Genomic DNA, 288,358 nt, shown 5'->3' with positions numbered 1-288,358 from the left:
GGCTGGGTTAGGCCCTACACCGGAAAAGGACCGGGCGCACACGGGGAGTATTTAAAAAAAGGTTTTGGTTGTGACTATAATTACCAGATGGACGTTCGGTGAAACAAAGAAATGCTGGCTCCCCGTGGGACGTGCGTCCATCCCGGTCCGCGAGTCGCGCTGTACTGGTGTCTGGCCCTGGCGCGAGGGGAGGGGTGAGCTCCCTGTCGCGCCAGAGTTTCTAAAGTTCCGTTATTCGTAAAAAATTACATTAATAATAAAAAGCAAGTGGCTCTAAATTCATACAATAAAACTTAATGATTAACTTAATATCTATATATGTTTTAGAATTGACATTTAATAAGTTTGTCTAAAATAAGTTTGAATATTAGAGTCAAGCTGGAGACTGTCTGTTTCTTGATAACTACTCCAGTGGCGAATGATAATGCTAATTTGGGGTGGTTTGCGTTACATCATACGTTTCACTACTGAATTTAGGCTGAAGGCCGCAAGGGTTGCACTCACAGCTGTTTTAGTAGAAAGCTACACGTGAGTGACCCGGGCACTCCTACGTCGCACTCTATTAATTAGGGGCTTTTGTTTGTTTCTGATTACTTTATTATTGTGTGGGGAATTTTGTAGGCACGGGGAGTGCGTTGCATGCGTAATTAAAATGGTTCGCTATTCTCTACCTTGGGCTGCGGTCCGCTCACTTGACTCAGGTGGGCCATGGCTAGGGGTGCTTTCCGTTAGCGGAGCCGAGTACTGGCGGGTGCAGATCGAGCTTTGGGGTGGCCTTCGGCCGTACGATGTCAACCTACATCAAGATTTTTAAATTGAATAATGTAGAATACACCTCAAATAAATAAAGAAAGTATACACGCCTTATTCTCCATTATGAATCAATGAATTTAAACTGTTAAAACTATAAAAATATTGCCACACCAAGTCCACAAAACCATAATAAATATCAATTCCACATCAAACTGGTTCCCTCCAATATGAATAAATAGTGCTGACAACAATGCCGTACATGTTTCTCGCATAAAACTCTTCTTTTATACATGTTTGCTATTTAATTTCTTCCAATCTGTGTTATTCTGTTAAGGATAGGACGATGATAGGAAAAGTAGGAAACGAATGGGAGTGTTTCAAGGATGATATGAAGGATAACGCCGTAAATGTTTCTCGCATAAAACTCTTCTGAGGCCATGAACTTACACAGACAACGTAAGTCAAAGAAACTGACATACGAGGTTAATGCAGCAAAAAGTAAACCTGTTGACATACGAGAATAAAACAAACAGTAATTTTAATTGTTGGAATCCTGTTTTGACATGCAATTTTTCAGCAGTAGATTCTAGAAGACATGTATATACAGACCAAGCATTTTCATAATTTCGCATTTTTTTGACATACGAGGTTGCTGTTCAACACCCTCGATATTCTTCATTATAAGAACTTCTCATTTTAATACGATTTATCTCTACTTCAGATATACGACACCCATTTTACTCAGCAATTGGTTGTGACTGAAGGAATGACTGGCCTGAGCAATGACGTTCAAGTGAGCGGACGTTGTCATGTTCTGTTCCAAGACGAGTCGAACCGAACCGAACAAGTGCCGGTCCTGTTTAGCTTCCCCTCCATTGCCTTTTATACTAGAGGTGTAAAAGTAACGGAAAAAAAACGTAACAGTATGTATTCGTTACTACAACAGTTAGTACTCGTTACTATTGTATCGTTATGTTACTCGTTACTTCTGATAACTCGTAACATGCTATGTTATATTAGAGCAACGAATCGAATCGTATTGCGTACGCGTACAGTATGACGTCGCGGCGTCGCGGCGTCGCAACATTCATAATTTATAATTTGTAGAAAACATACTTATACACTACTGACGTCCCTCGGCCTATGGTCGCTAATTTCCTGTTTGCGAAAATGTCCTTTTTTGCCCATGTAGCTCTCGTCGGTGAGGAAGTGAGTTCAGGCTAACATGGCCGGGACCGGAAAATACGGGACCTGGAGGGAATGTTACGTGGGTAGGAGGAACGGTTGGTAGTTCAAAGGATAAGGCGACGATGTCCGTTTTCACGAGCCCCGTTTTATTTCCGTATAGAAATCCTGCCACAGCCTGGCCGGCACGTCGCGGAACGAGCGTCCACCCCGCCACGACCCGGACTTCCGGAAATAAGTCTCGTCCTTAGGATGCGACCCGAAACGAACAGAGAAGGTATCCCCGTAGCTAGTCGTACCGGTTACGAAAGTTCCGTATAGATACACAGCGCGTACGCGGCCCGTCACGTGAGCAGAAGGTCCAGTAATTACTCGTACTGACTGAGAGGTTCGGCAGTTCGAAGAGGCACTTACACGGCCTGTGACGTAAGCAGCTAGAGTCCCGAAAGACATGTAAAACTGAGAAAGTTCAGCGGTATAACGAATGCTAAAGAAGAGCAGCTCGGCTGCAGAGACAGTCCCGTGACGTTTCACTGACTGCGAACTCAGAGTTAAGAAAATGCGTCTCTCGAGCGGAGCGGAGCGGAGCGCACGACTGCTCGCTCTCGCGTCTGGTTCACCACTGCACTCCTCCGCCCGCTGGCAGGCCGTGGCCCGCGGGCCGCGTAGGAGGGGAGGGGAAATCGGCCGGCGTGGGAGAGACCCGCCTCGCGATGCGCTAGGCTGCAGTTACATGGCTGACATAACACTTGAACGAATTACAGAATTACTATAACGATATAAAAAATAGTCAGTTAATAAAATACAAACACAAATGGCTCAGTTAATAAATTACAGAATAAAGACGAAGTATTTACATAACATTCATATACACTAATCTAGACGTAAGTTATATATTTGCGGAGGCTCGTGGTTATTTAAATGTATTAATAGAACATAATTATTTACAACACTCCTGACGTATCAGGGCGCACGCGGGTGCGTCCCTGCTCGCCGCACTTCACAGTCGGTGCACTGGGGGGAAACATATCTCCCTTAGGTCCACGTGGGTGGACAGGTACGGCCTCTGCATCTGGGAGGGTACTACGACTGTCGTCACTACATACCTACCAAACTGTGTAAGGTGCCTTTTTTTACTTTTCCGTAATTTGAACCAGACTTGTGTTTAAGTCATTCTAAATTTAATTTGATTTAATAGGTAAAGTGTAGAACAAGTGAATTGTTGACAGAATCTACTAAATTTGCAATGGATTTACTATTTTCAATAACATCGCAATCCATTATGCGTCGATTATAAAGAAAAAGCAACAAATAGGTGTCGAAAATTTTTTATTGACAAAATTTAAACAACATTCTAACAATAAATCCCATACTACAAAAAATGCGAGTAACGAAATGCATTCGTGTGTAACGTTTCGTTACTCGTACTAGATGGTGCACCCGTTACTCAGTATCGAATACATACGGTTTGCTACAGCTCTATTTTATACCGAATAATCTATGGATAAAATATGATTTGGATTTGGAAAGACTTGTTTGTTATCATGGGTGGTATTTGAAGGAAGATAAAATATTGCTCGGGGCGGCGATTGTAAAAACGCATTGAACTGTGTACTAGGACTTTATAACATAGACTTAAATCTATTCAAATGGTGAGATTAACAAATAATTGTGCATGCCATTTTCGTTTAAAATTTTAGTAGGGTTATGTAATTTGTTTATATGTAGGTAAACACATTTTAAATGTGTGGTGAGTCATACTCTACTATAATAGATTTATTTCAGCCCTGTAGCTTTCATAGTTTACGAGTTTTAAGTGGCGTCGTATTCTTAGCCGAAGTGACACCCAACCTGAGACTAAAGACATTCATATACCTGCCGGCAATTCATGTCAAAAACGTTTTGATTTGAAATGTCTGTACAGTCAGTTACAAATGGCAGCAGCAGGAGCGCATTATTTTGTATACTTTCCAATACTTTAGTAAATGTTTGTATACTTTTGCAACTCTACACTATAAACTCTGAGATTAGATTGCGATGTTAGCATTGGAATTGTGACAATTTGTAGAGACTTTTCCGATAGGGTTATTTTAGTTATCACAAACTCTTTGATTTATTCTTAGATCTCATTGAAGAAATGTACAGACACTAGTAAATAAAGTTCTATTTCCAACATATTACGCATCTTTCCAACATTATGGACACTAAAATTTACTTTCTCTCTTATCTGTGAAGTTTCTCTTTTAATGCATGTGGCGTCCACACATCAAAGTGTTTTTTTTGTGTGTCGTACTGTGTGAACAACTGATGCCATGCAGCGATACTGTGGCATAACTCTGTCACAACCTGTAGTAAAGAATCATTCCGGCATTTGCCTGGAGTAATCTCGGAGAACCTTGGGAAATCAAAATCTGGATGGTAGATTTGTGATTCGTATCATGTCCTACCAGTTTTGAGTCACATGCTTCAACATTGTGCCTTCTTGCTTGGTATAATACCTACTTCGTGTGATGCTTCATGAGTCATGGTTTTTATTGTGCTGAACTGAGTATGACTCTTGTAACTTAATTCCCAAAATAGTTATTGTCTAGAAGTCACAAAACTTTAATAGTGGGCATCGTTTGCTAACTTGCATTTGGTTTTTGACACTTTACTTGAGTTTATAGTGGCACAATATAAATAAATAGAAAGAGCCTGTCAGTTATTTTGAAATTAACTCTGAAAAGATTTTAACTTTCAAACCAAAGAATTGGTCTTTTTTTGCAAATAGAGAATCTATTTAGAGAAAATTGAATAAATAATATTGTAAAGAAATGTTACTAAAAGATCCTGAAATTGGTTTACCAGTTGTTTGTTAACACTATGATATTCACGGAATTAGGAATTTTCAGGAAATGGCACGCTGTGACATAGGTATTTGAAGTCGCTTTTTAACCTCAACATCGCCAGAACATTGCGGAAATAGTGCTTGACCGTGTTTGATGATGTTGAGCAAGAAAAAAAGGTCACTTTCGTTAAAAAAAATAATTCAAAACTGTGTCTGCACTTCGTCGACTAACTAATGTGGCGCAACAGCCAACTGAAGGAAGAGAGGCCTCGCGCACCGTGTTGTGGTGCGGACGTGAAGAAGAGCGGGTGAGTAGCTGGAGTTGGGCGTCGTCTCGTGTTGCAGTCCTATGAAGGAGAGGAGGACGAGCAGTTCGACGTGGGCTCGTTCCCCAAGGACTTCGGCTACGGGCCGTTCGACCCCGACGTGGACGGCGTGGCGGGCCCCGTGCCGGGCGAGCAGAAGCCGCGCATCCTGCTGATGGGACTGCGCAGGTGCGTCTCGGGGCACGGCCCCGGCTTCGCGATAACCCCTAGCGGTGCTCACCTCCCAGCTCTTTCAACTCATTTACTATACATCATCAACCTCAAAGTCAAGTTCTGATTAAGTCTCAATGGAACTTATTGTGGCAAGCATACTTAAATAGTAACTTCTATTTTTAATTTCGTAAAGATTTTCAAATTTGCAAGGTTATTTATGCAGCCAAAATGTTTACTTACATGAGTTCTAGACACTGTTTTATACTGATATTTAAAATATATTTATACTGACATTGAAAAAATTTATATTAAAATTTTTTTTATCAATTTTTCAAGAAATGATGTGTTTAGTTCAAAGATTTAATAAATTTATGTTCTACCTGTGTTTTTTTTGCCCAAGTAATCATCATAAAAACATTATAATGGTCACACATACAAATGTGTTTATTCTTTGTGTGTTTTATAGTGGAAATAAGAACGTGCTTAAATAAAGTGCCTATGTTGATCATTTTTTTCTCCCAATAGTTTTCTTTCATGAAAAAGCTGCAAATTCTTTTAAGCCACTTAAAATAATGTGATTAAGTCATCGGAACCAAGCACTGTGTATTCCTTACAGTTGTATCAGAACAGAGTGGCTGCCAGTTTAGGAAACTGTGAAAACATTAGAGGAACCATACAACTATGTAAGCTCCGAGAACATTAACTTTTATTACTAACTGTTATTTATTGGAAAACGATATGTCTCGTCAAGGGCAGATCCAGAATGATGGTCAGGGGAAGGCCAAACTAAAATTTCTAAAACAATTTTAGTACCTACATCTAGAATTTAAATATTTAGTATATTTTATTTTGTGGTTCAAAAACATTCTATTATCTATAGCACTGCAGTAAAATAATACTTAAGTAAGTTTAGAAGATTATTATTTGGAATTATGAAAAAAAAATTCAAATTATTTAGCATTCAGGTGTTGGCGAGGGGGGGGGGGGGGGAAAGAGAGAAATCTTAGAGTAATGTTCTACTGATTGAATCTTACATTGAAGTGGCAGATTCTACTAGTTGGTCTGCAGAGATGTTTACTGTAATGTTGGTGTGGCTGAAACAAATGGTGACTAAATCAAACAGATTGCAGTGCTATCTGCTGTTTGTTGTTGCGTAACCCCAGTTACTGTAGTGAGTGTGTCTGTGGATGACTGTGAAACTGGGAACAATTCTCGGACATTATCTTGTTTGTCCGCTCATGCTGTGTATGTATGTATGATGCCTTCCTCCAGACCAGGGTATTCAGTCATGTTATTCATCAGGCTTTTTAAAAAGAGGGTTGTCTGTAAAGTCGGTTTACGGATGATAATTTTACGTGATAACGTCATAAGAAAACATTGATGAAAAATTGCATACTTTTTAATTTTCAAATATTATTTACAGTTCTTGCAAATTTAATTTAAATAATTTTTTAAACATAATTACTAACAATTATTAGCTATAGAAATAAACTGAAAACAAATCAATGTCAATAAATTGTTTATTTGAAATGATGAAATTGGACAAATAAATAATTTTTTTTAAAATTGCTTTTTTTAAAAAGCCCGCCTTAACCTGTTTGATATTATAGAAGATTTTCTCGCACGGTGGTTGGCCGGTTCTTGCACGCTCGGCTCAGGCGGAATGTGACAATGAGTTATGCTTTTTCTTGCTTGCATCCGGCGTTCATCAATTTATAAGACATTATCACGTCCAAAAAAAATGTTTGTTGGACCACATGTTTGTAAGATAATAAAATATCAGCTTTTTATATTCAGATACTTTCTTAATATTTGAGGATGCCAGGAATAATGATTGTCAAAGTTGATTCCTCGTTTCTCGTGATTCCACAATTGTTGACTGTTTTAAGGATTCAGGAGCTGCGAAACTGTGTTTTCTTTAGTTCATATTTTACACCTTTACATAGAAATATTAAAAAATATTGTTTTATAAAATTGTAAATAACTGCTAAAAATAATTTTCACTATTTTTTTAATATAAATTTGTATAGTGTTTGTAGTAGACACAGTTCAAGTTCTTTGAAACTGTTTGAATGACTGGCAATTGGAAATTTATTTCACCTGTGAAAATCGCTATGATGTCAAGTGAAGTATGGAAATACATAATGTTTTATTACAGCACTAAAAAAATAGCATAATTTTTTTTTCTTTACAAATTTGGAATCCATGATTTTTTATAAATTAGCATGTGTAATTATGAAATAATTTAAAATGCAAATAAGTATTACAAGTTCTAGTTTTGTAAAAAAAATCTTCAATGCCTTTTTGAATTGAAACTCCAACAAAAAAAATTCGAACTCTTACTTTGCTTTTAAAAAATTGGCAGTGCAAAATCTTAGCAAACATTAAGTAACGGGTTTAGTTGAATGAATTAACCCTTATGATCGCCTATTTTTTGAGCCAGGTTTTGCCATTTTAAATTTCCTGTTCTAAGGTTTACTTGAGTTGGACTTGAAATTGTATCTCGGATGCATGTGACTTGGTGGTTCGCAGAGAGACTTGGCAGTATATTACAAAGTACGATGGTCACTAGTTAAGGGAACGCTGACCGGAGGACAGCGCAGCTAGCATTGAGCTGCTGCGTTCTCGCCACTGGTACCTAACCGCACGCCTGTCACCCGGGAGAGGGCGGAGCTGGCAGGGGGTGCTCTGGGCCCGCAGGAGCGGCAAGTCGTCCATCCAGAAGGTGGTGTTCCACAAGATGTCCCCCAACGAGACCCTGTTCCTGGAGAGCACCAACAAGATCATCAAGGACGACATCTCCAACTCCAGCTTCGTGCAGTTCCAGATCTGGGACTTCCCCGGCCAGATCGACTTCTTCGAGCCCACCTTCGACTCGGACATGATTTTCGGGGGCTGCGGGGCGCTCGTCTTCGTCATCGACGCCCAGGTATTTCCCCCTCTCCCGTTCGTCCTCTCCCTTCGCTCTTGTTTTCAACCAACTGTGCCGACAACTTCAGACAGACACGTATAACGATGAAGATGTACATCCCACAGGAGTGAGTGTTGTAACATATTGGGATGAAAATTTCCTTAAATGTTACTTTACGACATGTATAATTTCATTAAAATTAATTGGTTGGAATTTACATGATGCCATAGCAAATTACGAGACAGACAAAAAAATTTATAACTTATCATTTTGGCCTCCATATTACTTATTATTTTTTTCTAAGTAACTAAAAACTAAGTGTGTTTGGGAGGGGTCCGGGTTAGGGAGAAACTCTAAGTGCGTCTCAGGCCGAAGCCTATACGCTCTAATCATGCAGGTTGTTGAGGTAGCATGCATCATGTGCTAGGAGGGGATTGGCCAGCCATGGGAGCGATTGGCGCCATGAATAACTCCCCTCACTGACTATCCTAGACTAAAACTAGATAAGTTGGGCCCAGGTGAAACCTGCATAGACACAGGGAAAACCCTGGGCTCTGACATGTGGATGCAAAAATTTCATGCATTAAAATCAAGCAGGTTGGTTACAGGAGACAGAAGGATGGTTCTGGAAGAAGAGTTGGACAGAGTATAAATAAACTTCTAAGCAAAGGGCGGGAACTTGGACATTGCTGTCCGCATTGCTTTGGGTGGCACTGGTTGTTTCGGGGGCAACTTATATCATTTCCCGCCAGGCTTCCAGCCAGCCTAACTTCTTATCAACAAATAAATCTACCACTGTTGTGCAAGTATATTCCATATCCAGACATAACTATATTCAAGTTTCACTGTATGTGCCTGCTCTAAGGTAACCACGGTTGATAGGAAGGTGATTGTCGTTTGAGGTGTCGGAACTGTTGCCGGTTCTAGTATCCGAGACATGAACCATCAAGTCCGCGGAAAGGGTGTGTGACGCGATTATATAGCCTATCCACACCAAGTGGCAACCCTCTGCCTCCACGTTGGCACCGCTGTTGGGGGAGGATCGTGGTGACTATGTTGGGAGGGTTCCCCAACCACTGGTCATAGCACCTCTCTAACTAAAGAGGGCGCTGCCGGGTCTAACTCTGCCACAGTGCATCCTCAATTGCATGTATGAGACCGGAAATGGTGAAAGGGCTGAATCTGCGGGCAACAGCAGATGCGATAGAAACCTTTCCGGGGGGTTCGACGGCCGAGCCTCGGTGCATCGGTCCCAAAGGGCCCCATAGTGAATGGATCAGGCCCCATGGTAATGGAGTTCGACTGGGTATGGCGGTTACGGTGTCGGGCGCCCGGGCCTAAAAACGGGCTGTAAACTGCACGGCGAGGTTTCCCCTTTAGCCTTGTAGTCGGTGGAGGTACTGAGGCAACCCCCAGGTGCTTCCTGCCCGGGCACTGTGATTGCCATTTTCCAGCTGGGGTTGATGGCGGTCGTCGCCGGAGGGGTGCAGTCGCATCCGGGCCTTAATCGGCTGTAAACCCGTCGGGCCGAGGTACGGCGGGTCGGAGGGTTTTCCGAGGCGACGAGGACACCTCGTGGCTGCACTCTGAAGAGTGATGGTCTGGTCAAACTACCGGCGAACAGTCTGCCGACGAGACCAAAAGTTGGTCGTAGTACGGGAAGAATCCATCATGCTTGAATGGTTCCCCGCTGAGGTTTTCTTATGGCCCAGGATTCTTGTTGGGAAGGACTCGTACTTGGGAGTGGTGCCCCGAGTGCTTTAGGGGCAGGTATCAGGGTTCCCTAGCCCATTGAAGTACCGACGTTGTGAGCGACGAGGACAGCTCCGGTAACCAGCCTGGATAGCTGGCAGAGGTTGGGTAGGCCTCCACCGGAACGCGGGTTCGCTGGGTGATTGAGGAGTCCCAGTGTGAGGCGGGAGACCGGGGTAGGCGCCAGAAGTGATGACAACTCCAGAGGGCTAAGGGAGCATCCAACTTGCTGGTTAGCTGAGTGGAGTAGGGGGCCGGAGGTGGTGCATAAACCGAGATGGGTAGCCTCGGTCCCTTTGCATAGCCAAAAGCTCTAACGCTCTTCCTGGTTGCGTATGCGGCGTATCCGCATTCACGCCCGTGGGGGCCCAAGGGCGGTAAGGCGTATGCTAAGAGCGCTGGGTTAACAAAACAAAAGGGGGGAAACCCTTAGACAGTCTATGTCTATGTATGTGTTGAAGGTTGGGCTAGTGTTTGTTATAGACAGTCTAGGGCTGATTCCTAACAGCTCTACATTCCTTAGCAAATACAGTCACAATATAAACGAAGAATTTCTAAAGGATGGATGGTATCCGAATACATTTACTGCTAGCACCACCTTTTGACAATTTATCGTACAAATGTGAATGTAGTCATTTTAAGCTGTGAAATCTACGAAGATTCAACAAAACTTAAATAGTAACAAAACACGAATAGATAATACTTTTAATACTTATATTTATTTTCTTCTTTGTCTCTTTTAGAGTTATAAATCAAACTGTTTTAAGTTTTCAACAAATTATATGCCAAAACTCTGAAGCAGTATTATGTACAAACAACTTACTACACTATTCCCAAGCTGTGTTTAATTTTGCTTTATCATTGAGTGCAAATGTCACTTTTATAGATATCTCGAACTTTGTGGATGCATGTAGGGGTATAGCAGCTTGCCTTGTGAGAATTACGAAGCAATGCAGAGATGGCTTTGTCCACTATGATGCTAGGATCGATCCCTTAGCTAATGATCTATTAGGCTAGTATTCGGATGCAGCCTAGTTGATATAAATTCTTCTAAAATTGTTCTGAATGTTATTGTGTAATTTTCCCTGAAAAGTGACCTTTGAGGTAATTGTGGAAATCAGATTTATAATATAGTTAAATGAAAAAGGTAATCTTTTTATATGTACCAATATTGACCTGAAGCTGGAAAAAAAAATTTCTGCATTGAATAAGCTGCATTCTGCATTGAGAGAGCTGATGTTCTGAGGATTAATGTTACTTATTTTATTTTGTGGAGCATGTCAGGTTGTTTATTGCCTCGTCGTATCACATTATGAGGTTTCACATTTTTATACATTAGACACAGGACAGGCATGGTGGTAAATCATTGGACACGTATTGAGGAAGACCTGAGTTCAAATCCTGATCTAACCATCTTGATTGTGGGTTGTCCGTGGTTTCCCTGAGATCTCTCCGAGCAAATCTTACGCTTGATCCTGAACCGTAGACTATCTCTGAAACACAGTGATTTGGCACGGTGTGATATGTAGCACATTAGGGAAGCATCTCAAAGACCTTGGGTTGGAACCTTTGTCAATTTATTTTTGGTAAAGAAGTTTTGCAGTTTCGCGAAATCTCTCCATGCTGTACCGATACACGGCCCACATGTATACAAATGGTCAGTAAGGACATATAAACGGTGTTTGAGGGGGCCTAAGCAACAATGGTCCGTGGTGTTGGTAAATATTCGGACGGTGCTGGGAGGCGGCTTTTGAAGTGATAGTGTGACGGCGCATGCGCGCCAGCGCCAGACCGCCCTCTTTCCCGCCGCCCGCCGCCAGATTATTACTTTTGATATTAATTTCAATTATTTAAATTACAGTGGAATTTATATTCAATTTACATTTTTACGTATTTTAGACGTTATGAACTACGTAACTTCCGTTAAGAAATTGAGTTGAGAATTTGCGGCAATCGGTAACCGCCTGGACTTGAAAACGGGCCAATAGGAGAGGCCGCTGGTGATGCTCCGCAGAGGTATAAAAGAGCCTCCCGGCGTTTTCTGCAGGAGTCATTCGGCTGTACAGAGCCCGAGCACGTGTCGCTTCGCGTCGGGAGTTTTCGCCACCCGCGATTCCGGGCTGCGGAATCGCGACAAATACGTTGAACTTTCGGTATTATTAATACTGCCCGCTGAATTGGGACTGTATTTATCGAATTCGCCATCGCGTCCGCGGTCCGGGAAAGAACTACGCGCACGCCGGAACTTCGCCTTGTGTGAGTGCTCTGGTGACCTAAAGTGTGTGGTGCCTACTGGTGCATCTCAACGCACTCCCTGGGACAGCCGTCACGCAGACTGGAGACTGCGGAGCCAGCGCAGCATTCGCAAGGTAAGGCGCGGTCGCCTTGAGTCGGCGCCAGCGCATTGTTGGACTGCAAACTCCCCTCGTCTTACACGGTGATTCCCGCTACGAGACGTTATCGCAGAGACTGTGCCATCTAATAGTAACTGTCCGCGGTCCCCCTAGTGGTTTTGGGGGTAGAAATAGCCTACCGACAGAGTTTTAGCCCGGAGCAAACCCCACCATTAATTAATGTGTAGACATCATCTACGTGTTGTGTTGGAGACCAAAACCAGAGACCGAGTTTTGAATTGGACTGTTGTCGAGCCGGGTGCCCATCGTAACGTCCTGAATCTTAAATAACCTTTTTGCTAGTCACATTGTGCCTGTAGAGACTTTGAGAACTTTAACAATTGCCAGAACCTGCCAGTTCATATGTAATTCTAATGTTATGTTGTTGTTTTGTCTTTTTTTTCCTAATATTATTAAAATCTCTCGGAACATCACCCGTTGTTATTGTTTATTTGTACTACAGGTCTGTCTCCATATTTATGTTTTGCAAACAGGGCAAGGTAGTGTTAGGGACCAGATTATTTACGTTTGCACTCGTGTGTTTACAAGGGTTTTTTAGGCGAACCAGACCCTAAGCAAGGGAAACAGCTAAGCCTTGAAACTATTGATTTAGTGAAACAATTTTATCAGAGTGATGAACATTTTAGAGTTCTGCCAGGGATGAAGGATGTCGTGAGTATAGGAAAAAAGGTTTATGAGAGAAAGCGTTTGATTTTGTGTAATCTTTCTGAGCTATACTCAAGTTTTAAATGGGAGCATCCTCATTTGAAAATAGGTTTTTTCAAAATTCTGTTTCTTGAGACCTAAATGGTGCGTTTTAGCTGCCTCTAGTGGCACACACTTAGTATGCGTGTGCACAAATCATGGAGCCGGTATTGAGGAAGATTACAAAGAACTGATATTACTCATGGTTTGTGAAGGAGCAACAAGAGAATGTATGTTAAGGCATTGTGACAAATGTTCATCAAAAGATAACCTTGTCCATTTTTTACAGACAAAGTTTGAAGAATATGACAATGAAGACGTTATTGAGTTCAGTCAGTGGGTTTCCACAGATCGAACTGAAATGATAAGGTGTTCCAGCTCTGTTGTTGAATTTATAGAAACATTAGTTGAAAAACTCAACAAATTAATACTGTTACGATTTACCACGAGGGGGTTCGTAAAGGATAGCCCAATTAATAGATATTTATTTCACACACACAGCTTTATTTATTACCACTACTTGTCACTTACAATTAATCTTCTAAGATGGCAAATAATTAACTACACTTAAAGAAATGTCAATTCCCCAGTCACTCGTTACACACACCTCGCTGGGCCGCACTTCCGGCGCAACTCTCGCCGCAGCACCCCTCGTGGGTCTCCGCCGCGGGACTCCGTCGCCGCACTCCGCCGCCGCCGTCACACCCTTCGCCGAGATCCCACACGACGACTCGCTCGCAACTTCACTCGGGACTCCGCCGCGCCCGCGACTCTATCGCCCGGAAACTCCCGACTCCACTGGACTCACTCACTCCCTGCCCTGGAACCTTCGTCCAAGGACTTCGCCCGGAAACTCCCGACTCCACTGATCTCACTCACTCCCTGCCCTGGAACCTTCGTCCAAGGACTTCGCCACTCTGCCGCACCTGCGGCACTATCGCCCGGAAACTCTGCCGCGGGAGAACTCACTCAGTCACCGACTGACTGACTGACTCGAAGGTCGGCCCAACCTCCTTAAATATCCCTTGGGTTCCCGTCCAGAACAATCGGGCATGTCTCCGAGATATCGCGCGACCTTCGTCGTCGAAATGCCCAGAAACGCGTCGTGAGTCCTCGAAGGACGCGGCGGCTGCTCAAAGAACGCCGATAAACTCAACAAGCATCGGGTTCCCACAAAACACACCGATAAACATGTCTGAGTCCCTCCATTCCGCAGTGCGGCCTCCCTTAAGTAACTCGATCTGAGGCAGGTGCGCGCTGCGACGGTCAGGATGTCGCGTGATAGTATGACACGAGATACCAGGGAGAGGATGCGGGTGGAAGGGGGCGCAGACAGGCCGAACGAGCGTGGCGACGCCAGCACTGCAGCCAAGCGCGATCTTAACATTGCCCCCTCCTTAAACCTGTTCGTCCCGAACAGGTAATGCATCTCCTCCTGGAGGTCCCCATGCTTCTCGAAGTTTAGGCCTCCTGCCTTTCCTCCAACGCGGGCTGTACAGTCTCACCAGATAACCCTCTCTCTCATTAGATGTAGCTTCTCTTGTCACCCGGCGACACTTCTGCATCACAGATGCCCCATGTCGTTCAGCCAGCAGCCTGAGACGGGCTGACCGATGCCTTGGACGGACCCGATTCTCTTGAGAGCATTGCTCGTTGCCTCCCAATGGTTCGCTTGTTTCTTCCCTTTTTCTCTCTGTTTGTTCTCTCGTAGCTACTTGTTCACAAAGCATTTCTTCCCAGCTCTTCTTCGTCTCTTCTTGGTTCCTCATTCCCTCTTTGTTCTTATGAATATCGTCTGGACTGCTTTCAGTTACTCCTTGCACCATCTTCTTCACTCTTTGTGTTCTCATTTTCTCTTCTCGGTCTTTATTCCCCTGTTCTTGGTCCTTCTTCACCTCTTCTTGGTCTTCCTGTGTTTCTTCTTGGTCTTCCTTCGTTTCTTCTTTGCACTTCTCTATCTCTTCTTGACTCATGTACATCTCTTCTCGGCTTTTCTTCAGCTCTTTTGTGAATTTTTCCCTCTCTCTTTGGTTTATCTTCATTTCTTGTTCAATATTCTTTACTTTGTAACTCATCTTCACTACTTCTATGCTTTTCTTCAGCTCTTCTTTCATCTTCATGTCCTGGCTGTTCTCCTCTCCTTGGCTAATTTCCTCTTCGCAGTGTTCTTCGCTGTTCTCTTCGCTGTTCTCTTCACTGTTCTCTTGGCAGGTCTCCTCTTCGCTGGTCTTCTCTTCGCTAGTCTTCTCTTCGCTAGTCTTCTCTTTGTGGTTCTTCTCTTCACTGTTATTCTCTTCACTGTTCTCTTCTTAGCTGGTCTTCATTTCTCTGTTCTTCTCTTCGCCGTGCTTCTCCTGACCGGTCTTCTGTTCGCCGTTCTTCTCTTCGCTGTTTTTCTCTTGGCTGTTCTTCCCTTCTATGCTTAACTTCACTTCGGTCTTCATTTCATTCCTCATTTCTTCTTGGCCATGCTTCAGTTCTTCCTGACCCTTCTTCATTTCCTCTAGGCTATTATTTGACCCGCTCTTCTTTTCTTCATGGTGGTTCTTACTCTCCTTCCTTCCACTCTTCATTTCTTCCGTAAATTTCTTTATACTGGTTACCATTTCTTCCTTAAAGTTCTTTGTACTAGATACCATTTCTTCCTTAAAGTTCTTCATACTAGCTAACATTTCTTCCTGACCCTTATTTATACTGGCTAACATTTCTTCCTGACCCTTCTTCATACTGGCTAACATTTCTTCCTGACCCTTCTTCATCTCGTCCAGCCTATTCTCCATTTTCTCCTGGCTACTCTTCATCTCGTCCAGCCTATTCTCCATTTTCTCCTGGCCATTCTTCATTTCTTCCCTGTTACTCTTCATTTCATTCTTCATTTCTTCCCTGTTACTCTTCATTTCATTCTTCATTTCTTCCTGGCCACTCTTCAGTTCGGCCAAGAATGCCAGGACATTCTTAAGCTCATCGGCAGCCATCTTTCTTGTCTACAAGCCTAAATATTTTTTTTTCTAATACTGTTATTAATTTTAAATGACCTAGCCGAACCTTCTAATTTAACTAACAATAACTCTATTACATTCAAAACTAACACTGACTACAGTATACTCAAACTAACTGTAGAAAATTTCAAATTCACTGAAGTTCTAAACACTAACTATATTCTCGTAAACTAAATTCTATCCTTAACTTTTAATCTAATACTGTAACTGAATCCTAAATCTATTAATTAGGGCTATCCCACTTCTGACACCAAAATGTTACGATTTACCACGAGGGGGTTCGTAAAGGATAGCCCAATTAATAGATATTTATTTCACACACACAGCTTTATTTATTACCACTACTTGTCACTTACAATTAATCTTCTAAGATGGCAAATAATTAACTACACTTAAAGAAATGTCAATTCCCCAGTCACTCGTTACACACACCTCGCTGGGCCGCACTTCCGGCGCAACTCTCGCCGCAGCACCCCTCGTGGGTCTCCGCCGCGGGACTCCGTCGCCGCACTCCGCCGCCGCCGTCACACCCTTCGCCGAGATCCCACACGACGACTCGCTCGCAACTTCACTCGGGACTCCGCCGCGCCCGCGACTCTATCGCCCGGAAACTCCCGACTCCACTGGACTCACTCACTCCCTGCCCTGGAACCTTCGTCCAAGGACTTCGCCCGGAAACTCCCGACTCCACTGATCTCACTCACTCCCTGCCCTGGAACCTTCGTCCAAGGACTTCGCGACTCTGCCGCACCTGCGGCACTATCGCCCGGAAACTCCGCCGCGGGAGAACTCACTCAGTCACCGACTGACTGACTGACTCGAAGGTCGGCCCAACCTCCTTAAATATCCCTTGGGTTCCCGTCCAGAACAATCGGGCATGTCTCCGAGATATCGCGCGACCTTCGTCGTCGAAATGCCCAGAAACGCGTCGTGAGTCCTCGAAGGACGCGGCGGCTGCTCAAAGAACGCCGATAAACTCAACAAGCATCGGGTTCCCACAAAACACACCGATAAACATGTCTGAGTCCCTCCATTCCGCAGTGCGGCCTCCCTTAAGTAACTCGATCTGAGGCAGGTGCGCGCTGCGACGGTCAGGATGTCGCGTGATAGTATGACACGAGATACCAGGGAGAGGATGCGGGTGGAAGGGGGCGCAGACAGGCCGAACGAGCGTGGCGACGCCAGCACTGCAGCCAAGCGCGATCGTAACAATACCTTATTCTTACATTGCCAAATCACAAGCATCTACTTTTAAAATTTTAAAGGAAACAGCTCTTTCAAATGTAGCTATAATTTTATGGACTTCAGTGAAAATTATGCTTTCACGATACAAGAGGAAGCCCAAGGTTACTACTGGACCTCAGATTCATGCACTATTCATCCTGTAATCATTCACTGCAAGGATGCAACTGGCAAAAAGCTTGTTCTACCTTTTTGCATCATATCTGATGACCTCAAACATGATGTAAGTATGGTGTATGAAATCCAAAAAACTATGACTGCCTTTTTGAAAGAGAACCACCCTCACATTAAAGAGATTCATTACTTTAGTGATGGGTGTGCAGCACAATATAAAAATAAATACAACTTCGTAAACCTGTGTCTACATGAGAGAGATTTTTTACTGAGAGCTCAGTGGTCATTTTTTGCGACCAGCCATGGCAAAACGGAATGCGACGGAATAGGGGGTACTGTAAAACGCATAGCTCGGAGGGAAAGTCTTAAACGACCTCTGGAAAAACAAATTATAACAGTGGCTGAACTGTTTGACTTCTGCAAGACCAGAATTGAAAATATCAGTTTCCATTGTATTACTAAAGAAGCAGTTAAAATGACTCGTCTTGCTATGGAAAGTCGCTTCAAAGATGTTCAAACTCTTCCAGGGACAAGATCATTTCACAACTTTCAGCCACAAAATGATTCACAAACAATTGAGGCTCGGAGAATTAGCAAGGATGAAAAAGCAGCTATTATTTTTAATTTATTTAAAATTCAGCAAAACTATCTCGTGAAATTAGAAGATTTGTACCCTGGATGTTTTATTGCTTGTGTTTATGACAGCTTCTGGTACTTTGGCATGGTGAATGAAATAAATGCTGAACAAAAAGATGTCATGGTACAGTTTCTTCATCCCCGCGGACCATCACCATCCTTTTTTTGGCCCAAGAAAGAAGATACATGTGCTGTGCCCATTCCTCATATTATTGCTATGGTGGAACCACCAAAAACAATGACTGGAAGAACCTATCAGTTTTCACAAGAATGTATGACAAATATCCAATCAAAATTTGACAATCTAGAAGAATTTTGAAGTACAATGACCTAACAGTGTTACAACTGCAAGAACTGTAAGCCTCAATAACATAGGAGTATTGCATGTGTAAGTAAACACAGTAATGTTTTATGTAGTGTAAATTAATAATTATATTTAAATTGAACTGCAATCTCATTACTGAGGTCAGTTCTATTCGTATTTGTGAGTGTAAAGGGAACAGGTTGATGTCATGGCAGGAATGTAGGATTTGACAGCATGGGAAACAGGAAGCAGCAAGTAAGGTAATTAATTTTATAAAAAGGTGTGTGTGATACCAAAAGGAAAATATGGTATTTTAATCATCTGTATATAATTCAGAAACACAGGCAGGCAGGCAAATAGTGGCCAAAGCAGCTTTTTAACCAAAATTAAATAATTAACTCATTTTTGTGTTTTGAAGTGGAAAAAATTATCAAAGGAGTAAAAAAACCATGAATCTTACTGTTTAATGTGGTAGAACATATCTTTTAGAACAAAAACAAAACAGAGATTTCATGATTATCCTTTTCCCTTTATGAGATTTACCATTTTCCGTAAAACTCTACATTTTGTTTCGATAATCATAAAAATTACACTTTGAGATTTTTTTATGGTTCCAAATAAACACATAGTAGTTTTGTTCATTTTTTATATTATTCCTGCTACATTGATCCAAACATAATTTTTTCAGACAAAATGGTTAGTAAATAAATAAAATATGAATTTTTTTCCATCGGACAACACATCTAGTTAACGGCGGCCAGATGATTAAAATGCCAATAATCAATAAACTTTAAGGGGCTGTAAAATCTAAACCATTCGAGATAGAGCAAAACAAATTGGTATGGTTACATACATCAATAAATAGAACAACCATGCCAAGTTTCGTCAAAATCTGAGACAGTGGGTGTCATGGTGTGGTTGAACTGACATGGAATGACCCTCCCCTCAATATAGCATAACATGGTCGTGTCTTAGTATCATACTGTAGAATGCAAATGCTCGAATGGCTCCTTACCGTAGGTTATGCCTGTTCCTTGCCAGGTTTTCTACCATTTTGTGTTATCCGTTACCGCCGGGCAGCCTGTCAAACATCTGTGTATTTATCCAGCCTATGTGGTTGAACCAATTTACACCCATCGATTATTTGAAGTGGTTGACAAAGAGTTTTCAAGTGTCATGAGCAACAGCCAGTAGACAGTCCGACATTCTAAGGGTAATTGGGAAATGGTAGAGCCCAGCAAAGTACTGCATATGTATATGGCCGTGCCTGATCAGCAGAACCATATTATTTATTTGATTTATTTTTGTTTATTTAAATCGTTACATGTCTACCAACGGTAGGAGGCCAAGGTGGTAGACACCATACATTGATAACAAACAGCTACATTAACAAATACTAATATAGGGTACTAAACAACTACACAGTATATGAGGGGGTGCGGGAACACAAAAAGACATACAGTATGAAGTAATACCCAATGGAAATATTTGAAAGAGAATGTAAATTAATTAATAACAATAATATACCTACATAATGCACTACAATATAATGCAATAAGTTACAACAACTGTTATACAAGTATAAAAACTAAGATTATTAATTAGCTTTTGGACAGATTGTTACTATTATGAAAAAATAAATATATATTAATAGCTAGGGTAGATTTAAATAAACTTGTAAGGAATGGAAATTATTATATTTTTACTATTGAAAAAATACTATTTAGGTAGTTTGTTAAAATTACTTACTTATCTGTATAAAATGTCTTATCAAGTTTGAAAGGAATTTCCAAAAGAGTTAGGTAATAAAGTGTGCAATGATATTCAAAACAAGTTTTAATAATTTGCTCGATGGTGGTACATTGTATGTACACAGTTATAATATTGTGCGAATGTGACATGTAGCACATTAGAAATCAGGAATTCACTGAAAAAATCTGAACGTGAGCGACTTGATCAGTGCTGAAATACACAATGTTCCAAAGCGAAGAAGCTGATTAAATATTTCAGGCTGTAGTAGAATGTACTGCAAAAATAATAGAGCAGTATGAGTAGGGACAAGATAAAACTAAAAAAAAAACCCGAAAAGAATGCCAAAACACCGTATAACACCGAAATACAAGTTAATAACCATATAGCACTGAAATGCAATACTGTATTAGCATTTAACCAAAACTTAATTCAAACCATAAATAAGTAATCTTTTGATATTTGAAATTAAAGGAATGTTGTTATTGCCGGACAAAAAATTTGTACCAAAGTGAACAGACAAGAAAAATATTTTAATAGGTTTTATTGTGTATCTCTTATTGAATTACTTTTAAACCACAAATGCTTGCTAATTTTTTTAAAATTTGTTTTGACTCTTATTTTAGACCAATTTATTAAAAATTAGTTTATCGTAAAAATGTACCATATAAATTTTACCATTATTTTGGTGGAGTAAGTATTCCAAAAACTTTTATAAAAATCAAACCAATAACACCAAAATCTACTGTTTTAAAAATGAAATTGGACAAAAAAAAACCATAAATCTTGTCTCTGGTTATGAGTTATTCCATCTCTCATAGATGTTGCACAGCACCCTAGGACCAAAGTCCTAAGAGACTACAAATTTAAAGAAATAAATAAAGAGGGTTAACTTCCGTGTGAACACGGGAACACAGAAAGCAGTTGCCTTCTGATTCTTGTTGCTTATTAACAACCATTGCACTTAAAAGAGGGAATGAATTATTAGCCTGTAGTAATAATTAACGAGACAGTACACCCTTAATTCCATTATAGAAATGAAAACTTTTACTAAACAATAATATGTAATCACACTAGCATCAACTTCACAGGATTTATAATAATGGTAACATATTAAAGAGATATGTCTCTCAGCCATAGTCACATAATCACTATTATGTTCAGAAGAGACAAAAGAGAATGTGTTACTCAATACAACAGCAAAATTACTCAAGGTTGCATATCAGTAAATATTCAGCTATTAACAACATATAAGCCATGTTATAGAAATAAGCGACAGCATTAAGGTCACTGGGAGGAACGGTTACCCTGCACGCGAGCGTAACGTGCTTTGATACACTGTCAGTGACATGCTTACGCAATCATGAAACACAAGTCAAATATGGACTCACGCACGTACAGACCATAAAATCAAAATACCATGAACATCAAAATATTTGAAAAATAAACCCCCTAACAATAATATTGATGATTATAGGTGTATTATATGCATTCAAGAATAGCTATTAAACATTAACTACGTGAACCAAGTGTAAGCGATTCATGATCTGGCGTGAATGTAACACTACCGAGTTACAGTTAGCGAGACTAACAGGTTGAAAGTGGGCATGTAGGAAATAGTAATTTTAATCCCAGACATACAACCCACGACTTTACTAGCAACTCTGGGCGCGAACCAATCTCAAGCAACATCACTAATATCGAGCATACGGGAACAGCAAACAGGTAAAAAATGTAGACTTCAGAGACAGCAGAGAAAGTGGTTACAAAGCGCCTAACATTAAGTTGACTCATGTGAAAACAAGTTAAACTACCTTCTACAAACACAACACTTATATCGAGCGAACTATCGTTCACGACAAGGTTTCTAGTCACGGTCAAGTTACAAAGATGCACATCAAGACACAGAGCTAACGCCACGCAACCAAGCCAACATCCGACACGAAGACAACCCAGGAAACATTAAAAAATTACGATCACTAGTCAGGAAAAGCACCATACCGAATATAAGCATAATTAGTGGAACCATGTAAACGTAAATGTAATACATTACATTAGCTCTAAAAGCGGGGTTAGAGACCTGCATGACGCAAACGTGAAACCCTTGCACATATTAAAGCATTTATGACCGATGTGCAAAGGTAAGCTAATCTGATTATTTTAACAACCATTGAAGCAACATGTAGTGAATAACTTGTAACAGCCATGACACGTACAAAATTACATGACAAAAGTGAAATGCTAGCAAAACCTAAAAATTGAATTGAAAAAGGTCGAGTGACAAGAAACGGAAGCTAATATAGGATAGCCTCAGCTCAGTGCGTATGCACGGAGGAGAAATCTAGGGTAGGGAAAGTGCACTGCATCTCTAAGGGAGAGTGGAAAGGGGAGGGGAAGTTTGTAAGGATGGCGCGTGCGTTCTCGAATTGGTGATTTGTTCCCTTCAGTTGAAGAGACCTTAAGGGGCTCCGCCTTCCCGGGCACACACACGGTGCGCAAAACTTCAGGAAAAACAACGCGATTTCTAAACTACTCAAGATATCCGAGCGGGGCCTGCTTACGAAAAGCATTTAAGAGTTCGCTGAGGACCTAAAAGTACTTTTGATTTCGGTTTAAGTTTTTAAACTATAGTTTCAGAAGAGTTAAAATGGCTAAAACATGTGTTTTCAGGATAATTTTTAGGCGTAAAACAACCGGTACAGATTGTTGAAAGCACTTGAAGGGACTTGCATTACACCTTTATCTTCATTTCTCGGCCATATAATGTTACGGTCACCGCTCATATGCACGACGAGAAGACTGCGCGCCAGTCCAGAGGCGATACCGCGCTAGAAGCACCGGCGAGCGTTGCGCTTATCATCCCGCCTCACTGACACAGATACACCTGTCCCCTGACGAGGCGGGCCCCTCAAACTATAATTTGCTAGTTTGTTTGTTAGCAACGGAACTTCAGCCGAGGAGACCTGGCTGCACGTGTGTGTGCGTGCGTGTGCAGGACGACTACATGGAGGCGCTCAGCAAGCTGCACCTGACGGTCACCAAGGCCTTCAAGGTCAACCAGAACATCAAGTTCGAGGTGTTCATCCACAAGGCGGACGGCCTGTCGGACGACCACAAGATGGAGACGCAGCGGGACATCCACCAGCGGGCCAACGAGAACCTGGGCGACTCAGGTCGGCTGGTCCGGGAGGGAAGGAATACCTGAGCACATCACATCAACAATATGCTCTTATAAAATAACCTGTGTTTTAGAAATTGGTGTCTGCTATAATACGTCACTTTTTGAAATTATCCTTCTTAGACATATTATGAGAAAATGATGAGAATGACTTTTTACGATGTGTGTGCACCATGAAAAAAAGGCTCACACACAAAAAAAAATTCTACATAAAAATTAAAACTACATGTGTGTTTTTAAATCTTATTCTTCAATGATTGATATTGAGTACTGGTCCATATCATTAAAAAAAAATTTTTATTGCGAATATTAGAGATAAAAACTGTGTGTTTAAACTTTTTCAAGTGTATTTATATAAGTTTCTGTTTCTGTATGTATAATATATTTTCATTATAAAGTATGAATTATCAAATTATTATTAATTATAATTTATCTTGATTATTTTACTAAACTAAATAATAAATTTTAATTTTATACATGTGATAACATTAATATTGATATTGATTTATGAGTATTTATTTAAATGTTTTAATTTCAATGAATATATACTTCGCAAAACGCAATCATGATATCACTCCGGTCCTTTTATTATTTTACTTTTATTAATTTTTGCATGCACAATTAAAGTTAGTTTTTTTTTTGTCATGCCAAGTAAGTATAACTTCAAATGCGTCTATATAAGTACATGAACCCATTATTATTATTATTATTATTTTAGGATAGTAATATTTAGCATGATCACTGCATGTGATTACAGCATGACAACATTTACCCCTGGGTCGACAACTGCTTACAGGTCTCTATGCTTGGGACAATGCTATCTATGCTCGGGAAATGCTATCTATGCATGTGGCAGAAGGAAAATGGAAGTTCGTTGCAAGCAGCACTTCCAAAAATGTTCCTTAAAGCATGACTCATGGTGACAGCAATCACTGAGCGCGGTGCGTGCATGATTGCAGTAACATTTTGTTCGCACTGTCTCCTGAAACGATTTGTGTGTTTTCTGTTTGTTGGTGTAGGGCTGTGATGGAACTTTGCTTTGATTGGTGCAGGTTACGATCAAATCCACCTCAGCTTCCACCTGACGTCGATTTACGACCACAGCATCTTCGAAGCGTTTAGCAAAGTGGTGCAGAAGCTGATACCACAACTTCCCACCCTCGAGAACTTGCTGAACATTCTCATCTCGGTAACAAGTTGGTGCTTATTAAATGCAAACCATACCAACCAACTTATTTTATCCATCTTAAAAGTGGGTCTCTGTAAAAGTTTAAAAAAAGGGGGGGTTGTCTGTAAAGTCGGTTTACGGACAATAATTTTACGTGATAACGTCATAAGAAAACGTTGATGAAAAATTGTGTACTTTTTAATTTTCAAATATTAATTACAGTTTTTGCAAATTTTAATTAAATAATTTGTTTAAATATAATCACGAACAATTAGTTAAAAAGCCCGCCTTATCCTGTTTGATATTATAGAAGATTTTCTCGCACGGTGGTTGGCCGGTTTTTGCATGCTCGGCTCAGGCGGAACGTGACAATTTTTCGTGCGTGCAGCCGGTGTTCATCAATTTATAAGACATTATCACATCAAAAATTTTATATCAATCCATAAAAACATCATTTGACTCTCTTAAGAATTTTTGTGCTAGTAAATCTAATACCCTTCTTAAACTAGTAAATAAATTTGTTAAGTTAGTAGATTTAAGTTCCGTCTTAAACTCCTCAACACAGTAGTCTTCTGTAAATTATAAATGTGCACACCAAAGTGTAATTTCAATAACTATATAAAGCAATTAAGTAATTTATCTTAACTTACTAGTAATTTAAATAATGAAAGTTGTTCTTTTAGTTATTAACACTCCTAAATATATTTTGGATGGACCAGGTGGGTCAGAAAATATGTTCTTTGAAAGTAATTGGTAGTGGTGGTTCGTAATTCAGACCATTGTACAAAATCATTTAAATAATAATGTGTATATAGACTATGACCATGTATGCAATACAATTTTAGATTAGGTATTTTCAATACAATTTTTGCATTAGCCTTTCTTTGATCATCCATAGGGACAAAAAATTAGATAGTAAATTGTGGTCAAACTGAAAGAAACCTGAAATTGTGTCAGAACAACATACAACACCAAAATTCACATTAAAACTCCTTTTAAGACCAGAACGGCAGTATTCCAGATAATCTTAATTATGAATAAATAAGAAGAAAATGTGAAATTTGTCAAGTGATAAGTCTCATTTTTTTTGTATAGATTATGAATTTATTATTATCATCATCATCATCATCATTAGTCATCTACCACAAAATTGCTTTCTTAAATATTTCCTTCAGCTTATGTAAACTCAAGCATTGCACCTGGATGAAAGCACTCATTTTACGTAATATTCCTCGCCGTTACACATTGCAGCCCCCAATTTTTGTTGTCTTACTGTGTGAATTCTGAGTGATGGTCCAGTTGGTTTTCAGCCCATTTGAATCTTGGGAGGTTCTGTCAGCTCAAGTTCTCTTCCTCTTGTCAAGAAGGTCCAAGTTCGACTACCGGCGGAGTGGGAAATGTGTTGGATGCTGCTGTGAGCTAGTTATTGGGTTTGCTTCAGGGTACTCCTCGCAGATACATTCATTCCGTGCTGCATCTCGCAGTTGAAACTCCTCATAGTGACCTTGGTGTTGACCACGATTGGAAACAAAAAATTAATTTTTTTTTTTTAAAAACTAAAGAACCTGTTTTTTTTATTACATTAGTTATGTGGTTTCTCAGCTTGTTCAAATGAAAGCCAAAAAAACATCTTGCTTTCTGCCACTCATGTTGAACCAGAAAAGTTATAACATCAAGAACTCAAGTCCAGCGAATCTGCTCATCTGACTGGAACTTAACCACAGAAAGGGTATTTTCCCACAGGAAGAGGATTCTTCATAGAATGGGTGTTCCCCACAGAAAGGTATTGACAGTACAGTCGGTGATTTCCCACAAAGTAGGAATTATTTTTTAAAATAATAAATTTATTTATTTCCTCTTTTTATTACACTTTTGACTACAATCTACTAACTTAATTTTAAAGGAGTATTTATTGAGTTAAAAAAAAATTATTCAGATAATTGCAATTTTAATATCTTAATAAGTACTATAATTATTTGCTCGTGTAAATCACAAGAAACATTAATAATAACCTGATAGGCTTAACCACTAAATTAAAACAGAGCGGTTGACAAAAAAAAGACATATAATTTCCAAGCCTTTATCTACCATGTACATTTACTGTTACAAATACTTTGACATTTTCACGTGGAATTAAATTACATTAAAATAGAATGCCTCTAGCCTCTGAATCCTTAGTTTTCTGGGTGGCTTCCACCTTAGACTCGATGTGTTGCGGGCGCCCGTTACGATGGTTCCGTCTCGGCCGATACTGCAGTCGATGACGTCACTCGTCTTCGGTCCCTCATTGGACTCTCCTAGGCACGGCGGTGTCGCGGCGGTCCCGGGCGTCGCCCTCTCTCGGCGATACGCAACAACCAAGGAGTGTTTGCAGACACTCAGTCCACCCGTTAAGGATACGGACCTGACGGCTGAACCAGCATCGCTGGAGGCTTCCCTGCCGGTGCGAGCCTGCTCTCGGCAGTCCCCAAGACCCACACCAGTCCGCCTGATGTGTGCACCGGTCCACCGTGGCCCGCCGTACTCCGGTCTCCCCCTCTGCAACTACCGTGCCTGCCTGTGGTCACACAGCAAGACCTAGTCCCCGCACACTCATACAGTCACCCCTCGGGCGCCACTTTCAAACAGCGGAGTCCGTTTTAATAAGCAAACTATTGTTATTAGTGTGGAATCATACCTTTCATTAAAATTTATTATGATACTCTATATAAAAATTAAAAAATATTTTTTATATAACTACTTGGTTTAAACCATAATTTAAACCGTGGCTTAAACTTTAAGCCATTGTGGTTTAAATCGGCTAACCCTGGTGTCGTCTAAACATAAAACCTTAATTTATTAATCCACATTGTGCAAAGCTGTGCAATTTGATAAGTAAAAACCAACCAGTAACTTTTCTTTTTCTACAGACATTTTCACACATCAAATTCCCTTAATCCATTTTTTGTTTTTTTTTGTTTATTAATTCCGTGGTTTTGCACCTACAGTACTAATAAAGTTTTAATTTTGCGCTGCTGCTTCTTTCCGTTGTTCCACTGTGCGCAGAACTCCGCCATAGAGAAGGCGTTCCTGTTTGACGTGGTGTCGAAGATCTACATTGCCACGGACTCCTCGCCCGTCGACATGCAGAGTTACGAGCTCTGCTGCGACATGATTGACGTCGTCATTGACATGTCCTGCATCTACGGGTGAGTGCGCCCCGCTTCGTCTGGGTTTGTCAGCGGTGTCCGATGCGATGAATTGGACAAACCTGATAACGAGTTCTCGTGATCAATAAAAAAACGTATTCATTCAACAAGAATAATCAACTCAATTTTTTTTTTTTTTCATTATTTTATCATATATTACTACACCTTATTCTGTGGGAATGCTATAAAATCTCGTTTTACAATGATAATCATACACAGTAATGCCCTGTTTTGTTGGATGATTATTAAGGTGCAGTAAAACCTTTTTGTTGCGACCCCATTTATTGCGACCACCTCTCTATTACAACCCGATTTCGAGGAACCGTGAAAACATTGCCGAAAATCGGACAGAAAATAAGTTTCTTGTGGTGAGTAGGGTGTTACTGCATTTCTCTTGCCGAGTGCTTCCTGTCGACCGCTGTCAGCGCTTAACAACCCCCATTCCACGTCCCTTTGCCGGCAGGGTGCAGATAAAGGTTTTTGTGGCAACGTGTTTACGTTTAGCTTTTTGCGAGTGTCTAGTGTGGTACGCAGTTAAGGCAAAGCTACCTGCTGGATATCTCTTGATTTTGATTACTATTGGTTGACAATACACAGCGACCGACTGGATGCACGCCCGCCTCGACTTGTTTTAACTGCCGCAGCGATGTTTATTTTGACAGCTCAAGCAATTATCTTTTCCCGTGGGTTGATTGAAAAAGGTCGCTTCACCCAGCATAAAAAAAAAGGCTACGCCACTTATTCCCCGCGCAGGAAACACACTGGCTGCTGTCTGTCTACCCCGCATTTATCTTTCTTCTAACATTCCACGTCTCGCCTCTCATGCGAGCAATAACTAGGGCCACGATTATATGGTGAATCGCGAAATCGCGAAATTTTCCGCGAATTTATATGGAAAATTCGAAAAAAGCGATTTTTAAGAAAAACCGCTAAATAACACCGAAATTACACAATACAATTCTCTTATATTTTAATGTGAAAAGCTTGATAGTCAAGACTTGCCCAGGTCCTGGTTGATAAGCTGGAAAAATTTCCTGCATTGCATTTCTACATGCTTCCTCTAATCAGCTTTAGGGCGCCGTCTGGTCAGCGTGTGTTAGTGAAGCGGGATGATAAGAGCGACGCTCAATGGTAGTTCTAGCGTGGTAAAACCTCTAAGTGCAAGGCTCTGGACTGGCGCGCAGTCATCTCGTTCCCGTCAGATAACTGTGAAATTTGAGCGGTGACCGTAACATTATATGGCGGAAAAATAAAGATAAAGGTGTAATGCATTTCCCTGTGATACTTTCAAGAAATTTGTAACAGGTTTTTTACACCTAAAACTTTGAAAACATGCCTTTTAGCCATTTTATCTCAATAGAACCAGTTGGGCATTAACAAATTCTTAAATGCTTTTCGTAAACAGACTCCAGTCGGATATATAGTATAGTTTGGAAATCGCGTAGGTTTTTCGTGGCTGTGCGCGGCACACAACTGTAGTTGCCATGCGTCACGCGCCGAGAATGTTGTCCGGCAGGAAGGGCGAGTATAGTTCATTTGCGGCAAAAATGAATACTTTTACGGCCCTGCTAAATTTTTCCATTTAAGAAATTTTTAAGTTTCAGTGATTTTCCAGCAGAAATAATGTTGTGTAACTAACAAACGAATTGTATCAAAACAATTAACGGTAAATGGCTGTCGCGGGGGCCCTTAAAAATTTTTCATTTTACCAGAAATGGACTATACAAACCTTGCTTTCGTTGCACGCAGTTTGGGGAAGGGGAGGAAGGATGTTGACAGTTTCACATGCCAAAGGACGATGAGGGAGGAGGGGGAGAGAGACACGATGGTTTGTATGCCTGGGAGGGATGAACCTTGAAGTCTGGACAAGGGAAGTAGAGGTAAGCCGTATGATGTCATGCATCCGCCGCCTGTGCTGCCGCCAGCCTGTCTAGACGATATTCCTGCGCTCCCACTTACGTTGCACAAGCTACTGCTGCCGTATTTTTAAAGGAAATGTCCCATTATTTTTTTATTCTTACATGAAAGTTATTGGAAGTATTAAAGCCGACACAAAAATACACTGTGTGTTAAAATTAACAGATTTTAATGATCTTTCATTTTTTTATTTTTATTTTTTTTCTTCTGATTTTCACATTTTGGTCAAAAAGTCCAATTTTTTGACGGTTCCAGAGAATGTATTCGTAAAATCACTGCTTCGTTAAATCCGGTGTTCGTGACATCGGGGTTCTAGTGTATTTAACTACGGCAAGCAGAAAACGTACATGTAAACTAACCAGTAAAAATAAATTGTCTATTGACATATTTTCTTTAGAGGTGGCCTTTAGGGCGACGGACTTGTCATGAAGGTTGAAGTTGGTTTATAGCAAAGCCGTCTAGCATTGTGAGTGACAGCATCCTGCCATTGTACGGCTGGTTTCGTAGCGAGTAGCGGTTTGGGAAGGGGGGGGGGGGGGGGGGGGGGTTTGAAATCAACTGAAAATTTCAGAAAACATCTATTACGACCCTATTCCTGGGAACCATTAGGGGTCGTTTCAGAGAGGTTTGACTGTATGTAGAACTTTAGAATTATTAATAAGGAAAACGTTTTAAGAGTCAAGTGATAAATATTTTAAACCTGGTATACAGGAAATTTTCTAAGTAGGGATTTTCTTAAGATTTTTTTTTTCTAATAATTAGAGACAAGTGTGTGTGGATTTAATTTTTTTTAGCCCAATTTCATTTTTAAAGCAGAGGATTTCTGTGTTATTGTTTTTAATTTTATAAAAGCTGTTTTGTAATTCTTCACCAAATAGGGGTAAAATTTACATGCTGCATTTTTACAATAAAATAATTTGTAATAAATAGGTCTTAAACTTAAACATATACAATAAAACAATAAAAATAACTTAATGAGCATTTGTGGTTTAAAAGTGATTCAATAAGAGATACACAATAAAACTAATTAAATTAATTTTTCCAATCCATGCACTTCGGCACAATTTTTGTCTAGAAATAACTACAGTCCATTAATTTCAAACTTTAAAAGATTACTTTTTTATTATCAGAATTAAGTTTTTGTTAATGCTACTTTATTCCGTTGACATAACTTTCATTTGGGTGCTATATGGTGTATTAACTTGCATTTCGGTGTTGTTTCGGTTTTATCACAGTTCACCATGTAATCTTGTCCTTAGAAATAATATTGACTGTATTATTTTGCAATGTAATTTTTATTAAGTAAAATATGGCTGTGAAGTTTTGTTAGTTGTGTTTTCGGTGAGTATTTGGGGTTTACTCAGGGTGGTATTTTTTCCCCCCCACCAATGCATTAGGTAGATGCTCCATGATGTCGTTTTACCCTTAATCCTTTTCTTATGATTTTCATGTTTATAAAAGGTTAATGCCAATGGTGTCATCATGCCACTGACTGGTCAGCTTGCCTGCTCGTCTCGGCCCGCGATCGGAGTGAGCTGGACTGCTTTTGGCGGCGTAGTTACATTCCACAGTTGGCCCGGCTCGACACAACCCGCAATTATAACAAATACAATTGAAAACACTTTGAAAGTTTCATTTATATTTTTAAAAAATAATAATTGCTTGTTACGAGTTACATTTTTTTTACAAACTGCCGCCGGTGCGTCCGCATCTTGGGCCGACCAGACGACAATGACCACTACTGACCGACTGTCGGTAGACTACTACTGAACACGCACCACGCAGTTACCGTCCCTTTACAAGACAAAACAAAGAGTCAACCCCGTGGGCCAACTGACCAATCACAATATTTCCTGAAAAATACTGGCATGGGGAGACACATCACGCGACCTCAAGGATCGCCCTGATTGGCTGGCGAGACTGCGCCCAGCGAAAGTTCCAGTTTCTTTGTGCGCAGTTACACATCCACGTGCTGGGATTTTCTGACGCACTATCTTTGGCCTGACAAATATGTTGTAGGTGACAGTTGTTGCACTTGTATTCCTTTCTTTTCAATCCTTTTAGAATGTTCTCGAAAATTACTGGCACACTATCCATACTATGTTTTAAAATATATAAAAAACGTAAATAGGTAATACACAAAAAACGGAAATAATACACATATTAATTTTTTATTATAAAGGAAACAAATTATAAAACACTACTAAACATAACCAAAATTAATAATAATCATTAAAAATACTTAATATGATACAAAATAAAAATAATTCTAAAAATATTCACAAAAACATTAAACATAAAATAGTCTTATTCAAATGAGAAAAATAGTAGGCGGCGGGAATTCTGCAATGTTACAGCATTGCGTATCATTTGCATGCTAGAATTATAAAAACTTCTTTATTTTTAAATATTTAAAACTTAGATCCTTAAATAAGACAATCAAACTAAGTACCTATTTGAAAATATTCTGGGTAGACTGTATTTTGGGCTACAGCCACTAGGAGTTTTGTTTATGAATTTCCATCGCACTGAACGGGAATGTTGTGTATGAACTAAATAAAATAATTGAACAAAATTGATGTTGCTTTATTTTTTGACGTAAATTTGATGTGAATGTCTTACCTAATAGTCGGGCAGCCACGTCAGAAAGATTGTGGCACCAAATAATGACCAACTTGGTCCTTCGTTCACAACCACTGGCTCAGAATAATCAAAGAGTATATCCACATCCATTACCAAATAATTATCTGCATTCCCCGTCGCTTCTCGCGAGGTAGACAGCTGAGGCTCGTTCGAGCGTAAATTTTGCGCCTCATTCGGGGGCTCATTTTGCCCCATGGCTCATTTCTCTCGACTACTTTTTGCCTTGTGTGATAACTATGACACTTATCTGCATTTTTAATTGTTTCTGCTTCAGTGATTTGATTTCGCTTCTTTTCTTTCTTTTCTCCAACATAACCTGCTTTCGCTTAGGCATTTTGCAATTAATGGCTCCAAAACTAAATTTAGTAACTTTATAGTTATTCCACTCAACTAGTACCACTCGGATCTCACTCACAAGCGACTTAAAGTTTAAATCACGCAAGTCGGTCTATTACTGTCAGAGTTACAGCTTTCACTGTCTTCAATTTGACGCTCCCCACCAATGCTCATCACGTCATCGCTGGAAATGTTAACGGGGTGAGTCATACGTAATGACCACAAGCAAAGTCTTCTCTACTGAGGTATATTTTCTTCAACTCTGTAGCTTTCATAGTCTACAAGTTTTAAGTGGTGTGGAATCCTTCGCCAAAGTGACACCCAACCCGAGATTAAAGACATTCATATTCCTGTTTGAAATTCATGATTAAAACATGTCTAAAACATGTTGTGCACAGATATTTCTGATACCTGCGATACCTGTGACTATACTTCGTGACGTGGCCAATTGTTTAATATTAGCTTACTAGCTGCAGTACCCGGTCTTGCCTGGGTGAACAAGGGTCATATATTGTTCGCGAGTTAAAACAAAATGGATAGCGCTGTATGACAGTGTGGTGGACATAGAGAAATGAAACAAAATTGCTGTTTGTATGTTATGACCTATGAGTTTCTGTTTACCCACGGCAATCGGTTGAAAGGTTTAGAAGTTGATGCGCTGCAGCGTCATCTAGCTGCAAGTTACAAAAAAATGTATAGTATAAAAGAAAACATTGAAAAACACCTTGATTTACCAACTATCATGGCGATCAATCAAAGAGTGTTGGAGTTTATCAATTTCATACATAACATACCAACATTTTTTCAAAAAATGATATCCATCCTCTCCTTGGCAAAATATCAGCCGGTATTGTAATGCATCATGCGAACGATGGGTTTCTCAGATACGCTGAAAGTTATCACCATCACGCTGTCGAATCAGGTCGCAAGACAACCAAATTCTCGCCAACTACCACGATGGCAACTTCATTTAACGTCGGTGCATTGAAACGTCTTTCGTGTTCGCCTCCTGGTCTTCTACTTGCTTTGATCACTATTTGTGATTTTCTTAAGGCATCACTTCTAGTGCAGTCTCGAATAATTTGACCATTTGATTGTGTTCATGCAAGAGTTGTTGCAGTTTCACAATAATGTTTGTATTTAGGACACAACTTATGGCACAACGCTGATTGATTTCATCGTCAGAATTTCCAAGCAAATATATCTGAATGAATTTATAATCACCATTCATTGACGGCAACAATGCTCCTGCATGATGGTGAATTTGTCCTTGAATCTGTAAAATAGAAAACAAACATTCTGCTCGGACAACATAATCCTGGTGGTTCATGTGGAAATGCATTGCAATGTTGACAAACAGTGCTCATTGTTCCGAAGTCGATCGATACATCTGCACCATAATTGACTGTTGTATCATATCTGAATGCCAAACGTTTATGTCATAATTTCACACTTGGCAGTCTGTTTTGTCGCAGTTCCAAATTATTTTGTATGTGGGCTCCAACTGAACGAGTTGAACTCGACTGTATCCGTTGTTCTGGAGTCATGATGAATAGCGCTTGAGAAATATTTGTACAATTTCTTCCAAACGGTGTCTGCGCTCTTGTCAGTCTCATTGACTTGACAATCATGTAGTTGGCTTGTGTTTGCACGTATGCTGACCAATATTTTGATGCCTCACTGGTGGCACTTATATCAATTAACTACAAATTGAAATCAATTGAATGTTCCAATTTGATAATTTTAATGATTATGCTATGCTATGAAAACATGTTACGGTTTTAAATGCACCAAAGACATGATAACCACTGATTAAACACTGAAATATTTAATGGGGAATTTTTTGTTATGAAAATTTGTGACAGCAGAACTCTCAAACTGAACAATTTTTTCAGAATTTTCTGGTGAATTTTTCAAAAATTTTCCTTTTATACAAACCTTGTCTTGACAAATACAAACACAAAAAAAAATATCAGTCAAACTTATTTCTTAAATAAATATTAATTCTTATACATAACAATAATTAATTAAAAACCTAAATTAAACATGAAGGGCAAAAAATTAGTGAAAACCTGCACTAGATGCAATTTTGTGTCTTAGATTTTAAATTACAGTAAACATTATTGTTGCCCTTTTCGTAAGTATTAGAGTGTTATGTGAACATGTCATTATTTAGTGTACTAAGTGTTAAGTGCAGTTAGTTGTTTGTGGCGGCGGCAGTTGGGCGGGACAGCTGCTCTTCTTGCAGACTTCTCGAGGACGCAGACGGGACGGCGTTCGACAACCAGAGCTCCAGCCTCATCAAGCTGAACAACGGGACGATCCTGTACCTGCGTGAGGTCAACAAGTTCCTGGCGCTCGTCTGTATCCTGCGGGAGGACAACTTCGAAAGGCAAGGTAGGTAGCTTCTCGTCTTGATGCGTCTTTTGTCGAACCAAAAATATTTTGCATTTTTAATCGTATAATCGTTGCACATTCTCATACGAAAATCAAGTTTGAAAAGAAGGGTGCGACGTTTATGCGAGAAAAATAAAATTTTTGTTATGTAAAGTTATTCTTAAAAACAAAACCCATTCATGGAAAGTACGTTTATTTAAAAAGTAAAGTATAAAAGAGCACGCCAAACATTTTAAATTAATAAGTCATGCTACAAAAGCCTTTTTTCAACTTTAAATAGAAAACCAAAATCTGTGATCCAAATGCGAGCCTGAACGAATGCTTAACTATCGTCGTAGCATACACTTACTATGAAAGTGCGGGCCATAAATGTAGTTAACTCGGCACTCAACAGAGAGCGCGCGTTGCATGCAGTCGGCGAGATATCGATATTCGTCTACGTGTGCGTTCTCTGTACGGGAAGCAACATAACCAAACATTAATGATGCCAACTAGCGCTGGCTACATTTTTGTAAGTGGTACACCGTGGTGACACAAACAAACAGATAAAGGTTATAACATTTAAAAACTCTTTAAAAGGAAATTTATACATAAGACAACTTCGAATTTTGGTTAATTAAATAAGTTAGTCGTAATGTCCGAATAAATATTAGATTTATACTTTCAAATACATACCTAGTTTTATACAGAAGAAGTACGCACACAAAGTTCTCCGAATCTAATAGCGGGACCAAAAACTTAATGCGACGATAATGCGAGAGGTTTTTTTATCCAAATTTTGATGCCCTAAAATATAGGTGCAACAATAATGCGATAAAACAGTATACTATACCAGTGTGACCAAGTATTACAAACTTTTCACAACTCTTACTCATTTAGACGTCAACTTATGGAATTTTAAGAGTGTTATTTATATATGATGGAAACAAAGAGACTTAATGACACATCATAAATACAGTAGAACCTCATTTTGACGTACCCAGCATTTACAAATTTCCATGATGAACATATTATTTAACTGTCATTTTTGCTGTAGTATTAATGCATTGCTTTCCCGCTTTATGTGAAGTGTTTCCTGCAGATTACTTCGCAACAGCGTTGCATTTAAACAGAAAACCATCGGAAAAGTTCAGATGAAACAATAAAGGTTAAAAATTGAATAGTTGAAGTTTAATTATTATACATTACTGCATGAGCATGTAGTCATTAGCTTCGTTGTCCATTGAAAAAACTACTTTTTTTTGTGGAATTTGCTACGGTAAACCATCGGCCATGAACCAAAACTTTGGTGATGTGAAATTGAAAATTAAGTTTGTTTTGATAGTTCTACCCTCAAAACTTTAAAGTATTGTGATGAAAATAAAGTTGTAAATGTGGGTTTTACAGAAATAAACAATGGATTGCTGTGCCATTATTAAAATAGGTAATATAGCCACATACATACCAAATTCCTGGAAATATGGCGTCCAGGTGCATGTTTAGCAATGTTCATTTTGTCACATTAGAAATATTTTAGAAAGGCCATTGGCACCACTGAATTTCCAAACATTGCAACGAAAGGTTTTTAACTTTTTCTGTTCCTAAATGTAAACAGGCGTTTTGAGAGTAGTTGTGTTTGTTAAGTATAATTATGTCTATAAGTGGACGGGAATGGTATTTTACTTCGGGATGGGAAAATGTATATTATGATTGGAATCGGGAGCAACATCTTGGTATACGGAAAAAATAAATTACCATTAATATGTCTCTGATAAACATGTCATCCATCCCAAAAAATCAGTAATAGTCCAAATGATTGCAAGTTAACAAAAAAAATATTGATACACAAGTACAAATAATAAGTAACACATAAAGGAAATAAAAAATTAAAAACATCTTTTTCCCTCCTCGTTTCCAATAATTTACTTTTAATCCATGCATGATAACTACAAAAACATAAAACCACTCCGATGTTCCTGAAAGAAATAGAAATTTATGGCTTAATATGTGGAACCAAGATGGCGTCTTTCAGTTTCTTTTTAAAAAACCGAATTTTGGGTCTTTTCAAATTTAACATATTTGGCAACATTGTTCATTACTGCTGTCGTGTATTTAATTTTCAAACATAACTTTATGACATGGTAAAGACTTTAACGTTCATCAAAAGTAAAAAAATGTTTGATCACATTTGAGTACTTTATTTAGTTGAGTTTTTATTTTTAACTGCTTTTATGAACAAGATGTTGAGTTTAGTTTCACACATATGTGTGTTTTTGTGATATCTTTTTACTTTGTCATCAATACAGTGCAAAGTTGTGGTTTGTTATGTGATGTAGATTGTAACAAAAACGTAAGCATATAATGTTGTTAATCAAATAAAAATTAGTTTGTCTGAAATTTTTTTTTTCTGTAGTAGGATTATCCAGAGGAAAAAAAATATTTTCCCACAAGTTCAGGAATGGTCTCTTTCCCAACTTTTATCCAGAGATTCTGGATCTCGTCCACCTCTAATTATTTCTGATAAAAATCTGACAATTAAATGTTAACACGCGATTATACACACAGTCTAAATATTAATTGTGTAATAAAATCTGACCATAAAAAGTGGACATTTCTAGATGCTTCAACATTCACATCTTTTACTCAAGAACCAAAATTTTGATGTTCAGTTTAAACAGTTGTGAATTATTGCAATATTGGATGGATTTATGGTTTTCACCATTTTTGTCGCTTGCCTCTTTTTACTTTTTCCTGATATTTACATATTTTTTCCTGGTCCCTTTAAATATGTAAAAATGTGGTTCTACTGTATTTTGTGTTGTGTGATAAATCTAGTGCATACAGCTTGTTGGTATGCCACGTGAATTAGGAGTGCTATGAAAGCATTATCAAATAATAAGAATTTTTACATAAATGTACTTTCTAATTAACATAAATATAAATTCCTGTACTTAGTTATTCTTAATATTAAATTTATTTGAATTTTTGTAGTTCTTAAAAGTTTTAAAAAAATGGATTAAAACAATTGTACAGTATTTTAATTCATTTGCTTCACATGGTTATTATTGTATGCACAAATTTCTCTAGAAAAACCTACCCATTGCTATATGAATACAAACTTGATAACTCACCTATTAAAAAATCTCAACATGTCAAAGACCTAGGAATTTTACTGGATCAAAAACAATTTTCATCTTCACATTGAAAACATTATCTCGGTATCTAACAAAATACTTGGTCTAATTAAATTTATCACCTTTAACACCTCCAATATTGACTATATTCTCTCCCTCTATACAGCTCTAATAAGATCAAAACTTGAATATGGTTCTATTATATGGAATAGCATCAATAACACTGATATTGAAAAGCTTGACAGGATTCAATCTAAAGTATCTGACTATATTAACAAAAAATTAAATACCATCAATAACATAGATTTAAATTCCCTCCTTGGTTCATTATCAACTAGAAGAAAGATCTTAGATGCCATTTTTGTCTTCCATTGTTATTATGGTAATCTTATATGTTCTCATATATTTGATGTTACTGGCATTAAAATTCCTTCTTTTAATAGCCGTAACCCACCTTTTTTGTGCACACTTTTAAATACAAATGATATTATATATAGACTTGTTAACAATTTTAATATCTATGTTAATCACTTACAACCTACCAGAGAGAAAAAACTTGTTAAAAAAATTATTCTTTCGGCATCCAAAGATTAATTATCTTTATGCTCTAATGTTATTACCTAAATTATTTAATACCAGATGTATTAATCTAAGGATACTAACTGTATTTATCCACATAATATTATATGTTCTGTACTTATACATTTATTACTCTCATGAAACATTTTTGTTATTTTAAGTACTTTTTAGAAGTTAAGCACTCATATGGATATTTGTATGTTATGTTGTCTTGTCTTTGTTTTTGTCCTACTATTTGTTGTTCTTATAATTTATTGTTTTGTTCTTATTTTTGTTCTGTTACTGTATTTGTTTGTTTACATGTCTTACATGTTGTGCCCACCGTTGGAGCCTTGTGCTGTTGGTGTGGCATGTAACAAATCAAATAAATAAATAAATGAATAAATAAATAAATAATTTTTGATCTGTGTGTCTGGAATTTGGCAATGCTTTCATACGATTGTTTTTATTTGCAAACGAGAGAATTCTTTCAATAAATAAATATTTAGTTAATTTTGTTTCACCATCTGATTTTATTTTCTATTTTCAAAGTGAAAAGTGATAAATACTGTAAAATATTGAAACAGTCCAAACCTTTGGCTAGCTCAAACTGGTTTGACAGTTACGTACATGAAAACACTTTCAATAAGTTTTGATGGGCATTGAAAATATGTTTTTGAGTTCAAGAAAATTTTGCTGTTGATGATTCATGACTGATTAAATTCTCTCTCAAACAAAATGATTTTCACTGCTTTTTATTATCCTTCAGGAAAACTCAGAAGTCACCATGTGCACAAACATGTATTTAACATGAACCAATATTCTGTAATTACCGTAGTTACTCACAGTAGGGTCGCCTTTGAGTATGAGTCGCTCCTATAATTTGGGTCATAAAAATCTAATATTTTCACCATAAGAATTGGCCTCGAATATGGGTCACAGCATATATCTGTCTCCAGTGGAGTCTTAGTGGTCCTTTTTTTTCAGCTTAATTGCCCTGCAGCACTGATGTTGACCCTCTGTTCTTTGTCTCTCTCCTCTTCATCCTTTATGGCCTTTCCTTTACCCTGCCCCCCCCCCCCCCCCCCTCCCACGCAATATATAACAAAAATTACAAAGGAAGAGAATAATATTTTATATACCATTGTTTCCCTTTCTGTCTGGTGTCAATTTTTTTTAAACGTCTCCTTCCCCTAGAGAGAAAAGTTGGCATGATACTATTTCCTGTCCATTTTGTTTGTCAGTTTTTCAATAAAACCAAGCAACCCCTTCAGAATAGTTTTGTCATGGAATGTTGCAGTAGAAAGCATGGGAGGTCTCGTACCAAAAACCTGTCGAGATAGACACGTGATGATTGTGTGCGGTGCTATTTCATGTACATTTACAACGATGAGAGAGGGAGGGACAACCTTGAACACTGCTGCGTGGCCACACGCACCCTGAATCAAACATGCACAACCCCCCTTTTCCAATCTCTGGCTGGTTCATTTTTTTTTAATTTTCCCCTCTTGCCTAGCACCAGCACGTCGGCAGACAACCATGTCACTCACCGGCGGTGGCTGGAAAGCTGCCTAAAAGGCAGCAGATGCAGTGTAACATTGCAGTTCATGATACTTTACACACACTGATGAGATATTTTAACCTAATTTATACTTACTTGTTACTTGTGACATATTTACTAAAAACCAACACAGGCTAGTTATTTACTCAGATATCCAGACACAGTGCAATGTTTTTTTTCTTCCTCCCAAAATGGAAAACTCGCATGAGGTTCACACTACATGTCATCGAACAAAGAGATCGGCTCGTGCGCTGGTAGACGTGGACGGTGTGTCTCTGTTCCAGGTGTGATCGACTACAACTTCCTGTGCTTCCGGGACGCCATCCAGCAGGTGTTTGAGACCCGCAGCAAGGCGCAGGCGTTCCTGTCGCAGCCCAACCACCGCCTGAACCACGGGGGCAGCATGCTGGGGCTGGAGCCCTCGCCCCAGGCGGACGTGGGCAGCGCCCAGAGCTAGAGCTCGCTCGGCGTCGGCCCGTCTCCGGTCCCCGCGGGTCGGTCCCGCTCCGAGCCAAGATCCGAATACAGCGGTCTCATTTTATTGGTTCGCAGTAGATTCCACCGTTTCCTACTGCAGTACTTCATCACACACTCTGGTTTCTCTTTAGGCACCAGGTATTTGACTATTTTTTTTTTAATCTCCTACATTGTTCTGAGAGCTCATTTCCACCTGCTGTGATGAGAACCGGCTCTGTTCTCTTGGTCAGAGCCGTTGTTTTCGTCCCGTTTTCCAAGTGGTCACTTCCCCTCCTCGCTCCGGTGTACATTTCTCGGATCTTACCAGTGTCACTTCTTGCTTCGTCCTGCATCACTAGTGTTGGTGTCAGTAGCGTAGTTGTAGTTCCTCGGAGGGAACTGGAACACATCTGCTGTGAGGGGCCCAATATATCATTAAGTGTTTACTGATTAATACCATATTTACCGTAGAAGGATCGCCCTGCACATGGGTTGCATCTAAAATTTTGGGCCAAAAAATCTAACATTTTCACCGTAAGGGTTCCTTGATTATTTGTGGCACCATAAATCTGTCTCCAGTAAAATACATGCTAAGTCTTTATGGCCCGTGTCTTAGCTCATGGCCGCCTGTGAAACACAGCACGGGGTCTTAGTCTCTTCCCAATTAATCTCTTATGGCCCAAGAATACTATGCCCTCTTCCCATCTCCTTTCCCAAGTGAGAAAAGACGGCATGATCCTAAATTTTTTTGTCAGTTCCGCCTATACGAAAAAGAACACTCTTTTCAGCAGCTTTGTCATGGAATTTTGCAGTAGAAAGTCTGGGTAATCTTTGGATGTTTGGATACAGTTGCATCACTGAAACCTGTTGAGATAGACTTGATTGTGTACGGTGCTGTTTCATGGGCTTTTGGGAGGATCACTGCTGCATGGCTACATGTGCGCGCACACACACACACACACACACACACACACACACACACACACACAGACACACACAGACGCACACGCAGACGCACACGCAGACGCACACGCAGACGCACACGCAGACGCACACGCAGACGCACACGCAGACGCACACGCAGACGCACACGCAGACGCAGACGCACACGCAGACGCACACGCAGACGCACACGCAGACGCACACGCAGACGCAGACGCACACGCAGACGCACACGCAGACGCACACGCAGACGCACACGCAGACGCAGACGCACACGCAGACGCAGACGCACACGCAGACGCACACGCAGACGCAGACGCACACGCAGACGCAGACGCACACGCAGACGCACACGCAGACGCACACGCAGACGCACACGCAGACGCACACGCAGACGCACACGCAGACGCACACGCAGACGCAGACGCAGACGCAGACGCACACGCAGACGCAGACGCAGACGCGCAGACGCACGCAGAGACACGCAGAGAGACGCAGAGACACGCAGAGACACGCAGACACACACAGACACACACAGACAACACACAGACACACACAGACACACACAGACACACACAGGCACACACAGGCACACACAGGCACACACAGGCACACACAGGCACACACAGGCACACACAGGCACACACAGACACACACAGACACACACAGACACACACAGACACACACAGACACACACAGACACACACACACAGACACACACAGACACACACAGACACACACAGACACACACGGCCGGATTTAGAGGTCTGGAGGCCTCGGAGCAACAGAGGAGCGGAGGCCCCCTGGCCCCAAAATATTTTCCAAATAAAATGAACAATTTTTTTCAGTCAAGTTTTCCAATAAATAATTTATTGTGAAATCAAGTAGATTCTCTTAGTATTTAAAAAAACATACATAAATATAATTGGAGACGAGAATTATATTAAATTAAATTTTAGTGTTAATGAACGGAACCTTCCGAGGTTTTTTTCGTCGAAAAATCGTTGATGATTTCGCTGAAATCCAATTCCCGGAGTAAATCACTTTTAATGCTCAGGAGAGAAAGCTTCGATAAACGGTTTTGTCCCATTGTGGTTCGGAGCCTATTTTTTATAATTTTCATTTTTGAAAATGAGCGCTCTCCAGTGCAATTTGAAACCATCAAAACCAAATACATTCTCAATGCAATTTCAAGGTTTGGAAATGTAGCTCTGAAATTTTGATTGCGAGAATTTGGTAGTAAAATAGTTCCGGAGATTGGTCTTTTCCATAGTCCAGGGCTGCCACCACTTTGAAAACAATATCCTTGATTGAAATGTGAAATATCCTGTAATATCCTTGTTTTCAATACAAAATATCCTGTAAAATCCTGTACATTAAAAAATACAAAAAAATATGCAATTTTCATGAAAATTACTCGATCATAATGTACGTGAATTCTGCCATATTCTTCCTAGAAGAGATATACAACAAAGCATTTAGCATTGGCAATTCAAGATATGACCTGTGCCCTGTCTTGATAAGGTTGAGCTTACTAAATATCTTTTCCACCCCTGCATTGCTGTGTGGAAGGATAAGTATTGCTTGCCTTTGCAAGTTTACAAAGCAGTGGAAAACATGTTTTCCCATTAATTTCATACTGTGACACTTAATGCCAGGCCTGCCACCAAATTAGGTTCCTAAACCCTCTTTACAGCATTTAAAAATCCTGTAAAATTTATAGCCGTAATTGACATAATTTATTTTTCGCAGTAATTTTAAATATACATTGCATTCCAAAACATAATTTAAAAAAAAAATCAAATGAATGTAAAAAATGTTTAAGATTTGCCACTTACATTACAAAACTAATAGTTGGTATCACAATAAAATGAAAAGTAATTTAAAAATTTCTCTTCAGTATAGGCTTTGGTGCTTTTATTTACAAACTATAAATACATCCATACAACTGAAGTTATTTACAACTTTAAAAAAACAAATGTATTTCACATCATTAACTAGCTACTTTTTCATGTCTGTGCTCTTTTCCGCATCTCGTCAGTGGACTTGAAAGCCAGACCTGCAGATGTTCTCATTGTGCAATCCAACAGCGCATTTAACATTGGTGATTCCATTGACGATCTGTGAACAGTTTTAACCATCTTGAGATTGCTGAAAACCTTTTCCACAGCAGATTTTCTCCAGTTGCAGCACCACTCAAAACCATTACTTTGTACAGATGAGTTTCAACAATCTCAGATGGAAAGAATCTTCCTAACACTACAACCTGCCTAGTGACTGTCAGTTGATTCATCAATCATCAGTGTGAAAAATTGTGTTTTCATTGCATAGGTAACATAATCTGCAGCTGATGTTTAACAAAGATTGAATAATTATCTGGCTAGTTTTATAGCGAGAACAATGAAAGTTTCTTGTGATTTCACTATCTGGAAACATTTGCGGGACAAGTTTCGTGAAATTATCACTGAGTTTCACAGATAAATTGTTTTCACAAACGAAGTTCGCCCATACCAGTTCCGCATCAATTATTTTGTTTGGTTTGGTTACAAAACTCGTCAAAGAACAACTCTGATCAGCAGCTCGTTGGTTTTTCGCATGAACGTACGTCTTCAAGCCGCCCTTTGTCACGTTCAGTTCCGAGTTGCAAGTCGAACAAACTGCGATAAATTCCGTTTTGCCACGCCTAAACCACTTCAATTCTTGCTCCCATTCTTTACGATAACGCTGTTTATAAAGTGGCCTGTCCGGCGAAGCCTTTCATTTTTTCTCCATCACAATCAGCTAAGACCAAAACTACTACTTAAATCACGTTTGAAGTTTGTAAACAAATGCCGCACCTAAAACATTGTAATGGAAAAAAATACCAAGGTTTACTGACGCCATGACACTTCTTAGCGTTTAACTCAACAAACAAAAAACATTTCCCCCGAAACCATAGATATTGTACTTCATGAAACGATATGTGGGAGTATATGTTTTTGGTTTGTGGTTAAACGATTGGAAGTTCCATGGCGCTACACCTAATGTGAATGTTTGCTTTACTGTTGGATGCTTGTATGGTTTGACAACTTCAAATAGGTAGTTGAATGTAAATATTTACACGAACGAAATTCAAATATGAAAATATCGGCGAAGCGTCGTAAATATCTGTGAATGTCGCCGTTTATCCGTTAGTCCGTTTTAAGCTTCAAATATCCGTGAAAACGGATAAAATCCGTGAAAACGGCAGGTCTGCCATAGTCCTTTTTGTATGAGTCCGTTTGTGGGGGCCCTCCGTTTGTGGAGGCCCCGGGGCTTTCACCCCGATTGCCCTTCCCTAAATCCGACCCTGCACACACCCTTTTTCCTTTATCACTCTCTGGCTGGTTTATTTTTATATTTCCCCCTCTTGCCAAGCACCAGCATTGTGGCACTCCTGTAGCCACCCTAGCCACCTAACAGGAGAGGTGAGTCGAGGGGAGAGGTGTGTGTGTAGCAGGGAGAGACTGTCGAAGAGAGACAGATTTGTAGAGGAGTGAGAGGTGCGTCGAAGGAAGGGAGGATTATCGGATAAGAAGGATGAATTGGGTAGAGAGATGTTTGTCGATGAGAGAGAGGTGTGTGAGGGGAGTAGTATCGAGTGACGGCTATACATCGATGTGAGATGGGTGTGTCGAGGAGAGATAGGGCTCATTTCATGATATTTGATATGCACTGCTGAGCTATTTTAACTAAACAGTTCATACTTACTCGTAACATTTTAATTTTAAAAAACACAGGTAAGTTATTTACTCACATATTCGACAGCACAGTGCATTGTTATTTATTTTTTACCCAAAAATAAAAATAAAAATCAGCATAAAATGTGTGAACTATACGTCTGTAAATACGGGACAAGATTGTAAGATGATTTGCGATAAAACTGAAATAACACTGAAAAGCATTAAAAAACCCGGCATAACACCAAAATGCAAGTAAGAACCATATAGCACCAAAATGCAAGTTATACCATGGAATTAAGTAGAATTTAACACAACTGAATTTAAAATAACGACAAATGTAATATTTAATTTTTAAAATTCGAGGAATGTAATTTTAAGACAAAAAAATTATACCAAAGTGCATGGATTAGAAAAATTAATTTACTACTTTGTTTTATTGTGTATCTTCATTTACTCACTTTTAAACCATAATTGCTTGCTTATTTATTTTTATTGTTCTGTTTTAGACCAATTTATTACAAATTATTTTATTGTTAAAAGGCAGCATATTAATTTTACCACTATTTTGGTGGCGTAAGTATTACAAAACAGCTTTTATAAAAATAAAAACAATAACATTGAATTCTTCTGTTTTAAAAATGAAATTGGGCTAGATGTCAAACCATTAAATCTTGTCTCTACTGATTAAATAACACATTTGTGTACACCTTGTTTCCATTGCTCATCCATGGTCATAATCTCAAATGCGGAATATGTTCACTTTAAAAATATTTTTTTTGTTATTTTCACTAAAAAAAACTAAAATGTAAGGATGCTCATTTGCGTTTTTGACCAGTATTTTTAAAAATAATTTGAAAAGGTATATTGTAATGTATTACATTTTTCCCGTCTTTGGGTAATTGCATCTACATCAGTGGTATGCTTTGCCTGTCAGACTAAACCCTGGCACTATCTGCAATCCCCATGCCATGGTACATAGCAAGTAGCAGCTGACCTAATCACTTTTCCCATTGCAAGATCTGGTGTTTCTGCTAGCTCTTTGTTCCAAGTCACGCATTACTTGTGATGCCACTGGAGTGTAAAATATAGTTCATCTGAAATCTTGGTGAGAGAGGAGTTCTCAGAATACATGTAAGGAACTTCTTAGATTGGCCAGAAATAAATTCACTTTTTAGGTAGAAGGTATGGAAGGAAAAAATGAGTTCTGGGATTCCAAGAGATCAGTTAGGATTTTTCTCCAGAAAATAAAAATATTAAAAACACTTTCAAGACTAACCATTTTTATAATGTTCAATATGCTTGACAGAATTTTCATTTTATTTGAAATTTCTCAATAAATACATATTCCTTTTCCTGCAAATATGAATGCAACATAGTTAGAATGCTTGTATTTTCGAACATATGTGTTAAAAAGATTGAGTTTCATCCTGAAATAGAACTAGTATGCAGTGCGAGCATACGTATGTAAGATAAAGGAAAATTGCTGCCCATATAGTGTACAAGTGACAACTGACTGTGCTCGTCTCACGTATGAGAGTCGTCAAGAAAGTGTTGAGTCTTGAAACCATTGCACCGCACAGCAGCTGAATGTTTTCTGTTCCTAGCGATTCATCGATTGCCATGGACTTCTTGGTGTAAATACCAGCTAATTTGTACATTAGCTCTGAAAACTTTTATAGTTTTTTTGTTACTTATCACGGTTTATTAGTCCCGTGTCAATGCTAGTTTTAAAACTGACGACCTTAGTGCATAGTCTGTAAAATATTTTTGCGTTGAAGTGGTAGAGATGGGATGTCAAAAACCAGCGTTAGTATGTCTCTCAATACGTATGATCATTTCTCGCCATCATCAAAATATGTGTTGAACTGTTTGAATAGCAATAATACTAATTGCATTTTCATTTCTTTTTTTTATTTACACTTTTTATCTTTTTTTTGTTTTGTACTTTCATCTCATGCATACTCAAATTGGAAAAATATATATAATTTTTTTTATTTACTTATGTTTTCTGCTTTATAATCTAGTAACAACCTAAAGTGTACAAGTATGCTAGGGTTTTTTTTTTTTTTTTTTTTTTTTTTAATAATTGGTAACTAACTTGACTTATTTTTAATGGATTCCTAATTTTAATATCACTATCCCATCTCTAATTAAATGTAAATAGTTACATAGTCAGGTAGTTATTTGGGTTTATTTGCAATTGTTATTTGTATTTTCACTGTCAAATCCAATACATAAAATATGTTTTGCAGTGATTATTGAAATTTATGATCATGTGTGACATCAGATTTAATTTTAACTTGCTTGGTAAGTGATTTTCACATGAAGTTTCTGACTGGTTCTGCTGCTAATTTTTATAAAATAATATATCTATTTATGTATAAAATCATTAATTTGAAACCAATATCTATTTGTGTATTTCATAATGTATTCTTTTTGTTAATGATTAACATTATTTGTCCATGGTGGTTCAGTATGTGTGTTTTGAAATTTGTATTTTTATACTGTGAAATCTCATTGCAAAGTTCCGTAGCTTTAGAAGTGAGAAATATATAATTTAAGATTTTGATTTGAGGGTTTTTTTCAAGTAAGTTGTAATAATTATATTTCACTGTATTATTTGTATTTGATGTTAAGAACTTTTAAGTTGTAAAGTGTAAACAATTTTCTTTGGATTGTGTTGTTAGTCACCTCCAAAAAAGATGGTTAATTTAAAAGAGAAATTTATTTTTGTAAAACTAGACTGTGGTTTTTATGTCTGTCTGAATGGAGAATGTTCTGGTGAATTTGGAGCCATAAGTATCTTGTCTGTGTTCAGTGAGTTGCACATGCTGTATTTCTAGACATTGTTATTGTAGAATCGTGTACTTGTTTATTGTATAAGCAGTTTACTCTTGTTAAAAGTGTTGCTATTGTTTTTGCACTGCTGTAGAAGTTTGCAGTTTTGTGCTCGCGTTAAAACTAGAATAAACATCGGAATATTTTGTTATGGCTGTTCGTTCAAGTTCCATGTTCATATTTTTCATTATTTTTAGTGTAGCCAATACCAACATTACAAATGTGTTTTGCTTTGTTCAGCCACATCACAACTAGCGTGTTGTGCATTGGAATAAAATCATGCCTTAAGATGCCTGCAAGAGTTCAAGACTTTTTTTTTTTAGACAGATGCCATTGCTTATTACACTATATGTCAAGAGAAATCCAAATAACTGACAAACACACAGAAAAAAGTCAAAATCAGCCAATGTAAAAATTTAAAAAAAAATTTAGACAGCACAGAAAATTCCATTGTAGGAATTAGTCAAAAAATATTATAGAACAGACGGACACAGAGTGCTGACAATGACTAGACAGTTGCAACAAGAACTGTAAATAAAGACAAAAAGTGAGTTTGGACAAAACAGTGATGTACGTAACGATGATACTAAACAGATATTTTGGACACCACGATAACGACATTACAGAATAACTTGGTAGGCTTCTTAAGACTTGTCACTTTAAAGTTCTGTGACAGTTCCTGTACATCACATCACATCTCGCACCGTGCTTCTTGTAATCCGCAACTAATGTCTTCGGCCCAATAACACTGTGCCCTGCAGGCCTGCAGAAATGATAAATTCTCTGCGACAGCTTACTAATGTCACAGAGCTGAAGTGACGTGACGTTTGTAAAATTCTGAAAGGCAAAATACTTTGCTGGTCATAAAAAAAATTTTACTGCACACATGGGCAGAGGCATCATTGACACTAACTGTTGCATAAACAATAAATGAACCCAGTGTAATGGCTACTCCAGTGTGTTCATTAATACACAGATTAGGTCTGTGCGAGTGCTTTCTTTTTTTTTTTTTTTTTGCAAAGCAAATATCAAAACAAATGTTTAAAATATTCACGAAGTCTAGTTGAATTACGAATAGTGTTCTCAGACAAAGCTATATTACATTTATTTGATAAAATACAGGATCTAAGTAAAAAAATATAATCTTTAAATGTTTGTAATGTTTGAACTGATTAAGTGTATCATTCTGTAACCCTTCGTCTTATCAGAGTTGACATGAGTGGGGCACAAGAGGGTGAAAGAGCTAAGAAGTAACGAAAACAATTTTATTATGAATATCACAACTCTTTACAAACAGATGATAATTAAGTATGTGTGGAATACATATGATATGCCGTGTTAAAAAAGCCTTCACTCAGATCAACTCCATGCAGCAGTATTCTGCGGACAAGCAATTTATCAGTTAGAGCTTAGTAAATGTGTGCACATTACCCTTAAAGAAGTAATTGTGTGACACATAACTAAATGTGCCTTTATTACATGCAAATGCACAAGACACTGTCGTGAAACACACAACCTGCTACACTATCAAAGTTACTGAACATTATTAATCTCTTACTTAGATTACTCACTAAGTTAGCCAAAACTAATAAATAAGATGTGGATGACCAAGATACTACATAGGTCCTCTATTTACATTCAGAATATCACGTGGGGCTATAATAAATATAATATAATCATTAATTGATACACTAAAACATCTGTTAATCACAAATTACTACAGAACAATCTTTATACAACAACTATTACAACAGAGAGTGCTGCTGGGCTAATTACTAGTTATTGAAAATAGTAAAAGTTACGTTATGTTACAGTTTATTATAAACCATTCAGCCGGGACGCAGAAGGCCGCGATCAGACTCGCTGACCCGCTAGAATGGCTGCTGCAACAGTCTTGCCCTAGTCTTAAAACAGGCAACCTTGGGCGGAAACTACGGCACTCACCTGCCGCACTCGTCTGGGCAACTCGTTACTTGCTGCCAACTTTACTGTGCGATGTTACCATGTTTTCTTGTATAATCGTCGCACATTTTATTCTAAAATCAAGTTTGAAAAGTAGGGGTGCGACGATTATGCAGAAAAAAATAATTTTGTTTGGTAAAGTTATTCATAAAAACAAAACCCGTTCATGGAAAGTACGTTTATTTAAAAAAAGGTGGAGTATACAATAGCACGCCAAACAATCTATATTAATAATTCCTTAAACAAAAACCTTTCTTCAACTTTAAATAGAAAAACCAAAACTCTTAACGCGAACGCAAGCCACTTGAATCTGACGTGAACTAACGTGTCGTGTTACACACTTGCCACGAAAGAATGCGGGCTATCAAATGTAGTTAACTCGGCACCTGACAGAGAGCGCGCGTTGCATCCAATCAACGAGATATTGATATTCGACTATGTGCGCGCGCTCTATACGGTAAACATAACCAAACATGAATGATGCGCTGGCTACATTTTTATAAGCGGTACGCTGCGGTAACGCAGACAATCAGATAAAGGAAATACTGTTTAAAAAGTCTTTAAAAGAAAATTTACACGTCAGACAACTTTGTATTTCCGTTAATTAAATAAATAAGTGGTAATGACCGAAATTAAATTTTAGATTATACCTACACCGTGGGGACGCAGACAATCGGATAAAGGAAATAACGTTTAAAAAGTCTTTATAAGAAAATTTACTCGTCAAACAACTTCGTATATTTCCGTTAATTTATTAAGTGAGTGGTAATGACCGAATAAATATTAAATTTCTACTTTAAAATACATCGTTTTATACGGAAAAGATACCTACACAAAGCGCTCGGCATCTACTAGCGGGACCAAAAACATCATGCGACATTTACGTGAGAAGTTTTTTTATCCTAATTTTGACAGCCTAAAATATGGTTGTGACGATCACGCGCGTGCGACCATTATGCGATAAAACACGATATGTCACTTGAAAAAGTAACAACAAAAATCAGGTACACAGTGCACATGCCGACTCGCGTGCTCCAAACCACACTGTCACCGCACGCCAACCTCTATCAGCCTGTTACGCATTACTCCAAAATATTCCTAAGTCCAATCAAGTATCATTTTATCACTTGTCTCGTTAACTTGCAAATTCTTCCAATTCCTTGTAGAAACACACAGGACAAGTCCAGTACTTGATGTCTTGTATGAAAACAGAGAAGGCTTACCTAGAGGTGGCAGCGGAGGTGTCTCGGCATCGTCGACCAGCAGACTTCTCCCTCCTCCACCTCTGAAGTGGTCTCTAGGAGTAAACAACAGAAAAAATGATGTCGGTAACCAAGATGGCGGCCACCACGGGAACAGAAAAAACCAAGATGGTGGATATCATCCAAGATGGTGACATCCAGCAGACGAAAACAAAATGGTGGACATATTAGAATCCAAAAAATACTGTGAAAAAAAATCCAAGATGATGGACATTTTATTAGAATTCAAGATGGTGGCAGTAAACGGAAAGTGCAAAGATGACATCATACACTTCCAAGATGGTGGGCTTAATGAAAAAATGCAGCATTAGTAATTGGGGTGCTCGATTTAAAGATGGCAGATCCAAGATGGCCGTCGGGGTCAAAGGTCAATGACATACACGATGGCTGCCGTGATGTCACAATCCAAGATGGCGGTTCGGCGTCTCGCTCAGCCGGAAGCCAGTTTTGGAGCCCCTATTCTACACTACTGACGTCAATCACTACTCTATTTTTAGCGGCATGAAGTCATCGATAGCCAAACGCGCCATTTGTACAGTTAAGAATAAACTGTATAAAAATTTTACAGCGAACGGAAATTACAAGTGGTTGGATATTTTGCCGAAAGTAATAAGCGAGTACAATTTGACAGTGCTTTCTACCACGAATATGAAGTCAAAGGACGTAACAGACAATCGCTTGATTCGATCCGTGCACTCTGATGTAAAGAGACTGGATCCGCGAAAGAAGAAGGCCAATGTTGGCGATGTTTTGCGCATATGAAAAAATCGAGGAATATTTCAAAGACCCTATAAGGGAAACTGGACTAGGGAATTATTTTGTGTTTATAGAATAAATAATACGTACCTGGAACGTATTTTCTGGAATACTTGAACGGCAAGAAAATTTCAGGCACGATGTTACCAAGAAGTACAAAAAAAAAACTAGGTTCCTAAACACTTCTAATCGAAAAAGTATTGAAACCTAAAAACGGAAAGGCCTTAATTCGCTGGCTCTTCCATGGACCTGAGTTTGATTCGTGGATTGATGAAAAATATTTTTGAAAATTTAACCTATTTGTGTAATACTAAGTAATTAAGTTTATGTGTAAATGAAAGTTTATTTAAAATGTATAAATGCAATTTGATTTGATTTTTATTTCTGTAAACTGTGTGCATACCCGGAGCGGTGTCCTCCGGAAAACTGCGCAGTTTTGTGAACTGCGCGGAGACGGAACACGGAGAAGGAAAACTGTGGCCAAAAGCATTTATGTCCGCGCAGTTTAGTCTACCTGCACAGACTTGACGTAGCGTGTGGGCACTTCCTCCATCTTCTCCACACACGGGGCTCAGTTCTCCCTCGGTATTGTAACCAGTCCAACTGTTTACAGTTATATTATTATAATTTTTATTATTATTGTAACATTAATTGTATATTTCATGAGCCAATATTATGTATTTAATTAATTTATTGTAAAGAGGACAACCAAAGTATAACAGATATTACACATCTGATTGCCAGAGACAACACACTTTTAACTTCAGGGTCTTCTAAGTATTATTCTTTGGAAACTTTATTCATTTGGTCATATTTCAGCACTCTTACACGCTAACATCCAAGTTTTATTTCACTATGCAGTTTATTCGGTTTGCTGATAGCTATAGCTCCTTGGTCGCTAGGGACGGGAAAGTAAATAGTTAGTGACATCGTACCTCCGTGGGCAGTAAAGCCCGGTCCCCACCCCGCCAACACCAGCCCCCGCTGGCGAAATGCACCCTCACACCCCTCCTCCGCGCAGTCACCATCACTAGTCAGTCTTCACCCGCGCGCGACCAAGGACGGAAGTGTAACTGTGAGATTCCGCGAGACGTGAGACGCGAATAGTGAGATATGTGAGTGTTTTCCGGACGCGAACTCCGCACCGCCGGTGAGCCTAGTGAGCTGCACAGGGGCTGACGACCCACACCCATCGTGGCCTAGCTGCAAGCTAGCCTGGCGCCCATCCGGACCGAACAGTATACCAGCCGACTTCCCTACTAGGCTCACCCGCTAACGCAGCCTCCGTTACCGGGACGACGGCATTTGGCGCCCCTGCGTGTGGCAAAAATAAAGAAAATTTCAGTGTTCTACAGCAACTTTTTAACATCCAAGCTGAGTGGTATGCGGGAAACGGCCATTTCGTGCGCGCTACGTGATTAGGGTCAGACAGGCAGGCGCGACCAGCGCAGCGAACAAAGAGCATCCCTCCCCACCCTCGCAACTTTCCAGCGGAGCGAGCGACGCAGCTGGCCTGCGTCACGACCCAACACCTGTCGGAGCTATTGCCCTTCTCTTTGTGCGATCGTCCGGGCAGCTATCGCCCTCCCTTTTGTGCGATCGTCCGGGCAGCTATCGCCCTCCCTTTTGTGCGATCGTCCGGGCAGCTATCGCCCTCCCTTTTGTGCGATTGTCCGGGCAGCGTCCCACACTCCCTCGACGCTGCGCGCGCAGACAACAGCACGACCTAACCTCCCACTTCCCCCCCCCCCTCCTCCAGAGTTATCACTCTCCTCTTTGTGCGGTCGTCCGGGCAAGGGGCCACCACGCCTCCCCTCGTTTCAGAGGGCGCGCGCACGACCATGTAACAAACAACTACGATCAAAACAAACACCAGACACCACTCCATTAGTTTTGATTCTTAAAGATTCCAATGTTAAAAGTAATTTAAACATTTTCGACTGACCATCACCTCAGATCTGATAATAACACCAACACAATGTTACCCCACACAATGACCATTTTCTGTGCGAAATGTTCCTTGCCAAAAAACATGGATCTACTGACGGGAACATTACCATGGCACAACACGTACCTGTGTGCACCGGACATGGGAAAAGTCCCAACCAAATGTGAGACCGTGGCCAACGCATGGGACATACCAGGGAACCCCATCTGGAGAGGGGAGACAGAGGTGAAGCCACCACTTCCTTGGCAACCAACCCAAGGTAACCCAAACACTGGTAACCCCTCCACCGGGACACCACCCGTCGACACGAAACCAACTCTATGTAAAAACTGCGCTCAGTGCGGCTCCAAACAGACGCCCGTGCAACAGTACTCACCACTGGTCGACCTGAGCACACCATGGGTAGCAGCACCACATGTGGAGATGAGTGCCGGAAGGACCACGCTACCGGAGTTCAATAGACTATCACACGAAGACACAAGGGCCTTCCTGCGACAGTGCAACGTACGCTTGGCGCGAGCGAGGGTACCGGTTGACGAGTGGGCGCAACGGACGAGCGAACAGCTACGAGGCGCTGCACAGCAGTGGTGGAGCCTTTGGGGCCAGTTCGACATGCCATGGCCCGAGTTCGTGGACCGGCTCACACGGCGGTTTAACACCGACCAAGCGATAGTACTCTGCACGTCCCAATTCTACGGGGAACAGCAGCGGGACGGGGAGCAAGTGGAGCTGTTCATCGCCCACAAAGTACAGTTGTTTCGGCGGATCGCCCCAAACACGGATCTGACATCTGCGCTCCCGACCATCACCACACTGCTACGTGACGAGCTCCAGCCTTTTCTCCACAACAGCCAACACCTCTCAGTAGAAGACTACGTGCAGCAGGCAGTGGCCACGGAGAAGAACTTGCAGAAAATCTGGCGGCGAGGTGCACCAGCCCCAGAGCGGGCAAACAGCAGCCACTTCACAACACAGTGCAGCCGGCCGACAAACCAACCAGTCAGGAAAACCGAGTGGCAAACCCCGCCCAGACGACAGCGGGCCATCGAGGGTGCGACAGCACCACCAATGGCACTCAACCCACAGGGCTACCGTGAACACTCACAGCCACGTGAATATGACCGGCCACCACAGTGCCAACGAGGCTGTCCCAGCGGAACATACCACTGGCATCGTGAATGCCCCCTCCCTCCATCACAACGCCAGCACCCGACGACAACCTCATCGGGAAACGGGCCACCGGGGGCGCGGAACTAAGGAGCCCGCCCCCCACAAGACCACCATCCGCACCACCAGCCATGCCGGCACCACCTACCACAGACCCAGCACCATTAACATCATCGGCACCACCTGCCACAACACTCTCTCGGGCACCAACTGCCCCACCACTGGGGGCACCACTGGCTACTGGGAGCACAACTGGCCCCAGGCCAACCCTGGGCCAGCTGTTCCAACTGCAAGACCACCTGCTGCGCATACAGGTGGAGGTGAATGGCAGTCCGGCCGCAGCGCTGGTGGACACAGGCGCCAGCCATGTGTTCATCACCCCGAGTCTCGTACCACCAGGGGCACTCCGGCCTCACCATGCGGAGCTGCGTCTAGCGACCACCACACGACCAGGAGTGACGGTGGGCCAGGCGGAGATTGAGGTAAGCCTTCGGGACCTTACTACCACAGTGACTGCCCTTGTTGTGGATGATTTACACGAGGCCCTTGTCCTGGGACAACCATGGCTAGCAGCACATGATGCTGTAGTGGAGCTAAAGTCAGCCCGCGTCCACGTGGGAATACAGAAACGGTTCACAGTGTATGGCATAGGCTTCACACCTGAACCACCTAGTGAGCCGCTGACTCTGAGACAGTTACACCACGATGTCCCCCTACAGTATCAGGCCGCCATCGAACAGGTACTCTGCGAGAGGCAGGGTGTGTTCGCCACAGCCAGCCCACTCCGACGCACCACAGTAGCAGAACACCAGATCCCCACCACCCATGATCGACCTATTCACCAGCCACCTAGGGGGTATGGCTTCAGGGAGCAGCGTGCCATCCGGGAGCAGGTGTCAGAGATGCTGCAAGATGGCGTCATCGAGCCATCCAGTAGTCACTACAATTCCTGTGTGGTGTTGGCCCCCAAGAAGGATGGCTCATTACGGTTTTGCGTCGACTTCCGGCCCCTGAACGCCATCACCGTCAGTGCTCCACCCCCTCAGATCAGTGTCGAGGCCGCCTTAGCTGGGCTAGGACGGGCCAAGGTGTTCAGCACCCTTGACCTGAAGGCCGGCTACTGGCAGGTGCCCATACGGCATGGGGACAGAGAAAAGACAGCCTTCACCATCCCGGATGGGCGGCGCTTCCAGTTTAGAGCCATGCCTTTCGGCCTTAAGTGCGCGCCTGCAACATTCCAGGAAATGATGACACGAGTGCTGGAGGGCTATTTGGGGCAGTTTGCCATGGCCTACCTGGACGATGTCATTGTGTTTTCTGAGACATGGGAAGACCATGTCCAACACCTAGCACTCGTCCTGGAGCGGCTGGCCACTCACCACTTAACGGTAGCTCCGCTCAAATGCCACATCGGCGCTTCAGAAGTCGAGTTCCTGGGACACGTCGTGGACGCAGCGGGTAACCGCCCACAGCCCAGCCACCTGCAGAAAATCGCAGAGGCCGAGGTTCCCCGGACCCGCAAGCAATTGCAGCGGTTCATCGGCCTCGTCAACTGGCTGAGGAGTTATGTACCGAACTTCTCTCATGTCATTGCCCCCCTGACTGACCTCCTGTCCCCACAACACCGCTACCGGTGGGATGCAATTGCTCAGAAAGCATTTAGCCAGGTCAAAATGGTGTTCACACAATGCCATACTCTGGCACGGGTCGACCCAGAGCGTCATTTGTACTTGCAGACCGACGCCAGTACCCTGGGGGTAGGGGCCGTGCTGTTCCACCTGGACCAGCATGGGGGTCGGCAAGTTATAGATTATGCCAGCGCGAAGTTCGGCTCAGCAGAACGTCGTTATCATAGTAACGAGCAGGAGTGCCTGGCTGTTGTGTGGGCGATGAAGAAGTACCGCCCACACTTGGAAGGGAAGTCCTTCACACTTCGCACAGACAACCAGTGCCTAACCTGGTTGCATACAATGCAGGGAAGGAAGGGCAAACTGATCCGGTGGGCGTTGTTCTTACAATCCTTCGACTTCAACGTCGAACACGTCCCCGGAGCAGACAACCAGCTGCCCGACCTTTTGTCCCGTGAGCCGGACGAGCGCAATGAGCTGATCGACCCAGAAGAGTGGGAAGACATGTTGCCCCCCAACAGCCGAGACAGGCTACCTCACCCAGATGCGACTTGCACTCGGATCACAGCCGACACACTGGAAGAGGGCGATCCTCCGTGTACCTCGAACGACGTCCACCGACGGGTACTAGAGGCACAAGAAGTCTCACCAGAAGCTGCCCGTCGACGCCAGCAGGTGACCGAAGGAGATCAGGAGACCTGGAGTACCCAGGACGGGACATTGATGAACCGAGCACCCGGGGAACATGTCGAGTGGAAAACATATGTACCACCCGAGGCACGGGAGGCTGTGCTACGTTTCCACCATGACCATGACTTGGCCGGCCACCCAGGTACTGACCAAACACGACGGGCAGTGGGTCAGTTCTACCACTGGCCCGGAGTCACCCGCGATGTACGAGATTACGTGCGTGAGTGTGAGATATGCCAGTCGCGGAAGGCTCGAAGACGAGATGGGGAGGAACAACAGCAGCCCCGTGAGCCCACCACGGCATTCCAAACACTAGCGCTCGACGTGATCGGCCCCTACCCACGAACTCCTAGAGGACACCGCTTCATCCTCGTAGTAACCGACCTCTTTACACGCTGGACGGAGGCCTACCCATGTCGGAACGTGCGGGCGGCCACGATCACCAAGATCTTGAGCACAGAGTTCCTGCCACGCTGGGGCTACCCACAGTCGGTTCTCACGGACAATGCCAGTTAGTTCCTGGGCCGGTGTTGGAAAGCCTGGTGTGGAGAGCAACAAATCCGGCACCACACTACACCTGCCTACCACCCGCGGGCCAACCCCACAGAACGCAGGAACCAGGAGCTGAAAGTGCAACTCCGCATCCGTTTGGGCCAGGACCATGCCCAGTGGGACCAACACCTCACAGACGCACTCTTTTGTGTCCGGCGCCGGACGAATGCCGCCACCGGTATGACACCCGCCGAGATGGTCCAGGGGCGCAACCTGCCACTACCCGGGGAGTGGACCACTCATGGGGTTCTGCACACAGCGGAAGATTTGGAGGAACGGGCCCAGCGTCGCAACCTCGCACACGAGGGCGCACGCCAGAGGCAATGGGCATACGCGCAGGAGATCACACCTATAACAAATCAACCCCCTCCTGGGGTGCGGGCCGGGGATCAAGTCTATGTCCGGGTCCACCCGTTGTCAGCTGCCCCTCGCAATTACTGCGCGGGGTTAGCCCCGCGATGGGGCGGGCCCTACACCGTTCAGAAACGGCTCGGACAGACGACATACCAGGTATGCCTAGGCGGGCGCCGAGTGAAGAAAATACACCGGGATGACCTACGACTCGCCCCACTCCCAGGAGACAGGCTCCCGGGGACACCGACTCCCAACTGCCCATCCATCGACACGAGGTCACAGGGGGAACCGGATGAACCGCAAACACCCTCCGCTGGGAGGAATAGCGAACTACCCGACGTACAAACCCCGTGCCGACCGCAGCCTCAACAAGAAAACCTGGGGCAATTCAGCATCACAGATGTCTCAGCAGAGGAATCTGAGCCCGAAGCTGATGGCATGCCGCCCACCCTACCAGTCGTGACTGAGCCGGAGGAGCTAGATCCAGAAACACTGGAGTCGCCTACTCGCAGTGCCTGGGGCCACCTTGCACCCCTAGAAGGAGCCACCTTCACAATGTATGTGAGCGATCCGGATGAAGAACCACCCATCGGACCACACCGACAGTCACCGCACCCCCCCTTCGTGGAGGACTATGCAGGAAACCAGCCCACAACACCCGGACCAAGAGGCCAAAACCCGAGCTGCCCATGGGCCGGTGGCAAAACAGGGAGTCCCCAGTGCTATCAGGCAGCTGAAACCAACAATACAGACATGTCACCAGGTATCCCTGAGCGGGAGAGGGTGCCCTACCGTTCATTGTCAGTCCAAATCGGCCTGGAGAGAGAGACAATGGCATCACTGGACCCACAGATGGGCCCTTCGGTAGGAAGCCCAGCGCAGGAAAGGAGTCCATGCCATCTGCAACAAACGCGGGGGCAACCCGAATATGGGGTAACCACCGTAAAGACCAATGACAGCCCAAAACCTCTGGGGAGTCGGGCAGGAGACGGTCGACCTGACCACCCCCGCCGAGTACGACGGCCACCCAGGTACCTGGAGGCATACCACATGGGAAACATCCCAAGGGCCCTCGTCTGGAGACGCCGCCCCCAGGTACACCACGAGGGACACGGGGAAGCAGAGCGCAGACCCTACCAGCGGCAGCTCTCACAGGTGCCTCCCACCTGGACCTGCTGCCAGCAGTGAGGGTGCAAACACGCCGCGGGGGCCAGAGCGCGGGGTAAGACCGGTCTTCTCCAGGGGGGGGGCATTTGACATCGTACCTCCGTGGGCAGTAAAGCCCGGTCCCCACCCCGCCAACACCAGCCCCCGCTGGCGAAATGCACCCTCACACCCCTCCTCCGCGCAGTCACCATCACTAGTCAGTCTTCACCCGCGCGCGACCAAGGACGGAAGTGTAACTCTGTGAGATTCCGCGAGACGTGAGACCGCGAGACGTGAGACCGCGAGACGTGAGACGCGAATAGTGAGATATGTGAGTGTTTTCCGGACGCGAACTCCACACCGCCGACGAGCCTAGTGAGCTGCACAGGGGCTGACGACCCACACCCATCGTGGCCTAGCTGCAAGCTAGCCTGGCACCCATCCGGACCGAACAGTATACCAGCCGACTTCCCTACTAGGCTCACCCGCTAACGCAGCCTCCGTTACCGGGACGACGGCATTAGAAGGAAGAAGGAAGGGAGACGCCATCGCCATCTTGCAGCGGGAAGACGTTTCTCGGGCTGGAGCGAACCAAAGCCTTGGTTGCCGCCCGAGGAATTGAAGATTCGCGTCATCCGCGGTCGTGTACTATCTAGAATTCTCCATTCTACGAGTTGGTAGAATATTTCTGGACTGAATAAGTCTTAGATAGGGAGTATCGGCGACATCGAGTGCCAACTTCCGCGTCGGTCCCGTTTCGTCCCGTTCCGGACGACAGATGTCAGCGCCAGCTACGATCGGCCACGACGATTGGTGAGACCAATCCAAATTAAACCAGACTTTTTAGGACGAGAGGGAAGTCGATTCTTCAGCCAGACGCCCGGCTACCTCAGATCTTCTGTAGTTCGCCAATTACAGCTTCCAGCGTCCAGTGTTCTAGCGTAGCAGCAGACCACCTGGAGGTCCTGGGAAGAGAGCCTCAAGCCTCCGACATCGTATAGCTAGTCCCGGCATGGTATTCGATGTGTTCCAGTGACATCATTTGCATTTAATTACCGACACCTAGGTTTGAACAGAAGTTAACATACAAAATATATTATTTTGGTTGTCCTCGCTTAATTACATGTTAACAGTAACTTCACGCCCATATTCAAGAACCCATTAAAATCATATGTTTTCCGGCTATTACTATTTCATTTATAACAAACGTCAGTTAATTATAAAAATGACCTGGACATAAGTAATGCAAATTTCCACTAGTCACACAACAATACCAAATTTCCTTTTAATAATTACTCTCTGGACAGTAACACAGTGCAGTGACGTGCTAGCTGGATTATCAGTCTGGTAGTAAATCCAGTAGCAGCGTTCCTGATATCTACTGCGAAGAGAATAGGCGCCAAAACCCCGCAAGAACACACCAAATAAGATATAGTGGCACCCATTATCGTGGGGCTTGTACAGTTGGCCACACACAACACGGCATTAAGTTATAGTGGCTACCACAACTTGGGGCCAATGTATACTACGAAGAATTAGTTATAGTGGCGATCCAACTTAGGGGCCTCGACGAGGGTCGACGCACACTGGACGAGCTACATAAAGTGCATTTGTGTAGTTTGCTGTAGCGTAGCATATTAGTACGTCGGAAGCACAACAAGATGGCCGACGATGGTATGTATTTCCTGAGGCACAAAAAGACCAGCTCTGCGAAGTATTTTCGGGAAGCCGAAGAATATTTAAATTTAATGTTAGACTGGAAAGTAGTTCACAGAGAAGCTAGTCCATTCGCTAATCCGATGTTCTGCGTAAGAAAGAAGGATGGTAGTGTAAGGCTATGTCTGGACGCGCGAGAAATAAACAAAATAACTGTAAGAGATCGTGAAAGTCCGCACAACACGAGCGATATACTGAGATTATACCAGGGGGTCAAGTACTTAACTACTCTTGATTTATCTGCGGGTTATTGGCAGATTCCGCTCAAACGAGAGTCACAGCAGAACACCGCATTTCTTTTCAGAAATCATCAATACGTGTTCAAAGTCATGCCATTCGGACTTTGCAATGCGGTGGCGGAGTTCACTCGTTTAGATGCGACATTGGGTCCGGAATGCAAGAGTTTTGCGCGCGCATACGTGGACGACATATTGATAACTTCCAGTACGTTTGAAGAACACATGCAACATCTAAACCTCGTAATATCGAAACTGAGAGCCGCAGGAATGACAATCAAGCTAAAGAAATCGCTATTTTGCAGGGAAGAGGTACCTTTCTTAGGTCACATACTCACGCCTTCAGGTATTAGAACTGCACCTGATAAGTTAAATGCTATTGTGAATTTTCCTACACCGAGGAATGTAAAGCAGCTCAGAGCTTTTATCGGAGTGATAGGTTTCTACAGAAATTACTCGGATCAAGTTGCTAAGATCGCATTACCACTTTTTGCATTACTCAAGAAAAGTAAAGAATGGAATTGGACCTAAATTGAACAGCAAGCGTTTGAATCGTTAAAAGGCATATTTTTGAACGAACATGTAATACACCATCCAATCCAAGGACAAACGTTTATTTTGTACACTGACGCATCAGCGTATGCATTAGGCGTGAAACTAGCGCAATGTGATGAATTGGGCATAGAGAAAACAGTTGCTATGGCGAGCCGTACTATGAACGCTGCGGAAAGAATTTATACAGTGACCGAGCGGGAAGCGTTGGCAATTGTCTGGTCTTTGCAGAAGTTTAGAGATTTACTCTTTGGCGAGAAAATAAAATTAATGACAGATCATCAGGCACTGACGTGTCTAAAAACTGGCAAGACATTCGGTAGCAGATTAACGCGCTGGTGCTAACTGATCCAGGAATACGACATTGAACTACAACACGTGAAAGGTCAAGACAATATAGCAGCTGACTATTTGAGCCGAGCTCCGGACATGTTAGGCGAGTCGTCAATTCAAAACAGAAATAGTAAGGAGTACCTTGTAGCGAAGTTAATCACGCAAGCCATAGAGGAAAATCATAAGTTACAGGATATATTTCACAATCTTAAGGAAGCGAAAAAAACGGACGATTTTTGCCAAGCTGTCAAAACTAAATTATTGGAATTACCACAAACTCACAAGATACATCTATTGTATAGTATATCAGAAGAAGGTATTATCTTTAGGAATAATGTACCTAAAACACCAGTGGAGAAGTATTGGATACCAGTGATACCAGCTAGCATGCAAAACACTTTCGTTCGAGAAATACACGAATTGGTAGGTCACATTGGTTCTCCTAAGCTCTACGAAATGCTACGAAGACAAGTTTACTGGAATAATATGCAGAAGTTTATATTAAGAATAGTGTCTACATGTGACCTATGTCAAAAATCCAAACACTCTAACGAAAGTATGGAAGGTACATTTCAGCCAATTTTACCTGAAAAGTCACTACAGCTAGTCTCTATTGACCTGTATGGACCCCTACCCACATCCAAGGCAGGCGTAAAATACGTTGTAGTAATTATGTATATATTTTACAAATATACTAAGCTTTTTGCTATTAAGCAGGCAAACGCTGAGACCGTGTTGAGGAAGATGAAATCATTCATTTCGCAAATAGGAAAAGTAGAGTGCGTTTTGTCAGTAGTATATATTGGCCGGTCCGGAAACAGGATGCAGGATGTGGATTGTGATTGTCGGTCCACCATCTTGGATTCTGACGTCACGGCGGCCATCTTGGATGGTCGTGACCTTGACCTTTGACATTGACCTTGAATTTGATCCTCAAAAATCGCCAAAATCCGCCAAAATTGGGCAAAATTTGCCCAAAATTCCTCAAAATTCGCCAAAATTTCCATTTCTGTGGAAAAAAGTTCCACCAAAAAATCTCAAAAAATTACACAAATTAAAAATTTCCCTTTTCGAGGGAAAAATTTCCCGTTTCGAGGGAAAAATTCCCGTTTTTAGTCCTTAAAACTCCCAGCGGCTGAAAATTCCTAAAACTGGCTTAAGCATCCTTAACTCAAGCCTCAGTTAAGCCATTTCTAGGATTAAGGATACCATTACCGCCATCATGGATGATGACGTCATCGTTGCAATTTCCGTTACAGCCGCCATCTTTAAATTTATTATCCGATTTTAATAAAAAAAATTTAAAATTATAAAAAATTAAATAATAAAATTTTTAATAAAATATTTAAAAAACAAACATTTACGACACGGAGCTCGGAGTCCTCGGTTCAAACCCGACGAGTGCAATAAAAAAAAAATGGCGACCGATACTTCCCCCGCGGTGGCTGCAGGCATACTGACTCCCACCACTTTTTTTTTCAAAGCATATATATCGTCAGGTATGACGTCATGTCCGCCATCTTGTCCTCGTCTGCTGGAAGCCATCATCAGTGTATCGTCGGCGAGAGTGCGCTGACGCCATGTTAGTTTAATTCTTATCCGCTAGAGTGCAGTAATAATTTATTATTGCTGTGACACCCGCCATCTTGTCACTTGGCCGCCATCTTGAAAATCCGTAATTATTTAGCTAGAAATTCGGGAAAAGTTCCAATATTAATTAAATAAATCACTCATTAATTTACATATTGATTCAAACGATTCCCGTCCTCGGTTCGATACCCGATAGTTGCAATAATGTTTTTATTATGTAAAAAAATAAATTAAATAAACCATGTTCAACATTCGTAAAGAGACTCTAAATCCTCTACGACCACCATCCTATCAGACATCAAGACCACCATATTGGAAATGTGTAATTTTAATGCTAGAGATCCGGGAAAAAGTTCAGAAATCATTAAATAAATTTCCGATCAATATACTGATTAATTATATCGACTAAGGTCCTTGGTACGATCTAGGATGATGCAAAAAAAATTAAATATAACATCAATTTAACATAATAGTAACAGGTTCGAGGAATTAAACACCGCAAGTTCTTTTACAAACATTATATTTATTACAAAATTTCTATTCTACTACAGGATCACTTACGAAAGCCAGCAATCTTATAATCATTTAGTTCCGCAGCGGTGTGAAATGACTAATTCGTAGCTCCAATCGGTTTATACTAGACAGAGTCCAGCCAGAACCTTTACAGACATAGTCCACCTCTTCTTGACAGAGTATCTGGATACCGTTTTTAACAGTTTGCTTCACATCGTTAGAACTGTAAATTACTGCAGCCGATGTCTTGAATGCACACTTCTTCACTTTGTCATCGAACGGATATGGCTTTCCATATATACAGTCCAACCACAAGTTATATTTCAAAGGTCCGTTTGTTGCTACATCATCAGTAAGCTGATTGATTATCTTCTGTCTGATATCGTCAAGAAAATTACAAATGTCCTTCGACTCACCGAACGTATTTAGATAATAGTAGTCTTTCAACGTTCCACGAAATGCAGACTGCGCCAAGTAGAAGCCATTATCGTTCACTTGTAATGCTCCGAACACAGTCTTAGGTTTAGTTTCATGTTCAGACGTCATAACAATCGGTTGCTGGGCATCTGTTTTTTTAGTTGTACGCTTTCGTGTCTCCAATCTAAAGCGAGGAGTCGAAATGTCGGCAGGTAGTTCAGCAGTAGGAGCACAGACTTCACCTTTACATTTTTTCGCATGATGTCGCAAACTGTCAATTCGAGTAAACCATTTAAGGCACTCATCACATCGAAACTTCATGCGAGAAGGATTCTTCGTGCATTTGCTCCGCTCATGTCTTCGTGCATCATGGGAAAATGCGAACGACGTATCACAGTAGCTGCAAGGATACCGTGGTGATGAAGACGATACTTTCAGACCCGATCCAGATACAGGCGTTGCAACAGTAGTACCATTTCCAGGCATACTCTTATGCACACCGATGCATCGTTGTTGCGCCGAAACCTTTACTTTCTGCCGCACAGCAGGACCTTTGCATGCTTTCATGTGCGTTTTCATATTATCTTTTCTGGCAAACTGCTTATGATATTTCTCACAAACAAACATTTTATGATATAGGTTCTTGGCACATTCGCTCCTCTCGTGTCGCCGAGCATTGCTGTTGTTTGAGAAAATCTTGTCGCAGTAACAGCACCAATGTTCGCTAGTTGTCAAATCAGCATCCATTGAAGTCTACATCGAGGTCGTATCGTCGATCGTCGTGGTTTCCTGCACATCCAGCTCAGTAGTCATTAAGCTATCTTCTGATGGTGGTATCACATCTGTTGAAATCTCCTCCAATGTTGACGTCGTCGTCGTTGTCAACGGAATCTGCTCCACCATTGTCGTCGCTGACGTCAAGGTTCCCGTAGACGATGGTACAACGTCCATCGAGTTCGACGTTAAAGTCGGTAAAGATGCCATCGAGTTCTCAAGAACAGGTAATTACGCGACTTATGCACCAGATGAAATAATCTAGGTGATCCTTACACCGTCGACGACAGTAACAAACTGAGCGACCTGCTGTCTAGGACTCGCTAATATACATGCACCGGATGGAATAATACTCAAGTCAAATCAAGAACAATTTACTATAATACAAGAGTCAAAAAAACATTAAAAAATAGAAGCACCATCAAAAAAAGGCATCACATTTGTAAGCACCGACAACGAAAAGGCAGCACATTTGGAAGCACCGACAACGAAAAGGCAGCACATTTGGAAGCACCGACAACGAAAAGGCAGCACATTTGGAAGCACCGACAACGAAAAGGCAGCACATTTGGAAGCACCGACAACGAAAAGGCAGCACATGTGGAAGCACCGACAACGAAAAGGCAGCACATTTGGAAGCACCGACAACGAAAAGGCAGCACATTTGGCAGCACCGACTATGAAAAGGCAGCACATTTGGCAGCACCGACAACGAAAAGGCAGCACATTTGGAAGCACCGACAACGAAAAGGCAGCACATTTGGAAGCACCGACAACGAAAAGTCAGCACATTTTGGACGCACCGACAACGAAAAGGCAGCACATTTGGAAGCACCGACAACGAAAAGGCAGCACATGTGGAAGCACCGACAACGAAAAGGCAGCACATTTGGAAGCACCGACAACGAAAAGGCAGCACATTTGGAAGCACCGACTACGAAAAGGCAGCACATTTGGCAGCACCGACTACGAAAAGGCAGCACATTTGGCAGCACCGACAACGAAAAGGCAGCACATTTGGAAGCACCGACAACGAAAAGGCAGCACATTTGTAAGCACCGACAACGAAAAGGCAGCACATTTTGGACGCACCGACAACAAAAAGGCAGCACATTTGGAAGCACCGACAACGAAAAGGCAGCACATTTGGAAGCACTGACTACGAAAAGGCAGCACATTTGGAAGCACCGACAACGAAAAGGCAGCACATTTGGAAGCACCGACAACGAAAAGGAAGCACATTTGGCAGCACCGACTACGAAAAGGCAGCACATTTGGCAGCACCGACAACGAAAAGGCAGCACATTTGGAAGCACCGACAACGAAAAGGCAGCACATTTGGAAGCACCGACAACGAAATGGCAGCACATTTGGAAGCACCGACAACGAAAAGGCAGCACATTTGGAAGCACCATCATCGAAAAGGCAGCACATTTGGAAGCTCCATCAACAAAAAAAAGGCTAAAAGGAAGCAGAAGTTACGAGATCTAAGTCTTAGTTAGAAATCAGAATACAAAAATAAAAACATTAAATTCTTATAATTTAAATTATTTATTTTATTGCTATACATTATACAAATGCAAGTAAAAAAAGCCATTATTGTATGTAGCCAGCATTCCTCAGTTCCTTGAGTATGAAGGATATTTCTTTGATGCACGAATAGTTTCCTGCACAAAGCGAACCATGTAGAAGTCTTAGCCGGTCAACCAATATGTTTGGATCTTTCCATGATGTGTAATCATTCTCTTCTACCACCATCTTCCTTGCACCTTTATAATAAATATTATGATCTCTGGTGTCTTCCGTTTTACCACCAACCTCAGGGTAACTTTCATGTTTGAGACGGTGATCATCACAAGCTTGATCAGATTTATTTAATATATCACGTCGTTTCCACCGTTTCGGTCTCAGGACACCGCCACATTCTTCGGTCTTGGCAGCTTTAGGTGCTTCATCATAGTCTATGTCTTTGTCAACAGCCTCAGAGTCACTGTAACAATCACCGTAGAAGGAAACGTCTTCACCCAATTTACCGTAATAATTCGATGTTGATGATGTTGAAGTGTCTTCATCGTCTTCATGCTTCCATTTTAGGAGTCCATCTTTTTTACAAAGTAGGAAAGATCTACTTGAATTCGGCTGGAATATATTCTCACTTTTCACGTTAAGGATTCTTCCATTGTCTTCATTCTTCCGTAAATCATCAACCTTCTTCAATTTAAGTTCTTTGTCGAGATCGGAAGAGCCAAGAAAATTATTGTCGTAATGCAGATCACTCTTCCTTAGGCTATTAGATTCATCGTTGTCCTCTAGCTTGTACGCAGGCTTGGCGCTACAAGTTCTGCCATGTCTTTTTAGGCTCTCTCTCCGCGTAAACGACTTGCTACATCGAACACAACTTATCATATTGCGCAGTGGATTTTTAACACAGTCATTCTTCTCGTGTTGTCTTTTATTCTTTCTCAAGATAAACTCTTTACTGCAAAACTTACACCTATGTTCTTTCGATACAGCGTCAGATCCCAAATCGGAATTCATATTAGTTACTGAGACTAATGCCAGATACCAATTGAGTGTTTTAAATTAGATTCAATACTTAAATAGAAATTTTTTCATATTTCATCAGCGAGAATTAATATATCTCATGCAAAAGTACTTTATGCTTGTAGTTCTGCTTTTCAACAACAGATGTCGCCACATGTTGCTTGCAGGTAAATAATATTTAGTTATTTTATGCGGGATGCGGGATTCTCACCAACGATCGCAAAAGAAGGATGGCTTCGCTAGACTCCAAGGAAAAGGAAGTTCGTCTTGCATGTTGGTGCTCCACAGATGTCTCATGGCGTAATATTAATTTGACTGAGTAATGATATTTGTTAATTCCACCTGATAAAAATATTGCAAGTTTTGATTTAGTAGCAGAAATTATCGAATTAAATGTAACTCCAAATAAAATGACATGTCTCATTAGACCAAAAAAAATCCATGCAGAGAGCGGTTTCTCAGAATAGTCAGAAACACTTGAAGAAACCACAGGAATGATTGCAAGAACACGGGAAAAACCATCAAAATATTGTCAAGAATAATCAGGAGCACACGGAGAAAACCACCATAATATTAACAATAATAATCGGAAGCACACGGAGAAAACCATCATAATATTGACCAGATTAATCGGAAGCACACAGAGAAAACCACCACATCTTTTCTTTGATATCATAAAATTACAGGAAAAAATATTTAAAAATAAATTAATAAAAAAATTAAAAAAAATGCATAAACAGTTTCTGCTAGCTTGTAAACTTATCATTTTTGAGCAAAGATAGAGTTCTTGTACAAGCCAGAAAATTATGCATTTTTTTTAAATTTTTTTATTAATTTATTTTTAAATATTTTTTCCTGTAATTTTATGATATCAAAGAAAAGATGTGGTGGTTTTCTCTGTGTGCTTCCGATTAATCTGGTCAATATTATGATGGTTTTCTCCGTGTGCTTCCGATTATTATTGTTAATATTATGGTGGTTTTCTCCGTGTGCTCCTGATTATTCTTGACAATATTTTGATGGTTTTTCCCGTGTTCTTGCAATCATTCCTGTGGTTTCTTCAAGTGTTTCTGACTATTCTGAGAAACCGCTCTCTGCATGGATTTTTTTTGGTCTAATGAGACATGTCATTTTATTTGGAGTTACATTTAATTCGATAATTTCTGCTACTAAATCAAAACTTGCAATATTTTTATCAGGTGGAATCAACAAATATCATTACTCAGTCAAATTAATATTACGCCATGAGACATCTGTGGAGCACCAACATGCAAGACGAACTTCCTTTTCCTTGGAGTCTAGCGAAGCCATCCTTCTTTTGCGATCGTTGGTGAGAATCCCGCATCCCGCATAAAATAACTAAATATTATTTACCTGCAAGCAACATGTGGCGACATCTGTTGTTGAAAAGCAGAACTACAAGCATAAAGTACTTTTGCATGAGATATATTAATTCTCGCTGATGAAATATGAAAAAATTTCTATTTAAGTATTGAATCTAATTTAAAACACTCAATTGGTATCTGGCATTAGTCTCAGTAACTAATATGAATTCCGATTTGGGATCTGACGCTGTATCGAAAGAACATAGGTGTAAGTTTTGCAGTAAAGAGTTTATCTTGAGAAAGAATAAAAGACAACACGAGAAGAATGACTGTGTTAAAAATCCACTGCGCAATATGATAAGTTGTGTTCGATGTAGCAAGTCGTTTACGCGGAGAGAGAGCCTAAAAAGACATGGCAGAACTTGTAGCGCCAAGCCTGCGTACAAGCTAGAGGACAACGATGAATCTAATAGCCTAAGGAAGAGTGATCTGCATTACGGCAATAATTTTCTTGGCTCTTCCGATCTCGACAAAGAACTTAAATTGAAGAAGGTTGATGATTTACGGAAGAATGAAGACAATGGAAGAATCCTTAACGTGAAAAGTGAGAATATATTCCAGCCGAATTCAAGTAGATCTTTCCTACTTTGTAAAAAAGATGGACTCCTAAAATGGAAGCATGAAGACGATGAAGACACTTCAACATCATCAACATCGAATTATTACGGTAAATTGGGTGAAGACGTTTCCTTCTACGGTGATTGTTACAGTGACTCTGAGGCTGTTGACAAAGACATAGACTATGATGAAGCACCTAAAGCTGCCAAGACCGAAGAATGTGGCGGTGTCCTGAGACCGAAACGATGGAAACGACGTGATATATTAAATAAATCTGATCAAGCTTGTGATGATCACCGTCTCAAACATGAAAGTTACCCTGAGGTTGGTGGTAAAACGGAAGACACCAGAGATCATAATATTTATTATAAAGGTGCAAGGAAGATGGTGGTAGAAGAGAATGATTACACATCATGGAAAGATCCAAACATATTGGTTGACCGGCTAAGACTTCTACATGGTTCGCTTTGTGCAGGAAACTATTCGTGCATCAAAGAAATATCCTTCATACTCAAGGAACTGAGGAATGCTGGCTACATACAATAATGGCTTTTTTTACTTGCATTTGTATAATGTATAGCAATAAAATAAATAATTTAAATTATAAGAATTTAATGTTTTTATTTTTGTATTCTGATTTCTAACTAAGACTTAGATCTCGTAACTTCTGCTTCCTTTTAGCCTTTTTTTTGTTGATGGAGCTTCCAAATGTGCTGCCTTTTCGATGATGGTGCTTCCAAATGTGCTGCCTTTTCGTTGTCGGTGCTTCCAAATGTGCTGCCATTTCGTTGTCGGTGCTTCCAAATGTGCTGCCTTTTCGTTGTCGGTGCTTCCAAATGTGCTGCCTTTTCGTTGTCGGTGCTGCCAAATGTGCTGCCTTTTCGTAGTCGGTGCTGCCAAATGTGCTTCCTTTTCGTTGTCGGTGCTTCCAAATGTGCTGCCTTTTCGTTGTCGGTGCTTCCAAATGTGCTGCCTTTTCGTAGTCAGTGCTTCCAAATGTGCTGCCTTTTCGTTGTCGGTGCTTCCAAATGTGCTGCCTTTTTGTTGTCGGTGCGTCCAAAATGTGCTGCCTTTTCGTTGTCGGTGCTTACAAATGTGCTGCCTTTTCGTTGTCGGTGCTTCCAAATGTGCTGCCTTTTCGTTGTCGGTGCTGCCAAATGTGCTGCCTTTTCGTAGTCGGTGCTGCCAAATGTGCTGCCTTTTCGTAGTCGGTGCTTCCAAATGTGCTGCCTTTAGGTTGTCGGTGCTTCCAAATGTGCTGCCTTTTTCGTAGTCGGTGCTTCCAAATGTGCTGCCTTTTCGTTGTCGGTGCTTCCAAATGTGCTGCCTTTTCGTTGTCGGTGCTTCCAAATGTGCTGCCTTTTCGTTGTCGGTGCTTCCAAATGTGCTGCCTTTTCGTTGTCGGTGCTTCCAAATGTGCTGCATTTTCGTTGTCGGTGCTTCCAAATGTGCTGCATTTTCATTGTCGGTGCTTACAAATGTGATGCCTTTTTTTGATGGTGCTTCTATTTTTTTATGTTGTTTTGACTCTTGTATTATAGTAAATTGTTCTTGATTTGACTTGCGTATTATTCCATCCGGTGCATGTATATTAGCGAGTCCTAGACAGCAGGTCGCTCAGTTTGTTACTGTCGTCGACGGTGTAAGGATCACCTAGATTATTTCATCTGGTGCATAAGTCGCGTAATTACCTGTTCTTGAGAACTCGATGGCATCTTTACCGACTTTAACGTCGAACTCGATGGACGTTGTACCATCGTCTACGGGAACCTTGACGTCAGCGACGACAATGGTGGAGCAGATTCCGTTGACAACGACGACGACGTCAACATTGGAGGAGATTTCAACAGATGTGATACCACCAGCAGAAGATAGCTTAATGACTACTGAGCTGGATGTGCAGGAAACCACGACGATCGACGATACGACCTCGATGTAGACTTCAATGGATGCTGATTTGACAACTAGCGAACATTGGTGCTGTTACTGCGACAAGATTTTCTCAAACAACAGCAATGCTCGGCGACACGAGAGGAGCGAATGTGCCAAGAACCTATATCGTAAAATGTTTGTTTGTGAGAAATGTCATAAGCAGTTTGCCAGAAAAGATAATATGAAAACGCACATGAAAGCATGCAAAGGTCCTGCTGTGCGGCAGAAAGTAAAGGATTCGGCGCAACAACGATGCATCGGTGTGCATAAGAGTATGCCTGGAAATGGTACTACTGTTGCAACGCCTGTATCTGGATCGGGTCTGAAAGTATCGTCTTCATCACCACGGTATCCTTGCAGCTACTGTGATACGTCGTTCGCATTTTCCCATGATGCACGAAGACATGAGCGGAGCAAATGCACGAAGAATCCTTCTCGCATGAAGTTTCGATGTGATGAGTGCCTTAAATGGTTTACTCGAATTGACAGTTTTCGACATCATGCGAAAAAATGTAAAGGTGAAGTCTGTGCTCCTACTGCTGAACTACCTGCCGACATTTCGACTCCTCGCTTTAGATTGGAGACACGAAAGCGTACAACTAAAAAAACAGATGCCCAGCAACCGATTGTTATGACGTCTGAACATGAAACTAAACCTAAGACTGTGTTCGGAGCATTACAAGTGAACGATAATGGCTTCTACTTGGCGCAGTCTGCATTTCGTGGAACGTTGAAAGACTACTATTATCTAAATACGTTCGGTGAGTCGAAGGACATTTGTAATTTTCTTGACGATATCAGACAGAAGATAATCAATCAGCTTACTGATGATGTAGCAACAAACGGACCTTTGAAATATAACTTGTGGTTGGACTGTATATATGGAAAGCCATATCCGTTCGATGACAAAGTGAAGAAGTTTGCATTCAAGACATCGGCTGCAGTAATTTACAGTTCTAACGATGTGAAGCAAACTGTTAAAAACGGTATCCAGAAACTCTGTCAAGAAGAGGTGGACTATGTCTGTAAAGGTTCTGGCTGGACTCTGTCTAGTATAAACCGATTGGAGCTACGAATTAGTCATTTCACACCGCTGCGGAACTAAATGATTATAAGATTGCTGGCTTTCGTAAGTGATCCTGTAGTAGAATAGAAATTTTGTAATAAATATAATGTTTGTAAAAGAACTTGCGGTGTTTAATTCCTCGAACCTGTTACTATTATGTTAAATTGATGTTATATTTAATTTTTTTTGCATCATCCTAGATCGTACCAAGGACCTTAGTCGATATAATTAATCAGTATATTGATCGGAAATTTATTTAATGATTTCTGAACTTTTTCCCGGATCTCTAGCATTAAAATTACACATTTCCAATATGGTGGTCTTGATGTCTGATAGGATGGTGGTCGTAGAGGATTTAGAGTCTCTTTACGAATGTTGAACATGGTTTATTTAATTTATTTTTTTACATAATAAAAACATTATTGCAACTATCGGGTATCGAACCGAGGACGGGAATCGTTTGAATCAATATGTAAATTAATGAGTGATTTATTTAATTAATATTGGAACTTTTCCCGAATTTCTAGCTAAATAATTACGGATTTTCAAGATGGCGGCCAAGTGACAAGATGGCGGGTGTCACAGCAATAATAAATTATTACTGCACTCTAGCGGATAAGAATTAAACTAACATGGCGTCAGCGCACTCTCGCCGACGATACACTGATGATGGCTTCCAGCAGACGAGGACAAGATGGCGGACATGACGTCATACCTGACGATATATATGCTTTGAAAAAAAAAGTGGTGGGAGTCAGTATGCCTGCAGCCACCGCGGGGGAAGTTTCGGTCGCCATTTTTATTTTTTTTTTCACTCGTCGGGTTTGAACCGAGGACTCCGATCTTTGTGTCGTAAATGTTTGTTTTTTAAATATTTTATTAAAAATTTTATTATTTAATTTTTTATAATTTTAATTTTTTTTTCATTAAAATCGGATAATAAATTTAAAGATGGCGGCCGTAACGGAAATTGCAACGATGATGTCATCATCCAAGATGGCGGTAATGGTATCCTTAATCCTAGAAATGGCTTAACTGAGGCTTGAGTTAAGGATGCTTAAGCCAGTTTTAGGAATTTTCAGCCGCTGGGATTTTTAAGGACTAAAAACGGGAATTTTTCCCTCGAAACGGGAAATTTTTCCCTCGAAAAGGGAAATTTTTAATTTGTGTAATTTTTTGAGATTTTTTGGTGGAACTTTTTTCCACAGAAATGGAAATTTTGGCGAATTTTGAGGAATTTTGGGCAAATTTTGCCCAATTTTGGCGGATTTTGGCGATTTTTGAGGATCAAATTCAAGGTCAAGGTCAAAGGTCAAAGTCACGACCATCCAAGATGGCCGCCGTGACGTCAGAATCCAAGATGGCGGACCGACAATCACAATCCACATCCTGCATCCTGTTTCCGGACCGGCCAATATATACTACTTTTGTCAGACCGTGGAACTCAATTTACCAGCGCTAAGTGGCAGCAAGGTATGCAAAATTTAGGTGTGATCCCTACTACTTCCTCTGTCCGTCATCCTCAAAGTAATCCTATGGAGCGGCAGATGAGGAATCTAGGAAATATGCTTAGGGCATATTGTCACAATGCACAACAAAGCTGGCGATATTATATACCGTTGGTAGAATGCATCCTTAATCATACAGTGCACAGTTCGACAGGATTAACACCCCATGAGATTATTACTGCGGAACGATCAGAGGCGTTACTGATAACCATATTACCCGACCATGATAAAGACTCGAAAGAACAAGAATCGATAAGCGAAGATATGAGGGAACAAATAGAGAAGTTTGTTACAGCTCGTCTGCATCTAGCTGCAGAACGTCGAAGTAAGCTACAGAAGCCGAAACGAATAACGAAGTTAAATATAGGAGACCTAGTGCTTAAACGAACTAATCCTGTTAGTGATATGTGGAAACAGGTGACGAAGAAGTTGTTTTTATTATACGAAGGACCATTTCAAGTTTGTGAACGAGTAAATGAGAACTGTTACACTCTTAAGGAAATTGACAGCGACAAGGTCATCGGAAGATGTAATTTAACACAGCTAAGATTTTATAAGCAACCTAAGGCTTAGATACGCTGATCTATGACGCATATGTAATAGTTGATGTTTGGTCAGGTCATCAGTGACATTCGATATGAAGCAGATTTATTGTTTGGCTATAATTAATGTTCATCCCAACAGTATAAGGGGGTACTATGTTGCATCGCTAAAACAAGCACGCATGCTTGAGACTAATTTAGTGTCCACTGTGTCAGAGTACCAGTGAGGACATTTCTGTGCGTAGAGCACTTATCGACGATTTTTTTTGTCCACTGAGCATGTAGGCCAGTGCGGACATTTGTCGCTGATATGCAATTTTCGTCGTCGATGTTTGTCACACCTATAGGTGGTGTGAATTTTTATTAGCCATTGCGTAAGATTTGAGCCATGCCACATAATTATTTGATCATTGAAATTATTGAAGAATTTCATATCTGCTGTATGTCTACGTCATGGAAGATTTGAAGATCATGAAGATGACTCGTTAAGATCCAGTAGCGTTCGTAGAGAGGCGTCATCTAAGAGAGAAGAGCCAGCTGTTAGTCAGGCAAAACACGTCACTGTCACATACACAATCATTAATACCTGAGATTCTTTTGAGATATAGTTCACATTACCGTTCGTCCTTCAACCTACTTACATCTCTGAACACCGTTCTGGTCACTATCGCACTTACTTCGTTTCATTTCTCCTAGCTTCGACATTCACATTCTTTTCTATTTAGGAATTGTTACTACTCTACACGCTATGTTAAACAAATCAGCCAGTATTTCATTACTCTTGTTATGAATATATGAATCTGATGAGATTTCATTTAACTTAATTGGTCATTTGACACATGCTTCTTACAAAAGAAAAAGCTTGCCTTATGAGCTAATTTTGAGGATCTTTATACTCAACCATTATTATTGAGCTTGTAAGAAAGACATTCCAATACAATTATAAGCAATTTTGCGTAAGCAGAGGACAACCATTTATTTCAAATATTTTTGTCAGACAAACTAAAGAAAGTGAACACTAGTAGTGCATTTTCGTCGACAAAGAGAAAGTGTTCAAGAACACGAGTGTGTATACGTGATAACTACGTAATGTTTTGTTTGTGATTTGTAACTTCGTGCATTATCTGAACTGAAAACATAGTCAGGTATTTTGTCAACGATCTACGAATTTTTCAATAACATTTCAACGTATTTATGCCTATGTACATGTTTATTCTCAGCTAAATATTTTATTAATCCTTATCTACAAAAGAAAGAAACACTAAGTCACTTTATTCAGGACTAGATACTGATGATATGGGATATTGTGTGTGTATATATATATTATGATAATTTGATTTGTTTTAAATAATTGATGATGTTGATTGAAAAGGTAACAACATGTTACCTATTAGATTAAGACAAGGGATATGTTTAATTTTATTATCTTGAATATTATGTTAATATTTATTGCTTTTATAATCTGCTAAATGTAACTTCGTGAAATTTATCTCACACAGACTCTGATAGACTTTCAACGAAGAGAAGTGAGAATTTTAATATTTGTTATTCAAGAAAAACATAGTCATGTTAATTCAATGTATATTTAGAAAGTTTATTTTGATTTTTCTGGAAGAAAAGATCACAACAAACATTGAAGCGGCTCTGTAACCAGTCCAACTGTTTACAGTTATATTATTATAATTTTTATTATTATTGTTACATTAATTGTATATTTCATGAGCCAATATTATGTATTTAATTAATTTATTGTAAAGAGGACAACAAAAGTATAACAGATATTACACATCTGATTGCCAGAGACAACATACTTTTAACTTCAGGGTCTTCTAAGCATTATTCTTTGGAAACTTTATTCATTTGGTCATAGTTCAGCACTCTTACACGCTAACATCCAAGTTTTATTTCACTATGAAGTTTATTCGGTTTGCTGATAGCTATAGCTCCTTGGTCGCTAGGGACGGGAAAGTAAATAGTTAGAAGGAGGAAGGAAGGGAGACGCCATCGCCATCTTGCAGCGGGAAGACGTTTCTCGGGCTGGGGCGAACTAAAGCCTTGGTTGCCGCCCGAGGAATTGAAGATTCGCGTCATCCGCGGTCGTGTACTATCTAGAATTCTCCATTCTACGAGTTGGTAGAATATTTCTGGACTGAATAAGTCTTAGATAGAGAGTATCGGCGACATCGAGTGCCAACTTCCGCGTCGGTCCCGTTTCGTCCCGTAGTTATTCCGGACGACTGATGTCAGCGCCAGCTACGATCGGCCACGACGATTGGTGAGACCAATCCAAATTAAACCAGACTTTTTAGGACGAGAGGGAAGTCGATTCTTCAGCCAGACGCCCGGCTACCTCAGATCTTCTGTAGTTCGCCAATTACAGCTTCCAGAGTCCAGTGTTACAGCGTAGCTGCAGACCACCTGGAGGTCCTGGAAGAGAGCCACTGGCCTCCACGTTCACCTGACGTAACGCCATGCGATATTTTTCTTTGGGCTTTATGAAAGATCGTGTCTACGTTCCGCCACTACCTAATGATTTTCCAGAGATAATACATAGAATTTAAGAGGCAATTTCTTCCATTACTCCAAACTTGTAAACCAAATTGTAGAAGAATTGAACTTTAGGTTGGATGTATGACGTGAAACTAAAGGTGCACATATTGAACATTTGTAAGAAGAATTACTTTAGTTTATCTTCGATTTGCTGTATGTCAAAATTAAACTGTTATAATATACCATTGAAACTGGGACATTCTGTATAAATTAACGATTTGTAACATTGTGCCAACGTTTTAAGTTTGAACAACCATTTCGTTAGTTTTGTTTATTATTTTAGATTTCTCCCTTTACCTTAAACTGATAGTTAAGTGTATTATTCTGTTATAACTATGTGCAGTTAAAAATACTCTTAATCATAACAGTTGTTGATACGAAGGAAAAACATGTCTTTATTGTTAAACAACACCTGTTTCTGCAGTTTTTTTAGACGCCTTCACACATTCGAGCCTACCCGGCCGCCATTGTTGTGTATGAATAACTAACTGAAATAAACAAATTAAAGAAGACTTTAAATGATGCTATAACTATTATAAAAATCCAAACTCATGAACATAATATTGTAACAAATTATAATGCTATGAGTAGTATACAAATAGGGCTCCGGGGACAGGCTTCAGGCTGTGGATTGGGATTGTCGGTCAGCCATATTGGATTGTGTCGTCACGGCGGCCATCTTGTATGAGCGTAACGGGACACCGCGAAAAAAGACACCGCGTAACGGTTCATATTGTAACGGGACAAGTAGATCACGGCGGCCATTTTGGATCCGCCATCTTGGACGACGTCATTTTGTTTTCTCGAACATTCCGGCGTTGTGTTATCCGCCATATTGGATGATGACGTCACCGTTGAAATTTCCATTACGGTCGCCATCTTTAACTTTTTTATTTATTATCCGATTTTAATGAATTTTTTTTAAAAATTATAAAAAAATTAAATAATAAATTTTTTTATAAAATATTTAAAAAAAAAAACAAGCATTTACGACACGGAGCTCGGAGTCCTCGGTTCGAACTCGACGAGTGCAAAAAAAATAAAAATGACGACCGATCCTTCCCCCGCGGTGGCTGCTGGCATACTGACTCCCACCACTTTTTTTTTCAAAGCATATATATCGTCACCTAGTATGACGTCATGTCCGCCATCTTGTCTTCGATGCTGGAAGCCATCGTCATTGTATCGTCGGCGAGAGTGCGCTGATGACATGTTAGTTTAATTCTTATCAGCTAGAGTGCAGTAATCAATTATTGCTGTGACACCCGCCATCTTGTCATTTGGCCGCCATCTTGAAAATCCATAATTATTTAGCTAGAAATTCGGGAAAAATTCCAAAATTCATCAAAAAATTAACTTATATGAATTCTGTTTGATTAGATCGATTTACGTCCTTGGTTCGATTCCCGGCGAGAGTAAACGGTCGAACTTCCTCCATGAAAGCTACCTAGACTGACCTACCACCAACAATAACAAGGTATATATCGTCAACTGGTAATACGACATGTCCACCATCTGGCCTCATCCGCTGGAGGCCACCATCATTGTATCTTCGGCTAGAGTGTACCAATACCATGTTAGTATAATTTCCTAGTCACCACACCCTTGTCCTCAACTGTTGGCATTGAACTTTGACCATGACCTTGAAATTTGACCTTGAACTTGAAATTTGACCTTGGCCTTGAAATTTGACCTTGGCCTTGAAATTTAACCTTGACCTTGAAATTTGACTTTGTCCTTGCCGACCATCATGGATCCGACAATTTATGTTCAGTACATGCTACCAGGAGCTACCACCTGCTGGAGTACACCATCTTGTGTGTGTACTCGTATTATAGAGTACATTTCCATCTGGATAGTTTTATTCTAACCCGCTACAGTGCAGTAATCATTTATTACCGAGGATCCCCCCGCCATCTTGAAATTCGGCCGCCATCTTGAAATCATGTAATAATGTAGCTAGAAAAGCGGGAAAAAATCCAAAATTCATCAAAAAAGTCACTCATTAACTTACATATTTATTCGATCCGCTCCAGTCCTTGGTTCGATACTATATCGATGCAATAATGTTTAATTTTATGAAAAAAATAATAATTTCAATAAACCACGTTCAACATTCTTAAAGAGACTTTAAATCCTCTACTACCATCATCCTATCAGACATCAAGACCACCATATTAAAATCTAGTACAACTCACAGTATTTTAGTTTACTCAGACCTGCTTATATACATTCAATTGTTTTTGCTTATGAGTTCTCAGTCATGCACTAACATTTTTTTCCATAAGTTTATAGTCCTGTTTGGACACATTCAATTGTTTTTTATGCAAGTGACTGCTGGTTATTCTTCGACATAGTACTTACACTAGTATTCCGTTGGTAGGTATCTACTTCTCCGTCGAACCGCATCGAGGCTTCTCTGCAGGATCCGGAGCTTATGTCAAGAGAGATGGCATCATCGACGTTTGCCGGTTTTTCTGCTAGTTCGGGGGTAGGCGCGATGGGTGCTAGTTGCAGGTTCTGCAAGAAAGTATTTACGGCCCATAATAATGCTTTGCGACATGAGCGTCAGTGTGCCGGAGCCAATAACCGGGAAGTTAGCATTTGTGAAAAATGTGGCATCACATTCGCTCGTCGGGATAACCTGAAGCAGCATCTCCAAATTTGTAATGGGGTTGAGTCATGTTCCTCATCCCTACACTGTCAGTACTGCTACCGACCATTTAAGTGAGGCTTTGATGCTCGTAGGCACGAGCTGACTGCCTGCGAAGGTAACAACACCAGCCGTGGTGCACGCATCATGTGCGAGGTATGTGGTAGCACACTCTCTAGGGGGGATAACCTGGCAGCACATCAAATTAAATGTCAGGGTCCTGCCCCCATGCCACCACCACCACTCAAGCGTCGTCGCACAATGGTTGCAGGTGACAATGATGGGCAGCAACCATCGACATCTGCTGCACCAGTGGTGTTACCTAATATATCTGCAATGTCTCAGGGTCCATCAGACGTAGAGCCTGACAGTGTAGTGGATGATTTTAATAACGATTTTGTGGAAGTGGTTCGCGCCTTCAATGGTAATTTGCGCACCTTTATAGCCCGGAACAACTTTGAACGTTCACTCGACATATGCACGTATCTGGAGGCAATGGAGGAGAGGATAGTTGCACAACTGACTGAGGTCATAGAGACTTCAGGGGCCATAAACTTCAACGTATGGCTCGAATGCAACTATGCTAAACCGGCACCATTCGATGAGGGTACGGATCTTCGAGCTTTCAAGACACCTAATGTCGCCCTGTACAATGTGGATGACATTGCCGAGGCGATAAGGAACTGCATTCAAAAATATGCAGGGAGGAGGGCGAATATGAAGGCAAGGGCTCTGGCTGGTCCCTCACCTCTGTTAAGCGCATACAGCTTCGGGTCAGTAAGCTCGACCCGCTGCGTGCGTCCTCCTTCCTACCGCTTCCTCCTACCATTGCTGATAAACATGCCGTCATCAATCCCCGGAATGTGAATGATGGCGAATGTTTCAAGTGGGCCATACTTGCGTCGTTTGTGGAAGGTTATCACCCAGAGCGAATCGACCAACGGTACCTGGCCCTGGAGACAAAGTTTGACTTTGACGGGCTTGATTTCCCTATGCCAATCAGTCAAGTCAAGGTGTTTGAAAAACGCAACCCAACAGACTCCATCAATGTTTATGCAGTCGACGACAAATGCAAGGTGGTGCCACTGCGTGTGGGAGAGCTCGAGAAAGAGCAACACTTTGACCTCCTGTGGCTTACACATGAAGGTGCATCCCACTACTGCCTTATTAAGCACTTTTCGAGGTTAGTGGGTGCACAGCTGACTGGACATGGACATTCATTATGCATTTGTAAGCGCTGCTTCAAGACATTTGATGATCGGGATCGTGTTTCTGGCCTGACTGGCCAGGAATGTCTTGAGCAGCACAGGAGGTACTGTGTACCACACGCTCCAGTACGTGCGGAAATGCCATCCCCAGGGAAGGATGGTAAGGCACCAGTCCTAGAATTTTCAAATTACCATTACATGGACAAGCTGCCGATAGTCATATACTGCGATTTTGAGGCTATGCTAACGAAAGTCAGCTCATGCCAGTCAGATCGTGCAAATGCATACACTGAGGCATACCAGAAGCACGACCCTTATAGCTATGGCATCTACGTCAAAGTAGATAACAGTGCGATCCCTGTGGCTCTAACAACAGACTTGCCGCAAGAGCCCATTATTTATCGAGGCGTGGATGCTGCAACCAAGTTCATGCAGGAGATTGTTGACATCGGCAGCAAAGTCAAAGCAATATATGAGACCTCAGTACCCATAACACCATTGACTCATGCTCAGCAAGTGAACTACAGATTGTCGAAAGAGTGCTGCTACTGCACTAAGACTTTCACTGTTGAGAACTATAAAGTCAAAGATCATAACCACTTCTCTGGGCATTACATTGGGGCAGCATGTAATGGATGCAATTGGCTGCGGCATCGACTGAAGAAACTAGTCATATACTTTCATAACCTGGCATATGATCAACATTTTATCATCAAGCAGCTGGGTTATGACAGACAAATAAATATTCATTATCCCACATACTGAGGAAAAAATGGTTACACTTTCTAAGCAGCTGGGGGACAGATTTTCGGTGCAGTTCGTGGACACGTTTAGGTTCATGTCGTGCGGGCTGGCCTCCCTCGCACAAAACCTACCTGCATCGCAGTTCACTAACACGATGGCATTCTTCGAGCCCCAATGTGCACAGCTCGTAATGAGAAAAGGCGTCTTCCCATACGATCATGTTGATACGTGGGAGCGTCTAAATGAGCGGCAACTGCCTCCCCAGGACTGCTTCTTTAATATTCTTACCGACTCTGACATTAGTGATGCCGATTACGACCACGCCAAGACTGTCTGGGACACATTCAAGTGCTCTACTTTAGGTGAGTATAGTGATGTGTACCTCAATTCTGACGTCCTGATCCTGTGCGACGTATTTGAAAACTTCCGCACACTTTGCCTTTCTACGTATGGCCTGGACTGTGTGCACTACATCAGCGCCCCGGATTCTCGTTCGATGCTATGCTGAAGTACACTAAGGTGCAGCTTGAACTTCTTACAGACTACGACAAGTATCTATTTGTCGAGTCGGGAATCCGGGGAGGTGTGGCGCAGTGCATGAAGAGACACTGCGTGGCCAATAACACCTATGTGCCAGAAACCTACGATGCGAGCAAACAAATAACACACCTTCAGTATCTTGATGCCAACAACCTCTATGGGTGGGCCATGTCTTGCCCTCTGCCGCACAATCAGTTTCAATGGGTCGCCGACACAACCATCGACTTTTCTAATGTAGCTGATGACGGTCCCATCGGGTACATTGTAGAGTGCGACATCGAGTACCCAGCAGCGCTTCATTCGTCCCACCGCGACTTGCCCTTCCTTCCTGTGAGACAATGCCCTTCAAATACATCCCAACCGAAACTCCTCACCACTCTTGCCGACAAGTCCCACTATGTTGTTCACCATGTAAACCTCAAACAGGCTCTTTCCCACGGACTCCGCATAACCAAGGTGCACAGAGTTCTACAGTTCCATCAGTCACCTTGGCTGAAACCATATATTGACCTGAACACCGTCAAACGTCAGACAGCACAGAATGACATTGAGCGGGACTTTTTCAAGCTCTGTAACAACTCTTGCTTCGGGAAACTTATGGAGAATCTTCGCAAGCGACTGAAGATGGAGCTGGTGTGCAGTGATGAGCGTCTGCGGAAACTTGTTGCGCGCCCCACATTCAAGGATCGTACAGTTTACGACGACAGTCTGGCGTTGGTTCGTCTATCTAAAGATGAAATTTTATTCAACAAACCGATATATGCAGGTTTCGCAGTTCTCGATCTGTCGAAGAGTCTAATGTACGACTTTCATTATGGTACCATGAAGCCCAAGTACAAGGATGACATTGAATTGGCTTACATGGATACTGATAGCTTCATATATCACATTCAGACAGTTGATTTTTACCAGGATCTCCAGAACCACCCCAATCTTCTGCAGAAGTTCGACATGAGTGGCTACCCCCCTGGTCATGCACTACACTCGACTGCCATTGCCAAGGTTGTTGGAAAGTTTAAAGATGAGTGTAGTGGGAGGCCCATGGCCGAGTTTGTTGGGCTACGTGCCAAACTGTACGCTTTACGGTGTGCGGGGGTAGTTACTAAGAGAGCGAAGGGAATCCAGAAGTGTGTTGTCAAGAAGACCATCACCTTTGACGACTATCTGAGGGCTCTTCGGCAGGAAGCGAGGCTACGTGTCCAGGTCCGCACCATCCGTTCACGACAACATGAAGTGTTTTCAGAGTGTACGAACAAGCTGGCACTGACATGGAACGATGACAAACGTATCATCATGAACGATGGCATCCACACGCTGCTCTATGGCTATACTGGCTACAATGTGATACGACGATTGTTTAAATGTACTTTTTTGGGGATAATATGTAAGGTCTTATCTTCCCGACCTCTTTGCTGTCATCTTTTTGTTGTTTTTCTTTGTAATTAATACTGGGAAGTATGTTTCAGCGATGGTTATTTTTCCCTCAATGTTGGCACATATTTACCCCCCCCCCCCCCCTTGTGTGTTCTTATGGGAATTGTTTTAATTTTCGGCTTGGGGGGGGGGGGGGTAACACAGCCAGGCATGGCACTTGGAATAATGTAATCGGATGGATGGTTTGTTTGTCGCAAATATAAATGAAAAGCCATTCCCTTGCATTACTCTTCTGGTACCATGCTTGCCCGGTGCCAAGTCCGGGTAAAATTGTGGAGGCATAATTTCTAAGTAGTGTCGAGATGTAGTATAGCGGTTCAAAACTGGCTCCAATTGTTTCAATTGCTCCAACTGCTTCACACAACAATATTCAAAACACCAATATTTTATAAATACTCTATCATCAAACCTAAACATATAAAGGCATACATAAATAAATAATAAACATATTTTAGAATATGGCTACAGATTCCAAACTTATCTCGACTTGCCTCGACTGGTTTACACATTGCATAACACTTGTAGGTTTTTAAATTCAAACTTGGTGCCATCCGGCGACAATACCTTGAATTAAAGATGGCCGACAGTGGCGCCACCTGGTAGCGACTTTATGAATTAAAGATGGCGGCAACAGAGAACTTGGTGAATACAGGCTACCGACTTGTCTCGTCTTGTCTCCCGACTTGTCTCGACTGTCTAGACTTGTCTCGACTCGTTCCCGACTTGTCTCGACTGACTACATAACACTTGGCACCATCCGGCAGTAACTTTAAGAATTAAAGATGGCGGCGGTGGCACACTCTGGTAGCAACACTAGGAACTAAAGATGGCATTGGTGGCATCATCTGGTATCGATTACATGAACTAAAATTAGGCGACGGTGGTGCCATCTACCAGCCAATTTGAGAACCAAGATGGCGGCGCCTCTGGCAACTAATTTTTGAATTTGGCGCGCGATACTAGCGACATCTACCAGTCAACTTGAGTACCAAGATGGCGGCGCCTCTGACAACTAATTTTTGAATTTGGCGCGCGATACTAGCGACATCTACCAGCCAACTTGAGAACCAAGATGGCGGCGCCTATGGCAACTAATTTTTGAATTTAGCGCCATCTGGTTGTCTGTGCTGGAATTAAAGATGGCGGCTGTATAATAATTTTAATTTCAAATGTGGCACCTTAGGTATGCATTAAGGAAGGCAAAAACCCCCTCCCCCCCATTTATCATAAACTTGCCATCAGTACGTAGCATATATAGAATATTTATTCCACTATATCCCAACTGGTCTCGTGGTCTGGTTGGTAAGGTGCCTGCTTTCTAACCTCGACATCCTGGACGTTTTCACGTCCCATGGATCTGAAGCCAAATTGCAGCACGCCACAGTTTGACTACAATGAACTCGCACACAGAACACGAGTTAATAAACCTAACCCAACACAGCAGGAAATCGTTGTTTAATTTAAGGGGAACTGCACCGACATCGAGGAACAAAAGTTATATAAGCCAGGATCATTTTATTAAACTTGTTCGTAATTACATCAATTAATATATAATATATATCTTGGTTTTACAAGTTTCTTAGAATTGGGAGCAATTAAGGCTCAGATCAATCACAATGCTTTTGGTGAATCAGATTCTTGCACACTAATGAATCGGCAGGACATAGAGACGTACTTAAATCAAAACAAATTTACACATCGCACTCCCAACAATATAATAATATATTTAGATATTGTGTTTAATATCGAATTCTACCATGATGTTATCTCAAACGGACATTTAACTTAGCCCTACTAACTCGTAACGGGCCTAGACTTAGATGTGACCTCAGATAAACAACTTTAACACAATAAAACATTTACGAGACGCATCCCTATAAAATACATAAGTAGAACTAAACGTCGGCCACGCGTGAAACAAGATTGTAAAGACGACAGGTCACCTAACCCAAAATGTAATACCCTAAACTACCAGGCAGGAGCCATACGATCAACTGGAACTGAGCTAGTGTAATAGAGCCGGGAGGTAAGCACCTCCGACTGCGCACCTCACTGAAAATAGATGTAACCTAGCCTTAACCTGTCAGCCACTCGGCGATAGAATTGTACAAAAAAAAGGCCCGAACTATCGTCACACGACTCCTACAGCATTTAAGTCTTTAAACAGACAACGCAGCGTCATAATGATGTGACTGTTAAGTGCAGATGTTAATATCAATAAGCAGAGAAGCATAGCTTCGCCGAGTGCTGACCATAAGCTAATCAACGCGTGCCGACGGACTGATTCCCTTCTCAAGAGAGAGAGGAGGCCAGCGACTGTATTAAGCTACGCGGCGCTTATATAGGCCACTGAAACTATGACACGAAGAGCGCTGGTGTCGCGGCCGGAGGGGGAGGAGAGGTGAAAAGGAGGGGATGTAGGGGAAAAGCATTCGGAGAGGAAGGGGAAAGGAGGGGAAGGAGCGCTATCATCGGAATCGGCGATGAAGCCATCCGCTTCAGATCGAATCCCAGCCTCGGCACTGAAAATATTTTAGTTAAAGAAAAAAATAAAATAATCCCTGCTGCTACCTGGTGGCGACCAACAGAACTATATGACATCACAAGATGGCTGCCACCAGCAGACGAAAACAATATGGTGGCCACCAGCAGACGAAACAAGATGGCGGCCACCAGCAGACGAAACAAGATGGCGGCTGATGATTACATCGAATTTCGAAAAGTTGAAGTTCGAAAAAAAATTCGAATCCAAGATGGCGGCCGTGACGAAAAGTGCAACGGTGATGTCACGATTCGAAGTTCGTGGAAATTTCTAGAAATACAAAATGACGGATGGATTATCATGGATTAGCATGGATTATCATATGGATTAGCATAGATTGGCATATGGATTAGCATAGATTGGCATACAGATTAGCATAGATTGGCATACGAATTAGCATAGATTGGCATACGGATTGGCATAGATTGGCATGGATTAGCATAGATTAGCATAGATTACTTGAGAACCAAGATGGCGGCGCCTCTGTCAACCAATTTATGAATTTGGGGCGCGATACTAGCGACATCTACCAGCCAACTTGAGAACCAAGATGGCGGCGCCTCTGGCAACTAATTTTTGAATTTGGCGCGCGATACTAGCGACATCTACCAGCCAACTTGAGAACCAAGATGGTGGCGCCTCTGACAACTAATTTTTGAATTTGGCGCGCGATACTAGCGACATCTACCAGCCAACTTGAGAACCAAGATGGTGGCGCCTATGGCAACTAATTTTTGAATTTAGCGCCATCTGGTTGTCTGTGCTGGAATTAAAGATGGCAGCTGTATAATAATTTTAATTTCAAATGTGGCGCCTTAGGTATGCATTAAGGAAGGCAAAAACACCCTTCCCCCCATTTATCATAAACTTTCCGTCAGTACGAAGCACATATAGATTATTTATTCCACTATATCCCAACTGGTCTCGTGGTCTGGTTGGTAAGGTGCCTGCTTTCTAACCTCGACATCCTGGACGTTTTCACGTGCCAAGGATCGAATCCCAGCCTCGGCACTGAAAATATTTTAGTTAAAGAAAAAAATAAAATTATCCCTGCTGCTACCTGGTGGCGACCAGCAGAACTATATGACGTCACAATATGGCTGCCTCCAGCAGACGAAAACAAGATGGCGGCCACCAGCAGACGAAACAAGATGGCGGCTGATGATTACATCGAATTTCGAAAAGTTGAAGTTCGAAAAAAAATTCTAATCCAAGATGGCGGCCGTGATGAAAAGTGCAACGGGACATCACGATTCGAAGTTAATGGAAATTTCTAGAAATACAAAATGGCGGATGGATTAGCATGGATTAACATATGGATTAGCATAGATTGGCATATGGATTAGCATAGATTGATGGACAGATTAGCATAGATTGGCATACGAATTGGCATAGATTGGCATATGGATTGGCATAGATTGGCATGGATTAGCATAGATTGTCATGGATTAGCATAGATTAGCATATGGATTAGCATGGATTAGCATACGGATTAGATGATGTCATCCAAGATGGCCGCCGTGACGAAAAGTGCAACGGTTACGTCACGATTCGAAGTTGGTGGAAATTTCTAGAAATACAAAATGACGGATGGATTAGCATGGATTAGCATGGATTAACATATATATTAGCATATGGATTAGCATAGATTGGCATACGAATTAGCATAGATTGGCATGGATTAGCATAGATTAGCATGGATTAGCATACGGATTAGATGACGTCATCCAAGATGGCTGCCGGATCCTGGATCCTGCGCCAGTCCTTGAATCGGCCTTTTCCATCTACTATGAAGCTAAAAATAAATTTAATTAAAATACCAGAAAAGTGTCAGGTTCGAGGAATTAAACATAACAAGTTCTTTTACAAACGTAATATTTATTACATAATTTCTATTCTACTACAGGAACATTTGCGATAGTTATTAATTTTATAATCATTTAGGCCTGCATAGATGTGAAATGACTAATTCTTAGCTCCAATCGGTTTATACTAGACAGAGACCAACCAGATCCTTTACAGACATAGTCCTCTGGATACCGTGTTTAACAGATTGATTCACATCGTCAGAACTGTAAATTACTGCAGCCGATGTCTTGAATGCACACTTCTTCACTTTGTCTCGAACGGATATGGCTTTCCATATATACAGTTCAACCACAAGTTATATTTCAAAGGTCCGTTTGTTGCTACGTCATCAGTAAGCTGATTGATTGTGTTCTGTCTAATATCGTCAAGAAAATTAGAAATGTCTTTTGACTCACTAATCGTATTTAGATAATAGTAGTCCTTCAATGTTCCACGAAATGCAGACTGCACCAAGTAGAAGCCGTTATCATTCACCTGTAGAGTACCGATAACAGTCTTAGGTTTAGTTTCATGTCCAGACGTCATACCAATCGGTTGCTGCTCATCTGTTTTTTTGCCTGTAAGCTCACGAGTCTTCAACCTAACAGGTAGTTCATCAGTAGGCACACGGACTTTACCATTGCATTTTTTCGCATGTCGTCGCAAACTATCAATTCGAGTAAACCATTCATGACAGTCATCGCAGCGAAACTTCATGCGAGATGGATTATCTTGCATTTACTCCGTTCATGTCTCCGTGCATCATGGGAAAATGCGAACGTCATATGGCAGTAGCTGTAAGGATACCTTGCTGATGAAGACGAACCTTCCAGACCCGAACCAGATGTTGATGTTACTGCAATTGCACCATTTCCAGGAATACTCTAATGCACATCGATCATTCTTTGTTGCACCGAAACCTTTACTTTCTGCCGCGCAGCTGGTCCTTTGCATATCTTCCCGTGCCTTTTCATATTATCTTTTCTGGCAAACTGCTTATGACATTTCTCACAAACAAACATTTTACGATATAGGTTCTTGGCACATTCGCTCTTCTCGTGTCGTCAAGAATTGCTGTTGTTTGAGAAAATCTTGTCGCAGTAACAGCACCGATGTTCGTTAGTTTTTGTCAAATCAGCATCCATTGAAGTCTCCATCGAGGGCGAAACGTCGTTCATCGTGGTTTCCTGTACAGCCAGCACTATCGGCATTAAAGTCTCTTCTGCTGGTGGTATCGCGTCTGATGAAGTCTCCTCTAGTGTTGACGTCGACGTTGCTAACGGGATCTGTTCCACCATCGTCGTCGCTGACGTCATGGTTCCCGTAGTCGATGGTACATCGTCCATTGAGTTCGACGTTAAAGTCGGTAAAGATGCCATCGAGTTCGCAAGAACAAGAAATTAAACGACTTATGCACCAGATGAAACAAACTAGGTGATCCTTACACCCTCGTCGTCAGTAACGAACTGAGCGGTCTGCTGTCAAGGACTTGCTTATATACATGCACCCGATAGAATAATACGCTAGTCAAATCAAGAACCATTTACTATAATACACGAGTCAAAACAACATTTAATAAAGAAGCATGTATGATCGAAAAAATTAAATTCAGAGTGATACGTTCTCATCTCATTAATTCGATCTCACCAATATATGCTAGGCTCCAATAGCTCCAAAGCTCCAAATGCTCCATTAGCTCCAAATGCTCCAAACGTTTCAATGCACCACAGTTCCAAATGTTCTAAATGCTCAAAAATGCTCCAACAGCTCCAAAGCTCCAACAGCACCAAATGCTGCAAAGCTCCATAGATCCAATGCTACATTGCTCCAACAGCTCTAAATGCTCCAACAGCTTCAACAGCTACTAATGCTCCAATGCTACATCAGCTCCAAATGCTCCAACAGATCCAAATGCTCCAACAGCTTCAACAGCTACTAATGCTTCAAATGCTCCAATAGCTCCAAAGCTCCAACAGCTCAAAATACTCCAAAGCTCCAATGCTCCAATGCTCCAACAGCTCCAAATGTTCCAAAGCTCCTACAACTCCAAAAACTCCAAATGTTCCAAAAGCTTCAATGCTCCAATGCTCCAACTGCCCCAACAGCTCCAAATGATACAAATGCTTCAATGCTTCAAAGTTCCAAAGATTCAACAGCTCCAACGGCTCCAAATGATCCAATGATACAATGCTACAATTCTCCAACAGCTCCAAATGTTCCAACAGCTCCAAATGCTCCATAGCTCCAAAGCTCCAACAGCTTCCACATCTACTAATGCTCCAAATGCTCCAACAGCTCCAAAGTTCCAACAGCTCAAAATGCTCCAAAGATCCAATGCTCCAAAGCTCCAACAGCTCCAAAGCTCCAAAGTTCCATCAGCTACAAATGCTCCAACTGTCTATAGCTCCAACAATCAATGATGACAAAGTATTTGACTCCAAATAGTCTTAGGCCCTGCGCTATTTGACTACAAGACCAAGAGGCTACGAAGCTACGATACTTCAGAACTGCATATATACATGAGTACTTGACTACGAAGCTACTCTTTTACAAGGCTCCAATTGCCGCATATGTCTTCAACGGAATTTTCTCTTTGACTCCAACTGCTTCAGCAGCATTATGTTATAACATTACAAGGCTACTTGGTTACGTAGCTACAAATCTACAAGGCTCCAAGGCATCACGACTACGAGCCATGAGGTTACGAGAATACGCGATTACGAGTCTACAATGTTACGAGACTGCGAGGCTACAGAGCTGCGAAGCTTCCAGGACATGAGGCTACGTGGCTACGGGACTGCATGACTCTAACTGATTACAATAGCACCATTCAGCGGCGAGAGTTAATTTATCTCATGCAAAATAACCTGTTTAAAGTAGTGTCGATTCTTGTCAACATATGACACCACATGCTGCTTACAGGTAAATATTATTTAGTTATTTTATGCGGGATACAGGATGCTCACTAACGATCGCAACAGAAGGATGGCTTCGATAAGCACCCAGGAGAAGGAAGTTTATCTTGCTTATTAGTTATTCTCAGATGTCTCAGAGATTATTATTATATATTACAGAGTAACTGTTTTGTCGTTTGAAATCCACCTGATAAAATTATTACAAGTGATGATTTAGTAGCAGAAATTCTATTAATTAAATTTAACTCTGAATAAAATGACATAACTCATTAAGTAAATAATCCTTCTTGCATAGAACGGTTTCTCAGAAACAACCAGAAGCACTTGGAGAAACCACAGGAATAATCTGGAGCACACATAGAAAACCATCAAAATATAATGACAACAATAATCGGGAGCACACGGAGAAAACCGTCACACATATTTCTTTGCTATCAAATAATCACAGAAAATTTTTAAAAATAATAAAAAAATAAAAAAATAAAAACAAACAATTAAAAAAATACAAAAACAGCTTCTGTCAGCTTGTGAACTTCTCATTTGTAGAACAAGGATAGTGTTCTAGCACAATCCAGAATTTTTTTTGTGTGTGTGTATATATATATATATACACTCTTAGTAGCGACTATTAGCCCAGAAGAGAACCTTCTAGAACAGTCTTCTAGGTGGTCGCAGCAATGGCCGCCTTCCGGTATGACGTCATATCCGGATTTTGATAACGGATGGTTCCTTTTTTTTTTTTATCCCTGGAACACTTTTTTTTCTTCACACAGAACCACTGCTCGCCAGGACGGCAGACTGGTCTGTAGGCGCGCAAGCATTGCGGGTTGCAAGCCACGCAGGCGTCGAGTACAAGTTCTCACTAAATAACAACACAGGTAAACCAAGGGAATGAACGGGCATCCAAGGCACAACATTGTATTTTCAGAAAACGGATAATTTATATATATTTTTTCGTGTTTGAAAACGCAGTGAGAAGTTTATTTTATTCATTTCAAGTAATCATAATCCCGGTAGAAAAAAAAATATTATTTTGTAAACATTAAAAAATTCAAAGTCAGCTCCTAAAAAGGTTTAATACCTCACGGCATGACTAAATTTATGAGTAGCGATTCGATATCATTGTCACGGAATAAACGCCTTATATAACTAGCTGTGCGACGTGAAACGTCATTGTAGATCTATAGGTACGTATGTCTGAAGACCTGGCGGTGGCGTGCGTAGACAAACACACGTCACCGCTTACAACCTATTTACTACTTATATTTTATCAATTATTTTACCGAAATTATTAAAAAAATGTTTCTCTGGTAATTACTTGGGGGATGGATATAATTATCAGAAGGGACGTGTGCCCTTCGCCCCAGCTTTCAGTGCCCGCGATGACAGTCAATTTACGGATTTTACAACCAAGAATTCCCCTCAAATAAGCGAAAAGTTCTTTCTAAATTCCAATAGAAGAATCTTCGTAGAAAAATCGCTGTGATTTCAACTTCAGAATTCTGTTATTGACGTGACAACGTCTAATAAATCGATGAACTCCTGCTGCACGCACGAAAAAGTGTCCCGTACGCACATTGTTCCGTTACGCTGTGTCCCGTTACGCCCATTATTCCGTTACACTGTGTCCCATTACGCTCATTGTTCCGTTACGCTCATTGTTCCGTTACGCTGTCGGCGAGTGCAGTAATAATAGGTTATGTTACAATTGACTAAAAAATTATGGTGATTCATATATTTAATGATAGATATTTGATTACAATTTATTTATATAAAAACTTGTTCATAATTATATTTAAACTTTATAGCTAAACGCGAGTTTTTAAAATTAATTACAAGTCATCTACACGTGAACTGTATCGTCAACTGTTTATAAAGTTAAGTGAAAAGTTAATGTGGTTTTCTTTGGTTATTACAGCAACAATTTTGGCAATAAAGGTTAATTATTCTTGCATTTTAAAAATCTGATTACTAGTATAATTTAAAGTATTTATTCTTTTATTATTAAAATAAAAATGATTCAATTTTATCCATAAAAGTATGCAATCATTTCATCAATGTTTTGTTATGACGTTGTAACGTTAAACTATCGTCCGTAAACCGACTTTACAGACGACCAATTTTTTTTTCCGGTTTAACCAGGGTCAACGCACACGCGGTAACGAAGAAATGAGTGTGTTTTCTCACGAGTTTTAATTAGTTCTTGATTGTTTTGTTAAAAGATTTCTTATGGGTTCATGTTCAAAGAATGTGAAATTAGTACCTGTAAATTTACGAAGGTAACAAAACATTTACGAAGAATCATGGAAACTTTGAAACCAGCGTTCTTTGAAAATACTGTATGTCCATAAAAGAATGCCCCAGTTATAAATTTTAATAACATTAACTGCAAGCGGTGTAGAGTTTAGGTTCAAGGACACAATTAAAAAATAACTGAAACAGTTTTAGATAAACGCTTGCGTGAATGCTGCTTTGTTGTTATCTCTCTTGCACCACCATATATGTTGAAATAATAGCTCTTTCTCCAATTAGTAGAGGGTGAACCAGTAAACTTTATTTGGCAACAGGATGTAGCCCCTCCCCTTTGGAATATCTTTGTTCGAGAGTGGTTGAACGTCGAAGTTCCTGACCGTTGGATTGGTCGTAATGGTCGAGACGACAGAGCTCTTTATCTGCTGGCCTCCACATTCACCTGACATTACGCCATGCGATATTTTTCTTTGGGCTTTATGAAAGATCGTGTCTACGTTCCGCCACTACCTAATGATTTTCCAGAGATGATACATAGAATTTAAGAGGCAATTTCTTCCATTACTCCAAACTTGTAAACCAAATTGTAGAAGAATTGAACTTTAGGTTGGATGTATGACGTGAAACTAAAGGTGCACATATTGAACATTTGTAAGAAGAATTACTTTAGTTTATCTTCGATTTGCTGTATGTCAAAATTAAACTGTTATAATATACCATTGAAACTAAGACATTCTGTATAAATTAACGATTTGTAACATTGTGCCAACGTTTTAAGTTTGAACAACCATTTCGTTTGTTTTGTTTATTATTTTAGATTTCTCCCTTTACCTTAAACTGATAGTTAAGTGTATTATTCTGTTATAACTATGTGCAGTTAAAAATACTCTTAATCATAACCGTTGTTGATACGAAGGAAAAACATGTCTTTATTGTTAAACAACACCTGTTTCTGCAGTTTTTTAGACGCCTTCACACATTCGAGCCTACCCGGCCGCCATTGTTGTGTATGAATAACTAACTGAAATAAACAAATTAAAGAAGACTTTAAATGATGCTATAACTATTCGAAAAATCCAAACTCATGATCATAATATTGTAAAAAATTATAATGCGATGAGTAGTATACAAATGGGGCTCCGGGGACAGGCTTCAGACTGTGGATTGGGATTGTCGGTCAGCCATCTTGAAAATCCATAATTATTTAGCTAGAAATTCGGGAAAAATTCCAAAATTCATCAAAAAATTAACTTATTTGAATTCTGTTTGATTAGATCGATTTACGTCCTTGGTTCGATTCCCGGCGAGAGTAAACGGTCGAACTTCCTCCATGAAAGCTACCTAGACTGACCTACCACCAACAATAACAAGGTATATATCGTCAACTGGTAATACGACATGTCCACCATCTGTCCTCATCCGCTGGAGGCCACAATCATTGTATCTTCGGCTATAGTGTACCAATACCATGTTAGTATAATTGTCTAGTCACCACACCCTTGTCCTCAACTGTTGGCATTGAACTTTGACCATTACCTTGAAATTTGACCTTGAACTTTAAATTTGACCTTGACCTTAAAACATTGACCTTGACCTTGAACTTTGACCTTGACCTTGAACATTCACCTTGACCTTGAAATTTAACCTTGACCTTGAAATTTGACCTTGACCTTGAAATTTGACTTTGACCTTGCCGACCATCATGGATCCGACAATTTATGTTCAGTACATGCTACCAGGAGCTACCACCTGCTGGAGTACACCATCTTGTGTGTGTACTTGTATTATAGAGTACATTTCCATCTGGATAATTTTATTCTAACCCGCTACAGTGCAGTAATCATTAATTACCGAGGAGCCCCCCATCATCTTAAAATTAGGCCGCCATCTTGAAATCATGTAATAATGTAGCTAGAAAAGCGGGAAAAAAAATCCAAAATTCATCAAAAAAGTCACTTATTAACTTACATATTTATTCGATCCACTCCAGTCCTTGGTTCGATACTATATCGATGCAATAATGTTTAATTTTATTAAAAAAATAATAATTTCAATAAACCACGTTCAACATTCTTAAAGAGACTTTAAATCCTCTACTACCATCATCCTATCAGACATCAAGACCACCATATTGGAAATTCGTAATTGTAATGCTAGAGATTCAGGAAAAAGTTAAAAATTCAATAAATAAATTTGTAATCTATATACTGATTGATTAGATCGACTAAGGTCCTTGGTTCGATCCCTGGCCGATACAAAACCACTTTAATTTTAAAAAAGTACCAGAAAAGTGTAAGGTTCGAGAAATAAAACACCACAAAGTCTTTTACAAACATAATATTTATTACACGATTTCTATCCTACTACAGAATCACTTGCGAAAGCCATCAATCTTATAAACATTTAGCACTGCATAGACGTGCAACGACTACTTCTTAGCTCCAACAGCTCCAAATGCTCCAAATGGCTCCAACAGCTCCAAATGGCTCCAAATGCTCCAAACGGTCTCCAAATGGCTCCAACAGCTCCAAATGGCTCCAAATGCTCCAAACGGCCTCCAAATGCTTTACAGCTCCAAATGTCTCCAGCAGATCCAAATGCACCAAATGGTTCCAAAAGCTCCAAATGCTTAACACAGCTCCAAATGCTTCAAAAGGCTCCAAATGGCTCCAAAAGCTCCAAATGCTATAAAAGGCTCCAAATGCTACAACAGCCTCCAAATGCTCCAAAAGGCTCCAAATGCTTCAAAAGGCTCCAAATGCTCCAAAAGGCTCCAAATGCTCCAACAGCTCCAAATGCTTCAAAAGGCTCCAAATGCTCCAAATGCTCCAAATGCTGCAAAAGGCTCCAATTGCTCCAACAGCTCCATCTTCAATTGGTTCCAACTGATTACAATTACTTTTCTTATCGAACTTGGCATGATTACTAGCATGTCTTTATTAGTATACATTTTGCCTGGCAGTGGTAACGTATTTTGAACCTTTAAGTTATATTTTTTATTTAGGAATCAGATTTCGATAAATGGTAGATACCAGTTGGAAAGAAAAAATATATTAATTTATCTTCAAGTTTATACACATACATTTAATTTAATCCATTATTGTATGTAGCCAGCTTCCCTCAGTTTTTTGAGTATGAAGGATATCTCTTTAATGTTCGAATAGTTTCCTGCACAAAGCGATCCATGTAGTAGTCGTAGCCTGTCAACCAATATGTTAGGATCTTCCCATGAGGTATAATCAATCTCTTCTGCTGCGTTCATAATCCTTGCATGTTTATAATAAATATTATTATCTCTGGTGTCTATCGTTTTAACACCAACCACAAGGTCACTTTCGTCATCGTGCCAGTGATTATCACAAGCTTGATCAGGATAATTTATTTTATTACGACGTTTCCATCGTTTTGGTCTCAAACCACCATCACAGTCTTCGCTCTTGCATGCTTTTGGTGCTTCAGCACAGTACTCAATCATGTCAGCCTTAGATGTGTCAGCACAGTCTTCATTCATGCCAGCTTCCGATGTGTCACCAAAGTCTTCAATCATGTCAGCATCACAAACGTGATCAGGATAATTTATTTTATTACATCGTTTCCATCGTTTTGGTCTTAGACCGCCATCACAGTCTTCGATCTTGCCTGCTTTAGGTGCTTCAGTACAGTACTCAATCATGTCAGCCTCAGATGTGTCACCACAATCTTCAATCATTCCAGCTTCAGATGATTCATCAAAGTCTTCGACCTTGTAAGCTTCAGGTGGTTCTCCATCTTTTTACATTTTCATGGAGACGACTAGATATTGGGATAAATATATTTTCATTTCTAATGTGGTTACAACTTCCTTCGTTAGTTTTAAATTTTAAATTATTATCTTGATCTAGATCAGTAATTTTAGCATTAGCTTTTTCGCCTTCGTTCCTCTTCCGCGATGATGTATCCCAGTCTTCGTTATCTTTATTCATCTTAATTGTACAGGTCTTGTTATGTCTATCCAAGTAATATCTTCTACCAAAGGATTTCTGACACTGACTGCAATGAAATGGTTTTTACAAGGACCCAAATTACACTCGCTTCTCTCATGCCGTTTAGCATTCTTTCTCAAGGTAAACACCTTGCTACAGTATCTACAGTGATGACGTTTTGATACAACAACTAATCCCGAATCAGGATTCATATTAGTTACTGAGACTAGTGCCAGACGCAAACTAAGAGTTTTAAATTAGATATATTACTTAAATAGAATTTTTTAATTATTTCATCAGCGAGAATTAATTTATCTCATTCAAAGGTACATGTTGCAAGTAGTTCTGCTTTTCAACAACAGATGTCGCCACATTTTACTTGCAGGTAAATAATAATATTTAGTTCTTTTATGCGGGATACGGGATGCTCACTAACGATCGCAAAAGAAGGATGGCTTCGCTAAACTCCAAGGAGAAGGAAGTTCGTACTTCCTGTTAGTGCTTCTTAGATTTCTCAGAGATTATTATTATTTGACTGAGTAATGATATTTTTTAATATCCACCTGATAAAAATATTACAAGTGTTGATTAAGTAGCAGAAATTCACTAATTACATGTAACCTTGAAAAAAAATGACATGCCTCATTAAGTAAAAACATCCTTCATGCAGAGATCAATTTCTCATCTGTAACCAGAAACATTCGGAGAAAACCATCAGATGTCTAGTCAGGAATAATTAGAAGCACCCAGAGAAAACCATCAAAATATTGTCAAGAATAATCAGGAGCACCCGGAGAAAACTACCATAATATTGACAAGAATAAACGGGAGCACAAGGAGAAAACCACCATAATATTGACAAGAATAATCAGGAGCACACGGAGAAATCCACCAACTGCTTCTGCTAGCTTGTGAACTTCTCTTTGATGTGCAAAGTTAGAGTTCTAGTACAAGCCAGAATCAGTTTTTGAATTTTTTTCGTTTTTATTTTTAATTTTTTATTAATTTTTTTTGGTATTTTTATGAAAACTTGTGGCGGTTTTCTCCGTGTGCTTCCGATTATTCTTGTCAATATTATGGTGGTTTTCTCCTTGTGCTCCCGTTTATTCTTGTCAATATTATGGTAGTTTTCTCCGGGTGCTCCTGATTATTCTTGTCAATATTATGGTGGTTTTCTTAGTGTGCTCCTGATTATTATTGTCAATATTTTGATGGTTTTCTCCGTGTGCTTTCGATTATTCATGACAATATTAGGTGGTTTTCTCCGTGTGCTCCTGATTATTCTTGACAATATTTTGATGGTTTTCTCTGGGTGCTTCTGATTATTCCTGACTAGACATCTGATGGTTTTCTCCGAGTGCTTCTGGTTACAGATGAGAAATTGATCTCTGCATGAAGGATGTTTTTACTTAATGAGGCATGTCATTTTTTTCAAGGTTACATGTAATTAGTGAATTTCTGCTACTTAATCAACACTTGTAATATTTTTATCAGGTGGATATTAAAAAATATCATTACTCAGTCAAATAATAATAATCTCTGAGAAATCTAAGAAGCACTAACAGGAAGTACGAACTTCCTTCTCCTTGGAGTTTAGCGAAGCCATCCTTCTTTTGCGATCGTTAGTGAGCATCCCGTATCCCGCATAAAAGAACTAAATATTATTATTTACCTGCAAGTAACATGTGGCGACATCTGTTGTTGAAAAGCAGAACTACTTGCAACATGTACCTTTGAATGAGATAAATTAATTCTCACTGATGAAATAATTAAAAAATTCTATTTAAGTAATATATCTAATTTAAAACTCTTAGTTTGCGTCTGGCATTAGTCTCAGTAACTAATATGAATCCTGATTCGGGATTAATTGTTGTATCAAAACGTCATCACTGTAGATACTGTAGCAAGGTGTTTACCTTGAGAAAGAATGCTAAACGACATGAGAGAAGCGAGTGTAATTTGGGTCCTTGTAAAAACCATTTCATTGCAGTCAGTGTCAGAAATCCTTTGGTAGATGATATTACTTGGATAGACATAACAAGACCTGTACAATTAAGATGAATAAAGATAACGAAGACTGGGATACAATATCGCGGAAGAGGAACGAAGGCGAAAAAGCTAATGCTAAAATTACTGATCTAGGTAAAGATAATAATTTAAAATTTAAAACTAACGAAGGAAGTTGTAACCACATTAGAAATGAAAATATATTTACTCCAATATCTAGTCGTCTCCATGAAAATGTGAAAGATGGAGAACCACCTGAAGCTTACAAGGTCGAAGACTTTGATGAATCATCTGAAGCTGGAATGATTGAAGATTGTGGTGACACATCTGAGGCTGACATGATTGAGTACTGTAGGTACTGAAGCACCTAAATCAGGCAAGATCGAAGACTGTGATGGCGGTCTGAGACCAAAACGATGGAAACGATGTAATAAAATAAATTATCCTGATCACGTTTGTGATGCTGACATGATTGTAGACTTTGGTGACACATCGGAAGCTGGCATGAACGAAGACTGTGCTGACACATCTAAGGCTGACATGATTGAGTACTGTGCTGAAGCACCAAAAGCATGCAAGAGCGAAGACTGTGATGGTGGTTTGAGACCAAAACGATGGAAACGTCGTAATAAAATAAATTATCCTGATCAAGCTTGTGATAATCACTGGCACGATGACGAAAGTGACCTTGTGGTTGGTGTTAAAACGATAGACACCAGAGATAATAATATTTATTATAAACATGCAAGGATGATGAACGCAGCAGAAGAGATTGATTATACCTCATGGGAAGATCCTAGCATATTAGTTGACAGGCTACGACTACTACATGGATCGCTTTGTGCAGGAAACTATTCGAACATTAAAGAGATATCCTTCATACTCAAAGAACTGAGGGAAGCTGGCTACATACAATAATGGCTTAAATTAAATGTATGTGTATAAACTTGAAGATAATTTAATATATTTTTTCTTTCCAACTGGTATCTACCATTTATCGAAATCTGATTCCTAAATAAAAAATATAACTTAAAGGTTCAAAATACGTTACCACTGCCAGGCAAAATGTATACTAATAAAGACATGCTAGTAATCATGCCAAGTTCGATAAGAAAAGTAATTGTAATCAGTTGGAACCAATTGAAGATGGAGCTGTTGGAGCAATTGGAGCCTTTTGAAGTATCTGGAGCATTTGGAGCCTTTTGAAGCATTTGGAGCCTTTTGGAGCATTTGGAGGCTGTTGTAGCATTTGGAGCCTTTTGTAGCATTTGGAGCTGTTGGAGCATTTGGAGCCTTTTGAAGCATTTGGAGCCTTTTGGTGCATTTGGAGGCTGTTGTAGCATTTGGAGCCTTTTGAAGCATTTGGAGCTGTGTTAAGCATTTGGAGCTTTTGGAGCCATTTGGTGCATTTGGATCTGCTGGAGACATTTGGAACTGTAAAGCATTTGGAGGCCGTTTGGAGCATTTGGATCCATTTGGAGCTGTTGGAGTCATTTGGAGCATTTGGAGCTGTTGGAGCTAAGAAGTAGTCTTTGCACGTCTATGCAGGGCTAAATGTTTATAAGATTGCTGGCATTCGCAAGTGATTTTGTAGTAGGATAGAAATTGTGTAATAAATATTATGTTTGTAAAAGACTTTGTGGGGTTTTATTTCGCGAACCTTACACTTTTCTGGTACTTTTTTAAAATTAAAGTTGTTTTGTATCGGCCAGGGATCGAACCAAGGACCTTAGTCGATCTAATCAATCAGTATATAGATTAAAAATTTATTTAATGAATTTTTAACCTTTTCCTGAATCTCTAGCATTACAATTACGAATTTCCAATATGGTGGTCTTGATGTCTGATAGGATTATGGTAGTAGAGGATTTAAAGTCTCTTTAAGAATGTTGAACGTGGTTTATTGAAATTATTATTTTTTTCATAAAGTTAAACATTATTGCATCGATATAGTATAGAACCAAGGACTGGAGCGGATCAAATAAATATGTAAGTTAATGAGTGACTTTTTTGATGAATTTTGGATTTTTTCCCGCTTTTCTAGCTACATTATTACATAATTTCAAGATGGCAGCCGAATTTCAAGATGATGGGGGGCTCCTCGGTAATAAATGATTACTGCACTGTAGCGGGTTAGAATAAAATCATCCAGATGGAAATGTACTCTATAATACGAGTACACACACAAGATGGTGTACTCCAGCAGGTGGTAGCTCCTGGTAGCATGTACTGAACATAAATTGTCGGATCCATGATGGTCGGCAAGGACAAAGTCAAATTTCAAGGTCAAGGTCAAAGTTCAAGGTCAAGGTTAAAGTTCAAGGTCAAGGTTAAAGTTCAAGGTCAAGGTCAAAGTTTTAAGGTCAAAATCAAATTTCAAGTTCAAGGTCAAATTTCAAGGTCATGGTCAAAGTTCAATGCTAACAGTTGAGGACAAGGGTGTGGTGACTAGAAAATTATACTAACATGGTATTGGTACACTCTAGCCGAAGATACAATGATTGTGGCCTCCAGCGGATGAGGACAGATGGTGGACATGTCGTATTACCAGTTGACGATATATACCTTGTTATTGTTGGTGGTAGGTCAGTCTAGGTAGCTTTCATGGAGGAAGTTCGACCGTTTACTCTCGCCGGGAATCGAACCAAGGATGTAAATCGATCTAATCAAACAGAATTCAAATAAGTTAATTTTTTGATGAATTTTGGAATTTTTCCCGAATTTCTAGCTAAATAATTATGGATTTTCAAGATGGCGTCCAAATGACAAGATGGCGGGTTTCACAGCAATAATTGATTACTGCAGTCTAGCTGATAAGAATTAAACTAACATGTCATCAGCGCACTCTCGCCGACGATACAATGACGATGGCTTCCAGCATCGAAGACAAGATGGCGGACATGTTGTCATACTAGGTGACGATATATATGCTTTGAAAAAAAAGTGGTGGGAGTCAGTATGCCAGCAGCCACCGCGGGGGAAGGATCGGTCGTCATTTTTTTTTTTTTGTTTGCACTCGTCGGGTTCGAACCGAGGATTCCGAGCTCCGTGTCGTAAATGCTTGATTTTTTTAATATTTTATTAAAAATTTTATTATTTAATTTTTTTATAATTTAAAAAAAAATCATTAAAATTGGATAATAAATAAAAAAGTTAAAGATGGTGACCGTAACGGAAATTTCAACGGTGACGTCATCATCCAATATGGCTGATAACACAACGCCGGAATGTTCGAGAAAACAAAATGACGTCGTCCAAGATGGCGGATCCAAATGGCCGCCGTGATCTACTTGTCCCGTTACAATATGTCCCGTTACGCGGTGTCCCGTTACGCTCATCCAAGATGGCCGCCGTGATGACACAATCCAATATGGCTGACCGACAATCCCAATCCACAGCTTGAAGCCTGTCCCCGGAGCCCCATTTGTATACTATTGCGATGGTCAAAATTCTTAAACTCTATTCAAAACTTAACCTCACAATATAATTCAACAATAACACAAAATTAATTTCTCCATGTTCACAGATCTCAGTTCTTTATTTGAATAGCTGGTCTTCAAAATCTCACATCCTTCCTTCGTGGCTTGGAACTTTGGAATAAAACTTGGAATACTTCCCAGTTTGCCTCCTGATTATCCTTATTTGATTTCTTGATCCCACTTTACCGAATTATTCTGCGAAAACTGTAAGTTATTAGTAAAATCGACGAGATAAAATTTATTGTCGTTGAACTGTTATGTTATACTCGGCGAAATTCACATAATATCGCTGTAGGTAGATTCTTGTGAAAAATTGGTTTTCGGTAATAATATTCTTGTCAGCCTTTTAAATCACTTCAAGTTTATTCGTAGTGAAAATATTTTAATTCACAACAAAAATGGGCTTCCACTACTACCAGTCATAGAATTCAACTAACTTATTAAAATAATATTTTTGGTTATGTTCTTATTTTGTGGCACAAACAAACATTTTAAGGAACCACTACAGTATAAGCATTTATAACACCAAATATTATTGTAACAATACGAATTTGCTGTTTGTTTGATATTCCAAAATCTATGAAAATGTATATTAGATATAAAAATATGGAGATAGAAAATTAAACTGTATAATCTGATGACATAAATATCAATCGACAAATATTACCTTTTTAATTATCTTACATTTCATACATGATAAGACACACAAGTGCTATCCTATAAAAACTTTAAACTTTTACTTATTTACAACATTATCCGGTGAAGAGACGCTGGCCATCACAGTTAGTTCCTTCATTACCTTAAAACATTCTCGCTGGTTTTTTACATGAATACGTCTTTGAAATTTCTTCCTAGTGGAAGGCAATTGAAAAAAACGAATGATAACAAAATCGGGGGATAGAGGTTGTTGTTGCAGCTACATATCTATCATCTCCATCCGAAATTTAATTACACCACTGGATAGCTAAAGGATCAAAGGGTGCGGTTACACGGGAGTCTGAACTAGTTCAGGTGAACATGTTCAGCTGTTGAGTGCGGTTACACACAGTCTGAACATGTTTCGTTCGAGGCCATTTCCCATTTAACTTAAACAGGTTGGCAAAGTAGTTCAGATCGACATATCTTCTACATTAGCCTCTGATTGGCTGTTAAAATATAAACAGTCCTTTGCAGAAATTCAAGATGGAAAGTGTTTCTGGCACAAGTTCGAGTAATATTTCACCGAATGCAACAAAAAAACATCAATAGATAATTATATATATTTTTTTTAATTGATCCTGACCTTAATTTTCTTAAAACTGAGATAGGTACTCTCGCTCAAAAAATAATAAAAAATAAGTTCAAAAATGTTACTGTGCATGTTGTTTGAATTCCCGATTTGTAAAAAAATATTGAACAATATGTAAACACATTCAATTTCTGCTGATAATGCTGTATAAACAAGTGAGAAAATCCCGCGTTTTCTGGATACAATTACAAAATAGAGATCAACAACACAGTCATTCGTTGACAGTAGAAAATCGGTTTTAGAGCTAAACACACTTTTCAGCAACTACCGTGTAACCGTACACTTTCGCGTTTGTAAACGTGTTTACTTAAACATGTTCACCTGAAGTAGTTCAGGGTCCCGTGTAACCGCGCCCAAAGACTTCATTACGCTAAGTGAGGACTGTGACGCATCGCGCGCGGTGGAGGGGGAAGCGCCGCCATTTTGAGGTCATTTTGCTGGCGTTTCGAGATTTCCATTTAGTATAACTTTTGACTCTGAGAAGCTACGATGTTCATTTAAGTTTGAATCGTCAGCTCTCGTCAAAATATATCGATTCCATATATAAACATTAGTGTAAAATAGTTACAGTGAATATATATGGTGTTAAAATACAAATTCATAATCAAAAATATATAATGTCGGTCTATACGCGACAAAAAGCCAAATCCAAATACACAGATCGTATACGGTTGGAAAGAGCTTCCCAAACGCAATAGAATGATACCAATAAAACACCACATGACCGAGTGAAGCAGTGCCGGGAACGTAAAAGAACTAATGCGGCCGAGCGGATCTACGACGGTGCCAGTACATCTGCAGCTGGGGCGGTTGGAATTATGCGAGTGGATGATTAAATCGCTTCCATATCGACGCCGGACTGTGTAGGCATCGATAGTGTACGATTGTAGATTATGAAGACACATTGGGCAGCAGCTAGTGCACGTTTCACTACGACGCTCGTCAACAATCCATTCGGACATAAAGTGTGATGTGTGTGATCGTCTATGTTTTCTGCGCTCATTGAGGCCAACAAAAGCAAAACATCGCTGCGTAATAATACTTTCCCCTGAAATATTTGCTATCATAAACAAAACATGGAAACCCGAAATACTTCTTAGTGTTCAAACATGATTATAACATACATAAAAAAATTGGTCGTCTGTAAAGTCGGTTTACCGACGATAGTTTAACGTGACAACGTCATAACAAAACATTGATGAAATGATCGCATACTTTTATGAATAAAATTGAATAATTTTTATTGAATTGTCACTATTTTGTATGGATACAAAGAAGGAGTGAAATGAAATCTACAATTTAATCGATAAATTTACTTTTATTTGCACTCATTCATTCAAATATGTTTATTACTTTAACGAAGAGATTATTTTAACTATAAATTTTATACATGTTTGCTATTTAACTTCTTCCAATCTGTGTTATTCTGTTAATGATAGGACGATGATAGGAAAAGTAGGAAACGAATGGGAGTGTTTCAAGTTGAATGTGCCTCGAAAAAGTCAAATGGATGGTTGTTCCAATCGAACGGAAGAGAGATATATGTGGCGCAAGCGTACAATGTGCGTAACGGGACACAGCGTAACGGGACAATTTGCGTTACGGGACACTTTTTCGTGCGTGCAGCCGGCGTTCATCGATTTATTAGACGTCATCACGTCAAAGCGTATTTTATATTTTGTGTAGAAACTATCACCTGTTACGTACACGTATTCACGTACATCACACGGCCGTGTCCTTGACACAGCCACACCCCATCTCCGGACGACGACGCTGTTAGCGCGATTGTGTTGACTCCGGCCCTGTGCCGAGGGCGATGTCCATCGACCCGACAGAAGCTAATGGGCCGGCGCGTGCGGAGCTAATGGGCCTGAAAGTGACCCTTATTGACTTGGCGACGGGAAGACATCCGTGACAAGGGCCGTCTCCCGGTGGTCGGTATCACTCTCCGAGTTATTCAAGTGAAACTGCTTGGCTGAGAGAGCTACCGTTTTGTCAGCTTGATGTAAGCTTTTGGACATACGCCATTGCTAGGGACATCTGTATTTCGCGAATACATTTCGTGTCAAAGTATGTCACAAAACACTGTAGATTTTTCTTAGAGTAATGGCGAATCGTGTGCGTGCAGCAGTACGGTATCCACTTTCTCATTGGCCCCGTCAAGTGCGGGAAAACACCTCTCGCCGACCACAGCCAATAACTACAAGAAACAAACTACGGTGTTTTGCTATGTATCTAGACAAGTAATGTATTCGCGAAATACAGGTGTCCCTAGCCATTGCTAAGCACATGTATGTCTGCAGGAGAAAACTACGAAAAAAACCTAAAGACAAAAACACAAATTAAGCAAAAATTGCTGTTGTCAACAGTATATAAACACCACATAATACTCCATAACAGGAATATGGTCTACAAACAAAGAAAAACAAAGAAAAATGGACAAACAGAACGAAAAAACCCCCACAAATGATGACAGCACAAAAATATTGAACGCAAAAAAATTCAGCACAACAGTTGAAACGAGACGAAAACAAGACAAAACGAAAAGACCAAATAAACACAATAGTTTTCAAAAACAGCGTTTCGGAAATTCCGATCGCACGAGGGGAATAGCCAGGTACGTGGTGGGGGAACCGGGAAGTGAGGAGGAGAGTGCGTCAGCGGCGACACCCTAGGTACGTAGCGCAGCATGCTACATGCCAGTTGTAACGGCCGGAAGGGGAGACGGCAGGGGAGAGGTACAAATGACGCAGCAGTGATGCTATGGAAATCTCGTAACTCTGCTTGTGTTTGTATACTCCCCAGTTTTATTTTAGATCATTCCCGCATCACTACTATTCTCAATTATTATTATTCTTGAATGAAAAATTCTAATAATTTATCTATATCTATAAATAATAACTAAGAATTTTCACTTATTTCAGGCGTGGACTCCACGCATACACTTTTGACGTGACAACGTCTAATAAATCGATGAACGCCGGCTGCACGCACCAAAAAGGATGACTCATTGTCCCGTTACGCACATTGTCCCGTTACGCTCATTGTACGCTTGCGCCGAATCTATCTCTCTTCCACTCGACTGTTTATAAAGTGAAGTGAAAAGTTAATGTGGTTTTCATTCTTATTACAACAACAATTTCGGCAATAAATGTTAATTATTCTTGCATTTTAAAAATCTGATTACTAGTATAATTTCAAGTATTTATTATTTTATAATTAAAATAAAAATTATTCAATTTTATTCATAAAGTATGCAATCATTTAATCAATGTTTTGTTATGACGTTGTCACGTTAAACTATCGTCCGTAAACCGACTTTATAGACAACCATTTTTTTTAGTTATAGTTTTGTTTCTATAAATTTACCACAACAGTTCTCTTGCACTTATTGTTTCGGTCCTAATTTTATAACGCTTGCTTGAAATGTATCGGTGATTGATAATACCGCATACTTTTAACTAGGGATGAACTTTGACACAGCACATAAAATTGAAGATAGTCATCATAATTACTGTAATATTGAAGGACTATTTCTCGTAATAATGATAGAAAAATCTTAAGTAACCAAGTGCACGTGTGAAAAACGAGTCTTTCAGTAGTGGTTTCCTAAATTGAGTACATTGAAGACCTACTTGTGTTTTAACCATAGCATAAACTGAAAGAACGTAATAATGAGGAATATACTTTTGAATCAACGTAGATACTGCACCACAAAACAAAATTAGATTGCCAGTCGTTCAGTAGTAGCCAGAGATGAGTAACATATGAACTCGGTAACAAGTAAATTCATGTGTTCTCATGTTGCAAATACACTTATTATACGAAATTAGGACACGAAATCTAACGTTGAATTTTTTGCAAGAATTTGCTGCCGTAGCAGCTACGTTGAAGTTTAAATCATTTTATTAGCAGATCGAAAATTTAATGAATAATAAAACGGCTCTGATAAAAGCAAAAAAAAAAAAAAAAAGAACAAATTCTAAACTCTAGCTTTAAGAATTTTATTTAAAAAATGCCCGCCTTGTTTAAATTCATTAAACAGTCAAAACTATAAAGTTTCCATTTGACTTTGAGATTTTTGATTCCGCCATCCACCACAGATGGCAGCGCAGTGGTTATACATTTCCGTTCCGTTCGACTTCCGTTCTATTCGCGTAACTACTCCTAACAAACACCGTATAGCGAGAGCTATGTGGTTACACTATATATATATATATATCTATATATATATATAGCGTTTCTTTATATGTTTTTTACCTTGTACGATTTAAAAATGTTAGTTGACTGCTTCGCGATATGTAAATTTGGCCAGTCCTGGGCAGATTTATCAACAGGAAACTGCAGACCTGTTTGCCTGACTGAATGTCCACCCGGGGAACGGACAGCTAACCGCATTAATTCCAGGGGTAAGGGGCAGATGAAATAATTTCTTCCAGGGTTACGGGCGGATGACTGCGTGTCCTTCTGGTGTAGAAGGCATATAACTGTACTGTATGTCATATAGGGATAAGGGGCAACAAATCAGGGTAAGTGGCATGTGAATGCATTTCCTCCAGTTGTAACGGGCAGCTGACGGCATGCCCTCCATGCGTAGCCGGTTGATAACTGTATGTCCTCCAGGAATAACAGTTATGTGATTGCCTATCCTCCAGGGGTAAGGAGAAGATGTCTGCATATCCTTCAAGTGTAAGGGGCCGATAACTGCTTGTCTATTAGGGGTAACGGGCAGCTAACTGCATGTCTACCTGTGGTAACGGGAATATAACTTCATTTCCTTCAGCGGCAAGGGGCAGCTGACTGCATGTCCTTAGGATAAAGTGTAGTTAAGAACATGTCCTCGAGGTGTAAGGGACAGCTGTAGGCATGTTCTCTGCTGGTTGTTTTGGCGCGATTCTATGTCTTGCGTATAGTGATTTTTTTTAGGACAATGAATAACTTATTTTTCATGTTACATATAACATGTATATTTATGAAGCATACGATGATATTTTGAACAAAGTAATTTTGTTAACATTTATGTCTTGAATTTTGTGTGGAGTAGGCCTATATCCTTACATACAACATAATTTGACTAAGCTCTCATAATTTGTGACACTATATTAGGTGTTGCCTAAACATTTTCGTCTTCAGTCAAAATTTAATTCACAGTAATTGTATTTTTTTAAGAAGTCTGCTTCTGTGCCATATTTAAAAAAAAACTCAAGTCTTTCTCTTCGCCTATACGAGAGTTTCCAACTATTATTTTATCTAAGTTCGTCTGCTCCTAAATCTTAAAACTCCTAGGGAGCAAAAGATACGGCGATTGAAATAACCTATGCATTTAGTTCATTTATCCCACACGCCTGGACTTGAAGATTGATCTAAAGCATATGTTACTTTATACGGTGCGGCAGTTCGAAATATAAGCATATATGTGTATGTTGTCTCCTATAAGCTGATTATTATGTACATATATATTTCTGCATAAATTAAAAAGATATAAAAATAAACTATAAGTCTGAAACAATAACGTACGGTGATAGAAAATCAAAGGCCTCAAAGATAGCCAGTCTTAGGCCAGTGAAGAATCATAAATTAAGGCCACAGAACAGATAGAGTATTCTCCTAGTACACCCTAAGTGGGATAGCATCTGGGGAAGAAGCAAGTAGTCAAAACCTTGGGAATGGTAAGCCTTCTTTTCACAGACGAGAGAGCCAAACGCCCGATCATGCAACTTAGAAACACACAAGATAGAATCTTCTAAGTTATGCCTGTTCTAAGTTGTGTGTTTCTAAGTTAAGTGTTTCTAAGTTATGACAGTTCTAAGTTGTAAGTTTCTAAGTTGTGATAAGTTATAAGTTATGGCTTTCTACTTTACGACGTTTCTAAATTGTGTGGTTCTGCGTTGCGTGTTTCTAAGTTACGTGTTTATAAGTTATGATCGTTCTAACTTATGACAGTTCTAAGTTACGTGGATTTTTTCCGAGGTTTCTAAGTCATGACTGTTCTAAATAATGTGTGTTTCCCAAAGAACGATGCAAAGCTCCGGCGATGGAAATATGGGACGTGTTAATTCAACCAAGTGGTAAAGTAATGAACTCGGTATCGATTACAGTTGCTTCCCTCGTCTGGAGCTGTCGAAACGAACCCCGGGAGGGAAGGGTGTGTACGTGCGAGGTGTTGTTGTTGTTGCAGGCGGTGTACCCTCCCCTCTCTCGCATCCCCCTCCACGGCCCGCGCTGCAGCATTGATCTGCGGGCTGGCAGCTGGCGCGGCGTCAGGAGGGGAGGGCCTGGTTCGAGTCCCGGCCGCGGCTGCTATACGGCGTCCCACGCTGTGTCTGCAGTACGCGACTTCCCCCCTTCCCCCAACCCAGTATAGCCAAGACAGAACAGGACAACTTTAGTGATTTAGCTACGATCTGAAACAACGTTTCTCTGTTGAGTAAGAACTTAGACGAATACAATTTTACTGGATTTGGTTTCCTGAAATGATTTTAAAAACTTATTGACGTGACAACGTCTAATAAATAGATGAACTCCGGCTGCACGCACGAAAAAGTGTCCCGTAATGCACATTGTCCCGTAACGCTGTGTCCCGTTACGCTCATAGTACGCTGGCGCCGCATCTATCTCTCTCCCACGCGATTGGAACAACCATCGATTTGACTTTTTCGAGGCACATTAAACTTGAAACACTCCCATTCGTTTCCTACTTTTCCTATCATCGTCCTATCCTTAACAGAATAACACAGATTGGAAGACGTTAAATAACAAACATGTATAAAAGTTATAGTTAAAATAATCTCTTCGTTAAAGTAACAAACATATTTGAATTAATGAGTGCAAATAAAAGTAAAATTATCAATTAAATTGTAGATTGCTTTTCACTCCTTCATTGTATCCATACAAAATAGTGATAATTCAATAAAAATTATTCAATTTTATTCATAAAAGTATGCAATAATTTCATCAATATTTTGTTATGACGTTGTCACGTTAAACTATAGTCCGTAAACCGACTTTACAGACAACCAATTATGTATCCTAAGATCTAGTCGACATATTTTGCAAGTAACCATCACAACCTTCCCCTGTTATGATTTCAGCGAATAATGGAGCATGTCACAAAGCGATTATATATATGTTTTCATTGGTGTGATACAATACGTATTTCCTCTCCATTATAGCCCATCATGCCCCGTTCACATAAGCGGCAGAAATTGTATTCTCACGTGGTCTATATTTAACGCAGTTGTTAAAGTAATCACGTCTTTCATACATACCTGAAATGAGTATTTTTTGTTTTTTTAATAACATTAATTTATTTATTATTTGTTTTAAAATAAATCATCAAATATTTGGTTTAAGAACCAAATATTAAAATAATTAAATACAAACGAAATATAAAATTTTCCATTTTTATTTTTCTCAAAAAAAATTATTGCCCATTTTTTATGTGTAAACTTCGGGGTTTTAGAAGTATACTATTCCCTAATAATTTTATTATGATTATTGTTTTCTAACTTTAATTTTTAAAAAAACCTACTCATAAACATGACATGATGGCTGTACTAGAGCCCTCCTTTCAAAAATCCTGGCTACGGCACTGCGCGCGCTGTTGCCATATCTCTAACACGTTAAGAATACGTTCAGGGGGGTATACTCCCTTGGCGTTCTGGGTGCATAGGAAGCATTCTAATAATCCATTTTAGTAATTTGTATTGTTTTAGGCTTATACCGACTATCACGCTTAAAAAGCTGTACTAAATAGCTTCATTAAACTTTAAAAAAATTGGTTGTGTGTAAAGTCAGTTTACTGACGATAGTTTAACGTGACGTCATAACAAAAAATTGATGAAATGATTGCACACTTTTATGAATAAAATTGAATCATTTTTATTGTAATAATAAAAGAATAAATACTTGAAATTATACTAGTAATCAGACTTTTAAAAACCAAGAAAATTAACCTTTATTGCCGAAATTGTTGCTGTAATAAGCAATGAAAACCACATTAACTTTTCACTTCACTTTATAAACAGTCGACGAAACAGTTCACGTGTGGATGACTTGTAATTAATTTTAAAAACTAGCGTTTAGCTATAAAGTTTAAATATAATTATGAACAAGTTTTCATATAAATAAACTTTAATCAAATATCTATCATCAATTATATGAATCACCACAAATTTTTAGTCAATTGTAACATAACCTATTATTACTGCAATCGCCGACAGATGCTACTTTTTTTTAATAACAAAATAAATAATTGAAATTATACTAGTAATCAGATTTTTTAAATACAAGAATAATTAACCTTTATTGCTGAAATTGTTGTAATAATAAGCAATGAAAACCACATTAACTTTTCGTTTGAATATAATTATGAACAAGTTTTAATATAAATAAACTGTAATCAAATATCTAACATAACCTATTATTACTGCACTCGCCGACAGATGCTACTATTTTTAAATAATAAAAGAATAAATATTTGAAATTATACTAGTAATCAGATTTTTAAAATGCAATAATAATTAACATTTATTGCCGAAATTGTTGTTGTAATAATCAATGAAAACCACATTAACTTTTCACTTCACTTTATAAACAGTAGAGTGGAAGAGAGATAGATGCGGCGCAAGCGTAGAATGAGCGTAACGTGACACAGCGTAACGGAACAATGTGCGTAACGGGACACAGCGTAACGGAACAATGTGCGAAACGGGACACTTTTTCGTGCGTGCAGCCGGCGTTCATCGATTTATTAGACGTTGTCACGTCAAAACGTATTATTCACACGCATTCATTGATACGAATTCATACACAAACTGTAGCGTTCACTTGCTAAAACAATAAACAATATCTATTTACCTTTAATTTCAACATTTGTTATATTTGGCAACAGCGCGCGTAGAAACCATGACAGCGCTTACGGCAGTCTGTGTGTTAGAGAGAGAGAGAGAGAGAGAGAGAGAGAGATAATGCGCCTGTTTTTCTCCTTTCAGCAATGTAAAAGTGGGACGCTCTATAATTCTGTCCCTACTCAGAGTTCCGGAGTTGCAACGTTTAGGACCATGTGAGCACGAATCTCTGTCGTGTTTAAAAATATCACCACAGTGTTGTAGATAATGGGATGTTACTGAACAATGAATACGATGGTCGTTCAAATATAAACCGGAATTTTGTATTCGGTTTTGTTGATGATTTATGATAATACGAATGAAAAGCCTTATTTTACTACATAGTTTCTTTCAACAGAAATACTTTTTCTCCAGAAAGTAGGAAGATTTTTGATACCTTCATTAATTAAAATAATATATTCGCCCTATAATCAATTAAGTACTGTTCGATCGCAGCGTCTTCTTCAAATCTTTCCTCTTCTAATACCTCCTTCAGTGGACCAAACATGGCGACAGGTATGGACTGTATGATTGGTGTTAAATAGGTTTCCGGACGTCGTTTATGTCTTCGGCGTTCCACTTGTTCACGACCATTTAAGAAACTCGTGGCGCAGTCGAACACTCGGGTCTCACTCAAGAGGTGCCAGGCAACCCGCCTCGCACCCGTGTGTAGCGGGCGGCCGGGAAACAGGCGCGCAGTACAGGCGCTAGTCGGCGAGAGAGATGCCCGCTCTTGAAGGCTGGGGCTCGGGGTAGCTGAGGCCACGACACGATCAAGAAGAAAGCCGGAAAAACAACCATTGACCAAAGATATGATAGATGCACATTATTTCATTCGTTGCACATGGTTAATACTGGCTTACAATTTACCAAAATCAGATATTGTATATTTTGATGCATGCAATTTTTTTTGTTTAAATTGTTGAATACAAAGTATTAGGTACATGTCAAACAAACTATTCACTTGTAATCTATTATCAAACACAACTGCATTAAAACTTGAACAAACAAAGTAATCAAGATTTTTTGAAGTGAAAACTTCTTTAGCCGCGTTGAGCGATTTTTGGTATGGGCAAAACTTATGGGTTCGCGTCACCGACATGCTAGTGACTGTGTTGTGCCAGACTGGCGACGCGCAGCGACCTGTGTACATGTATACGCATATATACACTAATACATTGTATATACTCGACTGTATCATGTGCGTGTTGGACTCTTACGCTCATTGTACGCTTGCGCCGCATCTATCTCTCTTCCACTCGATTGGAACAACCATCGATTTGACTTTTTCGAGACACATTAAACTGGAAACACTCACATTCGTTTCATACTTTTCCCATCATCGTCCTATCCTTAACAGAATAACACAGATTGGAAGAAGTTAAATAGCAAACATGTATAAAAGTTATAGTTAAAATAATCTCTTCGTTAAAGTATTAAACACATTTGAAATTATGAGTGCAAATAAAAGTAAATTTGTCAATTAAATTGTAGATTTCATTTCACTCATTCTATGTGTCCATACAAAGTAGTGATAATTCAATAAAAATGATTAAATTTTATTCATAAAAGTATGCAATCATTTCATCAATGTTTTTTTATGACGTTGTCACGTTAAACTATCGTCCGTAAACCGATTTTACAACCAATTTTGTTTAATTAATGTGAATATTGTTTTTATTATGAAAGCGGCCACACAGCAGGAATGAAAGCGGTAAGAGCCGGCGGTGGGGCCGTGGGGCGGTGTCCCAGGAGTCCCCCGGGCAGGGAGCGGGCTGGTCCAGAAGCCAGCGCCTGTGCGCTATCTGCCCCCCGCTTATCTTATCACAGGTCTAGAGCCCGCGCTATCAGCTCTGAGTCACGGTCCGCACTGCAGCCGACACACACACTGCACGGTGAGACGAGCACACTCCACTTGCCCTAAAGTCATTACACCTACAATGAATTTCGGCTGAATGCCTGTTAGGTCGAATGACTAGTAGGGCAACTGACTTTCAGGGCAAATGACTTTAAGGTCAACTGACGTTTAGGAGATATGACTTTTAGGGCAAATGACTTTTAGGGCAATTGACTTTTAGGTAAAGTGACGTTTAGGAGATATTACTTTTATGGTTAATGACTTTTAGGACAACTGACTTTTAGGTCAAGTGACGTTTAGGAGATATGACGTTTAGGGCAAATGACGTTTAGGAGATATGGCGTTTAGGGCAAATGACTGAAGGATTATTTTAAATTTTAGGTCAAGTGACGTTTAGGAGATATGAATTTTAGGTTAAATGACGCGCACCGGATGAGACCACACGTTAAAAATTTAGAACTTGAAATTTTTTTCATATTAAATGCTCAATTAGCCCTGATTCGTGCCGTAAAAACTATTTCCGAAGACTTAAATCTTCCATGGATGGTGGCTACCTTGACTTCCAGATAGCAACAAACTTATAAAATATGCTTCATCCGTGTATTTACCGTAGCACAAACTTAGTTATCTACAACACACATTAACGCAATTTGGGCACTAATAAATGACAACATTTCAGTTCGAAATTCCAATGTGTGGACGTCAACTTAAATTTCAATTATTATATTTAAACATATTATATTACAACCATTATGGTAATATCAAATATGGAGGTAGGGGCAGGATCAAAGGTCAAGATCATGAATTAAGATTTGGCTAGGATATGGACTCATCTCTGAGAAAAAAATGGCATATCTCTAAGGATTCAGGTTATCTCCAATATTTTACGATTTTGCACATTTTTTATATAAATAGGAAAATTTTCTCTATCAACGCAAATTTGGAATGAAAAATTGTAATTTTTGTAATTTTGAGGAATTTGGAAGTACTTAATTTTGGGTAAAAATGGGAACTTTCAAAGGTCAAGGTTAGTGTCACATATCTTTGCAGCCGTAATATCATCAAAGATGGTGACTTGACGTCATCAAAAGCGACGGCCCTGACTTAATTAAAAATAGCGGACCCGGCATCATTAATCCTGTTTCTGGATCGACATGATTATACTACTTGAGCGCTAAAGTTTCTCCCTTGACTTTGTCGTACTGGCCTTCCCAGATGCAGCTTGGTTGTGCATGTATTTGACACGGCTGGTTACACAGTGCACTGAGAAAGCCCAAAGTGGATACAAAGTATACTTAAGAGCTTAGCTAAGGCATACCACAGTAGCCGGGCTGTTGTGAATTTATTTTTTCTTTAATTTAGGTTCAGTGTTGTAATTAAGTATTTTCATTTGTATGTTTCTCCCTCTCTTTTTGCCGCCTCTGTGTCGCACCCTAGGTGGTAGCCCTACTCGCCTGATGGGTTCGCCGACCATGCTTATAATTTACGAGTATAGTAAGAGGACCCCGTATTAATAAATGATTTAATAATTAAAATGCATATATTTAAAGTATGTTTCCATAATAATTACTAAAGACAATGGCAGTTAATGTTGGTTCTTTGTCAAGATAATTTTTATTCGCTGTGGCCCTAACTACATAATCATGCTGATCACGTATTGGTGTACTAGCTCCACCAAGATTTGATCATGAAAATGTCAGGAACATGAAGGATTTCTCCTACAAATGCCGGAGCAAGAATAATTAGATTTATCCTACAAATACCAGAGCAAGACTAATTATGTTTCTCCTACAAATGCCGGAGCAAGAATAATTAGAATTATCCTACAAATGCTGGAGCAAGACTTATTAGGTTTCTCCTACAAATGCCGTAGCAAGAACTAGATGGTTACGTTACTGGAGTAAATCAGCACTGAATCAGGGTATTTAAAGCCAAGGCTTCTGAGAATTGGTTTCACAAGCAGAAGATTAGAACCTAATCATGCGATGCACACCAAACTATTGAAAACTTATATACAAGGGGAGGGCACGACCTTGGGAAATTCACTTCGGAACGAGCCCAACTCGTTTAAGGTTAAAATCTCGGCCACGTTCACTTTTTTGTACTTATTTTATGTTTATGTATCAGGTTCGGAGCTGGCTGGCGGCCCTGCGCATATCACGTGGACGCCACTGACGTGAGGCATGCCACGCGCGCCTGGCCGGATTACAAGGGTCGTCGCTACCCCCCTCCCCCCTCCGTCCCCTTCGCATAGTCCTGCCTCTGCGCCGTTATCTATCGCTGAGCGGCCTTGGGAATTCCGCGGGCCGCCGCGCGGAGTGGCGTGAATGGGCGTCACCTTTCTCGCTGTTTCGGGCGTCGTGTCCTCCCAGGATGACGCGACTCGCCACTTCCGCTCTCGTCGGTTCGAGAAGGGCACGCCAGGTACTTAAGCAGCGACTCCGGCCTCCGCGGGAGTTACGAGAGTTCGGAGAGTTCCGCGAGTGAAGGGAAGTGCGACATCGGCGAAGAGGGTGAGAGACCCCCTCGAGAGTGGCGCGACGCGGAGTGACTGGATCGAGAGAGTGCGACTGAGTGGCGCGAGACTGTGTGTGTGGACAGGCGCGAGGTAAGGGGCGAACCACTGTCGAGCCTAGCTCCAGTGAGGAGTGCGAACTGTGGAACTTGACAGACATTGAGTGACTTGCGAATAAACATTTTTAAGTGCCAGTGATTGGTGATTGAATATTTTTAAGTACAATTATTTATTAGTAATGCAAATAGTAGTAATTAATAAAACTGTAAAAAAATATAATTTGGATACCCCTTACTAACCCAGTTCTCCCCACATAGGTCGAAACAATTAAATATTAAAATATACGTAATATAGTAAATATTTTCATTATAAAACAAATGTATCATGTTGAATATTACATACAATTTTAATTACAATACAAAATAATTAAAAAATACAGCATATTAATAATATTTGTTACAAATGATTATTACAGAAAGTAAACAGTTTTTAATGTTTTATTGTTTAATTTTAAATATATATTTTATTACATACAAAACCTGAATGATAATTATCATATAAACATGGGAAAAAATAATTTTTTTTACATCTAGAACAACAAATAAATGACGAACGCTTACAAGGGAAATTTTTTTGAAAGATCTGTTGGAAAACAAACTTCATTTACATACATGAATATTCCTCTGTCTTGAGTAAGTTTAGCAGCACACCGAGCATATCTAATCATTTTATCAAAAATTGTAGATGGCAATTGATGGTGAACTATTGATTGTATTTTAATATAATCTTCTCGAGAATGTATTTCTCGATTCTGTTCGATTAAATAAGCAGAGTTTTGAAATTTTTTAATGATAGTATTTTACTTGTCTTAAAAAAATAGACGTTACAAGGTTGATCGATAGAAGTACACTTTGGAGGAATTGCTTTAATAGTATAAGTAGGTAACAAATTAATTGTCATACTGGAAGATTTCATCATAAAATTCAGATATTGTTTGTCCTCCCCAAGAGTCGATAAGTATAAGAAACTGTTCCTTTCTCAAGTGAGAGTTTAAAAACGTTTTGAAGGAATTCAGCAGTGTACAAATGGGGCTACTGGCACATATGAGCCGACCCACATCTTTGATTGTAACGTCATGGCGCCCATCTTGGGCTCAAAAATGACTCAAAATGACTCAAAATGACTCCAAATGACTCCAAATTCCTAAAAATGTCCCTTTTGCAAGGGAAAAATTCTCGTCTTGAGCAAAAAATTTTCGTTTTTGTCCTTAAAAATGCTAACGGCTTGAAAGTTCCATATTGAGGCTTGAGAATCCATATATATATACAGCCTCCGATAAGCCTTTGCGTCATCAAGGATCATGATGTAACTGTTGCAATTTTTCTTTACGACCACCATCTTGATTTGCCGTAATTATTATCAGTTTTTAATGGGAAAAATTTTAAATTTATAAAAAATCAATAGTTAAAAATCATTAAACCAGCTTGGATTCTAGATCGTCGCACTTTCCGTTGCAGCCGCCATCTTGGAAATCCGTAATTTTTCTGCTAGAAAATCGGGAAAAATTAAAAAAAAATTATAAAGAATTAATATATAAAATTTTAATGAAATACTATTTTAAAACGCACGTCATGGAGCTCGAAGTCCTCGGTTCGAAACTGGAGAAAGCAAAAATAAAAAATGACACCATATCCTTCCTCCACAGAAGCCACCGGCAGACTGATCTCCCACCACTTATGCCAAGGTATACATTGACAGCTTATATGTCATCATATCCGCCATCTTGAAAATCTGTAATTATTATGGTAGAAAATAGGATTTTTTTAAATATTCATTAAAGAATTTAATTAATAAAATGTTAATAAAATATTTAAAAACACTGTTGCACATTTCGTTACGGTCACCATCTTGGATTCTAGGAATGTTGCACATTTCGTTATGCCCGACAACTTGGTCGTGTATGATATAATCGTTGCAAGTTTATTTATGGACACCATCTTGGATTCTAGATCGTTGCATTTTTCGTTATGCACGCCATCTTGAAAATAGTAATTTTTATGCTAGAAAATCGGGTTGGATTTTAAAATTTATAAAAAATTGATAAAAATTTATATAAAAACATTCCGCCATATTGGATTATGGCATCACGATCACCATCTTAAAATCTGTAATTATTTACTTATTTTAATGGAAAAAGTTTTTAAAATTATAAAAAAATTAAACTAATCAAATTTTAATAAAATATTATTTAAAACACGCACTTACGTCCTAGGTTCGAACCTGGTGAGGGCAAAAATAAAATTAATTACACAGTTCCTTTCTCCACAGAATCCGCAGGCAGACTGACCTCCCACCACACATGTCAAGGTATATTTATATAGACATCTAGTATGGCGTTATGTCCGCAATATTGTTTTAGTCTGATAGAGACCACCATCTTGTTTTAGTCCGCTAGAGTGCACTGCCGACATGTTAATTTAATTTTACCCGATTGAGTGCAGTAATCATTTATAATTACTGTGGCGCCCGCCATTTTGAAATTTGGATGCCATCTTAGAAATTCTTAATTATTTAGCTAGAAATTCGGGAATTGCTCCAAAATTCATAAAAAAAACACTTATTAAAATAATGATGGCTGCTTCCAGCAAACAATTCTGGTAAAGTATTTTTTTATTTTTCTCTATTTTTGATAATAAATATAGTTTTAGGATGGTGGAGTAACGAAAAATGTAATGCATAGGAGTGGGGTGTTCGATGATGTCATAGTAACGTAATGTGTAACGCAAAGGAGTGGGGTTCTTGATGACGAAGTAATCAAGTTTTTTAATTAAAATTTTATTAAGTATTTTTATACATTGAACATTTTTTTCCCCAAATTTCTAAGTTAATATTTGAGTATTTTCAGGATGGTGGTAGTGATGTCATAATTAAAAATGGTGGAATGTTCTAGAAAACGTATTGGCGGGATCAAAGATTGCCACCGGAAGTGACGTAATCCAAAATGGCCGTAGGGGTCAAAGGTCAATGTCATCTAAGATGGCCGCCGGAAGGACCTAATCCAAGATGACCGCTGTGGCTCCTGGACTCCTGAGCCTCTAGCTCCTGTCCCAGAACATACTATATTTACCTACTAACGCCATGTGATTGTTCCTTGTCTATATTTTCGTGTCTAGGTTCCACCGGTACCTAAGGATTTACAAGAGCTGAGATACAGAATTGGTGAGGTTATTGCTTCCATTACTTCGGACGTGTTAACAAAAATTTGGGGAGAATTGGAATTTATTTTGGTTGTGTCCCATATAACTTAAGGTGCACACATTGAACATTTGTAAAAAAAGACTAGGTTAGTTTATCTTCAATTTGTTGTAAATAGTCTAAACTAAACTGAAACTGGGACATTCTTTCATGGCACCCTATATAACTAGCAGCCGTTGGCGTGAGGCCCGGAACATCTTATACAGTTTTCAGGAACAAGTGAAGGTGAAACACAGGCCGAAAAGCAAGATGTGGAAAGTTGGCCGACCCTTAAGTCAGGTTTTAAGGGAGTGCCTCCCATTTCAGGTCAGGATTTTATATTTATATTGATCACTGATCGACTTTTTCAATTGTTTAACTTTCACGAAATGGAAAATATACACAGCGCGTACTTTTTGCATAATTAGCTGCCAAAGTTACATTTTTAACGTTTTTGGGTTGTACAAATAAGGAGAATTTAATTTATTGCAGAACTGAATCCTTTTTAGGTTTAACTGCAACGCCACTGGCTACTTCAAGATATGGTTTCCATTTCTATGAAAAAAACTAATTTCATGTTTCTTGGCTGTCAAAATCGTAACAAATTTGAGAATTTGGAAATGCCAGGCAAAATTAATTAATATTTTCTGAAAGAAATTCTAACCATTTTTTGAAGTAGCCAGTGGCATTGCAGTTAAACCCAAAAAGTTTCAGTTCTGCAATAAATTAATTTATCCTTATTTGTACAACATAAAAACGTTAAAAATGTAACTTTGGCAGCTAATTCTGAAAAAAAGTATGCGCTGTATATTTATTACAATTTCGTGGAAGTTAAACAATTGATAAAGTCAACAAGTTTATCTGTAATTACTGTAGGGGAAGGCGGGGTAACTGGACGCAGTGGGTAATGGTACGCAGGTCAGTATCTGGCTAACGAAGAGGAGCCGCACGCAGGAGTACTGGCACTACTATGCGGTGAAATGAGAAACTTCGTTCTAGTCGAGTTGCAATGGCGTGCGGCATAAGTTGTGTCGGATATTCGTGTTTTTTTAAATCGGAGATTTTTACAATAAAATCCTGCATTCATTGCATTCGAGGTAAGGGAAAAACTGTGTACTTTTGTAGAATTTTAGATGTTTATAAATAATTAGTGGTGTTTTTGCTATAATTTAACGTGGTAAGGGCTTGTACTTTGTGATCGTTTCAACTGTGACTTTCAGTAAACTGACATGGCGTCGTTTGGGGTATTCGTACGTATTCGTATACGTACCAGTTCCCCATCTGAGTTTCATTCACCCGTGCGAAATTTGGTAACTGTTATGTTTAAATGGATCATATCAATGGTTTTGTACAATATGCAATTAACAAACAAATATGTATACTAATTTCCCCAGTTACAAAACCATCGACATCAAGGACTGCAGGGACCAGGAAGGCACCGACACGAAAACGGCGTTCAGAAATTCTAACAGCCACTCCAAAAAAAAAAATAGTGCTGGGAGAAGTGGAAACAAAGAGGAAAAATAAAAGGAAACACAAGCTGAACATGATACAGGAGAGCTAAAAAAATGAAAAAGAAGAAAACAAAGAAAAATATTCTCAGCGATTCGTCCGTTTCTTCTAGCAAAAACAAAGGAAATACAAAATATCTTTGTCTTGATGACATTGAGGATTTGGATATGGTGGCTTCATCATTCCAACAAAAATAGTACTAATGAGATCTGTATGTTTTGTGGAGAGTTTGGCAAGGAGAGGGAACTGTGGTACCGCTGTGGCAGGTGTTCGGTCTGGGTTCATTAGAACTTAAGTGCTGCAGAAAATCATTCAAATTTTGAATGCGATTTTCGTCAAGTGAAAGTAAAATTAATTCAATAAATTTAATGCTGTAATAGTCTAATTTGTCAAATAAAAAAGTGTGATTAGTTATTTTGATGAAAATTTAATTTTTCCATATATTTGCAACTATGGTTTGTCAGTGTGTAAGCGTGTTGTTTTGTGTTAGATCTCCCTATTTGTTCATTAACAATGCAAATAATGAGTAAGCTACGTTCTAAACTATATATAATTTCAATCAAGTACCTACAAAAATGTTTTAAAAATACTTAACCGCAAGCTTGAATTAGAGGCTATGAAAAATTAAAAAAAATCTGTAGATAAATATCAAATCATGTATTATTTAATTTGAAAAGAATCTAAATTTTTGTGTCCCCAGTATAGTACAAAAAGTGTATTTTGTTATTTAGGTACATCGTAATATTTAAAAAAAATATTATTCCGTTCAGGGAATATTCGGGAAAATTTTTATGCACCAGAATTGGCATAGAGGGAAATAGTACGCAACATAAATTTGGTGCGTACGATTACCCACTCAAGTCGGGTAATGGTACGCAATACATATATTAATAGTTTAAGTAAAAAACCACACTTCCCTTTTAAACAATGTACTAATACTCGGCTATAATTAAACTGACCTAATGTCGCTTTGCTACAAATTAATTACATTGATTTTTAAACTTTACTAACAGAAATATAATGTGTCAAAGTTAAGTGCGTGCAGTTACCCCGCCTTCCCTTAAATATAAAATATTGACCTGAAATGGGGGCACCCCCTTAATAAACTATAACAGAAACGCAAAAAGCAAAAATTCAAAACGCAAGGAGAAAAAAATAGATAACGATTTTTAATAACTGCTTGTAAATTTCATTCTATTGTAGAGATCTTATATTGAGCTTCCATTTTATTACGCACTTATTGTTAGGTGCATATTATGCTTATTTTAATATGTCAATATTTTTGCAGTGTTTAGTATATGAGGTGCACCACGCATGATGGTGCTCTTAAAGCTGTTTATCTCATGAACAAAGTCATAATAAATGTTTTGTTAAGAGATCCAGCAGAAGAGACTTTAATGCTTGCAATACTTGTGCAGAGGAGGAAACCATGATGAACGGCGTTTCACCATCTTTGGAGACTTCAAATGGCTGGTGATTGTCAACAACTATCGAGCATCTATGTCGTTACTGTGATTTATAAGATGTTCTCGAACAACATTATGCTCGACGACACGAGAAGAGAGAATGTGCTAAGAATCTTTCGCGCAAAATGATAAGCTGTAAAAAGTGTCGCAAATAATTTTCAAGAAATTATACGTTGAAAAGACACTTGAAGACATGCAATGGTCCTTCTGCGCGGCAGAAAGTAAATATTTCGCTACAACAGCGATTGATTGATTCGCTTAAGAGTACACCGGGAATTAGTACAATTGCAGCAACGTCAGAATTCGGTTTAGGAATGAAAGTTTCGTCTCGTTGACTACACATCCTTGCGGCCACTGCGATATGTCGCTTGCATTTATCCATGATGCACGAAGACATGAGCGGAGTAAATGCATGAAGAATCCATCTCGTATGAAGTTTCGCTGCGATTAATGTCAAGTTTTGAGACGACATGCGTAAAATTGTAAATTTGAAGTCTGTGTGCCTACTGTTGAACTACCTCCAAACATTTCGACTCGTCGCTTTAGATTGGATACTCGTATGAGTATAAGCACAAAAACCGATGTTCAGCAACCAATTATGATAATGTATGTACATGAATCTAAACCTAAGACTGTGCTTGGTGCATTACAGGTAAATGATAATGGATTTCGCTTGGCAAAATATGCGTTTCGTGGAACGTTGAAAGACTAATATTATCTAAATACATTTAGTGAGTCAAAAGATTTTGTACATTTCTTGATGATATCAAGCAGAATATAGTCCATCAGCTTACAGATGAGGTATCAACGTACGGATCTTTAAAATATAACTTTTGGTTGGACTGTGTATATGGTGAACAATATTCGTTCGAGGACAAAGTGAAGAAGTGTGCATACAAGACAGTGAATACTCCCATTTATAATTCCAACGATGTGAACCATTACAGTATCGAGAAACTCTGTCGGGAAGAAAAAGACTATGTAGGTAAAGGATCTGGCTAGCCTATCACTTCAGTAAACCGATTGGAGCTAAGAATTAGTCCGTTCAAGCCAATGCAGAACTAAATGATTATTGATATGTTTGTTTTTTTAGTAACATGTTTTGAGTTAGTATTTCAAATGAATTATTGTTGTGCTTGCTCTTGAATGTAAAACTACATGGAATATTTCGTGTAACTTAAACGTACATACTAATAAACAATAAGTGTCAATCCATTCTAAAATTATACTGTGTGAATTATTATTTCCACGCAAAAGAAGTAGCGGATAGACGTATCTTTTTTTGTTTAATTTTTTTCGTGTTTTTTGACGTGACAAAGTCTAATAAATCGATGAACGCTGGCTGCACGGATGAAAAAGGATGACTCATTGTCCCGTTACGCTCATTGTCCCGTTACGCTCATTGTCCCTTTACTCTCATTGTACGCTTGCGCCGCATCTATCTCTCTTCCACTCAATTGGAACAACCATCATTTTGATTTTTTTGAGGCATATTAAACTTTAAACACTCCCATTCGTTTCCTACTTTTCCTATCATTGTCCTATCCTTAACAGAATAACACATATTGGAAGAAACTAAATAGCAAACATGTATTAAAGTTATAGTTAAAATAATCTCTTCGTTAAAGTAATAACATTTTTGAATTAAAGGTGCAAATAAAAGTAAATTTATCAATTAAATTGTAGATTTCATTTCACTCCTTCTTTGTATTCATACAAAATAGTGATAATACAATAAAAATGATTCAATTTTATACATTAAAGTATGCAATCATTTCATCAATGTTTTGTTATGATGTCAAGTTAAACTATCATCCATAAACCGACTTTACAGACAACCAATTTTTTTTAACGAAATGAATTTGAAGCTTTTGGTTTGGGAAGTGCATCGATCAGAACGTGCTGTGTATGAGGTGAGTTCCAAAAGTAATGAGAATTATTTTCAAAAATACATATAAGTAGTATATAATAGGGGCTCCTGAAACAACGCCGGCGCGTGGTGCCGGTGTCCGCAATCTTGTCTTGTGACGTCACGGCGGCCATTTTTGACAAAGAATTCCTCAAAATTCCTCAAAAATTACTCAAAATGATTCAAAATTTCCCGCTTTCGAGGGAATAATTCCCGTTTTCGAGGGAAAAAATCCCGTTTCGAGGGAAAATCAGGATTTCGAAAAACCACAAAAGTCTTTTGCCTTAGAAAGAACACAAATTCCTCAAATAGACTTAAGAATACTTGTCTACAGCCTCCGATAAGCCTCTGACGTAATCTAGGATTATGACGTCACCGTTGCAATTTACGTTACGCCCGCCATCTTGAAAATCTGTAATTTTTATGTCAGAAAATCGGGAAAATTTTTAAAAATCATTAAAAAAATTAAATAATCGAATAAATTAATAAAAATCTTAAAAACCACTGTTGCAGTTATCGTTACTGTCGCCATCTAAGATTATATAAATGTTGCATATTTCGTTACACCCACCATCTTGGTTGAGTACTATGTCATCGTTACACTTTATGTTATGACTGTCATATTGGATCCTATTAATGTTGCAATTACCGTTATGGTCGCCATCTTTAAATTTAGACGCCATCTTGGAAATCCGTAATTTTTATGTTAGAAAATCGGGAAAATTCCAAAATTCATCAAAAAATTAACTTAATAGAATTCTGATTGATTATATCGATTCCCGTCCTTGGTTCGAAACCGGCGAGGGAAAAAAATTAAAAAAACATAAATTCCTTCCTTCACAGAAGCCACCTACAAACTGACCTACCACCAATATCAAGGTATATATCATCAGCTGGTATGACGTCATGTCGCCATCTTGTCTTCGTCCACTGGAGACCATCATCTTGTTTTCGTCTGCTAGAGTGTGCTGACATCATGTTAATATAATTTTCTGTTCACCATATCTTTAACCTCGTCTATTGGCATTGAACCTTGTCATTGACCTTGAACTTTGACCTTGACCTAGAACCTTGACCTTGACCTTGAACTTTGACCTTGACCTAGAACTTTGACCTTGACCTAGAACTTTGACATAGACCTTGAACTTTGACCTTGACCTTGATATTTGACTTAGACCTTGAAATTTGACCTTGAACTTTTACCTTGACCTCTAACTTTGACCTTGAAATTCGACCTTGACCTTTGAACTTTGACTTTGAAATATGACCTTGACCTTGAACTTTGACCTTGACCTTAAACTTTGACCATGACCTTGAAATTTGACCTTGTCCTTGATCTTTGACTTTGACCTTGACGTCCATCATGGATCCATCATTTTATGTTCAGTACATGCTACCAGGATGCACCACCTGCTAGTGGTCATTGCCACCATCATGTTTTCGTCTGCTGGAGGACACCATATTGTGTGTACTCGTCTTACCATCATGCTAGTTTTATTCTAACCTGCTACAGTGCAGTAATCATTTATTACTACTGAGGTGCCAGCCATCTTGAAATTTGGGCGCCATCTTGAAATCATGTAATTATTTAGCTAGAAATGCGGGAAAAATTCCAAAAGTCTCCGAAAAAATCAATTATTAATTTACAAATCGAATCGATGAATTCCTGTCCACGGTTCGTTTCTTGACCAGTGACAGTTGTAACTAATTATCAAATAAATATTAGATTCTGTTTTCCATTACCTTTCGCGGAGTTTATTAATCATTCACTCTACGATAAACAACTCAAGACAATATATCTGACATCGAATTAAATACAGTGCAGATTAGCCAAACATGAAAGTCTAATTTTTCAATAAACTGAATAACCTATAAGCCATTCATGTACAAAGCCACACATACAGGCCAATTGTCTTCAGACTACAAGACCGGGTCATGTCAATATCAGACATATAGACCATGAACTTAGTACACAGAGGAAAACGGAATGTACACGCAGGAAAACGGAATGTACACGCAGGAAAACGTAACGTACACGCTGGAAAACGGAATGTACATGCAGGAAAACGGAATTTACACGCAGGAAAAAGGAACGCACACACAGGAAAAAATAATGTACACTCAGGAAAACGGAATGTACACGCAGGAAAACGGAACGTACACGCAGGAAAACGGAACGTACACACAGGAAAACGGAATGTACACGCAGGAAAACGGAACGTACACGCAGGAAAATGGAACGTACACACAGGAAACGGAACGTACACACAGGAAACGGATCGTACTCAGGAAACGGAATGATCATACATACAGTAGCGGAAACACATGCTTAGTTGGAAATCAGAATGCAAGAAATAAAACGTACTTTTTCAAATAATTCATTTATTTTTCAATAGTACACACACGACATTTAAACAAATTATTATTGTCCGTAGCCAGCTTTCCGCAATTCTTTAAGTATGGACGATACTTAATCGATATGCGAGTAGTTTCCTCTACGAACACATGCCACCATCAGTCTTAGTTGGTCAACCAATATGTTAGGATCGTCCCATGAGGTGTAATCAATCTCTTCTGCTACGTTCATCTTCTTTGTACGTTTATAATAAATATTATTATCTCAGGTGTCTTCCGTTTTAACACCAACCACAAAGTGTCTTTCGTCATCGAGACAGTGATTATCACAAGCTTGATCAGGTTAATTTATTATGTAGTTTCCAACGTTTCGGTCTCAGTACACCATCACTGTCTTCGATCTTGCCTGCTTTAGCTGCTTCAGCACAGTCTTCGATCACGCCACCAGCTTCAGAGTCACTGTAGCAATCACCGTAGAAGGCATCGTCTTCACCCAGATTACCTTAAGAATTCGTTATCGTTGATGTCGAAGTGTCTTCATAGTCTTCATACTTCCTTTTTACAAATTATGGTGGATCTACTGAATATCGGCTTGAATGTATTCTCACTTTTCACGGTGTTGTTACTTCCATTAGTTTAAGTCTTCTCGAAGCCATCAGCAGCCTTCAATTTATGTTATTCGTACGAACTGGTGAGCTAATACCATCATGCTCAGGACAAGGAAAATTATTGTCGTAATGCAGATCACTCTTCTTTAGTCTTGTGGATCCATCGATGTCCTCTATGCCGTAAGTGGGAATTGGCTTTACATGTTCTACCATGTCTTTTTAAGCTGTTAATTCATGTCATCAACCTGATACACCGATGACAGCTTATCATTTTGCGTAGTGTTTTTTAACACATTCATTCTTCTCATACCGTTTGGCATTCATTCTCAAGGTAAACACCTTGCTACAGAATATACGCTGATGTTGTTTTGATACAGCTACAGACATCGAAGGCTCCAGATGGCACCAATTGCTTCTACAGCCTTTTTTTCAACAGCACCAATGATATTTGGCAAGAATGCTACGAGGTCCCAAGACATCATGACTACGCGACTACGAGCCATGAGGTTACGAGACTACGTGACTACGAATCTTCAAGTTTACGAGACTGCATGACTAAAAGACCACGTGGCTTCGAAACTACATGTCTATGAAGCTACAAGGATACAAGTCTCCTCGGCTCCAAATGACTGATTGTTGACATGGCTACAAGACCACTTGGATACAAAGCTTCAAATCTACAAGTCTATAAGTCTCCATTAACTACCTTCGAGTGTATAAAGCACCATATACTCCAGCAGCATTATGTTATAAGATTATATGAATACTTGTTTACGCAGCTACAAGTCTACGAGGATTCATTGCTTCATGATCACGAGACTACGAGCCATGAGGTTACGTGACTGCGTGACTACGAATATTCAAATTTACAAGACTGCGAGGCTACAGAACTACGAAGCTTCTACAACACGATTTTTCGTGACTGCGTGGATACAGGACTACAAGTCTGCACGAGTTCTTGACTACGAAGCTACTCGTCTACAAGGCTCCAATTGTCGCATCTGTCTTTGACAGAATTTTGTCTTTTGCTCCAACTGCACCATCATCATTATGTTATAAGATTACAAGGCTACTTGCTTACGAAGCTTCAAGTCTACGAGGCTCCAATGCATCATGACTACGAGACTACGAGCCATGAGGTTACGAGACTATGCGATTGCAAGTCTTCAAGGTTACGTGATCGCGAGGCTATAGAACTACGAAGCTTCCAGATCACATGGTTACGAGTCAGCATGGCTAAAAGACCGCGTGGCTACGAAACTACATGACTCTAACTGACTACAATAGCACCATTCAGTGGTGAGAGTTAATTTATCTCATGCAAAATAACCTGTTTAAAGTAGTGTAGATTATTGTCAACAGATGACACCACATGTTGCTTAGAGGTAAATATTATTTATTTCTTTTATGCAGGATGCGGGATGCTCACTAACGATCGCAATAGAAGGATGGCTTCGCTAGTCACCAAGGAAAAGGAAGTTCGTCTTGCATGTTATTGCTTTACAGATGTCTCATGGTATATTATTTTACTGAGTATCTGAACCTGTCTTAACCACCAAGTTCAATGCAGTTTGTCTCAAGGCATATTATTTGACTGAGTAATGGATGTTTATTTCTTGAATCCCACCTGGTAAAAATATTCTAAGTGACAATTTATTAGCAGAATTTCACTAATTAAATGTAACTCTGAATAAAATTACATGACTCATTAGGTAAAAAAATCCATCAAGCAGAGAGCGGTTTCTCAGAATAGAGAGAATCACTTGAAGAAACCACAGGGATAATCAGAAGCACACGGAGAATACCACCTTAATATTGACAAGAATAATCAGGAGCACTCGGATAAAACCATAAGATGACTATCCAGGAATAATCAGAAGCATTTTGAAAAACCACCATAATATTGACAAGGATCGTACAAAGAACATAAATTGAACTGATGGATTCGAGAAGACTTAAACTAATGGAAGTAACAACACCGTGAAAAGTGAGAATACATTCAAGCCGATATTCAGTAGATCTACAATAATTTGTAAAAAGGAAGTATGAAGACTATGAAGACACTTCGACATCAACGATAACGAATTCTTAAGGTAATCTGGGTGAAGACGATGCCTTCTACGGTGATTGCTACAGTGACTCTGAAGCTGGTGGCGTGATCGAAGACTGTGCTGAAGCAGCTAAAGCAGGCAAGATCGAAGACAGTGATGGTGTACTGAGACCGAAACGTTGGAAACTACATAATAAATTAACCTGATCAAGCTTGTGATAATCACTGTCTCGATGACGAAAGACACCTTGTGGTTGGTGTTAAAACGGAAGACACCTGAGATAATAATATTTATTATAAACGTACAAGGAAGATGAACATAGCAGAAGAGATTGATTACACCTAATGGGTCGATCCTAACATATTGGTTGACCAACTAAGACTGATGGTGGCATGTGTTCGTAGAGGAAACTACTCGCATATCGATTAAGTATCGTCCATACTTAAAGAATTGCGGAAAGCTGGCTACGGACAATAATAATTTGTTTAAATGTCGTGTGTGTACTATTGAAAAATAAATGAATTATTTGAAAAAGTACGTTTTATTTCTTGTATTCTGATTTCCAACTAAGCATGTGTTTCCGCTACTGTATGTATGATCATTCCGTTTCCTGAGTACGATCCGTTTCCTGTGTGTACGTTCCGTTTACTGTGTGTACGTTCCGTTTTCCTGCGTGTACGTTCCGTTTTCCTGCGTGTACATTCCGTTTTACTGTGTGTACGTTCCGTTTTCCTGCGTGTACATTCAGTTTTCCTGCCTGTACATTCCGTTATCCTGAGTAGTATATAATAGGGGCTACTAGATCAGGCCTCAGGCGGTGGAGCCGAGAGCCGGCTCCGCCATATTGGATTGTGACGTCACGGCGGCCATCTTGGATGGTTGTGACCTTGACCTTTGACCTTGACCTTGAATTTGATCCTCAAAAATCGCCAAAATCCGCCAAAATTGGGCAAAATTTTCCCAAAATTCCTCAAAATTCGCCAAAATTTCTATTTCTGTGGAAAAAAAGTTCCACCAAAAAATCTCAAAAAATTCCACAAATTAAAAATTTCTCTTTTCGAGGGAAAAATTTCCCGTTTCGAGGGAAAAATTCCCGTTTTTAGTCCTTAAAAATCCCAGCGGCTGAAAATTCCTAAAACTGGCTTAAGCATCCTTAACTCAAGCCTCAGTTAAGCCATTTCTAGGAATAAGGATACCATGACCGCCATCTTGGATTATGTCGTCACAGTTGCATTTTCCATTACGGTAGCCATCTTTAACTTTTTTATTTATTATCCGATTTTAATAAAAAAATTCAAATAATAAAATTTTTAATAAAAATATTTCCAAAACATACATTAACGACACTGAGCTCAGAGTCCTCGGTTCGAACCCGACGAATGCAAAAAAATGAAAATGGTGACCGATCCTTCCTCACAGTGGCTGCAGGCAGACTGACTCCCACCACTTTTTTTCAAAGCATATATATCGTCAGGTAGTATGACGTCATGTCCGCCATCTTGTCCTCGTCTGCTGGAAGCCATCATCAGTGTATCGTCGGCGAGAGTGCGCTGACGCCATGTTAGTTTAATTCTTATCCGCTAGAGTACAGTAATAATTTATTATTGCTGTGACACCCGACATCTTGTCATTTGGCCGCCATCTTGAAAATCCGTAATTATTTAGCTAGAAATTCGGGAAAAATTCCAAAATTCATTAAATAAATTTGTAATCTATATACTGATTGATTAGGTCGACTAAGGTCCTTGGTACGATCTAGGACGATGCAAAAAAATTAAATATAACATCAATTTAACATAATAGTAACAGGTTCGAGGAATAAAACACAGCAAGTTCTTTTACAAACATAATATTTATTACATAATTTATATTCTACTACAGGATCATTTGCGAAAGCCAGCAATCATATAATCATTTAGTTCCGCAGCGGTGTGAAATGACTAATTCTTAGCTCCAATCGGTTTATACTAGACAGAGTCCAGCCAGAACCTTTACAGACATAGTCAACCTCTTCTTGACAGAGTGTCTGGATACCGTTTTTAACAGTTTGCTTCACATCGTTAGAACTGTAAATTACTGCAGCCGATGTCTTGAATGCACACTTCTTCACTTTGTCATCGAACGGATATGGCTTTCCATATATACAGTCCAACCACAAGTTATATTTCAAAGGTCCGTTTGTTGCTACATCATCAGTAAGCTGATTGATTATGTCCTCTCTGATATCATCAAGAAAATTACAAATGTCTTTCGACTCACCTAACGTATTTAAATAATAGTAGTCCTTCAATGTTCCACGAAATGCAGACTGCGCTAAGTAGAAGCCATTATCGTTCACTTGTAATGCGCCGAACACAGTCTTAGGTTTATTTTCCTGTTCAGACGTCATACCAATCGGTTGCTGCACATCGGTTTTCTTGCTTGTACGCTCACGAGCCTTCAACCTAAACCGAGGAGTCGAAATTTCTGCAGGTAGTTCAGCAGTAGGCACACGGATTTCTCCTTTACAGTTTTTCGCATGCCGTCGCAAATTATCAATTCGAGTAAACCATTCATGACACTCATCACATCGAAACTTCATGCGAGATGGATTCTTCGTGCATTTGCTCCGCTCATGTCTTCATGCATCATGAGCAAATGCGAACGACGTATCACAGTAGCTGCAAGGATACCGTGGTGATGAAGACGAACCTTTCAGACCCGATCCAGATACTGACGTTGCCGCAGTTGCACCATCTCCAGGCATACTCTTATGAACATCAATGCATCGTTGTTGCACTGAAACCTTTACTTTCTACCGAACAGAAGGACCTTTGCATGCCTTCATGTGCGTTTTCATATTATCTTTTCTGGCAAACTGCTTATGACATTTCTCACAATCAAACATTTTACGATATAGGTTCTTGACACATTCTCTATTCTCATGTCGTCGAGCATTGCTGTTGTTTGAGAAAATCTTGTCGCAGTAACAGCACCGATGTTCGTTAGTTGTTGTCGATTCGGCATCCATTGAAGTCTCCATTGATGACGAACCAGCGTTCGTCGAGTTTCCCTGTGCAGCCAGCACTAGCAGCATTAAAGTCTCTTCTGCTGACGGTACCACGTCTGTTGAAGTCTCCTCCAGTGTTGACATCGACGTTGCCAACGGAATCTGCTCCACCATCGTCGACGCTGACGTCATGGTTCCCGCAGTCGATGGTACAACCTCCATCGAGTTCGTCGTTAAAGTCGGTAAAGATGCCATCGAGTTCGCAAGAACAGGTAATTACGTGATTAATGCACCAGATGAAACAAACTAGGTGATCCTTACACCGACGACGTCAGTAACAAACTTAGCGTCCTGTTGTCTAGGACTCGCTTATATACATGCACCGTATGGAATAATACACTAGTCAAATCAAGAACCATTTACAATAATACTAGAGTCAAAACAACATTAATAATAGAAGAACCATCAACGAAAATACAGCACATTTGGAAGCACCGGCAACGAAAATACAGCACATTTGGAAGCACCGGCAACGAAAAGGCAGCACATTTGGAAGCACCGACAACGAAACGGCAGCACATTTGGAAGCACCGATAACGAAAAGGCAGCACATTTGGAAGCACCGACAACGAAAAGGCAGCACATTTGGAAGCACCGACAACGATAAGGCAGCACATTTGGAAGCACCGACAACGAAAAGGCAGCACATTTTGGACGCACCGACAACGAAAAGGCAGCACATTTGGAAGCACCGACAACGAAAAGGCAGCACATTTGGAAGCACCGACTACGAAAAGGCAGCACATTTGGAAGCACCGACAACGAAAAGGCAGCACATTTGGAAGCACCGACAACGAAAAGGCAGCACATTTGGCCGCACCGACTACGAAAAGGCAGCACATTTGGAAGCACCGACAACGAAAAGGCAGCACATTTGGAAGCACCGACAACGAAAAGGCAGCACATTTGGAAGCACCGACAACGAAAAGGCAGCACATTTGGAAGCACCGACAACGAAAAGGCAGCACATTTTGGACGCACCGACAACGAAAAGGCAGCACATTTGGAAGCACCGACAACGAAAAGGCAGCACATTTGGAAGCACCGACAACGAAAAGGCAGCACATTTGGAAGCACCGACAACGAAACGGCAGCACATTTGGAAGCACCGACAACGAAAAGGCAGCACATTTGGAAGCACCGACAACGAAAAGGCAGCACATTTGGAAGCACCGACAACGAAAAGACAGCACATTTGGCAGCACCGACAACGAAAAGGCAGCACATTTTGGACGCACCGACTACGAAAAGGCAGCACATTTGGAAGCACCGACAACGAAAAGGCAGCACATTTGGAAGCACCGACAACGAAAAGGCAGCACATTTGGAAGCACCATCATCGAAAAGGCAGCACATTTGGAAGCTCCATCAACAAAAAAAGGCTAAAAGGAAGCACAAGTTACGAGATCTAAGTCTTAGTTAGAAATCAGAATACAAAAATAAAAACATTATATTCTTATAATTTAAATTATTTATTTTATTGCTTTACATTATACAAATGCAAGTAAAAAAAGCCATTATTGTATGTAGCCAGCATTCCTCAGTTCCTTGAGTATGAAGGATATTTCTTTGATGCACGAATAGTTTCCTGCACAAAGCGAACCATGTAGAAGTCTTAGCCGGTCAACCAATATGTTTGGATCTTTCCATGAAGTGTAATCATTCTCTTCTACCACCATATTCCTTGCACCTTTATAATAAATATTATGATCTCTGGTGTCTTCCGTTTTACCACCAACCTCAGGGTAACTTTCATGTTTGAGACGGTGATCATCACAAGCTTGATCAGATTTATTTAATATATCACGTCGTTTCCATCGTTTCGGTCTCAGGACACCGCCACATTCTTCGATCTTGGCAGCTTTAGGTGCTTCATCATAGTCTATGTCTTTGTCAAAAGCCTCAGAGTCACTGTAACAATCACCGTAGAAGGAATCGTCTTCACCCAATTTACCGTAATTATTCGATGTTGATGATGTTGAAGTGTCTTCATCGTCTTCATGCTTCCTTTTTAGGAGTCCATCATTTTTACAAAGTAGGAAAGGTCTACTTGAATTCGGCTGGAATATATTCTCACTTTTCACGTTAAGGATTCTTCCATTGTCTTCATTCTTCCGTAAATCATCAACCTTCTTCAATTTAAGTTCTTTGTCGAGATCGGAAGAGCCAAGAAAATTATTGTCGTAATGCAGATCACTCTTCCTTAGGCTAGTAGATTCATCGTTGTCCTCTAGCTTGTACGCAGGCTTGGCGCTACAAGTTCTGCCATGTCTTTTTAGGCTCTCTCTCCGCGTAAAAGACTTGCTACATCGAACACAACTTATCATATTGCGCAGTGGATTTTTAACACAGTCATTCTTCTCGTGTTGTCTTTTATTCTTTCTCAAGATAAACTCTTTACTGCAAAACTTACACCTATGTTCTTTCGATACAGCGCCAGATCCCAAATCGGAATTCATATTAGTTACTGAGACTAATGCCAGATACCAATTGAGTGTTTTAAATTAGATTCAATACTTAAATAGAAATTTTTTCATATTTCATCAGCGAGAATTAATATATCTCATGCAAAAGTACTTTATGCATGTAGTTCTGCTTTTCAACAACAGATGTCGCCACATGTTGCTTGCAGGTAAATAATATTTAGTTCTTTTATGCGGGATGCGGGATGCTCACTAACGATCGCAAAAGAAGGATGGCTTCGCTAGACTCCAAGGAAAAGGAAGTTCGTCTTGCATGTTGGTGCTCCACAGATGTCTCATGGCGTAATATTAATTTGACTGAGTAATGATATTTGTTAATTCCACCTGATAAAAATATTGCAAGTTTTGATTTAGTAGCAGAAATTATCGAATTAAATGTAACTCCAAATAAAATGACATGTCTTATTAGACCAAAAAAAATCCATGCAGAGAGCGGTTTCTCAGAATAGTCAGAAACACTTGAAGAAACCACAGGAATGATTGCAAGAACACGGGAAAAACCATCAAAATATTGTCAAGAATAATCAGGAGCACACTGAGAAAACCACCATAATATTAACAATAATAATCGGAAGCACACGGAGAAAACCATCATAATATTGACCAGATTAATCGGAAGCACACAGAGAAAACCACCACATGTTTTCTTTGATATCATAAAATTACAAGAAAAAATATTTAAAAATAAAAATAAATTAATAAAAAAAAAAAAAAATGCATAAATTTCTGGCTTGTACAAGAACTCTATCTTTGCTCAACAATGATAAGTTTACAAGCTAGCAGAAACTGTTTATGCATTTTTTTTATTTTTTTATTTTTTTATAAATTTATTTTTATTTTTAAATATTTTTTCTTGTAATTTTATGATATCAAAGAAAACATGTGGTGGTTTTCTCTGTGTGCTTCCGATTAATCTGGTCAATGTTATGATGGTTTTCTCCGTGTGCTTCCGATTATTATTGTTAATATTATGGTGGTTTTCTCAGTATGCTCCTGATTATTCTTGACAATATTTTGATGGTTTTTCCCGTGTTCTTGCAATCATTCCTGTGGTTTCTTCAAGTGTTTCTGACTATTCTGAGAAACCGCTCTCTGCATGGATTTTTTTTGGTCTAATGAGACATGTCATTTTATTTGGAGTTACATTTAATTCGATAATTTCTGCTACTAAATCAAAACTTGCAATATTTTTATCAGGTGGAATTAACAAATATCATTACTCAGTCAAATTAATATTACGCCATGAGACATCTGTGGAGCACCAACATGCAAGACGAACTTCCTTTTCCTTGGAGTCTAGCGAAGCCATCCTTCTTTTGCGATCGTTAGTGAGCATCCCGCATCCCGCATAAAAGAACTAAATATTATTTACCTGCAAGCAACATGTGGCGACATCTGTTGTTGAAAAGCAGAACTACATGCATAAAGTACTTTTGCATGAGATATATTAATTCTCGCTGATGAAATATGAAAAAATTTCTATTTAAGTATTGAATCTAATTTAAAACACTCAATTGGTATCTGGCATTAGTCTCAGTAACTAATATGAATTCCGATTTGGGATCTGACGCTGTATCGAAAGAACATAGGTGTAAGTTTTGCAGTAAAGAGTTTATCTTGAGAAAGAATAAAAGACAACACGAGAAGAATGACTGTGTTAAAAATCCACTGCGCAATATGATAAGTTGTGTTCGATGTAGCAAGTCTTTTACGCGGAGAGAGAGCCTAAAAAGACATGGCAGAACTTGTAGCGCCAAGCCTGCGTACAAGCTAGAGGACAACGATGAATCTACTAGCCTAAGGAAGAGTGATCTGCATTACGACAATAATTTTCTTGGCTCTTCCGATCTCGACAAAGAACTTAAATTGAAGAAGGTTGATGATTTACGGAAGAATGAAGACAATGGAAGAATCCTTAACGTGAAAAGTGAGAATATATTCCAGCCGAATTCAAGTAGACCTTTCCTACTTTGTAAAAATGATGGACTCCTAAAAAGGAAGCATGAAGACGATGAAGACACTTCAACATCATCAACATCGAATTATTACGGTAAATTGGGTGAAGACGATTCCTTCTACGGTGATTGTTACAGTGACTCTGAGGCTGTTGACAAAGACATAGACTATGATGAAGCACCTAAAGCTGCCAAGATCGAAGAATGTGGCGGTGTCCTGAGACCGAAACGATGGAAACGACGTGATATATTAAATAAATCTGATCAAGCTTGTGATGATCACCGTCTCAAACATGAAAGTTACCCTGAGGTTGGTGGTAAAACGGAAGACACCAGAGATCATAATATTTATTATAAAGGTGCAAGGAAGATGGTGGTAGAAGAGAATGATTACACTTCATGGAAAGATCCAAACATATTGGTTGACCGGCTAAGACTTCTACATGGTTCGCTTTGTGCAGGAAACTATTCGTGCATCAAAGAAATATCCTTCATACTCAAGGAACTGAGGAATGCTGGCTACATACAATAATGGCTTTTTTTACTTGCATTTGTTTAATGTAAAGCAATAAAATAAATAATTTAAATTATAAGAATTTAATGTTTTTATTTTTGTATTCTGATTTCTAACTAAGACTTAGATCTCGTAACTTGTGCTTCCTTTTAGCCTTTTTTTGTTGATGGAGCTTCCAAATGTGCTGCCTTTTCGATGATGTTGCTTCCAAATGTGCTGCCTTTTCGTTGTCGGTGCTTCCAAATGTGCTGCCTTTTCGTTGTCGGTGCTTCCAAATGTGCTGCCTTTTCGTAGTCGGTGCGTCCAAAATGTGCTGCCTTTTCGTTGTCGGTGCTGCCAAATGTGCTGTCTTTTCGTTGTCGGTGCTTCCAAATGTGCTGCCTTTTCGTTGTCGGTGCTTCCAAATGTGCTGCCGTTTCGTTGTCGGTGCTTCCAAATGTGCTGCCTTTTCGTAGTCGGTGCTGCCAAATGTGCTGCCTTTTCGTTGTCGGTGCTTCCAAATGTGCTGCCTTTTCGTTGTCGGTGCTTCCAAATGTGCTGCCTTTTCGTAGTCGGTGCTTCCAAATGTGCTGCCTTTTCGTTGTCGGTGCTTCCAAATGTGCTGCCTTTTCGTTGTCGGTGCGTCCAAAATGTGCTGCCTTTTCGTTGTCGGTGCTTCCAAATGTGCTGCCTTATCGTTGTCGGTGCTTCCAAATGTGCTGCCTTTTCGTTGTCGGTGCTTCTAAATGTGCTGCCTTTTCGTTGTCGGTGCTTCCAAATGTGCTGCCGTTTTGTTGTCGGTGCTTCCAAATGTGCTGCCTTTTCGTTGCCGGTGCTTCCAAATGTGCTGTATTTTCGTTGCCGGTGCTTCCAAATGTGCTGTATTTTCGTTGATGGTTCTTCTATTTTTAATGTTGTTTTGACTCTAGTATTATTGTAAATGGTTCTTGATTTGACTAGCGTATTATTCCATACGGTGCATGTATATAAGCGAGTCCTAGACAACAGGACGCTAAGTTTGTTACTGACGTCGTCGGTGTAAGGATCACCTAGTTTGTTTCATCTGGTGCATTAATCACGTAATTACCTGTTCTTGCGAACTCGATGGCATCTTTACCGACTTTAACGACGAACTCGATGGAGGTTGTACCATCGACTGCGGGAACCATGACGTCAGCGTCGACGATGGTGGAGCAGATTCCGTTGGCAACGTCGATGTCAACACTGGAGGAGACTTCAACAGACGTGGTACCGTCAGCAGAAGAGACTTTAATGCTGCTAGTGCTGGCTGCACAGAAAAACTCGACGAACGCTGGTTCGTCATCAATGGAGACTTCAATGGATGCCGAATCGAAAACAACTAACGAACATCGGTGCTGTTACTGCGACAAGATTTTCTCAAACAACAGCAATGCTCGACGACATGAGAATAGCGAATGTGTCAAGAACCTATATCGTAAAATGTTTGATTGTGAGAAATGTCATAAGCAGTTTGCCATAAAAGATAATATGAAAACGCACATGAAGGCATGCAAAGGTCCTTCTGTTCGGTAGAAAGTAAAGGTTTCAGCGCAACAACGATGCATTGATGTTCATAAGAGTATGCCTGGAGATGGTGCAACTGCGGCAACGTCAGTATCTGGATCGGGTCTGAAAGGTTCGTCTTCATCACCACGGTATCCTTGCAGCTACTGTGATACGTCGTTCGCATTTGCTCATGATGCATGAAGACATGAGCGGAGCAAATGCACGAAGAATCCATCTCGCATGAAGTTTCGATGTGATGAGTGTCATGAATGGTTTACTCGAATTGATAATTTGCGACGGCATGCGAAAAACTGTAAAGGTGAAGTCCGTGTGCCTACTGCTGAACTACCTGCAGAAATTTCGACTCCTCGGTTTAGGTTGAAGGCTCGTGAGCGTACAAGCAAGAAAACCGATGTGCAGCAACCGATTGGTATGACGTCTGAACAGGAAAATAAACCTAAGACTGTGTTCGGCGCATTACAAGTGAACGATAATGGCTTCTACTTAGCGCAGTCTGCATTTCGTGGATCATTGAAGGACTACTATTATTTAAATACGTTAGGTGAGTCGAAAGACATTTGTAATTTTCTTGATGATATCAGAGAGGACATATTCAATCAGCTTACTGATGATGTAGCAACAAACGGACCTTTGAAATATAACTTGTGGTTGGACTGTATATATGGAAAGCCATATCCGTTCGATGACAAAGTGAAGAAGTGTGCATTCAAGACATCGGCTGCAGTAATTTACAGTTCTAACGATGTGAAGCAAACTGTTAAAAACGGTATCCAGGCACTCTGTCAAGAAGAGGTTGACTATGTCTGTAAAGGTTCTGGCTGGACTCTGTCTAGTATAAACCGATTGGAGCTAAGAATTAGTCATTTCACACCGCTGCGGAACTAAATGATTATATGATTGCTGGCTTTCGCAAATGATCCTGTAGTAGAATAGAAATTATGTAATAAATATTATGTTTGTAAAAGAACTTGCTGTGTTTTATTCCTCGAACCTGTTACTATTATGTTAAATTGATGTTATATTTAATTTTTTTGCATCGTCCTAGATCGTACCAAGGACCTTAGTCGACCTAATCAATCAGTATATAGATTACAAATTTATTTAATGAATTTTGGAATTTTTCCCGAATTTCTAGCTAAATAATTACGGATTTTCAAGATGGCGGCCAAATGACAAGATGTCGGGTGTCACAGCAATAATAAATTATTACTGTACTCTAGCGGATAAGAATTAAACTAACATGGCGTCAGCGCACTCTCGCCGACGATACACTGATGATGGCTTCCAGCAGACGAGGACAAGATGGCGGACATGACGTCATACTACCTGACGATATATATGCTTTGAAAAAAAGTGGTGGGAGTCAGTCTGCCTGCAGCCACTGTGAGGAAGGATCGGTCACCATTTTCATTTTTTTGCATTCGTCGGGTTCGAACCGAGGACTCTGAGCTCCGTGTCGTTAATGTATGTTTTGGAAATATTTTTATTAAAATTTTATTATTTGAATTTTTTTTTATTAAAATCGGATAATAAATAAAAAAGTTAAAGATGGCGACCGTAACGGAAAATGCAACGGTGACGACATAATCCAAGATGGCGGTCATGGTATCCTTATTCCTAGAAATGGCTTAACTGAGGCTTGAGTTAAGGATGCTTAAGCCAGTTTTAGGAATTTTCAGCCGCTGGGATTTTTAAGGACTAAAAACGGGAATTTTTCCCTCGAAACGGGAAATTTTTCCCTCGAAAAGAGAAATTTTTAATTTGTGGAATTTTTTCAGATTTTTTGGTGGAACTTTTTTTCCACAGAAATGGAAATTTTGGCGAATTTTGAGGAATTTTGGGCAAATGTTGCCCAATTATGGCGGATTTTGGCGATTTTTGAGGATCAAATTCAAGGTCAAGGTCAAAGGTCAAGGTCACAACCATCCAAGATGGCCGCCGTGACGTCACAATCCAATATGGCGGAGCCGGCTCTCGGCTCCACCGCCTGAGGCCTGATCTAGTAGCCCCTATTATATACTACTATCCTGCGTGTACATTCCGTTTTACTGTGTGTACATTCCTTTTTCCTGCGTGTAAATTCCGTTTTCCTGCGTGTACATTCCGTTTTCCTGCGTGTACGTTACGTTTTCCTGCGTGTACATTCCGTTTTCCTGCGTGTACATTACGTTTTCCTCTGTGTACTGAGTTCGTGGTCTATATGTCTGATATTGACATGACCCGGTCTTGTAGTCTGAAGACAATTGGCCTGTATGTGTGGCTTTGTACATGAATGGCTTATAGGTTATTCAGTTTATTGAAAAATTTGACACTCATGTTTGGCTAATCTGCACTGTATTTAATTCGTTGGTCAGGTATATTGTTTTGAGTTGCTTTTAGTAGAGTGAATGATTAATAAACTCCGCGAAAGATAATGGAAAACAGAATCTAAAATTTATTTAATAATTAGTTACAACTGTCACCGGTCAAGAAACGAACCGTGGAAAGGAATTCATCGATTCGATTTGTAAATTAATAATTGATTTTTTTCGGAGACTTTTGGAATTTTTCCCGAATTTCTAGCTAAATAATTACATGATTTCAAGATGGCGCCCAAATTTCAAGATGGCTGGCACCTCAGTAGTAATAAATGATTACTGCACTGTAGCAGGTTAGAATAAAACTAGCATGATGGTAAGACGAGTACACACAATATGGTGTCCTCCAGCAGACGAAAACATGATGGTGGCAATGACCACTAGCAGGTGGTGCATCCTGGTAGCATGTACTGAACATAAAAGATGGATTCATGATGGACGTCAAGGTCAAAGTCAAAGATCAAGGACAAGGTCAAATTTCAAGGTCAAGGTCAAAGTTTAAGGTCAAGGTCAAAGTTCAAGGTCAATGACAATGTTCAATGACAATAGACGAGGTTAAAGGTATGGTGAACAGAAAATTATATTAACATGATGTCAGCACACTCTAGCAGACGAAAACAAGATGATGGTCTCCAGTGGACGAAGACAAGATGGCGACATGACGTCATACCAGCTGATGATATATACCTTGATATTGGTGGTAGGTCAGTTTGTAGGTGGCTTCTGTGAAGGAAGGAATTTATGTTTTTTTAATTTTTTTCCCTCGCCGGTTTCGAACCAAGGACGGGAATCGATATAATCAATCAGAATTCTATTAAGTTAATTTTTTGATGAATTTTGGAATTTTCCCGATTTTCTAACATAAAAATTACGGATTTCCAAGATGGCGTCTAAATTTCAAGATGGCGACCATAACGGTAATTGCAACAAATATAGGATCCAATATGACAGTCATAACATAAAGTGTAACGATGACATAGTACTCAACCAAGATGGTGGGTGTAACGAAATATGCAACTTTTATATAATCCAATATGGCGACCATAACGATAACTGCAACAGTGGTTTTTAAGATTTTTATTATTTTATTCGATTATTTTTTTTAATGATTTTTATAAATTTTCCCGATTTTCTAACATTAAAATTACAGATTTTCAAGATGGCGGGCGTAACGTAAATTGCAATGGTGACGTCATAATCCTAGATTACGTCAGAGGCTTATCGGAGGCTGTAGACATGTATTCTTAAGTCTATTTGAGGAATTTGTGTTCTTTCTAAGGCAAAAGACTTTTGTGGTTTTTCGAAATCCTGATTTTCCCTCGAAACGGGAATTTTTCCCTCGAAAACGGGAAATTTTTAGTCATTTTGAGTCATTTTTAAGGAATTTTGAGGAATTTTTTGTCAAAAATGGCCGCCGTGACGTCACAAGACAAGATGGCGGACACCGGCACCTGCACCACGCGCCGGCGCCTGTTTCAGGAGCCCCTATTATATACTACTCATATATCATTTTAAAATTACAATTCAAAGCTATCTCTTTTAAAGTATTATGCTTTAGAAGCTATACAGCTGTTCCAGCGATTATTCCACTCTTTACAGGAATGGGCGATGTCATTTTCTGTAATTGCGCAGAGAGAGAGAGAGAGAGAGAGAGAGAGAGAGAGAGAGAGAGAGAGAGAGAGAGAGAGAGAGAGAGAGAGAGAGAGAGAGAGAGAGAGAGAGAGAGAGAGCTCGTCACAGCTGTTGAATGTTTTTGATTGCCCGAAAAAGAATCTCCTTGAGATGCGATTTGACAGAGCACTTATTCCATACGATGTTTTGATAAGTTACACCCTTTTTCGGTCCAGATTTGTTTAGATTCACGCAATTTAATTGCACAAAGCTGTTCGAGGGAAGACCAGAAAATATAACACACGCGCTTCGTTGAAACTCACTCGACTGCTCAGACGGTTTGCTTGAACAGACAACACCGCGGTCCAGTGTGTATTGTCACCACGGCTACTGCAGGTCTCGTGGTCCGAGTGCCAGAGCCGAGGCCCTGTGAGGAGTCCCAGGCCACTGCCTCTTGTTGTGGAATAAGAGGTTATGTGCGGATCCATGGCCCCCACATTCCATTACAGGTCCTGGACCCAGGATAGGAGACGGCCTCCCCCCAACCCATTTTACAGTCACGTGCTACATTGTAATTGCATGGTTATTTCTCACCTACACTCTTATTAGAATGTTATTTAACCCCGAAAATACAGGATTATAATTATGGTTACTATTTTATAAGTCCAAACTAAGCTTTATATATCAAACATTCAATATGTTTTTCAAGTTTGTAAAGACTTTAATAGTTAAACATTATAAATAAGCAGGGCTGGGCCCGAGCCCTGTATCCAGGGGTCCACCCAGCCCCACACTTGTGGGGGCCAAGCGTGGATGTTTGTGAAAAGGATGGTACTGGGTTACTTCTAAGGTGTTGTTGAAATCTGTTTCTTTGGCGGGGTCGCAGGAGGGACTCGAACCCACGCGCTGCTGAGGGCAATGCTATGAGTAACTCGACTGAAGGTCACAAAGCCACTGAGGGGTGGCCGGAGTCCCTGCCTGGGGGCCTTGCCGCGGTCATGGTGTAAGGAAGCCGGAACGCACCTCCCCAGAGCCCCTGGTTAAGCCCCCCGCCTACCCGGGCAAACCCACGGTGTGCAGAGCTTCAGGGAAAACAACGTGATTTCAAAAATACTCAAGATATCCGAGTGGGGTCTGCTCACGAAAAGCATTAAGCGTTCGCTGAGGGCCGACAATTACTTTTCATTTCGGATTAAGTTTTTAAACCGTATTTTTAGAAGCGTTAAAATGGCTAAAACGCATATTTCCAGAGCAGTCTTTAGGCGTAAAACAACCAGTACAGATTCTTGAAAGCACTTAAGGGACTTACATTACACCTTTATCTTCATTTCTCGGCCATATATTGTTACGGTCACGCTGGCTGGCAGCCTGGCGGAAAACGACGAAAGTCGCCTCCAAAACAACCAGTGCCACCCAAACCAATGCGGAAAGCAAAGTCCAAGCCTCCAACCCCCCAGCATGGTAGACTCTGTTCTACTCTGTCCAACTCTTCTTCCAGATCCATCCTTCTGTTTCCCGTAACCAACCTGCTTGATATTAATGCATGAATTTTTGCATCCCACATGTCAAAGTCCAGGGTTTTCCCTGTGTCTATGCAGGTTTCACCTGGGCTCAACTTATCTAGTTTTAGTCTAGGATAAGTCAGTGAGGGTAGTTAGTCATGGCGCCAATTGCTGCCAGGGCTGGCCAATCCCCCTCCTAGCACATGATGCATGCTACCTCAACAACCTGCATGATTAGAGCGTATGGGCTTCGGCCTGAGACGCACTTAGAGTTTTCCCTACCTAGACTCCTCCTGCACACTCATAACTTTAAGTTAGGTTAGGAAAAATAAACGTATCTGCAGTTGGGCATTTTGTTTGGACTACATGTTGGCGCAGTGCCAAGCTGTGAGCTGTGTGTGTGTGTGTTCTCTCGCGCACACATGCGCACGCGCTCCCATTTGCACAGTTGTGTATGTGTGTTGTGCGTCATCGACATTAATTAGCCTAGCCTACATTTCATCTCGGAGGTCTACAGTGGACTGAACAGATGAGAAGCTCATGTGCACACCCGGAGACTAAAGAAGCGAGTGGTGGGGAGACCAATCACAATTTCTCCTCATTTATTAGGGCACCTCTTCTAATTGATCCGTAAACATCTAGCCTCAGTTACGAGCAAATTCATGTGTCCTCATGTTTTTCATGTTACAGATAAACTTACTATACGAAACTCGGACACGAAATATAACGTATTATTCTTTAAAATAATTCTGAGCCTGATAAATAGCCTATACTGATATTCGCTTTTAAAATACCAAAATTTTTGTATGCGAATCACATACATTACTTTCTGCGCCTGTCACTAGAATTCGCTGCCTGAATAGTAAACGTTGCTTGCACCATCACGCCCAGTAAGCAGCACTAAACAGCTATTAGAAGCGGCTCCGAAAAAAGCGACAACGATTTGAAAAAATCCTAAACCCCGGCTTCGAACCTGATTTGACACAAGGAATTTTATTAAAATACGACTTAATTCGACTTCCGTTCCATTCACGAAATCACTCCTACCAAATGCCGTATACCAAGAACTTACACATTTACACAACAAAAATTTTTTTCGAAATACCATAATATATTACTCAAACAAAATACTTTGTATCAGCAATACATTTTTGGTAGTGAACAAAAAATATTTTGGCAGTAATGAGCTGAAAATTTTTTTTTGTCACGCAACATTGTTTTTTTTCTATTGAGGCACGGTCAATAAACAAGTTTTATGTGCAACAAATGAATGTAATAAATTCATAAGCTAAGAAATTATGTTTAGTAATAACAAAATTTCTGCCACAGTAACAATAACTGTAGCTTATGTGTAACTAGCGAACCGCCCCGGCTTCGCGCGGGTGCAATGCTGATACTAAATATACTACAGAATGTCTTTATATACCGGCCCCCCGGCCGGTACCGCCGCAACTGCTATGTCCCTGCATTTTAAATCTGTAATATCTTCGAAAATATTCATTTAAATTACATGCTGTACAGGGCCATGTTGATCTATATTAAATGCACAATGTATTTAAGGTACTTAATTGTATAAGGATTAATGCTGTATTGCTTAAAATTGCTTCGTAAATAAGCCATTATATCTCGTAAATGTAAAGGATAAAAAAATGGTTATTGTGGGTTATCCCTAAGAGATAGACATATCTCTTCCCGGACTTTTTTGTAGAACTTTTTAAGGTGTACAATACTGTAGTACATTATTGTGATCAATCTCGTAGTGTTCAGCCAGCGTTTTCAATGTAAGCGCAAAAAAAAAGTGTTTATTTACGACATCACAACAGAAACCTCTACAATTATCAGTGTTCTCTAAAATTATCAGTGTTTCTCTACTATATTATGCATGTATTATACATATAAACCTTCTTCTTGAATCACTCTATCTATTAAAAAAACCGCATCAAAATCTGTTGCGTAGTTTTAAAGATCTAAGCATACATAGGAACAGACAGACAGCGGGAAGCGACTTTGTTTTATACTATGTCGTGATGTAAGAATATGGTTCTTTGGCACCAACAAAGTTATTCTTGAGATCCAAAAAAAATTTAAAGCACTGGCGTAGAGTTCTTGCCATTAAGGCCCCTGTCTGCCGGGCACACACAAGGTGTGCAGAGCTACAAGAAAAACAACGTGATTTCAATACTACTCAAGATATCCGAGTGAAGGTGTGCTTACGAAAAGCATTTAAGAGTTCGCTGAGGGCCGAAAAGTACTTCTGATTTCAGATTAAATTTTTATACTGTATTTTTAGAAGAGTTAAAATGGCTAAAACACATGTTTTCAGAGTAATTTTTAGGCGTATAATAACCGGTGCAGATTCTTGAAAGCACTTGAAGGGACTTGCATTACACCTTTATCTTCATTTCTCGGCCATAAAATGTTACGGTCATCGCTCAAATTTCACGGTTATCCTGTGACGACGAGAAGACTGCGCGCCAGTCCAGAGGAGACACCGCGCTAGAAGCACCAGCGAGCGTCGCGCTTATCATCCCGCCTCACCGACACACACACACCCCTGACGAGGCGGGGCCTTTAAGTCGCCACTGGGACAGTATTTTGGTGAGGATTTTCTACCTCGCTCTCGCTCAGACTGCTTGCTCACTCAGACAACACCGCGGCACAGTGTGTATTGTCACCACAGCCACTGCAGGTCTCGTGGTCCGAGTGCCAGAGCCGAGGCCCTGTGAGGAGTCCCAGGCCACTGCCTCTTGTTGTGGAATAGAGCTTATGTGTGGATGTCGAGGATTTTCTAACTTAAGCTCAGTTGTATTTAATGTTCGCAGGCTTCCACGGCCATTGTCTGAAGTCGTTCGGCTTCTGGGTTGTAGCCGTATCCTTGGCGAATAATTCGCCGACGTTTCGGTCGACATTTCAGTCGCCATCATCAGGGAGTTGTTACCTACAGTAGGTAACTCAGTAGGTAACTGTTCCCTAATGATGGCGACTGCAAATGTCGACCGAAACGTCGGCGAATTATTGGCCAAGGACACGGCTACAACCTAAAATCCAAGTTATTTTTCCCGGTATGCAAGGGCGTATAGGAGATGGGAAGCCTAAGATGTACATCAAATTCTGTCCCTGCCCGAACACGCCCGAAGATTCACCTTCGGCCAACCTCGGGTTTATTTATATATATTTATATTTCTTTGCTTATTTTAATGTAGCTATACTAACCAAACTAACCGTCCATAGTGTTTTAAAGTGTTTTAATGTAGCTAACCTAACCGACCACTTTTAATATTTGAATTCATTTTTCCTGCGCAAAAATAAAACAAATCCCGAGGTTGGCCGAAGGTGAATATTCGGGCGTGTTCGGGCAGGCACAGAGCTTGATGTGCATCTAGGCTTCTCGTAGGAGATACGCCCCGGGCCGTGTGGACCGAGCGGTCACGCGACGCGGCGCGGTGAAAGCTTGTTCGGCGCGGTGTACGGCTGCGCGCGCAGCCCCGCGCGTCACGTGGGCTAGGTCGCGCTGATGGTAATTGCCGCCGGCGAGCGCTCACGACCGGGAGTGCGAGTGCGTCTCGGCTCGGTCCGACTGATGCTAGTGCTCAGAGAAGAACGTCAACGGATTTTTTTTTTTTTTTAAATGATAGGACATTTGATGAGGCGCGTTAAACTAATTTTGACGCCCTTTTATTTAGTTATTGATTTTCAATGTGTGTTTATTTTCGTAAATATCACAGTTTAATAAACGGTGATTCCGGGCCGACTTGCAACAACGCTGAGCGGGTGTTGGCAACCCTGGCGCCTCGATAGGTATCGACTGCGTGCGGCGCGCTTGTATCGATCCGGAGCGCGGCCGGGGTGGATGCTAGGAGGCTAGGACAGCGACAGTGCGTGGTGGATGAAGCGGCGTGGCGTGTTGGCTAGTGACTCGGCGCGGACGTGTCGCACCTGCCGCGGGGAGACGGCGCCACGAGCAGGCGAACTGCCCTGTTGCTCGGAGCCAGGTACGTGCAGGCACGCCTCCTGGGCTGTCTTCGTCTGCTTGTGTAGTGACAGGGGGGATATATTCCCCTGCTTAACTCCCATGTTTGTATGACGGCCAACTACAACTTCAATCCATTCCTGCTCACGTCTGTGCGCTTCCAACTGTCGGAGTTTACATGAACTATCACCGAGAGAAATTACGTTTGTACGCACGCAAGCATTTTTCCATGTCACACGAAACCAAGTTTGATGTGTAATTTATGAAACTATGTATAAAACCCCAACAATAGCATACTAGAGCAGTAACGGATCCAGGATTTTGGTTTGGGAGGGGGTTGACCCAGCTGAGGCTAGGCTTTATCAAGGCAAACACTAAAACAATAGTGGACCCAGATGCTTTCTGGAGGGGGCTTGAGCCCCTTAGCCCCCCCTCTGGATCCGCTACTGTACTACTAGAGTAGAAACATATAACCCTTCCGGCAAATTTTCAAATAAATGACGTGGATTTCATCGTTATACGCTCCATGTATATGCAATTTCGCGTTACTCTACGTGATATTGAGGCTGATCATGTAAAACCCTTACAAATGTACGCAGACGTGCCCGTGTGTAGACACACGTAGGTTTTTAACAATACAGTCGAATCCTAAAGTAGACATTAGTTATGATACTCTAAAATTATTTTTTTTTTTTTTTTACTTCTTAACGGGCTTTCTTTTAATGGACATTGGCGGTCCACATAGCCAGCTCTAAACGTGATGTAATAGCATGGGAAGCTTCTCCAGACGTCCTTCTCCGAATGTCATCTTCCCAGCAGACATTTTCCCTTGTTTCTTCCCGTCAGTGACAGTTGCAATGGCTGGTATCTCTCGCCTCTCACAATGTACTCTAGATATTGAGTTTTCTTTTGCTTAACAGTGAGCAGCCGTTCTTAAGCTTACTCATGCCGTGAAGAAAGTCGTTCTTTGAGATTTTCAGTATCCAGGGTATGCGTGGTAGATACATTTCAAAAGCATCAATTCTTTCCTCTAGATTTTGTTCAAGGGTCCAGCTTTTGCATCCATAGAAAAAAAAATGGAGAACACGTTGATTGGTTGATTTATCAATGTGTTGTCGTTTGCACGTATCTCCTCTACCTCCTCCACCCCCCTCTTCAAGTATCTAAAGGTATTTGAATTAAATGTATTAATGAAATGCAGTAATTAAGCCCTTTCGGTTAAAATGGGCCCTGCGGCACCATTAACCTATCCGAGTCGTCACATCTCGCTCCAGATGCAGTCATTCTCGTGTCTGTTTTTAACGAAGTTCGTCGTGAGAAGTAGTTACTTTAAAAAAGGGAATCAGCTTGGCCCATTGTCCTGTTGTGGACTCTTCCTGTTTCGGGGGTATAAGGCCAAGGACGTGGTGCTTTTGTTTTCCTATTGATTTTATTACTACCCGCCATTTCTGTTCGCACGGCTCGCCTTGTTACACCAACATAGTTCCTTTCATGTTCGGTTCGACCCAAGCTGACGAATGTAACAGTAATATCTCATTATTCCTCTTTGTTTATTATTCGAGAGTTCAAATTGGTAACGGCTGTTTGCGGATATTATGTAAGCGATCTTTACTCGTGCAGCCTTAACTAAAGAATCATTTTAAACAAATTCTGCATTCAATGAGAAACTAGTATGCAGCGCGATTCAACAACATTATTGACATCAACATGGCAGTGCTTACGTCACTATCACCCCTGCCTACATCCTCACAGGGCTTTAAAGCGGGGTACATTTACGTGCTTTTTTTTGCAGAAAATATATTTTTTTAGTGAAACCAACCTTTTGGTATCGTATGGCACTATCTAGTCTAGTCTAGTCTAGTCTAGTCTAGATCACGATCCCTTATTACCTAAGGTATCTTATTCTATACTACAATCCCACTTGGTTTGTTATATTTTGCGTTACCACTTTTATATAATATATGAAAATAATAAAAAATATTTTTAATCAATTCCTGCTTATGATTGGCCAAATTTCCACGTCATGTTTTTCCCACTCGGCAATTCAAGGCATTGCGTCGTGAACTTGTCACGGATTTCCGAATCCTTTAGAAGCAAACCTGGTGCATCAAAAAGTAATGTATTTCCCTCGGTCGCTTGTTTGTGTTTACTGATTCCTCGCAATATATTTCTAAGCAATGTTTTAATATTTATGTTCCAAGTTGACCACTTTACGATAACAAATACACTGTCGGCTGGTTCAATTAGCGACTATCGTCACATTAACACTGAACGTAGAGACACGAGATCCGGAAAGGCCACAAGAAAACACAAAAGGTTACGAGCGACTTGCAACTATTCAGAAGGTCAAGAAAAAATGGCTGACACCTTTAAGATGCAATTTTTTTTAAGGTTAGAAAAAAATCGTTCCCATGAACAAGGCTATAACCAACCAGCCGTTAAGAAATTAATTAATTATTTTAACAAGTGAAGCTGGATGTAATGCTTTTTTTTTACACAACAGGAAATGAGGCGAACAGATTGCGTACGATTTGAATTGAACTGGTATCGTTATTTATTTCTCTGAACAACGCAAAATCATATGGCTCGTCTCAATGCATCTGTAAAGGCTACAAATGTTGACGTACGTCTGGATTAACTTTAATTGACGGCATCAATCTCCGGTAGCACTTCGATCTATTGCAACCAATCACTTAGCTCCTAATTAATGTGGATGGGAAGCCTTCTTTTCATAGACGAGAGAGCCAAACTCCCGATCGTGCATCTTCGGTTTTTTTTGTTCATTGTAACTCATAACTAATGGTCAATTAGGTTAGGTTAGCTACATTATAAATACTTTAAAACATTATGGACGGTTTATTTGGTTAGGATAGCTACATTAAAGATACTGTGAAATCATGTAATCGTTTTCCTAGCCCTGGATAACTACATATTAAAAAGTTATTTGCGAAGCAACCATAAAATGATTTTACAGTAATTTTAATGTAGCTATACTTACATAGTATAACCAACCATCCACAATGTTTTAAAGTATTTATAATGTAGCTAACCTATCCTAATCGACCGCAAAATTTAATGCCACACCGGTTTATACAATGAGATAGAACGGGAAAAAAAGCGAGCATTAACTTCGGGGAACTTCGGGTGTGGCTCTCTCGTCTGTGAAGTGAAGGCTTCCCATCGTAAGATGGCATTATCCATTTACAAATGCGTTATGTTAAACTTTGAACTCTAAGTGACTAGCACAGGATATACGTAATTTTGTATTTAAAACTTTAAACGGGACAAAGAGAACACAAATGACGTGATTCTTTCAAAAAATTATCCTCTTTGGAATGCAGAGCCGTTGAGAGAAAATAAGGTCTGGGGGGGAGGGGGGGGGGAATAATTTTGTCGAGTTTTTGTTACTTCCAACCCCTCAATCAAAAAATCTGAAGTCTGTGAACGTTACCAGCCATAACTCTTAAGGTGACCTGCGCATATATTTTATTTATTTATAGACATATTTTCCGTAGTGAAGTTAAGGTGTGGCGTTTTGTCAACTCCACCACAGACATGTATAATTAAATGTAAAGTTATAACAAAACAAACATACATAACTAAGCCAAACTTAATAAAAGACAATAAACAAGAACACAATACTACAAACCAAATAAACAAACCAATTACTAGCAAGTAATGAAACATCATTCACGCATATTAAACTGCATGTAACTGATATCAAAATTAATAATTTTTTAACAGTTTACACAGGTCAGTAGGTAATACATTTAAAAAAAAAAATGAAAATATAACCCATGCAAAATACATAGGAAACAAAAAGCCATTCATCGTCATACTTAATATTAAAGTGTTAACCTATGACAAAATATTTAAATAAGCATACACACAAGTTCAAAGATCATAAAAATATCCTTAGGTCATATCCACTACTTATTCCCGTTGGCAATATTTTATATTAGTTGAGATATTTTCCTGCATTCCAAGCGCGCATTGCAGCTTCAGAGAAAGATTTAGACCAAGCGCTGAAGGGATGTATTAGAATCAACAAAGACAAGTTGCTCTTTGAATGAGCACAGATATTGTGACTGGAATTCAGGAAGTGAACTATTTTATCTAGAGACGATTGGGAGTTCGAATGAATAAAGTTTTTCAAGAGAAGTAGGCTGTCTAGTTTTCATATTTCTTCTAGTCCTAACCACGAAAGCTTGTCGTACTATGAAGAAACGCGGTCTCGTGTTTTTAAACTAGAAATAAAACTGATGCATACACTTTAAATTTTATGCAGTTTGTTTGCTTTTTCAACGATAAGGTTAACTGGTAAAATTTATAATATTATCAATAGACTAGTAATTTCATTCTATTATCACAAACTCATGCATTAAAAACAGTTGACATTATAACCCCCCCTCCCCCCTGGGAATTTTGTCCCTCCCACGTCTTCGATGTCTCTGGTGGTCATGCCTAGTGATAGTTAAAATGTATCTAATGCAAAACCTGTGTTGCTATTGTACAGGATGTCAATAAAATCATGTACCAGTTTCAATGGTTTATTACAACAGTTTAATTTAGACTATTTCCAACAAATCATACATTAAACTGAAGGTAAACTAACCTAGTTTATCTTAAAAATGTCCAACATGTGCACCTTTAGCTATATGGCACACATGCAACCTATAGTCCAATTCTTCCCACATTTTGGTTAACAAGTCCGGAGTAATGGAATCAATGGTTTCTTCAATTGTGACAACTCTGGCAAATCATTAGCTAGCGGAGGAACGTAAACACGATATATGATAAAGCCAAAACGGAAAAATATCGCATGACGTTACGTCAGGTGAACGTGTAGACCAGCGAAAGAGAGCTCTGTCGTCTCGACCATTACGACCAATCCAACGGCCAGAGACTTCGACGTTCAACCACTCTCGTACAAAGAGATTCCAATAGGGGAGGGGCTCCATCTTGTTGCTAAATAAGGTTTACAGGTTCAACCTCTACCCATTGGGGAAAGAGCCATTCTTTCAACATAGGTGGCGCTGCAAGCGAGGAAACAACAAATCACTATTCGTGAAACATTATATGCATGAACTAAATACATTGTCCTTATCGGGAAATGTAGGGACTTAAAAATTATGGCGTAATAAGTAGGAAAAAATTATAAAAGGGTTCTACTGGTTATAAAAATATGATGGGTTTAGAATATTGTATTTATTTACGAACTAAATTGTTAAAAAAATGAAACGCTTATCTTAATCTGTTTTGAGTTACTCAAATTGTGACCTTGAACCAACACTCAACACTTACATTACATACGATTAAGATTTATGACCGGGACATACTTTAGTGCACGAACTGTATTTTTAGATGGTAGGCGTTCGTGGCCCAAGTTAGTAGCTTCTTCTTGGCATCTGGCTCGAGTCCCGTTGGTGCAGAGTTCTTGCTGCAGCCGTCATCAGGGTGACTAACAACTGAGGACTGGGCCCTGTTTCGTAGAACAGGTCTAAAAGTCGCAAGTAAATTCCCCTGTAGCTGTGGAAAATAAGGAAAAGTGGTTTCATAAAACTACAAGTAGACATAAAACACCTACAAGTGCAGATTGACAGATCACAAGCTATTTATGCAAGTAATATTACACTAATGTTTCATAAATTGTCTTGCAACCTTCATGGGCCTGTGTAATTGCGACAGTTGTAACTTGCGCCAAGAGAGAGTCCGACCAGTAACAGTAGAACATTGTTGTAATGCTTTCACGTGGGCATAAGGAAAAATGTGGTGTGGCTGTGTCATGGACACGGCCGTGTGTTGTACATGAATACGTGTACGTAACAGGAAATATGTTCTATACAAAATTTTTGATTTGGATTTTTTATCATTTTTTTTATATTTTAACACTATATATTCACTGTAACTATGTTAAACTAATATTTTATACATGCCATCGATAGATTTTGACGAGAGCTGGCGATTGAAACCCAAATGAATGTCGTAGCTTCTCCGAGTCAAAAGTTATACTAAATGGAAATATCGAAACGCAGCAAAATGACCCTCCAAATAGCGGCGCTTCCCCCTCCAAAGCGCGCGATGCGTCACAGTCCTCACTTAGCGTGACGAATTCTTTGATCATTTAGCTATCCAGTGGTGTAATTTAATTTTGTATGGAAATGATATATATGTAGCTGCAGCACCAAACTGTATCCCCCGATTTTGTTATCATTCGTTTTTTGAATTGCCTCCCACTATGGAAGCAATTTTAAAGACTTATTCGCGTGAAAATACCAATGCAGGAATTATAAATAATTAAGCTCCTGACAATGTTTGTGAACTTTTTACCAATATACTCATCAAACTATGTAATCAAATTTAATGTTAAAACCACTGGTATGTACACTCGATGCTAGAAATTGCTTAACCAAGCCAACATCTGTTTTCTCTTCATGAAGCTTCCAGCTTCTATGTGTCTTAAGACACGCTGCCAAATTTCTGTAAAATTATCTCTCACGATTCGTGATGATGACGTTTAGAGTGGGAATGTCAATTTCCAATTCTTTCGCTTGTTGAAAATTTGTATTTTTGGGATACCTAACTACGAATGAAAGAAAAAAAAAAACAGTTTTTCAGCAATAAAAAAATTGGTTGTCTGTAAAGTCGGTTTACGGACGATAGTTTAACGTGACAACGTCATAACAAAACATTGATAAAATGATTGCATACTTTTATGAATAAAATTGAATCATTTTTATTGAATTAAAACTATTTTGTATGGATACAAAGAAGGAGTGAAATGAAATCTAAAATTTAATTGATAAATTTACTTTTATTTGCACTCATTAATTCAAACATGTTTATTACTTTAACTAAGAGATTATTTTAACTATAACTTTTATACACGTTTGCTATTTAACTTCTTCCAATCTGTGATATTCTTTTAAGGATAGGACGATGATAGGAAAAGTAGGAAACGAATGGGAGTGTTTAAAGTTTAATGTGCCTCGAAAAAGTTAAATCGATGGTTGTTCCAATCGAGTGGAAGAGAGATAGATGCGGCGCAAGCGTACAATGAGCGTTACGGGACACAGCGTAACGGGACAATGTGCGTAACGGGACACTTTCGTGTGTGCAGCCGGCGTTCATCGATTTATTAGACGTTGTCATGTCAAAAAACTGTTTTGTCCATCACGGGATATTTGGCAACTGAAATATTCTGGTACTACGAACGTCCTACTGAAAACACTCTAGAATGGTAAGAAATTGAAGGATTTTGTTTTCCAAGACAAGGGTGCCAACATATCTTCGATTTATCGAATCTATACTAATATTATAAAGCTGAAGAGTTTGTTTGTTTGTTTAAACTCGCTAATCTCAGGAATCACTGGTCCGATTTGAACAATTCTTTCATAGTTGGATAGTACATTTATCGAGGAAGGCTATAGGCTATATTATATTATCAATAACATTACGGATCCTTACTAAAAGTCCAATTTAGAATAAAATGCGTTGGAGGGGGTTAGATACAACATGCAGTACACGTACGAAGTGTGTGTTGACAATGCCGCAGGCGCTAGAAGTTGCATTGTTGCCACGCACTAGATGCCTTATCATTATTAATTTTTCCATACAAGTAAAAAACACCGTGTGGTATTAACAACGAAGCAATCAGTACCTTCATAAGAGTTCAATTAGTATTTAAATACTTTTTATCACTTTAAGTCGCAAACCTAAACTATTGTTTTTTTTTCCCTCTCTCTGTGTTTTATTTTTTTTCTTTTACTAGAATTACTTTTATTATTTTTAATTAATTTTAATTTTTCGGACCATCATTAATTTTCCTCTCCCGTTACAATTCTGACAAGGACTTGTGTGTGTGTGTGTGTGTATATATATATTATATATATATATATATATATATATATATATATATATATATATATATATATATATATATATATATATATATATATAAGCGAAATACCACTCACTGACTCACTCATCACGAGATCTCTAAAACTATACACCCGATTGACTTGAAATTTAGCATAGTTACTCATTTTGTGATGCAGACGCTCACTAAGAACGGATTCTGCGGAAATCCGATCCCAAGGGGAGTTTCGGGGGCGTAATATATCCAAATTTCCAGTTTTTGGTAGGAAATCACCATGGCAACGGCTGTTGCTTTGTTGATGCTTCATTCGTCTCTATGGCAACGACTATTTCATTGTTAATGCAGTCCTCATAACCGTTGAAATTTTTCGGGTTCTTGAAATATCAAAAATTGCCCTTTTTTTCAAGTATATATATTTTACAGACTTGAAACTTCATAGTAATGTTCCTTATTTTACGCAGGATGACATTTTCCGAAAATTAGATCCCATGGGTGGTTAAAACCAGGCAACAGTGGGTACGTTGTCTGCATGAGAACAGGATTTTGCATTGTTCATGTCTTCTGCGTCTCCATGGCAACGGGCATCGCGCGGCAGTGGCGTACCCACAAGGAGGGACATGTATAATGAGCGGCGCAAGAGTGATCTGCCTGTAGACTGCCGTAGCGAAGTACGGGTACATCAGTTGTACCTTGCGTGCACGAGTCGGGAAACCATCGGTGCTATTCATTTTCTCTCTGGTACATTATACAGCATTGTAATAAATGTTCACTGAATTTTTTTTTAAATTTACCATTACTGTAAATGGGAGATGTGGCAAAAATTTTTTTCCATTAGTATAGCCGTGCGAAGCCGGGTCGGGCAGCTAGTACACAAATATAGCCTGCACGAACATATAGCTTTAGTGTTCTGACACACATTTTGTGTTTGCACACAATCCTGTTTTAACAATGAGTGATTGTAAACAAAAACATTCGTAAAGTGTAAAGTAAACCTTTTAACGTGTTGAAGTTCACAGATGGGTTAAGTGTTGGAATAGTTAGGTTTTTAAAACTTTTTTCATTTATTGAATGTTAGAAAGCAAACGTTTTAAGCAGGAGATGTACCATTTGTGAAACATTATTTGCAGGAAATAAATACATTGTCCTTATGGGGAAGTGTACGGACTTAAAATTTATGACGTTATAAGTAGGAACAAACTGGTTATAAAAATATGATGCGTACTAAATTGTTAGAAAAATGAAACGAATAAGAAAATTACTTACCGTTATACCACAATATTTTCAAAGGAAAAAAACAAACAAATTGTGGTGAAAGAGGCAAAGTAAAATAACAAAAATTTATTGTTTCATATTAGATATTTTTATTTAGGCATACATTGTAAAAAATGTCTGATTTTTATTTGAAAATGGTGTGCCAATAAAAGGGGTTTTTCAAGAACGCTATCAGAGAATATTTCCAGGGAAAGCCCTCGAATAATAGAAATGACAAGAAAATGAAATAACCAACTCTTCACGTGAGACTTGGCCTTAAGAAAATGAGGTCTGCCCATTAACTTGTTTTTGTAGCTGTGCGTGAAACTTTGAAGCAGGCTTTTCTTCGACTGAATGAGGAAAACTAACAACACACAATTTAACATAAATAATTTTTCCACTACGAATTTGGCACATTTAAGTACCATAAGACACACGCCCACATGACGTCAAGTTTTCAAGGTAGCTGATCCGACCAAACGAGCTTGTGTACGTTGGCTGATAACCTGAGCGAGTGAATTACAAGTGACAACTGCTTGCTTAGTTAACAAGTCTTCATGAGCGAACCAAAGGGTCTCGTGCTAGATTAGCTAACACGAGGGAATCTCATTTGGCCGCTGTTAAGGCCCCCGCCCACCCGGGCACACATACGGTGCGCTGAGCTTCAGGAAAAACAACGCGATTTCAAAACTACTCAAGATATCCGAGTGGGGCCTATTTACGAATAGCATTTAAGAGTTCGCTCAGGGCCGAAAGGTACTTTTGTTTTTGGGTTAAGTATTTAAACTGTATTTTTAGAAGAGTTAAAAGGGCTAAATCGCATGTTTTCAGAGTATATTTTAGGCGTAAAACAACCGGTAGAGATTTTTGAAAGCACTTGAGGGACTTGCATTACACCTTTATCTTCATTTCTCGGCCACATAATGTTACGGTCACCGCTAATATGCACGACGAGAAGACTGCGCGCCAGTCCAGAGGAGACACCGCGCTAGAAGCACCAGCGAGCGTCGCACTTATCATCTCGCCTCACCAACACACATTCACCCCTGACGAGGCGGGCCCCTTAACGTGTCAGTTCACCCTCGAACGTTGACACCAGCAGAAACGGCGATTGATTCGCGATGATCACAAGCAGAAGCGGCGATTGATTCGCGATGATCACAAGCAGAAGCACCTTCTAAGTCACCAATCACAGGTCGGTAATCGCCACACTGATTTGTTTGTAAGCATCAAGCATAAAAACAATTGGGACGATCAATATACAGATTGGCAAAAAGCAAATAAAAAAAATTAAATTACGCTTTAAAATTCTACTAGTAAGTGCAATGAACACGATAGAGGCATCAGAGAGCGTGATTAAATAATTACTCCTGGTATGTACTACAAAATACGTTTTGACAAATTCTTCGAGGTAAAGTAATGTTAAGTAAGGAAATTAAGCATCATGCATTTATTATGAATTGGATAGAACTTCACAACACAATATACTTAAACATATGTGTTGCTGAATGCCTTGTACTAATATTTATTTTACGCCCGGTAGGTAGGCTTTGTGTGTGTATAAGCAATCGCTGCCAGGTACATGTAATATTACAGATGTTCGTAAATTTGTACGCTTTCATGAAAACCACTGTATCAATATAAAAATAGTGTTCGCAGTATTACTGGGTTTGGATTCTTACCCGGGTATTTATGCTTTATGTTATCGCAGTACCGATAATAGTTAGTTAGTTTGTGAATCGTTCCGTGAATTGCTTTCCAGTATTAACTGCGCGCATTAATAAGCATAATAAAACAAAATAGTCCAATTGTTGATATTTAGAGTATATTTTCCGTGGTTTAAACAATATGCCTGAATGAAGCGTTAATTGAAATATGAAATTATGCGCTAATTTTCGTAAGAAATGCTCAGTATTATCTCGAAAAAAAACGTAGTTAATATGTGCAAAAAATGGGGCGTGGCTGTGTCATGGACACGGCCGTGTCTTGTACGTGAATACGTGTACGTAACATTTAACACCATATATATTCATTGTAACTATTTTGCAATAATGTTTTATATATGAAATCGATAGATTCTGACGAGAGCTGACGATGGAAACTCAAACGAACGTCGTAGCTTCTCCGAGTCAATAGTTATACTAAATGTGAAATCTCGAAACGCAGCAAAATGACCTCAAAATGGCGGCCCTGCCCCCTCCACCGCGCGCGATGCGTCACAGTCCTCACTTGGCATAACGAATTCTTTGATCCTTTAGCTATCCAGTGTTGTAATTAAATTTTGGATGGAGATGATAGATATGTAGCTACAACACCAAACTGTATCCGCCGATTTTGTTATCATTGGTTTTTTAAATTGCCTCCCACTATGGAAGAAAGTTTAAAGACGTATTCACGTCAATTATCATCGGCAGGTGTAAAAAGTTACAATATTTTTGATGTGGTATAACAAGCTATTTCATGGCCACTGGTTTTCAAATAAATCTCCTCTAAAAGTGCAGAGTGTATTGTTCTGTGTGCCGGGAACCACACATAACTTAGAAACACATAACTTAGAAACACGTAACTTAGAAACACGTAACTTAGAAACACGTAACTTAGAAACACGTAACTTAGAAACACGTAACTTAGAAACACGTAACTTAGAAACACGTAACTTAGAAACACGTAACTTAGAAACACGTAACTTAGAAACACGTAACTTAGAAACATGCACTGCAGAATCACACAACTTCGAAACGTCGTAACGTAGAAAGTCATAACTGAGAACTATCACAACTTAGAAAGACACAGCTTAAAACTGTCATAACTTAGAAACACGTAACTAGGAAACACACAACCCCGAACTACATAACTTGGAACTATCATAACTTAGAAACACACAACTTAGAGCAGGCATAACTTTAGAAGATTCTATCTTGTGTGTTTGTAAGTTGTGACAGCACCCCCGGTATCTCGGCGTAAACGCGCCATGCCGGGCTATGAGCTGTGCAGAGCTGTGCAGTGGAGCCCCGGAGACAGTCTGGATGCTGTGACAATCATCCGGGACTCGTGAAGCAATGCGAGAATACCTGACGTAGCTAGTGTAATTTATTAAGTAGCCAACTATACTGCCATTTACAAATTAGTCGTTATTGGTCTTAGGTTTGTTCTACTTCTGTGCTTGTTGCGTAAAAGGGGGATAAGTCCAAAATGATAGTTTTGAGAAAATCGCGATTGAAAATTATCAGGTTTCTAAAGTCAGTTTTTTTTAGCTTTATTAACTGCTTTAGAACTCTGGAAACTCATTGTTTTAAAATAATATACCCAGCAGAAGCTCTGAATGTCGCAAACTTGCCTGTGATAATAACTCATTTTTAAACATTTTTGACTTGACCCCCTTGCACAGATTTAAATCACTAATAAAGTAATATAGACAGCTTTCTTTAATGTTGGGTAAATATCGTGAAGACATTGATGCACTGTCTGATAATGCTTCGTCCGGAAGCACCCAAAGAGTTCAGCACTGCGAGCATGCCAGTGATTATACTTCCGGACGCATGCTCCCTCACGTGTGTCAGCTCTAAGTGCAGTTTCGAGTCAATAATAGTGCCTCTACCAACAGTACCAATGTTGGTGTTTGTTTGTAATGTTTGGCTCTACACGGACGCGTGGAGCTGGATGGCGGACTGGTTAATACTGGTGGATGTAGAGTCTCTCGCCAGGAGTTGGGGCTCGAAGCCGCGACCCCTGCCACTCCGGCGTGAGGTGTTACACTGTAACACACATTCAGTGTTCATCCATTATTGCATTTTTTCGACGTGTAATTAAAAAAAAAAAAAAAACATACCGTTTGTGTACTTTTTTTCCTTCACATTATTTGCGTAGATGTTCACTATATCGTGTAATTTCACAGAAAATGTACCTAGATAAAATTCTTCAAATTAAACATTAAGTAGAAAAAAAACACGAGTTGCAGTGTAATTCAACGACTCTTCTGTAGTTTCACATCCAGAATGTGCTAGTAAAATAGCACCAATAACACCGTTGTGACAATAATACACCAACCTGGTCTGTGTATTATTACACAAGCAGTATGCATTTTGTTCAACATGTGTTAATTTACGCACTTGTATCCCCCGTGTGCATAAACTGAAAATGGTGAATTTTCACATTCGAAGTTGGTGTATTTTTACACGCAAGTTGTGAAAACTCATTGTAGGTGTGTAATTTTATATGCAGCTTTGCCAAGTTTGTGAAATTTACTACAAATCATAACTTTAAAAACCATCGATTTGTGTATTTCTACACGAATGTAGGTGTAAAACTAAAACTTGGTTTGTATGCATAAATAATGTTCGCAAGCTTTCACGGCCATTGTCTGAAGTAGCTTGGCTTCTGGGTTGAAGCCGTGTCCTTGGCAAATAATTCACCGACTTTTCGGTCGACATTGCAGTCACCATCACCAGGGAGCAGTTACCTACTGAGTTACCTTCAGAAGGTAGCAGTTGCATACAGTAGGTAACTGCTTCCTGATGATGGCGACTGCAATGCCGACCGAAACGTCGGTGAATTATTTGCCAAGGACACAGCTACAACCCAGAAGCCATGCTACTTGTATGCATAAAATTAATAAAATACTTTTACTCAGACCGGTAAAATATACCGTTGCCGTGTAGTTTTTTCTTTAAATGTTTGATCGTGTCAAATTACTAATTAGTCAGTGCTACATTTCAATATCCATTATCGGAGTAAAATGTCACTGAACATAGTGAACAAATACTTAATATGTATTAATAGCCTGGAACTAAAGCAGCAGACACTAGCGCCTCTGGCAATTGATTTGGTAAATTATTGCGAGTGGAACAAAGAGATAAGTAGCATCAATGAACCTTGGTAATCTCAATGGCTTCTTAAGGATCTGTCTGTAACTGAAACAAATATTCTTATTTTATGTAAATTATTTTATTCCAAAATCTTCAGTCTCTCATGCGATCGGAATTATCGTAACGCTCGAAAATTGTAGCCCCCTCAGCAAAGAAGCTTCACTTGTACATATTCTGAGCGATAACCGGCCCCTCCTTGGTACCCCTGGACGGTCTGTGACGGCCATGTCTGTGGGAGGTCTGGGACGGCCATGGTGTAAGGAAGGGGAGGTGAAACCGTGCGCAGGTTTTCCCCCTCCACGCGCTCCCTCGCTACGTCACCTTGGTTGTAGCCAGCGCTCTTCTTCCAGGCGCTATCCATCCATTTCATCTGCGTCTCGTGCGAATTTTTGTTATTGTTGGTGCTTACACAATACTGAGTGCTTTTATGTAGTTGTGCAGTGTTCGGATTTCACAATCATTTCAAAAAGACTCGAGATTCTGGCATAAAATATTTTTCTTTTCCAAAAATATGAACATCTTTGCAATAAGTGGGTGAACGTATGCAAAAGAAAGAACAATTTCTGTGTTAGTATATTTAAGTTTAAACAAACGTTATTTTAAGTAGAAATTTCACTTGTTTTATAATACGAGTTTTTATTTTTATTTTTTTGTATGATTAACTGTAGGTTAATATTAGGTCAAGGAATATATTTCGTGCTAAATAATGAGTTATTATCTATAATAATAAAGTCTTTCACGGTAAAAAGGTTATTTATTGAATGAATTTATTAAATGATATTTGAACGTATATATATGTATATATTCATTAATAAAACTCAAATCTATGGTCTTTAAAATGTTTGTGTGTTCGGGCATCAGCGAGAACTACAGAATTTATTTCAATTTTTTTTTTCTTGTTTGTTATAGAAATAACCTAAACACTAGGTTGTGTAGCATTAATAAAGGGGAAAAATTATTTCATCAATGCATGTAACAAATCGTATAAAAGTAGGAATGTGAACCTATGCATCAAAAAGAAACATGAGCATTTTTTCTATTGTTCAAAATGTTCTCTTTAATGGAGTGGGGAGGACGTATTATATCATTACGTTTAAATATATTTAAATATACACGCAAAACTGTATATATTAATTATAAAATATACAGAAACGAAACAGGCTTACATATAACCACTTTTGAAATTTGAGGTCTAATATGTTTGTTTTAAATGAATTCGTATATGCTTTGGAAGAAGTTAAATTTTATTTCATTACTATTTCATTACTATTCATATATATTTAACATAATAATGTTAATGCAAAGTGAATTGCCTACACCTGAAGGTATTTTAAGATTTCGGCATTACAATCTGCTTGTGTTGTGTTATTTTGTTAGTTTACACACAATAATGAAAATTAACGTAAATGAATTCATTGTTATCAACTTTTGATTTTGCCAATTTTTTCCATTCAAGCGTTTAGATAATGGTACAATTTTGTTTAAGAGTTTGTGTTTTATGCCTTAAATAGCATTTAACCCCTTAAAAAAAATGCCGTTTTAAATACTTACAAAAACGTTTGCAGGGACCATCGCTCAGTACATTCTCAGCGTAATGCCTGCAAGCTGTTTATTGTTGAATATTGTAGAGCTATTTGGTTTAATAATATGTTTTAAATATATTTTTAAAATATATTTTTGGTCATTATTTATCCTTTTGTTTATTGTTTGTAAATCAATAAAATTAAAATTAGTAAATAAATCAAAAGCGCTTATGGTTATGTAAATTACAAATAAGTATTTAAAAAAACTTTATTTTGTGTCAGATTTTTTTATAATATGTGTGTATTATTCTATGTTGCCGGCATCCTGAATGTTTATTATCTCTATTTATTAATATTCATAATAAATATTTTCGAAGTGTATTCATTCGAATTCTCATTATAATTCTGTGTCGTTTTATGTAAAATCATTTTTTTTTCCGACAGTGCTGACATTTATGGCCATTGAGATATCTAGGTAAATACAAGACCCAGTCAACATTTTGAAGCGATGAAACAGCGGAAAAAATATTGCTTCATTAATTTTATTATTAATATAAACCCCGTGTTTTGATACTAATATATTTATTTAAACTGTGTGTTCTAAATGCCTGCTATACAATGCACATAGCAAAGTATTTTTACGCTTCGTGGTAACTTCCTCTACTCAAACGATTGTAAATGAACTGTCTGTGCGTGGTATTCCCGTGTAGACCGGGCGGTGCGACCAAGGTGACGTAGTGCGCAGTGGAGGACGAGTTTGGGCGGCCGAACGGTTTCACCTCCTCTTCCTTACACCATGGGGGCGGCCATGTCTGTGGGAGGTCTGTGACGGCCTGTGACTGCACTCTGAGCTGCAGGCAGTCTGCTCGGCGGGAGTCCTCGCCGTGACACGACCAGCTGTGCAGTCGCCTGCAGCCTGGTGAGATGCACTCAGGACCTGTCCGTCCACACAGGGGAAGCATTTGAAAACAGACGACGGCTAAGTGGTTCTGTCACTACCCCCTCTCGTTTCTCTACTTTCCTTACGTGCCGGTCCTATCAGAGAAACCCCTTACAACTGGTAGAAAAAAAAATGTTATCTATTACATGGATTTGATGTTTTTAAGACGTAAATTAGCCTTCAAAAATCCCTTTTTTGAATTGAAAACTTCTTTAGCCGCGTTGAGCGATTTTTGGTAAGGGCAGAACTTATGGGTTCGCGACACCGACATGCTAGTGACGTGTTGCGCCAGACTGGCGAATAGCAGCGGCCTGTGTAGGTACATGTACACGCATATATACATACACTAATACATTGTATATACTCGACTGTATCATGTGCGTGTTGGACTCTTTTTTTGGATGGGTAAAATCTTGTGAGTTCAAGTAGTAACAGTGAGTTAAATTGACTGCGTTGAGCGATATTCTTTTGTTTATTTATTTGCGTAGTGAATGTTGATTATTTGTGGATTTAAGTTAATATATTTTTTTCAAAGATATATTTTAATTTATTTTAATTTTGAATTTATAATTGTTTTTTAATTTTATATTTATTTTCTAAGGAAATTATAACGTTATTTTGTGGTACATATTGCGAGTATTGGCTTTTTTTTTAGTAGGTAGTTAGGTTGAGTATATATATATTTTTTTATTTATTTATTTACGTAGTGAATTTCTTCAAATGTCAGGTTATGAGAGGTAATGTTGATTAACTGTGGATTTCAGTGATAAAACTTCATTTCTTCTAATTTTAAAGTTATTATTGGTAGGGGCCGAACTTATGGGCTCGCGTCACCGACATGCTAGTGATATAATACCAAAATTATTTTCTTACGTACGTTTGACGTAGAAATGATGTCATATTACACATTTAAAAACAAAGTTTTAAGTTTTCACTTCTGTCGACAGTCCATATGACAGCCTTTTTGTTCCCTCCCCCCCCCCCCCCTATTTTTTCCTCAAAATTTCGGACTTTTTATTTGACCGTTAGGTATTCCACGCGACGCTAAAATCCCGGTCATATTTCCCCCTCCTCACCCGCCCCTCCCTCAAAAACGCATCTGGGTCCGTCCGTGCAGTAAGGTCGAGGGGATAGATGGACTTATCGTCTCAGCATGGCCTAAGGGCGTAACTGCAGGGAGAATGTGGCCCTAAGACAACTGTGCGCTTGAGAAATGCATACATCAAAAATTTAAGTTTTAAATATAAAGAAAACATACAAATTTCTTAAACATAATGGCTTAGGTAAAAATTGGTTTACGGACGATAGTTTAACGTGACAACGTCATAACAAAACATTGATGAAATGATTGCATACTTTATGAATAAAATTTAATAATTTTTATTGAATTATCACTATTTTGTATGGATACAAAGAAGGAGTGAAATGAAATCTACAATTTAATTGATACAATTACTTTTATTTGCACTCATTATTTCAAATATGTTTATTACTTTAACGAAGAGATTATTTTAACTATAACTTTTATACATGTTTGCTATTTAACTTCATCCAATCTGTGTTATTCTGTTAAGGATAGGACGATGATAGGAAAAGTAGGAAACGAATGGGAGTGTTTTAAGTTTAATGTGCCTCGGAAAAGTCAAATCGATGGTTGTTCCAATCGAGTGGAAGAGAGATAGATGCGGCGCAAGCGTACAATGAGCGTAACGGAACAATTTGCGTTACGGGACACTTTCGTGCGTGCAGCCGGCGTTCATCGATTTATTAGACGTTGTTACGTCAAAAACTTAATTTTACAAACATTCACAGTTCAGAATTTATGGAATGGTGTGTTAACGGAGTGGCGGAATAGTAGATAATGCAAAATATTATAATTTGGCAATTTTTTTTACAATGTTGAATTACCTTGGTAGCAATGAAATAAGCATGGCTGCCATGTGCGCATGAGCAGACGTGTGCACGTGTGTATTTTTTTTTGCAACTGAACCTGAAGTTATGATTTTTAACACATTAACTTTGCGGCTCTGCAGTTTTTTTTTAAGTTTTGAAAAAAATGATAAAGCACATTAACATAATGTTTTGGTTGTTCCGTATTGGAAAATAGATCATCTGAAACATTTATGGTGAATATTCCCAAAAACTAAGGAACAAAAGAAAAAAATCAAGGTAGCCAAATGTCCACGGTTTTCAGGTTGTTAGGTTGTCGACAGATACCGCACATTTCACTGATTTCGAAATAAAATAAGAGCGTTGGCTACAGCATCGAGTCTCACGCATTTTAAACTATTAGAAACGGCTCCGATAAAACCCCGGCTTAGGACGTGATTATACACAAGTACATTGTTAAAATATTTACCAAATTGTTCAGATTTGCTAAACATTTAATACTTTAAAGTTTCCGCACATGTTAAAAGTTATATTTATATGGCATTACTAAAATATAATTTGAAACATTTTAAAACGCTTATTATAAATATAAGTATGTTAGCATATTTGTGTTTGTTTAAATGACTGAAATTAGTCTGTAAATACTTCCTTCAAACAACATTAACATTATTGAGCTGATTCAACATTATTATTGTAAATAATATAATATAGTACGGCGGATAAAGTGAGTTTTTCATTAGAATTGTGCATTTCTGGAGAAAAGCATGAAACTTTCTCAGGTTTATATATACACATGTCTGAATCATTTTTGAGGTAGGGCCCAAGAATTATGGCCGCCATTTTGAAATTAGTTGCCATAAATGATAAAAGGAAAAAAAAGTTTAAAATTATGAATATGATGAATTTCTGCAGTTGAATTAGCTAAAAAATAAATTTTAATTATTAAAAAATATTCATAAAATAAAAAATTATTAGTGTTTAATACGAAAATGTATAATGTATCACAAAGCCCAACAAAAGTGTCCAACTGAATTGTACAAATCAATTAAATATTTATCATTGCTAACTTTCAGTTTTACACATTATACATTCCTGTATAAATAGATGAATTTTATGTTTTTAAGTTAATCAATCTACATAACCACCTGTTAATATTGTAAGTAATCTCCATAGAACCCATTTTGCAGTTATAGCCCTTGCAAAGCAACTTTTGCAGCAGCTCGTAAACTTGGCATTATATATTATTGAATTAACTTACCATTACATCATTAGGAGTACACAAGTCAGTTTAATGTTTGTTTAATCTGTGCAATGAAGTTATGTGGTTGAAAAATAAAAAACAAAAACAAAAGTCAACAATGCTAACAGTTAATGCTACAGCAATGATTAAAATAATGTGTTCTGTAAACTTGCATCAACATCATTTTCACAGTTACTGCACTTGCAGAATATTGAACAGCTAAGCAATGCTTTTTTACACTTGCAGTTCTTACAGGAACAGTTAAGTAGCTCTTTGCATGATGCTGATGCCTCTGGAAGAGATGTCCAGGTAGGTTCCCATATCGCCTGTTCGTTTTTGTGCCAACCCCAAGCTTCTGGATCTGGCAGGTTAGGTTGTTTTACCAAACACTGTCCCCAACAGTATCCAGCTTGATACACACACCGCAAAACATGTTGAAACAGAGCTGCTTTTGTAGGTGGTAATCTCTCCATGGATCGTCCTTTCTTGGTAAACAGTTCCTTCATACACTCTTTCACACCAGAACTTGATGAGAATTTGTCATAAAGCAGTACAACAAACATTTACAAATCTGGCATAAAAACTTTAACATTTGTGGGCTGCAGGTACAATGACCGACAGGTTTGGGCACTTTCAAAAACGCTGTTAAATACTTCCAATGCAGACTTTCCCATAACCTGCAAAGGAAGATGTAGTGCCACTCTCAGTAAATGCATGGAAGAATGGCAGAGCCATTACTTTATCTGCACCAAGGGAACTGAAAAGTAAATGAACTGGAATGTAATATAAATTCTTCCCTGCACCGAATACATACACAAAAAATCTACGTTGAGACAATTGAAAAACTACAACGATAAAACTACAATATAAGTATCCACTGTTCGAATTATAATTGACTTGTGTCCGTGTTTACTTGCATCTTTCCCATGAACAGAATTCTGGTGTCTGCTTCTTCGTGACTGCATGGTTGCAGCTCCACGTGTTTTCACATAGGTCTACTGCATCTCACTTCTTTTCCCTTCGTAGTTATGATTTCCTTCCCAAGTGGAGTTGTAAGATTGTCTGCCAGTAGAAGAAAAATCTCACTTTTGTTGTCATTGTTTGACAAAAAGTTTTTCCAGTTTTTTTGGAATGGGTGTGTTACTACGAACACGCCGTCTAATTCCAAAAACTCTTGACTTTCGAGCTTCTGTCTGTAAACTGTTTTCACGGTAGTCATCCCAGATTACATCAATTCGTTCGACATCATCCCATTCTTGAAGAACTGCACTAACGAATTTCTTCTGATAATCATCAAATGTCTTAACATCTCCAGAAGAAATCATATGAACTACAGCCGGCCCATCAAGTATAACCCATGTTGCTTTAGGCTTTTCATTGGGATATTCTGCCAAACCACTGATGCATTGAAGCAGGTCAGACTTTTTTTGTTTTCCATAGATGACCATTTTCTGATAATGAGGGAGGAAATGGGTGATTCTCATGTCGGAAAAATTCGTCTAAATCAGCCCCTCGATGTTGACAACCAATGTATATAGTTTTGAAAATAAGTTGACATCATCTTTTATCAACCTCATTTGTGTGCTGCTTTTGTTTTGAGCTGGCTTTTTGGTTTTAAATAAATACATTTTATTTCTCTTTAAGTGTTGATTCGATTGGCACAGTTTATTTCTCAAGCCGTTGATGTATATAATCCATAAAATGATGCATACCTTGAGCTTTCATATTGATTAGGTCCTGAAGTGCAGTTTGGGAACCAACAACTTTGTCATGTATATTTACAAGATCTTGAATATTTTCCTCAAAAGGATTGCCCAAATTGTTAAATGATTGTATCAATGCTTTAACATGCTTGAAGAATGCAGCTTGAAGATTGTCTTTACATTCGTGGTGCTCTAATGAAGATTGATTTCTTTTTTGAAATTGTGTTTCGAAGCTTTGAATTAGCCGCGCAACTTGAGGTCCTGCTACCACCCATCTTCTTAGTGCATCTGGGTTCTCTGTTAGGCCAATAGCACCACCATCCCCTTTGACATGTGCATTGCGCTGTTCGTGATCTTGGTCTAATGCCATTCCTAAGAATATTCTTCAAGTAATATTGGCAGTGAATTTCCCCTCATCAAATTCGGATTTTACATGAGGATGTAAGAAACCCAAGTTTCCCATATCTCGGAGATGTACGGGAAGCCATCTGGCATAGTTGGTGTGATTGCAGGAAAAGAACCATGGCGCAATTTGTGTCAGGGTTTGTAAGTACAGTTCAAAATTTCAACTATGTGTAGCTGTCAGGAATTTTAGAAGATAACCTTCAAGCTCCATTACTGTGCTCCAAAAAGCAAACATTGAAACAGTTTCACATCTATTCATTCACCACTCCTCAAAAGATAGCTGTGTTGTACACCCATCGCATTCATCGTTATCTTCTAAATACTGTTCGTATGCTTGCTTCTTTAAAGAGTACAATGCGCACACTGTCACTTGATGTGCATACCTTGTTCTTATGTGAGACACATGAAGGTATTAATCTGCTCTACCAGATGATGTGATATCAGCTTCAATGAGAGCTTCAACCCATCCACTACCGTCGAGTATGTCTCCAAGCACGCTCATTATAGCCTTCTCTAGATGAAGGCCTCCCATCATAACAACATATTTGTCTTCTGCAAACATGTCTGGGTATTTCCACTGTATACGTTTAGCAATCGCATACAAAGGAGCATCACATGTAACAATTGGACTTTGCCCTAGATTCAGATGGTTGGTTGCTTCTAATATTACTCACATTGCAAGTCTCACCATAGAAGGTGAGTGTGCAACATCAGGAAACATTGGAAGAAGAGAACACTTTGTTGTGTGATTTGCTACATTTTCTCTGGCACTGCCATTACCATGGAAAGCTTCCCAATAAATATAAACTCCTTTTTCTAAGGCATCTTTCTTGATCTGACACTCAACATGTTGATAGGTACCAGATATCACTCCACTCCTGTAAAAACTGTATTAAGCATGGCTTATTGTCACTGGTTGGTCATATTTTGGAATTGGAGTACTCCAAGATTGAGTCCGGAACACCGGTGTGATTTGCCAGGTAGATTGGCTACTTTCTTCTGAGTTGATTTTCTGTTACAAATAATTGTTTACCTATCAGTTCCCATTTCACCTGGAACTGAATGCTGCTGAAGGGATATGGCTGTTCCATGGAAAGACCCAGTTGCTGTTGTGGAGGAAGTATTATGGATCGATGTTGTCAATAGCCCCTGTAGTAAATATACCTCCATCAAGACTCTGTGGGTAAACAATGCCTATTTCTTCATAATAGTCACATGCTGACTTTGTCAGCTAAGAGGAAATTTGTAGTACTCGATCGTATGATATACCTAGTCCCAAACTATTAACCTTGTCCACCAGTTCCCTTTTTCGTGTTTTTTAGTGCAACATCATCGACATGTAAATAGGTGTTTCTCGTGACCGTTCATGGCGTACTGTATCGCCATTAGGAACGTTCTTCAACATATTCTAGCTGACTAGTTGTGCTAATGTTAATGCCTCTTGCCTAGCATTATTATCGACCTGTTGTTGACTGTTTGGACCATATAGAAGCATTTTGATCAATGCCAACAATATTGGGGGAAAACTTTGTTCCTGAGATATTTCATCAAGTTTACCATTATTTTTAATTTGCATGTTCAAAGTCACTGAACGTATCTTTTTTGCAATTCTGGCTAAACTAACTACATCAATTTCACTACTCATCTCACATGCCTTATGTATTGCAACACCTACACCATCTTTAAGTGTAAAAGCACATCACGGCCTTTACTGATGGCAGTCACTTCCGGTATACGTTCAAGTATTAGGTCTTTTATACGCGTAGAATGAACAGTTTGTGTTTCTCCTGTCAATTGTTCTAAGCGTGTTTCAAAAAGCCTTACCAGTTGTGTTAATTTAAAAACTGGTATCAGTTCACTGTCTACAATTTCATCTTCAATATACGACACTAATTCTGCCAATGCTATGTCGAAGACTTCTCTTTGAGAGTTAGAAATATTTTTTGTGCCCTATCAAGTGAGTGTTTCCTGTTAAAGAAATTTTTCAGGCATAAACTATGGTACCGAGCCTCTGTCGCAATGAGATCCCCCTCACTTAATTTGGCTAGAGCTGCATGCTCTTTAAGGGCAATCGCAAATGAACTTATCTTGTCACACTCTTCTTTCGTTTCCACTTTATGAAGAAGGGAAGTACCTGTTTCTTCTTCATCGCAAAAGAAACACCGATTGGTAAAATTATATGTTTCACCACGCGATCTTGTAAATGGATGATCGAATGAATTTCCTTCTGTGTTATTTTTTGACGCGCGATTTTTACTTTTCAATAGTCTGTTTAGTTTGTAACTTGTATATTTCGCCCGACAATTCTTATTAAACTTGGCACTGTTGATTTGAAGGTTTTCACATAATGAATTATTACTCAGGTAATGAAAATATATTTCTTTTGGCAGTAGTTCAGCACTGTTAAAGTTTTCTAGGTCTGATGATAATGTTTTGTAACCTTCTCCACTTCATGTTTTATTTGCAGGACAGGTAAGTGGTTCACTTGTAATTAGCTGACATAAAATGCACAGCTCCCAGCTAAAGTTTTTCTTCTTCTTCTTCACTGCAGTAGCACTAGCATCTACAAAACAATATTTCTTCTCCATTGTAAGTTGTCTACTTCATCATCTGAAACACAACAAACCGAGACTTTAAAATTCATTGTTAGCTTTTTGTTGCAACTTTTTTATCTCTACAATTAATTAATGGCTGTCATTTTATGATTTGTGGCCATGATTTCTAATCTATAACAAGAGTTGATAAATAATATTATAGAAATGTATGGTCCTGTCATTCATTCAAGAATTTCAGTGTGTTTACATTTGTCTAAGATTTTATTTAGTAATAATACATATTCACTGCTATTTCAGCAGCCATTTTGAAAATGGTCGACATAATTCTTGGGCCTACCTAAAAAAATATCCTCTGATATGTATTTATAAACCTATGAAAGTTTCATGCTTTTCTCCAGATGTAAATAATTGTTTGTCCTATCCGCTGTACTATCATAATCGGGTAGACGTTGTCCGTGTTTATTTATTTACCTATATATAATCATTGAGTATTCAGTAATATAATGGATGATCTGTATGTACTCTAGAATCTATGAAGAGTTTGAAATGGTATTCCATCTTAATCTCGTTCCCCAAATTTCAATCACAGTAATAACCACCATTTCTTGTTATTGAGTATTAAGAATAGTAAAAATCACAGTACCTATTCCAATTTTCGTGGCGATCGGTTGAAAGGATTAAAAGTTGATACGCATCAGTGCTATCTAGTGGCGAGTTATAGCAAAATGGATAGCAACAAAACCTCCATAAAAAAAACACTTCGATGTGCCATCTTTCATGGCGATCGGACAAACAGTGTCGGAGTTTATGAACGTCATTAATACCAACATTCATTTTATATACCTATATACTATATTTTATGTTATTAAAAAAGTTTTAAAAAAATTTCATTCACGAGAGTGCTGTGCTAGTAAGCCTCCTGGGCATTAGTTATGTTGGTATTATAATCATTGTAATGCCAGTTTTCTTAGGGATTTTAAAACTCGTGATTACTTTTTACTCTGACTATTTTAGTTTACTAAATATATTTCAAGGTAGTTTTCACTATCATCAAGTTTCTTTTGGCTCACCAATACGTTCGGCGTGTGGCCATATGTTTTCGAAAGTGACTGCATTCGGGTTTTTACTGCCTCAGGTTGATTCGCCATCTTTGTGACACATTTCCGTTCATAGAGTTCCGTTCCATTTTCGACGGAATTACTCCTACCAAGTGCCGTATACCGAGAACTCGTTGTGTTTAAATTAATTTAGTAGGCTAGTAGCTCTTAACTGTTGGTGGGGTGCGCGTTGCTGGATTAAATTTAACAAATCCATGTTTTTCACAAGGTCAACTATATGTTGCTTGCTACAGAGTAGGAACTCCAAAAACTATATTCTACATCTATACACCAAATCAGGAAACCAAAAATATGGTTTATCAACTTGCGTTCCGCCAAATGTTCCTATTAGTTTAAATCATTTTTAATTAGTTCAGTTACATAACAAAAATTATTGTTTAGAAGAGTGACTTTTTAAAAAAAATGGTTTTAGTTTATACAAATAAATGTAATGGAAATTATCACTATAAGTTATATTTTATTATTCGAAATTTTTTTATAACGCATTATAGATTCTAAGTAAAATATAAACCATTAATTTTTTGATATAAAAAATTGGTTGTCTGTAAAGTCGGTTTACGGACGATAGTTTAACGTGACAACGTCATATCATAACAAAACATTTATGAAATGATTGCATACTTTTATCAATAAAATTGAATCATTTTTATTGAATTATCACTATTTTGTATGGATACAAAGAAGGAGTAAAATGAAATCTACAATTTAATTAATAAATTTACTTTTATTTGCACTCAGTAATTCAAATATGTTTATTACTTTAACGAAGAGCTTATTTTAACTATAACTTTTATACATGTTTGCTATTTAACTTCTTCCAATCTGTGTTATTCTGTTAAGGATAGGACGATGATTGGAAAAGTAGGAGACGAATGGGAGTGTTAATGTGCCTCGAAAAAGTCAAATCGATGGTTGTTCCAATCGAGTGAAAGCGAGATAGATGCGGCGCAAGGGTACAATGAGCGTACCGGGACACAGCGTAACGGACAATGTGCGTAACGGGACACTTGTTCGTGCGTGCAGCCGGAGTTCATCGATTTATTAGACGTTGTCAAGTCGAAAAATAAAATTGATGCTTACAAAGATCGTGTAAACAAAGAACGTAACCCCGTCAGAGGAAACTTCAACCTGCTGAGGAGTTTAACAATGACATATTGAACTGAGTGTTACACATTATAAGGCATGTACGTTGTTTCACTCCTTATGGTAGGAGCACCAGATAAGCAATGAATGTTTCTACCTAGAAAAAAAGGGGGACGAATTTATGAAGCTAACAGTACAAAATTATTCTAATATAAGTTTTTTTAACAATTTGGTAACCCTTCATTCACAAAGATGATTACAATTATTTATATTCTCAATATAAATTGAACAAGGCTCGGTTTAACAATTTAGCGTTAGGTAAGCTCTTAATGTACACACCATCAGTAAATTACCGTTGCAAGTTAAGTCGAATACGAACATGACATATAATTAATCTGAAAGTGAGGCTATCATGAAGTGTTGACTAGATCTTACTGGGTGTGCCGCAGAGAAACCTAACAGGAAGCCGATCATGGACGGATTCTTGAAACACATAAATGCAAAAAATACTTAAATGAAGCAGAATTTGGAACGTGGCGAAAGAAAGAGAATTTAGAAAAAAAAGAGAGAACATGAACAAAATTTAATCTACATACCACTTATAGACAACTAGCACTAAAAACTCCCCAAGTACTCGTCCATGATCGTCTCCACAGCACTCCGGATAGCTTACTGTCAGCCTCAAACACTAAACGCACAAGAACGAGCCGAGTTAAAAACAGAGTATATAAGGTGTAAAGAAGAAATACATCCGCAGAAGGAAATAGTTCCTGAAGGTTGAGGGGAGGGCAGCATGCGCACTACCAGACAGAAACAAGGGGAGTTGGTTGGCACAAAAAAGGAGGGGAGGGAGAAAGGAGGGAAAGGGAAGTGACACTCGCTACCTAAGATTCAACCCTACGTGAACGGAAATAAAAACGTAGCTCATGCAGTATACTGCAAAATAAATATAGACAGACCAGACAAATTATAAATTACTATAATGAATTATCAAAATGTTTCTCGTGTCATAATTCCGAAGGAGTGCATCCCACTGAACTTCTTCGTAACATGTTGGATATCTGGTAACAGCGCGGGCCAAAGCCATGCACTCCAGTCTTAGCATGAAGACAGACTTGTAGCCGTTCTCGGCTCGCATTGTGTCAGCGCGTCTTAGTGTGTAGTTAGTCTGCTTTCTTTCTGCTCGCGAACCTCAGGTTCCACTGTCTGCTATATACCGTGCCTGTTGATTTCGTACCGCCGTTTTTGAAGTGAAACTTCGTTGTTTATAGCTCAGGGAGTAACGAAAAAATGCAAGGCGAATGTGTGGATCGTATTTTAGCTATCAAATTACTTTCCCAAATACGGAGATGACAGCTGTTCGTTATGTGTTTTCATCATAGCTCACTTTTCATACTTGCGCATTTGCTCATTTGCCCTCTTGCATGCTAGGTACTCGCCTGCAGATCATTTCTTTGTTATGCAAAACTTGTTCGAACTAATCATGCTCTCTATCTCTTCTCGCTTTATTAGTCAATGAGGTCTTGAAAAAAAAGTTTACTTACGCAAATTTAGAAACAAATTAGTAATTTCCATAAGGCCTCCGCCTACCGGGGCACACATACGGTGCGCAGAGCTTCAGGAAACGCGATTTCAAAACTACTCAAGATATCCGAGTGGGATCTGCTTACGAAAATTATTTAAGAGTTCGCTGAGGGCTGAAAAGTACTTTTGATTTTGGATTAAGTTTTTAAACTGTATTTTTAGAAGAGTTAACATGGCTAAAACGCATGTTTTCAGAGTAATTTTTAGGCGTAAAACAACCATTACAGATTCTTGAAAGCACTTAAGGGACTTGTATTACACCTTTATCTTCATTTCTCCGCCATATAATGTTACGGGCACCGCTCAAGTTTCACAGTTATCCTGTGGCGACGAGAAGACTGCGCGCCAGTCCAGAGGAGACACCGCGCTAGAAGCACCAGCGAGCGTCGCGCTTATCATCCCGCCTCACTAACACACATTCACCCCTGACGGAGCGGGCCCCTTAAGGTTGAAATTACGTTGAAAAAATGCTTCATAACCAAGAAAATTTCAAAATATACAGTGATCTAAGTATTAAAACCTAATCTCTTATGAATTTATTTCATATGGAATAAAGCATTTTTTTATTTATTTTGTTTTATTTTTTCATGAAATTTTGGTTTACGTAATTTTTGTTTAGATTCTTAATATTATGATATCTTCTAATTCACCAACAATAAATATTTGTTTTATTATCTGGTGGTTAGAACATATGCCTCCTACCAAGGTACCCGGAGTTTGATTCCCGGCGTTGGAAAACACAGATATTTTGCAATTATGGTTAAAAGTGGTGGGAGGTCAGTCTGCGAGCTCTATGACGTAAGTGCCTTTTCCAAATAATATTTTATTAAAATTTGATTATTATTTTTTATGATTTAGGAATTTTTCCGGAATTTCAAGCTGAATAATTACACATTTTCAAGATGGCGCCCAAATTTTAATATGGTGGGCATCTCAGTAATAATAAATGAACACTGCACTTTAGTGGTGAAAAATTAAACTAGCGTGGTGGTAGCGAACTCTAGCAGACGATAACAAGAGGAGGCCTCCAGCAGACGAAAACAAGATGGCTGACATGACGTCATACTAGCTGGCGATATATATGGAATGTTCAAAGTGGTGGGAGGTCAGTCTTACAGCGCTTCCGTGGAGGAAGGATCGGTCGCAATTTTTATTTTGGACCTCACCGGGTTCGAACCGAGGACGTTAGTGCATGTTTTGAATAAAATTTTATTTTCATTAAGTAGCTTGGCTTCTGGGTTGTAGCCGTGTCCTTAGCGAATATTTTTCTGACGTTTCAGTCGACATTGCATTCGCCATCATCAGGGAGCAGTCAGTAGATAACTGCTCCCTGATGATGGCGACTGTAATGTCGACCGAAACGTCGGTGAATTATTCGCCAAGGACACGGCTACAACCTATAATCCAAGCTTCTTCAGACATTGGCCGTGAAAGCCTGCGAACATTAATAAATTTTGTTTAATTACATTTTTTGTACATTTTAATTTTTTCCCGGTAAAATCTGATAAAAATTACGAATTTTCAAGATGGCGGTCGTTATGAAAATGGCAATGATCTAGAATCCAAGGTGGTGTCCGTAATGAAACGCGCAACGATTATGTCATACACGTCCAAGATGGTAGGCGTAACGAAATGTGCAACGTTTCTAGATTCCAAGGTGACTGTAATGATATGTGCAACTGTGTTTTTATATAATTATTTTTATAAAAATTAAGTTAGTTATTTTTTTACGAATTCTAAAAAATTTCCTGATTTTCTAGCATAAAAATTATGGAATTTTCAAGATGGCGGCCGTAACGAAAATTGCAGCAATTAGGTCAAATTGATGATAGCTGGTATGATGTAAGGAATTTTTATAATTTTGTTTAATTTTATTAATAATTTTTAAAATATATTTTTAATAAATTACTTGTTTACCTTCGCCGGGAATCGAACAGAGGACCGAAGACGATTAAGTAACTAAACATTTGAAGTAAGCAATTTTTTATATATTTTTTCGAATTTTGTTTCAGTTTCTTTGGTCAAAAATTAAAGAATTTTAATTCTATTTTCAAGGTCATCCAAGATGGCCGACGGAGGCTTATTGGAGGCTTGTAAATGCGGAATTTAAGCCTCTTTGAGGAATTTTGGTTCTTTCTAAGGCAAAAGTCTTATGAGGTTTTTCGAATTCCTTATTTTTGACAATAAACTGGAAATTTTCCCTCAAAACAAGTATTTGTTCCTCGATATAGGGAAATATTTTAGAAATTGAGTAATTTTAAGCCATTTTTGAGTCATTTTTGAGGAATGTTGAGAAAATTTGACAGAAAAAATGGTCGCCGTGACGTCACAAACCACGGCTCCATCTCCACACCCTGAACCCTGTCCTCGGATGCCCTGTTATATACTACTCGAACCTAAATATCTCCAGTGATCATTTATTTAAATACTTATTTTTAAAACAACCAACAGTGCCGTCCCTTTAAACAGAAATATAGTTTGGTGTAAAAAAGGAAAATAAATTCTCAGTAACAGCAATTAAATGATTTGGGGTGGTGTTTGGGATATGTTAGAGTTATATATAGCTGCAGTAATAGTTTGATTTAAATATGAAGGTTTCGTATAGAAGAACTTTGTGTAATAGTATATATATTTATCAACTTAATGTTTGAACACCGTATAATAAAGACTTCTATAGTTTGTGCCCAAGAAAAGGAGCTAACTTTGCACAGTTAGAGCGTGAAAGCGTTATTTGTGTTTGATGGCAGTGTTAAGGGGGTGCCTCCCTTTTCAGGTCAGGATTTTATATTTATATTAATCACTGATCAACTTTTAGACTTTTTCAATTGTTTAACTTTCATGAAATTAAAATATATACAGCGCATACTTTTTGCATAATTAGCTGCCAAAGTTACATTTTTAACGTTTTTAGGTTGTACAAATAAGGAGAGTTTAATTTATTGCAGAACTGAAACTTTTTAGATTTAATTGCAATGCCACTGGCTACTTCATGATATGGTTTGCATTTCTATCACAAAAACTCATTTCATGTTTCTTGGCTGTCAAAATCGTCACAAATTTGAGAATTTTGAAATTCCAGGTAAAATTAATTAATAGTTTCTGCAAAAATTCAAACCATATCATGAAGTAGCCAGTGACATTTCTGTTAAACCTAAAAAGTTTCAGTTCTGCAATAAATTAAATTCTCCTTATTTGTACAACCTAAAAACGTTAAAAATGTAACTTTGCCAGCTAATTATGCAAAAAGTATGCGCTATATATATTTTTCATTTCATGAAAGTTAAACAATTGAAAAAGTTTACAAGTTTATCTATAATTACTTTAAATAAAAAATCTTGACCTGAAATGAGAGGCACCCCTTAAGTGTTTTTTTTTTGACGTGACGTCTAATAAATCGATGAACGCCGGCTGCACACAGGAAAAAGTGTCCCGTTACGCACATTGTTCCGTTATGCTGTGTCCCGTTATGCTCATTGTTCCGTTACGCTGTGTCCCGTTATGCTCATTGTTCCGTTACGCTGTGTTCCGTTACGCTGTCGGCGAGTGCAATTGACTAAAACATTATGGTGATTCATATAATTGATGATAGATATTTGATTACAGTTTATTTGTATGAAAACTTGTTCATAATTATATTTAAACTTTATAGCTAAACGTCAGTTTTTAAAATTAATTACAAGTCATCTACGCGTGAACTGTTTCGTCGACTGTTTATAAAGTGAAGTGAAAAGTTAATGTGGTTTTCACTGCTTATTACAGCAACAATTTCGGCAATTAAGGTTAATTATTCTTGCATTTTAAAAATCTGATTAGTAGTATAATTCCAAGTATTTATTATTTTAATATTAAAATAAAAATGATTTAATTTTATTCATAAAAGTATGCAATCATTTCATCAATGTTTTGTTATGACGTTGTCACGTTAAACTATCGTCCGTAAACCGACTTTACAGATAACCAATTTTTTTTTTCATGTGTAACATCTTAGCTCTCGGTATACGGCATTTGGTGGGAGTAATGTACTGAATGCGACGGAAATAGTAAGGAGAAGCGTGCGATGTGGCAAACTTTTCTTTTTCTCCCTCTCTTCAAACGCCGTGGATATAAGACACATCTGTTTACCGTTCGTCCTGCTAATAGTGTTCTTGGACAGCGCCACGCTTTGCCACGTGGCTTTTCTAATGCGTTATAAATACGTCGTGAAATAATCTATACTAATATTATAAAGCTGAAGAGTTTGTTTGTTTGAACGCGCTAATCACAGGAACCACTGGTCCGATTTGAAAAATTCTTTCAGTGTTGGATAGTACATTTATCGAGGATGGCTATAGGCTATATTATATTATCAATAACATTAGGGATCCTTACTAAAAGTCCAATTTAGAATCAAATGCGTTGGAGGGGGTTAGATACAACATGCAGTACGCGTACGAAGTGTGTGTTGACAATGCCGCAGGCGCTAGAAGTTTCCACGCACTAGATGCCTTATCATTCTTAATTTTCCCATACAAGTAAAAAACACCCGTGTGATATTAACAACGAAGCAATCAGTACCATCATATAGAATACATAGAGATAGTGTGAGGTATATATGTAGATATAAAGAGACAAATACAGATAGAGAGATACATAGATATATAGGACTATAGATGTAGATAGAGATAAATATATATTTAGAGACATGGATAGATTATTTGTATATGTGTAACTACTTCAAACATATTACAAAACAAAACTGAATGAGGCATTGCAATGCATGCCGAGCATTAGCTAGATAATAGAATCTTTTCAATATTAGTAATCCCTTATTTTTCAGTTTTTTTTTCTATATTGCTTTATAGAGTCTAGATTACATACAGACCAGGTAAATAACTATAAACTGGCAGAATAACGTCTGTCGGGATCTGAAAGTGATATAAATTATTTTGCACACTTGACATTTAAATTAAGAAGACAAGTACTAACTACATCTGATCTCTAAACAGTTCCCCTTCACCCTGTGTTCAGCCCGGGCAACGCTGGGTACTGCAGCTAGTAACGTATAAAATATAACATAAATTTAATATTTTTCTAAGCATTGTATTATAATACGTGCTGTGTTACTACATAGTTCGTTATGCGATTTGTTAGACGTTACACATCACTGGCGAGTAGGTACTGAAAGACTATCACTTTTGTTTATGGTCAACAGCTTCCCGCCATGAACCAGTGTACAAGAATGACTCAAAAGATAAATTCACAGGATGTCCATTAAAAAATATGTTTTGGAAAGAGTATATTATAAGAGTTTAATTCAGACTATTTACAACAAATCGTTCATCAAATTGAACGTAAACTAAAATTGTTTTTCTTACAAATTTTCAGTATGTGCACCTCTAGTTATACGGCACACGCCCAACATAAAGACCCATTCTTCCACCACTTTGGTTTGTTTAACAAGTCCGGAGTAATGGAAGCAATAAGCCTCTTCAATTATATGATCTTTTATAAAGCCCCGAAAGAAAATAACCGATTGGTGCTATGTCAGTTGAACGTAGGAGGCCAGCGAAAAAGAGCTCTGTCTCGACCATTAAAACCAACACATGATCAAGAAAGTCAACTTCCCGCTCAAACGCTTGTATGTGCAAGGTTACAACGTACACCATAGTATGTAGCAACTGTATCCTGTGTGGACGCATGTGTGAATGTGTTCTTATAACCTTCCACACTCTCACGAGTCGCCATTTTGCGTAGGTGGCGCTGCAAGCGAGAAAACAACAAAATAGTACTCGCGCAAGCGCTTATCTAGAACTTGATCTTTGTGACCTTGAATCAACTCAATACAATGCTTACATCTGATACGATTAATATTTATGACTGAGGTATTTTATGGACATACTGTATTCTCATACAGACTCTATATGTGGTATTGAGAGCTCCTCTGTGAAAAGGGGGGGGGGGGGGGATCAAAGGTTTCTGCGTTGAGGCCTGTCAATTGTAGGATAAAGGTCATGGAACAATGTTGGTTGAATAAAGGGGGAAAAGGATTCGGTCAGCAGGTTTACTAGTTGGAGTTACACATAGTTAGGTTATTAACAATGAAGAATTTAGCTATTATTTTTGCGACCAAGTGTGGGTCACGAAAAAGCATGTGAGGAAATTTTAAGGAGAACTGCAGTTAAGCCTGAATGAGTTTTTTGTATAAAGAGGAGCGATTTTTAACAGCTATGAAATGAAACACTTCAGAAATCTGAACATGCAGTTTCTTGTCCTATCTCATCTTGAGGGATTTAGCCACGTCGAAATTGCAGAGTTGATGGATCTACGGGTTGAAAGCGGGGTAGCGGGATGCAGTCATTACCGGGGCCCAGACTATAGGGTGAGCAGAATTGGCCAACAAAATTTTTGTAGATTTCTTTAAAAAGTGTTAATTAAAAGGCGAATATAAAAAAATTATTATTCAATATCTACCAACATTTTGATTTGAATCATTATAAATACTCATGTTACTCAGTCTCTAGTGAGTTTGGCAACAAGAAAAGTAATTTATGCTTGTACATTTACACCTTTTCTTTTGGTGAATATGGGAGGGCGTTAATCACAATTTATGCCCCGAGTGAAGGAGAGAGCTTAGATCAGTTCCTGCATTGCAGTCGCCATCAGAATAGTAGCATCCTGCAGCACATGCCAGTTAAATGCCACCCTGATGATGACGACTAAAATCAATGTTGGACACAGTTTCCGTGACCGAAGGGTTTTGGACGGTATGGAATATCTCTCAGGTTAAAGGGAGGTCCGAAAATATAAAAAATTATTGCTCCTTAGGAAATTATTTCTCCTTGGAAACGGCATACCCGTTTCTCGGCTCCCGGAGCCCATGACCATGATTGGAATTTATTCCAATTTTGGACATGTAAAAGATCCATCCTTCACACCTTCTCGGGTTAGCCATCTAGGAATAGTTACCGGGGGGATCGGATGTGCACGGCCTTGTAGACCGCGAATGACTTGCTTCTTAGGATGTATTCTAACACATTTCTGACATAATGAAACCAGGTATTAAATTAACAAGTATCACCAAAAAATTGAACCGATTTCAAAGGTCAGAAGCGAGGTGCAACATGGAGTAGATTATTTGTAATCACTCGGGTTTATCGTTATAGATCTGGTTGTTATGAGGTGTGTTGGGCAAATGGCGGTTGGCCCATTCCATAAGACCACCACTGACTGCAATTGTGATGCCAATTAGAATTGTTGGCACAATTGTCAATTTGAATTTTTAAATTATTATTTTAGCAGTAATTTTGTAGCTAAAACTTAAACTTTTTCCACTCACTGCACACTCCCACTTAATATTTGTCAGGCTAGTTCCCCAATTCGTTCCCAGCGACGTATCTGATTTTTGCCAACCATCTCACGAGCCAGCAAACAGGCTCGTCTTATTCTCGCTTTGGCGCACACCCATCGCCTGTAATTATCCCTGCAGCCATGACAAGAACTGCTATGACCTGCAAGCTATCAGAGCAGCCCGTTTCTAAGACCCCCCTTACACGAGAAATTTCAGCCGTTACGCAAGCAATTTCAGCCATGTCCAGGACTGTTTCCCCAACATACAGGCACGTCCCTAGGTTCAGTAGAGCACATTTCCCACTGCACCTGCAACTTTCCTCCCCCCCCCCTCTCCAGCCTTTCCTGGGAACACTGCCGAGAGCTTTGACTAGTCATTAACCCCGGGCAGGGACGATCTGTCTCAAGGTCTGGACATGAGCGTTCGAATGTACCGCCTCTGACCTCTAGTGGTGGATTTGTGAGTTATTTACCCTGGGTTTTTGAATGCCTGCTAATCGTCACTGCCCCCCTAGCGATACACACAGCCAACACTTCCCTATCGTTCTCTTCCAAGCCACCAGAGTGCTCCACAAGTCTCCTCCATTAGCCCCATACTTTCGAAGTAGCCTCGGGAGAGATATGTAACAAGTCGACTTCTTGGTTCGGCCACTCCTCTGTAGGTCGCACTGCAAATGGGTGCCAGAATATCTCGGCTACCACTTCGAAGCCGAAGTCCTCCCCTTTCTTTCTAAATCAAGCGCCTGTTTTAATTAAGCATCACCTCGCCCTACCACGAACTTCTTGCCGCAACTTCAGACTGACTGCTTCGCGTCTCGGCCAGCCCTCAGAAAGATTCCACTTCTGCCACCGTACGAGAATGTCTCGTCAAGGGATGTTTCCTTAAGTTCGATAGTAGTTAGTCAGTCTGTGTTTTCAATGTAGAGATTTTTATATTTTGGCTAAATTTTAATAATTCTAAATTATGAGTGCTTCCACGGCAACCACGCTTGTTCCTACTGTCTTCGCTCACCTCCTGGCGGGCCCACTTCCTGAGCGCTAGGAGCAACACCCTGTTTTGGTGAGTTTCGACAACCGTTCTCTTCCCCGACCATCACAGATTTTGTGGGAATTTTTACCCATTTGACTGTCTGTGAAGCAGGTCTAATTCTTTTGGATTTGGCTTGTTCACAGACAGGATCCAAGAGCCTGGAGCCGACATGGCGTCCACAAGCTCTTCCTTGTCCTCGGTGACCAAGGACTGCTATGGCACCCTGGTAGCCCATCTGTAGTATAGATCATCATCCTTGGCCAGCTAGCTTCAATCATCATACCTCCAAATTCTCCATGATACCTGCAGCTAGCCAGTTAGGCTACTACTTCGACGATCCTGAGATATCGAAAATTATATAACTACAGGACTTTAATGATGCTATGTTCTAAGAAATAAAGTATGGGATTGTTTATTTTTTTTTACTATGGCAAAGATAACTTAATAATATTGATTAGGGCCGGCCCATATAGTAAATTTTATAGTATGCATATATTAGTCCAATTATGTATTTGGAGTAATCAACTTCTTTACCAAACCCAGGTATTGTTGTTATATATTGTTTTTGTTTACTCATGTTTCATCATCTATAAAAGGAAAATAAATATAGGCTCAGATATAGACGAAACTGCACTTATTATTTATGCATTTGAAATTTAATGACCCATAGTCTCCCAAAATGTTCCCAGAGAGTGTAACACAATGGTGGCCGAAAAGACTGTGGAACCTTCACCTACAATGTGGTTAAATGCAACAAGTAAAAAGAGCCGTGGCCGTGACATTACTGCAGAGACATGCATGGTGGTGGTTGTTGCAGATGATCGTCGGCCGGCTGGCTCGGGATGCCCGCGAGGCAGCCGTCGCACGCCGGGCCGCGCGGGGCCGGCCCCTACTCGGAGTCGGCGGCGCTGGTGCGCGGCACTGAGGGCATGTCCTACACCGAGGAGGGCGTGCCCCGCCCCCGCAGCCCCCGCCCCCAGGACGAAGAGGACGGCGGCGAGGACGAGCTGGTGGGCAGCGGGGACTCGGACATGTCCGTGCTCGCGCAGTTCCACGAGGACGCCATCAGACAGGTGCCCGCTCACTGTCTCTTGTCTTTTACTTGCACTGGCAACTGGTCGCTCTATGCTGAAGAGCGAGCCCTAGGAGCCCCCTCTCCGAAACAGTTGGGCGGGTGAGCAGCGGTACTAGCCTTGACAGCTAGCAGTGGGTGGATAGGACCTCGGCGGTATTACGGGCTCTCTGGGTGTTCTGAAGAGTCCCAGAAATGTTATAGGTTAAGATACGCGCCCTCAGTGCAGCCTTGCTGGAGGGGCTTAGCCAGTACAGGGGTAGTGTTGGTGATGGTGATGGGTTTCCACAGTGTCTCGACATAGCTCTTCTCCAACACCCCTGAGCTGTGTTGAAGTGGTGTCTCCATGTCCCTCGCCATACGGGGCCACGTCTAGACCAGTTTCAGGGGAGTATCTAAGTAGTAGGATATAGCCGATTCAAGGACAGGCGCAGGATCCAGGATCCGACCTTGACCTTTGACCTTGACCTTGAACCCTGAACTTTGACCTTGACCTTGACCTTTAACCGAGTTATTGACCTTTGACCTTGACCTTTAACCGAGTTCTTGACCTTTGACCTTGACCTTTGACCTTGAACTTTGACCCTGACATTGAAATTCGACCCTTGACTTTTAACTATGACCTTGAACATTGACCTTGAACCTTGACATTGAAATTTAACTTTGACCTTGACCATGAACTATAACATTGAACTTGAAATTTGACCTTGACCTTGAAATTTGACCCTGACATTGAAATTCGACCCTGACCTTTAGCCTTGCGACCATCGATGTTGCCAACCTGATGACGTCATCTAATCCGTATGCTAATCCATATGCTAACCTAACCTAACCTAACCTAACCTAATCCATATGCTAATCTATGCTAACCTTCCTAACCTAACCCATGCCAATCTATGCTAATCCATGCCAATCTATGCTAATCCATGTCAATATATGCCAATCCATATGCCAATATATGCTAATTCGTATACCAATCTATGCTAATCTGTATGCCAATCTATGCTAATCCATATGCCAATCTATGCTAATCCATATGTTAATCCATGCTAATCCATCCGCCATTTTTTATTTCTAGAAATTTCCACCAACTTCGAATCGTGATGTCACCATTGCACTTTTCGTCACGGCCACCATCTTGGATTCGAATTTTATTTCGAACTTCAAATTTTCGAAATTTGATGTAAACATCAGCCGCCATCTTTTGCCTTCCTTAATGCATACCTAAGGTGCCACATTTGAAATTAAAATTATTATACAGCCGCCATATTTAATTCCAGCACAGACTACCAGATGGCGCTAAATTCAAAAATTAGTTGCCAGAGGCGCCGCCATCTTGGTTCTCAAGTTGGCTGGTAGATGTCGCTAGTATCGCGCACCAAATTCAAAAATTAGTTGCCAGAGGCGCCGCCATCTTGGTTCTCAAGTTGACTGGTAGATGTCGCTAGTATCGCGCGCCAAATACAAAAAATTGTTGTCAGAGGCGCCGCCATCTTGGTTCTCAAGTTGGCTGGTAGATGGCGCCACCGTCGCCATATTTTAGTTCATATAATCGATACCAGATGATGCCACCGTCGCCATCTTTAGTTCCTAGTGTTGCTACCAGAGTGTGCCACCGCCGCCATCTTTAATTCTTAAAGTTACCGCCGGAGCGCACCACCGTCGCCATATTTAATTCTTAAAGTTACTGCCGGATGGCGCCAAGTGTTATGTAGTCAGTCGAGACAAGTCGGGAACGAGTCGAGACAAGTCTAGACAGTCGAGACAAGTCTGGGGGGGGGGACAAGGCGAGACAAGTCGGTAGCCTGTATTCACCAAGTTCTCCGTTGCCGCCATCTTTAATTCATTAAGTCGCTACCAGATGGCGCCACTGTCGGCCATATTTAATTCAATGCATTGTCGCCGGATGATGCCAAGTTTGAATTTAAAAACCTACAAGTGTTATGCAATGTGTAACCAGTCGAGACAAGTCGAGATAAGTTTGGAACATGAAGCCATATTCTAAACTACGTTTATTATATATACGTATGCCTTTATATGTTTAGGTTTGATGATAGAGTAATGCAAGGGAATGACTTTTCATTTATATTTGCGACAAACAAACCATCCATCCGATTACATTATTCCAAGTGGCCATATTGGATGATGACATCACCGTGGCAATTTCCGTTATGGCCGCCATCTTTAAATATATTATCCGAGTTTAATGAAAAAAAATTTAAAATTTATAAAAAAACAAACTTTTACGACACGGAGCTCGGAGTCCTCGGTTCGAACCTGGTGAGGGCAAAAAAAATGGCGACCGATCCTTCCCTCGTGGTGGCTGCAGGCAGACTGACTCCCACCATTTTTTTTTTCAAAGTATATATAACGTCATCTAGTATGACGCCATGTCCGCCATCTTGTCTTCGATGCTGGAAGCCATCATCATTGTATCGTCAGCGAGAGTACGCTGACGCCATGTTAGTTTAGTTCTTATCCGCTAGAGTGCAGTAATCATTTATTACTGTGACACCAACCATCTTGAAATTTGGCCGCCATCTTGAAAATCCATAATTATTTAGCTAGGAATTCAGGAAAAAGTTCAAAATTCATTAAATAAATCACTTATTAATTTACATATTGATTTGATCCGCTCCTGTCCTCGGTTCGATACCCGATCGATGTAATAATGTTTAATTTTATGTAAAAAATAATAATTTCAATATACCATGTTCAACATTCGTAAAGAGACTCTAAATCCTCTACGACCATCATCCTATCAGACATCAAGACCACCATATTGGAAATGCGTAATTTTAATGCTAGAGATCCGGGAAAAAGTTCAAAATTCATTAAATAATTTTGTAATCTATATACTGATTGATTAGATCGACTTAGGTCCTTGGTTCGATCCCTGGCCAATACAAAACAACTTTAATATTTTAATAAAGTACCACTAAAGTGGCAGGTTTGAGAAAATAAAAAACACCGCAAGTTCTTTTAAAAAATCTTTTATTACATAAATTATACACTACCACAAGTACAACAAACACACAGACAAATTACCAAAGTTTCGTGGATCTCTCGATTCAAACAGTCTACTTACTATACGGACTATGTCCTTTACATGACTTTAAATGTCTATTCAGTTTATCAGCTCGACATATTGGTACACCACAATTTGCACACAAAGTCGAATTATTGACTTCATTAAAAGGACAGTGATATATTTCATGTCGTTGTGCACTTCGAATATTTGCCAATGTTTTGTTACAAAATATACAGCTTGATTCCGATGAATGTACAGCCAATCTATCACAATTCCTGAGGTGCCGTTTTAATCTTCCATATTGTACAAACTTGCTTAAACACCTGTTGCACTGATATTTAATGCGTTCAGAGTTATTACTACAATTGTGTATTACATAATCCCATAATTCCAAGTTTTTGATCTTCTCACAGTACGTGCAGTCGGGTGATGGAACACCGCTGGTTGCTCCTTCCTTCATCAATGCCACTGGAACTGTTGACAACCAGTGGCGTAGCAAGGGTGGGGCGGAGGGGGCGGCCCGCCCCGGGCGGCAGCCCGCGGGGGCGGGTCGCCGGTGAAGCGGGTTGAGATCTGATCTATGATTCATTCATTACATGTGTCAGACACACTATAATGTTCCATTTTTATCTAAAATTTTGCACACCAACTATTTTTTAATATTTATTTAGAAGAAAAACTGCGAAATCACTGACAGAGCTCTTTATAACGTTTGTTTGTTTACATACGAACGGCAACATCGCATCACGCCGCGCCGCCCGGCGCGCGAGCCGAGTTGAGCGGCACTCCTTATTATGTTAATTACTCATACAAAATCTTTTGTTTCACGCGTCAGCCCGTGTCGATGCCTCTCTTTCGCACTCAGCAGTTTGTTGTTGTTGCCTGTTCTGAATCAGAGGAAGAAATAAGTGGTAAAGGACCACTGGAGCTCCTCCAGTTCATTCAAAAACTGAATCTCGGAATTTCGGTTCCAAATATAGTCATCTTGATTTGTATATATTTGACTTTGGCGATTAGTGTTGCAAGTGTGAGAGAAGTTTTTCGAGGTTGAAGCTAATAAAAAATTACCTCAGATCTACTATGAGCTCCGCTAGACTATCAAACTTGGCTATATTGTCGATTGAACAAGAATTGGCTGCTAAAATTGATTTTGACAAAGTTATTTCTGACTTCGCTGCTCATAAGGCCCGTAGAATCCGCTTGTAAAACCGCTCATCCTATTTTAACTTCAATAAAAGGTACCTCATTGCATGTGAAATTTAATTTTAATTAAGCACCTATAGAATGGGGGCGGCAAAATGGGTCTCCCGCCCCAGGCGCCGAGATGGCACGCTACGCCACTGTTGACAACCATTGTAACACTGCTGACATGTTAACTTCTGAAGCCGTTGAGGTCTGCTCTGCGGAAGATGTTGCACACGTCGTAATCTCCTGCTGTGCTGAGAGAGCAGGTGTAGCTGTAGACGTCGTTGTCATCGTGCTCTGCACTGATGATGGTAGACCTTCGATCCAGGTTGGTGTAGATAGCGGTAATGATGCCATCGAGTTCTCAAGAATAGCTAGATACAGGTCTATTATGTTAATCAAGTCTAACTATCCGATCCGTTCATCACAGCAGCCACAGACGGACTGAAGTCCATATCACCAGGGTCTCACTTATATAGTCTCATCAGCTGGTACAACACATGAGTCAAAACAATAACCAGGTTCATTATACTCGCACTTTACTTTCTCGGAGAATTTTTTATAATGAAGATGTAAGCTATCAAGACGTGAAATTAGTTTTTTGCACTTATTGCACTGAAATTGTATTCTTTTAACATTATTAGAACAACTGCTTCTTTCATGTCTGCGAGCATTTGAGGTGATAGTAAATGATGCGTCACAGTATTTGCACTGACGCAATGTACGCTCTTCATTAGTTGAAGAATCCATTGCTGATGATGAAACTTCAGCTGATGGTGGAACAGCACATATCGAAGTCTCCTCCAGTGTTGTCAGAGGCGTTGCCAACGGGATCTGCTTCAACATCGTCGGCGCTGACGTCATGGTTCCCGTAGTCGATGGTACATCCTCCATCGAGTTCGACGTTAAAGTCGGTAAAGATGCCATCGAAATCTCAAGAACAGCTAATTGACACGACTCATGCACCAGAAGAAACAAACTAGGCGATCCTTACACCGCCGACGTCAGTAACAAACTGAGCATCCTGCTTTCTAGGACTTGCTTATATACATGCACCATATGGAATAATACGCTAGTCAAATCAAGAACCATCAACAATAATATTAGAGTCAAAACAACATTAAAAATAGAAGGACCATAAACGAAAAGGCAGCAAAATCAAAAAAAGGCAGCACATTTGTAAACACCATCAACAAAAAGGAAGCACATTTTGGAAGCACCATCAACGTATAGGCGGCACATTTTGGAAGCACAATCAATAAAGAGAGCACATTTGGAAGCACCATCAACAAAAAGGAATCACTTTTGGAAACACCATCAACAAAAAGGAAGCACATTTTGGAAGCACCATCAACGTAAAGGTAGCACATTTTGGAAGCACAATCAATAAAGAGAGCACATTTGGAAGCACCATAAACAAAAAGGAAGCACATTTTGGAAGCACCATCAACATAAAGGCAGCACATTTTGGAAGCACAATCAATAAAGAGAGCACATTTGGAAGCACCATCAACAAAAAGGAAGCACATTTTGGAAGCACCATCAACGTAAAGGTAGCACATTTTGGAAGCACAATCAATAAAGAGAGCACATTTGGAAGCACCATAAACAAAAAGGAAGCACATTTTGGAAGCACCATCAACATAAAGGCAGCACATTTTGGAAGCACAATCAATAAAGAGAGCACATTTGGAAGCACCATCAACAAAAAGGAAGCACATTTTGGAAGCACCATCAACATAAAGGCAGCACATTTCGGAAGCACAATCAATAAAGGCAACACATTTGGAAGCACCATCAACAAAAAGGAAACACATTTTGGAAGCACCATCAAAAAGGCAGCACATTTTGGAAGCACAATCAATAAAGGCAGCACATTTGTCAGCACCATCAACAAAAAGGAAGCACATTTTGGAAGCACCATCAAAAAGGCAGCACATTTTGGAAGCACCATCAAAAAGGCAGCACATTTTGGAAGCACCATCAAAAAGGCAGCACATTTTGGAAGCACAATCAAAAAAGGCAGCACATTTGGAAGCACCATCAACAAAAGAAGGAAGCACATTTTGGAAGCACCATCAAAAAGGCAACACATTTGCACATTTGATAACACAAGTTACGAGAACTAAGTCTTAGTTAGAAATCAGAATGCAAGAAATAAAAACATTAAATTTTTACTTTTAATATTTAATTTATTTCTTAAGAATATATAAATAGAAGTAAAATAAGCCATTATTGTATGTAGCCAGCTTTTCTCAGTTATTCGAGTATGAAGGATATTTCTTTTATGCACGAATAGTTTCCTGCACAAAGCGAGCCATGTAGAAGTCTTAGCCGGTCAACCAATAAGTTTGTATCTTTCCACGATGTGTAATCAATCTCTTCTACCACCATCTCACTTGCTTGTTTATTATAAATACTTTTAATATCACAATCGTCCCAGTGATCATAATAAGCGTTATCAGATTTATTTATTAAAACACATCGTTTCCATCGTTTCGGGCTCAGGACACCGTTACATTCTTCGATCTTGTCAGCTTTAGGTGCTTCATCACAGTCTATGCTTTTGTCAACAGCCTCAGAGTCACTGTAACAATCACTGTAGAAGACATCCTCTTCACCCAGATTACCATATGATTTCGATATCGATGATGTCGAAGTGCCATTATCATCTTCATGCTTCCTTTTTAGGAGTCCATCATTTTTACAAAGTAAGAAAGATCTACTTGAATTCGGCTGGAATGTATTCTCACTTTTCACGTTAAGGATTCTTCCATTGTCTTCATTCTTCCATAAATCATTATCATCATTCAATTTAAGTTCTTCGTCGAGATCGGAAGAGCCACGAACATAATCTCTCTCAAGACAAGGAAAATTATTGTCGTAATGCAAAGAGTTCACAAGCGGGCTTGTGCTAGAACTCTCATGTTGCTTAAGCAAAGAGTTCACAAGCGGGCTTGTGAACTCTTTGCTTAAGCAGGATTAAATTTGGACTTTTTTAAAAAAATTGATAATTTATTATGTTTATAAACGACATCATCCCTGATGGTTTTCTCTGAGTGCTTCTATTTTATTTTTATTAGGTGGAATTTTAAAAAAAATCATTCAGTCAAATAATAATATATACCCTGAGAAATCTGAGAAACACTAACTGGATGAACAAACTACCTTCTCCTTGGAGTCTAGCGATGCCATCCCTCTATTGCGATCGTTAGTGAGAATCCTGCATCCCGCATGAAAGAAAGAAATATTATTTACCTGCAAGCAATACGTGGTGTCATCTGTTGTTGAAAAGCAGAACTACTTACAACAAGTACCTTTGCATGAGATAACTTAACTATCGCTTAAGAAATATTAAAAAAAATTATATTTAAGTAATGTTTCCAATTGGAAAACTGTCTGTTTGTATCTAACATTAGTCACAGTAACTAATATGAATCCTGATTCGGTGTCTGTCGCTGTATCGAAAGGACACAGGTGTAAGTTTTGCAGCAAAGAATTTATCTTGAGAAAGAATGGAAGACAACACCAGAAGAATGACTGTGTTAAAAATCCACTACGCAATATGATAAGAGTAGTATGTTTTGGCCGGAACTGGGACAGGCGCCAGGCGGTGGTGGTGGTGTCGGTGTCCGCCATCTTGGATTTGTGACGTCACGGCGGCAAAACTTCCTCAAAAGTCCTCAAAAATGACTCAAAATGACTCAAAAATTCCCGTTTTAAGAAAAAATTTCCCGTTTTCGAGGGAAAAATTCCCGTTTCGAGGGAAAATTTCTCGTTTTAGTCCGTAAAAATCCCAGTGGCTAGAAATGTCCTTAAAGAGGCTTAAGCATCCTTAACTCAAGCCTCAGTTAAGCCTCTATCAGGACTTGACCTTGACCTCGACGGTCATATTTTCCGAGATCAGGATGCAGGATGTGGAGCCGAGAGCCGATCCACATCTCTAACGTCACGTCCATCTCTGACGTCACGTCGGCCATATTGGATAAGCGTAACGGGACACAGCGTAACGGGGCGCCGCGTAACGGGACACAGCGTAACGGGGCGCCGCGTATCGGGACACAATGTAACGGGACACAGTGTAACGGGACATAACGTAACGGGACAAGTAGATCACGGCGGCCATATTGGATCCACCATCTTTAAATCGAGCGCCCCATTCATTATGATGGAAAATTCGTCTCCGTCGCCATATTGACTTTTTTCTGTTCCACTGGAGGCCGCCATCTTGGATATCGTCGACTTTGTTTCTGCTGTATGTTCCTAGATAGCGCCAGCGGCGCTCATGTTTTTTTCTGTTCCACCGCAGGCCGCCATCTTGGATACCGTCGACTTTGTTTCTGTCGTTTGGTCCTAGAGAGCGCCAGCGTCGCCCTGTCTCATCACATAAGGTCGATGTTCCATTACCTACCATAGCTATTATGAGCCTTATCGACATTTTAAATTTAATTTTTTATGAAAAATATATTGGAAACGCTGTGATTCGAACCATCGCAGCTCTGATCTCTAGGTTGGAAAACATACGCCTTTAACCGCTCGGCCATCGAGACATTTACCAGATTGAAAATTAAATAAGGTATGTATATATAAAAATTACATGCATATTTGGACTTGTAATTTTTTTTAATTTAAAGTAATAATAGCACCACCTGTTCGAGACAGAAGCACCATCATGGATTATGAGGTCACCGTTGCAATTACCGTTATGGTCGCCATCTTTGAAATCCGTAATTTTAATGCTAGAGATTCGGGAAAAAGTTCAAAATTCATTAAATAAATTTTTAATCTATATACTGATTGATAAGATCGACTTAGGTCCTTGGTTCGATCCTTAGACGATACAAAACAACTTTAATATTTTTAAAAAATACTAAAAAAGTGTTAGGTTTGAGAAAATAAAAACACCACAAGTTCTTTTAAAATACTTTTATTACATACTACAAGTACAAAAAAATACACAGACAAATTACTAAAGTCTTGTGGATTTCTCGATGTCTGCATCTGCCACCCACGAATTAAAGCGAGGTGGAAAGCCCCACCACTTGACGTAGGACAGTCCATTTCTTCGTTTTATAATCTTCTCCACCAAGTACATATCAGGATACAACGTAGGCTGAATCTCTTCGGCATAGAAGCCGCCACGGATAGGTATGTGGTCCAAATCTTCGAGGTAGTAGGTCCTAGGCTCTGATTCACGAACATGTGTCACACGGAAAAGTTCGGGACTCCAGTTCGCAGTGAAACCTTTCTCGAAGATACCTTTCTGCTTGGAGATTCGCACAATGTCACCGACGTTAGCTTTACGCTTTCGTTGATCTTTCTTCTTCGTGTTGGAAAACACTGTTTGAAGCAAGCGATTGTCCGTTACGTCCTATGGCTTCATTTTCGTGGTAGAATGCACCGTGGAATTATACTCGCACTTAACTTTCTCGATAGCATTTTTTATAATGATGATGTAAGCTATCGAGAAGTGAAATTAGTTTATTACATTTTATACACTGAAATTGTATTCTTTGAGCATTATTCTGACAGCTGCTTCTTTCATGTCTGCGCGCATTTGAAGTTCTAGTAAATGATGCACCACAATATTTGCATTGATGCGCTGTACGCTCTTCATTAATTGATGTCTGGAATGCAGATGGTGAAACTTCAGCTGATGGTGGAACAGCACGTATCGTTGTCTCCTCTGCAGCAGGTATCGGGATCTCCGACGCCATCATCGTTGCTGCCATCGAGGTCCCCGCTGCTGATGGTAAACAGTCTATCCCGGACGACATTGGAGCAGTAACTAAATCTCACGAAACTTAATGGAGAGAGCACGTCCGTACTGCACCGCGGCCAGAGGTGAACTGCGGGTCCAGTCGTCCGAACCTCGCTTATATACCCGTGGTCTACTGGTATACTACATGAGTCAAAATATCGTCTGTATTTAAAATTTTTTATTAGGTACCTAAAAATTGTAGAAATAAAAAACACACGAGTTCAAGTTTTACACATTTATTTATAAAAAGTACACAAATACATATTAGGTTAAGGAATCAAGCATTTTCACAAGCAAAGTCTTTAATGCCGCACGAACTGACTCGTCGACTCCAGTTCCAACTGGTTCGTTGACTCCGGTTCCAACTGGTTCGCCGGTCACGCGATCAGGAACACAGGTTTCCAGCTGGTCATCTTCTGCAACGTCGACCACTCCGACAAGACATGGTCGGTGACGTCTGTGACCACGTCTGCGCCTGGGCTTAGGCTCAGTGCTAGTTGGGACAGATTCACTGCCTGAACTGCGACGACGAGACGCACACCGTTTGGACGTCTGCGTAGAAGCATCACAGGTCGCAACAGTTTGCAACACGTCCATGTTTGATGTTGCACATGCAGACGAGGCGACTACCTCAGCGATGCTGGCAGGAAGGATTGTGTGTGGTCTCATGTGATAGACGGCACAGTTTCCAGGTTCGCAACAATCTACCAGCTGCTGGGTCGGTTGGTAGGACACAGGAAAGTGCGCAAACCGCCAATGCTGAGCGCCTCCATCACAGGTTTCTGTATATGTACGTAGATACCCGGAATCCCAGTAGCTGTACTCTACACTGCTGAAGCTAGGTCTTGCGCTCACGTACACGTTAGCAGGATGAAACGTAAACATCTTCTTGCAGGCTGAACGTCAACTGAAGGCACGTACGTAGGTACGCCATTTATATATGCAGGCTCCTACTAACATTGAGTGTGCCATTTCTGCATTAACTGCGAGTTTGTACAGGCACAGACACGTTCAAACTTGTCACGTGGCTGCACGTCGTATATTGCACTAAGCTTGCGCAGGGAAGGACAACCGTAGTCGGTCTGTATATCCACAATTTCAGCTGCTCCGTCGTCACACAACTTGCTCATCCATTTCTTCTGTTCAGGTCCGGCAACGTAGATTATTTCGTTTTGCAGTAGTAAATCTTGAAGTGTGTTTTTCACTTGGTGGTACGGAATTTTTCCTTCGTCCCACTCTAGTCCATGATAATATTTACATAGCCATTCATTCGACCGTTTAATTTTTTCGTCTAGTAGTTTCCACGGATACGGGGGGCGGAAGCTGCGGGTTCGAGTCTGGCCGTCGTGAGTGACGCCAATTTCCTTGAGCACGAATCCGTTTTGGCTCTGGAAACCTTGCAGGTTGCAGTACATTTTGTGGCTAGCAATGCTCGGTCGTAACTAAATTATTATCGAAAACGAAACAGTATTTATGTCAGAATTTTCACAAGTTTGTCTCGACAATTGTACGATGCAAGCCGATCGTGAAGTATCACACAAAAAGCATAGGTGTTTGGCGGAATATTTCCGATAGTCGTTATCTCGATCCTACAGTCGATGAAGTTTGAATTTATACGATCATCCTGTTTGGAAACGTCAAACACCATTAACGGTGCCTTGTTCTTGAAACTGTCAGGACTCAGTATCGGTGACTGTATCCGCCCGTAGTAAGCTTGCTGAAACTTGGCATACATTTGATATGCTAGAAGAAATCTTCCACTTTCAAAATCCATGTTCATGTCAACGTACGGATAACTTTCGCTGTTTAAAAATATTTTTACATTACGTATTTGACAGTTATCGAATACGGAGCGACTTACTCCTGCATTGAGCTGTCTTCCGGTCTGAAGCCCGACGATGATGTATCTTGGTTTTTCCGTAGCGAAGCTGGACTTTACTATCCAATTGATACGCTGACTATGAGGCAAGCCAGGATAAGTTTCCAGGCTCCAGGATCGGAATGGCACATCGAAGTTCTTGCCATTTTCTATGTTCTTCAACATCTTGACTCGCTCAACGGTGCTCACTTGGATGTGGGGCAGCATCCACTCGATAGACTGTAGTGTTAGCGAGACATCTTGAGGGTTTTCTGCAGCGGCGACAATTGCATTAATGTGCGTGTTGGCTAGAAGCAGTACGAGCTCTTGTTTCGAATTAATGATTATATGCTTGTAGTCCTCAGCGAATCCAAGAAGCATAGACAGAGGAACACAAACTTCGAACTTCCCTTCGGCATAAACCGGAAGCTTATATTCATCCTCGAGAGCCCAACCGGCCATCTTTGCAGCAGACAGTTCATTTGGCGTGAGTGAAAGGTAATTTTTCATAGCAGATGTTATGCCTACATCTCTCGTCTGGTCTACCTCGACACCATTGAGTACATAAGTAATGCGCTCGATTAGGTGAAGAATACCATTGCAGGATATTGACGTCGTTGTCGGGTGCGTACCATCCGCTTTTGTAAGCGTGCCTCTTATACGTAGAAATGACTGCGAAGGTAAAGTACAAATATCTTGGTGCTGTACAGCAATGCGTACTTCCGATGGTAGTGCGTACGGTCCGAGCAGGAAAGGCTGGTACTCGTGCAATTCCATTTTCGTAATGCTGTCATCAAAAATGACCGGATCTTCCACGTTGAGGATTTCGTCTTCCATATTTATTCGGCACTTGTCCAATACTGAGAAGATACTTTATGTTGTCAGGTGTTAATGCACCGATGTCTGGTAGAGAACTGTTCTTATTCACGACAATACGATTTCTTTTATAACTGTTCGGTGTTACGAACTTTATGCCCATCGCTTCAAGTGCAGACGTAATGTAATTTCCTCGTCTTGAAAATTCACCAATCGTCCTCGCTGGTCAACGATTCGGACGACGACTTCGTGTGCGCACTTCACGACGACTGGAACGTAAATGATACTTTGCGGTACTTCTACCAGTTTATATTCTGGCGGGACCATCGACGAAAACTCGTGCAGCATGTTGCGTAGTCTTCCGTTGAGATACGTTCCACTTGCCAAATTACAGTTTATTCTTATGACATTCACAGGCAAAATGTTTACTGCGCGCGTAGATTCGTACGTTCTTCCCGTATCATACACCTTTGATTCGAATCCGAGCATCGTACCTATGGTGCCAGGTTTCGTAAAGTCGACATTTTCACTGCATGTTAGAATGCTTTTTTGAGTGCTTGGATTTCCACGCAGTTGAAAGTCTACATCCTGTGGTAACATATCCCTGATGTAATTTGCAATATCGCTCAACTCGTATGCGCCGGTAGGTATGACAACTTCCCGAGCTGTTGTTCCATCACTTTTCAAGAAGCACATTTTGCAGTTTTCCTCGTCGATATTAGGTATGGCATTATACGTTTGAAAATCTACGAGCCCGATGCTCCATTCTCCGTTCAAGTCCAGCGGCGGGTAGAATGTGGCTCGTAGCTGCGAGCTACGACCTGTCAATATGAGTGTTACGGACATGAGTGATTGTTTTCGCTACTGTACGTTTATTTTATATAAGAAAAAATATACTTGTTTTTCATACTTCATATTTGGTCAGAAATCTCAAGCACAAGTGTCCGCAATTTGTTTGATAAGCCTCTGTTCCGTTTCATAATTGTAAAACAACGTAGTGGTCCGGCCCAGGTACTGTCGCAGTTCGGGCGGAGGGCGTAAATTACCGAAACTGTCGTAGTAAGTAGCTTTTTTTCCTGTCTTTACATAGGCCACCCAGTGCGTGCCGCGACCCACCGACGTGTCTAAATTAATTATGGCGCACTCACGTGTCTTTGGCTTGCTGGGCAAAGTGTCTCGCATAAACACGCCACGGAAATTTGGTATTTTAAGTTTGCGTGCGTACTTTATTAAATCTACGTTGGTGAGCGGTCGTTTCGGCAGGGAACTTAGGATTTTCTCTTTACTCGTTTCTTTTTCATGCCTCGGCCTGCCTTGTGAGGCCGTAGGTACAGTCCTTCGCCTTTTTTTTACCGATGGCAATGGCTTCCATGCTTGAATTATGTCTACGTGCTTCCTCCAACTGCTTTCGCTGGTTCTTGCTAGTGTTGACTGCTCTAGCGATATTTGCCGCGGCTGCTGCGATCCCGCCTAGTGCACCTATAGCAGGCACCAGCAGCGGTAGAAATCCGCCCTTTTTATTATTGGATCTTTGTGTCTTGCGCTTCTTGGTCTTGCGAGACCTGGTCCGGCGACGAGCACCCATTCCTAATTTCGTCTTTGCCTTCATGATTTTAGATACGCTCCAGGCCGCGATTTTCTCTCCTAGTCCCGCGTCCGGCGATTTGCTTATATCTTCGGCTTCCTGTGCCAATATCTGGTCTGCTCTGTGCCTAGATTCCAGATCCTTGCTTAATAAATATGCGATATCGTGCTGCTTGCACTTTTCGTCCAGAGAATTAATTCCCACGTCACCGCGAGCTAACCTTTTCGCTAGTTTAGTTCCGGGGCCGCAAAATCTGTAGCCGGGAATGTGTAGCTCGAATGGTAGGTTGTTTATCAGCGAGTTTACGAGTCCCGCGCCGATGTGTTTTTTGTTCTTACCTCTTCGAGACATTACATGCAACTGACCTAAAATCAATAAATACGATTGCTCTTATAGAATTTCCGTCAGTACGATGGAGGTAGTCAAGCAAGACATTTGTTTGCCAGTGTGCATTACGCAAGACGATGAAACTATCAGTCGTGAATCGCGACATGGTATATTATTACCGTCCACCGTACGTTGCATCATAGCGGGACCGTCAAACTGCGGCAAGACGTCTGTTTTACTGAGTTTACTGGAGGAGCCAAACGGTCTTCGGTTCGAGAACGTTTACTTGTATTCCAAGTCGTTGCAACAGCCAAAGTACCAGCGCTTGGCCGCTGTTCTTCGCTCGGTGGATGGTCTGGAGTATTTTCCGTTTAGCGATAATACCGATGTTGTACCTCCAAACGAAGCAAAGCCTAATTCCGTGTTTGTGTTCGATGATGTGGCTTGTGAGAAACAAGGCATAATACAAGAGTACTTTTCCATGGGCAGACACGCCAAGGTAGACTGCGTATACCTGTGTCCGACGTACGGTAGAATACCCAAACATTTGCTGCGTGATAATGCGAATGTCATAGTTTTGTTTCGCATGGACGAACTTAATTTACGCCATGCTTACGACGATCACGTAAACACCGACATGTCGTTTCAGGAATTCAAAGACATGTGCTCCTTGTGTTGGAAAGATGAACACGGATTCCTAGTCATTGTAAGGGACTGGCCTCTATATAAGGGCAGGTACAGACAGGGTTTCGATCAGTTTATCGTCAAACATGAATCATAGCATTTCTAAATTTGGACGCAGCAGTCGAGCTCCGCGTACCGAACTATGCACCGTGAAACACGATGATGAAATACGTAAATACATTTCGCTACTTGGCCAAGACATAAAACGAGCAAAAGACGAAATAATAGTGTACCTCGTAGCCATAGACCAGCGCGTGGAAGCTTCGGATTCTCGAATTCGCGACATGATCGAAGTTTCGAATGCACAAAGGCGTGACGACCTAAAGTCTCTTCTGTCAAAACTTAATTCACGTCTGGTGTCTAAAGGTGCTTCGAAATAAACAGTGTGGATGTTAACACCGATTTGGCTAGGCAACTGCACGATGTCATCGAGGCCATACGAACAAAGTACTTGCTCGCCAAGCAACACAGATTAAGCGACGAGGTTCGAAGAGAGGAAAAATTGAAGACCTTGAGTGCACGTCTGGATAGTTTCATAGCCAGGCGAGGGGACGTCGAAAACGAGAAACCGACTAAAATCGAAGTAAAAGAAGAGCCGTCAACTACGTCCACGGGCAAACGAAAGCGAAGTCCACAATTAACAGACGATACCAACGTATCTACTAGCTAAGACGAAGTTCGTGTCGGTCGAACTCTTAGGAAGAAACCTCGAAATAAAAAAGGATTCGAAGTCGGTCCTCTCGCTAGCGAGTACCTGGCCTCCTCTGTGCCTCGAAACAGCGACGCGACGTATGGCGTGCATAAACGAGGTAGTAAATGGGTCCTTGGTTCGAAGGAAGTACATTTCGTGTCCGGCGATAATATTGAATGTGGAAAAGAGGTGATAAAACTTACTCGTGGATTATGCGAACTTTTGTTTCGTAAAAAACCGCGGCGGTATTCAGAGGTGGATTTGCGAAAATATAGAAGATTGCTGGATGCTTCCAACGCCGTTTACGCGAAAAATGACCCGAAAACGGGTCGATTCAAAGATTATGAACATGAGAAATATCCTTTGATAGCTAGTCTTTTCTTAGACATCGAAGGGGCCGGACTTTATAAACTCGACACTGGTAGAAAATTGGACTATGTATAATTTGACGACCCCAATGAAATAGTTGATCGTCTTAGACTGCTGCAGGCATCTCAGAGTGTGGGAAATAATTCGCACACCAACGAAATCGCTTCCATACTTGAAGAATTACGGGAAGCGGGATAGTAGTATATAATAGTATTTACTAGATCAGGCCTCAGGCGGTGGAGCCGAGAGCCGGCTCCGCCATATTGGATTGTGACGTCACGGCGGCCATCTTGGATGGTTGTGACCTTGACCTTTGACCTTGACCTTGAATTTGATCCTCAAAAATCGCCAAAATCCGTCAAAATTGGGCAAAATTTGCCCAAAATTCCTCAAAAATCGCCAAAATTTCCATTTCTGTGGAAAAAAGTTCCGCCAAAAAATCTCAAAAAATTCCACAAATTAAAAAATTCTCATTTCGAGGGAAAAATTTCCCGTTTCGAGGGAAAAATTCCCGTTTTTAGTCCTTAAAAATCCCAGCCGCTGAAAATTCCTAAAACTGGCTTAAGCATCCTTAACTCAAGCCTCAGTTAAGCCATTTCTAGGAATAAGGATACCATGACCGCCATCTTGGATTATGTCGTCACCGTTGCAATTTTCGTTACGGTCGCCATCTTTAACTTTTGAATTATCCGATTTTAATAAAAAAAAATTTATTAAAAAAATTCAAATAATAAAAATTTAATAAAAATATTTAAAAAGCATACTTTTTCGACACGGAGCTCGGAGTCCTCGGTTCGAACCCGACGAATGTAAAAAAATAAAAATGACGACCGATCCTTCCCTCGTGGTGGGTGCTGGCAGACTGACTCCCACCACTTTTTATCATCATCTAGTATGACGTCATGGCCGCCATCTTGTCTTCGATGCTGGAAGCCATCATCATTGTATCGTCGGCTAGAGTGCGCCGATGACATGTTAGTTTAATTCTTATCCGCTAGAGTGCAGTAATAATTTATTACTGTGACACCCGCCATCTTATCATTTGGCCACAATCTTGAAAATCCGTAATTATTTAGCTAGAAATTCGGGAAAAGTTACAAAATTCATTAAATAAATCACTCATTAATTTACATATTGATTCGATCGATTCCCGTCCTCGGTTCGATACCCGATCGTTGCAATAATGTTTAATCTTATGTAAAAAAAATAATTTAAATAAACCATGTTCAACATTCGTAAAGAGACTCTAAATCCTCTACGACCACCATCCTATCAGACATCAAGACCACCATATTGGAAATGTGTAATTTTAATGCTAGAGATCCGGGAAATAGTTCAGAAATCATTAAATAAATTTGTAATCCATATAATGATTGATTAGATCGACTTAGGTCCTTGGTTCGATCCCTGGCCGATACAAAACAACTTTAATATTTTAAAAAAGTATCACTAAAGTGTTAGGTTTGAGAAAATAAAATCACCACAAGTTCTTTTAAAAAAAATTTATTACATAAATACAATACACTACAAGTACAAAAAAATACACAGACAAATTACTAAAGTTTTGTGGATTTCTCGATTCAAACAGTCTTCTTATTGTATGGACTAAGTCCTTTACATGACTTGAAATGTCTATTCAGTCTATCAGGTCGACATATTGGTACACCACAATTTTCACACAAAGACGAATTATCGACTTCATTAAATGGACAGTGATATATTTCATGTTGTTTTGCACTTCGAATAGTTGCTAATGTTTTGTTACAAAATATACAGCTTGATTCTGATGAATGTACACCTAGTCTATTACAATTCCTGAGGTGTCGTTTTAATCTTCCATAGTGTATAAACTTGCTTAAACACCTGTTGCACTGATATTTAATGCGTTCAGAGTTACCACTACAATTGTGTATTACATAATCACGTAATTTCAAGTTTTTGATCTTCTCGCAGTATGTGCAGTCGGGTGATGGAACACCGTTGGATGCTCCTTCCTTCATCAATGCCACTGGAACTGTTGACAACCATTGTAACACTGCTGACATGTTAACTTCTGAAGCCGTTGAGGTCTGCTCTGCGGAAGATGTTGCACGCGTCGAAATCTCCTGCTGTGCTGAGAGAGCAGGTGTAGCTGTAGACGTCGATGTCATCGTGCTCTGCACTGATGATGGTAGACCTTCGATCCAGGTTGGTGTTGATACTGGTAAAGATGCCATCGAGTTCTCAAGAATAGCTAGATACTGGTCTATTATGTTATACAAGTCTAACTTTCCGAGCCGTTCATCACCGCAGTCAGAGACAGACTGAAGTACATATCACCTGGGGTCTCACTTATATAGTCTCATTTGCTTGTTCAACACATGAGTCAAATCAATAACCATGTTCATTATACTTCTCGGAGCATTTTTTATAATGTAGATGTAAGCTATCAAGACGTGAAATTAGTTTTTTGCACTTATTGCACTGAAACAGTATTCTTTGAGCATTTTTCTGACAGCTGCTTCTTTCATGTCTGCGCGCATTTGAAGTTCTAGTAAATGATGCACCACAATATTTGCATTGATGCGATGTATGCTCTTCATTAATTGATGTCTGGAATGCAGATGGTGAAACTTCAGCTGATGGTGGAACAGCACGTATCGTTGTCTCCTCTGCAGCAGGTATCGGGATCTTCACAGCTGTCGTCACCTCAGCCATTGAGCCCTCCGCTGCCATGGTCTCCTCTGCTAATGGTATCGGGATCTCCGTCTCCATCATCGTAGCTGCCATCGAGGTCCCCGCTGCTGACGGTAAACTTTCTATTCCGGTCGACATAACTAAATCTCACGAAACTTAATGGAGAGAGCACTTCCGTACAGCACCGCGGCCAGAGGTGAACTGCGGGTCCAGTCGTCCGAACCTCGCTTATATACCCACGGTCTACTGGTATGCTACATGAGTCAAAATAATGTCTGTATTTAAAATTATTTTTTATTAGGTACCTAAAAAATATAGAAATAAAAAACACACGAGTTCAAGTTTTACACATTTATTTATAAAACATACACAAATACACATTAGGTTAAGGAATCAAGCATTTTCACAAGCAAAGTCTTTAATGCCGCACGAACTGACTCGTCGACTCCGGTTCCAACTGGTTCGCAGGCCACGGGATCAAGAACACAGGTTTCCAGCTGGTCATCTTCTGCGGTGTCGACAACTCCGACAAGACATGGTCGATGACGTCTGTGACCACGTCTACACCTGGGCTTTGGCTCAGTGCTAGTTGGGACAGATTCACTGCCTGAACTGCGACGACGAGACGCACACCGTTTGGACGTCTGCGTAGAAGCATCACAGGCCGCAACAGTTTGCAACACGTCCATGTTTGGTGTTGCACGTGCAGACGAGGCGACTACCTCAGCGATGCTGGCAGGAAGGATTGTGTGTGGTCTCATGTGATAGACGGCACAGTTTCCAGGTTCGCAACAATCTACCAGCTGCTGGGTCGGTTCGTAGGACACAGGAAAGTGCGCAAACCGCCAATGCTGAGCGCCTCCATCACAGGTTTCTGTATATGTACGTAGATACCCGGAATCCCAGTAGCTGTACTCTACACTGCTGAAGCTAGGTCTTGCGCTCACGTACACGTTAGCAGGATGAAACGTAAACATCTTCTTGCAGGTCGAACGACAACTGAAGGCACGTACGTAGGTGCGCCATTTATATATATGCAGGCTTCTACTAACACTGTGTGTGCCATTTCTGCATTAACTGCGAGTTTGTACAGGCACAGACACGTTCAAACTTGTCATGTAGCTGCACGGCGTATATTGCACTAAGCTTGCGCAGGGAAGGACAACCGTAGTCGGTCTGTATATCCACAATTTCAGCTGCTCCGTCGTCACACAACTTGCTCATCCATTTCTTCTGTTCAGGTCCGGCAACGTAGATTATTTCGTTTTGCAGTAGTAAATCTTCAATAGTGTTTTTCACTTGGTGGTACGGAATTTTTCCTTCGTCCCACTCTAGTCCATGATAATATTTACATAGCCATTCATTCGACCGTTTAATTTTTTCGTCTAGTAGTTTCCACGGATACGGAGGTCGGAAAGTGCGTGTTCGAGTCCGGCCGTCGTGAGTGACGTCAATTTCCTTGAGCACGAATCCGTTTTGGCTCTCGAAACCTTGCAAGTTTGCTGTACATCTTGTCGCTAGCAATGCTCGGTCGTAACTAAATTATCATAGAAAACGAAACGGTATTTATGTCAGAATTTTCACAAGTTTGTCTCGACAATTGTACGATGCAAGCCGATCGTGAAGTATCAGACAAAAAGCATAGGTGTTTGGCGGAATATTTCCGCTAGTCGTTATCTCGATCCTACAGTCACCGATACTGAGTCCCGTCAGTTTCAAGAACAAGGCACCGTTAATGGTGTTTGACGTTTCCAAACAGGATGATCGTATAAATTCAAACATCATCGAGTCAGTTCGTGCGGCATTAAAGACTTTGCTTGTGAAAATGCTTGATTCCTTAACCTAATGTGTATTTGTGTATGTTTTATAAATAAATGTGTAAAACTTGAACTCGTGTGTTTTTTATTTCTATAATTTTTAGGTACCTAATAAAAAAATAATTTTAAATACAGACATTATTTTGACTCATGTAGCATACCAGTAGACCGTGGGTATATAAGCGAGGTTCGGACGACTGGACCCGCAGTTCACCTCTGGCCGCGGTGCTGTACGGAAGTGCTCTCTCCATTAAGTTTCGTGAGATTTAGTTATGTCGACCGGAATAGAAAGTTTACCGTCAGCAGCGGGGACCTCGATGGCAGCTACGATGATGGAGACGGAGATCCCGATACCATTAGCAGAGGAGACCATGGCAGCGGAGGGCTCAATGGCTGAGGTGACGACAGCTGTGAAGATCCCGATACCTGCTGCAGAGGAGACAACGATACGTGCTGTTCCACCATCAGCTGAAGTTTCACCATCTGCATTCCAGACATCAATTAATGAAGAGCATACATCGCATCAATGCAAATATTGTGGTGCATCATTTACTAGAACTTCAAATGCGCGCAGACATGAAAGAAGCAGCTGTCAGAATAATGCTCAAAGAATACTGTTTCAGTGCAATAAGTGCAAAAAACTAATTTCACGTCTTGATAGCTTACATCTACATTATAAAAAATGCTCCGAGAAGTATAATGAACATGGTTATTGATTTGACTCATGTGTTGAACAAGCAAATGAGACTATATAAGTGAGACCCCAGGTGATATGTACTTCAGTCTGTCTCTGACTGCGGTGATGAACGGCTCGGATAGTTAGACTTGTATAACATAATAGACCAGTATCTAGCTATTCTTGAGAACTCGATGGCATCTTTACCAGTATCAACACCAACCTGGATCGAAGGTCTACCATCATCAGTGCAGAGCACGATGACATCGACGTCTACAGCTACACCTGCTCTCTCAGCACAGCAGGAGATTTCGACGCGTGCAACATCTTCCGCAGAGCAGACCTCAACGGCTTCAGAAGTTAACATGTCAGCAGTGTTACAATGGTTGTCAACAGTTCCAGTGGCATTGATGAAGGAAGGAGCATCCAACGGTGTTCCATCACCCGACTGCACATACTGCGAGAAGATCAAAAACTTGAAATTACGTGATTATGTAATACACAATTGTAGTGGTAACTCTGAACGCATTAAATATCAGTGCAACAGGTGTTTAAGCAAGTTTATACACTATGGAAGATTAAAACGACACCTCAGGAATTGTAATAGACTAGGTGTACATTCATCAGAATCAAGCTGTATATTTTGTAACAAAACATTAGCAACTATTCGAAGTGCAAAACAACATGAAATATATCACTGTCCTTTTAATGAAGTCGATAATTTGTCTTTGTGTGAAAATTGTGGTGTACCAATATGTCGACCTGATAGACTGAATAGACATTTCAAGTCATGTAAAGGACTTAGTCCATACAATAAGAAGACTGTTTGAATCGAGAAATCCACAAAACTTTAGTAATTTGTCTGTGTATTTTTTGTACTTGTAGTGTATTGTATTTATGTAATAAATTTTTTTTAAAAGAACTTGTGGTGTTTTTATTTTCTCAAACCTAACACTTTAGTGATACTTTTTTAAAATATTAAAGTTGTTTTGTATCGGCCAGGGATCGAACCAAGGACCTAAGTCGATCTAATCAATCATTATATGGATTACAAATTTATTTAATGATTTCTGAACTATTTCCCGGATCTCTAGCATTAAAATTACACATTTCCAATATGGTGGTCTTGATGTCTGATAGGATGGTGGTCGTAGAGGATTTAGAGTCTCTTTACGAATGTTGAACATGGTTTATTTAAATTATTTTTTTTACATAAGATTAAACATTATTGCAACGATCGGGTATCGAACCGAGGACGGGAATCGATCGAATCAATATGTAAATTAATGAGTGATTTATTTAATGAATTTTGGAACTTTTCCCGAATTTCTAGCTAAATAATTACGGATTTTCAAGATGGTGGCCAAATGACAAGATGGCGGGTGTCACAGTAATAAATTATTACTGCACTCTAGCGGATACGAATTAAACTAACATGTCATCGGCGCACTCTAGCCGACGATACAATGATGATGGCTTCCAGCATCGAAGACAAGATGGCGGCCATGACGTCATACTAGATGATGATAAAAAGCGGTGGGAGTCAGTCTGCCAGCACCCACCACGAGGGAAGGATCGGTCGTCATTTTTATTTTTTTGCATTCGTCGGGTTCGAACCGAGGACTCCGAGCTCCGTGTCGAAAAAGTATGCTTTTTAAATATTTTTATTAAATTTTTATTATTTGAATTTTTTTAATAAATTTTTTTTTATTAAAATCGGATAATTCAAAAGTTAAAGATGGCGACCGTAACGAAAATTGCAACGGTGACGACATAATCCAAGATGGCGGTCATGGTATCCTTATTCCTAGAAATGGCTTAACTGAGGCTTGAGTTAAGGATGCTTAAGCCAGTTTTAGGAATTTTCAGCCGCTGGGAATTTTAAGGACTAAAAACGGGAATTTTTCCCTCGAAACGGGAAATTTTTCCCTCGAAATGAGAATTTTTTAATTTGTGGAATTTTTTGAGATTTTTTGGCGGAACTTTTTTCCACAGAAATGGAAATTTTGGCGATTTTTGAGGAATTTTGGGCAAATTTTGCCCAATTTTGGCGGATTTTGGCGATTTTTGAGGATCAAATTCAAGGTCAAGGTCAAAGGTCAAGGTCACAACCATCCAAGATGGCCGCCGTGACGTCACAATCCAATATGGCGGAGCCGGCTCTCGGCTCCACCGCCTGAGGCCTGATCTAGTAAATACTATTATATACTACTCGGGATATATTGAATAGTTATCATGTCAAAGTTTGCCATTGCGGGCGAGTTGCATAAACCCGCAAGACGTAATTATCCGCGTCGAAAAATAAAAATCAAAGGATTGGACGACAATTGGCAGTCTGATCTGCTCGAAATGTGCGAATATTCGCGTGTGAACAAGGGCTACAGGTACATTCTCATAGTCATAGACACCTATTCAAAGTTCCTGTGGGCTAGACCCTTAAAACGGAAAACCGCCGTGGAAGTTACGAGTGCCATGGCGAATATTTTGAAACATAAACGAAGACCTTCGTTACTGCAGACGGACGACGGGAAAGAATTCTACAATGCATCATTCAAGACATTGATGAAAAATTTTGACATTACGCATTATTCTACGTTTAGCGGTGTCAAAGTATCAATGGCAGAATGTGTGATTCGTACGATGAAGAATAAACTGTATAGGAATTTTACAGCGAACGGTAATTACAGGTGGCTGAGTTTACTTCCTAAACTCGTGCGAGAATACAATTCTACTGTGCATTCTACAACGAAACTCAAGCCGAAGGACGTAAAGGACAATCGACTGCTTCGAACAGTGTTTTCCAACACGAAGAAGAAAGATCCACGAAAGCGTAAAGCTAACGTCGGTGACATTGTGCGAATCTCCAAGCAGAAAGATATCTTCGAGAAAGGTTTCACTGCGAACTGGAGTCCCGAACTTTTCCGTGTGACACATGTTTGTGAATCAGAGCCTAGGACCTACTACCTCGAAGATTTGGACCACAAACCTATCCGTGGCGGCTTCTATGCCGAAGAGATTCAGCCTACGTTGTATCCTGATATGTACTTGGTGGAGAAGATTATAAAACGAAGAAATGGACTGTCCTACGTCAAGTGGTGGGGCTTTCCACCTCGCTTTAATTCGTGGGTGGCAGATGCAGACATCGAGATATCCACAAGACTTTAGTAATTTGTCTGTGTATTTTTTTGTACTTGTAGTATGTAATAAAAGTATTTTAAAAAAACTTGTGGTGTTTTTATTTTCCCAAACCTAACACTTTTTTAGTATTTTTTAAAAATATTAAAGTTGTTTTGTATCGTCCAGGGATCGAACCAAGGACCTAAGTCGATCTAATCAATCAGTATATAGATTAAAAATTTATTTAATGAATTTTGAACTTTTTCCCGAATCTCTAGCATTAAAATTACGGATTACAAAGATGGCGACCATAACGGTAATTGCAACGGTGACCTCATAATCCATGATGGTGCTTCTGTCTCGAACAGGTGGTGCTATTATTACTTTAAATTAAAAAAAATTACAAGTCCAAATATGCATGTAATTTTTATATATACATACCTTATTTAATTTTCAATCTGGTAAATGTCTCGATGGCCGAGCGGTTAAAGGCGTATGTTTTCCAACCTAGAGATCAGAGCTGCGATGGTTCGAATCACAGCGTTTCCAATATATTTTTCATAAAAAATTAAATTTAAAATGTCAATAAGGCTCATAATAGCTATGGTAGGTAATGGAACATCGACCTTATGTGATGAGACAGGGCGACGCTGGTGCTCTCTAGGAACAAACGACAGAAACAAAGTCGACGGTATCCAAGATGGCGGCCTGCGGTGGAACAGAAAAAACATGAGCGCCGCTGGCGCTATCTAGGAACATACAGCAGAAACAAAGTCGACGATATCCAAGATGGCGGCCTCCAGTGGAACAGAAAAAAGTCAATATGGCGACGGAGACGAATTTTCCATCATAATGAGTGGGGCGCTCGATTTAAAGATGGTGGATCCAATATGGCCGCCGTGATCTACTTGTCCCGTTACGTTATGTCCCGTTACACTGTGTCCCGTTACATTGTGTCCCGTTACGCGGTGCCCCGTTACGCTGTGTCCCATTACGCTTATCCAAGATGGCCGACGTGACGTCAGAGATGGACGTGACGTTAGAGATGTGGATCGGCTCTCGGCTCCACATCCTGCATCCTGATCTCGGATAAATATGACCGTCGAGGTCAAGGTCAAGTCCTGATAGAGGCTTAACTGAGGCTTGAGTTAAGGATGCTTAAGCCTCTTTAAGGACATTTCCAGCCGCTGGGATTTTTACGGACTAAAACGAGAAATTTTCCCTCGAAACGGGAATTTTTCCCTCGAAAACGGGAAATTTTTTCGTAAAACGGGAATTTTTGAGTCATTTTGAGTCATTTTTGAGGACTTTTGAGGAATTTTTGCCGCCGTGACGTCACAAATCCAAGATGGCGGACACCGACACCACCACCACCGCCTGGCGCCTGTCCCAGTTCCGGCCAAAACATACTACTGATAAGTTGCGTTCGATGTAACAAGTCGTTTACGCGGAGAGAGAGCTTAAAAAGACATGACAGAACTTGTAACGTTAAGCCTGCGTACAAGACAGAGTACAACGATGGATCTACTAGACTAAGGAATAGTGATCTGCATTACGACAATAATTTTCCTTGTCTTGAGAGAGATTATGTTCGTGGCTCTTCCGATCTCGACGAAGAACTTAAATTGAAGGATGATGATGATTTATGGAAGAATGAAGACAATGGAAGAATCCTTAACGTGATAAGTGAGAATACATTCCAGCCGAATTCAAGTAGATCTTTCTTACTTTGTAAAAATGATGGACTCCTAAAAAGGAAGCATGAAGATGATAATGGCACTTCGACATCATCGATATCGAATTCATATGGTAATCTGGGTGAAGAGGATGTCTTCTACAGTGATTGTTACAGTGACTCTGAGGCTGTTGACAAAAGCATAGACTGTGATGAAGCACCTAAAGCTGACAAGATCGAAGAATGTAACGGTGTCCTGAGACCGAAACGATGGAAACGATGTGTTTTAATAAATAAATCTGATAACGCTTATTATGATCACTGGGACGATTGTGATATTAAAAGTATTTATAATAAACAAGCAAGTGAGATGGTGGTAGAAGAGATTGATTACACATCGTGGAAAGATCCAAACTTTTTGGTTGACCGGCTAAGACTTCTACATGGCTCGCTTTGTGCAGGAAACTATTCGTGCATAAAAGAAATATCTTTCATACTCGAATAACTGAGGAAAGCTGGCTACATACAATAATGGCTTATTTTACTTCTATTTGTATATTCTTAAGAAATAAATTAAATATTAAAAGTAAAAATTTAATGTTTTTATTTCTTGCATTCTGATTTCTAACTAAGACTTAGTTCTCGTAACTTGTGTTACCAAATGTGTTGCCTTTTTGATGGTGCTTCCAAAATGTGCTTCCTTCTTTTGTTGATGGTGCTTCCAAATGTGCTGCCTTTTTTGATTGTGCTTCCAAAATGTGCTGCCTTTTTGATGGTGCTTCCAAAATGTGCTGCCTTTTTGATGTTGCTTCCCAAATGTGCTTCCTTTTTGTTGATGGTGCTTCCGAATGTGCTTCCTTTATTGATTGTGCTTTAAAAATATGCTGCCTTTTTGATGGTGCTTCCAAAATGTGTTTCCTTTTTGTTGATGGTGCTTCCAAATGTGTTGCCTTTATTGATTGTGCTTCCAAAATGTGCTGCCTTTATGTTGATGGTGCTTCCAAAATGTGCTTCCTTTTTGTTGATGGTGCTTCCAATGTGCTCTCTTTATTGATTGTGCTTCCAAAATGTGCTTCCTTTTTGTTGATGGTGCTTCCAAATGTGCTCTCTTTATTGATTGTGCTTCCAAAATGTTCTGCCTTTATGTTGATGGTGCTTCCAAAATGTGCTTCCTTATTGTTTATGGTGCTTCCAAATGTGCTCTCTTTATTGATTGTGCTTCCAAAGTGTGCTACCTTTACGTTTATGGTGCTTCCAAAATGTGCTTCCTTTTTGTTGATGGTGTTTCCAAAAGTGATTCCTTTTTGTTGATGGTGCTTCCAAATGTGCTCTCTTTATTGATTGTGCTTCCAAAATGTGCTGCCTTTACGTTGATGGTGCTTCCAAAATGTGCTTCCTTTTTGTTGATGGTGTTTACAAATGTGCTGCCTTTTTTTGATTTTGCTGCCTTTTCGTTTATGGTCCTTCTATGTTTAATGTTGTTTTGACTCTAATATTATTGTTGATGGTTCTTGATTTGACTAGCGTATTATTCCATATGGTGCATGTATATAAGCAAGTCCTAGAAAGCAGGATGCTCAGTTTGTTACTGACGTCGGCGGTGTAAGGATCGCCTAGTTTGTTTCTTCTGGTGCATGAGTCGTGTCAATTAGCTGTTCTTGAGATTTCGATGGCATCTTTACCGACTTTAACGTCGAACTCGATGGAGGATGTACCATCGACTACGGGAACCATGACGTCAGCGCCGACGATGTTGAAGCAGATCCCGTTGGCAACGCCTCTGACAACACTGGAGGAGACTTCGATATGTGCTGTTCCACCATCAGCTGAAGTTTCATCATCAGCAATGGATTCTTCAACTAATGAAGAGCGTACATTGCGTCAGTGCAAATACTGTGACGCATCATTTACTATCACCTCAAATGCTCGCAGACATGAAAGAAGCAGTTGTTCTAATAATGTTAAAAGAATACAATTTCAGTGCAATAAGTGCAAAAAACTAATTTCACGTCTTGATAGCTTACATCTTCATTATAAAAAATGCTCCGAGAAAGTAAAGTGCGAGTATAATGAACCTGGTTATTGTTTTGACTCATGTGTTGTACCAGCTGATGAGACTATATAAGTGAGACCCTGGTGATATGGACTTCAGTCCGTCTGTGGCTGCTGTGATGAACGGATCGGATTGTTAGACTTGATTAACATAATAGACCTGTATCTAGCTATTCTTGAGAACTCGATGGCATCATTACCGCTATCTACACCAACCTGGATCGAAGGTCTACCATCATCAGTGCAGAGCACGATGACAACGACGTCTACAGCTACACCTGCTCTCTCAGCACAGCAGGAGATTTCGACGTTTGCAACATCTTCCGCAGAGCAGACCTCAACGGCTTCAGAAGTTAACATGTCAGCAGTGTTACAATGGATGTCAACAGTTCCAGTGGCATTGATGAAGGAAGGAGCAACCAGCGGTGTTCCATCACCCGACTGCATGTACTGTGAGAAGATCAAAAACTTGAAATTATGGGATTATGTAATACACAATTGTAGTAATAACTCTGAATGCATTAAATATCAGTGCAACAGGTGTTTAAGCAAGTTTGTACAATATGGAAGATTATAACGTTACCTCAGGAATTGTGATAGACTGGCTGTACATTCATCGGAATCAAGCTGTATATTTTGTAACAAAACATTGGCAAACATTCGAAGTGCACAACGACACGAAATATATCACTGTCGTTTTAATGAAGTCGATAATTCGACTTTGTGTGCAAATTGTGGTGTACCAATATGTCGAGCTGATAAACTGAATAGACATTTAAAGTCATGTAAAGGACATAGTCCGTATAGTAAGAAGACTGTTTGAATCGAGAGATCCACAAAACTTTGGTAATTTGTCTGTGTGTTTTTTGTACTTGTGGTAGTGTATAATTTAAGTAATAAAAGATTTTTTAAAAGAACTTGCGGTGTTTTTTATTTTCTCAAACCTGCCACTTTAGTGGTACTTTATTAAAATATTAAAGTTGTTTTGTATCGGCCAGGGATCGAACCAAGGACCTAAGTCGATCTAATCAATCAGTATATAGATTACAAAATTATTTAATGAATTTTGAACTTTTTTCCAGATCTCTAGCATTAAAATTACGCATTTCCAATATGGTGGTCTTGATGTCTGATAGGATGATGGTCGTAGAGGATTTAGAGTCTCTTTACGAATGTTGAACATGGTATATTGAAATTATTATTTTTTACATAAAATTAAACATTATTACATCGATCGGGTATCGAACCGAGGACAGGAGCGGATCAAATCAATATGTAAATTAATAAGTGATTTATTTAATGAATTTTGAACTTTGTCCTGAATTCCTAGCTAAATAATTATGGATTTTCAAGATGGCACCCAAATTTCAAGATGGTTGGTGTCACAGTAATAAATGAGTACTGCACTCTAGCGGATAAGAACTAAACTAACATGGCGTCAGCGTACTCTCGCTGACGATACAATGATGATGGCTTCCAGCATCGAAGACAAGATGGCGGACATGGTGTCATACTAGATGACGTTATATATACTTTGAAAAAAAAAAATGGTGGGAGTCAGTCTGCCTGCAGCCACCAAGAGGGAAGGATCGGTCGCCATTTTTTTTGCCCTCACCAGGTTCGAACCGAGGACTCCGAGCTCCGTGTCGTAAAAGTTTGTTTTTTATAAATTTTAAATTTTTTTTAATTAAACTCGGATAATATATTTAAAGATGGCGGCCGTAATGGAAATTGCAACGGTGATGTCATCATCCAATATGGCCACTTGGAATAATGTAATCGGATGGATGGTTTGTTTGTCGCAAATATAAATGAAAAGTCATTCCCTTGCATTACTCTATCATCAAACCTAAACATATAAAGGCATACGTATATATAATAAACGTAGTTTAGAATATGGCTTCATGTTCCAAACTTATCTCGACTTGTCTCGACTGGTTACACATTGCATAACACTTGTAGGTTTTTAAATTCAAACTTGGCATCATCCGGCGACAATGCCTTGAATTAAATATGGCCGACAGTGGCGCCATCTGGTAGCGACTTAATGAATTAAAGATGGCGGCAACGGAGAACTTGGTGAATACAGGCTACCGACTTGTCTCGCCTTGTCCCCCCCCCCCCCAGACTTGTCTCGACTGTCTAGACTTGTCTCGACTCGTTCCCGACTTGTCTCGACTGACTACATAACACTTGGCGCCATCCGGCAGTAACTTTAAGAATTAAATATGGCGACGGTGGTGCGCTCCGGCGGTAACTTTAAGAATTAAAGATGGCGGCGGTGGCACACTCTGGTAGCAACACTAGGAACTAAAGATGGCGACGGTGGTGTCATCTGGTATCGATTATATGAACTAAAATATGGCGACGGTGGCGCCATCTACCAGCCAACTTGAGAACCAAGATGGCGGCGCCTCTGACAACAATTTTTTGTATTTGGCGTGCGATACTAGCGACATCTACCAGCCAACTTGAGAACCAAGATGGAGGCGCCTCTGGCAACTAATTTCTAATTTAGCGCCATCTGGTAGTCTGTGCTGGAATTAAAGATGGCGGCTGTATAATAATTTTAATTTCAAATGTGGCGCCTTAGGTATGCATTAAGGAAGGCAAAAGATGGCGGCTGATGTTTACATCAAATTTCGAAAAGTTGAAGTTCGAAAAAAAATTCGAATCCAAGATGGCGGCCGTGACGAAAAGTGCAACGGTGACGTCACGATTCGAAGTTGGTGGAAATTTCTAGAAATAAAAAATGGCGGATGGATTAGCATGGATTAACATATGGATTAGCATAGATTGGCATATGGATTAGCATAGATTGGCATACAGATTAGCATAGATTGGTATACGAATTAGCATATATTGGCATACGGATTGGCATAGATTGACATGGATTAGCATAGATTGGCATGGATTAGCATAGATTGGCATGGGTTAGGTTAGGTTAGATTAGCATAGATTAGCATATGGATTAGGTTAGGTTAGGTTTTGTTATGTTAGGTTAGGTTAGGTTAGGTTAGCATATGGATTAGCATACGGATTAGATGACCTCATCAGGTTGGCAACATCGATGGTCGCAAGGCTAAAGGTCAGGGTCGAATTTCAATGTCAGGGTCAAATTTCAAGGTCAAGGTCAAGGTCAATTTTCAAGGTCAATAATATAGTTTAAGGTCAAGGTCAAAGGTATAAGTTAAAGGTCAATATCTTTGTTCAAGGTCATAGTTAAAGGTCAATGGGTCAAATTTCAATGTCAGTTTCAAAGTTCAAGGTCAAACGTCAAGGTCAAAGGTCAAGGACTCGATTCAACGTCTAGGTCAAGGTCAAAGTTCAAGGTTCAAGGTCAATATTCAAGGTCAATGTTCAAGGTCAATGTTCAAGGTCAATGTTCAAGGTGAATGTTCAAGGTCATAGTTAAAGGTCAAGGGTCGAATTTCAATGTCAGGGTCAAAGTTCAAGGTCAAAGGTCAAGGACTCGGTTCAAGGTCAAGTTCAAGGTCAAAGTTCAGGGTTGAAGGTCAAGGTCGGATCCTGGATCCTGCGCCTGTCCTTGAATCGGCTATATCCTACTACTTATATACCAGCCTTCGCGGGTATTATTGGTGTGTGATAAATATGCACAAGTTATTTTGAAATAGCTGTGTTGGGTATTTTTGGGTATGGTTTAAAGACAGTCAACTATCTGGTTAGCTTAGTGAGCTAGGGGGTTTCTTCAGCCTCTCGTCACAGCATGGGCTCTTACAGCTCACACGATTGCGATTGGAAGGAATGTATATTCTTGATGTGGGTGAGCCATCACCAATAACCTCTCCTCTTCTGGACGAGACTGGGACTGGAAGTTCTGGGATGGTGCAGCTGGCTTGTGACGGGTGTAAGGATATAGTACAATGGGTTGTGCTGGCTGGAGGTTTGTTCAGCCAAAGGTTCAGCAACCTTCCCACATAGGTAGGCCCCGGCAGGGGAGATTGTCCCCCCAGTACTCTCTTGTCTGTAGGAAAGAGAGTTTTTACCAAATTCCCTTCTCGTGATGCACATTCTAGGGTTCAGTTTCTTTCAATCACAGCAGGCCAAGATAGCTTGATATCATGTCTTGGTCTGGGGTAGTTACTATCTTATCTTGCGGGTTGTCAGTATAAGGCTGTAAGTGCATGCTGGGAGTCCCCGCTGAGGTTTCCTCTACCTACCGAGTTACATGGTGAGGACTCGCACTGGCTGTTGGTGGTTATGATCGGTGAGGCCACGTCTAGATGAGTCCCTATTCCGTTGAAGGGTGGACGCAGTGAGTGACGATATAGCTCCTGCACTAGCCTGTGAAGCTAGATGTTGGATGCACTTTGGCCATATTACAAGCTCTCTGGGTTTCCTGAGGGGTACCAGAGATGTGATAAACTTGTATCTCTAGGGAATAGGGGTTCCTTCGTGTCAACCACAGGGTAGCTGAATGTGTTAAGGAATTATGCTGAAATAGTAGCCTCAGCCTCCCATTGTAGTCTTCCCCAAACATCTCCGGCTCGCGATGAAATGGCTCATCTCTTTCACCTTAGGCTTGTGTGAGCTCATGACAAACCAGTTCTGCACCGTAAGGGTAGTATGCGCAGGTCCCGCAAGGGATCGATTGGCGTGTAATAAATTCGGCGGAATGAATTTCTGAAAGACATGTTGCAAGAGAGAGGGTTCATCTCCCATTGTCTTCCTGGCAGACCTCACAGTTCACACTTGTTAACAAGTGGTCAGATAACTGGCCTAGCGCTTAAGGTGACTCTGGTTCGATCCCTGGTAGGGTCCAATCGAGAATTGGTTCCACGAGTGGGAAATGTGGCTAGGTGGCAGCGCATCGGTGGATTTTCTTGAGTACTGCAGCTTCTCCCACTCATGAATTCTGCAATTGTATATGCTTCACATCTTCTTTAATGGCCCCTATGTCATCGACATGTTAAGACTTGTATATTCATTATTTTATGTTACATTTTCAACACTTTATTCAGGATATAGAAATTCTCTTGACAGTTGTGTCTATAAACATACAGACTTTGACACATGAACATTTAAAAAAGAATCATAATTGATACATACTGAGCTAGTCTAGTCAGGAATGTCCAAAGATATTATACACTTTGGACTTTGTTTACATGAGCAGTACCTTTAACTACTTTTGCACTCTTAGTGCAACCAAGCAGTAACTAGACATTCTTGTTGCTGGAAATAATATGTAAGGGGCCCGCATGGAGGGTGTTATCGAGTTATTGAAGCGGAACGACACAGTTGACACTCGATGATGCTGTGTTATCGCCTCTAAACGCAAGGCTTATCATCATGCGCAGGGCAGCTATAGTATTTGAGCAGTGACCATAGCATTATTGGTCGAAAAATGAAGTTTTTTGAAGAATCTATACTAAAAATTATTCTGAAAACTACACATTTTAGCCATTTTCATTCATCTAAAAACACAGAAATACAGAAATACGAAATACAGAAACACGAAATACAGAAATAGAAGTTCTCATCTTCCTTCAGCATATTCTTAAATGCTTTTATTTATACAGACAACACCGCATATAATATTGTGCCTAATAATAAATGGTGCAACTGTAGGACTCACATGGCAAAACATAGCTACATTAGCTGGTGTCCTATATACTAATCATTCGGAACAAAGAATCCCTGTATCCAAGTGTAAAATGGTTGCTTTGAAGTGGGGGCACATGCCGCGCCCTGACAAGGCGGTGTCCAGTCTAACCTCGTGATGTGACGTGCAGGGGGCGGGCCTGCGTGCACTGCCACGTGTGTGCAGCTGACCGATGGTCTGCGCCATGTTTGTGGGAGAAGTGAAGCAGCTTGAGAGGACCGTAGTTGACGGAGTTGGTCGTGCTAGTGTCCGCAATGGGGAACCAACACAACTTAGAACAGTCATAACTTAGAAACCTCGAATAAAATCCACATAACTTAGAAACACGCAACTTATAAACACGCAATGCCGAGCCACATGACTTAGAACTATCATAACTTAGAAACTCACCCCTTAGAACGGACATAACTTAGAAGATTCTGCCTTGCATGTTTCTAAGTTGTGTGTGTGTTTCTAAGTTTTGTGAGGGTTTCTAAGTTGTGTGTGGGTTTCTAAGTTGTGTGTGGATTTCTAAGTTGTGTGTGGGTTTCTATGTATTGTGTGGGTTTCTAAGTTGTGTGTGGGTTTCTAAGTTGTGTGTGGGTTTCTAATTTGTGTGTGGGTTTCTAAGTTGTGTGTGGGTTTCTAAGTTGTGTGTGGGTTTCTAAGTTGTGTGTGGGTTTCTAAGTTGTGTGTGGGTTTCTAAGTATTGTGTGGGTTTCTAAGTATTAAGTTGTGTGTGTTTCTAAGGGGTGTGTGTGTGACGGCAATGCGGGTGTGTGGTCGCAGGCCGGGCTGGGCTACTTCCAGTGGCTGGCGCTGCTGGTGGGCGGACTGGGGCTCGCCGCGGACACCATCGAGCTGTTCGTCGTGGCCTTCATCCTGCCCAGCGCCGAGGTCGAGCTGTGCATCGACGACGCCGAGAAGGGCTGGCTAGGTGCGTGCGTCCCATAGCACTTCCCGCAGTCACAACCCAGTGCTTCTGGCTGGGGGCGCGATCACACTCACATCTCAATACAAACTTTTCGTAAAACTTTGTTTGTTTTTTCCTAACCCAACTTAAAGCTTGAGTGTGTGGGAGGGGTCCGAGTTAGGGAGGGAGACTAAGTGCGTCTCAGGCTGAAGCCTATACACTTTAATCATGTAGGAGAGGTAGCATGCATCATGTGCTAGGAGGGGGATTGGCCAGCCATGGCAGCCTTTGGCACCATGACTAACTCCTCTCACTGACTATTATAGACTAAAACTAGACATGCGAGATGCAGGTTGGTTACTTGAATCACCAAAACTATTTTCGAACATAAAATGTTATTGGTCGAAGATACAACAATCTAGTATGGTTCCATATACTACATTTCTCTCTCTTTTGATTATACTGTATTTTGGATCAGTTATTCTTGAACTCCTGTGAAGTGTGAAAAGGAGTTTCACTGTATGTTTTAAATTCAATTCGAAAAATATTCAATATTCGTGAATAATTTGATATTCGATTCGAAATTTTATTCAAACAAAATGTTTTCGCGGGGACCTAGGCTTTCTATACACATAACATTGCATCTTAAAAAGTTTTTGGAACACATCGCTTTGATTATAAAAGAGGGAAATGCAAACCAAAATGCAGTAAGTTAAAAGTGCGACCGTTTTTTGATGCATTTTTTTAGCATCTTTCGTAATTTATAGATGTGTATTTGAATTTGTCGTTGTTAAACTTTTCGTGTAATGTGCTTCTTGGGTTCTTGTGTATCTTGCATAGTTTATAAACCCTGCCTAAGTCTCCATTGTTTGCAGGCTATTTCAACCACCACAATTGCTGTATTCATTGTTTTTAAAGGGTCTACATACCTGGAGATATTACTGCTTTTATTTTTTCAGAAACAAGCAAGCCAGAGCAGTGGACAACTTCTGAGTCAATCATTGACCAACTTATTTGCCAGTAGAACTTGAAAATTGTGTTTCATGGTGGACTTATATGGGTTTTAAAAGTTTTTGTTTTTGCTTATAACACTGATTGTTTAGAATCCTAATTTATTTTAATATTGTCAAATTCAGTTACAAAAATTTAGTGAAAAGTAAAAAATTTCTTCATCTTTGTCATCCACACTAAAAATTATTCTATGAACATGTGATTTGTTATGAAGTAGCCATTTATTTGCTGGTATTAATTCATCTTTAACTCCATTTTTTTTGTGACTGAATTGTTTTGGTAAAAATTTAATACTTCTTAAGATTTACGAATGTTCAATGCAAAACTCATCAAATTTTGTATTGCAAGCGAAGTACTGTCAATACCAATGTAAATAATTTTGAAGGTTTTTTTTTAATAAAAATTATTTTTTTATAAAAAGTTATTTGCGGTGCACTGTGCTCTGAACAGGCCTAGGAAAACAACATGGCTACTGGCCAATGACATGTACAGTAAATACTAAAAAAATATATATGCACCACCTGAATAGTGTAAGTGTTTGAAAGTACACATTTTATGACACCAAAGTGTGTACTTTGCTATACCTAAATAAAACCAAAAGAAAGCTGAAAATCTGCACATTGTACATAAATACATTTTTTATTATCTTTTTTCATTTATACAATCACGTTCAGTTTTTCAGGAAATTCTTCTATCACAAAAGCAAGCTTATGTGCTGTTTATGCTATGTGCAGTATTTGAACTATAGTATCAATTTAAAGTGTGTATGTGTTTGTGTGTAAGGAAAAATAATCACACAAATACAAAGTAATGTTCGCAGGCTTTCACGGCCATTGTCTGAAGTAGCTTGGCTTCTGGATTGTAGCCGTGTCCTTGGCGAATGATTCACCGACATCATCAGGGAGCCTTTTGTATTAGGTAACTGATGATGGCGACTGCAATGTCGACTAGAAACGTCGGTGAATTATTCGCCAAGGACACGGCTACAACTCAGAAGCCAAGCTACTTCAATATTCGGTACTTTTTTAGTTTGTAAAAAATTAATAAACAGGGCTGGGCCCGGGCCCTGGACACAGGGGTCCACTCAGTCCCGCCCGTGTGGGAGCCATGGTTGATTGCTCGCGAGGTAAAGTGCCCCATACACTAGCGGATATGCTCGGCGCATGGCTGCCATCACACACTACACGAGCATGCTCGTCTCTCTCTCTATAAAGACAGTCCGTGTTGTACTTTAACAACGGCTGCAAGCAGCATTGCACTGTTTGGCGGATTATTTTGTTTGGCTGAAGATCCACTAAAAAAGAAACTAAGAGTTGGGTCTAAAAGGTGGCTCGTGGGACGAAATCGTTACAGTGACATGTCAATGCTCTGCATAGTTATTTGAGGATAGATAAATGTACATTCACATTCACATTCACAAATATTGTTCATTCTGATTTCTCTGGTTTTTTTTTCACTAGCTGTTCGTAGCACTCTTGTTTGATATGCCTATTGGCATATTCCTTACTCATTATATCCCACACTGGTCGAAGAGTGCGATAAAAACGTTATTAAAACTTTATTGTCATTAAAAGACATGATGATGCGACGACAGACAGCACACTCGCTGTGGGCTCGGGGCGAGCATGTTGGGACCTGCCACAGGCTGGCGGATATGCTCGGTCCGGGGCCCGGCTCGGGGCGAGCAGGTTGGGACCTGCCACACACTGGGGCATGCCCTCCAGAGTGTGGGGTCGCTTTAAGGTGTTGTGAGCGGTGTTGTGCTTGTTGTTCGCACGAGGACAGTCGCCATCACGTTCCTGGGCATGATGGCGGGCTCGGTGCTGTGGGGCAGCCTGGCGGACCGCATGGGCCGCAAGAGGACGCTCATGTCGGCGCTGGGCGTGCACGCCGTGTTCGGCATCATCGCTGCGCTCATGCCCACCTTCGGCACCTTCATGACGGCGCGCTTCTGCAGCGGCATAGGGTGCGCTCTCCCTCTCTCTCCCTCATACCCCAACCCACGGGGCGATCACTCAGGGCTCTTTGGCCTGATCTATGTTGCAATCGGTACTCTTTGGTCTGATCTATGTTGCACTCGGTGCTCTTTGGTCTGATCTATTAGGCACTCAGCGCTCTTTTGCCTGATCTACAGTATGTTGTACTCAGCACTCTTTTGACTAATCTATGTTGTACCTAGTGCTCTTTTGCTTAATCTATGTTGCACCCGGTGCTCTTTTTCCAAATCTATGTTGCACTCAGTGCTCTTTTGCATGATCTATGTTGTACTCAGCGCTCTTTTACCTTATCTATGTTGCACTCAGCACTCTGTTGCCTGATCTATGTTGTACGTAGTGATCTTTTGCCTAATCTATGTTGCACCTGGTGCTCTTTTGCCTGATCTATGTTGCACCCGGTGCTCTTTTGCCTGATCTATGTTGCACCCGGTGCTATTTTGCCTGATCTATGTTGCACCCGGTGCTCTTTTGCCTGATATATGTTGCACCCGGTGCTCTTTTGCCTGATCTATTTTGCACCTGGTGCTCTTTTGCCTGATCTATGTTGCACCCGGTGCTCTTTTGCCTGATATATGTTTCACCCGGTGCTCTTTTGCCTGATCTATGTTTCACCCGGTACTCTTTTGCCTGATCTATGTTGTACTCAGCGCTCTTTTGTCTGATCTATGTTGTACTCAGCGCTCTTTTGCCTGATATATGTTGTACTCAGTGCTCTTTTGCCTGATATATGTTGTACTCAGCGCTCTTTTGCCTGATACATGTTGCACCCGGTGCTCTTTTGCCTAATCTATGTTGTACGTAGTGCTCTTTTGCCTGATCTATGTTGTACTCGGTGCTTTTTTGCCTAATCTATGTTGTACTCAGCGCTCTTTTGCCTGATCTATGTTGTACCCAGTGCTATTTTACCTGATCTATGTTGTACGCAGCGCACTTTTACCTGATCTATGTTGTACGCAGCGCTCTTTTACCTGATATATGTTGTACTCAGCGCTCATTTACCTTATCTATGTTGCACTCAGCACTCTGTTGCCTGATCTATATTGTACGTAGTGATCTTTTGCCTGATCTATGTTGCACCCGGTGCTCTTTTGCCTGATCTATGTTTCACCCGGTGCTCTTTTGCCTGATCTATGTTGTACTCAGCGCTCTTTTGCCTGATCAATGTTGAACTCGGTGCTCTTTTGTCTTATCTATGTTGCACTCGGTGCTCTTTTGACTAATCTATGTTGCACTTAGTGCTCTTTTGCCTAATCTATGTTAACAAATGTTTACATTTCTAATTTGGCAATCATAAAAACATGAGTTGAATCAAATGACTGTTTTTGGGGCCTCCTTGGCTCAATGTTTTTTCCTTGAGGATATGTCTAAATTACATTTACGCTTCATATTATTTACATTTACACAGATTGTTTTTGTTTTCACTGGTTACAAATGTAATTATGATTATTATTACACTGGCTCTAATATTAAACTGTATACGTTCGTGGCACTGTGTTAGGCTGTCCGTCCCCGTAGCACCGGCGCTATGGGTGGTGTTCCTTTGTGTACGGGTGTTCATGGTGGTCTGCCTGGATGGTGATGCGTTATTAGTTTGTGGGGGCGCGGGCGTGTAATGTCAATGTGCTCCGATCATGGGCGTCGCAACCGGGGGGGACACGCCCCCCAATAATAAAAGTCATCAATTTCGTCCCCTCCAATAATATATTTAGTTTCGTAGTTATATTAAAAATATGATTTCTGTGATATAACCCATATGTTGCGCATGGTGCATTTAGTCCAATCGTGGTAATGTGAGCACTTTTTAATTCAATCTTCGTGTAAAATCAAAATCAGGTCCGATACCGAGGAGAGATACTATAATAATAGTGAATATAATCACTTTATTACTTATGTTTGTGTACATGTGCGAAATATTCTTAATACTGCTGCGGCATTTAAGTGTAACATTCAGGTTTCTCCTGATGTTTAAATTAATGATTTTGTGTAGATATAGCACCAGCAGATATGTTAACTGTGTTTTTACAAATTTGTTCTCCGAAAATATTTTTTTTATAAAAAAATAAATTATATATTGCAACCAACTATAATTAGAATATTTAGGAAAGAAAAATGCCTAAAAACCACCTTTTTGCACCTTCAAACCCCCCGCTTTTTTTCCCCAGGGGATGGATATTCCTCAACAACTAAATCAAGTAATCCCCCCCCCCCCCCAAAAAAAATTTATCCTTGCAACGCCCATGGTCCGATGTGTTGTACGAGTGTAGACGGGGGTCGTTAGTCCCGGCTCGGAGCTGCCCCTCCCCCCCCCCCCCCTTTAGGATTCAAAAACAACACAAGCGAAGACAGAATATAAAATTTGGGAAGCCTTCATTTCACAGACGAGAGAGCCACACTCGAAGTTCCCCGAAGTTTACATGAATTCACAGTATCTTTAGGGCCTGTATTGCCAACTCTGGATAAAAGCCGTGAATAGCTATACACTGAATAAGCTATTCGCTTAATATCTTCGTCCTCGTGTATTACAATCCCAGAATAGTGACCAAATAGCTATTCGCAATTTATCTGATGATTTCGACACCTCTACTGTATTTTTTAAGCGTTGGTATTAAAAACCCTGCTAAGATAGTGAAAAATAATGCTGTAGTGTTGCCAGTTTTGGTTATTCCAACGATCTTTTGTTTTCTTTACTTTTCTGCTATCATCTTCACTATATTATTCAATACATATTTGCGCTTTGTGAGGCTAGATATGGCTGAATTAAAAGTAGCGAAACGTGTGCGCTCTCTAATTACAGTAAAGAAGAATGCACGAAGTAAGTTCAATTTGTGCGCACGTTCGAAAATATAATTGAAAACAAGATGACAGATTTTGTTCCAAATCACGCCAGGCAACATTAAACATTGCGTAACTATTTTTAAGTAACCTTTTTTTACATTTACATTACAGTTTAAAATAGACAAACAATCCTTGTCCTAAATTTGTTTTGCATCACAGATTTGCAGTTCGGATTAGAGAAATATTTTAACCCTAAAGGATTATTTTCGAATGAAGTATAAGGCCGTGTCACAAGTCGCCCAGAGTACTCTCTCGCCCACTCTTGACGTCACAGAGGGTACTTTCTCCAGTCCCAACTGAGAGTATACAATCCTGAGAGGGAGAGTGGCCAGTGAGAGTGCATAGGTACTCTCTTGAATTGCGACACGGTCTTAACAAATGGCCAAAAAGTAAACACCTCCCCCCCCCCAAAATATATATATATATATATATATATATATATATATTGAACACACTAAACAATAAGGAAAATTTTGGTTAGGTTTGATCTGTAAATTTTATGAAAAAGAAAATTAAAGGTAAATAAACTAATATATAGTTTACCTATTAGTATTAAACACAATATTGCCATTAATTTCTTCAAGCAACCGAAGTGCTGAATGTCTGGAGATTCTGAAGCGCATAACAAATTAATCGTCGCTCCACTCTTCATAGTTATCTGGACGGTATCTAATTGTTTTCGCCATTCTTGTTCTAGCAAGAAAAATCTCCAAAAACTCATCATCAGAATCACTATCAACAATCATCTGTCTCCTTCCAGCCGTATTTGATTTCAGTAGCACAGCTGATCGGCCCGATGCCTTCGAAGTGCTTATTCGCTGAATAAGAGCTTATTGGCTCGTCCGACCACCGAATAGTTCATTCAACGAATAGGCGCCCGAATATCACTATTTAAAGGTCGTAATACGTTCGTGGACGCTATTCAAGAAATAAATTTTATTCAGAGCTTTATCCGGAGGTGGTAATACAGGCCCTTAATGTAGCTATCCTAACCAAATCAACCGTCCACAATTTTTTAAAGTATTTATAATGTAGCTAACCTAACATAATTGACCATTAGTATTCTTGTATCAACACCGTCATATTTATTTACAATGAACAAAAAAAATAACCCCAAGATGCACGATTGGGCGTTTGGCTCTCTCGTCTGTGAAAAGATGGCTTCCCATGAAAATTCCAGCAACCTAGCTTAAATGTATTTCCTATCATTATAACCCAACATACTGCACACACACAATACGCAATAATTTTTTTTGACGTGACCATTTAAAATTGCTTCCGTAGTGGGAGGCAATTAAAAAAAAAACGAATGATAACAAAATCTGGGGGATACAGTTCGGTGTTGCAGATACATGACTATCATCTCCATCCGAAAATTTAATTACGCCACTGGATAGCTGAAGGATCAAAGAATTCGTTGTGCTAAGTGAGGACTGTGACGCATCGCGCGCGCGTGGAGAGGGAAGCGCCGCCAATTTGAGGTCATTTTGCTGCGTTTCGAGATTTCCATTTAGTATAACTTTTGACTCTGAGAAGCTACGACGTTCGTTTGGGTTTTAATCGTCAGCTCTCGTCAAAATCTATCTATTGCACATATAAAAATTTAGTGTGAAATAGTTACAGAGAATATGTATGGTGATAAAATAAAAATATTATAACATACATAAAATAGCGTATTTTATATTTTGTATAGAAAAAATATTACCCGTTACGTACACCTATTCACGTACAACACACGGCCGTGTCCATGACACAGCAACATCCCAGTTTTTTCCAAGCAGTCTATGTTTAATGCCCGTTTGCAAACGTGTTACTTACTGTATGCATGTATTTTAAACGAACTTGACATGTGTGTGTCGTGTATTTAAAATATTAAGTTTAGTCCCGGCTCTCGGTTCTCGGTCCTGCCCTGTTTTCGGTTCTGCCCTGTTTTCGGTTCTGCCCTGTTCTCGGTTCTGCCCTGTTCTCGGTTCTGCCCTGTTCTCGGTTCTGCCCTGTTCTCGGTTCTGCCCTGTTCTCGGTTCTGCCCTGTTCTCGGTTCTGCCCTGTTATTACAACTATAGATGAGTGAATCAAATCCTTAAATACCATCAAATAATTATTTTAATGATTTTGTATTCTAGGAAAAAGTTTCAAAGAAAAAAAATTATAGGAAATAAAGTATATTAAAAAATTCATCACTTGATAGCCTCTGAAGTTTACTAGATAATTTTTTTTCTTTATACCTAACATGTTACCATTCCCCAAGATAGTGTACTTTTACTTTTAACGTGTAATTATTGATTGATTGATTGATTGATTGATTGATTGATTGATTGTTACACATGCGATTGGGCTTCCACCTGATGGCAAGGAGTTCCCCCCCCCCCCCCCAACTCAACCCAATTTCTGAAGCCTCTTCCTCTAGTCCTTTTCTCTTGTCACATTCATCAGTATCTTTCCCTCAATCCCATTCCACTCCTTCCCCATCCTCACCAGGAATACTTGCCCTCCTCTTTCCGTTCTTCTCTACTCTCAATCTTCCACCCATGATCCCTCCTCCCTCTATTCACACCTTTTTTTAACCCATCTCCCAGTATTACCCAGCCCCCCTCACCCCTTGCCCACCCTAAAATTTCTACTTTCCTCCTTCTGTGTATTATATTAATTATATATAGGATATATGTATTCTGGAAATTTATTTGGTGAAACAAACTTTTATATGCTTGAATGTTTCAACACCATAGAAAATATTTTTCATTTCTTGTACATTATTTTACTTTTTACCTTTGAGACCTACATATTGATTCGAGGGGTGTATCGAGATACTCTTTGAAATTCTAATTTGAGATTTGGATTAGAGAAAATTGGGAGCCAACCCATCAATACTTACAAATCTTAGGGTTACTTTAATGTTAATGGTAAACAAGCTGCTTTATGCAAACACAGTTGTTGTGTCCTATATTTGACCTCGGCCTCCTCTCTCTGCAACCAACATGGCCGCTTCACAAGGAAAGCTGTATCCCAACAGACTTCTCTACACCAGCCATGGGATATAGGCTACGAGTGGTGCCGCAAACATAACATAGATGGCAGCACGCATCCTTTTGAACGTTTATAGCAGTGCATATGGATTTATTAAGGACTATATAATATAACATGTGTGTCAGTGCTATATATGTTATAAGTAAATAATATCCTAGTGTGTGAATTCCTGGGGAGGGCACAGGATGGCCTGTTTTTCTGTATTGGGGAAAGATATGTCGCTCTGTCAGTGATCATTGTAGGGAGGAGATCTATATAAGCTCGGTACAAATTGTGCCTAGCAGAGCTCCTCTCCAAGTAATTGGCAAATATAACTTGGTGAAATTGGATACAGAGGAAAAGTTATTTAATCTATCTCTTGCTCTCAGCTCCCTTCCTCCCTCTGGAGCGGCCTTCGGGTGCTCGCTCTAGACTCGCCTCCCTCCTTCCTCTGGAGCGGCCTTCGGGTGCTCGCTCTAGAACTCCCACCCCTCCCCCCTCTTCGCCCCTCTCGACCTGTTTCTGCACTACCCTCCCCTCCTCCTGCCCAGCAAGAGGGCTGGCAAGAAACACCCTAAGGGGAACAAGGTGTGTGGCCAAGAACATCAGGGATACTTCTCTGGACCTGTGGACGCCGCGGCATCCAGCCCAGAATACAGCCTCTCCAGCACCAGCCCCGGTACCGGGACACGTCACAGTATAGCTTTCCCGTGATCTCCAGAGATTAGAAAAGGCTTACAGATGAAGCATTAGCAGTCAGACATGAAACAGTTTTTTCCTCAATTTGTTTTTCTGATATACACATACCAATATGGCGGACATTTGTTTGTATTTTTATCAGATGTTCTAGCCTGCTTTTATTAACTACTGTACTTAAGCTGTTCGGAAGAAAATTAGAACAAAATATTACTGGTTAATATGTATATATATATTAAAAGTCCGAAAACTAATCTTAATACAAATGTAGATAATGATATGAGTCGACATTTATCTCCAGTTTAACCTCCAATACAGGCACAGCTGATACATTTGTAAACGAACAGCCGCCATATTGGTACGTGCAGTACAATGAAATCCTCCTCCCCTTTGGGCTTCACTCCCCTCGACTGGAATCGGACCTCATGCCCAGCTGTACATTTCCCCATTCTCTGGTGACACCCCACGCAACACGGTGTGATATAAGTGATGGAAGTGGATGAAGTGACGGAGGCAGGCGGTGTGTTGCAGTATCGGCGGGGTGTTCCCGATAGTGATGGCCCACTTCGCGGAGCTGCTGTCCAAGGCCGACCGCGCCAAGTACCTCAGCTTCCTGCTCATGTTCTGGGCGCTGGGAGGAGTGTTCGTGGCGCTGGTTGGCTGGGCGCTCATCCCCACCACCGGTCAGCACCCCGCCACTCCGCTCGCCCCAACGTCCTGCCTGCACGTGCCATCACTGCTGCACATTAATAACACAATCACATGATTCAGTTTCAAACTATAAACTAACGAAATCTGAAAAATATTTCCATCTAAAGATCAATTGCAGTTTAACCACAATATTAATGCCTAATTCAAGCGACACTCATAATCGGCAATTGATTGATCGTTTTCATTAAATGTTATTTTGCTGTGCAGACGATACATATTCACATCAAATACAAGTTATGAGGGGAAAAAATGAATAGTTAGTTAAAAACCTGTTACATAAAACCCTGAAATTATATTTCAAGGGTAATATTTTGAAATTTATGATAATTAAAAAAAACATCAACTACAATTTTAAAGCACACCTGTATAACCTTTCTAGATGGAAAAGATTTTAAAAAAACTGTGAAATATTGTATTTAGCATTGACCCTATAATTTTAAGCGGAAATTAATTCTGCACTTTCCCACACCACTTACAACTAAACCGGGCTGGGCCCGGGCCCTGGATCCAGGGGTCCACCCAGCCCCACCCTTGTGGGGGCACGATCGCCATCACAGAGATGCTGTCTGCGTCAAAGCTGAAATTCCAAAACTTGCTTTTACAGCACATCCCATCAATACTAACAACGGATATAAATTGCAAATATTCCTACTTAATAATATTATCAATGTGAATGTAAGTTTGTTACGCTTTCACGCGAAAACTACTTAGGGCCGATATTATGACCTCCGGCTAAATCCTCAGGTTAGCTAGCCTCCAGGTAAGGCTAGCCTCCGGTTAACGAACGAGGGGTGTATTATGACCCATACTTAGCCTGCGGTTGGCTAACCGGAACCTGACGAATCGTGTGGTGTAATAATGGGTGTGTTGGTAATGAAATAAAACAGAATTTGGTAACTTTTGTTGCAAGACAGTTATTTTTTCTGGTAGAATGTTAGTCAGCTGTTTGTATTGTGATTCGGAATGTTTACAGCTGCAGTAAAGAAATATGCCGCGAACTTTATCTTGCAACAGATATAATTAAATTAACCAAAAACTACTTTGACGTCAAACCTGCTTTGTATTAAACCATAAAATTACAATTTACGATTCAAAACCGTGTGTTTTCAACTTTACTCTTGTATTGAAACTCATGATTTTGTTAGGTTATATATTAAGCCAAAACTAACGAAGTAATTCTATACCAACAAATAAATAGGGGATGACATTTTTGCTAGAGAACACTTATTTCTTTCATAAATTTATTTCATAATCAAATAATATAGACCCCGTTTCGGGAAAATACTTGTCGATTTTCATTTCACTGGTGTAGGTTTCATTTTTGTACTAATAGTTTCGTATCACGTATCCAAATTAATCCGATCCTGATGGAATTAGTTTGTGGTATAGGATGCTTGCTGTTTTAATTTAGTAGGTCGAGAGATCCTAGATATATTCACTGGGAAAATAATTATGATTGTAAAATGTATACGAAAGAAATATATTTTTACAAGACCTGACATAATTTGTTTGCATCGTGATATGTTAGGTATTTTGTGTTGTGTACAGAATGTTTCAACATTCTAAATTAAAACAGCAAGTATAATGTAAAACAAGACCAACATATAAAGGGTCATGCCGATAGGATCAAGGGATAAACTTGGATACGGTAAACAGAATAATTCCAGTGCTGTTTTCTTTTTGCACTTGCGTGGCAGGTAGATAATAAGTACCTAATGGTTTGTAAGATAGGGAAGGGATAATTGGGTAACATTTATTTTCACATTCAATTGTATTCATTGAATTATAACCACGTCTGAAGTTGTATGAAATGCATTTCATTCCCGGCATGTCCACTGTATTACGAATAAAAATTCACAGATACAACTTCCACGAAAACACACATTTTAAAGGTACCTACCGGTAATAATAACCCTCGTTTTGCAATTTTAAAATTCACTTATTTACACATATTCTTAAGTTTATATACATAGCATACGTTTATGTACTTCGTGATCAATTAAAGTCAAATAATAATACACGACTCGACGAGAATAGAAAAGCGTGACTACACTTTCATGCCATGTAATTTTTAATAAAACTTTGACGAATGCGAAGCATTTTACATTTAGTAATAAATTATTCCATGGCATCCTGCAAATATTCAATAGAATTCCTCAAATAGTCATCATCACTAACAACAACTAACCTCGCCTGATACATCGCCATTTTATTTTCTGTTGCTTAGCCTCCGGTTAAACAGCTAGCGGACGGTTCATCCACCCGCTAGGTTAGCCGGGACTTTAACTCGAAGGTAGACGTTAACAGGGAGTCATAAAACCGAAATAAGAGCTAGCCTGCGGTTAAATTTTAGCCGGAACTTTAGCCGGAGGTCATAAAACCGGCCCTTAACCGATCATCATGAAACTTTGTACACATTTTCTTGGAGGTATTAGAAGTAACATAGGATAATTTTTATTAGAAAAAAAATATTTTTTACGAAAGATAAAAAAAAAATGTTTGTCAAAAAATCTCAAAATCTAGCTACTGCAACGCCATCTAGCATTCCAGTTATGAAGTTCCAACCCTGAGTACTGTAATCCCGTTGCACTGTATTATCGACGGTCAAAATTCAAAATTCAAAATTATTTATTTTTGTTACAGAGAAATATATTTTATTGATTCATTTCTATTGTAATGATCTCTGATACTTATTTAATGGCTTCAATGCGAGCGAAGCCGCGGGTAAAGGCTAGTAGGTAACTCATATATATCGTGAATACTCTGATTTTTTTTCCTAAACTAACTAAAACTAAGTGTATTTGGGAGGGGTCCGGGTTAGGGACCTAAGTCATGCTGGGATTAGCCATGCAGGGAGAGGGTCGCATGCATCATGTGCTAGGAGGGGATTGGCCAGCCATGGCAGCGATTGGCGCCATGACTAACTCCCCTCACTCTTAACTCTAAACTAAACTACTAGATAAGTTGGGCCCAGGTAAAACCTGCATAGACACAGGGAAAACCCTGGGCACTTTCATGCGGGATGCCAAATTTCATGCATTAATTTCAGGCAGGTTCAATACGGGAAACAGAAGGATGGTTCATGAAGAAGAGTTGGTCAGAGTAGAAAGAGTCTACCATGCGGGGTTTGGGCGCTTGGACTTAAATGTCCGCATTGTTTGTTGTTCTGCAGTTCTGGATCTCTGCTAGTAGTCAAGGCGTCTGCCTTCTAACCTCGACGTTGCTGAATACTCATCATGTATGCAACAGACTTCAGTTAGAATTGTTTTTAAATATTGTCTGGTGTATTTTTTTTTCAAGCAAAGTAGCTGTCAGTCTCTTATGGGCGACAAATGAAGTGAACACCAATAAAAACAAATGCATATGACTCCGATACCTTTTTAACGGGGCTTTAAAATAGCTACTTCGCAAATAAACCGTCGTTACAAAAGAATGTAGGACAAGCCGAAACTCGTACAATGACCTGCATCACTCTGATGTCTGATGAAAAGTCTCACCAAGGCACCAGAGAAACAGTAACACCTTTTGGCTCAGAGGAATGATTAAGCAAGATGAAACCAGAATCTTTCGGCATTGAGGATCATTCATTACCTTGCCAAACCAAACCAAATCTTGGGACATCATACAAAAAAATTTTTTAGACCACCTGTATATTTCATCAGAGAACAGGAACTCTAAAACTACGTAAATAAAAAGAACTGAAAATTAAATGTTGTAGAACGATCTCTGTGTACTTTATCTTTTAAAAACATGCAATTACAAATTTACAACTTTTAATACATTTTTAAAAAATTATATATCTTGTAAAACTGGCTTGACAATAAAAAAATATCTCAGCAAACTAGTATTTACAACAATTACATTTATTTTAGATTTACTTCAAATAATTAATACTAATGTTATAAAGAGGTAAAGTTTGCTTGTAAGTTGGTTAGTTTGGATGCAGGGGGTAATCCCTGAAACTACTTATCCTATTCTGAGAATGCTTTCACTAATAGGAAGCCACATTATCCCTGAATGCTATAGGCTATTTAGCATTATGATAAAGATGTATTTTCAGTAATAAATCACAATAACTGTAATTGAAGTGAGAAAAAAAACTAGCAGTCTGGTTGATTTATCAGTGTGAGCTGGCTGCCCAAACATTTTGAAATAAAGAAATAAAATGTATAGCAAATTAAAGAAAAAAAATGAATAACTAGATATTAAACTTTTATCATCTTTCGCGATACTGTGTATGTAAGTTTAATATTCCAGCTACAGAGACTGTTTTTATGTTAAAAGCCAAAATAAATTTTACAAGATGGGGTTTTCAATTATTCTCTATGAATAACTCTAATAGTTTAATCAGTATGGAGATGTATAGAGTGCTTAGGTTAGTGTCTTAACTTTTCTGTTATTTAAGTTTTGTGTAAAGTTTTATGTAAGTTACAGTTACTGTAACTGTATGATAACGACAACATGCCTAAAAGATAATCGCAACTCTCGCGAATGACATACCGGACGAGAGAAACAAGTTTACTCTTCTGAAACTACGCAGCCTCGCGACTCACAGAGATTACAATTCGCAAGCTCGTGCTAGGGAGACCAGCACTGAATGTGGGCCCCTAGGCAAACTGTTACAGGACGAATTATTGATAATATGGGACGAATGTGCCATGAGTCATAGAGCCTATGTGTGAAGCTGTTTACCGAACCTTAAAAGTTCTTAGAAATTTTGATAACGTCATGGGTTTGCTGGTGATTTTCCTCAGACACATTCCGTAATTACAAAAGGGACACCTGCAGACATTATTAAAGCATGCTTAAAATCATCTCTCTTATAGAGTTCCACTCAAAGACTGAATTTGCGAATAAACATGATAGCCCATTTAGTGGAAACACGGTGACGTCGTACCTCCGTGCCTCTGGGTTAAAGCCCGGATCACAGCCCTGTCCGCAGCGCGCCGCGGCTTTGGGAATGACGTCACTTCCGCTCCGTGCGCGCGAGAGCAGTGCGCCGGCGTCCTGGTCTCCAGTCCCATGCGAGCCACCTTCGAGGCTAGACGCGGCCGCGAGACGCTCCATAAACTCGCCGCTATTATCGCTTTTGGATTCTGTTCTATAGTGTGTATAATCTCTTTTTTATCGTTTTCTTTACCGTGTGCGTGAGTGTTGTTTTGTATCTGGCGTGTCCGCGGGCCAAAACACGTGGACTAACACAACTAGCCTGCACCGCACATTTCTCCAGCGCGCGAGACGTCCCTCGGCAGCTACACGGGCCGGACGGTCCACCCCTGCCTCCCCGCAGGAGGCTGCTCTACGCGAGAGAGCTGGCGCCGGGCAACACTAGAAAACGGCCGAGCGACGTCCGCCACGTCTCCACGCATTCTACGGAGACGGGTACGCGACATTTGGCGCCCAACGTGGGGCGAACTGCAAGTCCACAGGAGAGCGCGTGCAGTGCGGGAAAAGAGTGTACAGTGAGTGATCAGACAGCGTGAAAATCCACCTGGGACAATGGATGGATTCACTTATTCACCTAGACAGTACTTCTGATCTCATCAACGCGAGGACGCAACCATTCCTTTCCCACGTTTTCAACACCTATCAGTTTCACGGTTCAGCTGATAACGCATCGCCGTCTCCCGTCCCGCAACAGGATTATATTTCCCGTCGATTCACCACCACCCCCCTCCAACGGGATAACGCACCGTGGTACCCCCTCCTTTTTCACCCTTTCGCCGTTCTGCCATCGGTGATCTTCGGGGCGCGCCGGCGGTGTTCGGGCGGGCGCGGTGATAGCCTGCGCGGGCAGGCTGCGCAGACGGAGCGGCCACGTGGGCCCCGTGTTTGTAAACAATGCTGCCGCGCGGGTTGACAGTTACGTGCGCGACGTGTCAGCTACCGAAAGGAATGGACCTTGTGACAGGAGAGTGGCAGTGTCGGAACACGTGTACGTGCGCGCCACTGAGGCGCAGTGAGGTGAAGACAGAAACTGCTGAGGGTGTGTTGTTATGGGACAGGGATACATCATCAGAGCAGATGCATAGGGTAGCCCCGAACACAGCGAGTGCCGTGTACCGGGAAAAAGGGGGATGTGACGAGTGTAGAGGCTGCTCGGGCAACCGCGTCGGGTCGATGTTACCGAACCAGAATCCACCGTCGCCGAACCTAATTGACTGGGACACACCTACGAACTCGGCAGCGCCGCCAGTCGCGTACGCTGTGCGGGTTGCCACAGGGGCTGGGCGTATAGTGCTGCCAGAGTTTAGCGGGCTCGTGCCACGGGAGTTTGTGCGGTGGTGTGAGAGGCGCATGTTACAGTGCAGTGTGCCGGTAGAGGAGTGGACTCAGCGCACAAGCGAACAGTTGCGTGGTCGAGCTCGTGAGTGGTGGACTCTATGGGGGCGATACGATATGCAGTGGCGGGAGTTCTCCACGCGTCTCATGCAGCGATTTGATGACCGCCAGGCAGTCTTGAGCTGCAAGGCCCGTTTCTACGGCGAGGCGCAGAGGGACACGGAATCGGTGGAGAGATTCCTGGCGGGCAAGTTGCAGCTATATCGTCGCATAGCCCCAGGGGAAGCGCCGGAGCAAGCGTTGCCGGACGTGACCGCGTTAGTGCGGGAAGAATTACAACCCTTCCTCAGGCCGTATTGCAACGGGTCTGTTGAAGAATATGTGCGACAGGCCGTAGCCACGGAGGGCAACCTGCAGCGCCTTCTGGGGCGACGGACAACTATGACCACTCCCGGACGAGAGCCCAGACACGAGTACAGAGCGCCCGCTCTCCCAGAGGGAGACATGCAGCTCGAACGTCCACGGCAGATGGTAGCACGGGCAATCGAAGGCCCACCGAGTGGCAGACGACAGACCACCGCACCAGAGTGGCGGAACGCGGGGAATCGGCGGGACGGAGGCCGACCACCCCAGTGTCGCCTTGGATGCCCGCAGGACACGTTCCATTGGCACCAGGACTGCCCAAGACAACAACAACAACAACAACAACTGGCGGGAAACGGGCAGCAGGGTGTGTAGGACCAACAGTTCTGCCCCCCACACCACCTAACCTCCTTCCCGAAGCCAAGGCCGAGACACACATAACACTGGGACAGCTCACCACCCCTGACGACCGGCTGATGTGGGTACCCGTCACTCTGAACGGGAGACCGACGGCTGCTCTCGTAGATACAGGTGCGAGCCACGTGTTCGTGGCCCAACACTTGGTGCCGCCAGCGGACGTCACACCGAGACGCTGTGCACTGCGTCTGGCCACGAGCACCGGAGTCGGGACAGCCATCGGGGACGCCATCATAACGGTGAGTGTGAGGGAGCTGGTTACCCAGACGGCAGCAGTTGTAGTAGAGGGACTCAGGGAGGACCTAGTGCTGGGACAGCCTTGGTTGGTAGAGCATGACACAGTGATAGCGCCGGCCTCTGGGCTAGTGAATGTTGGCAAACATGAGCGCCTGGCAGTGTATGCACTAGGTAGAGCACCACCTCCCCCGAGAGAGCCCACGAAGTTAGAAGATGTGGACAATGATGTACCCCCAGAGTATCAGGATGCATTCAGGCGGCTCATAAGGGAAAGGCAGAGCATCTTCGCCACTGCCGACCCACTCAGGCGCACAACGGTGACAGAACACCGAATCCCCACTATGCACGACCAACCAGTGTATGAGGCCCCCAGGGGATATGGTTTCCGCGAGCAACGGGTGATACGTGAGCAAGTGCACGAAATGTTGCGAGATGGTGTCATTGAACCCTCCAACAGCGCATACAACTCACGCATCGTCCTTGCTGCCAAGAAGGATGGGACCATGCGCTTCTGTGTGGACTTCCGTCCCCTGAATAGTGTCACCATTAGTTCTCCACCACCGCAGATCAGTGTGGACGAGGCCTTGGCAGGCCTGGGCAATGCACGAGTGTTCACGACCCTTGACTTACGTTCGGGGTATTGGCAGGTGCCAATACACCCAGGTGACAGAGAAAAGACTGCGTTCACGGTGCCCGATGGTAGACGATTTCAGTTCTGTGCCATGCCCTTCGGGCTCAAGTGCGCGCCGGCCACATTTCAAGCTATGATGGCCCGCGTACTGGAAGGGTACATTGGCCAGTTCGTGACAGCCTACCTCGACGACGTGATTGTGTACTCCAAGACCTGGGAGGACCATGTGCAGCACTTGTCCCTGGTCCTGGAGCGGCTCCAGATGCACCACTTGACCTGTGCCACACAGAAGTGTCACATTGGACGGAGAGAGGTGGAGTTTTTGGGGCATGTGGTGGATGCTGAGGGAAATCGTCCGCACCCGATGCACCTGGCGAAAATTGCAGAAGCTGAACCCCCTAGAACCCGCAAGCAGTTGCAGAAGCTCTTGGGCCTCGCCAACTGGCTGCGGAACTATATCCCGCAGTTCTCCACGCTCACTGCCCCTCTGACAGATCTTTTGTCACCACGACAGCGATACCACTGGACACCGGCTGCACAGCAGGTGCTGGACAGCTTGAAGGCGGCTTTTCTCCGATGCCACACTCTGTCACGGATAAACCCCGAGAGGACGCTGTACGTGCAGACGGATGCGAGCGCCGAGGGGGTGGGCGCGGTGCTATATCAACGAGACGAAAATGGGGACAGGTGCATAATCGACTACGCCAGTGCCAAGTTCGGCCGCGCGGAACGGAATTACCACAGCAATGAACAGGAGTGCCTGGCTGTGGTATGGGCACTGAAGAAATACCGTCCCCACCTCGAGGGTAGGCAATTTGTATTGCGCACGGACAACCAATGCCTCACATGGTTGCGGACCCTCCAGGGGCGGAAAAGCAAACTCGTGAGGTGGGCGCTGTTTCTACAGTCGTTCGACTTCGTTATGGAGCACGTTCCAGGAGTAGAAAACGAGCTGCCGGATGCCCTGTCACGGGACCCTGAGGAGGGATCGTGCCTGAAGGACGAGGTATCTTGGGACGAGATACTGCCACCTGGCCGTGAGACGGATCACCACCACCCAAGGGACCCAACCTGCCGCCTGCTTGCTCTAGGTGTAGACGACGACCCGCCTCCTGCGGACATGGTCGAGCTGAAACGTCGGGTGCACGATGCCCAACGCACCTCTCAGGATGCTGAGCGCAGACGCGCGAAGCAAATAGCGGAACCATGTGAGACCTGGACTACGAGGGACGGTGTGCTCTACATACGAGGACTGGGACCCGATCAGGAGTGGCGCACCTATGTCCCACCGGAGGCACGTGAAGCGGTGCTGCGCTTTATGCATGATCACGACCTGGCCGGACACCCTGGGGCAGACCAAACACGGCGGGCGGTCGGTCAGCACTACCACTGGCCCGGCATGGCCCGGGACGTGCGGGAGTACGTGAGGACTTGTGAGATGTGCCAAGAGCGGAAAGCGCGGCGGAGCGACGGGATGGAGCAACAACAGCCTCGCATTCCCACTACCCCTTTCCAGTCCGTCGCGCTGGATGTCATGGGGCCATATCCCCGCACAGCCCGGGGCAAGAGATTCCTGGTGGTAGTGACCGATCTCTTTACCCGTTGGGTAGAAGCTTACCCCACCAGCAATGTACGGGCCAACACCATTGGGACAATATTGCAAACGGAATTCTTCCCACGTTGGGGCTACCCGAGAGACCTGCTGACGGACAATGCCAGCCAATTCGTCGGGAGGCAGTGGCGGGAGATGTGCAACTCGTGGCACGTCGAACACCGGACCACACCTGCCTACCACCCCCGAGCCAACCCGACGGAAAGGCGAAACCAAGAGTTGAAAGTCCAGATGCGCATAAGGCTGGGTAGCGACCATACTAAGTGGGACAACCATCTTGCAGAGGCTCTGTTTTGTATCCGTCGCAGAACCAATGCAGCCACAGGAATGACCCCGGCGGAAATGGTCCAAGGCCAAAATTTGCCCTTGCCAGGAGAATGGACAGCCCACGGGGTAGCCGATGAAGAAGAAGATCCAGAGGAGCGCCGTCAACGGCGAGAGGCAGAAATGACAACAGCGCTCGAACACCAGAGGGCCTATACTCGCCAGATAACACCGCAGACGACCCGAATGCCACCGGAACTCCAACCTGGAGAACTGGTATACGTGCGCACGCAGCCTCTGTCCAGCGCGCCGAAGAACTACAGTGCCGGGTTGAGCCCCAGATGGTCGGGACCACACCCGATCCTTAAACGGCTAAGTAGGAGCACCTACCTAGTCCGCCTTGATGGACGGCGGGCGCGAAAAGTGCACCGAGACACCATACGGAGAACATCAGTCCCAGGAGAAAATTTGGTCTCTGAAGATGTCACCCTGGTAGAAGTGGACGAAACGCCTACTTCCGACGACTCGATCACACCCCGAGGCATGCGGGGCCTGTTCCATGCCACCCCCAGCCCCGAAACAGCGACCCTGGTAACAGCAGGAAGCTCGGCCACAAGTCCGAGGCGACGCCGTCGGAGACGCACGACGCGGACACAGATCGATGACGTCACCGGGATGCCCGAGGCGGGCGCCGATGCGGCGGGCGAACAACCTCTGGTGACCGAACCGGACGAGGAGGAGGCAGCTGAGCCACTCTCCCCCACCCGAGGTGGATGGGGACATGGTGCCTCCCTCGCCGATGCAGAGTTCAGAGTCACAGTCGAGGAGCCGGCTGAGACGACCCCGAGACGCAACCGGCGACGTCGGCGAGCCCCACGTTACTTGGCAGACTATGTCACAGGCTCGGAGCTGGACGCGTTTGTGTACGACTACCCGGCGAGTACGGGGCGAGAAAGGCGGCCCTAACTCCAACGACCGCCGTGGGAGAGGGCGTCCCGATCCTGCTGCCTCGGGTGGAAGCACGGACGGCATTGACCCGGACTTATCCAGGGGGGGGCATCTGACGTCGTACCTCCGTGCCTCTGGGTTAAAGCCCGGATCACAGCCCTGTCCGCAGCGCGCCGCGGCTTTGGGAATGACGTCACTTCCGCTCCGTGCGCGCGAGAGCAGTGCGCCGGCGTCCTGGTCTCCAGTCCCATGCGAGCCACCTTCGAGGCTAGACGCGGCCGCGAGACGCTCCATAAACTCGCCGCTATTATCGCTTTTGGATTCTGTTCTATAGTGTGTATAATCTCTTTTTTATCGTTTTCTTTACCGTGTGCGTGAGTGTTGTTTTGTATCTGGCGTGTCCGCGGGCCAAAACACGTGGACTAACACAACTAGCCTGCACCGCACATTTCTCCAGCGCGCGAGACGTCCCTCGGCAGCTACACGGGCCGGACGGTCCACCCCTGCCTCCCCGCAGGAGGCTGCTCTACGCGAGAGAGCTGGCGCCGGGCAACACTAGAAAACGGCCGAGCGACGTCCGCCACGTCTCCACGCATTCTACGGAGACGGGTACGCGACAACGGACAATGATTTTCCACAACTACTCAACTTTTGGAGAAGGAGCATTTTCTTCTCCAAACTTGAACGCTAACGGGGCTGAAATTGTACAAAATGAGACACTAGGTCGGATAGTTCACAGCCTTCAGCATTTAATAGTTGCAGTACAACATGACTTTTATAAACTAGAATATTATTGGCTGTGTTCAAGGGCAAATGTGTTGCCTAGGAATGACTCTGTCAATGAAGCCAACAATCTACAATCTAATTCTACAAAAATTTCCCGGCCAAATCAAAAACAAGTCAGTTGACACAGTTTGCAAAGTCGAGAATGTAGTCCAATATCCACAAGAATTTTTTAATTCACCGAATATCTTGCCTGCCATCTTAAAAATTTGTCAAAAAAAATGTTTATATGACCACATATTAGTGCATTGGATGAAAAATATTGTTAAAGGTAAAAAAATTATGGCCAAACTATCTAATCAGGCATAATATTACATTCTTTAGGACATTCAATCCTGGAAGCATTCAGTTAAAATACACTCAAATTATTGTAGCTGCAGGGAATACGAGAAAATGTTTAATCAATCATATTTATATATTGGCGAACATATAGAATAAAATGTACGAAACATTAAGTTCAAATTGAAGGGTTTATAGAAGTTTCCAAAACTTTTCCAAACGAAATAAGTACTTTCTAATCTACCAATGCCTGTAGGCGTGCTAAGAGAAATTTTTTCTTACGCCCGCGCCCTCTTGAAGAAAATTCTAACAGGTTTGTCCTATAATCCCAAACACGAACAGTTGGAGAGCTGTAACCGTGCGTGCAGGCGCAGACGTGGTCCAGGAGAGCAAGGAGCACTTCAGCGCCTGGCACCAGCTGCTGCTGGTGTGCTGCCTGCCGTCTGCGGCCGCCGTCGTGGGGCTGGTGTTCCTGCCCGACTCGCCGCGCTACCTCCTGGAGGCCGGCCGAGAGGTCGAGGCCATGATGGTGTACCAGGTGAGCTGCCCCGCACCGCTCCCTTCTCTTCCTCACCACGACGTCCCTCCATCACCTCTCCCTTCTCTTCATCGCCAAGACGTACCTCCGTCAATTCTCCCTTCTCTTCCTCACCACACCATCCCTCCAGCCCCGCTCCCTTCTCTTCCTCACTTATGATATTTTTGATAGTTTTTAAGTGTGCTGTGTCATTTATACTTCTCCCCTGCTGTCTCCTCTGCCTGTTCCCCCCTCCCCCCCCCCCCCCGAAATCACTTACCTAACTATTCCCCTCATTCGATCAGAATTTTCTTAATGCTCAGCAAAGAAGTTTCATTTTAAAGAAATTGTCATGAGTGGCCCAGAGTCTCATTTCCTCAACTCAAAAAGAAGCTTGTTAGTTTTGGAGTCATTGTTTTAGTATGATAACTGGCGACAGTGTTCACCGAAATAAGTAATATAATATAGGAATCAAGATACAAAGAATTGTGGTCTGGAGTAAGCGCAAAGTTTGCTGAGGAAGAAATTGCTCCTTTAATAGGCTTTATATTTTTATTAAGCATACAAGTGACATTTCTAGAGGAGTGCAGTAAGTAATTTTTCTGTGTTAAACTTCCGTATTTGGTGGAGAGACCAAAACAGCTACGTGAAAATTTAATAATTTGGCAATCTAAATGGTTGGCGTAACATAAATGTCAACTTGATTTACGAGTTGTATGGAGGTTCGAGCGGTGAATATAACTTTGCAAGCAATATTGCGTCACAGCATAAACTTAACTTTCGTCAAGGAACAAGTCATACATCAAATAGTTGAGTGTATGTTACAAATAAAGTTAGGAGAGAGAGTCATTTTATTTACTGCATGGCGTGCCTCTAGTGAAGCAAATTCGACGCATGGCCCATTTGACTGTCAATTAGCAAGCAACAGCCGAGACCTTTCTTACAAGCATCGTCAACTTTTTCATTAGAAAAAATAATTAATTGGATAAGGAGTGGTTGTATTAAACTTAATATGATTTTATAGTATATAATTATGAAACCTTAATGAAGGTAGTTTTTTTGTAAAGTCAAGTGAAGTCGTTTGTACATTTTTATTTTGTGGATATTTAGTGATTTCATATAAAATAATTTTTTTGGAAATTGCAGGTTATATGTTATTTGCTAATTGCTAACCTCACGTTCCTACCGCTAACTTTGATCTTTGTTTTGGAAAAGCTGTTATTTAGTGCAAAACTCAGGAAAAGGGTAATGTAACCAAATTTAATGGGCAAAATAATAACTTTTTTATTTAAATTTTGCGTGGTTTGCAAATTTTTAGTTTGAAAATAACTCGACACAAGTGTCGCAATTGTGATGGGCTCTAAATGGTGGTAAGGCTTACCACAGCACTTTCACGAAAGGCTGAACCTGTGGTTCTGATAGGATCAAAATGTTCACAAAAATGGCCGGAATCCTGTAAGATGTACTTTTCAAAAGATCGTTTAGAAAAAAAGAGTTCTTTTAAGGGGCCCGCCCTAATCAGAGATGTATGTATGTCAGTGAGGCGGGATGATAAGTGCGATGCTCGCTGGTGCTTCTAGCGCGGTATCGCCTCTAAGCGCAAGGCTCTGAACTGGAGCGCGCAAGTCTTCTCATCGCGTACGAGGCAACTATGAGATTTGAGCAGAAACCATGACATTTCATGGTGGTGAAAATGATTACTTTAGTTGTAATGCAGGTACTTTGCGTGCTTTCAATAATTTCTACAGGGATGTTCACGCTGACGCCAGCCAGGGCTTCGCCTCGTAAGCCTGGTCCGACTCCACTGTCCATTTCCCCTCCTTCATGAAATTTGTATCACCGATGTAGGGTAAAGTAAGATAATTTCGTGATATTTTTAGTTTTTTGTATTTAAATATCGAATAGTTCACAGATATGAGGCAAACTGCGAACATAATGTTACGATTTACCGCGGGTTCATAAAGGATAGCCCAATTAAAGATTTTTATCACACACAGTTTTATTTATTGTCACTACTTATGTCACTTACAAATAATCTAAAATGGCAGATAATCAATTGCACTTAAAGATATTGCTTCCTCAGTCACTAGTTTTCACACACCGCACACCTCGCTGGGCCGCAACTCTCGCCGCAGCACCCCTCGTGGGCCTCCGCCGCGGGAATCCGTCGCCGCACTCAGCCGCCGCCGACGCACTTGCCTTCGCCGAGGATCCGCTCGACGCCTCGCTCGGAACTTCGCTCGGGACTCCTCTGCGCCCGCGACACTATTGCCCGGAAACTTCGCCGCGGGAAAACTCCCGACTCCACTGAACTTACTCACTCCCTGCCCTTAAACCTTCGTCCAAGGACTTCGCCACACTGCCGCACCTGCGGCACTATCGCCCCGGAAGCTCCGCTGCGGGAAGGCTGCCGCCTGAACTCTCTGAACTCCAATGACTCTCTGCTCTGATGTCCTCGGGCATATAATATATGCCCCGGCGCAATTCCAGAAATCACGAGAGCAGCCGAGGCCAGTCGCGTCATACCGCGCCGACACGATGGTAGAAATCTCTCAAAACACGTGTCGGCGACTCGCATAACTCCCAGCTGTCCGGTGTCAGTTACGTGTCAAAGGCAGGGCGCCGCGCGGGGAGTGGTGGGAAGGAGGGGGGAATGCGACAATCCTTGTTATCTTCCAGGCGCGCGCGGTGCATATCATGTTGCGGCAGTCGCCAGCCAGCTCTGCACCTGCACGTGTCCCGGCCAATGTCACGTTCGTAACAATAACATATCACGATTACTACTCATATTAAGTTTCTGAAATATAATTTAAACTTAAACTTCAGGTGAAATTTAAGGCATGTTCGTTATATAGGTATTTAATGTCGTGATAATGGTAAGGTAATATCGTGATATTCTGAATAAAATTAAATGATAAAAATAGCAATATTTTTTCATAGAACCTTTAGAGATACATTATAAATCCATAAACAATTTTTTTTAACACTACGTTTAGTTTATAGGAGTATATAGTTCATATTATTTTGACTCATCTTTACCCTTGCACACTGTCACACATAAAACATTTTGTGATATTTCTACTATAATTAATAACCAAAAAGCAATAGTTTGTTTGAGTACAAGATAGGCTAAACTTATTATAAATCAATTTTAAAAATGTGAGAAATCCTTAAAACACAAAGTTCAGTTTATAGAAGCCTTGCATATTAATCAGACTAGTCATCTTCCACACTTGCACACACGTCACACACAGAAACTTGCTCTTCGGCATCAGTCGGTTGGCACGATACCTACGCAGACGTGCGCGCCACAGACTGCCGCAAGAGGGCGCTTAGCGGCCCATGAATCAATAGCAACGATTATTGTAAACTTTTTCTCGTGAGTCCCAAGTGCCGCGTGTTCTAGCAGACCTAATTAGTGCTGTATGTCATTACTTCATTGGTAATTAAGTTATTAGGTTCAGTTAACAAAGACGTTGCCGGGTGGACCCGAACTCGGCCGAAGCTAGGGCTGATTTTAATGTTTTGTATCAAAAGTAACTGATGTTTTAAGGTTTTGAGCCCGAATGAGACAAAAAGTATGAATTATAAGAGTGTTTTTGACGTGATAACGTCTTATAAATCGATGAACGCCGGCTGCACGCACGAAAAAGCATGACTCATAGATCATAGTCACGTTCCGCCTTGAGCCGAACGTGCAAGAACCGGCCAACCGCTGTGCGAGATAATCTTCTATAATATCAAACAGGTTGAGGCGGGCTTTTTAAAAGCAGCAATTAAAAAAATTTGTTTTATTTGTCCAATTTCGTCATTTCAAATTAACAATTTATTTACATTGATTTGATTTCAGTTTATTTCTATAACTAATTGTTCGTGATTATATTTGAACAAATTATTTAAATTAAATTTGCAAAAAACTGTAAATAATATTTGAAAATTAAAAAGTAGGTAATTTTTCATCAATGTTTTCTTATGGCGTTATCACGTGAAATTATCGTCCGTAAACCGACTTTACAGCTTTACAGTTTTTTTTTCTCAAACGAACCCTCGGAACGAGGTTGCAGAATCAGGTAACGGTTCTGGTCCGGCGGGAATCTTCGTGATCGGCCGAGACCAGACGCGCGCAGACACAGGACACGTGTGGCCGCGCGCCTAGAGCGATCCCTCCTCGGGCCCTCAACTCTCCTATAACTAGGGACTTTGCGGGTTCATTGACCTCTAGGATGAACTCCATAGTTCTACGTACACTCGGTCAAATGCCACCCACTTTTGTGAGACGTTCCAGCGTAGCAGCCGGTGATTCGATAAAGCTTTGGTCGGACGTTTCTCATTGGCCCAGAGTAGAGACCGGAAAAATTCGCGAATTCATTTCGCGATAGGCTAAAATACAAATCGTTATACCTCAGTGCTGCCTCTGCTATTGGCTCACAACTCACCTGGATGACTCTGGGCCAATGAGGAACACCCAACCAAAGCTTTATCGAATCACCGGCTGCTACGCTGGAACGTCTCACAAGACAGCAGCCAATGAGTGGGTGGAATTTGACCGAGTTTACGTAGAACTATGCAGTTCATCCTACAGGTCGTTGAACCCGCGAATTTTTCCGGTCCCTAGCCCAGAGTCATCCAGGTGAGTTGTGAGCCAATAGCAGAGGCAGCACTGAGGTATAACTATTTGTATTTTAGCCTATCGCGAAATGAATTCGCGAATTTTTTCGGTCTCTATCTATAAGTTAAGTCCGGAAAAAATTAGCGGATTCTTTTCGTGCTATGCTGGAATACAAATGATTATACCTTCCTACTGCTTGTGTCATTGGTTCACTGTTAATCCGGACGACCGTGGGCCAGTTGGGTGTCCTTCAATCGCAGAAGTATCGAATCACAAGACGGCTCACAAGTCAGCACGGCCAATAAACAGGCGACATTTATCTAGTGTGTGCAGGATATCATTTGGTCTGTCCTGAACGTCGTTAAATCGGCGAAATTTTCCGGTCACCATCTATAAGTAGAGACCTGAAAAAATCGAAGATTCATTTCGTATTATGCTAAAATTCAAATATTTATACCTTAGTGCTGCTTCTGCCATTGGTTAATTGTTAATATGGAGAACTGAGTACCAATTAAAGATCCTCACTCATAGAAGTGTCGAATCACAGGCCACCCAATCGAGACGACTCACAAGTCAGCAGCCAATGAACAGTTGGCATTTGCCCGAGTGTGTAGAGGATATTGGAGTCTATCCTGAAGGTCATTGAACCCGCGAATTTTTCCGGTCACCATCTATAAGTATAGACCCGGAAATTTCGCGGATTCTTCTGGCCTCAGGATAGATGTCAAAGTTATAGGTGTGCTCGACCCATGTTTACTTTCCCATTGGTTGATTTCTTAGCGAGAACATTTTTATCCTTGTTATTTGGCACTGCCTGATTCGCTTACTAATCTCCTAGCTGGGCACCATTGGCTCACGGTCGTAGAGGGGCGTGTCCAAACAACTGCGTGCCAATCATGAACACAGTGCGAGAGTGTGAAGGTTTGCATTCTAACTTGCGACTAAATGAATCCGCGAAATTTCCGGGACTCTATCTATAAGGCATGCCGTGTGGTGAGTGGCGGGAGTAATGGAATCGCGTTGAGTAACAACCCGACCACGTGTCTATCTCTCGTAGTCCTCGTGTTTGCTAATCAGTAGTGCGGGCCAGGTCTCATTTGACAAGTCGAGTCAATTAGAACGGCTGATATCTCGCCTCACGGGAAGCCTTCATTTCACAGACGAGAGAGCCAAACCCGAAAATCATGCTTTTTTTTTCCGTTCTATCTCATTGTATAAACCGGTGTGGCATTAACTTTTGCAGTCGATTAGGAGAGGTTAGCTACATTATAAGTACTTTAAAACATTGTGGATGGTTGGTTATATTAGGTAAGTATAGCTACATTAAAAATACTGTAAAATCATTTTATTGTTGCTTAACAAATAAGTTTTTAATATGTAGTTATCCAGGGCTAGGAAACCGTTTACATGATTTCACAGTATCTTTAATGTAGCTATCCTAACCTAATCAACCGTCCACAATGTTTTAAAGTATTTATAATGTAGCTAACCTAACCTTTTACAATGAACAAAAAAAAACCGAAGATGCATGATCGGGTGTTTGGCTCTCTCGTCTGTGAAATGAAGGCTTCCCCTCGCCTCTCACGCCCTGACCGTGAGTCTCAGCCGGGTCCACGTGGTCCACGTGGTCCACTATGAACAGCCAGCGACTGACCAAGAGTTCTGACCGCCCTGCGCTAATCATGAGGACGCGCCCCCGCCAGGTGTGTGTGTTACGGTCGGCCTAACAAGTGGTATATTAGTTCTGACTTTGCTTACTAGTGTGAACATTTTAACATGGTTCCATACTACCTATAAAAGTTAAAAATCAGGGAGTCCCAAGCTTTTTCAGTTCACAGCGCATTTAGTTTTGGTGTTTTTTCTCGGTCTGGTTGAAATATGTGTGGTAGATGCAATGATGCTTGATTAATACTGCATGCGAAGACACGATTTCAGCGCCCCCCCCCCCCCTTACCAGGATCCTCGCGCCCTAGGCTGCAGCCTAATTAGCCTGAGGGTTAATCAGGCCCTGTGAACAGCCTCGTGCGAGCCACAATGCAACAAAATTTTTCTGTGGAAAGCGGTCTGGCCATTTTCCCCTCTTCTAAAAATGCAGAAACAGATATATGCATTCTCCCTAAGCGTATTCAAAAACATACACAGTATATAAACCCCACACGTATCGTCGTAAGTGTGCTTAGGTAGACATTACCCCCACAAGTGTGGGGCTGGGTCCTGGGCTCCAGCCCAGTCATGTTTATTTTTAAATGTTTAACTATTATAATTTTTTTTACAAACTAGAAAAACATATTGAATGTTCGATCTATATAGCTTAGTTTGGACTTATAAAATAGTAACCACACTTATACCCTGTATTTTCAGGTTATATAACATTCTAAAAAGAGTGTAGGTGAGAAATAACCATGCAATTATAATGTAGCACGTGACTGTAAAATAAGGAGGGAGGGGGTAGCGTCTCCTATCCTGGGTCCAGGGCTTGTAATCGAACGTGGGGGCCATGCCGGTAGGCGGGAGGTGTTGGACAGCTGTGTTGGTTGTGCGCAGAGGATCTACAAGACCAACAACCTGCACAACCCGGCGGCGCGCGCCCAGTACCAGCTGTCCGAGCTGGAGCTGCCCAGCAAGAGGCCAGCTGGCCGGGGGCTGTCCTCCCCGCCCGGCGCGGGCCGCTCCGTGCTGGCCGACATGATCTACAGCATCGAGATGGTGCGTGTGCCTTCCCCTTCCACCTCACCTGCTTACCCCTTCCCACTCCCCTGCTGCTCCCTTCCACCTCCCCTGCTTCCGCATTCCACCTCCCCTGCTTCCTCCTTCCACCTTACCTGCTTCCCCCTTACACCTCACCTGCTTCCCCCTTACACCTCTTCCTGCTTCCCCCTTCCACCTCCCCTGATTCTCCCTTCCACTCCCCTGCTTCCACCTTCCACCTCCCCTGCTTCCTCCTTCCACCTTACCTGCTTCCTCCTTCCACCTTACCTGCTTCCCCCTTACACCTCACCTGCTTCCCCCTTACACCTCTTCCTGCTTCCCCCTTCCACCTCACCTGCTTCCCCCTTCCACCTCACCTGCTTCCCCCTTCCACCTCACCTGCTTCCCCCTTCCACCTCCCCTGCTTCCTTCTCCACCTCACCTGCTTCACCCTTCCACCTCACCTGCTTCCCCCTTCCACCTCACCTGCTTCCCCCTTCCACCTCCCCTGCTTCCCCCTCCACCTCACCTGCTTCACCCTTCCACCTCACCTGCTTCTCCCACTCCCCTGCTTCTCCCTTCCACTCCCCTGCTTCCACCTTCCACCTCAACTGCTTCCCCCTTCCACCTCGCCTGCTTCCCCCTTCCACCTACCCTATTTAACCCTTACCTCTTCCTGCTTCCCCCTTCCACCTCACCTGCTTCCCCCATCCACCTCACCTGCTTCCCCCTTCCACCTCACCTGCTTCACCCTTCCACCTCACCTGCTTCTCCCTTCCACCTCACCTGCTTCCACCTTCCACCTCAACTGCTTCCCCCTTCCACCTCGCCTGCTTCCTCCTTCCACCTACCCTATTTAACCCTTACCTCTTCCTGCTTCCAATTTCCACCTCACCTGCTTCCCCCTTCCAGCTCTCCTGCTTCTCCCTTCCGCCTCAACTGCTACCCCCTTCCGCCTCAACTGCTTCCCCCTTCCGCCTCAACTGCTTCCCCCTTCCACTCCCCTGCTTCCACCTTCCACCTCCCCTGCTTCCCCCCTCCACATCACCTGCTTCCCCCTTCCACATCGCCTGCTTTCCCCTTCCACCTCGCCTGCGTCCCCCTTCCACCTCGCCTGCTTCCCCCTTCCACCTCTTCCTGCTTCCCCCTTCCACCTCGCCTGCTTCCCCCTTCCACCTCACCTGCTTCCCCCTTCCAACTCCCCTGCTTCTCCCTTCCACCTCAACTGCTTCCCCCTTCCGCCTCACCTGCTTCCCCCTTCCACTCCCCTGCTTCCACCTTCCACCTCCCCTGCTTCCACCTCCCCTGCTTCCACCTTCCACCTCCCCTGCTTCCCCCTTACACCTCACCTGCTTCCCCCTTACACCTCACCTGCTTCCCCCTTCCACCTCTTCCTGCTTCTCCCTTCCACCTCGCCTGCTTCCCCCTTCCACCTCTTCCTGCTTCCCCCTTACACCTCACCTGGTTCCCCCTTACACCTCTTCCTGCTTCCCCCTTACACCTCTTCCTGCTTCCCCCTTCCATCTCACCTGCTTCCCCCTTCCACTCACCTGCTTCCCCCTTCCACTCCCCTGCTTCCCCCTTCCACTCCCCTGCTTCCACCTTCCACCTCCCCTGCATTCTATTCAATCACATTTTTTTTTTCGGTGAATACAGTAAATGCGTTACCAATACACCAGAAATATAAACAAACTTCTCAAAATAAAATATCCTGATGCTAATTTCTTTAACATCGCACCTGTAAAGCATTGGTAATTTAAATGTCTAATAGGAAAGTCAGTCTTGTTCACCATTTTTACCATGCTGATGCTGCAGATATGTTGAATGTCATTGGTTGCCGAAACAAATTTTTTCATTCGTGTTGTGTCCATTGAATTACAGTCATCACTTTTGGGACTCCAGCATAAAGGTGGTACATGGCATATGGCTGGCAGTCTTCACAGTTTTACTAAAGGTTTTTGTCATGTCAACTCTTTCCGTAAGGATAGATGCTCCCTGTGGTAAACATACTATTTAATAGCTTGTTAAGGAGGAGTCCATCTGACGTGGGTTTTTATCGTGGCGACACACACATTTCTCAACTTGGTTCACTAAATGTAACTAAAGAAATGAAATATCGTATTTTTGCAACCAACTGAAGTTGTAAATGCAATAAATCACATGTAAAAGATCACACAAAACAGGAAGACTAATTTTCAATAACCAGAGTGCTTTGAAAATGCAATAAATCACGTGTAAAGGATTCCTCAAAACTGGAAGACAAATTTTCAATAACCAGAGTGCTTTGTAAATGCAATAAATCACGTTTAAAGGATCACTCAGAACTGGAAGACTAATTTTCAATAACCAGAGTGCTTTGTAAATGCAATAAATCACGTGTAAAGGATCACTCAAAACTGGAAGACTAATTTTCAATAACCAGAGTGCTTTGTAAATATAATAAACCATCTGTAAAGGATCACTCAAAACTGGAAGAATAATTTTTAATAACCAGAGTGCTTTGAAAATGCAATAAATCACGTGAAAAGAATCACTCAAAACTGGAAGACTAATTTTTCAATAACCGGAGTGCTAACAAGTATGTACCTAACAAGCTGACATTGTTGATTGTTTTGTTGCAGTTTTGGAACTCTTTTCTGCAGCTCTTCATTTCCCCTAACCTGCGAGTGACCGTAGTCCTCGTCATCCTGTGGTTCACAGCTGCCTTCGGGTAAGTAGTTCCCAACGACACTGCAAATAGTCGGCTGGAAAAATGTCATGTAATAATGTAAGATAGTTGAACTTGGGTTATAAAATACAGACAAGCACTTAATTAAACTAAAGGTAAATTGTATTAAATATTACGAATATCACAATAGGGCGTAGAGAGCAGATGTATCTACTTGTTGAAGATCTAGTGCTGGGTTCATGAGTGGCTGGTCTTCATGAAATACGTAAACACAAAGCCATTTGAATCAGTATTAAAAATTATAACTGACGTCATAAAACGTGGTTCGTATCCTTTTGTGCAGACAGATTTTTAAGGAATTTTTAAGGACCTGCCTTTACTTCACGGCCTTAACCATCATCAAGAGTTAGAAAACTATTTGTACATCACAAAATCCCTCAAGAAATCAACAATGTTGAATCGTCCATGCACAAAAAATTAATTATGTTGGTTGGTTCAGTTCTTACAGATGAGCAGTACTACAGTTTTTGAGTGTTATGAAAATTCAGATCGCGTGAGGGGAATAGTTGGGTATGTGGTGGGGGAACCGGTAGAGGAGGAGAGTGCGTCAGCAGCGACGCCACTCCACCACATGCACTAGCTGTCGAATGGGAACATGATAAGGGGTGGGATAGGTACGTAGCGCAGTATGCTATATGCTAGTTGTAACGGCCAGAAGGGGAGACGGCAGGGGAGAGGTAGAAATGATGCAGCAGTGATGCTATGGAATTCTTGTAATGCTGTTGTGTTTGTCTATTCCTCAGTTTTTTTTTTTTTTTTGAGATCATACCCACATCCTTATATATATATATTATATATTATATATATATGGACACACACACATAACTTCTAATCATGTGGCCTTTGTTTGCTGCCAAGTCGAAAACTAAAGATCATTAAAATGCCAGAATTCATCCATTACTTGCAATCAGTATTTAGTAAGGAGTTTTTAAGGATTCTTAGTGAAATATAAGGACTTTTAAGGGCCCTTATTAAATTAAAGATATTAAGGACTTTAAGGATATTCATGAGGTGTACGAACCCTGTATACGTGCTAAACCAAAACCTTACGAATAAAAATACAGACAAAGTAAATTTTGGCAGTACCGTCTTAAGGTAATTCTTAAATTACTATTTTTTTTATTAATTTTAAGTATAATTTAATGAAACAACTAAACAGTTATTATTACATCAACACAGATGGTACACTTGCATTGCTGCCAATCCTCCGAGGGAGGCGAGCAAAAGGATCGTTGCTGTGCTGTTCAAATCGTCACACCAACACAATGTCACCACGACACACAAAGCAAGTTTCCCACATTCCTGAGGCCACTCAGAAATCTACGTTATGTTCACGATGTTTTGCTATGTTCGCTGCGCCAGGTGGCCAGACAGATCAAGTCTAGTTCACACTGTTGGAGACATGCATTCCGTGGCATTCGAGTGATGGTTCCGACGATGATGATATTCTGGCTGGCTCTCACAGCACGTAAACATAAAAAGAAATGGGTTGATTAAGTTAATCTAGAAACAAAATAATTTGAACAATTTTTTTCTTGTAGTTGCTTGTGAGGATGAAAACAATATTAATGTATCATTTTAGAATAAATACAACTCAGTTTGATAGCATCCCTTTGATATAAAATCCCAGACATTGTCCTGCATATCATGCCTTATATATTCTTCCGTCGATGTATTCCATAAACATATTTTATAATTCTTCAATGAACTTTGCCGTCGACATGACTGTTTAAAGCACAATACTGATAAAAATTAAACTTCGCAAAAAGCAAACGCAGAAGCACGGTACAAGTCAGCGCGAAGACAGATGTATTTGCTTATCTGCGCATGCCGTATCTGCGCTGTGGCCAAAGCGTAGGTTTTGTGAGCCGATGGGTTTTCTCAGGGTACTCCCACTGCCCCCAGCAGTGTCCCACACGCCTCGGGACTCACGCGGCTGCTCAGTGAAGCTCACACAAGTCTAGGGAAAGCTCTTTATTGATGTCGAGCGGCACAAGGAAATAAAATGTTACATAAGTAATTACGTGAAAAGAGTTATTAACTGATACACTGAAATAACATTGCAACAGGAATATTACCCCGGCTTAAAGGCTGACCAGGTCACCTCGTGGCCTGGCCCCGAAAGTTGGTTGCGTATTAAGACGAAATAAAATATCCAACTGGATTTAAATAATTACGTTAAAGAGCCATCCTCCCGGGTTAGACCTCGAGGAAAAGAAAAAGGTTTAAAAAATAATTACGGTGCGACGGATGTTACCAGATCAGTGAAACTAAAATAGATGTCGACGAGGCACGCGCAGGCCTTCTACCCCGGGCAGCGAACGGAAGCTGACTAACGAGGCCAGGGCATCATGGCCGCCGGGAGGCGTTAAGGTCCCTTTATGTTGCCAGATATAAACATGCAGTGTTGTTAAGTAACGAATTACAAGTAATCGGATTACTTGTAACGATTACTTTTCAAGTAATTTATACTTGTAACGAATTACATTTAAAAAATGTAATTCGTACTTGTAATCGGAATACATAACATTAATTGTAATCGATACATTAAGGTAATCGATACTTTATATTTACTTGCCGTTACTTTTATTCTCGGAACGTATAATGAATACAATTAAGAACAAGATCATACACTTTTGTATTAGTAAAGTTTATATTTTTACGCTTGTAGTGCTACGATCGTATACACAACATCTACAATCAAAAATGAAGAGCCAAAGTGACTTGCAGTGTCTCCAACATTACCCTATCCTAAAATCTGCATTTTTAAAATTTAACACATCGCTGCCGTCAAGTTGAGCGTCTTTTTAGTGTTGGTAAATATGTTTTTGCCATCAAGAGAGGGAATCTTTTTTTTTTTTTATTCGGTTATGTGGCCTCCAGCTTTTCGCCAACAGCCAAAGGGTCATTATATTCAGTGTGAATCTCAATTTTCAAGTCGTTATCAAATATCAGAATATATATAGTACACCCATGCCTTACCCAGGACTCGAACCCAGGACCCCTTGCACCGTAAGCCGGTGTGCATCCGACTACGCTACGGAGGTCGGCAAGAGAGGGAATCTATCTGATGAGAACTTTAAAATGCAATTATTTTGTAAGGTCAATTCCAAAATTTAAAGAGTGTTACTTTTATTACAGGTAGCTACTTGTGTGAAGTATTTTGATGTTACTCAAACAAGTTTGTCCTCAAATATTATTCATTTAATTAAAGATAATAAATTTAATCATTACATGAAAACATTTTTTAAAAAACATATATGTATGTTTATTAATGTAACAAAGTGTAAAAAAATTGAATCATAGGTCAGTTTTAAAATAGTAGCGGAAAGTAATTGTAATTGTAATTTTACTGATTACTTCTATGCAAAGTAATTTTTACTTGTAATTAGTTACATTATCACCACAGTAATTGTAATTGAGCCCAATTACTTTTTCCGAGTACTTTTAACAACACTGTTAACATGACAAACCCTCTTAAACACTGAGCAAAAACTGACCACAATGATTTATCATTACCAAACTTAACTTATTTTTAATTTATTTGTTAAAGTTCAAAAAAAGTAGTTGCGGGTAGTTCCGGGGTTATCCGCCTGGGGCACTGCACCGTCCTTACTAACTAAAAACTTAAAACATAAACACTTAGGAATTTAAATAATGAAAATAAAAGGTTTGAATTACAATTACTTATTATTTTAATTAAGTTTTTACGGGAACGTGGCACTGAAGCTACTGCCTCTTGCAGGGCCAAGGCTCACACACACACACACACCTGCACACGGGCGGGAGGTTTGAAACAGAGGGTGGTGATGGGAGGAGAGGGGGCGGCAAAGGCGTGAGGCACATCGGGCTTAAGGGATGACGTAGCCCTGGTCGACGTCAACATAAATGACTTCCTGGCATCAATTGGCGAGTAATGTTACATTTTTTTTTAATTGGGAGAAACTAACTGCTTTAACGACACAACAACACAATAGCTACTCCAGTAGATGGCGTTGTTAAGCAACACTAAGCCAAAGAGTGTTTGGTTTGAGGTTAGACCAAGAAAATCAATTGTTTACTTATATTATTTGTGTCTTTTTAACTCATGTGTACACTTAAAAATGCCTAAAAGATCTTTGAAAAAAACGCAATTATTAAGTTCTAAAGCCCTACGACGTCTTTGTTCTTCTAATCGGTATTCTCGTTGTTCGTCATTTTCATTTCCAAAAAAAATAAAATGATTGTTCACCAGCGCAATAAAAACATTGTATCTTTAAATAATTTTGATAAGCGAGTCGAGCCACTTACTTACCCAATATTTTACCCAGCCAGCACAGATGGTTAAAGGAAAAAAAAATCCCGAGCAAAGCTCGGTCATCCAGGTACTGGTATTTAACCCTTGTGTTTGTCCTATATAGTATATCTTGCCACAAGAACATGGAATCTTAGTTAAGCCCTAGTTCGTTCGTTCAGACCGGAGGTGGCGGTGCCCGCAGGTACTACGGCCTGACCATCTGGTTCCCCGACTACATCAAGCAGCTGAAGGTGGACCAGTACGCCGGCAACACCAACGTCATGACCAACGCCTTCTACAACGGCACGTCGTTCAACGACAGCATCGAGAACACGCACTGGGTGAACAGCCGGTTCGCGGACTGCCGCTTCCACCACCTGGTGCTCAGCCACGTCACCTTCACCAACTGCACGCTGGAGCGCACGGAGTTCGCCAACATCAAGTCCAGCCGCACCTACTTCCTGCACTCGGTCGTCGAGGACTGCAGGTCGGTGGTCGAATCACCCGTTCGGCAGGGGTGCACACGGGGGGGGGGGGGGGGGGGGGGGGGGGGGTGGAGGAACATCCTATGAAATCCTGAAAAACATATATAATTTACACCCACAGAAGGAAATAATTTGAGCGGAAACAGTGGGTAAAGAAATTGTATCCCCCTTTTCCCACGAAATGAAATTCTGTTTACGATCCTGCAGTTCACTCAGGCTTGTCGTTGGTCGATGCACCCGTCCGGCAGGGTTGTATGCAGGGGGTGGAAAATCCTAAGAAACCCTGAAAAAATATATCATTTACACCCACAGAAGGAAATAATTTTCCCACGAAATGAAATTCTGTGTACGATCCTGCAGTTCATTCAGGCTTGTCTGAAGACTTGCACAATCACACATTGTAAATATCACTGCTCTTAAAGGGAAGGTCTCCAATTTCGGGTTCGACTTTTTGACGAGACCTATATACTATAGACTTGTAGGGTTGGGTCCCAAGTACAACACCCTGTAGCCGTTCATCCTGTAGGGCCCTCGTTTAGGAGTAACCGAGAGAAGTTTCCCATAACGATTGATTGTGTAAGCGATTCCTGCTGCCTTGTTTTTTCAGTTGTCTTTAGAATTGCTTAAATTTTTAGTCATGCCAATATAATGCAGTTTAAAATTAGTTATAACTTTTTTTCTCAACCTCATTTAATCCCTTAAAGTATCTTTTTTCATTTGAATTTTCTTCAGTATTATTAACACTGTAAAACAAATTTAAAAATTACCATTAATATATTGCAGGAATGAGAACGACATAACAGAACAATAAGGCTGGTCAGGCATATCGATGCTCAGAGTTTTCGACTTGGTGTTACAATATTCATTCCCATTCTCTCTGTCTACCTTTCTGGCACAAAGAGAGAGAAAGAGATGGGTATTTGACGAAGGGGAGAGACTCTTGAGTGGTAGGGATAAAACTCGTACCTAGGTTTGCTGAAATTGATGACTAGTCAATTCTGTCAGTGTCTTTTTTTATTCAATGAACTTCGAAAAACTTTATTCCTTTGCATTCATTCTGATAAATTAATATATTACAGGCGGGAACAACACAAACGACAGCATCTTTAGAGGTCACACAGTCAACTGTTTTATTATATAGTTATGTACATACACTTGCGCATGTGCGCACCTAGTGGTCACAAGCCAAACTAGATAGACAATTTACTGTGTATTTTTACACCCCCTGTCAATTTCAAGTCTCTTTATACAATAACAGCAAATATAAAAAGACAAATAACTGGTCCTTACTGAACACACAACACTTTGTAGAATATATCCTAAAGAAGAGATTTGAAATTGGAAATGCATAAAGCTACATCCTAGGTTAACACAATAACGTGTACATCAACTCAAACAAAGCATATCTCTTAACAGATAAAATTTAGTAGCGCCCAAAGGTTTGGTAAATATATCAGCAACATTTTTGTTAGACTCCACATACCCAACACTAATCATCTGTTTGTTTACAATGTCTTTGAGAAAATGAAATTTTATATCTATATGCTTGGAACGCTTTGTATTTTCGTAGTTTTTCATCATATGAATTGCACCTTGATTGTCTACCATTAAGTCACCTTTCACATACCCTGCTTCTCCTACAAATTCTGACAAAAGCCCTTTTAAGTATAGCAATTCAGATGCAGCTAGGGCACATGAGGTGTACTCTGCCTCTGCTGAGCTCAGAGCAACTACTGGCTGCTTCTTTGAGCTCCACGACACCAAGTTCCCACAGTGGAAGGCTGCCATCCCACTGACGCTTTTGCGATCTTTCTTGTCACCTCCCCAGTCTGCATCTGCATACATGATGACCTGAGAGCACTGTTCTGGATGTTTCTGGTACACCAAAGTTTTGTCGATGGTTCCCGTTACGTACCGAAGCACCTTCTTAGCTGCATTCCACAACGGACGAGTTGGTCTATCTAGAAAGCGGCTTAAATATGATGTAGCAAATGCTATATCTGGCCTGCTAATCTGTGATAGGTAGATCAGGCTGCCTACTAGCTCTCGATAGGGAACATCCACAATAGCTTCTGTGTCAGTGTCGTCCAACCTATCTTCCATTGGTATGGGAACCCCTTTGCATCCCTCCATGTTGAATTTCTTTGTCATTTTTTCAATAAGATTATGCTGACCTATTTCCATTCGATTTCCAACTATTTTCACTTCTGTCCCAATGAAACAGTGCAGGTCTCCTAGGTCCTTGGCACAAAATTCTTCTCTGAGTCGTGTAGATATTTCTTCTATTTTTGCTGTCTCACCTAACAGCAAAATGTCATCAACCCATAAGACCAACCACAAACTATCTCCGATATACAAACAGACATCAAAGTTGGACCTCCTCAGGTTGTTTTCTGCTGCAAACTGATTGAATCTTTGGTTCCAACAACGCGGTGACTCACGAAGCCCATACAAAGCACGCTGAAGTTTCAGGATTTTTGTCTTTTCTTTAACTCCTTTTGGTTGAAATATGTACACATCGTTGTCTAGTGTCCCATTCAAAAAAGCTGTAGGAACATCCATTTGTTTTACAGTCCAATCTTTCTGTAGAGAGAAAGACAATGCAAGTCTGATAGTGGGCATTTTTGCTACAGGTGCATATACTTGTTCACTTCTGCCTGTCTGAAAGCCTTTTGCCACCAACCTAGCCTTCTTGGTTCCATCTGGTTTGGTGTGGAAAACCCATCTTGTTTCAATTGGTTGAATTTCCTTGGGTGGGTCAGCTGTAGTCCATGTCTGGAATTTTTTGTGAGCATCTAGTTCTTTCTGAATCGCATTTCTCCAGTCCTCACTTTCTTGTACTGCTTCTTCATAAGTCTGTGGATCACACTCACCCAACAAGCAGTAGGCAACGTAGAGCTCGTAATTTTCTAGATGCCTTGGTTTTGTTATTTTCCTCTTAGATCTGGTGGGTGAAGTGCACTCATTATCATCTGCGAATCCATAAAACTCCTCGTCACTTTCTGCCACAGTGGGCGTTTCTTTGTCTGGAAGTGTTTCTTCGTTTTCCGAACCTGCGCTGACATGTTTAGAGATTTCCTCACCTAATCTAACTGTTAGTGGGACCTGTTTTTCTTCTACTTTATAGAACACATCAGTTTCATCAAAAGTCACATCTCTTGATACCTGCACACTATCTGATACAGGGTCCCATACCCTGTAGCCATTTGGACTATAGCCAACCATCCTTGTAGGTTTTGCTTTTGGATCAATCTTGTTTTTCTGGGGCAATTTCATTGCCCATGATTTTGCGCCAAAGATTTTTGTTTTGCAAGGTCCACCTTTCCAAGAAAACGTTCTGCAGGGATTTTTCCATTAAGTGCAGTAGTTGGGGAACGATTGAGTTGGAATGCTGCAGTGCGTATGGCTTCCCCCCACAGATGCTTCGGTAGATTTGTTTCTACAAACATTGACCTTACTTTGTTGAGTAGTGTTTTATTCATTCTTTCACTGACACCATTCATTTGCGGTGAATAAGGTGCCGTATACTCCAACTGCACACCCTTCTCTAAACAAAATGACTTGAATTTTCCAGAAGAAAACTCACCCCCATTGTCACATCTTATGCGACTCACACAATTTGTTCCAAAACGGGATTCTAGTCGTTTGATATAATTGATTACATTTTCTGCAGCCTCAGCTTTAGTCTTGAGCAAATACACAACACAGAAATGTGAGTAATCATCTGTGATTGTCTGGTAGTATCGCTCACCATTACTTGTAGGAGTTGAGACAGGACCTCCTATATCTGTATGCAGTAACTCTCCAATCCTATAGGACCTGGGTGAACTACTTCTCGGAAAAGGTTGTCTGTTGGCTTTTCCTTGACGACAAGCATCACACACTTTGCTCGATGATGGCAGTCCCATTAATCTCAAACTATGGCGGTTCAAGTGGCCAAGTCTTTTGTGCCACAGGTCTTCGACATTCAATAAACAGCACGTTTCCTCTACCAGTAAGGAAAACTTTACAACATACAATTTACCAGATGTACTACATAAAATTTTAAGCCCACTGTCATCTACTATTTCTGCACTACTGGCACTAAAGATCACTTTCCTTCCTGAGTCTACCACTTTTTTCACCGATAGCAGATTGAATGTAAGGTTTGGCACAACAAGTGCTTCTATATTTATCTTCAAGTCACCCTCATGAAGTTTTAGAGTCCCTTTTTGATTTGCAATCAACTCTTCACCATTTGCAACTCTTATTCTGATAGGATCTTCAATGACTTTAATATCTAACATATGTGGTAGCAAATCTGGCATGACCAGATGATCTGTACAACCAGAGTCTAGAACAAACGTTAATTCTTCCACATTTCCAGTCTCGCTACTTAGCACAGCTTCTTCTGTCTTAGTTGTGGCCACAAATGAAATTTCTGTCTCATCAGAACAAACGTAGCTCGAGCCATGTCCACTGCCTCCACGATAACTGTATCTCAGATTTCGGCCTCTGTAACTTTTATTTAATCGATCGCGAAACCCCTCTCTAGTGTTAGGGTGATATTCCACTTTGGGGCAGTTTGCAATCAAATGACGAGTATCTCCACATCCAAAACATTTTCGGAATTGTTTTGATGCAAGGAATGAAGATTCCTTACTCGTATCATCTGGTTGTAGATGGTCCAACTTTAATTCTGCATCAAGCAGTCTTGACTTAACAAAGTCTAATGTTAAATCTGTATCCATGGTCTCCAGCACTGTGATAATGTTGTCGTAACGTTCGGGAAGTGTAAGTAACAGATGACACACTTTGTCGTCTTGCTCAAGTGTAGACCCCATCCCCTCTAAATCACGAATCAAATTATCAAATTTGTTGAAATGCTCCTGCAAAGATGAATTGCACTTCAGTGTTAGCAATTTTTTTCGTATCAATAGTTTCGAAATAGTACTCTTCCTCTCAAAAATATTGTTTAAAGCAAACAACATTTCCGCACTTGTTTTCGCGTCTTTAACATAGTCTATGTGACGATCTGTAACACAGTTTATGATAAGATTCTTGGCTTTCTTATCTGCTGCTTTTGCCCTCTCAAGATCATTTCCTGTACATTCTTGTATCTTCACTTCTCCATCCACGATCCATCTCACGTCTTTTTCATCGAGCAAAGTCAAAACTCGGAACTTACAATTCTTAAAATTAGTGTCAGTTAATTGTGGATAAAGTGTAGAAGGACCCGCCTCCATTTTTCACACACTTGATGACTACACCATGGAATACATTTGTTTTCTCTCGTTACATTAAGCACATAATTCACTTTTAATTTCCCCGATCGCGTTTCCCGTAAACATTAACACTTACTTAGTTTCTACGACATTTTCTGGGCCCATAACCTGATAAATTAATATATTACAGGCGGGAACAACACAAACGACAGCATCTTTAGAGGTCACACAGTCAACTGTTTTATTATATAGTTATGTACATACACTTGCGCATGTGCGCACCTAGTGGTCACAAGCCAAACTAGATAGACAATTTACTGTGTATTTTTACACATTCTTCATGAGGGATTGTATGTGTATTGATATTCAAACTGTGTGACATCACGAATCCATTATCAAGCGTAAGCCACGAAGAAGGAAAGGAAAAATTTGTAGAACTAATGAAGCAAATATTTACAAATGCTTTACGTTATGGTATGTCGATTTAAAGAGATAAATCTCTAAATTCGATAACCCTCCTGACTCGATAAGCTCAGAATCTAGCGATCAGGGAATCGATCGCCGAGGATACAATTCAGTGGTGAAAGAATGTGTTATTGTTAATGATGAAAATGTAATTTTGGATTATGAAACTAATGAAGAGGGCATATACAATGAGGTACTTTGTTATAATAAATCATGTTTATATTTATAAGTTTTTGGTTTTTTAAAATGACATAAATATTCAGGCAGTATTCACATATAATTTTTATGCGATATAATAATAATTGTATTCATTACAGTGTGTAATGGACGCTGAAGAAATGCACGGTTACTTCAAACCTGCCGATTATCAGGCACCATCTATGGAATACACCCCGTTATCATACAAGGCCAAATCAGTCGCATTTGTGGAAGCCCATCCAAAATATTCTTTATAAACTCTTCAAGTAAGTGTTTTTTTCTCGTTTGATAAGAAAAGAATATTTAAATAAATGGAGAGAAGATGTTAAGCAATGAGGATTGAAAAACGACAAGCTGTGCCTGATAAGATTCCGAAAACTTCAAAAGATTCGAGGAAGCTTACGTGACAACACATATGCTTCAGAAATGAGCGATGGTTTCAGCATTAACGTCTTTATCGGAAAAAAATTTTGTTCATGGCCATTATTACGTGGGCAAAATATTTTAAAAAGAAGCTGAAACGGACTCCGCTGTTTGAAAGTTGCGCCAGAGGGGTGGCTGTAGGAGTGCACGGGGACCAGGTCTCGCTGTGTGACCACGGGTGGGGCAACAGCTGCAGAGGTGGAGACTGGAGTACGGCGGGCCACGGTGGACCGGTGCACACATCAGGCGGACCGGTGCACACATCAGGCGGACTGGTGTGGGTCTTGGGGACTGCCGAGAGCAGGCTCGCACCGGCAGGGAAGCCTCCAGCGATGCTGGTTCAGCCGTCAGGTCCGTATCCTTAACGGGTGGACTGAGTGTCTGCAAACACTCCTTGGTTGTTGCGTATCGCCGAGAGAGGGTTACGCCCGGGACCGCCGCGACACCGCCGTGCCTAGGAGAGTCCAGTGGGGGACCGAAGACGAGTGATGTCATCGACTGCAGTAACGGCCGAGACGAAATAATCGTGACGGGTGCCCGCAACACGAGTCTACGGTGGAAGCCACCCAGAAAACTAAGGATTCAGAGGCTAGAGGCATTCTATTTTAATGTAATTTGAGTCAAAACTTAAAGTCAGTCATTTTTAACGTTAAATGCATAACTATCTTGTGTTTTTTGTTGGATAAAGGCCCAGGAATATAGTGTTACGAAGGCAGACAGGACACAGCACGCGCCACGTTCGGAGCTGGCTGGCGGCCCCACGGTCACTGACGTCACGTTCCACCCTCTGACATAAGACATGCCACCCGTGCCTGGCCGGATTACAAGGGTCCTCGCTACCCACCCCTCTCTGCTCCCCGCGCACCGTCCGGCCTCGGGCTATTGTCACCATTAGCGGCCGGGGAGATCCGGGCTTGCAGAGGCCGCTGCGTGGAGTGGCGTGAATAAGCGTCGCTGTTCCGGGCATCGGGTCGGCCCGGGATGACATGACACATCACAGCCGCTCTCGTCCCTTCTAGACGGACGCCATGGGTATATAAGCGACGACGCTGGCCTCCACGGGAGTCCCGAGAGTTCGGAGAGTTCCGCGAGTTAAGGGAAGTGCGATATCGGCAAAGAGAGAGAGAGAGAGAGAGAGAGATCCCCTTGAGAGTGGCGCGACGCGGAGTGACGGTATCGAGAGAGTGCAACTGAGTGGTGCGAGACTGTGAGGGGTGAACCACTGCCGAGCCCAGCTGCAGTGAGGAGTGCGAGCTGCGGAACTTGACAGACATTGAGTGACTGGTGAATAAACATTAAGTGCCAGTGATTTGTGATCAGACTTTTTTTAAGTAAAATTAATTATAGTAAGAATGTAAATAATAGTAATTAATAAACCTGTAATAAAACATAATGGGGCTATATCTTACAAACCCGGTTCCTCCACATTATACTCGTAACAATATATTTGTCTTCTTTCTTGTCAGCCGCCTTGTTTTTTAAAATCTGAAGGCCAAATTAAAATTTTCTTTTTTAGCCGTCAAGCCTATCAGCGAACTTAAAGCACATAATTCGACAGAGGAAAATGACAAAATTTGGCAGTAAAACTGGCGTGGCATCGCTCGAAGAAACTTTTAAAGCAGCAGAACAATTGCGCGGACAAACAACTTTAATAATGGGAGGATGAGCTCCCAGATTTATTGTTCGTACCGACCAGACTGGATGTGTGTATGAATCCATGTACAATCGCTCAATGTAATTCCAAGGAACAATGACAGTACTTGTACAGAAAGGAAATTTTGCCAAAACCACTCATTTGTACACAGCGCGATATGCTATGACATTTTCTGGAGAACTGTTACCGCTAGTTTTCTTATGTATGCAAGAAGTAGGTAATAAATTTGGGCTGAGGGTTGCAAAAGAAGTTGAACATTTGGAGATGGAGTACGGGAATGTAATCGTTACCTGCTCCAAATTGGGAAATTAACAAAATAATTATATCAACACTTTTTGGAATCTGTAATGAAACTGTAGAACAGGGAAAATGATTTTTTTTATTACTCCTGGACTGAATGGATTGATCAGGTCGATAATAATTGTGCGATGAAGTATTTTTCAATGAAGAAGGAAAAGCTAAGTGCACTATAAAAGTGATTCCACCAAAATGCACCCCATTTGTCAGCCATGCGATGTTTATTTTTTCCGGCAAGTTAAAAACATTATTAAACACTTTCAAAGAGCTTCTGAATAATTAAGAATAAATACTAAATATGTAAATGCAAAGATGGAAACAAAATTCATTTTATTCTTCACTTGATTTTGAGTGTTACGATACGCTTGGTAGAGATCCGAATTATGTGATGAAAACCAATATTTAGAAATGTAAACCAAGTATGTTCCCTTTGATTCTATTAAAAAGTACATGCCAGTTTAGTAAGGTAGCTTTTATATTCTGTCCATGGTGTGAGAGGGCATTATGTTTTAAATTTTATTACAATAATTATCACCCGAAAAATGGTAAACCCTGTGAGCAAGCATAAATTTGTCAATGAATATTGTAATATATAGATGATTAAAGTTTATTGTCATTTAATTATAGTTTTTCAATATTATTTTCGAACAAAATCAATTAAAAAAAGTAAAGAACAAATTGAAGTATATTACAAGCGATTGAGCGGTATTATAGTTTTCAATAAAAAACAAAATCAAAACTAATTTTAAACTGCATTATATCGTCTGTCATTTGTAAGAAGGGGCCATCTTACATTTTTGTTGAAAATGAGTTAACTGCAGAAATACATGTTTTCTTTCATCCTTCATGGTCTGTAAGAAGGGGATAACTGTATCTCTAATAGTTTTTAAGATATGACAGGGGCTAACCATAAATAATTAAAATACAGTGATGCATTACAGTGTGCTCATTTTGTTTTTCTGCTCTCCTGAAAAGTTTATGTTTTGTAGTTAGCCCCTTCTTACAAATGACAGACGATATGAATGTGATTAAAGATTAATGTAATATGGAAGAAAATTGAAAAATAAATAAATAAATAAATAAATAATAGGCAGCGGGAATCACTTCCAAAATCTATGTTATCTAAATAGTACACACTCATCATGGGAAACTTCTCCTCTCAGTTACTTTTAAATGAGGGCCCAACAGGGTGAACAGCTTCAGGGTGTTACAACACTACAAGTCTATATAGGTCTTGTCAAAAAGTCAATCCTGACTTTGGAGATCTCCCCTCATTAGACCTGGGAATGAATAACTTGATTGTCAACCTCTTGTTGAAATTGAGGTAATTTTGAGTCTCTAGTGTATTTGGTGAAATGGTGTGGATGGAACAGCAGCTGGTCGGAGAAACAACAAAACCCACTGGGTGACTACAATGTCCTCCAGGGGCACAAGTAGGGGGGTGGTGGGGGTTATCTCCCAAAATACTGAAAAAACCCTTCCCCATGAACAAAACGACAGTATTTGAAAGCAAACAGCAGCCAAAGAGGTTCTCCCCACCCCCCTTTTCCACATTTGCAAAATTTTCCTGGGTGGACCCCGTCCGGTGTTGAACCCTACATGCCCCGGGGGAGGTGGGCCATCTGATTCCATGTACACACATGTTGTCTACATGCAAGTTAACATGTAAAACTTTGGTGCATGTCAAGATAAAGTAGTTCCCTAACTTGACTTCTTGAAAGTCCTACATTTGAAATTGGTGGCTGGCTAAGTTTTGTTTGTTATAATGTTCAGCATGATAGACAAACTAATAATTTTAGCAACCTACTCACCCCATCTTACGTATGTGAACTTGATTAAAAAAGTAAAAAAAAAAAAAAAAAAATTTAAAAAAAAACTGAATAGTTGCAATGGCGCGTGGAAAAGTAACCTTAAACGGTCAGTCTCACCAACAACTAAAAACTTTAATCACTTCTTGAACTCCATTTTCAACTCAGATTATGCACAACAGCCAACCATACACGTTTCATCTGTAAGATGATGGTAGACTTATTACGTTTGAGTACCTATTAAATGAAGTGATGATTAATTAGTCTTAAGTGACAAGACATAGAATAATTCAACTATTTATGCACATGTCCCAGGTAAACTGCAACCGTAAGAATAAAAGGTGAGTCATGTCACTGAAAGACTGGATTGTTTCTTTCCAAATGTGAAAAAATATAGATTTTGTACAACAATTTTGAAAACTGTAAAAGAACATGGAACATTTCGTAAAGGACATTTTATACTAATTTAACTGAAAAAAAAAAAAAAGCATATATATTTAGAAAATCAGCTAATATAGCATTTATGTTGGAAATGAGCAAACCTATAGCATAGTAAGAAGCTAATATTTCTGGTCTCTACGGCAATCTGGCCCCGGAAATGCCCATTATCCAGCGCGCCATAGTTTTTCGTGAAAATTTTTTTATTTATATAAAAAAATAATGAATTGAATTTTAATAATTATCGGAGGCTTGCAGAAGTTTGTAGAAGCCTCTAGTAATTTTTGGGGGGCTAAAAAGGGAAATTTTCCCTCAAACCGGGAAATTTTCCCTCAAACCGGGAATTTTCCTATAAAATAGGAATAATTTTTATTTTTCAGATTTTTGAGTGTTGGTATGATGAGCTAGAAAGAGATAGGTTTGGGAATCCTTCTTTTCACAGACGAGAGAGCCAAAACCCGAAGTTCCCCGAAGTTCATGCTCACTTTTTTTTTCCGTATCTTTAATGTAACTATCCTACCCAATTCAACCGTCCACAATGTTTTAAAGTATTTATAATGTAGCTAACCTAACCTAATTGACCATTAGTATCCTTTTATCAAAACATTTCCAATGAACAAAAAAAACCAGAAGATGCACGATTGGGCGTTTGGCTCTCTCGTGTGTGAAAAGAAGGCTTCCCTGGGTGAAGGGTCGGCGTGGGGGCGCGGCGCGCAGGTTCGTGGACACGGACCTGTCGGAGCAGCACTTCCGCGACTGCCGCCTGCTCAACAACACGGTGGTGAGCCTGGCGGTGGGCTGCCCGCTGGACTTCGACTACAACATCCACCTGGAGGAGGTGTTCCAGGAGAACCTGGTGGGCCAGCTCGCCATCCTGCCCGCCGCGCTCGTGTCCGCCTTCGTCGTGGACCGCATGGGCCGCGTCAAGATGATAGGTACCTCCCTCCCGCCTGCTGCCTGCTGCCTCCTGCCTCCTACCTCCTGCCCGCCGCGCTCGTGTCCGCCTTCGTCGTGGACCGCATGGGCCGCGTCAAGATGATAGGTACCTCCCTCCCGCCTGCTGCCTCCTGCCTCCTACCTCCTGCCCGCCGCGCTCGTGTCCGCCTTCGTCGTGGACCGCATGGGCCGCGTCAAGTTGATAGGTACCTCCCTCCCGTCACCTGCCCCCTGCCCCCACATACGATTACGGGCCCAGAACCCAGGATCGGAGACCCCCCAACACTCCCCCCGCAATTTTACAGTCACGTGCTACGTTATACGTAATTGCATGGTTATTTCTTACCTACATTTTAGAATGTTATCTAGTCTGAAAATACACGGTAGGCCTATAATTATTCTTACTATTTTATAAGTCCAAACTAAGCTTCATTTATAAAATGATTGAGGTGATAACGTATCATAAATCGATGAATGCCGGCTGCACGCACGAAAAATTGTCACGTTCCGCCTGAGCCGAGTGTGCAAGAACCGGCCAACCGCTGTGCGAGAAAATCATCCATGATATCAGACAGGTTAAGGCGGGCTTTTTAACTAATTGTTCGTGATTATATTTAAACAAATTATTTAAACTAAATTTGCAAAAACTGTAAATAATATTTGAAAATTAAAAAGTATGCAATTTTTCGTCATCCGTAAACCGACTTTACAGACAACCCCCTTTTTTTACTTTAAAATAACCTCAGCGAGTACATACTAAGATAAAAATGAAAATAGTTACAGAAAAATAAAATTTAGGATCTAAGCAAACCATAGACACTGGCTACAAAATAGGACTACTTAACTTGATAACAGTTTTTCAAGCTTTCTTCGGCCTAAAATCATCAGTTACATCGGAAAAGTCAAGATTCGTGGCCAATTCATTCTCAATTGCTAAATTGCTAAATTATAATAGTTAAACATTAAAAAATAAACAGAGCTGGTTGGTCCCCTGATTCACAGAAGAACCCTGTTACATTTACAGATACCCGGTGAACCATTTCCACAACTTATTTTAGGACATTCAATTAAATATTCTACCAACTAATTTTTATAACACACAACACATGGTCATATTTATATGCATAAACAAGAAAAAATTTTAAAAACTAAATTTGTATAAAACATAACTAGGTTAGAATGCTAAAATGTTTTAAGAAATAATTTTCATATGATTTAAATGAACAGTCCAACTGTTATTTTTAATGTGTGTGCGTGTAAACTGAAATGAGGTGGCAAGAAACAAAATGCAAGTTAGCTAAAGACTGATGAAAAAAAGTAAAGTTTTTCAACATCCAGCAATGTTATTGTTTATTCTTGGACTTTTTCATGATGTGTAGAAACCCTGGTATTGCATTTTTTTCAAGGGTAAAAAATATATATACATATTTTTTTTGTTGTTATTAGATAGACAGACAAACCATAGCATAGAGATTTATAAACATAATTATTACTGTGGGTTATTTATTACACATTTTTTAGGGAACCAGGTTTACTTGGTTGATATTTGTAGTGTTATGAAGGGGGGAGGGGTAAGAAGTACTTTCCTGACCAAAAATCATAAAACCAAAATATTTTTTTCTGAAGTACATGAAATGTTAACATATATTTAAAATCTGATTGTAGTCTTCATGATCTAGAAAAAATAAATAAACCTAAGTAAGAATGTGGAAAGTGAAATTAATAATGTACATTAAATAGCTCAATAAACTTGTATTAAGAATTGCACAGGATGCACATAATCAATCCTTTCGTCGCATGCACGGTAACCGTGCCGAAGACAGCCTAGTTCTCTGTGTCCCACTGTTGTTATAGATGCACTCCTCCGCACGGGGCCGCCATATGGTCTCCTGTGTGCTAATCACCTGACCGACATTACATCTCGAACCTCAGGTGGAATGAGTGGGTACAATTTTGCTTCCGATAACAGTAAACTGGGTTTTATTCCCAACGGGGTTAAACCTCGTTTTCTTGCAGGCAAAAAAAAATGTGGCGGGCGTTGCCAGGAGCTGGTAGGTTTTCACAGGATACCTACATCTGTTTCTCTCACTCACATTCCGTCAATGCTCCATCCACATCACTTAGCCCCTCTTAGTCGCGTAATGACCCAGACGTGAGGTCACTCTTCGCCATAATTCGTTCATTCATACATCCTTAGGTGCACCACATTCTGCACAGGTGCCGTATTTTGAATGTAACTACCAAAATGATTTTTGAAACAACATGATTGTGATTTTCGACAATTACGTGTGACCTTGTACAAAAATCGTACTTGGTTACCTTGAACGTAGGTATTAGTGCTCAGAATGATGCAAAGATTTTTTTTGCAGGTATTTCCATGTTCCTCTCGAGCATTGCGTCGCTCTTCATCTGGTTCCTGGACACCAACTCGTCTATAATCATATTTGAAGCCATCTTCAACTTTGTGTTCATCTGCGCATGGAACGCCATCGACGTTGCGACGGTAGAATCCTACCCGACGCACCTGCGGTGAGTGTCTACGGTCTGCCGCACACAGGCTGGACAGCAGCTTGTCCTGGACCGTGGAGAGGGTTGCTCTAGATCTGGGAAACACGGAGATACACTACCTTCAGGGTCGCTCTAGATCTGGGAAATACGGAGATACACCACTGTCAGGGTTGCTCTAGATCTGGGAAACACTGAGATACACCACTTACAGGGTTGCTCTAGATCTGGGAAACACTGAGATACACCACTTACAGGGTTGCTCTAGATCTGGGAAACACTGAGATACACCACTGTCAGGGTTGCTCTAGATCTGGGAAACACTGAGATACACCACTTACAGGGTTGCTCTAGATCTGGGAAACACTGAGATACACCACTTACAGGGTTGCTCTAGATCTGGGAAACACGGAGATACACCACTTACAGGGTTGCTCTAGATCTGTGAAACACTGAGATACACCACTTACAGGGTTGCTCTAGATCTGGGAAACACTGAGATACATACACCACTTTCCGGGTTGCCTAGATCTGGGAAAAACGGAGTTACACCACTGTCAGGGTTGCTCTAGATCTGGGAAACACGGAGATACACTACCTTCAGGGTCGCTCTAGATCTGGGAAATATGGAGATACACCACTGTCAGGGTTGCTCTAGATCTGGGAAACACTGAGATACACCACTTACAGGGTTGCTCTAGATCTGGGAAACACGGAGTTACACCACTTACAGGGTTGCTCTAGCTCTGGGAAACACTGAGAACTGGAGAAGTCGGGGAACTTGAAAATGGTTGGAGGAAACCAATCGCATTGTACATATAAAGTGTTTGCTGAACAATTTCATTTGCCACTAAAAAATTTTCTAACTGCATAAAATAAAAAAAATCACATGTGTCAACATGACAGTAAAACTCTTTAAAGAAGTTTTCACTTATTTATTTTTCTTAAGAATGGCTAAGGGCAATTAAAATGAAAAAAAAAAATCTATAAAACAAGGATTGAGGCCTTGTAGTAACAGAAAATTAGTAACTAATTCTTACAAACTAATCTAATTTTTTTTTAATAATTTTTTTTTTCTGTTATTGTTTGTTATTTTGTATTGCTCCATTCACCCTCCTCTCCATTGAAAAAGGTTGAATGCCAGAAAATGCCCACCCCCTTAATGTTTTAAGCTAGATTCACCCTTGCTGTCGCCAAAACGTAACGAATTACTCATCGCCTAGCTAGAGGATTGTGCTATTCTTTCCAAGATACTTTTGGTTGTGTATACAGTACCAACTCTCAAATTCACAGTTTTTTAAACTTGGCTGTTGATGTGTTGAAGGAAGTGTGTAGTTCGTAGTGGGTGGAGGTACCGCCAGTACTTCCTCTGTGACGTGTGTGGTGAGGATCGCAGCCGGCAAGTTGCAACTGTCAGCACGGCCATCGAGAAGACGGGGAAGCACAGTTCCTGGTCCACCAGGAGGGGCCTCGGATGAGCTCAGAGATTTGTTTGAATAGTGGGGCAAAAATTACAAGTCTGTTGTTTATTGAGTTCATTGGAAACAATACAAGTTATGCATTATATGCACATAACATGTACAGTTATAGCCACAGTAAATTTAAATTTTAAGATTGTTGAAGTGAAACTTCCATGCTGAGGGGGCTAAAATTTTTGAGCGTTACAAAAATTCTGATTGTGTGAGGGGATTACGTAGGTACACGGTGGGGGAACCAGTAGAAGAAGAGAGTGCATTAGCGGAGGCGCCACTCCAACGCAAGCACTATTGGTCGAATGGGAAGACAGCAACTAAGGGGTGGGGGATAGGTACGTAGTGAAGCATGCTATATGCTAGTTGTAACGGCCAGTAGGGGAGACGGCAGGGAAGAGGTAGAAATGGCACAGGAGTTCTGCTACGGAATTCTCGTAACGCTGCTTGTTTTTGTCTACTACTCAGTTTTCGTAACAGCTAACGATTGATGCTATGCTACGCTACCATATTTCTTTTATTTTATTCAAAGTATCTACAATTTATAAATTTGTGTGCAATTAACTTCATAATTATCATTCAGTTTTATGTGAATAGTGTGTTTGAAAATGTAAAAAAAAGTATAGACTTAATAGGTTAGCTTTATAAGTGTAATTTATGTTCAATTGGAGTTTTCTTTTTGTTCTTTCACTTTATTCAGCTGGAGATCGTGATTTAACATCATGGCTAAATGTAATATTTCATTTGAGATCATACCCAACTATACTATTTCAATTATTATATCTTGTTATATTAAAAAAAATACTAATAATTTCTCTCTATCTAGAAGCAAGAAGTTTTACTTCAGTCGTGCTTGGACTCCAAGCATACTTTTTTTTTTATTACATAGTGGTGTTTAAAAAGTTGTACTTTATATTGTTTGCTCCCGGGTCCTTACTTATTCTCGACAGCCTGCTGGTGGGGGTAATACTTGCCGTTCAGAAGAACCTAGGTTCGCTTCGTGCAAACGCTGCTATGGTTTAATATTACAGGCCATATCTGATTGCTTCCCCCAATGTTTCTGGTCTGTGCTGTTGCGAGTTATCATCTCTAATGACCTTGTCGTACCCACTCAGAGGTTACTCGTTGCCCGGTGCAAGTCATAGGGGATGACTCCTCTCTTTCATTTTAAAGGAAAAAATATGTGAGAGAGTCTTTCAGTAATTGCCAGTGATGTGTAAACATCTTTCCTCAGTAGCGAGCAAATAAACTTATAATATGAAATTCTGACACCAAATTTAAGTAGGATTCCTTTACATAATTCAGAGCATGATAAATATCAGAAAAGTATTCACTTTAGGGAAAAACTGTAAAACATTTTCCTCTTTAAAACATTACAAGATGGGACTGTTACTTCTCAGGGCTCACCAAAACACAAGCGTACCAAACGTTTCGCGTGTAAATGTCCTCTCAACGCTGAACCTGTGACATTTCTCCCTGGACAGGAATTATATTCGTCTCGGTTTTTGAGGTTACCGGTACGGGTAAATCACGTGCATTTCTTAAACTTCTGCAGATGGCAGGGCCGTGTTTACAAATTTCCATTCTAATCTACTTCCGATCCATTCACGAAATCACTGCTATCAGATGATGTATACTGAAAGCTAAGATGTTTACACATCAAAAAGAAAAATATTAACTTAATTTATGTACATGTATGTACTGTGTCTAGATTCGATGATATCTACAGATCAGAAACGGTAAGGAAACTGAAAGACTTTGTCACTAAAGTTAAAAAATAAACAGTAATAATGCTGTTCGCCTATGTGCAGGTAAGGCATTGCCTCACTTTGTTCATGTCGAATGGTTGTGGTTGTGTTGCAGCACGACGGGGTTTGGCTTCCTGAACGCGACGTGCCGGCTGGGTGGTCTGCTGGGCGTGGTCACGTTCCGCAACCTCATCGCGTGGAGCCGTGTCATGCCCATGCTGACCACGGCTGCCGTGCTGCTGGTGGGTGGCGTGGCCTCGTCACGGCTGGCCGAGACCAGCTCCGTGCTGCTGTAGCTGCCTCGCGTCGCTACCTGCACGGCACTTCGAGACCAGCTCCGTGCTGCTGTAGCGGTCTTGCGTCGCTACCTACACAGTACGCAGAGACCAGCTGTGTGCTCTTCAGAGGAGCCTCACGTCGTTAACTGCACGGCACTTCGAACCAGCTCCGTGCTGCTGTAGCAGCCTCGCATTGCACGCCGAGACCAGCTGCATGCTCCTGTAGCAGCCATAGCCATGACAGTCAGTCCTCCTTGCGCACTGTCATTCAGAAGTAACTGGAATATAATTAGAACACAATAAAAAAAAATATTAATTTTTGGTACTTAGCAATGAAAGTACTCTCTCATTAAATGTAAAACCTCTTCTGGGGTTTTAAGCCTAGCCTTACGATTATATTTGTTTTGCTTACGGTACTGTAGAAGTAAAGTGGTATGAATTACCCGGTTGTGAAAACAAAGGAAATTAACGTATAGTTACCATTAGCGACCATGAGCTGATACTGTGGCAAAAAAATATATAACGATGAATATTTTTCTGACTTTAATCAAATAGCAGATAACAAAAATTAACAAGACGTAGTAATTTTCACAACCCATACATAAAGTGAAACAAAGACTATGATGCTGGACCTGGAATGTGAGGTCCCTTGTGACTAGACTCTGCTGTGTTCTCGGTGACATGACGCCTGTGTGCTACGAGCGACAGAAAAGCGCCAGCCAACTGGAACCAAGTACGTGTGTGCCGTGATCCCAATTTTCCCCTTTTGTAAAAAATTTAAATGTTGGGGTTTCTAACGAAGACTATAGTGTTTTACAAGCACCAGCTCATATAATATTGTCATATCTCATGTGCTCTTAGGATGTAAAGTAAATCACATATCACCGTCATTCTTGAAAATTATTCCGTGGAAGAAACTAAATTTGTTTGAACTTCAATTTTTTTTTCTCGTGCATCAAGCATGTTCTTTAGTGCTTATGTATTTTATTGCTAGGATACCAAAAATATTTAAAGAGGAAAGCAAGAGTATAGATATCGATATCAACAATGTTTATTGAACCTGTAATATGTAGAGGTTTTGTACTCCTCAACAAAATGTATATTGTGTTTTACTCGCTTATTTTGCTTAATGTTTCAGCCATGCTTCCACAAAGACAACTGAACAAATTCACCCGACAAAAATTTGTTCAATTTGGAGCTTTAACACGAATCGAAGAGTTCAGCTGTTGAACAACAGAACTTCAATCTTAATTCTAAAGTAAGGTGTCCATTAGAAGATTGATTCATCTGACACATTTAGCATGACTGCACACTCACTATCTGAGACCTTGAAGTCCAAATTTGTGAACAGAATAAGCCCTGAACTGAGTAAATTCACAACCCACCAAGTTGTAGCAATTCCATCAAATGTGCTTAGTTCTGTATGGACAAGATTATATGGTAAAATCCATTAAAGGCGAAATAACACCGAAAAGCATGTTAACACACCATACAGGTATAACACGAAAATGCATATTAATACACCGAAAATCATCGAAATGTATGAAATTATTTAGCATGGAGTTAGTACCAAAATGTATGTATTAAATGGATAGGAAATCTTTTTGCTATTTTTGATATTGCAACTTTTATATATAAAATTTTTTTTTCATCATACCATTGGTACATTTTTCAAATGCACATATACTTGCTGCTTAATTTTTGAAGTTCCCAGTAGTTAGACATGTTATATATTTTAATTTGTTATATGCTCACCAACAGTTGTTATCACTGCCAATGTATGGACTCCCACACTCGTCTGTACCATAGCAACAGCACATGAAGGCAGGATTACCACACACTAACAGTGACAACAACAAATATAAACAAACATGGACAAACAAAACAAACATTCAAACAGAAAAAAATATGTAAAAACAAAATAATATGAACAAACACACAAAACATGTAATTACTTATTACTAAAGACTATAAATTACAAACAGAACATTTAATCTAAACATGCTAAACAAGATAACAAAAGTTTATGAAAACATTGAAGGGATACTAACTTGGTACAAAAATGAAGATTGCAAGTGTAAAAGACAGTAGTGAGAATGATTACAATGAAACAAAGACCAATATGATGATAATAACAATTTAACATAAGTATTTACTAAGTGAATAAAAGAATAAGCGATAAAGTGTTAGGAAACATTAATTTTTCAAATACTATAATTAATTAATTCCTTATACATAGTATTTAATATACATATAAAAAAGAATCAGCTAAATGATAGCCAATTAATTAAAGGATATTTTCCAACTTATTATAATTAGATATTAGTCTACAGATTATCATTTCTGTTGTTAAGAGTACATAAGGTAGACTTTAGTCGACTATGAAATAGTGAAACTCTAAGTCGAGTATTGTTGAGAATGTATTTACAGTTAATTATAGTTTTGTTATAATTTTTAATGAAGAGAAAATCAAGAAGTGCTATATGATCAAGTACAGGAACAAAATTGAATGTATAAGAGAATTTTAAATTTAAATTTTAGTTTTAATGGATTAAATTTGAACAGATTCAGAGGAATTTATTAAATTCCAAACTATTGAACAATATTCTAATTTGGTCTTTGGAATCAGGATTGGTAGAGTAAAAAGTTATGTACCTATTTTATTAAACCAAGAGACCTTATTGAGCTTTTGATTAATTTATCTACATGGAGATGAAAAATATAATTTTGAGTCAAATGTTAAGTCCAGATCTTTTAAGGTACATGCTTTAGGAATTACATTATTGTCTAATTTATAATCAAAATAAAAGTGGAAATATTTCCTAGTAAAGAATATAATTTTTATTTTTTTTCTTGTTGAGAGATACTAAATTAGATTACACCAATTACAAATTGCATTAATGTCAGATTGACGTAAAAGAAAGTCATTAGGGGAAGTATGATTATACAATTTTAAAATTATCCACATACAGTACTCCAGATGAATGGGTCTGAACATGAGAGATACATCAATAAATATATTTTAAAGTAAAAGTGACAAAGGTACTACCTTGAGATACATCAGAACTGGCTAAATAAAATGAATTGCAATTATTAATAACAATTTCTGTTTTTGAGACAGCTTGTAAACCAGTTAACAAAATTATCGCAGAGTCCTAAATTAGATAATTATTTTATAAGTAGAATATCATGTTTAACAGAACTGAAGCATTTTACTAAATCAAAATAACAGGCATCAACCTGACCTCTATTAGTGTATTGACGGTATGATTAAAAAAATTTATAAGATTGGTGGCAGTGTACATGCCACATCTGAAGCCATGTTGCTTGTGATGTAATTTATTTATCAAAGGGAAATTAATAATTTTGTAAGTAATTTTTTTGCAAAAATTGTAGAAAAATCATGAAGAGGGAATAAATGTTTTGGAAGGGGTACCAGTAAGTGGAAGTAACCTTTAAGAATAAAATTAGGAATTCCATCAGGACCAGAGGATGGCTATACCCAAACGTACTAAACTTTCAGAAATGTCAGAAACTGTAATAAGTTTCATAGTGGATCTTCTGCTTGAGTTACAGTGTGTACAGATAAGTTGCTAAACCAAAGATCCCTAAGGTTTTTAAAATCAGGAGTATTGTTAGACCAAGACTGGATGAGAAATGAAGCAGATACAGCAACTTATTTCTGATGAGCGAATGCACGATATGGTACAACATGGTTATAACAATTGTAATAGTGCATCATGTGTCGGTCAAAATAACACATGTTTTGGTAAAGTAAGTAGCATTGAAGAAGTTAGTGTTCTATTTGTTGAAAATTGTGTCATCTTCATGAATACACAAGAGTTCGTGAAAAAATTATAACAGTAACATGAAATATCTTGTTATAAAAACTAATTTGCCTAAAAATAAAACTATAAAATCTTGTCTAGTAATATGTGAAAAAAAAAAAAAAAAAAAGGCATTAATTCCAGTTTGTTTACGACGTGGAAATGTCAGTACAGTGTAATATGTAATGACTTTGTAGTACACTTGCACGCTCCCCCAAACCATGTGGTCAGGGTTCATGACCCAAGCAGATCCCCTCCACACATCCTTGGGTAAAGTTAGTCGTCGCAGTACCTTCAAAGCAAGCCGGGCAGTGTAGCAATGGCTTTGCAGACTAAACAGTGCTGTCTGAAATCTGCCTGCAACGAAGTATTAAGTAATCGGTACAGACCAAGATTTTATAATTTTATTTTTGGTCCCATTTAATTTTTCAAACTGAATAAATCGGTGTTATTGTTTTTATTTTTATAAAAGCTGTTTTGTAATACTTACTCTACCAAAATGGTGGTAAAATTTATATGCTGCATTTTTACTACAAAATAATTTGTAATAAGTTGGTCCAAGATGGATACCTACATTCAGAATAAAAATAAATTAGTGAGCAGTTGTGTTTAAAGTTGATTCAAAAAGAGATGCGCAATAAAACATATTAAGTAAATTTTTCTGATCTATGCACTATGGTAAAAATTTTTGTCAGGAAATGACATTCCTTGAATTTAAAACATTAAAAGATTACTATTTTAATGTCTTAAGTTAATTTTTGGTTAAATGCTGCTAAATTCCATGATATAACTTTCATTTCAGTGCTACATGCAGTATTAACTCGCATTTCAGTGTTACGCAGTATTATGGCTTGCTTTTCAGTGTTATTTCAGTTTTATCGCAATTCTCCATAAACTCTTGTCCCTAGTAATTGGCCTTTCAGAATGCACACCTAATCTAGACACTATAAATTTTTGAGTCCATTATTGAAAAATTTATTTGCTATCAGAACTGAACGCAGCTGGAACGATTTTCAGATCATATAATCTCTTGTAGCTTTGTTTAAGTTTGTCAGTTAACATTTGATATTTCATGTGGTCATAAAATTAATTTATATCCAAAAATTTTAAAAATGTATAAGGTCTATTGATAAAAATCACTTGTGTAAATGTTCAAAACATTTGGCTTATAGACAGTAGGTTCGTTCAGCTCTTTGGCAGACATAAAACACTGATAATTGCCAATAAATGTAGGGTTCACACCTGTCCATTCCGTGGCACGAAAAGTTCACCAAAGTTGGCCACTTGCTCATTCAACTTCGGTAGCAGCTAAAATTTAAATTGGTAATTCTAACCAACCATTAAAATTATTTTACAGTATTTTTAATGTAACTAACCTAGGTAATAATTTTCATATCACAAATTTTTAATATTTACATCTAACCTAAAAAATTATTTAATTTGTAAACAACTAACATTTTTTTCCCCCCTTCAGAAAAGTGGCTTTCCTTCTGAATTACCAAAGATTTAACCAATCATAAAACCTAATAAAATACTTACAGCCCATATGCTACAAATGGATATTTAAAATTTAAATCCTCAACATGTTAATTTTTGGGTTAAGGGAGTGAAAAAACTAAATGTGCATTAACACAGCCTCGTAATGGACTGGTGTGAATCTTCGGTTCCCCATTGAATTCAATGCACTTTTTTTTATATTTTTCTTGTCTACTGTTTGAAGATGTAGTGGGCTAAAAAATAACGTGGTTGAGACTTTCTTGCAAAGCATTATAAACCAGGAGATAGATTCTATATGTTGTAAATGTGTCTTAAGATTGGAGGTTAACATTTTCAATAGGCCATATGCATTTCAATAAATGTTAATTTTTTTCAGTCAAATCATTTATCTCTTATTACTTTTATTACCATGAAATAAAGTCTTGTAGTTGTTGACCAAATTCATTTTTAATAAGTTACTTGTGACTAGAAACTTTTTTATGGGAATTTCTGTGCACTATTTATAGGTGTTTATCATATGTAGTTTTCTAGCTAAACTGTTACAACTTACTTAATAGTTACCAATATAATAGTCTAATAGTTATGACTGGAAAAAAAATGTACATACATTTCCAATGGCAGCTATAGGGTTAGACTATATATTATACTGAACAAAGACAGATCATTAGAAATAACTTAAAGAAATAAAATAATATAAGAGATGTTTCTGTTGAATATTAAAACACATTCTAAATAAAATGGTGGTGATGATCTACAGATAGCTTGTTACAGCAGGGCTCTTTTCTTTGCTGATTTCATATGGAGGTATCTCAAGCTCCCTAGTCGATTAGTTGGAAACTATCAAATTAATGATACAATTTGTGAACAATCCTCTTGTCATCTTAAGTTTTCAATTTATTATAAGATCACTATAAATAATTAAAGACAAAAATGTTGCAAGTTATGAAAGACCCACTGTTTTTACTGTGTGTGGTTTGCTAAGAAATGTTTGTTTATAAAATTTCCTACTAATTTTTAGTGATAAAATGTATGTGGTACTTTTTATAAACATTTTTTTTTTTTTTTTTTTTTTGCAGGTTTGTGACAGTCACTGTGATTATGTACACATGCAAATGAACATTTACATACATTACAATTAAAGTATAGAGTTTAAATGAGCAATAATAAAATTAAATTTCAGAGTTTAAGTATATTAAATTGTGATTTTTTTCTGAAAATAATTTTGTAGTGATCTAAAGTTTGTTCTAGTCATAAACAAACAAAAAACGTTACTTGCAATGAAATGCAGCATGCATGAAAATAAGTTTTCATTGTGACTAATTATTATGATTTCAAAAAAAAATATATTATTATTAAAAATATTTTATTTGAAGTGTTTTTATTGAATCAACAGAAAATAATCCTAATATTTTGGATTGCCTTTAGTACCCTATCACAAATGTAATTAAAAATCTTTTATTTGAAGTGTTTTTATTGAATCGACTGAAAAGTAATCATAATATTTTACACTGTCTTCAGTACTCTTATCGCAAATGACTTGTTTAACATTTTGTTTTCTTGGGATGTCCAAATAAATTCAGAGGGCTCAGTAATTACCTAAGTGTGAATCATCCCTAAGATGATCTACACAGGCTCTGTTGCTGCAGCATTCATCCAGACACCTCTTCTGTCCTGCTATTTTTATTGTAATCGTAATTTCATAGAATAAATATTAGTGATGTGTTGGTCCCAGTTCTTGTTCTGACAGTTCTTGGCAAATCAACCGGCACCAAAAACCAGTGAAAGCTTTACAGGTAAACGTTTCCCTGATGAAAATACAATACCCTCTTTTATTGCATAATTGTCACACTCGCATAATGATTGCACCCATATATTAGGGCATCAAAATTTGGATAAAATAACTTCTCGCCTAAATGTCACATGATGTTTTTGGTCCCACTATTACATTCTGAGCGCTTTGTGTAGGTATCTTTTCCGTTTAAAACGGTGTATTTTAAAGTATAAATCTAATATTTATTCGGAAATTAACAATTTTACTTATTTAATTAACGAAAATACGATGCTGTCTGATGTGTAAATTTTCTTTTAAAGACTTTTTAAACGTTATAACCTTTGTTCGTCTGCGTCGCCGCGGTGTACCACTTATAAAAATGTAGCCAGCGCTAATTGGCATCATTCATGTTTGGTTACGTTGCTCCCTGTATAGAGCGCGCACACGTTGTCGAATATTGATATCGCGCCGATTGGATGCAACGCGCGCTCTCTGTCGAGTGCCGAGTTAACTACATCTGATGGCCCGCACTCTTTTGTGATAAATGTGTACTACGATATTTACACGTTAGTTCACATCACATATTCAAGTGGCTTCCGTTCGGGTCACACATTCTGTTTTTCTATTTAATGTTGAAGAAAAGTTTTTGTTGCATGAATTATTAATATAAATTGTTTGGCGTGCTCTTGTAACCTCCACCTTTTTTTTTTAAATAAACTTACTTTCCATGAACGTTTTTTTTTTTAATGAATAATGTTACCTAACAAAAAAAATTTTTTCCCGCATAATTGTCACACACCTACTTTTCAAACTTAATTTTGGTATAAAATGTGTGACGATTATGCGAGAAAACATGGTAATACAACAGAATTCAGTTTAAGCCGCCGACGACGCACAGTCTTTTCAACTTCACTTCGAGCAAAAGACTAGATGCTAGCAGCACTCTGTGCGACACTGAAAGTAACAACCTTGAAGTTGAGAAGTGATGGGGGATTAAGAATTGGGGTGGAGAAAACCCAGCTCACAGCCGTACCTCTAACATTTACCACTTGCAGCATCCCTGGCAATGTGAAACCCTGCTCACAGTTGAGGGAGGAGAGTGTCCCAACCACTCGACCAATGTGGTCATTTAATGCACTTGAAATCTAAATGCTGTGCGAGTTTCTAATGACATTCTAACGGAAACAACGTAAATAAGCAACAATATTTTTGAAGTGAAACTTCTTTACTGAGGGGGCAACAATTTTATAGCGTTAAGAAAATTCAAATCGCATGAGCGGAAATAGCTATGTAAGTGGTGGGGGAACCGGTAGAGGAGACGGCTGGGAAAGGTATAAATGACACAGCAGACTTTCTCGCTTGTGTTCTTGCTAGCTTGCACGCTTGTTTCTTGTGGGTTGTGCGTCGCGCTATCCCCACTCCGGGGCCGTTGGTGCGGGCGGTGATCGCTGGAGCAGCCTTGAGCGTGCGGCTCAGGTTGAACCCTGCCGTGCTGCAGGGATAGGGACCCGCCTGCGCCTGACTTGCTGGTGTATAGTGAGGGAGTGTTTGGGCAGAGGGCAACACAACGGGGGTTGAGCTTATTGTTGTGCACCGCGCCACTGGCCATCTTCGAAAGAAAATATTGTTCTTTTATGCAAGTATGTATTATTACTAGTGATGGGTCGAATCCCATTTTTCCCGAATCCAAATCCAGATTTCAAGGGTTAATTATAAAATAATTTATAAGTTAAGAGAAAAAATTAAACATTATGCAGAATAATTTAACCCTTTAAATTTTTATTTAAAAAAAAAAAAAAAACAAAAAAAAAAAAACAAGTTTTTTGACACTGTCTGGATCAAGACGATTCTGTTTTTGGTCACATGTTTCCTGCAGTGCTGAACAAACGTTCAGAGAACACTGTCACAGGTGGTGAACACACATATTTTTTGGACAGTTTATGTAGCCTGGGTGAACACGCAGACTGAGTTTTCCAGTATTCGAGGATGTTTATTTCTGGGTTAACTGCAGGATCACGTAAGAATCTGGTCACTTCATCAATTGCTGTAGAATCCGACTTGGTGGATTTAAGGCATTCAGGCATTATCTGTGAGTACAGTGATTCATGTATCCACGGAAATTAGAAAACGAAATTCAACATCCGATGGAACAATATTTTGTAGTTACCAACTTGACATTTGTTAAAAGTCCCAAATGAAGATAAACGCTTTCCTGAAATATTTAATGGAAACTGAAAGGCACCATCTTGGCTTCAATGGTTTTAGGCCATAATAAATATTTTCGTGCATCTTTTAAAATTAAGCCTCACTAAAGCATATTGATTAATATGCCCGAAGTTAAAAGTGACGGGGTGTTTTCTCTAGTTTACCCATTAAAATTCTTTATATTAATATTAGTTATTTTTTGCGTTGCTCAAAATGATTGGCTAACAAATTCATTGGTTGGCCATCATGGAATTCTCAGATAATGCATAATTTAACGTTCGTAGTCTACACAAACCAAACTTGGTCCTAAAAAAATTCATAAATAGAATGTGTATCAGAATATTTAAAATTGAATCGCGATTAAAATAATAATTGTATAATGTATTAATATTTGTCATTCATTATTTAATTGTTATAACTACATGTGTGACCGTAACTTGTGATGAAAGTCGGCATTATTGTTGTATTACTAAGTAACAGATTTCTAGGTAAAGTTATTAAAAAAAACAAGATTCATATTATGTACTAGTCTAGATCCTAAATGTGCTTTATTTTATTTTTTAGCATATTCTGAGAATACATCTGTGATTTATGCCTTATTTAATGCCAATGTAGCGACAATGAATCCATGTTCATGAATATACAGTAAGTTTCCCAAATCAGTACATGCTTCATAATTTTTTTTATATAATAACGAATTAAAAGTACAATACAGTAGAACCTCATTAATCCGTGATGCGCTAATTCGGGAAGATTTAAAAGAGCAGAAAAAAAAAGAGAAGTAAAAATTGTCAGCGCTTAAAATTAACGTCACGCGGCCGGCCGGCAAACACTGCAAGCCATCGCGTGGGCCACCAAACTCTGCAACGCTGTTTGTACCGACCCTTTGCGTCGCCCCCCTTTCAGCTGTCACATTTGTCACTCTTTAAACTTGAGGGGGATGTCCTGGACTTCTGCTTCCCGTCTCCCTTTGTTTGTTTCCACCCGCCAACGCACGGCAGGCGCCTGGCGAGTGACGCGCCGAGCGAGTGACGTGTCTGGCTGGCATTCGGCTGTACGAAGGAGAGGGGGGCCTACCCAAAATTTATGTGTGCAAGTTCAGCATGATCTTATCTTTCTCTCTTCGCTGCTGTAAATGACCGTGAACTAATGGCTAGGCAGTGCTGCATTTTTTAAGCCGAGACACTAATTCGAAGACGGCCGGCCCTTACCGTGAACGGATTATCCGGGTTTATTTTTTTGTTTACAGGATTTCAATTATCCGGGCATTGGCGGGTTCCAATTAACACGAATAATGGGGAGTTTACTATTTTTTATCTATCTGCTGCTAAGGCGCAGTAAGCCTTGGGAGATGTTACGTCACATGACCTTGGCCTTAACCCAGCTGCATGCCGGTGTCTGAGAAGCTTGACAAGACCTTCCGGGCTTTTAATCGCTAGTCCGTGAAATTCGGCAATCCGTGATTATCTCGGTCCCGACCATCACGTATTAACGAGGTTCTACTGTACCTCAATAGGATGTGTTCCAAGGAAAACGTAAACAGGCCAAGTAAATTGTAAGCATTTAAGTACATCAATATTTTTCCTCGAATCCCGAATCTTTTCCCTCAAATTTCAAATCTTTAGAATACTAGAGATTCGGTGGGATTCGAGGATTCGACCGGCCCATCCCTAATTATTACTTTAATTACTTGTGTAAATCAGTATTGTTAAACAGTGTTATGTGAGTATTGGTTTAGCTGTGTAACTAAATATTTTTGTTGGTATAATGCTTTTCAAGCTTTAATCTGACATGGGTAATTATTTGTCGGGAATCACGCACCATTTTATAGTTACAAGCGCACGAGTGTGTAAATATGTTACGTCCCACTAAGAGGCGTGAATACGTATATCAGAATGTAGCTGTGGGTGACTGACTCAACAATGTAGCACTGAGCTAGGTCCTATTCGTATGCCATGTTGTCACTTTCACATGCCAGATACCTACTACACGCCCATTTGCACA

The 288,358-nt window shown here is 40.3% G+C and overlaps 2 protein-coding genes across 2 annotated transcripts; both read left to right on the top strand.

The window, feature by feature from the left end:
* The first annotated feature begins 3,424 nt into the window (after window positions 1-3,424).
* On the top strand, window positions 3,425-48,346 carry LOC134539379 (ras-related GTP-binding protein C). Its single transcript, XM_063381366.1, has 8 exons — window positions 3,425-3,590; window positions 5,111-5,259; window positions 7,945-8,173; window positions 23,045-23,222; window positions 24,280-24,416; window positions 27,441-27,583; window positions 34,728-34,876; window positions 40,393-48,346. The coding sequence occupies exons 1-8, from the start codon at window positions 3,588-3,590 to the stop codon at window positions 40,563-40,565; spliced, it is 1,161 nt and encodes a 386-aa protein (XP_063237436.1). The 5' UTR covers window positions 3,425-3,587; the 3' UTR covers window positions 40,566-48,346.
* A 101,182-nt stretch (window positions 48,347-149,528) lies between these two features.
* On the top strand, window positions 149,529-283,663 carry LOC134539383 (synaptic vesicle glycoprotein 2C-like). Its single transcript, XM_063381373.1, has 12 exons — window positions 149,529-149,982; window positions 187,170-187,425; window positions 222,136-222,283; window positions 225,056-225,236; window positions 232,333-232,484; window positions 244,697-244,866; window positions 251,999-252,160; window positions 254,764-254,852; window positions 259,349-259,633; window positions 270,836-271,053; window positions 273,424-273,583; window positions 276,892-283,663. The coding sequence occupies exons 2-12, from the start codon at window positions 187,195-187,197 to the stop codon at window positions 277,070-277,072; spliced, it is 1,977 nt and encodes a 658-aa protein (XP_063237443.1). The 5' UTR covers window positions 149,529-149,982; window positions 187,170-187,194; the 3' UTR covers window positions 277,073-283,663.
* The last annotated feature ends 4,695 nt before the right edge of the window (window positions 283,664-288,358 follow it).

The sequence above is a fragment of the Bacillus rossius genome, chromosome 15 (genome assembly GCF_032445375.1).
Source record: "Bacillus rossius redtenbacheri isolate Brsri chromosome 15, Brsri_v3, whole genome shotgun sequence".
Classification (NCBI taxonomy): domain Eukaryota; kingdom Metazoa; phylum Arthropoda; class Insecta; order Phasmatodea; family Bacillidae; genus Bacillus; species Bacillus rossius.
The sequence above is the reverse complement of the archived record's forward strand: the minus strand, read 5'-3'. Positions and strand labels throughout refer to the sequence as shown.

Bases quoted from the DNA above. Each gene is read 5' to 3' on its own strand.
- LOC134539379 (XM_063381366.1), top strand. The intron at 8,174-23,044 runs GTATTTCCCCCT...GTGCGTGTGCAG, and splicing joins TCTTCGTCATCGACGCCCAG to GACGACTACATGGAGGCGCT. The intron at 23,223-24,279 runs GTCGGCTGGTCC...TGATTGGTGCAG, and splicing joins CGAGAACCTGGGCGACTCAG to GTTACGATCAAATCCACCTC.
- LOC134539383 (XM_063381373.1), top strand. From the start codon at position 187,195: ATGCCCGCGAGGCAGCCGTCGCACGCCGGGCCGCGCGGGGCCGGCCCC. The intron at 222,284-225,055 runs GTGCGTGCGTCC...GCACGAGGACAG, and splicing joins CGCCGAGAAGGGCTGGCTAG to TCGCCATCACGTTCCTGGGC. The intron at 271,054-273,423 runs GTACCTCCCTCC...TTTTTTTTGCAG, and splicing joins GGGCCGCGTCAAGATGATAG to GTATTTCCATGTTCCTCTCG.